The sequence below is a fragment of the Arvicanthis niloticus genome, chromosome 4 (genome assembly GCF_011762505.2).
Source record: "Arvicanthis niloticus isolate mArvNil1 chromosome 4, mArvNil1.pat.X, whole genome shotgun sequence".
Taxonomy (NCBI): Eukaryota; Metazoa; Chordata; class Mammalia; order Rodentia; family Muridae; genus Arvicanthis; species Arvicanthis niloticus.
In genome coordinates, this window is record NC_047661.1 from 55473901 (window position 1) to 55735072 (window position 261172).

A 261172-nucleotide genomic window follows, 5' to 3' on the forward strand; every position below is an offset into this window, starting at 1 on the left:
GGATTTTAGTAAGCCAAGAACATACAAGTAAAAAAATAATAGTGTTTAATCAAGTGGTGATTTATAAACAAATATATTAACAATAATTTGAGTTAAACAGTATAATTATTAAGGGTATATAGGAAATGCTATTTGGAAAAGATATTAAAAGACTGCAATTTCTGGTAGCATTTATTTTTCTAATTTTGAGGATCTATATAAGAATATGTCTAGTTTTTTTAAAATATGGAGAAATTATCTTTGGCTGCATCTCTAAAATTAATTATGATATTCAGAGAGTTTGCACATACTCAAATATATTTGAAAAGTCATTTTATTAATATTTGAAGAATATGAATCATTTTGGATAAGAATGAACTTTTAAATTAGTCTATTTTAAATCATTCTCTTAAAAAAAGTGAAAGAAACTGAATCCCATAGGACTTACAAGAAAAACCAGTGGCACACTGCTATAAAGCATAATTCTATGTGTGTGTTGATATAATTGACAGCTAATTCATAAAATACCATCTTTCCAGAGTAATTATCCAGATAATGATATTCTGTGTTTATGATCCTGAAAGGAACTCTCTGATGGCCATAATGTGAATGGGCCTATGCTTGTGCTCATATTCACCCACTCAAGAAAGCTTCACAATTGAAACTATGAAGTCTGACAGGACAGAGAAGATATAATTTCACCATTCTCCTTGGAAACACTTAAGAATTTCCTCATAGTTATTTTCATAATGAGAGTCGTATTGCTCATATTGGTTGGTTCTATGAAAGCAGATAAACTTCGAAATAAAACCTTAATTTTATAGGTAATGATGTCCTTATATTTTTTTCCTGGGAAAAAATTAGTAATTACAATATTTTTAACCTGTCACATTGGTGAAGTATTTAATACAAACACTAAATGTATTAATGTGCAGTAAAACAATATGGTGGAGAGTAAGCTTGATTTTTACAAGAGTATGAGTGTATTTAGGATTCATGATTCTAAGCTAACTAGTATGCAATCCTCAGTGCAAAGCTAAAGTAGTCATGAATATCTATTAATTGCTCTCTTGTTTTCAAATAGATAAAAAAAAAAGGTGGTAGATACTTGCAATTTTTTCAGTCAAAACTCCAACACAAATCCAGTACAAAATTCAAGGGCATTATAATGTTGCTTATTTTCTAATAATCCATATATGCTATTGCCTATAAAATACTAGATGGGCAGATGGCTCAGGTAGTAATAGGCTTGTAGCACAAAGAAGAGTACCCACATTTGATGGTCAGCAGTAACCTACAGAAAGCCCAGCACCTGTAATCCTAATCCCAGCACTAGAAAGCAGCAATAAAAACATGACTGAAGCTTTCTGGCCAGCCAGTTTAAAAAAAAATTAAACTTTAGGTTCAGACCCTGTCATGAAAAATAAGGTGAAGTGATTAGAAAATAACAGCATATCTCTGGTTTCCCCACTCACACATATATGCACATAAACCACATATACATATAAGAAATAAAATCTATTATAAAATCTAACACATGCATATTTTAAATGTGCCATGATAAACATAAATATCTCAGAAATCTTACTACGTGCCCATAGTGAAGATACATGTCTCTGTCTTTCTTCTCTAGTTATACCACAGGATAACTTCTGAGAGAGTGTAAAGCAAAATAGTATCCAAGAAGGAGCCTTCAAGATCACACTGTCCTTCAGGCCTGATGAAATTTGTTTGTTCAATTTCCAATATATAATGATAACAGTGAAATAATGTACAGCAACAACCTTTGTGTATTAGCGGGCAAGTAAGTCACATGACCGCAAGCCTAAAGAAAACATCCTGGCAAAATCCAATCAAATTTAAGACTATTAGCTTGCAAACCTTCACTGATGTGGGAGAGGTAGTGTGTACAGGCATACATGCTAATATATGCACATTTGGAGGCCAGTTGTGGATGTCAGACACTTTACTCTATTGTACCCCATCATTTTTGCTGATAGAAGGTCTCTGACTGAAGGTAGAACTCACTGTTTGAACTAGACTTGCTGGCCAACATACCCAGGAGACTGAGTGTCTCCATCCCCAGCACTGAAGTTCCAGACACAACACTGCACTAAACCCACGTTTTCTGTTAGCACTGGGGATCTCAACTCAAGTAGTCACATTTGTGAAATAATCACTTTACCCATTGAGTCATCTCCGTAGCCTCTGCCCTGAGATTTTTAAAAAAGAATACATTTTACATTGACATAGTTTAACTATCGTACAGAAGAAATTTTGTAAGCCAGGTTCCTCCCCCATAGACAAACATTTAATTCTATTATGCTTTCCTGAAACTGCTACTTTTGTTTGAATTATTATAAAATTCAAGCTCGAATTACATATTGGTGTTGCCTTAGCTTATTGTCTTGTATTTATAGATACTATCTAGTAAAGAAAAGTTAGTTGCTTTTATTGGTGCATATTACATAAGCACAACACTATGTTTCCTATGGACATTTTTTAAAGGTATTACTATATTCAATCTCCTTTCATCCCTTCATTTTACTTTTTTACCTCTTTTTCCCTCATCCATATCTTCTCTCTACCTCTGTCCACCTCTACCTTCTGATTTCATATCAGATGTGCACTTATGTGTATACTCACATGTATACATATAAGATAGTATATATAGTATATATGGTATATATATATAGATATATATAGATATAGATATATATAGATATGGTAATATGAGATAAACAGTTCTATTCAACAAAAGATTTTGTCTAATCTATGTATTCAAATAGAGATTGACTAATCTACAAGTGAGAAAATGTATATGACCTAATTCCAGAATAGCCTGGAGCATTTCAGTCTATATTATTTTCCCTTCTGCTTTTGAGTTAGGTCCTCTAACGTCTTTGGTAACTTCATAAATCTTTCTATCAGGCCTGTTTCATTACATATGAGTCAATTTTGAGTTGTGTTAGAATCAGTCAAACATGGATTACTACTAAGGAGTGAGAAAGAAATGGCCTGGAAGTAGAATAACCCTATTCTCCTAGATACAGGAGAATAGTTTTAAAGTCAAAAAATTACCTGTGACAAAGCAAAAATATTTCTAAGACATTGTTCCCCATGTTTCAGATATGGGACCTGGAATCTATAGAAGTTCCAACAAACTTCACACTAATATACTTCCTTCCATCTTGGCAAGAATGCATAATCATTGTTCCATGGCTAAAATAACTTCTTTTAGAAAAGCATAGATGTTTCCAAGGAAATAAGATAATATCACTAGGAGATTGTATTTTGGTGATAGAAAAACAAAACATTGTAGACCTAAAGTTATCACTAACCTGTGAGCTAAGATTATATTCACTATTTCTTCAATGTACTAGAGTTTCACTATGTTCCATGTATTAAACATTTAAAACCATAAGAGCTTCTGATTTTCATAAATGTTGATCATGTATAATCACACATAAATTCAATTTTATTTTTATTTTTTCCAAAATAATTAGTAATTATGTACAACATGTTTATGTGCCCAATTACAAATGACACCATAATTTTTCCAGGAGAAAATTAACATGAACACTTCTTATGCTTTATTGACTCCTACACTGTGAAGGTTCTCCATTCTGCTAATGACCAAAGAGCTGAACTGGATCCTTTATTTAAACATTCAGAAAAATAAATGTTTACTCATTTATGAAGGAAAAGTAATCAATAAACTACAGAGAAAACAACACATACTTCATTGTGATTGAATGCTATGCTTTCTCTAAACATACTCCCTGACTGATTAGCATATCCACATAGTATCTCTGCTAAACAAAAACCTATTATGCTTCCTTGTTGATATACTAAAATAAAAATAATATACTTCTTGGAACATGCTGTTAATGTAATGTTTCCCAACAATATACTACAACTGCAGAAGTACTAAATATTACCCATAGAAATGTTATATTCTGTATTTAATAGGTTTGAAAATGCTAGAAAATTTGTACTTCTCAAGAAACACTGAAAACATGAATTAATAAATAAATCAATTTTCATAAGTTAGACAGGTCAAAAGGAAGCACAAACCATTCAATAGACAGATCCACAAAGTTTGCTTTAATTTACAAACAAAAGAGATTTTTTTCATATTAAAGTATCAAGTAAGTCAAGACAATTAATTGTGATTCGAAAAAAATTTTAATCTATTTATATCTATGCCCTAATTTTATGTTTCCATGTTTCTTTGTCAGTACTGCACAAATTAACTTATCTTAAACAAAGTGCCTCATGTTTAGGAAACTTGATATTATTAACAGCTTATCATCCTCAGGTTCTATATACACATTTGTACCATTGTCAAAAAGAATTTTTCACATAAAAGATAATTGGTTATCTAATACCAAAGTATCATCCCTGAAAATATACTTATGAGACACAGTACACAGACTTTGTATGTTGTATTTATTTAGAAATAAATATATATTTAAATATTTTATATGCAAATATATGTATATACATGCATATATATATATATATATATATATATATATATGCATGCTATGGATTTAAAATAAAGCAAGGAAAATATATGGGATGGTTTGAAGGGAGATTATAATTAAAAACTCAAAATATAAAATAAATAATCTTTAGAAGCTGAAGAAAATTATCTTTTTTATATTTCTTTTTAATTTTGTTTCAGTTTTTGGTTGTTTTGTTTATTTATATTTCATCCTTCTTCCCAGTTAACACCCCTATCCCCTCTGCTTCTATGAGGGTGGTACCCTACTCACCAACCCCTCCTGCCTCAGCACCCTAGGATTCTCCTATGCTGGCTCACCAAGCCTCCAACAATACCAAGGGCCTCCCCTCCCATTGATGCCCAATAAGGCCATCTTCTGCTACATGTGCAGCTGGAGCCATGAGACCCTCCAGTGTACTTTTTGGTTAGTGATTTAGTCCCAGGGAGCTTCATGGGGTCTGGTTAGTTGATATTGTTGTTCTTCCTGGGAGATTGCTAATCCCTTCAGCTCCTTCAGTCCTTCCCCTAGCTCCTCCATTGCAGTCCCGGTGCTTAGTCTAATGGTTGCCTACAAGCATTTGCATCTGCACTGGTCAGGCTCTGGCACAGCCTCTCAGTGGACAACTATATCAGGCTCCTGTTAGCAAGCTCTTCTTGGCATCAGCAATAGTGTCCAGGTTTGGTATCTGCAGATGGGATGAATCCCTGGGTGGGGCAGTCTCTGGATGGCCTTTCCTTCAACTTCTGTTCCATTTTTTGTCTTTGCATTTCCTTTTGTCAGGAGCAATTATGGATTAATATTTTTGAGGTAGGTGGGTGGCCCCATCCCTCAATCGGAGGCCATGTTGACTGACTGGATATGGTCTCTAGAGGTTCTCTCTCCCCTTTGTTGGGTATTTCAGTTAATGTCATCCCTGTTGGGTCCTGGGAGCCTCTTGTTTTCCTGGCATCCTGTGCTTTGTGGTAGCTACCCCAGTTCCCCATCCTATACTGCTACACACCTCTGTTGAATTTCCTGACCCTCTATACTTCCTACCCACCACAGATCCTGCCACGCCTTTCCCCTCCTCCTTCTTTCTCCCTTCTAGATGCCTCTCTTTACCCCCCCCCCCATGATTATTTTTTCTCCTCTTCTAAGTAGGACTGAAGCATCCACAGTTTCATCTTCCTTCTTTTTGGGTTTCATATGGTCTATGAGTTGTATTGTAGGTATTCCAAGCTTTTATAAAAATAAATAAATAAATATTTTAAAAAAGAAGAAAAATTATCTTACGTAAATCTCAGTTGTTTTCATTGTTGTTATTACTCTTGTTGCTCAACTTTTATATTAATTTTTGAGATTTCCTTATATAATATATTTTGATTACACTCATACCCTTTCCCAAATTTTCTTAAGATCCATGCATTTCCCATCTATATTTGCTTTGCATCTGCTTACATTTGATTGTTTGTTTATTTTTGTTCATCTTTAAAGCCATCAAGTCTAATTTGTACTGTCAATATGTTCTTGGCCATAAAACTTTCAGTGGCATGTGGTTTTCTTTTTTGGTCACAGTCCTTTTATAATGATATAACAGATGAAGACACTATTGACAGCTATATTTGTCACTGCTGGACTAATAAACCAGTATTCTGTGTGAGATGGGCATAAATGAATGCAGTAGTAACCCCTGACAATTTGGGGGGAAATGTGCCTACCTGTCTTCAGAAGATTCATAGGGACACATTGCAGGCCTGCCTTCCTCCTTCTACTACTTTTGAGCCTCAAGCTATGTTTTTAACTATTAGAGCAGTGTAGCTCAACAGTCCTCTGAAAGCCTCCACCCAACTACTAACTGAAACAGATGCAGAGACCCACAGACAAATGTTAGACCAAGTATTAGAAATCTTTTGGAAGAACTGTGGAAGGATTGAGGAACCTGAAGAGGATAGGGACTCCACAAGAAGATCAACAGAGTCAATTAACCTGGACCCTTGAGGGCTCCTAGGGACTGAACCAACAATCAAAGAGCAGACAAGGGCTGGACCTAGGCTCACACACACATAGGTAGCAGATGTACAGGTTGGTCTTTATGTGGATCCCCCAGCAACTGGAGTTGGGGCTTACTCTGACTCTATTGCCTGCCTGTAAAACCTGTTACCCTAATTGGGCTCTCATGTCTGGCCTCAGTAGGAAAGGGTATACCTAGTCCTGCAGTGACTTGAGGTGGCAGGGCAGATACCCAAAAGGTGATATCCCCCATTTCAGAGGTGAAGACAGGGGTTGGTGGAGAGAGGGGTTTGTGAGGGGAGGAGTGGAAGGAAGAAAGGGAGGTGCAATTGGGGTGTAAAGTGAATAGATAAATTAATAAAAAATAAGGTAAACAGCATCTCTTAAAAGGAGAGAGAGATACATTGGTTTGTGAGTTTTTCAGCACAATGAAATAATCTTGAAGATTAAATTCATTTATACAAGGTAACAATAAAAATGTATTCGTAAAATTTTATGACCTATTGAACCTCACTATAAAGTATTGGACTTTAATATTATAGTAGTTAAGAGTCAATACAGGGTGTGTTCAGTTTGTAGAGATTGCTCAGAGATTAGAAAAATTGTATTTTTCTGAAATTGGTAGCCAGCACCCAAATCACAGCTCATAAACACCCATAACTTTATTTCCAGAGAAACAGAAACTCTCTTCTGTCTTCGACGGGTATCTGAATATACATGGCATACATGCAGTCACAGAGAGAGAAAGAGACAGAGAGAGAGAGGGAGAGGGAGAGGGAGAGGGAGAGGGAGAGGGAGAGGGAGAGGGAGAGGGAGAGGGAGAGGGAGAGGGAGAGGGAGAGGGAGAGGGAGAGGGAGAGGGAGAGGGAGAGGGAGAGGGAGAGGGAGAGGGAGAGGGAGAGGGAGAGGGAGAGGGAGAAAGACAATAGTAAAGTACATAAATAAATTTAAATTTTTAAAAATAATTCACAAATATATGTCTATATAATTGGGGCATTTTCTGATATTCTACTTAAAATTCCCAACTTTCTTTCAGAAAGCTGCTTATTCATAATTTCTATCTTGGCGCAATCCTGCCTGCACTTGTGTGTGACTGGGTCTGATATCACAGATGTGTTTGCATTGCTTTTCACTTTAGCCTCAAAGTTAGCTTTCCAACTTTGAGCCACATCTTACCCACAATATTTATCTTCCATTTTTTGTCCCACTAACCCAAATCCTCTCTCTTCCTTTCAATGTTACTCAAAGTGGATGATGGTTTTGTAGACTAGACCTATATTATTAATGTCAAGCTTTAAAAGTCAGGCTATCTACCTCTCATTGGCCAATCATATCAGCATGCAATACTTAACACAATGTAGTATGAAGTTCTATGGACATCAACAGGAATTCAGATGGCAGCACAGACTATGGACCACTTCCATATGGCCTTGGGTATCTGGCCATATGTGCTGCCACCTCAGGCCATGTTGATGTCCAAGGCCTATAATGCTCCTAAGGATTGTATCTGGGTCCAAGGTCTTACTGCAACTAGGGTCCTTATTGATGTCCATGTCTAATGTTACCACTGAAGGCCATATGAATGTCCTGGGTGTCCTGGGGTTATGCTGCCAGTGAAATCCATGTTGGTGGCTATGGGCAGGGCTGCTGCCTGGTGTTGTATGACTGACTGTGGTCCTTTGTTGCCTCAGAGGTGATGTTTGATGTCCTTGGTCTGTGCTACAACAGAAATCTGTTAGTGTACATTGTATGAAACACTACCTGCAACAAGAATAAAGCCTCTGTCAGGTGCTCTAACCAGGAATCATGTGGAAGACCATAATCCATGCTCCTTCTGACTGTAAAGGGCAAAGAAATTATGTTTGCAGTGGTACTACTACAGACTCACAGTTGTGAGAGACAAAGAGAGCTGACAACCCTAAAAACTTTTTTACCCCTAAAAAAAAAAGTAATAGTCTAGAGAGGAAACCATGGGAGAAAATTCTTTGAAAATGTAATAAGGGTGGGATAAGTGTATCTCTTCAAAATTAAGGTCTTTTGTCTGAGTGGTAGTTATAGAAAGACTCAGTTTTCTTTAAGGGGCTGGTTATTCAGAGTTTGGCCAAGCTCCAGTGAATGTATGGGCAACCGAATTAGACTTTCAAGGATTTTATTATTATTGGAGATGGGTGGGTATCAAAGCAAGTGTAAACCTGGGAGGACTGAGAAGTGAGAGTTATGATGGTACATGATGTAAAAATTTTAAAAATTAATAACAATACTATGAAGAAACACAAACCTCCCCCCACCAAAAAAAAAGATTGGACATTATGTCATTTTCTACATCAGAGATTTATGAGCATCTAGCATGCTGTCCATGGTGCCATCAGTAAGATGGTTGTCCTAGGTTCTATAAGAAAGCAGAGTCAGCAAGCCATGGGGAGAAAGCCAGTAAGCAACACCCTTCCATGTTCTCTAGATAAGCTTCAGTTTCTGTCCTTATTTCCTTCTGATGAACAGTGATATGGAAGTGTAACTCCCTCCAAAAAATACCACTTTCTTGCCTAACTTGCTATTTGGTCATGGTATTTCATCGCAGCTATAAAAAGCCTAAGACACTCATCTAATTTATTATCTTTATTTTACATTTCAAAAACAAATATTAAAAATAAACATATATGAAAGTATACAATGACTTTGAGTGATCATATATTTCTACCTCTACTCTTGGAAAGTTTGATTACTCAAAGATTAATTTGCTTATTTTCTCTAAACTTCTGCCTTTGAGACTAAAGGAAAAATAATAGACTTGAGATTCAAAATATTATATTTTAATGTCCTCAATGTCAATTTTGTTGATGAATAAATATAGAAATTTTCATGGTGAAGAAAAACCTTAATTCATTTATATAGAGAAGGAAAACAAAAACTGTTTCTAACTGGAGGGAAAAAATTGCACTATCCATCCTTTTTAAAGGTTCCAGAGAAAAACATATGTCCTTTTTTTGTTTTAAAAGATAGTAATTCCAAGCAAAGTGATAACTACCAAACAAGCTTTGGGGTACTTACTTAGTGCACTAGGATTGGACTTCTTATAGATGAAGAATATTCTAGAGCCAGTGTTAGTTTTTCATTCATAACACTAAAGTCGCAGGAAAGGCTTTCCCTGAGGTGGACTCCCTTTGTTTACTTTGTGTACTTTGAAAACTTTGTAACCCTCAAGGGAGAAAAGTGGCTAGGCCCCTGTATGAGGTTCTTCATCAGCAAAGTCATCTTTAGATCCTTACAGGACTCTCCTCATATTATCTAATTTTAGGTGAAAAGTCTGAACAAAAGCCACAAATCTCTAAATAGAAAACCCCACCAGTCTGGGATCCTCCAAGCTCAGGACTGAAAATCCCACCAATCCTCACCCTGGAACTTTCAACCCTAGAGATCTCCACCTCCCTCAAAGACCTTTATATAAGCACAGTGCCTTGTCCCCTCCCAGAAGCATAGGGAGCCACTCTTGGACTCTCTGATAACTCTCTTTCATGAGATTTGCTGCCTGTTGTGACTCTCTCTTTGGAAGAAGTCAAGAAGCAATGACTAGAAGAAGGGAAGAAGGGAAGAAGCAAAGAGAAGGAGCACAGCTGAGGCTCCTGAGCTTCTCAGCTCAGCGGGCAATACCTTTGCCTTGGAGCTGCACAGCCTCTGCTGAGGAGGCTTCCCTCTCACAGCTTTGTGATTCCCTGGCTCTTGTGTCTCAGTCTTAGGATTCCTTTTCATTGGTACACTGTCCCAACCTCAGAGCTCTGTACTTCCTGGGCCTCCCATGTCTCTGTATACCCATTCATTGGGATGCATTCTCTTCTCAGAGTTATTTGGCTCGTAGGCTTCCCAATCCCAGGACATCTTCTCATCTGAGCAGTAAGTAAGTCCAATAGCCATGCTATACAAAACAACTGAGAGCTGTAGAGTTATTATAGTGTCTTAAATAATAAACACACCTCAAATTTAGTGTCAGAAAACACAACATACACAGAACACAGGATTTGTACATGTAAATTCATAATTTAGAAACCAATCACTATGGTTTCATGATAATGTAAGTGAAATATGTGCTTTTGCTTATGTCATCATAATCTACAATGCTCTTGTGGCTCCTAATTCTGCTTTTTTTCCCTCAGGGTGTCCAGACACTGACACCACTGCACACATGGCTGGAAGGATGAAGTAGAGCCCAGAATGGGTGGGATCTACAGAATAATGGTTCACCTGGGAAAGTCAGGAGAGAGAAGGCCTTCTCCTTGGATTTTGGTGTTTTAAAGTATACTTAAAATGAAACAGATTTCTTAGATTATCTTCAGTGAAACAGCTTGTGCATATACACTTTCTTCTGGGTGAACAAAGGCTCTATATGAACCTTAGAGTGTGGAAAGGAGTTTTCAAGGTGAATGTAAATCATTGGCTAGAGTTTAAAGTACTGGGAATGCTTCATTTGCTTGGAGAAGCATTCCAGAAATGCCAGCTACTTGCTAGGTAGATTCTTATAGAAGAAAGAGGAAGTTGTACTTGTAGGTTTTCTAAAAACTACATGACTTTCCTCAGGTAGATTGTGTGGGGACAAAACTTGTCAAATAAGGTCAGAGAAGGGGAAATTCTGCTGGAAAAAAAGAAGTCATCCATTTTGTACAGATCTCAGAGAAGCTATCCAGACATGGTATATTGCAACCTTAACTAGTAGAGTTCCCCAACATCTCCTGCTTTATTTATAATGGGGAAGTGTCATATTAGTCCTCAGCCTCTATGTTAGGAACCAGTTTTTATTGAGCCAGAACATGACTGACAGTGGTTTTTTATATTTATTTTATTTTATTTTATTTTTGTAATCCTATTTATCTGCCATTTTAAACATTGGACAAAGAAGGGTGCGGGAGGAGCAGGGCTACATTGGCCAGTACAGGATCAAGGAGAGGAAGAAGCCAAGCCACAAGGGAGGTTGAGAACCATGGGGTTGGGTGTTCCACTCATATCTTCCTCTGAGATTCCACCAGAGATCTTTAAGCACTTGTATGTCTTGTTCCACCAGCCCAGAATCTTGAACATACAAGCAGCATTCCTCCCCCAACATAACACAAGCCCCTCCCTATTTAGCAGTCATCAAGTCTAGAGCTGTATCTCTTGGTAAGGATTTTATCTGTCACTGAAGAGACAAGAGAAATGGTCAGAAGTTGAAGTCATCATCTGGCAGCTTGTCTTGGAAGTTGCTGGCCAGATGGTACATTGAGAAGAAGGCATCTCCAAAGGATACCCTGGAACCCAAGGTGTCTGTGAGGCCCAGTCTAAAGAGCAGAGGGTTGAAAAAATTTTCTCATTTCTTTTAGTATTTTTTCAGCTGCAAGTCCAGTTCTTCAGGCTCATAGAGAGAAAACTAGGAAGCAATCATTATGGGATTGTAGAAGCCTTAAAATGAGGTTTAATGAAGTAATAAGTAGTGTTACTATATCAGAGAAGAGCATGGGCTGGGGGAAGGGGGGAGGATAGCACTTCTTGGCTTGATAACAATGATGTTATAGAATCATATAGGATAGGAACTTGATTAAAGCTCTGGAAGCAAGGTGTAGGTTGAAGAGAGATACGTTTTTTTAACCTCCATGAGTTTAAGGACCCATGTGGTTCATGAAGCTAGATGTTAATTTAAACAGTAGCCAATAGTGGCCAGGAGAGGAAAGCACAGAAGAAGCATTGAGCCAAGTTTGGGTGGGTGGTTAGGGGAAAGATATGTACTGTAGCCAGGAGAGAGTGCTTTGGATGTCCTTCCATGTTTGATTTTTCTGTTAAAGAATGTTAATGTGGGTAGAAACTAATTTGGAGACAGGGACAAGCTGTCTGAAGATTTGGAGGTCAGCTATGGGGTTTTTAGCAAATTCATTAGGGTAAAGCTTACCCAGAGTTCTCATTCTCTATCGTTCACCTCAGGGATCATCAATTGAAAGCTAAAAATGAATTTTGAAGAATGAGTTGGCATTTGCAATGTCTGAAGCTTTTGTTTCTGGAGGCAGTCACTGGTATTGCAGTAAGGAAGCAGTGAAAGAAGCTAAAGGTTGGAGAAACAGAATTGGAGTGCAGAGGAATCTCAGTCTTGATCCTGCACCTTCAAGTGGGCATTCCTGGGTTCTTATGATATTGTTGTATCTTCCAGATGTCTCCCCAGCAAAGAAGCTACAGTGGTAGCATTGGGAAGGTTAGGAAGAGGCTGGAACAGTAGCAGAGTTAGAATGTAGAATAGCAAAGACAACCACCAAAAAAAGAAGAAAGGGAACATGACTTGGACAACAGCCACTAGGTCATGGATGTCCTTCCAGCAGATCTTGATGTTTCATTGTTGGTGGTGTCTCCTCCACATCCTCTGTCTTTGATCTGTTAACAAGAGGCACGACATATTCTTGTCTGACAGGTGGTCTCAGACATTCCTGGCATGGATCCAAATAGGCCTAGGCTGATCCTATGCAAATAGGATGGAAAATTCCATCTAGTTTTAAGGAGGTGTTCTGGTCCTATCCAAATCCCATCTAAAGGATCGAATCATCTCACTAGAAGGAGTTATTTCTGGTATGTGCCAGTAGAGGGAGGTAGAGGGTGTTTGGAGTTTTTGTAAGTTTTGACTATATTTAGGATTATTATATATGGGCTAAATATATTTAGGATTGTTTTGTAAGCTGGGCTTTGAGGATTTGATGTGTTCTTTCTATTATACTTGGGTATTGGGGGTCATGAGGAATTACTGTGTGTTGGACGATTTCCCACTTTGAGCAGTAGATTTTGAATTAGGTTCTTCATTTGTGCCAATCTCAGGGAAGCTATCTGGACACGGTAAACTGTGCCCTTAATAAGAGGTTTTCCTAACAATTTCTTACATGTTTTTCCAAAGTGATTTCAGAATTCATAGACTATTTACAGAAAAGTACATTTGATCATCTCTGGGCAGGTAAAACAAAGACATGAGATAAGGGGAGAAAGAAGAAAAAATTCAAATTCATGGCCTTACTATCACTCTTTTAAATGGAAAAGTAAATTGGAGATAGTTGAAGAGCTAGCTGTCAGATGTGCACTTTCCTTCCAAGCATGAAGACCTCTGTTGGATGCCTAGAACCCATATTTTAAAAGGTAAACTGTTAACAACTACCGCTTTTAGTATTTGTTTTCCGATGTTTTCATGATTATAGCCTTTCTGACTATAAAAAGTTGAAATCTCAAAGTAATCTGATCTCTCTGATTGCTAAAACTGTTAAATAACTTTTGAGATATCGCTTAGTTATTTTTATTTCTTTTAAGATACCATCACCAAGGTAGATTCTATAAAGAAAACATTCATTTGGAGCTAGCTTACAGTTTAAAGGTTTAGTCAATTATCATAATAATGGAAAACATGGTGGCATGTAGGCAAGCATGTTGCTTGAGAGGTAGCTAAGAGTTCTATATCTGGATCTGCAAGCAGCAGGAAAAGAGAGTGACACTGAGCCTAGATTGAGCACCTGAAACCTCAAAGCCCACACCAGTGACATACTACCTCCAATGAGGCCACGCTTGCTCCAAAAAGGTCACACCTTCCAATGGTGCTGCTTCCTGAGTCTAGGATAGCTATTTTCATTCAAACCACCACATTCCACTTCCAGGCTTCCACAGCTGGTAGCCATATATCTGTTGAGGTCCAGGAGTCAGCTGACAAGCCACAGTCAGACAAAGATAGTTTTTGAGCATTTGCCCATTGACTGATGGATAAGGGCCACAAGTCAGACTTGAGAGCTGTCTGCAACCTTGCTTCAAGATACTATAGGACATTTTTAAGCCTGAAATCTACAAACATCTGTGCCAAATTATTCCATCAATTAGGATTTAGGGATGGGTGATCTTTTAGAAACATGTCTTTCATCTATCCTATTCACATTGGTTGGGGTACTCAACTATGGTATGGGACTTGTTTTACTTAGCACACTTCTTAACTTGCCAACTAGGATGTCTGCTACCCACATGTATGTCTCTTTTTGCCCAGTAGAATGTCAGTTCCCAGGGAGATCTTGTGCACTTAAACTTTATTCAACTACTAGTCATATTGTAAATAAGGGCAAATGTCTCTCATTTGTTAGAGGTCCATCCCAGGGGCAGCTTATAAAGTCAAAGTCCATGAAAGCTCATAGACAGGAATAGGAAGTGCTGCTAGGTATTTGTATTTGGTTCAAGCTTGCTGTGACTACCTATACAATGCAATATAGTTACTAACTTCTATTGAGAATGGTTTCCAAGAACACCAAAGTACAGACCATCCTAGTAACAGCAGTAACAGCATATTAGGAAGTTTCCTTATAATATGACCAACATCACAAAATGGCAGGTTAGACATATAGGCATAATGTTTTGTATGCTGTAGAAAATTTACCCTTGGGTTATTCAAATATTGATTTCTCTGCTCTCATATCTTGTTTCAATTTGGACAAGGCATTGGGAAGTTTATACCAACAATCTCCTGTCCAAGTTCACTTTAACAGTTCTTACCATTTTCAATACTTGTCAGCCTTGTGAATAAATGCTGATCATCCATCGGCTGGGCAGAATAGTGAATGGAGTGGAACTTCCACTAGTAAGAGGAAGGAGAGAGGGAGACTCTGATACACCAGGAGGACAGAAGTATTAGAGGGATGACTACAGGGCTCAAAAACCAAGATTAATAATAATATGCAAGTATCATGGGGTAGGGCTGTGAGGTAGCCAGATTATCCTAGAAGTTTAAGGTAGAACATTTAAATGCTCAGCTATTGAAGTGTAGTTTTAATTCTTGGTTTCTCTGTGAAGATATTGGAATTAGCATAAGGTAACCAAATAGTGACACAAGACTAATTCAGGGTTTACATTTATATTAAGAATAATTCATTTACATAGACAGGTAGTACTTCTCTAGTCCTTAACATTTTACCTAGGCCTCAACAATATCATAATGCCAAAAGCATTCAGCTTAACTTCAAAAGTCCCCAGAGTCTATCAGTCTCAACTTTAAAAGTTCAAAGTTCAAAGTCTCTTCTGAGACACATGAATTCTCTTAATGGCAATCCCCTATAAAATCAAGATCAAAAAGCAGATCACATGCTTCCAATGTACAACGGCACAATGGCACAGAATATACATTACCATACCAAGAAAAAGGAAGAAAGAAAGCACAGTGAGGAAATACTGGACCGAAGCAAGTTTGAAAATTAGTTGGGCAAATTCCAAACTCTGCTTCTTCAGGTAGGAGGATATCCAAGCATGCTCCAGATCTCCAACTCCTTTCGGCTTTATTGACTACAACATATTTCTCTCTCTTAGACTGTTTCCAGTTCCTTTAAGCAGCTCCATAGGCTGCTTAGAAAACTCTGTAGGTACTTAAAAACTCTGTTATCTCTAACATTCTGTAGTCTCCAAAATAATCCAGGCTCTAACTTTGCAGCTTCTCTAGGTTTTCATTTATAGATACCCCTGCCACACACCTGGCCTCAGTGGCTTTCCTTAGTTGAGAAGGGAGATTCCATGGCATCTTTATTATATTTTTTACTGTAAAGCCAGAACCATGTTGCTGAAGCTACTAAGTTTTGCTATGTACTGAGGCTAAACTCCATTACATTATTCAATTATATCTTCACCAGATGTCCGGTTTAATGGTTTCCTTCACTGCCTAAACTAGGCTCTTTGGAACCCACTCTGTAAAGGAAACTAGCCTCAAACTCAGAAACCTTCTTGCCTTGGTCTCCTGAGTTCTATAATTAAAGATGTACACCACCATGCCTGGATCTAAGTTCTTTAATTTCCTTTCCTAGGTTGGAAGCTTAGTTGGGTCAGGTCTTACCTTGAGGTTACCACTCTCTTGATTCCATTGAGCTTCAGGATTTGCTTTCATCGTTTTCCTGATGTTCCTATTCTCTGTAAATTATATTTTTCTCTTGCTCAGCTTATTTCTCTGATTATCTCTCTGTATAAAACTGGTCACTAATAGCCACACAACACAGTCAATATTAAGTTGTTTAAAAATTTCTCTGCCAAAGCTGTTCATCAAAAGCTCTTCAACTTTGCTTCAAGCAAATTTTTTTTTTTTTTTTTTGGACAAGGAACTAAAGTAAATACATTCCTCAACAAAATATTCCCCCAACCAGTCTCTGAACTACATATTAATATTTTTCTCCTTTAAATCTCTTGAGACTAAACCCCACAGTTCAAATCATCCTCACCACTGGTTCCTAATATATCTTTGAAAACCATAGTCTGACCTATCATAGCAATAGTCCAGTTGTTGGTACCAATTTCTCTCTTAGGGTTTCTATTTCTGTGAAGAGACACAACATAGTGACCACAGCAACTCTTATAAAGGAAAACATTTAATCAGGACTAGCTTACAGTTCAGAGGTTTATTCTGTTACCATCATGCAAGAAAGCATGGTGCTTAGAGTTCTTCCTCTGTATCTTCAGGCAGCAGAAAAAGAAAGGGACACTGGGCCTTGCTAAATACTTGAAACCTCAAAACCCACATCACATGACACACTTCCTCCAACAAGGCCACATCTCCCAGTAGTGCTACTGACTATTAGACTATAATGGTTATGTTCTTTCAAAACACCACAGATATATATGGAAAAAAATTTTTTCCAACTATGGACTATCTCCTGACTTCATTGATTGTTTCTTTTTTTTTCCTTTCATTTTTTTTATTAGATATTTTATTTACACTTCAGATGGCATACCCTATCCCCATTCCCCCCACCCCGTTAGGAAACCCATATCCCATGCCCCCTTTTCCTTTTTGCATTTATACATTTTTTTAAAAAGAATGTTAATCATAGGCTTTATAAGTTTGGAATTGTTCAATCAGAGGTGTAACCCACTGACCAACCTAGATATAACAACTATCTTTGACTGGTGGAGATACATGAATATCTGCCTCCCTGTCTCCCCCCTCTTTCTCTCTTTCATCACCTAGCTTCTCTTCTCCTTCTTCTTCTCCTCTTCTTACTCCTTTTCTTCCTCTCAGTACTCCTTCTACCTTAGCTCCTCCTACACATCACCCTTCCTGTTAAAATGAAACTTTTCTCTCAAAATACAATTAGAGCATAATTATGCCAATTTGTACCAGTGAGGTACAGGATAGTCCTAATACCCAGTCCGTCCTTTTGTTGACTAACCAGCTCCTCTGTCATCTATTCTAACTAGAACATTTAGTTCTGAACCTGGCTTTAGGATGAATGTCAGCTGACGACCATCCACTCAAATCTTTTCTCTTAAGGTCAATAGCTATTTGTTTTCAACCCCATCAGAAATCCAGAATGACTGAGTTAACTATAATTGTGGGAAGCACAAAGCATAGCTTCTAAAACTTAGCCAATTTATAGAGACCTCTGAACACCTGGACACTCGCTCTACTTCAAAACGTTGGAGCATCTGTTCTTCTGCCTTCTGGTCCAGGATCTTCTGACAGACCTTAGTGCTGCAGAATTATTAAGGGCTGATTACTCTGTCTAGGCAGATATAATCAGTCGACTATTCTGCAAGTGTGTCCTTTTCTGGACAGTAATTTGTCTGTAGAAGGAAAGTGGCAATTCTTGCCTAGTGGCTGTCTCACCACAACTGGAGTAACTCCAAGGATGCTCAATTTCTTCTTAGAATTTAACATAGGAAGCTGTCCGGAGCAGACAGGTCTCTAATGAAAATGAACATTAATACTAAAATGTTTGTCATGTCAATTCTAAGGATTTCTGATGTTTTAAAAGCCAGCTATCCATGTAAGGTAATCTGGACTGTTGCCTGTTAACTCCACTCAGCTATTTCTACATAAAACATAGAGAATACCCTTATAATAAACTCCAAGTCATGAATTTGCTATAGTCCCTTAACTCACAGGCTGACCATCTCAAATCAGTTAAAAAAGAGTTAAAGAAGGACTGGGTCTAAGCTTTGTATTCCTAAATGTGTTATACTGGTACAATGCCTATGAGAGTAGCAATATTTGTCTCACTCTTATATGATTAAGAAGCTCATGCCAATGAAAACCTTAAGATTTGTAAACAAAGTAAATTGGTGCCATTTAAGAATTTATATCTTCATCTTGATATTAATTATACAGATTTCTACTAATAGGTTATGGCTATGCAATAAACCCTAGCTAATTCTCTCTATTCTGACAAAACCACTACTTTTCCCTAGAGAGACAGCCCAACATTTACCACCTTAGTCCTCTAGCCCAGGGAATAGGGGCGCTGACTCTTCATTAGCTTCTTCAAGCTGATTATGGGCGTTGAGATATTAGAAGAGGAGTTGGGGGGAGAGCAAATTGACAATCCTCTGATGCTGTGTCTTCGCTGCCTCCAGATGAAATTCCCGGACCTCAGAGGTTTGAGCAGGTCTGCCCAGCTTGCTTGTTGAGTAGATACACCAAGGCTGATCATTCTGCAATATACAATTCTCAAAACAAATTTTAGTATCAGGATAGTTTTTTTTTTTTTAAGAGGGATGACATTTTATTAAGATTGTTGGTTCTACTCGCTTTTCTGTTTTTTCCCCTCTTTTATTGGATATAATATTTACATTTCAAATTTTATCCCCTTACCATATTTCCCCCACTACCCAGGAACCCCTTATCCCATCTCCCCTCCTCCTGCTTCTATGAAGGTGTTTATCCACCTACCCCCAACCCCCTTCCCCATCCCTCAGATTCCCCCCCCCCCCAGTGCACAGCCTTCAGGGTACCATTGACCTTGTCTCCCACCTATGTCCAACAAGGCCATCCTCCCCTACATATACTGCTGGAGTCATGTGTCTCTCTATATGTGCTCCTAGGCTGGTGGTTTAGACCCTGGGGAGCTCTGGCTGGTTGGCATTATTGCTCTCCTCACCAGGCCACCAGCCCCTCAGGTTCCTTCAATTTACTCTCTAGCTCCTCCATTGGGAACCTTTGATCGGATTAATGGATAGCTGTGGGTATCTGTCTCTGGGTATGTCCGACTCTGGGAGACCTCTAAGGAGACAGCCTTATCAGGCTGCTGTCAGCTTTCCCATCCTGACATCCCTATCAGCGTCTATTTTTGGTGACTGCCCATGGAATGAATACCCAGACGGAATGGTCTCCCTACAACCCCCCCTTCAGATTCTGACCCACACTTTGTCTCCATATTTGCTCCCTTGGGTATTTAGTTACTCCTTCTAAGAAAGACCTAGGCATCCTCACTTGTTCTTTCTTCTTCATGAGCTTCATGTCGTCTGGTAGTTGAATCTTTGTTGTTTCAAATTTTTTGGGCTAATCTCCGCTTATCAGTGAGTAAATACCATGTGTGTTCTTTTGTGATTGGGTTACCTCACTCAGGATGATATTTTCTAGATCCATCCATTTACCTAAGAATTTCTCGAATTCATTATTTTTAATAGCTGAGTAATATTCCATTGTGTAAATGTACCACATTTTTTGTATCCATTCCTCTGTTGAAGGGCATCTGGGTTCTTTCCAGCTTCTGGCTATTATAAATAGGGCTGCTATGAACATAGTGGAGCATATGTCTTTGTTATTTGTTGGGGCATTTTCTGGGTATATGTCCAGAAGTGGTATAGCTGGGTCCTCAGGTAGTGCTATGTCCAATTTTCTGAGGAACCACCAGACTGACTTCCAAAGTGGTTGTACCAGCTTGCAACCCCACCAACAATGCAGGAGTGTTCCTCTTTCTTCACAACCTCGCCAGCATCTACTATCACCTGAGTTTTTGATCTTAGCCATTCTGACTGGTGTGAGGTGGTATCTCAGTGTTGTTTTGATTTGCATTTCCCTGATAACTAAGGATGTTGAGCATTTCTTAAGGTGCGTCTCGGCCATTTGAGTTTCCTCAGTTGAGAATTCTTTGTTTAGCTCTGTACCCCATTTTTTAATGGGGTTATTTTGTTGTTTGGCGTCTAATTTCTTGAGTTCTTTGTAAATATTCGATATTAGCTCCCTATCGGATGTAGGATTGGTAATGATCTTTTCCCAATCTGTTGGTTGCCGTTTTGTCTTGTTGACAGTGTCCTTTGCCTTACAGAAGCTTTGCAATTTGCTATGGACAGATCATGGAAACAGAAACTAAAATCGAGACACAATGAAACTAACAGAAGTTATGAACCAATTGGACTTAACTGACATCTATAGAACATTTCATCCTAAAACAAAAGAATATACCTTCTTCTCAGCACCTCATGGTACCTTCTCGAAAATAGACCATATAATTGGTCACAAAACAGGCCTCAACAGATACAAAAAGATTGAAATAATCCCCAGTACCTTATCAGACCACCATGGATTAAGACTTGTCTTTGACATGGACAAAAACAACAGAAAACCGACATACACTTGGCAACTGAACAATGCTCTACTCAATGATTACTTGGTCAAGGAAGAAATTAAGAAAGAAATTAAAGACTTTTTAGATTTAAATGAAAATGAGGACACATCATATCAAAACATGTGAGACTCGTTGAAAGCAGTACTAAGAGGAAAAATCATAGCTCTAAGTGCTCACAAAAAGAAAGTGGAAAGAGCATACATTAACAACTTGACAGCAAACCTGAAAGCATTAGAACAAAAAGAAGCTAGTATACCCAAGAGGGGTAGATGGCAGGAAATAATCAAACTCAGGGCTGAAATCAACCAAGTCGAAACAAAAAGAACTATACAAAATATCAACAAAACCAGGAGCTGGTTCTTTGAGAAAATCAACAAGATAGACAAACCCTTAGCCAGACTAACCAAAGGGCGCAGAGACAGCATTCAAATTAATAAAATCAGAACTGAAAAGGGAGACATAACAACAGAAACAGAGGAAATTAAAAAAATTATCAGATCCTACTACAAAGGCCTATACTCAACAACATTAGAAAATCTGGAGGAAATGGGCAATTTTCTAGATAGATACCAGGTACCGAAGTTAAACGAGGAGCAGATAAACCATCTAAACAGTCCCATAATGCCTAAAGAAATAGACACAGTCATTAAAAATCTTCCCACCAAAAAATGTCCGGGGCCAGATGGTTTCAGTGCAGAATTCTTTCAGACCTTCAAGGAAGACCTAATACCAATCCTCTTCAAGCTATTCCATCGAATAGAAACAGAAGGAACACTACCCAATTCATTCTATGAAGCTACCATTACACTCATACCTAAACCACAGAAAGACCCAACAAAGAAAGAGAACTACAGACCAATCTCTCTTATGAATATTGATGCAAAAATACTCAATAAAATTCTCGCAAACCGAATCCAACAACACATCAAAACAATTATCCATCAAGATCAAGTAGGCTTTATCCCAGGAATGCAGGGATGGTTCAATATTCGGAAATTCATCAATGTAATCCACTACATAAATAATCTCAAAGAAAAAAACCACATGGTCATCTCACTAGACGCTGAGAAAGCATTTGACAAAATTCAACATCCCTTCATGTCATTGATTGTTTCTATTGCTGTACAGAAAACTTTCAGATTTATGAGGTTATTAATCTGTTATGTTTGGGATTGCACTGAATCTGTTAATATTGGCCTTAATTTGTGACCAAAATAAGTACTATTGAAAAAAACCCTTTTTTCTAAATCTATACTTCGTAAGGTACTGACTATATTTTCTTCTAGACATTTCAGAGTTTCAACCTTATATTGAGTTAATAGATTTATTTGGAATTAATTTGTATGTAGTGGTAGATACGTTTCTAATTTGATTTTTCTACATGTATATATCTAGTTACCCAAGCTTTTTGAAGATGGTGTTCTTCCTCCAATGTGTATTTTTTAAATCTTTGTCAAATCTGAGATTGCAATAGTTATGTGCACTCATGATTAGGAATTTTATTTGTTCTATTGATCTACATGTCTAGTTGGAATCAATGTAATTATTTATTGCTTTAGCTCTGCAATACATCTAAAATATGAATTTTAGAGTAGTTTATTTTTCTGTATGTATTATGTATATTTTATTTGGGATTGCATTGAATTTCTAAATTAATTGTGATAGGTTGGTCATTTTCAAATATTAATTCTATAATCTATGAGTATAGGAAGCCATTCCATTTACTAGTACATTCCTCAAACTCGTCACAGGTCTAACATCTTCAATGTAGAAGTCTTGTTTATTTATGTTTCATCTTAGATTTTCATTGGGGGATATTGTAAATGAGTATTTCCCTGATCTGTTTCTCAAAATTGTTATTTTTGAGAAAATAACTTGTTATTAAGATTGAGAAAAGCCATTGATCTGTGTCAGTTGATTGTGTGTCATACAACTTTGCTGAAAGTATTGATAATTTCTAAAAGTTTCCTGGTAGAATATATGCGATTGCTTAAATATGATCTACAGATAGGAATACTCTGATGTTTCCTATTTGAATTTAGTTTTCTTGCTATATTTCTCTAGCTAGTGCTTAAAGTCCTATATCAAAAAAGAGTGTAAACAGAGAATAACCCTATCTAATTACTGATTTTAATGGCATTGCTTAAATTATTTCTTCAATTACAAATGTTGGATTGAGGTTTTCATTTTATTTTTCCTCCTCTTTTAAAATTATTTTATTTAATTTGAGATTATAACACAATCACACCATTTCTTCTTTTTCTCCCTCCAAACTTTACTACATACTCCTTTGTTCTTTTACAAATTCATGACCTTTATTTTTTTTCAATAAGTGTTGATGTCCATGTATGTTTCATAATATGACACTCTCACTCAGTATAATTTTACATTGATGTATGATTTTATGGCTGACCATTTGCAACTAGATAAATAATTGGTGTGTTCTTCTCTGGAAATAACTTTTTTTCTTACTCTCTACAACTCTGACCACCAATTCAAAACAGGGTTTCTCATGCCTTGCATTGTGTTTCTATGTTGTATAGTCTTTTCTCTGAGAAAAATATTTCTGGCATATATTTTTATCATAATATTTCCCTTCCTTTAACTTGTACATGATTCTTCCCACCTCACTGTACTTAATGTACTATTTCTCTCAAAAAACTCACAAATTATAAAAACAAAGCCAGTAAGACAAAAATACCAAACCATGGGAAAACAAAACAAAATTTACATTGAAGATATAGAGTCATTTTTGTGTTAGTTGACTACTCCCAGGCACTGGACATGCTCTGGAGTGTGGTTGGTATAATCACTATTACTCCATTAGAAAATGCTGGTTTTATCTTTACCAGTAAGTATCAATTATTAGAAAATCTTGGTTCAGGCTTAGATTCTGTGTAGAATTCCACTTCTCCATGCTAAGATTTTGTCTGTTTTGAATTATTGCAGGTCTTGTGCATGCTGTCACAGTCTCAGTGAGTACATATGTATATTAGCACTGTTGTCTTGTGAAATACTGTTTACTTAGAGACATCTGCTTCATTTGGGTTTTACCTTTTTTTTCTTTCTTCTCTTCCACATAAAACCATGGCCTTGAGGGGAGGTGTGTGATGTAAGCTTTCCATTTATAGTTGAGTATACCAAAGTCTTTCACTATCAATATGTTGTCTAGATGTTGGGTTTTGTTGTTGTTGTTGTTGTTGTTGTTAATTCCCATCTACTTCAAGAAGCTTCTTTGATGAGATGCATAATCTACTGATTTAGCAATATTCAATTAGATGACATTTTATTTCTATGTTTTTCAGAAGAATAATAGAAGTACAGAAGTGCATTTTCCCTTACTCCCCATAATTGTTCTAGTCTCAGATGCTTTTCTTGTAAAGCATTTATGCAACTATTTCAGTCTCCTTGGTTTTTATGGGTCTGCAAAAGTTTTAATCTGTACTTGACTTTAGTGGTTCGAATAAATCTAGAAATTCATCTTTTTCTTTTAGATTTTCGAACTTACTGGACCATAGATTTTAAAGTATTTACTTGTAATGTTCTGAATATTTTTGATGTCTACTATAATATTTATCCATTTATATCTGAATATGTTAACTTAGGTCTTCTCTTTTTGTTTTGATTAACTGAACTAAGTCCCTGTCAATCTCATTTTCAAATAACAAGCTATTAAGTTCATTAATTTTTTTTCTTGAAAAAAATATTGCTTCCATTTGTACTAATGTCTGCTTCAATTAAGATAATTTCTTCCCATCAAGTGGATTTTAGTCTGGATTGTTGTTGTTAAAACAAACACTTTAGTTATGTGTAGACATTTGTAGCTATAAATTTCTCACTTGAGACTGCTTTTAGTGTGTCCTAGTGGTTTTAGAATGCTGTGTTTTTTATTTTAAATTAAAAAATAATAGATTTATACAATATCACTTGATTAAATAATAATTTTCCTTTCGTTTGAGGACTTTGAAATACCTATGAAGGTATACTAGATGCTGAGAATAATAGAGAAGATATGTTCATATTGGTGATAGAAAATGACCCATCAGGATAGATATGAAAATCAGAGCCATATGCTTATAAAATATCTCAAATAGGAAAATGCATTTAAATGCTATATTTATTTGGTAATTACTTAAAATAATTACCCTTTCCTTATTCTTTGTCTCGGTGCAAACTATCCATTTCAGAAAAAAAAATAATTTTAGAAGAAATGCAGCAATATGAGAAGAAAGGGCATGCTTTTCAAAGTAGGAGGAAATAGGTGCTTTTTGTGAACAGTGATAATTTCCTTCACTGGCAGATGCAACTGTAATAGATGGATACAAAATATCATTCCCCGGGACTTCTAGCAGTTTTGCTTCTTTGGCCTAAAATGAAAAGTTTGACATATAATATATTACCAGAAATCTTGTGTAAATCAAAACTAGAGCGAAGGCTCTAACAAACAGAAAGGGGTGGAGGGCTACAGTCTCTGCTGCATTCAGGCCAGCCCTTTCCCAAGGAAGGATAAAAGCAGCACTTCAAAAATAGCAATGAAAATGTTTAAGCTACACAGGGTGTTTGGGGAATACGGACTGTGAATGTCTAACAAGTTTCATACATCCCGAGGGCAAAAGCATGAAAAAAAAAAATCAATGCTTCATTTTCTAGTATGTTTAGTAACTTTGGGAAAGTCTTTTTAAAAACAGGCACAAGTCATTTGCATAAGTAGTGGATTCTAACCACTATGTCTAATAGAATAAGTGCCACAGTTCTGCTAAGAGGTCATTCTGAAGAGTGTTTAAAGGGCACAGCAGTGAGAGTGGCATATGTTAACTTCTGTGAAGAGTAAAATTAGAACAACTCAATGCAAATCATCTGTACAGACCCTGGAAACCAATTATTGCAAATATATAAACATAAAACAACAATGCTTTCTTGTAAGTAGCAAATCTTCATTAAGTCTTTGGCATTGATTATATTCACATGATTCATTTCCAACTCTTCTTAGTAATGTGAATTTAATGCATAATTTCTACATAATGACTTTTTTTAATTACCACATAATCATGGATAGAAAAAAACGTATCTTCCATTTGGTCCATTTTGTGAGTCTAAGCAAATAAATCTATAAAATAATTTATTCTGTTGGTTGCCTGGAAACCATATTGTTGATATGACAACGCTGGCATACAAATGCAGTCACCACTTTATTTCATTTACATGTAGAAGTCGTATATTTCCAACAAAACAGAAAATTTCTTTTCTTTTCCTTATGCTACAGTGACATCTACAGAATAGAATGAAGAAAAATTATAGGGAACAACCTTTCTTCCTTTACTTGGTAAAAATATGTTTAACATAAAGTGTATTCAAAAACCTAGCTTTAAAAATAGATTGGAAATATTTTTGCAACACAGAATCATTTACATGTACCCTAAAAATATCGGAAAGCCTGCTATAGGTACACCTATAAATTCCTTCATGAAAAATCTAGCTCAAGTATAATTTTTCAAGCACAGTTAGTTATAATTCCAAAAGAAATGAGTAACTTTCCTAAAAATGACCTGCATTATTAAAGGATCAGTGACAGTCATGAATTATAAACAATCATTTGTTTCCATAGCTTACATTTGAAATGAAATGTTCCAGTATACATTTTGCCATCCATTCCTACATGTGACTATTTTTAAATATGTTCCTATGCACTTTATCTTTGTTATTGGAAGAAAAAAAGATCCAACTCAGCTTTCTAACTCTGCTCTTTGTGAACTTTCTATTAAGTAAACTATAAATGAACCTATTTATTTTTATTTCACAGAATGTCAATCAACTTTAGACTACAAATGTAGATAAGAAAGATAAAAAGATCGTAGTCTAACGCTGTAATGTTGTGCCAGGGAAGCTTTGAGTTCCCAAAACCAGACAGTAGCAAATCTAATACAATAACACTAGGGTCTTTTTATTCAGGCTAGCTTGGCACCACTGAGCAACAGGATAGTTTTCGTGGTAGAGTGTCCCAGATAGCTATTGGAGCAAGGCTTTATAGTAAGCAGCAAGTGAGATGAAGAGGGGATGAGTGCGCAAGCATCTAATTGAGAAGTTACTACGGCCTTTAACACAATTGGCTGGTGCTGGGAGTCATATCATAAACTTAATTTCTGCTTCCCTCTGCATTGGTGTTTGTTAGGCAAGGGGTGGGCTTGTAACCTGGGGATGTAGCTTTTTTGAGGGAATAATCTGGAGACACAGGTCTTGTTGAGAGAGACTGGAGCTGGGCTCAGGTTTTGTTGGGGGGTAACTTAGAAACTAATGTTAGGTACTGGCCTGTTAGTTTACCTCTAAACTAACTTAAACTGAGTTCAAACTTAGGTCAAGTTCTCTAAAATGGAGTCTGAATTTAGAAGATTTGGCCTCTCATATATTTCTCCCTCTCTTATTAGAAAATCAAACAACAGAAAAATCTTCTGCAGAGTCACCATTAGAGAGACATCTAAGGGAAACAATGTTAGTTGAGTGGTATGTATTGAAATCCCTTATCTTCCTAGAAGGCTTCAAGAAGTTCTGCAACGACAAATTTGAACAAAACTTCTGGACAGTAGTAAAGTTACACCAAAACCTGTAACAAAGCACTGTATTACTGAAAAGGAATGATTCAAAATTTTCCAGGTCTTGATTATATCCCATCAACTATATTTCTGTTACTAACCAGATCAAAGAAGAAGTATAGAATGTCTTCATTAATATTATGGGTAATTGTTATGTACTGGAAGGAATGTGGACTGTATAGCAGTGATTAATTCTGATAAAAAAAAATTAATGGGATTTAAAAAAACGCTTTTCAAAGTATGAGGAGAGGAGAATCAAGCAGAAAGGGAATACATTCAGGCCAAAATGGTAAATGAATTCAAATGATATTGATGGAACACCCGGAATATACTAAGTAGTGTGGTCACTGCTAGGTACAAAGTACAGTGGAAGTATGAGTACCAAAAAGGATAAAAACGATTCTGGGACACACTGATGTTCTATAGTCCAGTATTAAAAACAGATACATGAAAGATACAGATATGTCAGATAGATGATAGGGAGACAGACCAACAGACAAATCCCTCCCCCCAACACACACCTAAACAGCATTATTTTTGTCTTGTAAGCTTTATTATAGAAATGGATTTAGCTTCTGGAAATAGCTAGGTACACCTTGCATAGTTTTATTATTTTAAATGAATTGAATTGGTGTTTTCTAGAGAGGATATTACTTCACCAAAGTGATGTCCTTGCTTTTCTGCCCTGGGCATCACACATTTCAAAAGAGCATGATTTAATATATCAGAGCCTTTCTTTTGAAGAAAATCCCTTAATCCTGCCTTCATCTAGGAGGCAGTGAGCTCATTCCAGTAAGCTCCTCCAGAGCATTCTGCAGCATAGAGAGTTTCATATTCACAGTGCCTCTCCCCTAAACAGTTAAACACTGGTAAAAACTAAAATTCCAAAACTTGACGCTAAATAATAAAGAAGGCAAGAATGACAAATATTGATAAGTGTTGAATAACTAAGTGAACACATAAGAAGCCTACTATATGAAATATATACTATATTATTGCAATGATTTAGAGAAATATTAAGTTCATAAAATAACTGGCTCTAACCTTGATAGGTGCTCCCTAGTATTGCTTACTATAACATGTCAAGCCCAGTTAAAATTAATTTGAGACTCCCTTTTCTAGAGGGTGGAATAAGCTCTCCCAGTAAATTCTTTGTCTTTTTTTTTTTTTTTTTGCAAGCACAAATCCCCAGAATCCATGTATGCACATATGTAAATAGATGTTCTTTCTTTGCTTTTAATTTTAAAAAATATTTTTATAAAATATATTTTTGTAACTTTAATTTTTTTCAATGTCTACTTTTAGTGATGGCTTTTAAACACTTTAACCTCTCTACTGGACCAGCACCCACATGAATTAGTGGAAAAGAAAGGATATGGGTGAAGTAAACCCATTTAGAAATGGTTCTTTGGAGCACCTCCCACCTGTGTTATCTGGAAATCTGCAGTTCAGTTCACAGGTCAATAATAATGGCAGCTCAATCCACTTGTTAATACTTCACAGACACACCAGCAGTCCAGTTCAGTAGAGTTGGGATAGCAAACATGAACCAACACTGGTAGCACTACCCAGCTGAGACACACAGGCCTCAGCCTTGGCACAAGTCAGCAGAAAGAACCAGGGACAGCAGGAATTCCAGGAGAAGTTCTTGGCTATGCCTCACTCAGCACAGTGAAGATCAGTAAAGATCAGTGAAGACTTGAGACCAATAAAGGTGGCACAGCTAGCTCTTAGGATAAGCAAGCAAAGCTCATCCTCTGTCATAGTCAATTGAGCCTATTTATACTCCCTCCAAACATCATAAGTCCTCCATGGGACTTGCTTCACCATATGTATTGCCTCAGCATGTTAGTCTGACTTAGCAAAACTCTATATGTGACAGTGTCTCGGCTGCCATCACTCTGCCAATCAGCCTGAGTCCTTTGAAGTGGCAATAAACTTGTAGTACAACACCAGAAATTTTTGGTGAGTTTCTCTCTATGGAGTCCCAACATATGGAGTTCGACTATGCAATATAAGACAGACCAATACATATGCTGTTAGCAAAGAATCCTTCATCACATGTCCTTTCACGTGCTTGCTTTAACAGAACATCCTTTATCCTGTGTGTGTTTCAGTCATATTTAACATTCCTTCAAGAGTCTGCCTTAGCGTCTCATTGTGTACACTTCAGGAAAACACTTTTTCATATATCTGTCCCAGCAAAACACCATTCAACATAACTGAATTTCCAAAGAACCCTTAAGTTTCTATTTCTTATTTCAGTCATGTTTTTCCTTCCTGAACTCTTCACACATCCTCCACACCTCCTTACCCAGCCAAGAATATGTTTTTTATCCTTTTCTTAAAAAAGAAAAAAACTAAACAAATTGACACAAAAAATAAAAGCAAGAAACATGAAATAACCCACAAAAAAATATCAAGGTAAGCAGGCAGAAGACTAATAAGAAAAGAAACAAACAAACAAACAACCACAACAACAACAAAAATACTTAAAGTGTTTAAGAAGATATCACTGAGTTTATTTTGTTGTGGGGAATTATGCTTGGGCCTAGGGCCTACCCTGAAGTATGGTTAATATACTCAATGACACTCAATTAATAACAAATTATTTTCCCTTTGCCAGCATGTCTCAGTTGCAGATAGATTCTTCATTAAGAGTGGCTTGTAGTGTCTATGCCCCCCTATCAGTGCTGGAAGCGTATCCACCTTAACCCTGTGCAGGTTTTGTGGAAGCTGCCATAGTCTTTGTGAGATCAAAAGTGCATCTGTCTTGTTGTGACTGAAAGATGCTCTTTCCTTAAAGTCATTCATCACCTAGGGCTCTTACAATCATTTCTTCAACTCACCTGTATATACTCCTGAGCCTTGAGGGTAGTGATTTGATGATGACATACTATTTAGGACTAAGTGCTCCAAAAATCTCTCATACTCTTCAGATTGTCTAGTTATTGGTCTGATGTGTACCCACAAATTCTTATTCTAAGACAACAAAGTACTAAGCTCTCATTGCCATTTTATATGAAACCTTAATGTATAAGACAGAAAAGGACAAACTGTTCAGAAATGGCTAATAGGATTGGAGTGAATTTTCAGTCATTGTAACATATATCCCTGTAAATAAGTTTTATTATATAGCTGCATCCTCTAAAATATATGCTTGTCATAGACATGGAATCCTTTAAGACTGAGATTAATTCAACAAACTTTATGCTCAGGAAATAAAGTCAAATTTTTCTTTCTTCTTTTTTTTTTTTAACTTAACAGTATTTCTCAAACTTAGCAACTGGAGAGATGGCTCAGCAATTAAGAACATTATCTGCTCTGGATCCAGTTACCATTCCCAGCATGTACATGGCAGCTCAGAAATATCAGCAACTATAGTTCTAGGGAATTCAACACCACCTTCTGGCCTCTGTGGGTACCTGATAATCATATGGTACAGAGACAAACTGTTCATCCCTGATCTATTCACAATAGTTAGGAAAAGGAAACAATCTAAATGTCCTTCAACTGACAAATGGATAATAAAAATGTGGAAATATACACCACAGAATCCTATTTAGCTGTAAAGAAAAATCAAACCATAAACTTTGCAAGTAAATAAATGTAACTAGAAAAGATAATATTGAATGAAGTAACCTAAACCAACAAAGAAAAATGTTGCCTGTTCTGTCTCACTGGAGACTCCTAGCAGACAATGCTCCCTCCAAGAACCAAGACTACCTAACAAAAATGCTAGTACCAGGCATGAGAAGCCCTCTTTTGAGTTGTTGCCCAAGGTTGTTTAAAAAACTCACAAACCATATAGGCTTTTGCCACTTCACTTGGATGCCCCATAGAGGTAAAAGATAAGTCCCTATTGCTGAAGACACCATACTCTTTAGACACAGGTCACAGAGGACCCTGAGCTGGAACTGATCTGAATGTCTGCTTTATGAGAACTAGCTTTCATTATACCAGAAGTTGCCATGTAATCTTCCTTCTACTAGTAGCCTTACCTACATATGATGCTTATGAACTACATTGACAGTCATCAGAGCACTATAACCCTTAGGATATGGTACTGGCATTCATACCTTACTCAGTATGCTCTCTAGTTTGACCTCAGATTGACTGAATGACATAATACTGGAAATCTAGCCAACTACTTAAGGTTATAAAGTCATAGATCTTGAGGAAAATCTACAACTACTACATTACTAAACCAGTATAATCCATAACTTTTTGTTAAGGATTTGTCCTTATAACCACTACCCATAGATAAATGTAGCTCTCACCCTTCATAAAAAAATAAAAATAAAAACCTTTTTTACAACAGAGAGAAAACATTACAGCAAACTACAAGCAGTCAAATATGGAGTTGTTGAGTCCAGTCCCATTAGATACACCTACAAAATATCTAAGATATCACCAACATCTAAGGTTCAGGAAACATTGCAGAAATATTATAACAGCCAGAGGGGCAGAATATTTCCACAAGACTGTGTCTCTTAGTAATGTCAGATACTACACCCATTAAGTCTTACCGATATGGCTACTCAAACATGAGATGAACAAAGACAACAATAATCATACTAAAGTGAACAGGAAAGCTCATGAAGCTTCAACCCTACACAAAGAACTCCTAAGATAACTAAGGAAAGAGGACACCAATTGATTTTCAATCCTAAATAGTCAGCTCTGAAAACAAGTTTCAAAATAATGTAGTAGAGACTGAGAAGTTTATATTTAAGAATATATGCATATATGTATATATGTGTGTGTGTATGTATATATATATGTGTGTGTGTGTGTGTGATCTTGTAATAACAATTAATGAACAAAAGTGAATATGAATTTGAAAAGTAACAAGGTGATATGAGCACTCACTATCCAATCTGAGATAATGCACTAAGCAATTATAATCTCAAAAATATAATAAATAATAATGTAATTTATAAGATGAGAAGTCTTTCTCAAACCTGCCAATGCCTAACCTTTTCCTCTTGGCTATGTTTCTAGACCTTTTGATTTTTTACTTATGTCTCTACCTGCTAAGATCTATCTATCTAGAATCCCAATAGATAGATTTATTTGACCCTGCAATACCCTATTTCATTTCTAGCTCTGAGTTTGACTCTGCATCTTTGCCTCTTGTTCAGGTTTACACTTCCCCCAATCCTACTCAGAGTGACAGAGGAGAATGCTGAGTGAAGTCAAAACAGCCTTGCAAAATTAATATATGAAGAAAATAAATAGGTCAAAAAAGAAGGCTGCTAACACATTTCTCACTCCTCCGCTCATATTCTGAGGAACACTTACCAAAACAAGATCAGACCACTGGCCCAATCAAAGGCACACCATAGAGTCTATAGTAATGTATCATTTATATTAAAGCTTACACATTTGGTTAGATATTTAAGAGTCATATGTATATGACATTGTATATAGAACTAAATGTACCAGGTAAAGCATGAGTTGATGAGCTTACATTATGCAAATGATATAAAAAGCTATATTTAGGGGCTAGAGAGATGGCTCAGCAGTTAAGAGCACTGACTACTTATTCATAAAATCCATGTTCAATTGCCTGCATCCACACAGAATCTTACTTTCAGGAGAAAATGAAGGTATGACCTACCTGCCACACTATGCTTCTAAATCAGAAGCATGGTCCACAGTGGCCCAAAAGTCAGAACACTGAATTCTCAACTAGCATGAGTAGCTTGGTTGCTGGCCTACAGATGAGTCTGCACTCTCCACATCTCCTTTAATGTGCTTCTTCTGCATAGAGACCCTGGTGATATGAGCACTCACTATCCAATCTGAGATAATGCACTAAGCAATCATAATAGGTTTCCACTGTATACATGGTTGCTGATGTGCAATAAAACAGATGCTGCTCCCTGAAACTGTCTCCAGAGTCATTTATCTCTGTCCCCTTACTGACCCATCAGGAATTGAAACCAGGGTATACCCATGAGTGTTGATGTCTTGGAAGGGCACTGAAATATGGGGCAGTTGAGAATATAAGGTAAAAACACCCACGGTAAAGAAAAAAATCTACAGCACCACCAGGTCAAAAAGCACAGGTGGAAAAGTGCCTATTCAAAGGGTAGGAAATTAACACAAAGGCTTGAGTTAGAATAGTTTGGGTCTGAGTTGCTACAGATAAATCTTTGGTTTTCTATAGAGGATTTTGTTGATCTAAGCTATGGCCAAAAGTGTTAAATAATGCATAGAGAGAGGAAGATAGAACTGGATATCACCAGTTGGATTCTTTCTCTTATTATTATGGCTATAATTGAGTACTTCCATATGTGTTGGTGCAATGGGGGCAAGGGTTGAGACAGAATGTTGTTAAAGCACAACAACCTTTAACAACCTTTAACCTGATTAACACAAGGATGGTGACCAAAGAACAGGGAGGAAATCAAGATGACACCTATAGAAATTTCCCCTGAGTCACAAAAGAGGATGCTTCCTGCAAAAAGGAGGAACGTAAAGCACCCAAAGGGTGGTTCTGGTGATGGCCTTTAGGCATCATTATATCCTTCCTTGGATCCATTGCTTGAACACTATAGCTTAAAAAGTGAAGAATCTCAGCTGCCAGTATACTTAGATTCTTTTTCACAGCTTTGTGCTAATCATGATGATTGCTGGCTAAATGAGCAACCCAACATCTCGGCTTTTCCAGTGAATTTCAATCCTACCCTACAGAGACCTTTAACATGGTATCTGCATGAATTTAAAGCTACTCAGCAGCTGCTTATTATGATGACAGTTGTGGTGCTCCCTATGTAATGCTCCATGAGCATGAATTTAACATGCCAGAGGATTTCAAACAGCTGGCCGCAGTGTGTATGAACCCTTAGAATCTTTTGATTTGAGAGGCACATTATTATGAACAATGAGAACTTTAGGCTGAGAGGAATTGAAACCAGGGTATACCATTGAATGAGGATAGGTTATATGGGGAAGAAGCAGTTTCTTCTCTTATGAGCAGATTCCTGGACCTCATCACTATTTTTACCAAAATTATCTGTATCTCCTAAGAGCTTGGAAGGCTACACCATCTTCAGGGGACACAGTTTCAAAGATTTAAGGCATGAACCTACTGAGCCATTTATTAAATTTCTGGTTCTGAGTACAAAGTCCTGTGGAATGAAAAGTGCAGCACACTGAGGTGGCTGGCATGCTGGTGTGCCAACATCCTTATTATAGGTACACAGCAGAGGTTAGGCCTAATGATGAATGCACTTCTGAATGATTGGATCCTGCCATGTCAAGAAATAAGGACTCAGATATTCTGACAATATCTTTGCAGAGACTCTTGCAGCATTCCTAAGTCTAGCATCTCCTATGTACATTAAAACAATTATTAAAAATTAATTTTCAAAATTCATCTAAAGGTCATAAACACTCAAAAAACATTTTCTATAGAACACGATGAACTGCCTTGAAATAATTCTGTCTCCATTGAAAAATCAGCATGTTAGCAGAATCCTTGTAATCCCCTAGGTCAAGCTGTAGTGAAAAGAGCACACCATTTAAAAACCTAAATGATAAATACACATGGGGGAATATGGGCCTGAATAAGGTCCACTTTCAACATCTTATTAATATGGCATTATTTAATTTAATATTTTGAAGAAATTGTGATAAGGGAAATTCTGCAGCTCATAAACATTGGGCATCTCTGTTAGTGCCTATGCAGTTACCACTGGTGGCCTGGAAAGGTGTAATAACAGGTACATGGTAACCACCAATCCCATTACTTGCCACTGGGACAGGTTGTGCTTGTATCTTTCCAGAGAATAGACTCTATCTCATCTGCATCCCAACCTGGCTCACTAGACCCTTTTCAGCTAAGACCAGCAATGAAGCAAATGAAATTAAGCCGACACAAGCACCTATCTTGCTGATCAGTTTCCTTTCTGCACTTAACGATGCCAATGCTGAAAATTATTAGGCACTGGTACCTTTTTCTCCCTTGTTATCAGGGTTTGAAGTAAGACGTCATTGTTCTCAGCTGTTAGCTGGAGACTTCAAACTCCTTCTTGATATGGGTCCTATTAAAAAAATCCTCAAATTTGAAATTACACCATTCCCACGCACAAACACACTCTTTGCTTTCATAACTCTTAGAATCTATTTATCTGTGTTATTATCTCTATTTGTAATCTATTAGCTGGCATATTCTGCCATTGTTCAAGAGGCTCTGCTCGTGGGAAACAAAAGATATAGAGCAGAGAGCTGTAGGCAAAAATGCAGGCATAATCTGGAGGCTTGCCTACTAGGCATTTTGCACTTTGAAGTTCCGTGAGTAACTGGTAACTGGCCTACAGATGAGTCTGCACTCTCCATATCTCCTTTAATGTGCTTCTTCTGCATAGAGACCTTTGTGATAGGAGCACTCACTATCCAATCTGAGATAATGAGCTAATCAAGCTCTGTCAATAGGCTTCCAATATATAAGTGGTTGCTCATGTGCAATAAAGCAGATGCTGTTCACTGAAATTGTCTCCAGAGCTTTTTATCTCCATGGCCTTTAGTGATCTACAGGCATAGCTGTCTTGGAGGCAGATGCCCCGATAATGATGGCAACAGCTATCACTAGAATTTGTCATCCTTTTCTGGACTCTACAGAATCCAGACAAGCAAAAAAATTTTTTTAATTTAAGGGTAATGTTAGAACTGCACTCATCCTTTTCATAGTGGTACCTTTCAGCTGTTAAACCTCCCCTCACCATCCACTAGGATTTTTCTTTGAAATTTTATCTTCTTTTACACTGTCACTGATTCTGCATCAATTATATCTGCACGTAATCACTCACTTTGGGGTAAGAGGTCTTGTTACCCCTGTAGAAGTGTTCTCTAAATGATAACATCATCCAGTATTAAAACCATCATGGAGACTCTGTGGCCCTTGTTTTTGTTTGCATGAATACGAAATAAGAGCTAATGAGAGATAATCTCCACCTACAAAATGATGATCTACTTAGAAAAAATAGAAAATGCCTGAGTATCAGACAGTACTTGATATTTTTAGAAAACCAACACAAACAACAATAAGAATTGTGGAGATGGTCACTGTAGATCTAAAGGACTATGTTTGATGTTTGCAATGGTTATGCCTTACCTACTGTTCAATATCACACTTAAAATATGTAACGGTGTAATATATGTATGTAATAGAAAATAGGCATGGCTATAAGAATAGAATAGAATATTAAGATATCCAATTTTGTAGATATCATAGGTAGATTTTAGAACTGGTTTATTGAGTAATTCAAAGGCTATACGGATGATAGGAATCTTGTAAGCAAGATAGAGAGGGACCCTTTCTTACCTCCATTTTCTGTCTTATACTGGAGAACAAAAAGTAGACTATGGTAAAAATCATCAAATGTATATGTAAAAATTAAAACTGTAAGAAAGAATGTACATAACTATTGGCTTTGATAATTTCATGTAAGTTTTCATCTTCATGTAAGTTTTCATGTTCTTGTTGGTTTTTTCCTTTTATAGAAATATTTTACTCAGTGCCCAATCTGGGAGAAGTACATTTTACCCATGTCAATACTTGGTTCTCGTGCCTGGAAATGCTTATAATTGATGTAACTTGATGATCTTCTTTTTAAAATGTACTTGTTTTATTTTATGGCTGTGTGTGTATGCTTGAGTATATGTTAGTGCACCAAATGTGTGTAAATACCCACAAAAGATATAAAATGGGACATATCTTCTGAGGTCACTTGTAAAGCCTATAAGGATAATAAACGTATTTGCTGGTATTTGAAAGTTGGATAGAGGTTAATTAAGGAGTAAGAGTAATTGTGGGTAGGAGACTTCCATGGAAGGGAGATTAGCCTGAGAGACAGGAAGGAATAATAAGTCTTTGTGAAACTTAAAGAACACTGCTAACTTTGAGGATTCCCACTAATGTGACTACAAAACTGCCTCATCAGGAATGCATGTTTTGTGTGCCCCTCTGCCTACAGATATCATTAAGTAATTTTTCATACTAATCTTATTCTAAAATTTAGCTATTTGCCAGATCAAATTGTATCATCTAATTTAATTTGTCTCTGAGTAATTTTTATCCTATTTATTAATTTTTCAATCAAGTTAAAGTGATTGGAGAATGCTACATCCTGTTTACTAGCTGATAACATGCTAGATTCCTGCAGTTGTCAGGACTCAGCACTACCCACTTATTGTTCATAAATTATTGGATGTATGAACAAGAAATCTATTGCAGAGGTTTTCATCACATAGATACAAAGTGGCAGAGTTAATATAATTACCCATTGCTTAGCTGTTGTCCAAACTGTGGTACACTGTCCACATAACCTCAAATCCTAGAATTTAAAAAAGGACTGGCGGTAATAACTCAATTAATTAAATAATCATGCAACTACATTACATCAGGGGCTGAAAAGATGGTTCAGTGATTAGGACATTTGCTGCTATTTCAGACAACCTGAGTTATTTCCACCACCCAAATCAGGTGTCTCACAACCTACAATTCTGGCTCCAAGAGACCTGACACTCTGGGTGGGTACTTACACACATGTTGTGTACAAACATAAACTTAAGCATACACACATAGCTTAAAATAAAATAAATACATCTTAAAAATAAAAACAAAAATCATCAAGCCACATCAATTATAGGCATTTCCAGGAATAAAAACCAGTGTTGAGAAGAAGGGGGGAAAAAAAGTACTTCTTCCTGATTTGACACAGAGTAAAATGTTTCTATAGAAGAAATAAGCAACAGGAACACTCTGAGGAGAGAAACATACAAGCAATTATCAAAAGCCCAAACCAAAGTGTTTGGAAGGAAAGAGAGAGGAAGCAGGGAGAGTTGAGTCACAGCTGCAAATGGAGATGAAAGTAGAAGGAGACTAGAGAGGACTTATCTCCCATGACAAGGACTAAATTCAAACAGGGTGACAACCAAGTCAGATTCTTTTAAACTCCTATATAGATGTGGAGTACAGAGGAGTAACAGAACAGAAGCAGGAGACCAGCTAAAGTGTGGACTGGAGTAGTTATTCCTCCGACAAAATAACGAACAACAGAACTGTGTTGTGGTGACTTAGAAATTTGTGTATCATGTTATTTTCAATAAACTATCAACATGTGAAACCCCTAGACAGTCTAAAGAGACTTCCCCAGCCTCAGTAAGCTATTTCCACGCTGGTGCTTTCAGCCCACAGAGGACTGATTTCCCTCAGACAGTCGCAGCTGGAACTGTATGCTTCAAACTGTGGGTGTTATGTAGCATGTGTTCGGTCTGTGGTTTTACTATCAAAGCTGTTTTTAGCCTCTGACCACTAAGGACTTACAGTCTTCAAGCAAACTGGAATTAATTACCTCTCACACAGAAAAATATGAGAATATGCTTTAAAGGAAAAAATCTAGTCATTAGTAACTCTAAAATACTACTGTGTTTACTCAATTCAATACAGGGAAATTTATAGCACATCTGAGAAAAAAAACTTGAGAAAAATAAGAACAATAATGTCATAGAAGACAGATAGCTGGTAGATGTTTTAGATTATGTTTCCAGATTTCAGAATAAAATGCAGTGAAATCTTTGACTATCTTGCATTGTTTTGATGTACTTTTCTCTCCACTTTACAAATTTGTAAGAATTGATTTTTGCCTGTTTTTTTGATTCCTAAACCAAACTGTTGGCTTAAAAATATTGAAGCTTCAATAATATTTAAAAATGCAAGTTTTCTTCTAAATGAACAACAGCAACAAAAGCATTTATATGTGTATACCATACCACTCATACCACTTTTACAAAACTTTGTGGACCTAGGTCCTCACTCTCTGGTTCTGTGACTTTGAGAAAACAGAGGTCATTTAGGTCACCATAGGAATTCTGATTGATGTGTGGAAAAAGAGAATTACTAAGAATGGTGGCTTTTTTGCCATGTGGGATACCATCATATTGGTTGACTCAAGGAAAAGTTATCTTGAAATGCATGTGAATATCCTGAGTGACCAATTAACTTTTCCCTAAATGTATCTATTGAATAGATTAGTGTGATTAGTCAGTGAGTTTCCAGTAACACTAGCTAATTAGTAACACTGATGGCTAATTTTAATTGTCAACGTGGCAAACCTAGAAAGAGAAAATTTCTACTTATGTATTACTTCATTAAGATTGATCTGTGGGAATGTCTTTGGGGCCTTCTCATGAGTGCTAACTGGTGACGGAAGGCCCAGGCCACAGTGGGCAGTACTATACCTAGGCAGGTGGGTCTGGGCTGTATATGAAAAGCAGATGAATATAAGCCAAGGGTCACTTAAGTAAGCAGCATTTCTTGATGGTCCCTGATTCAATTCAATTTTTACGTTGAGTTCTTAGTGAAGCTTCATTGGGGTGCTAGACTGTAACTGGTAAGCTGAAACAGACACTTTTATCTCCAAATTTCAATTGATCACCATATTTATCACAAACAAGAGAGCAAAGTAGGTTGCAAGCTGAAACTCCTTCACACTGGAAACATGTATTTTTCTTGTCATCTCCTCAATAAATATCTTAAAATTCCCTATGTATTGTTAAACAAAAAAAGTTTCTTTTTTCTCTGTTTTTTCTTTTATTTTCTTGTTAAGAAGTTTATTTCTAAATTATTTCTATCCCTTGATTTCTTTTCAATGAACTTTAAAATATATGAACACATATGAATATCTCTAGAAGAAGCATTTTTTTCATAGCAGAGTGGTACTACTCTTCAAAAATGAATGTTAAAGCTTATTTTTGTCACTATAGAATCCGATAAACAAAAGTCTGAATTTCTATGAGTTCCAGAACCATAAATAGAAATAACTTTGGGAGAGAATGAGCAACACACTATTTTCTTTAACATGGGACACGAGTATGTTTTGCTAGGATTCTCCGAATATACAACTGTTGAACAATGGTTTGTAATTCATTTACTGAGGAAATCACAATTCAGATACAGCATCTGGTTTTTCTGTGAGTTTTGGCTTTTCCCCCATTTTTCCATCTGTATTGATGATTGAGGCTTAAGTCAATTGAGTTCAAAACCAAAAGTCTCACAGTAAAGTACTGACTGGTCCAATAATAAAGTCTAAGAGCTGTCTTTATAAGCAATGTATTTTACACATTTTTCATAAAAACATATTATTTTTAATTCTTATTTTTGAAATGTGAATTATTTTAGCACTGCCATTGTTAAAGCGCTGCATTTGACAAAAGAGTGTGGTCATAATGGCCATCATTTTAGAGCATCTGCTGCAACACATGTCCAAGTTAGCAGCTTTAATATTCAGCAGCATGGCTATCTTTAGTAGGTAAACATCCTGTTTGGAATAGGTTGCTACATGATCTACCACTCAAATTAATCTTGCAGCATGTTCCTTTCACAAAGCAAGAGACACAGGATTTTGAGGATGAAGCCTTAGGTTAAGACCAAGTGCTATTGCTATGCAGCTCAGTGAATGCTCCTGGATCTTCAACCCCTGCAACCTCTGCAATCTTCCATATAGAAGGAAGTATATTAATTGAGATAAAAAAAACAAACAAACACTTGGCCATATGCAGAAAGTAAAGGTTATTTGACAACATTAATTTTCATGGCTTGGCTGAAATTAGTGAAAAAATAAACCACCACATAAAGACTGAGTCTTATGTAAACAGATATAAAATTATACTGGGGCCCTCAATATACCATAATTCATAACTTCACACACATCATGCTTTCTCTCTTATTTCTTGCAGAGGAAATACTGAATTCCAGGTAATGGTTTGGTTTCTCTTACATGATTTACCCTTCTTGAAATTAGATAGATATTATTGTGTGATCCAGGTGGGGGGAAGAAGGCTTTTGACAGAAGCAGATATGATCTTAGACATTTCCATATAGAAAGATTTGAGGCCTGAAACTCACTATGCCACTATTTTTCCTTACATCACTAGTCATTTATTTTTATGTAATAAATTGCCCCCCACATTTAGCAGTTTCAAACAGTACATGTTTGTCTTGTAGCATCTGAAGACAAGACCCCATAAAGCAGTTTTCTCTTCTTTAGTGCCCTAATTAATGCTGTAGTAAAGGCATCAGTGAAGCCTGGGTTTCCATCCTAAAGTCTATCTGATAATAGATTGACTTCTAATCCCACTTACAAACCTATTAGCTAAATTCAGAATCATAGAAGATGATTTATTAAAGAATCAGTTCATTTAGGGTTATTAGCTAGAGTCCAACCTCTTTCATAGAACTTCAAAACAGCAACAAATAATATTAGTTAAATCTAAATTACATATTGCTAAGGAGTTCATATTGCTTTTACTATTAACTTTTCTGTTAATTAATTAATTATAGTAGATTTAGTTATCTTGTCTCATTGAAGTTTAATGACATGAAGGTGATTATCGAAGAGCTTAAAATTTTTATGAACCAGATCCTATGCAAGGTCAGCAGCACCTAAATTCTTTACTTTGCATGACATGTTTGTCACAGAGAGCCCAATACTTCCCCAGTATCATTTATGACTGTTTCTTCTGACCTAGTACAGGCAATGAATCAGCAGTTCTACTTAGCCTGACTATAATCCTACTTTAAGCCTCATATAGTGGAATATAAAACTTTTCCCTTTCAATGTAACCAAACCTCATATTTCTATTCTCTGATCCTATTCTATAAAGCCACTAACTTAGGCAAGCCCTGTCTTAGTCCATGTGTGCTATGATGACAGAACATCTACCAGGTCATTTCTAAAGAACAAAAATTTATTTCTAACCCTATGCAGCCTGAAAAATCCAAGATGGTCCATATCTGATGAGTTCCTCAGCTTTCAAGATGGAATCTTGAACACTTCAAGCTCCTGAGGGAGGGAATGCACCATCCTCCTACAAGATATTGTATGAGGCCAATCACCTTTGATAAAGCTTCTTTATAAGTATACTTCATCATAAACTCTTGTAATTCATCTGTCTCCAAAAAGCCATTCATCCTAAACCTGGGGATCAAATATCCAGCACTGATTCATGGGACATACATGTAGATGCCATTCACTGGCTCTGGTACCCATGAAGTGGGTAAACTGAGACAGGAAGCCTTTGTAGATCAATGTTTACAGCTGCTGACAGGAGTGGATCTAGATACCTACAGGGGCTGCTGCCAAAGGCAGCCAGGGCTTAAAGAAGTTACTCAGCAGACTTTTCTCTTTTTTTGTTGTTTTTTTTGTTTTTGTTTTTTGTTTTTTTGTTTTTTTTCGAGACAGGGTTTCTCTATATAGCCCTGGCTGTCCTGGAACTCACTCTGTAGACCAGGCTGGCCTCAAACTCAGAAATCCGCCTGCCTCTGCCTCCCAAGTGCTGGGATTAATGGTGTGAGCCACCACCACCTGGCGACTTTTCTCTAAGGAAACAAAGCTTAATTTACTGAGGCTGGCACTCCCTGTGGCTAGCAGGAAAGCTATGAACACTTTTAACTCCTTGGTCCTGGAGAGAAAGAGAAGGAAAGAGAGAACATTTACACACACACACACACACACACACACACACACACTGAGTGGATGAAACAAGAGCTAGGACTTCTAATACACAAAAGTATACATACAAGCATAAATACATACACACATTCACACATGCATACTGGCCTATAGACAGAATATACACATTTATACTTGCAAAGCTCCAGCAAACCAGTTCTAAGCATTTCAAATATATACATACATATATACACACAACTGGTAAATGGAGCAAGCTCCAACACACACATATAGACAAACTTTATATATACGTATATAAAATGTGCCAACCAACACTCTCACAAACCTTACACATTCACATAGATACACATAGTTGATGGTTGCAAGGACCAATGTTCCAATCCTCCATTCACACAAACTTTACATAGATGTGCATAGATGGGAAAATTAATGATAGATGGGAAAAACAATGTTCCAGTCCCCCTTCACACAAATCTTACACATAAACATACATACACACAGTTGATGGCTGGAAGGAATGATGCTTCAACTCTCCATTTTTTATTCTTTCTTCCTTCACTTATATATCTCAGCAGAATTTTTCAAGCAGTATAAAATTACAGAGTGATTACATTTTAGTTTTCTTCTAGTAAATGACTATGACAGATCCAGTATGTTCCCCAATATCTTTGAAAGAAATAACATTATACAGAACAGGTAAAAAAAAACAAATTATTCCCAAAAACCCACATACATTCATAAGTAACCAACTTGTTATAGATTAACAAAGTGTGAGCAAGCAAAGCGGTTTTCTCAGCCAGTGTCTCTTACTGGCAGCTAGCCATTTGAAGTAAAAAAAAAAAGACATTATTTTATTATTTTATCTTTAAAATTAATTATGTAAAGATCTGAAAAGAATCACAAATCTAAAAATTTATATAAAAATCAGTCATATCTACCTTAAATACCCAGAATGCATATCTACTGATCAGCAAATCTTAGTAAGTCATATCAGGAGGCTGTAGGCGAAAATGAGTATAAGAAATTAATCATCACCAGTCCAGCTTCAGCAAGAGTCAGGTCAGCCAGTGCTGATGTTGTTCTTGTTCTCTGACCATGGTCCCTAGCCTAACTAAAAAGAGTGTACCTTTCTGAACTTCATATTGTTTCCTAAGATTTTCTACATCAGAGCCAGTAGTAAAAAAATCTCATCCTAGCTTCACTAACAATTTTTTTCAAAATGTTTTCTTTTTCTTTTTTCTTTTGTTTTTTTGTTTTGTTTTTTTTGTTTGTTTGTTTTTTGAGACAGGGTTTCTCTGTATAGCCCTGGCTGTCCTGAAACTCACTCTGTAGACCAGGCTGGCCTCGAACTCAGAAATCCACCTGCCTCTGCCTCCCAAGTGCTGGGATTAAAGGCGTGCGCCACCACTGCCCAGCTCAAAATGTTTTCTAAGGGTGGTGGTAATTGCCTACAAACCATTTATTTAAATTCTTTCCTAGGGTGGTGATTGAATCATTAATCTGCTCCAGCTGCAATGCCTGAACAAGATCAAGCATTATTATTGTGAGTGCCAGAGATACTGTCCAGTGTAGGACTAGAAGCCCCCTTAAAGTTTTCATAAAGTTCTTAGATTAAGAGAGATGTGAGGGCAGCAAGCAGAGCAGAACTGCATAATAGCATGAAATTTCTAGGATGCATGGTCCTTGGGGCCATGACACACCAAGGCTCACCCTTGTGGCTGTGGTAACCCATGGGCCACATTCCATGAGTTCAAAAGCATTTGTCTATCCTCCTGTATGGCCCTTGACATGTAGACAATCACATTTTAAAATAAGAAGTTAAGAAAGAAAAATAGGCCTGAGTTTTTAATCTAGACATTATTTTATGCTCTTTACTTACTAGGTAAAACTAACTCCAAAAGAAATTAGAATCATATTTTCTCACACGAGGATCCCAAAGGTCACAGTTCTCAAAAAACTAAGATGTCCCAAGAAAATAATTCTCAATTTAAAATAAAGCCCTAGCTCTATTTATATTGTGTTCACTAAGTCGAATTGACATTCAGTGGTATTTGATTAAGGCTATCATCCATCTATCAGTGAGAAGATGCAATAAAGTTTGACTTGGATCATCAGTCTGTTTTTAAGTAAAATCAGAATATTAAAAATACTAAATAGTCATTTGTCTATCTTTTGAGAACTATGTTCATTTCAGTGCCTTTTTGATTGCTTTTAGTTATAGTTTCTTTATTCCTTATATATTCTAACTATCAATCATTTGTCAGACTTTCTCCTATTGTATACATTGTTTCTTCACTCACAAATATATGAAAAAATGTTTAATAGTACTATCCATGAGGAAAAACAAATAAAACCTACATGAGAATGAATCACTAAGAAAAATAGACAATAGCAAGTCAAGGGGAAGATAACATTTATACGTAGCTTGTGGGAAGGTAATTGGGTCAGGTTTTATAAAAATCAGCATGGTGGTTCATGCAAACACTGAAAGAAAAATTAATCAAACAAACAAATACAAAAACAAACAAATAAACCAATTGATCATTAACCATATGTACTACTCCTGAGTATTTATCTAAAATATATTAATTCAACACATCGAAGATACTCACACAGTCATACTTATTGCAGTACCTTTCACAATAGCTAAACTACAAGGTCAACATACGTATCTGCCAACAGAGGAATGAATAAAGAAAATATGTTATAGAAGCATGATAAAACTCGATTCACCCATAAATCATGAAGAACAAATTGATATTGTTTGAAGAACAATGGATGCTACTAGAGAAACATAGTAAACAAATCAAGTCACACTAGGATGGACATAACTGTATGTTTCCTGTTATCTATGAACCCTGGATTGTATACAGATATATGAATTCATTTGTCTACCTTTATGCAAAAGTAGAAGTGAAACTTTCTACAGGAACAGAGAGGACTAATTAGAAGGGAGAAGGAAGGGAACCAGAAGACTAGAAAGTGTCAAGGAAGAAAAGGATTAAAGTAAATGATATACGTGTATAAAAATGTCCTTGGAACAACAAAATGACTCAGCGGATAAAGGGACTGACAACTTGAATTCAATTCCTGGACACTACATGGTGAAAGGAGAAAACTGGAGTCTACAGTTTTTAACAGTTTCCTCTCATATCCACACACTAGCTGTGTAACACACACCCATACAAAAAGGCAAAACAAACACAAAACCTAAAAAAAAATCAATTAACTTCAGGAGAAAGATTTTATTTTACCTTAAAGCTTAAGGTTTATCATCAACAGACCTCAAGGCAAAAACTCAAAAGCAGAAACCCATAGTCAGAAACAGAAGCAGAGACTGTAGAAGAATACTGTTTACTCTAAGACTGGGCTGGTGTTGCTTGTATTAAAATGCTAACTACTGGCTACTAACATTTGGTTGTCTCTGACTAGCAGATCCTCAAGTATACAAAGCGATTCTGTGTAAACCTTGCTCACCAATATAACTAATCACTAAAAGGCTAGAGTAGTTGTGCTTGAGTCGTAGAGGGCCACGTCTTTCAGTACTTATATTGTCTACTCATGCAAGCTAAGTGTGTCTTAATTCATTTTTTCACTTGTGTTTTGAAATCAACATACTTACTAGTAGAAGTCTATAAATTTTCACATAGATTTAGTACAGCCAGTAGCCCCTTCTCAACCCTTCATTCTCATTTATTCTTACCCTTTTATTGTATGTCACATGGATCTTACTATCTCTTCATATAGATTTATTTGTGCTATGAGTGTGGGGTTTCATATAGCCTTATTTGAGTCAGCATTTTACTTTGCCCCACGATGTCCACCAAACTTTCAGGTAACTTCTCCTTGTATACATTCTTACCACTATTATTCTATATCTTGAAATTCATTTTACATGTAAATTATGCCCCTACCCTTAACATTCTTGGTACATTCAACCAAAGGTTCCATTCTAGTTTCCTGGCTTGCACTCTTGATTGAATATACAAAATATTCATAGTACCTTTGAAGGTAAGATTCACATATGAGAGAAAACATATAGCATCTGCCTTTCTGTGCCTGTTGTTTCAATCAGTATAATTTTCCAAGTCTATTTACCCCTGAATTTCAATGATCTAATTTTTCCTTAGAGGCAAGTACTATTCCATGTATTCATTCATGTACAGTTCACTTATTCCTTCATCGGTTGATCGTCACCTAAGTTGATTCCATTTTCTAGTGATTATGAAGAGAGTAGCATGTAGGTGTACAAGTGTCTTTGCAGGAAACTAAAAAATCTGTTGGATATATGTCTAGTTGACTGGTCAAATGAAGGGTGAAACATCCTTCACTTGTGAGTGTTCATCATAAACAGGATATCTATAATAACCCCACCTGACCACCAAGGCTCAGGAAAATGTGCAGGGCAAAAAGTGGAAAGAATTTAAGAACCAGAGGATGAAGAGGAATGCTGTATAGTGTTCTTTTCTGGACATGGCATGACTACTGCTATCAAATTACAAACAAACAAACAAACAAACAAACAGGATCATAGCAGCTGTCCTTAACCTAGATAAGACCTGTACAAGATGACATCAAAAAGAGATAGATGGCCTCCAAGTACCATACCTTTCTGAGGAGCTGTTAATGGATACATTTACTAAATGTATAAAACAAGAAAAAAATGTAATGTCCTTGTGATATAATATACTGTGTACAAATAATATAAGACAATAAAATAAGTAAAAATTACATGTTAAATAGCCACCACTTTCTTCTCTCCTTCAAACTTTTCTCTCATCCTTAAATTCTTTCTGGTGCATTCCCTATATAAATGCTAACATGAGGGTCTGTGATTCCCTAATAATGTTTTTAAACTTAGCAAAAGTAGACTATTCCTACAATACCTTCATAATAGTCTCTCATAAATGTTAAGGTACAATGTAAAAATAAATGGACTTAGGAATTAACAATAGCTAGATTTAGTAAGTAGTCACAGTTGGACAGGAACTATTCAAAGAACTTCGAATATGTTATTTCAGTTGATCTCCACAAGCATCCTTGAGATAGGCTGCTCCCTGATCTGTTTTTCAAACAAAAACTTCTATAATAAATTAGTTTAAATTACTGGCTAAACATTTCTCTCAGGTGAGATTTATTTTCTTTCCTTTTATTTTTCCTTTATTTTTTGGACTAGGCTAACCTCAAACTTAGAGATCCACCTGCCTCTGCCTTCTGAGTGCCACGAGCAAAAGTGTACACCAGTACACCTGGCCCTCAGTGAGAGAAACACAGCTTCTCAAATTCTAGTTCCAAGACTAAGCTGGTATGCTATTTTTCAGTTAAAATATAAAGTTGTATTTTGCAATCTATCCCCAAAATTTCAAGTTCAAATAATTTTACCTAAAAAGATTACATTAAAGTAACCAAATCAAACCAAACAAAACAGAACTCAGCAACTCTTCTCTTAGTTGTGCTTTCACCTCTTGCACTGTCAGTCTACTACTTCTTTATTCTAGCCCTCTGCTGGAGTGTCACCTACACACATACTCAGTCTTCTCATGTACCTCCCGAACACTTCCAAATTCTTTAGAGTAAATTTGAGAAAGTCCATACAAGTGTTTTACAGTGCTCTCTCAAATCTGACTACTCCTGCGTCTAAACACTCTCTATGTCATCTTTCTCCTCACACTCCCCACCTTCACTCAACCCACACACAGCACATCCCTGGACTCCTTTTGTCCCCTGAGCACACTCAACACTGCTCAGGGAATTTTTCAGCATGCTATTATATCTTGGTATTCTATGGTCTCCTGGCTTGATCTTTCAACTCCTTGAAGATTTTGTTTACATACAGTTGTCTCAGTGAGACTGTGTCTAAGCCCTATTTAAATTGCAAGCCATGTGTGACATTTTATTGACACCCACATTTTTGCATTCATCTGAAATACTGTGTTTCTTTTATTATTCATTTTTTTCTGTAAGAACTAAGACGCTTTGCAGAAGAAATATGTTTGTCTACTTCATTTGCTATCAAATTTGTTGTGCTAGAACACTGTAATATACATATATATATGTATAAAATATAGTGTGAAATTTATTCTTAAATAAAAATGTTTAAATATAACACATATAATATAATACATGTTATATAAATATACATATAACATATAAAAATATAAGTTATACATGTATAACACATGTAGTTATATAGTGTGAAATTTATTCTTAAATAAAAATGTTTAAAGAAAAAGTTAACTAAAATCAGAATGTACATGAAGATAATATTATCATGTATTCTATCAGTAAATGAGGAAATTGTATACTTAAACTATAAGAAAGAAGTATGTTTGCAAACACACACAAAAAATGATAGTAACTGTAAGGTAATGTTAAATAAATAAAAAGAACAGGAAGCTTTCATGTGTGTACATTCTGAAATTATTAACAAAGTAGACCAAACATTATAGAACAAACATAAGACAGTAACCGCCAAAATTAGCTCCAATGAAATCCTCCAAAGAGAGTAACTAATAAGTTTACCAACACAAAATGCCATGTTGGGACCAATCAAGATTACAGGTTCCTGGCTTCATTGTTTCTGTCAGCTGAAAAGTAGAGGAAATGAGGTAAAATTTAACTGGTGATACAGGTGAACTGAGTGACAAGGAGACAGGGGAATAATAGCTTCACAGCAATGAGTCATTCATATTTGAATTCATGCTCACCCTTTAGCATCTTCACATTCAAACCTGATGGAGAGAGATAAGACACTGAAATGAAGTCACATAAGGCTTTTATGAGATTTTAACCTGAACATCAGAGAAATTGAGAGTCAGAAAGCAGAGAGAACCTTAAATAATTTTGAGCAGGCTTGAATTTCTCACATTACCAGAAATGGAAAAGAAGGCTAGCACAAAAAGTGAGCCGGGGTTGACAGGAAAATGACTGAAGAAGCATTATGTCCCTAAACAGTCACAGGCATGCATTTTAATTATAGTTCCTTATCACCCAGACCAGACAATCTTTGTGAATGTGGATTCCTCTATAGGTAGAGGGCGCTCAACTTCTTCTGCCCTCCTACTTGAGAACTAATGAAGGCAGTTTCTAAAGATTTGAGTAGCTCAACAGAAAGAAGGAAGCATCTTTCTATTTTGGCAGGACTATGTGGCTTCTTGGCAGGCAGAGCAGTCAGTTAACACGTTTTCCACTTTGTAGTCACAGTTAGTTAACACAGTTAGCACTTTGTAGTTGCCTGTGACTTTTGCCATGTGTGTTTAAGCTGATTAGATCCTTGGTTGACTTTGGCTTCCAAAGCAGTATTTCCCTTGACAGTTTACTGTGGGGAAAGATATCTGGACAACAGATAAACATCTTTCCCCTTATTTATGTACACGATTTCTCCTGAATTTTAATAGTGCCTTGCAGACTTATAAGCTTTTGGCACTGGTGATATAGTGTTTTGAGATGTTAATTAAGGTACAACCACGCACTACTTGTGACAGGCAGCAAGGGCTGCAGGTATTTGCCTTATTTAGTTTTTTGCTAAATTCTTTATAGTCACTCCGTCCAAAATTTTAAATTTGCTCTTACCTTTTCATATCTACAATCAGTCCTCTTGCTCAGCCTGTGTTATTCAGGCCTGCATATAGAAGCATCTTGCCTCATTTTTTTTTTTTAAATCTGGCACAATTAAATCTTTTCTAGCTAGTACCTGTATGAGTCCCATATAGTGTATCAGATTTAACTCAGGGTTTATATTCCATGGCAAATATTAGTAAACAATATAATTCTGGTGTAGAATAATTAGAATTTAAATTCCATATGTTAATAAACATTGAAAACATACAAAACAAATATAAAAGGGTAACATCTTTTAGGAAAATGTTTATTGAAAGGAGTTGATTCACTTCTCAAACAAACTGAATATCATGAGAACACCATGGCAGGAACTTTTAGGATGGGTTAATGTGACCAGCTATTTATGATTGGTTTATGTTTTTCTCTTAGATTTGCATTATGTACCGTCTAGGAACTATTAAAAGAAAGGGAGAGGCATGGCTAGCAAAGCATTAACTTTCTTCAAGTATGGCTTTCACCTGTCTATCAGTTACCTTGGAGATAAAATGGTGATACCATAAGCAGAACCTCTAAAATCTGTGCCAACCCTAGACACTGCTAACCAAAGACCTGCACAAAATGATCCTCATTCACACAGAGAAAAAAATCAAATACAATAATAGTGGTGGTATATTCAAGATAAACACAAACATTCATTTTATTTCCACTCCCCAGTGATTGTGAGTAAAGCAGGAAAGAACATGGCTGACAAGTGTCTGTACATAGTTATACATGTTATTTGCAAATCAGAGAACTACTAAAGATTTCTCATATAAAGTGCAAGAGACTAATCCACACATTCTTAACTAATCTGAGATACACAGTGCATTAACGAAACATAAAACCTACACTTCTACCAGCTCAAGTACACCATATAGAGAGCTAACTATGAGTACAGCACTATTTAGCACATCCTTAGAATGAATTTTTCTTCCTATGATTTCAGACTTTCTTCTTTAAAATTCAGTCCTACTTTCTCTAATACTGCTATCCCTCCCTGTGATCAGTCAATTCTTTTCCACCACTCTATGTACTACTCAAAATATGACTATCAATATCCACATGCACTGAAAGAATGGATTTAGGAACTGGTGGGGATCATAGCAGTTCTTCTTGGAACTGGACCATTTTATATAAACTAATGGCCAGAGCACTGCTACATCACCCTCTTCTTATGATAAGGGGGAGGAAATACAAACATCTTTTTACACAGTGTCTTTTATCCAGTGTATTTTCAAAGCAGTAAGTACTGACCTCCACATTGGCTCTCTACCCTTCACTCTACCTAGCTGGCAAAGCTATTATGGTTTCTTCATTGTTTGTTTATTAAGTTTAAATGCAGGCATTAGATTTATGCTCTGTTGTTATCATCCATTAGCACTAAAGCAGCAACCTTCTTTTGTATTCTCTTTATTGATGCATGCGTTATCTCTCAGTTATAAATTGTTGTGATAGTCCCAATACATTTGTTATGACTTCAACCTCCTTTCTGTTTAACTACAAAGAATGCATCTGTCCTTCAGACAGTAACCCACAGTGAGCCTAGGACAATGAGGCTGTGAGAAATGAGATGTTTCAATGACACATGGAGAAAACAATTTCTTTAAAAAATTATTTTTTTATTTAATTAAAGTCTTTCAAACAAAGTGTAATTTTTTAATTGGTTATTTTATTTATTTATATTTCAAATGTTGTTCCCTTCCTGGTTAACTTTCCACAAATCCTCCATCCCCCTACCTGCCTCTATGAGAGTGCTCCCCCACCCACCCACTCCGGCCTCATTGCCCTAGCATCTTCCTATGCTGGGGCATCTGAGCCTCCATAGGAACAAGGGCCTCAACTTCAGTGTTATTTTTGTCAACATTTAATTATGTTTTTAAAATTTGAATTAGTTTTACTCAGTTTTACATATTTTTAATCAAATATTCTATGTTGGAAAATACTGTTGCTTTTGGGTTTTCTCTATTAAGTGTGGCTAAGTGCATGCTAAGGACATGCAACGATTAAAAAACAATAATTACATTTGTTTATTTGTATATGGGCAGGAGATGGTGTAAAATGTGGGTGGGCAAATAAATGCCTGTGAAGTGATACTTGAGGAGGCCAGAATTATAAGACTTTTCTGTCAAGACAGTCTAAGGATTCAGGTAAGTCTTTCATGAACTAGGATAAAATCCTGCAAACTTTATTTTATGTAAACATGTACGACCCAGAGCCAGAGGCTGCAGGCATTCCAGAATAGCTTTGAATATAGCTCAATAGCAAATGTGAAACTTACTTAAAACGTAAAACATTTGCTTGTAACTCTGTTATGTATTTCTTGAGTGTGAACTTTGCAGGAGACAATATTGTGTTGCAAGGGTTAAACACATCTAATAGAGCTATTGTTGTTGTTGTTGTTGTTGCTGCTGCTGCTGTTGTTTTAAGAACCAAGGAAAATAGCCAGTAAATGATAAAATACTTAGTAACACTGGAAGAAAGATTTTAACTAAAGAATAAAATTTTGTTATGTAAAGATTTCTCTGATTCATATAAAATTTAAAAAATTTTTGGAACATGAAGTAAATATCTATGTCTCCATTGCCCAACAGAGAATAATTTAAATGGAAGAGTGAAAAAAAGAGCAACCTGTATTCCAGACAAATTCAGTAGGGAGAAAGCCATATGTACACCTTACACAGTCTGATTACTGATAGTCCTAGGTTTCAACATGTATATTTAGAAAACAGAGGTTTTTATTGCACTGGCAGACGTTTTAATTTGGGTTGTTATTTTTAATGCATTGCATTTATTCATTTTTAAACATTTAACATTTCTATCTTAAATATAACAGCTCCTTTAACCTATAATAGGCCCCAAGAAACCCATAAAAATATCTAGAAAAAGACACAACTCACAATTAAAATGCAGTTTCTTTTTTTAAGGATTTTTTAATTGATATTTTATTTATTTACATTTCAGATGTCATCCCCTTTCCCCATTTCCCCTTCCTAGAAAACCCCTATCCCTTCCCCGGTCCTCCTTTTTGCTTTTATACCATTTTAATTGCATGCAAGTATTAAGGTCAGTTCTAGGTTGAGAAATTAGCAATACAGTAGAAGCAAATAGTCAAGGAACAAGCAAGACAATAAACACAAATAGTCAAAGAACAAGCAAGCAATAAACAAAAGCTCCATTAACACTCCAGTAAACATGGTTTCTAAGGGCTTATCAGGATGACCAAAATATCTGAGCCTACTTCCCTATCCTAGCCCAAGGTCATTTTCATGTCTGAAGCCTGCTTCCTTGTTCTAGCCTAAAATTTAGATTCCTGTCTAAAATTACTTTTTTGTTCTAGCCTAATATTTACATTCCTGCCTGAAATTACTTCTTTCTTCTAGCCTAATGTCAGATTACTGACTGAAGTCCACTTCCTTGTCCTAGGCCAATGTCAAATTCCTGCCAAGCCACCCATTTCCTTGTCCTTGACCCATGTCAGATTCTTGCCAAACAACCCCAAAAGCTCTCCACCTTATTTTCTTTCTTTACATTTCAAATGTTATCTCCTTTCCTGGTTTTCCCACTGAAAACCCGTAGCCCATCATCCTCCACAGTTTCTATGATGGTATTCTCCCAACTGCCTACCCACTCCCACTTCCCTGTTCTGGCATTCCAGTTTCTTAAATATATATTTTTTTCTAAAACAGTATAGATGTCTATTATAATCGTGCTGCATGCTGCATCCATAAATGTCTACTCTGTGTTAAAGACAGCTTTCATTGGGTGAAGACCCAGATATTGAAAACCCCAGAGATCAGCTTACTTTGACGAATGTTAATAATAGCTAACCTGGGTGAATTAACAAACAGTTTATTCTCTCTAATTCTGAGTGTGTAAAAGACAAAGAGTCAAAAGATAATTAATATACTTTTTCAATAAAATGCAACTATTTTGAAATCAGAGACAGACCTTGAAGACTTAAACAATGCTAATATATTTTCCACCTATAAAAATTGAATCAACTAAAACCTGCTCAACAGTCTTTCTACTAAAATGCAGCTACATAAATGTAATAGATCTGCATTTTTCCCTTGCACACTAAAACTGAGCATTTAAAAGAAACAAGAGCAGCTCTACTGATCATGAGGTCTCTTTTCCATCAGGCAAGTGGGAATGAACTAACAAGGATCTTTCAGCAGTGGTTCAGTATACTATAGGTAGTAGTATATGTATATATGTGTATATGTGTATATATGTATGTATGATGTATATATGTATATATGTATATATGTATGTATATATGTAATATATACATATATATATATATATATCAGACATTGGTGACACAGGGGAATGAATTGTAATGTGTTATTAAACACGTAGAGATATTTCTATGCTATCCCTATTTAATGTTTTGATTTTTGATCTAAAAAGAAAATGAATATGTCACAAATTTGTTCAAGATGTCTAAGAAAATGGTTTAAAATATATAAAATGATAAGATTGCTTAATGGATTTTAGGAATCTGCTAACTAAAGAATAATATCTAAATATGGTCAACTTTAATAAATGTAATATATTATCTTGCAGGTAGATAAAACTTGGCATTCATAAAGTACTAAAGTTTAGACTTTCTGAAGAGATATGGTATTCAGCATGTGAAATTTAAGTTGGTGTTTTTTATTTATTACATTTAGAAAAAGTTTTATTGATGTTTGTTTCAATTTGCATTAAACCCATGTATGAAAACGAGCTTGTCTATTAAAATCTTGCCAATCATGACTGTCTTTTAACATGTAAGAAATATGCTTCCCCAGAAATAAGTAGGGCAATATGAAACAATGACTTTTATCTAAAACGTTGATCAGATATACAATATATTTCTTCAAAATTATCAGTCATCAAAACAGCCTTCGGCAAAGATGAAACCTAAAGACAGTTCATTGCATAGACATTTGCCAGGGAAGGTGAAAAACATTAGTTCATTTACGTATTTCACTACACCATGTTCACATGATGTTCATTATTTCATTTCTGTAACGTCTCTAAAGCAATATGTTTGAGCATTTCTCAGTGATTAACTTAAATTTTCCAACATAAAACTTTCATTTGCCTATAATGATAAGTAGTTTTCAAAAGTTAATTTCTTATTAGATTGCCAAGTCATTTCAGATGTTCTTTGTTGTTGCAGGCAGGTCTATTAGAATACTGCTCTCTTTGGCTTTTCTTTTCCTTTGATATTATAATATTGTTATACCATTTGTTTCTCCTCTTTCTTTCAAATACTTATCCATGCTCATCTTCAAACTTACTTTTTAAACTAATTGTTTCTGTATGTACATATGTATATGCATAAGTAGATATGTATCAATGTATATACTGCTCTGATTAAAAAGTAGTATGATTTTTGACAGAATTTATTGTAAGTAAAAGTGAAGAAGGAATACATCTGAAAAATTTTCAAGTTAAACAGGTAAGAAAATATTAAGGAAATATTTATCAAGATAAGTTATGTAACAATAAAATTTGTGTAACATTGCAAAATAGAAGTTAAAAAATACAATACTAAGAAACATGAGGCCAAGAAGGAATTTATGAATGATCCTTGACATTAGGATTCTTTGCATTCATGATAAATTTGCTGTTTGCAATAAAAGCATATCCATGTGTTTGTTTCAAAACAGGTAAAACAATACCAAACCTGCATAAATATTTCCATCGTGTTTCAACAGAATGAAAATTACAAATTAGAACTGATGAAGTGACTCGGCAGCTAAAATCCAGGAAGTGCAAGCCAAAGACTTGAGTTTGATTCTCAGAATCCAAGTACGGGCAGAAGGAGAAAACCAATCCACGGAGTTGTCCTCTGATGTGTACTGTGGTACATGTACACCAATCCACACAGATCACAAATACCCATCATCATCACCAAAATAATGGTAATATAATAAATGGTTTTTAATAAAAATAATTAAAATTAATGTCAAGATAGAAATTAGGTTAATAGAAATAGTAACAGAAATCACCTTATTATGAGCTGAAATGCTTGACAGTATTATGGTAAACCTATCATCTGCTTGTAGGGCTTCTATAGTAACCGGATCAACTAAGGTTGGTTTTCTAGCAGTCTTGGGCTGCCCCTCGTCAGTTTCATCATGTGGTGATGTGCAGTAGGTTCTTGTCTAAATGTATCTGTCTCTGTCTATTTTTCTTACTTTTATGTCTAAGTCTTTCTAAGGCCTGCATCTTATCATTCTACTTTTCATATTTTTTTTCACCTGTATGTCTAAAGCGTTTTTCTTTGAGAGGGTACATAAAGCTACTGTGGCTAATAAGCATAAACATGAAAGGCCAAAATGATAATAATGATAATCAATATTGAGCGATTTCAATTACGACATTTGACTTTTCATTGTCAGCTTCTATTTTCAAGCCATCAAAAGTAGCGCTGTACAGGCTTCAACATCTTGTATTATGGTTTTTTCCATCTTTAAATCTTTCCGTGAGGACTTACCAGGTGACTTACCAACTCTGATTATTTCTCAGTTTCTCTGCAATTGGTCTGCCCATGTGACAATGTTATGTGTTGAAACACCAACTGTTGTTTATAACCAAAATCTCAAAGATTCAATTTTACCAATAAAGACCTGGAAACCAGATGCTGGAATAAATCCTGCTAGCTCAGAAATGTTGGGGTCCACACTAGCCCCACGTTGGGGCGGCCAAAAGAAATGTTGCAGCCCAGGCAAAATGTTGAGGCCCTGGCTGACCCATGTTTGGGCGGCCACTGTATTCCGGCCCAAGCTGCTGCTCCAGTCTGCAGGTCGGGGTTCAGCAAGAGCGAGGGTGAGGGCAGACTCAAAGAATGGAGACCAGACAAGGTGTGATTCAATCCCGTTTATTCTTCAGCCTCTCTTCCTCTAAGTGTCTCCTGTCTGATTCTCCCTCTATAGTCTGATCTCAGTCTGAATTCTGATCTGTTCTGTCTCTGCCTTTTATATGTCTCACTTCTAAGCCACGCCTCTAAGTTACACCTTTAACCATGCCCTTAGGTCTTATCTCTAACTCTGATCTCTATACTTCTAAGTCATACTCTTAAATCACACATCTTTAATCTCACACACCTTTAATCTATCATTGATTAACTGTGAGTCTTTAGAACATAGATAATGGTACCAATGTCGAATTATTGTGGTAAAGAGTTGAGATGTTATGTGCAAGTTACTGGACACTTGGGATATTAAAAAGCACTTTTCACATGTCATTCCTTTTAATACTAACAATTTCCTATAGATAATTCTAAATCCACTATGTGCTTATGTGCAATTGACTAGTATACATTAGACATGACTCACCATTATCATGTATGTGATAAGACAATGAATAAATTGTGTGTGTGTGTGTGTGTGTGTGTGTGTGTGTGTGTGTGTCTATGATGCTGATAATAATTAAAGACAGTATGGCTAGATAGAACAATCTGAACATCAAATTCAGGAGAAAAATTATTATTTTAAACTTTTCAACTCTTCCCTGAACCAAAGTATATGAAAAGCTACCTTCAAGGGAAAAAAAATATGTACTTAGCTACCTTGAGGGCAATCTAATTGTAGCCTAGAAACATTGTATAAAAAAATTCAGGTTAAAAAATAATTATCTCAGTTCTAAAGGCAAGATGTAGGTGATGATAAGAACATGCACTGACTCTGGGTCAATTCACATCTTGAGAGCGATACTTATTATGAAGTCTGGAACAAGGCCATGAGATTGGAGAAAGGTAGAAAAACAGTGTAGTGTGGAAAAGTACACATCTTCCCTGCCTTTTTTTTCACCTGTCTCTTTGATGAAAGACTAGAGGCAAGATAAAATTAAGCATCTGCTCTAGGACAGCAAAACAGGCTTACCCTTAGGGAACCTGGGAGTTATCACTGCTGTTAGGTGCAGAGAACAGAAGAAGAATTCAGTAGCAATGATGCTGCACCCTTGGCCATGCCATTAACTGTCTCAGCAAGCTCTTATTTTTAAGTAAAACCTGACAAGATGATTTTTATATTTATTACAAAGGCAATCCAAATTCTACAAAAAAAAATGTTTTAGAGAGAAAAATAAAGTTTGAATAAAACCACACTAGATGGCTCCTACATTCCCTGTCATTTCTTAACTATCAAGATATTTATGCATTAGTAAAAGGATGTACCTATGGGGCAACAGAACTAAATATTGAGTCTGGAAATAAATTTCTCATTGATTATAAATAAATACATAGGACAATATTATAAGAAAAAAATGTGCATCTGAACATCCATAAAACTACAATAGGCATGTGAATAGCAATAAAGAAATTTATATTCATGTATTTTACCATACTTAGAAAAACAATTTATCAACCATGAACATGAAACATTAAAGGCCACACTGTTAAAACAATCAAACCTAACATTGTTTTTTAGAATACAGGGTGAAATAATGTAATGAGAAGTTATAGACTAGTAGAAATTATTAACACCACAAATGTAATCAAGATCTTGAAGATGAGAATATTCAGAACTAAAACATTGAAAATAAGAAAACAAAAAAGATAAGATATTTATAAAATCTTACCAAAGAAGAACTGGAGATAGAAAATAAGTTCTTTATAATATACCTGATAAAATTGTTAAATAGAAAATGCAAGTTTAACACAAATAACATCACCTTTTAAAATTTATTTATTTATTTATTTATTTATTTATTTATTTATTTATTTATTGGTACACAAGCCCAATTTAAATGGATGCGAAGTGCTGATTATGATAAGAATCATCACAACTCAGAGGCTTTTTTAGTAATGCCAAACCATAAACTGCTGTGGTTCAGTGGCAAAAAGGCTTCTGAGTTAAAGGCATGGTCCCAAGTTGATAGTGTTTCTGGGAAACAGCAGAAATGTAAAGATGCAAAGCCTCATTGGATGCCTTCCAGACACATAAGAAGATGCCACTGGCATGAATTTTGGAGCTCTGGTAACTCTTCTTTATGTCTATACTCATTTCTATTAAAGAAAACATCTTATTCTACCATGTGAAAACACAGTGATATGTGATATCTTATCCCAGGTACAAAACCAGGCTAAGATGTACTAAATAAAACCTCCAAAATAATAAGTTAAAATAACCTTTTCTCTCTATTTTTTAAATTTAATTTTACTTTTGTACTTACTAACTTTATATTTTGATCACTTGACCCCCGTCACCCCTCCCACAATTCTTTGCCCATATCCCCTTTCCCTTCTCCTCTGAGTTGTGGGGGCCCCTGGGTATCTCCCCATCCTGATACTTCAAGTCTCTGCTGACTAGGCAGTTCCACTCCCACTGAGGCCAGACAAGACTGCCTAGATAGAACATATCCCACATGCAGGCAACAGCTTTTAGGATAGCCCACCTTCCAGTTGTTTGGGACACACATGAAGACTAAGTTCCACATCTGTTGTATAAGGTGCAGGAAGGTCTAGGTCTAGCCATGTATGCTCTTTGGTTTTTGGGTCAAACTCTGAGAACTCCAGGGTCCAGGTTAGTTGACTGTTAGTCTTCTTGGCCACAATCCTTCCTCCTATTCTTCCATAAAATTCCCCATGTTCCATCCACTGTCTGGCTGTAGGTGTCTTTATCTACCTGATTCAGCTGGTGGGTGGCACCTCTCAGAGGAGAACATATGTCTGTCTGCAAGCATAACAGAGTATCATTGAGAGTGTCAGGGATTTGAATTGCCCATGGGATTGGTCTCAAGTTTGGTTAATTATTGGTTGGCCATTCCCTCAGCTTCTGCTCCATCCCCTGTGCCTCCACTTCATATAAAAAGGATAAATTTTGAGTTGAAAATTTTGTGGGTGGGTTGGTGTGTCTATCACTCAACTGGGGGTTTTGCCTGGTGACAGGAGGTAGCCTCCCCAAACTTGTGAGACACGATGTTGAAAGGTCACCCTATTGATTCTTAGGTGCCTCCCTTATCCCAGATCTCTGTCTTATCCTGGAGATGCCACCCACCTCCTCATGCCCATCAGTGGCAGATTTCCATTCATTTTCATGGCCCTCTAGTCATCTCTCCTGTCCATCCCAACATAACCTTATGGGACTGAGTTACCACACTCTGTATGATATTCTCAAATTTCATCTATTTTCCTAGAAAATTGATGTCTTTGTTTTAAATAGCTGATTAGTATTTTATTGTGTAAATGTACCATATTTTATTTCAATTCATTCTTCGGTAGAGTGTTATCTAGGTAGTTTTCAGCTTTGGGCTAATATGAAAAAAGCTGTTGTGAACATAGTTGAGGTAGTGTCATTGTGGGATGTTGGATCATCTTTTGGGTATACATCCAGAATGATTCTGTTAATCAACTTATTTGTTTCTCTACCAATACTGTGAAATTTTTAATCATTATTGCATCGTAGTATAGCTTGAGGTCAGGAATGGTGATTCCTTCAGAAGTTCTTTCATTGTTCACTTTTGACTATCTTGGGTTTTGTGTTTTCCAAATGAAATTTCAAGGTCTTTTAAGAAACTGTATTGGAATTTTGATGAGGATTGCATTGAGTCCACAGATTGCTTTTGATAAGATGGCCATTTTCACTGTTATTCCTACTGACCCATGAGCATGGGAGATCTTTCCTTTTCTGAAATCTTCAATTTCTTCCATCAGGGACTTGAAGTTCTTGTCATACAGATCTTTCACTTTCTTGGTTAGAGTTATACCAAGATATTTTATATTATTCATGGCTACTGTAAAGGGTGTTGCTTCCCTTATTTCTTTCTTGGCCTGTTTATTATATATATAAAGCAGGGCTACTGATTTCTTTAAGTTAATTGTGTATCCAGCCACTTTGTATAAGGTGTTTATCTGCAATAGAAGTTCTCACTTAGAGTGTTTTGGGTCACTTACCATCTGCAAATAGTGATCCTTTGACCTTTTCTTTTCAATTTATATCCCCTTGATCTCCTTTAGTTATTGCTCCTACTAGAACTTCAAGTACGCTATAGAATAGATAACGAAAGAGTGGACATCCTTGTCTTGTTCCTGATTTTAATGTAACAGATTTAATTTTTTCTCTATTTTGTTGGCTATTGGCTTGCCGTATACTGTTTTGATTATGTTTAGGTATGTGCACTGTATCCCTGATTTTTACAATACCTTTAACATGAAGGAGTGTTTGATTATTATTATCAAAGACAGCTTATAATGAGATAATCATATGATTGATTTTTTTCTTTAAGTTTTTGTATATGGTGGATTATGTTGATGGCTTTTCATATACTGAAACATCCATGCATCTGTGATGGACAGGAGAGGTGACTAGATGGCCATGAAAACATCTCCAGAATGAAGCCTACTTGATCTTGATGGATGATATCTGTAAGGTATTCTTTGACTTAGTTTAAAAGTATTTTATTGAGTATATTTTCATCAATGTTCATAGGAAAAATCAGCGTGAAGTTCTCTTTGTTGGTTGAGTCTTTGTTTAGTTTAGGTGTCAAGGTGACTGTGATCTTTCAGAATGAGTTTAGCAGTGTTCCTTCTTCTTTTATTTTGTTGGAAGAGTTTGAGGAGTATCAGCTTTTCCTTGAAAGTCTGGTAGAATTCTGCACTAAAGCCATCTGGCCATAGGATTTTTGGATTGGGAGATTTTTAATGACTTCTTCTATTTCTTTAGTGGTTATAAGGTTGTTTATATAGTTTACATGATCTTTGGTAACTGTTATCTGTCTAGAAAATCATGTGTTTCATTAAGATTTTTGAATTTTATGGAGTATAGGCTTTTGCAGTAAGACCTAATGATTCTTTGAATTTTCTCAGTGTCTGTTGTTCTCTCTCTCTCATTTCATTATTGAGTTTAGTTATTTGTATTCTGTCTCTCTGTCTCTTGATTAGTATAGCTACATGTTTGTCTATCTTGTTTTGTTTTGTTTTGTTTTCCTTCTAAGATACAGCTCTTGGTTTGATTGGTTCTTTGTATTGGTTTTTTTGTTGTTGTTGTTCCTAACTGACTGATATCAGTCCTGGTTTATATTGTTTCATGCCTTCTATTCCACTTTGATGTGCATGGTTCTTTTTTTTTCTATAGAGTTTTACATTGCTGGTATGAGAATTTTCTCATTATTTTGAAGGCACTTAGTGCTATGAATCTTCCTCTTAGCATTGCTTTCTTTCACTGTGTTACATAAATTTGGGAATAGTGTGCCTTCATTTTCACTGAATTCTAAAAAGTCTTTAATTTCTCTTCTTATTTCTTCCCTGGCCCAGAGATTATTGAGTAGAGAGTAATTCTGTTTCCATGAGAGTATAGGCTTTCCAGTGGTTTTGTTCCTGTTGAAAACCAACTTTAATCCATGGTAGTCTGATGAGATATAAGGCATTATTTTCATATCTTTTAGTTTCACTATTTCTCTGTTTATTTTTTTTTCTAGATGACCTGTCATTGATAAGAGTGGCGTGTTGAATTCTCCTATTTGTGGGGTTTGATATGCAATTTAATCGTTAGCAATATTTCTTTAGCAAATGTGGGTACCCTTGTGTTTGGGGCATATATGTTCAGAATTGAGATATCATCTTAGTATATTTTTCCTTTGATGAGTAAGAAGTGTTCTCCCTGTCATTTTTATTAATTTTTTTTATTATTTTATTAGATATTAGAATGGCTACTCCAGCTTGTTTCTTGGGTAAATTTGCTTGGAAAACTTTTTTCATCTCTTTACTCTGAGGTAATCTTGAGCTTTATTGCTGAGATATGTTTCTTATACACAAGAGAATGATGGATCCTGTTTTATGATTCATTCTGTTAGCCTGTGTCTTTTATTTGGAAATTGAGTCCATTAATATTGAGAGATAGTAATAACCAGTGATTGATATTTTCTGTTATTCTGATGTTGTTGTTATTATTGGTGGTAGTGATGGTGTTGGTGTGTGTGTGTGTGTGTGTGTGTGTGTGTGTGTGTGCATGTGCTCACACATGATTTCTTTAGTTTTGCTACGATGAAATTACTAATTTCCTATGGTTTTGTGGATATAGTTATTCTCCTTATGTTGGAATATTCCTTCTAAAATTTTTCATAGGGGTGGATTTGTGAATAGATATTGTTCGAATTTGGATTTGTCTTTAAATATCTTGTTTTTTCCATCTATGGTGATTGAAGGTTTTTCTTGGCATAGTAGTCTAGGTTTCCATCTGTTGGTTTTAGAAGTTGTAAGATATCTGTCTAAGCTCTTCTACCTTTTAGAGTTTTTGGTGAGAAGTCAGGTATAATTTTGATAGATCTGCCTTTTATATTACATGGCCTTTTCTCCTTATGCTTTTAATATTATTTCTTTTTTCTGTAGATTTTATGTTTTGACTATTATATGCCAGGAGAATTTTCTTTTCTGGTCTAGTCTGATTGGTGTTCTGTCAGCTTCTTGTATATTCATAGGCATCCCTTTCTTTAGGTTGAAAAAGTTTCCTTTCTTTTTTTTTATTGGATATTTTATTTACATTTCAAATGTTATCCCCTTTTCCAGTTTATCCCCCTGAAACCCTCTATCCCATCCCTCCTCCCCCTGATTTTATGAGGGCATTCCCCTACTCACCCATCCACTCCCACCTCCCTGCCCCTGAATTTCTTCCTCTACACTGGGGCATCAAGCCTTCCCAGGACCAAGGGACTCTCCTCCCATTGATGCACAACAAGGGCATCCTCTGCTACATATGCCGCTGGAGCCATGAGTCTCTTCATGTGTATTCCTTGGGTGGTGGTTAAGTTCCTTGGAGCTCTGGGCTAGAGTCTGCAGGGTTGATATGTAGTTCTTCCTATGGGGTTGGAAAACCCCTTCACCTCCTTCAATCCTTTTTCTAACTACTCTATTGGGAACCCCGTGCACAGTCCAATGGTTGGCTGCAAGCATCTGCCTCTGTATTTGTCAGGCTCTGACAGAGCCTCTCAAGAGACAACTATATCAGGTTCCTGTCAGCATGCACTTCTTCGCATTCACAATAATATCTGGGTTTGGTGACTTTATATCGGATGGATCCCCAGGTGGGGCAGTCTCTGGATAACTTTTCCTTCAGTCTCTGTTCCACACTTTGTCTCTGTATTTGCTCCCGTGAGTATTTTGTTCCCCTTTCTAAGAAGGACCAAAGCACCTACCTTTTGATCTTCCTTTTTCTTGAGCCTCATATGGTCTGTGAATTGTATCTTGAGTATTCTGAGCTTTTGGGCTAATAGCCAATTTTTTGAGTGATACCATGTGTGTTCTTTTGTGATTGAGTTACCCTACTTTGGATAATATTTTCTAATTCCATCTATTTACCTAGGAACTTCATGAAGTCATTGTTTTTAATAGCTGAGTAGTATTCCATTGTGTAAATGTACTTTATTTTCTGTATCTATTCCTCTGTTGAAGGACATCTGGGTTCTTTCCAGCTTTTGGCTATTATAAATAAGGCTACTACGGACATAGTGGAACATGTGTCCTTGTTATATGCTAGAGAATCCTTTGGGTATATGTTCAGGAGTAGTTTAGCTGGGTCTTCAGGCAATGTTACGCCCAATTTTGTAAGAAATCTCCAGACTGATTTCCAGAGTGATTGTACCAGCTTGCAATCCCACCAGCAATGAAGAAGTTTTCTTCTATGATTTAGTTAGAATATTTTCTGGGCCTTGGAACTAGGACTCTTCACCTTCTTCTATTCCTATTTATTCTTAGGTTAGGTCTTTTCATGGTATGCTAGATTTTCTGGATGTTTTGTGTCAGGAGATTTTTTTAGGTTTAGTATTTTCTTTGGATGGTGTATCAGTTTCTTCTATTGTACCTTCTACACCGGAGAGTCTGTCTTCCATCTCCTACTTTTTGTTGGTGATGTTTGCATGTGTTGTTCCTGTTCTCTTCCCTAGGTTTTCCATATCCAGGATTTCCTCAGTTTTTGTTTTCATTAATGCTTCTTTTTTCAATTTCTTGCAAAGATTTATTTCCTTCACCTGTTTAATTATGTTTTCCTGTATGTCTTTAAGGGATTTATTTGTTTCCTTTTTGAAGACCTCTTTCTGGTTTATTGTATTTTCCTTTTTTTTTTTTTAAAAAAAAAAAAAAGAGGTTTATTTATTTCTTATTTAAAGGTCTCTGTTGTCTTTATAAGATTAGATTCAGTGTCATCTTTTTTTGTTTTGTTTGTGTTAGGATATCCAGAGCTTGCTATATTAGGGTAGCTGTGGTTTGAAGGTGTCATATTGTTCAAACTTTTGTTGATTATGTTCTTTTAAGGGCCTTTAGCTCTTTTGATGGTTTTAGTTCCTTGATGTCCTATTGTAGTAGGTATTTGGAAGAGGGTGAACCTTGATGGTCCTGGTGTCACAGTCCTCTGTCTGATGGGTGCCCTTGTGCTACATGTCTCTGGACCTGCAGGAATGTGTGTTTCTGGATATGTAGGTCTCTAATGTTCAGAGAACATTAGGTCAGAAGAAGGTGGATGAAGAGTTGGCCAGAGAATGAAGGTCTCCCTGGGAGAACAGGGTGTTCAGTGTAGCTTGGCTTTGCCCAGAGGGCTCAAGGAGCAGGAGAGATAGCTGGGTGAAGGAAAGCTTACCTGTATGGTTCAGGATCAATATGTCTAATAAAGATGAGGGGAGAAGCAATCCTAGAATGGCGGTGCCCCTGGAATAGCAGGATGCTCAAGGCAGCTTGGCTTGCCTCAGAGGCAACCTTTCTTCTTGTAAAGTGTATTTTTCCAGGTGTCTTGTGACAGTAGAGGAAAGCTATCACCAAAATAGCTTTTGAAGGTATTTTGAAATTTAAATTTATAGACAGATATGTTCTCCCCATTTGATCTAGTGTCCCACTTTAAAACGTCTATTTAAAACATACTCAATAAAATGCTATACCCTAAAATGTGAAAATGAATGGTAGAACAACAGGGGCAGGCCTCATAAACCTGTAGAAACTTGAAGTTTATCTTCAACTCCAAGACACCCAGTGGCTGACATGCAAAGACCCATTCCATTTCAACAAGCACCAGCATTAAGTGTTAGGCTTTACTGACTACAGGTGAACTTAGAAACTGAAATATATATTCTAAGTTCTCTAGAAAAACTGAACTGGAATACTGATAGACTTGAATCTATACACACACACCCATACACAGCATACACGTGTGATGTGTTGTGTGTGTGTGGCTGTGTGGGTGTGTGTACATATATAGGATTTATTGGAGTGGCTAACCGGCTATGTTCCAACTATTTCAATAATGATTGTCTTCCAAGGGAAAGTCCAAGAACCCAATAGTTGTTCAGACTGCAAGGCTGTATGTCTCAGCTGATGTTCACTATTCCTTCAAATACTGAATAGGTAGGTTCTAACACCAGTGAAAGAATAGCTTGACAGTGTGAACAAGGGCAAACAGTCAAAAAGTGCCCCCTTCTTTCATGTAATTTATATCAACTACTACCAGAAGGTGTGGCCCTAATGGTGAATCTTCCCATATTAAGAGATTTAGTCTGAGTCTTTCAACTTCAAGTAATTTAATTAAGGTAAACCTATCACAGGTGTGTTCAGCCTCTTAGGTTTTAGTTAACTCCAGAAGTAGTCAGGGTGCCAAAAAAGAATACAGGTCACAATATTAATGCAAATGGTCTAAAATTAAGCTAGTGAGGCCAACCGGCAATCCTAGATATAGACCAGAATACCCATACTTAACCTAAACAGGGTCCTCTCTGCTACAATGAAGATTTATATAGGGTTGCATAAATATGTTTTTATGAAGAGGGGACCTTTTTCCCCCACAGTCTTCCCTCTCACAGTTTTCCTCACATTACCCCCTCATTTTCCTCTGAGAAATGGGAGATACCCCCATCAGCATTTTCCTACCTCCTGCACCTTCACCCACACACACCAATTACTTCACACACACACACACACGTGTGTGTGTGTGTGTGTGTGTGTGTGTGTGTGTGTATATATATATATATATATATATTACATGTGACATATCCATATGTATGTATATAGCCATATACATTTTACAGCTTCTTAAAGTGACATCACTAGGGGTAACTTGATGAATATATTTAGATTACATATGACTCATCTCTTTATTGCTTCTTATACATGCATGCAAATCTTGAATTATCTATATGAAAATGTCAACTAAAATGAGAAAGTAGCAAATCAACTCTATACATAAATGCTTATATGTATTTTTCTTACTTCGTTTGTACAAACTAGAACCAAACAAAATGTTCTTCTATGTTTAAAAAATTTATTTATTTATTCATTTTAAATCCCAATAGCAGCCCCTCTTCCCCCTCCCTGTCTTCCCTCTCACAGCTCCTTCCCACACATGCCCCTATTCTCCTCTGAGAAATGAGAGTTATCCCCATCAATACCCCCCCACCTCCCTCACCTTCTACCCCCTCGCAAGAGTTACTAAAGAACTAGGCACATCTTCTCTCAGTAAGGCCAGACAAGGCAGACTTGTTAGGGTAACAGGATCTGCAGGCGGGCAACAAATTCAGGGACAGCCTATGCTTCAATTGTTGGGGGATTCACATGAAGACCAAGCTATGTATCTTCTGCCTATTCACCTGGGCGTAGGTCTAGTCTATGCTTGCTTTTTGTTGATGGTTCAGTCTCTTCAACTGTAGGCCGCCGACATAACTCGGCTTGTAAAGATGGCGCAGGCCTCTGGTATAATCTACTGGTAAACAAGTGTACTGCGCATGCGGTCATCCTTGGACCAACTTAGTTTGGTGCCAATCTCTCCCAGAGTGGAATATGTTTATGAAGTACTGCAATTCTGACCAATCGTGCTCCTCCACACGTACTCCCCGACCGGGGCTGGGCATATAAGCAACTCACTCCAGGTGTTCAAGGTTCCCGGGTAAATGATGAATGAAGTGCTTCAATAAAGGTGTTGGGAAGGATCCAAGTGTTTGCGTCTTCCTTGCTGGTCAAGTGGGGGTGCTGCATTCAAGCCCCCATGGTTCCAGGTTAATTGACTGTGTTGATCTTCCTTTAGAGTCCCTAACCACTTTGGGTTCCTCTATCCTTCCCTCAACTCTTTCACAAGAGTCCCCAAGCTCCATCTAATATTGGTCTATAAGTCTCTGCATCTCTTTCGGTCAGCTCCTGGGTGGGGCCTCTCAGAGAACAGTTAGGCTAGAATCTGGTCTGCAATCACAACAGAGTATCATTAATTATGTCAGGAACTGGTTCCTGCCAAAGGGTTGTGTCTCCTTGGGCCAGTCATTAGTTGCCCATTCCCACTGACTTTGCTTTATCTTTGACCATATACTTCTTGCAGGCAGGACACATTTTAGGTATAAGGTTAGGTGCCTTTCACCCTATCACTAGGAATCCTGCCTGGCTTTAGAAAGTGGCCACTTCAGAATCCACATCCAATACTTGTAGCAGTTTCAGGTAGAGTTTCCCCCAAAGCTAGCCTGGGACCTACCCCCATCTCAAGTCACTAGCAAGTCCTAGAGATGCCTCCCTCTGCTCTTGCCTCTCCCCTAGTCTCCCTATACCTAATCCTCCCATCTCTGTTTCTTCCTCATTCCCTCTCCTACCAAGGTCTTTCAGTCCATCCATCTCTGATATCTATTTTATTACCCCTTCTGAGAAAGATTTCACCAGCATCCCTTAGGTCTTCCTACTTATCTGGATGCTTTGGGTCTATGGATTGTAGTATGTTTATCTTGTACTTTATGGCTAATATCCACATATAAGTAAGTAAATATCATCCTTTTTGGGTTTGGTGCCCTCATTCAGGATGATATTTTCTAATTGAATTCATTTGCCACACCATTTAGTTCTGTCCTGCAAAATTCATGATGTCCTTATTTTTAAGAGCTAGGTAGCATTTCATTGTGTAAATGAACCATATTTTCTTTATCAATTCTTCAGTTGAACCAGACCCCCTCAGAGCTCCCAGGGACTAAATCACCAACCAAAGAGTATTCATGAAGAGACCCATGGCTCCAGATGCATATGTAGTAAAGAATGGCCTTGTTGGACATCAATGAGAGGAGAGGCCCTTGTTCCTGGGAAGGCTAGATGCCCCAGTGTAGGAGAATGCCAGGACAGAGAGGTGGGATTGGGTGGGTGGGTTATGGATCACCCTCATAGAAGCAGATAGAGAGAGAATGGGGTTTCCAGGGGGGAAACAAGGAAAGGGGTTTACAGCAAATGTAAATAAATAAAATACCCAATGAAAATGATATAAAATAGAAACATTGAAAATAGATTCTTCTTTCATGTACATCCTGACAACAATTTCTACTCCTTTTGGCCCACACCCAGCATCCCATTTCTTCCATATTCATTCTCTTTTTATTTTATTTTTTTTTCAGAAACGATCAGGCCTCCAAGAGACAAAAAGCAAACACTGCTAAACAAGACACAATAAGACAAGGCAAAGCTCTTTTACCAAAGCTGGGCAAGGCAACCCCACAGGAGAAAGAATCCCAAGAATAGGCCAGTGAGTCAGACACACATCCATTCCCACTGTTAGGAGTCCCTCCACTCCTCCCCCCAAAATACCAAGCTAACAGCTATAACATATATACAAATGACCTGGTGAAGACCTATGTAGGCCTTGTGTTGGCTATTTCAGTCTCTGTGAACTGATGTGAGCTCTACTTAGTTTATTCAGTGGACCACAATTTTCAGGTGTCATCCTTTCCTCTGACTAGAGGAAATTTCCCCTAGAGGAAATATGTATATATACACCAACACACACACACACACACACACACACATACACACACACACACACACACACACACACACATATATATATATATACATATATATGTATATATATAAATATGTATATATATGTAAATATGTATATACAAAAATATATATGAACTGTTCAGTCTGCTGTATAATGCTTCTTGTATGTTTTCATACTAGTATCTTTTCAGAGATGACAATTTGATACAGGATAACCAGTTATTGTAATCTTCACTAGGAAAGATTATATCTCTAGTTTTTGACACTCCTTAGTTAACTATAAACTATTTAATATTTTGATGTATATTCCCAGGTTTTTTGATATTTCATTACATGATTGTGGATATAGAATTTTCTTTAAAAATATGTCTCATGTTTGCTGGAACATTTTTGCTTATCTTATACACCCAATAAAATTTTAACAATTCCACAATTCCATTTATATAGTAGAATATAAATGTTATACTTTAATTTTACTTTATTTTCTATAAATTGAATTATATTGCCTTACTTTTAGATTTTCATCTATTTTGTTGATTATGTTATTTCAACACTTTGTTTTTAATTCCATGCCTTCTTGGGACATAGTTTCCTGTTCATAGTTCCTGTTCCTTGTCCCATAGACAAGTTTAGATGGTAAGTAAAGTAGGTTTGTCTTCCATAAGTATTCTCTTCCTAAATGTTCTTTCCACATTTATGAGAATTTGCCTCCAAAATTCCTAGTCAGGAAAATGAAGCTAGTGAAACAAATTGTTCATCGATGACCATCATGGTGATCAGCACATAGAAGTGAGAATAGCTCAGAAAATATTGTTGAGAAAATGAAAGAGGAGAAGAAAGGAGAGAGTGGGGTAAGGGGCGGGAGGAAAGAAGGGCTGAGCAGAAAGGAGGGAGGGAGGAAGCAGAAGAGAAGAAGAGGGAAGAGAATGTGAAGGAAGAAATATGATTTTTAAGCATCTCCACTCAGGTCTACAGCCATTGCAATTGGATGTTTTATTTTCTTTCCTTAGTTTGGTATGTTTTGTTGTTGTTGTTGTTATTTTTTTATTGTTTGTGTTGTCATTTTTGTTTGTTCTTTTTTTTTTTTCATTTTTTCCCCTCAGAGGTGATGGTGCTGAAGTAGGAAAGGTTTGCTTCTCCATGCTCCTAGACTGCTTTGCTTGCTTTCGTTTCTATTTTCACTACTACACACCTCACCCCCAAAAACTTATACTGTAGGGGACATTAACATTGCTCAGATGAGGCCTTTCTGTTTGTCAAATGAAAAGGCAGAAGTAACACATATACTTCTGCAGCTTGGTGGGAACGGTGAGAAATTCTCTTCTAACAAGAAGTGATGAAACCATAGAGCTATGGTCTCACACAAGAATTTTACTAAGCAAAGTCCTCTTCCCCTGACAGAAAAACACATGAGATATTGATGCCACATTTGGACAATTCAGAGACTATCCTGCGAATGCCAGATGATGGGCTGTGCATCAGAGCAAAGCTGAAAAAAATCTGACAAGTGTGCAAGTATAAGTGCTGGTACCCACTTGGAAGGGTTTTTTTGTTTGTTTGTTTGTTTGTTTGTTTGTTTTTTCAGGAGACTAGCACCAACAACAGATTTCCTCTCTCTGTGAAGGGTAGAGCTCTGTATCCCATCCTCACACTAACTTTCCCGAGAAAGTGACTTAGTAAAATGAAAGCAAACTTTTTTTCAAAACATTACCTGTAAGTCACACAAAATTTAGCAGTTTCAATTAGCATTTGCATAATTCACTGAAGGGAGCGTGTCAAACAGCAAGTCTGAAGATGACTAACGGGAATATTAAAATGTAAGGATGTTGCTGTCTACAGCAATCGATACAATATATGTTAAAGGTAAGCAGGAAGCTGTGCAGAATATGTAATCAATATTTAGGGAAACTTATAAATGACTTATGATTTCTATACCCTGAAGTAAAACAGGAAAGAAATATTCTTCTAGTAGGAAAGAAATATTCTTAAATTCTTTTGTTATAATTGTGGATACAAGGGCTAGAAAGGCCAAACTCAGTCTTAAGCATCATACTAAAAACTTACTTTTCCAATGTTAAAGAAAAATAAAACATCCATGATTATAAAGAATAAGTCAAAAGAGAATAAAAATCTGACTGAAATTCAAAACATGGTCAAAAAACTCTATTTAGTTGGAATATCATGAAATAATATTTAGACAATAAACAATGAGGGTGAGATAAAAAATATTTAAGTTTTAATCTGCAATGTTTCTAGTATGTATACTCGGATGCTCTGTCCCTAGCTGGTGATATTATTCTGGAATGTTCTGCAAACTTTGTAAGGTGTAACTGTTATAGAAAGTAGGCCTTTGGGGACAGATTGTTGAAAGTATATTATCCTTGCCAGCCTTTTGTCACTATTTTAATGATGCAGACAACTATTTCCCACCACACTCTATCTGATGCAATCTTCTACACAAGAGTATGGACCTAATCTATAACTGCAAACCAAAATAAATCCTTCCTACTTCTAAGATCTTCTGTCAGAGCCTTAGTCTTAGTGAAAACTAATACAATCAAAAAATTGTGGTGCATAACTGTACTCTAAATACTCAGCCTCAGGTTTATGGCTAGTGCTAGCAATAATGACATGAGATGCTATCAGAAAGAAAAGGAAGCAAGGAGGAAGCAGAGGTATTGGAAGGAAAGATGAGAGGAGGGGAGTAGACAGGAACAGAGGGAATAAACATAATGCTCTCAAGAGATGTCATTTTATAAACATAGACTTTTATAAAGCATGCTCTAAAAATGATGTTATAAACACATGCAGAACAGATGCTAGCAATGAGAATAAACAAAGGTAAAACCCTTGGTGGAATTAAACACAAGGGAAATATATGCCATGCTTGAAGAAGATTACGGCACTCTCCTCATTTGCAGTGATACCTAACAAAACTTTTTTATATCAACAATTGTTATAATTATGATTTTTCCACAATCAGCATAAAATATTTCCAGGATATAATTGAAAAATTTTTTATCATTGTAACACCAAGATCCAGATTCACATCTAATATGATGAGACTATTAGATTTAACACATTTAATTCCTCTTCCTGTGGTTCCCTCTGAACATCTGCTAGAAGTGATTACCAATATGCCTATATATTTATTTTCCTTTGCTCATTGATTGCTCACCCCTTTTAAGAAGCAAGTTTGATTCTTGACTTGGTCCATAAAAAATTCTCATGTAAAAAAAAAAGTCCACTTTGGTAGAGGTAAATGTCCACTAAACATCCTGAATATAATATCAAGAAGGCTAAGGTTAAATAAAACCCCACCTAGGAGGTTGTTGAGAAACCTCTGTGATACTTGATCAGTCTAAAAACTGTTTCTACCAAGATCATAGGTCATTTTACACTTAGCCTATCTTATCAAGGTGGTGGGTTGCCTTGGGAGATTAATAAATTATTAAAGTGAAAAAGAAATTGGAAAATCATTGTAGTTTATAACACAAAATATTTGACACTTTCCCTTTTTAAAAAAATTAAGTTTGGTTTAAGAAGTCATCTGACTCTGAAGTTACATTCATAATAAAATTAAATGGCTCCAAACTCTAACAGGAGAAAATCTTTTTGTCCTTTATTCCCAGAGTATTTTTTTAATTCAACTATAAGTCATATAAAGTTTTTAGCCTGGATAGAAGGAAACAAATTATGCTTTATGAACACAATTTAGCTATTTTTAGAAAACTTCTTTCTCTATTTCATCATTTAAAAATACCTAGGGTCATCTCAATTTGAAGAAAACCTGTGCCTGAGAAGCTTGGTAAAATCCAGAGTCTGTGTCATTCATTACAACAACTCATTTTGACATGTGCTATCAAGTAAGGGGCCTTTAGGATCCAAAACTCCCACAATACAACATCCAGTCTTATTAACTATCAAAGATAACTTACAATAAGAATACATCCCAGTAAACTAAACAAAGTACCTTCGTTTATTCTCATTGCTAGCATCTGTTCTGCATGTGTTTATGACATCATTTTTAGATTTAGGTTTAAGGTGTATTTTTTAATAACCCAATTTAACCATTATAGCTTTTCAACATCACGAAATAGTACCTTTTCTCTGTGAGTTTGGTACCCTTTTCCTGAGAGCTATATAGTTTATGGTCCCATATGGATGCCTGAAATTCTATAGTACTAAAGTTTTGTATCTATTATGAGATTTTCTGTTTAGTTTTGTTTGTTGTTTTTTGGGGTTTTTTTTTTTGTTGTTGTTGTTGTTTTTGCTGTGTGCCTATATAAAACTAAAGCAGAAAACCCACTTATGCCAACTTGCCTTCACTCTTATTAGCATGTTTATCTATCAATTTGCTATGACATCCACTTCCCAATCTTAGAATCACTTTCTCTAGGATCACAATGTAAACTAAAGACCAGCAACTCTCTAGAAATCCTCAAGGCCGTTAAACACATCAATGCAAGGCAGCCATTGTTGGACTACCCAAACTGCATTCTATAATCTAGTCTAATTAAGTTGTATTACAGATTACTTCATTGAATGAATTCATTCTATAGGCTCTGTTCCTTTACAGAATCCTAACTAATATAGCATTAAAAACGTGTTATGTAGTCAGAGATGTTTTGGTTAAGGCTTCTTTGCTTTCATGTCTTTGTCTTTGAATTATGCTTGAAGTTGTTGGACTGATAAAGCACACTTCCCTGAGACAAAACAAAACAACACAAAACTCGGTGGTTCCTTTTCCTCTCAGCATCTTCTATGCAATTCAGCATTTCATTTATAATATGGTATCTGTTAAAAATAAAGTTCATCAATACCATTGTTTATTAATTTGTTACTTCTTCTTGGAGGCTAACTATAAGAAATTGATCTAATTTACTTGAAAGTATAAATAGAGACATTTCTTTCTTATCTAAAATCAAACAGGAATCCCCAAAAGCAATAGAAAATGTTGTTAATAACCAAGACATAAAATATGCCAAACTAGCATTTTCAAAAAAGATTTTATATATGTACATACATATATAATATATATATGTATGTGCGTATACATATATATTATATATATATGATGTGTAATTATATTGAGACCATATATCTATTTGGCATTAATTCATATTCAACTGTAAATTGATAAACAATTTTGTTTTCCATGTAGATGAAATTATTCTGATATTACAGAATCATACCATCTGTTGTGAAATTAACGTTTTCAGAGTTTCTGAGAGAGCATATTTACAAAATAGCTATGCTTTAAGATTGAAACCAATAATAGCCATCATATAAATCAATTCTGCTGTGTATAATGGACCAGAGAAAGCCCCAAGCCATCTCCACATGTGTCAAATTTTAAAGCAGTACTTCCTACTATAAACTTATACAAAACTGTCACAGGAGTTGTGGCATCCAATATACCCTCAATCAAAGTCTCCACTTAACATTTAAAACTCCTGGATTTTATGAACTCTGCATGAAATCATCCTTGTATTCCATAATATATCTGAAAGCAAATTATATACATAATAACTCATGGAGCATATGTGAAATCATTGAAGCTGATTATTAATTATCAAAGTTACTATGACTACCAAACATTTTCCTGTATAATACTAGCCATTTACTTGTATCACTGATTACTCTGAAAATGAAGGTTGCTCTCTATTTCTGTTGCTGTGATTAAAAACAATATGGAAAATATTTAAGGGGAACATGATTGATTTAGTACAGAGTTCCAGGTTACAGTCCATAGTGGGCACTGAGTCACAGTATCAAGAGAGAGAAGGAATTTGTCACATGACATACATAATCAGAAACAAAGAACGATTAATTAATCTAGGCATGCAAGCACTCAGTTTTATCACCACAGTCATACACAGTATAGATTCTGATGCTTAAGAAAGGGTACAACCCGTTCTCTGGCCTGGATACAGGTGGTTCGAGCAGTCTTCCAGCGGATCTGCTCCCCTCTGGAAACTGAGTCTGGAGGCACTCTAGGGAGGGCACGGATCGCAGAGCAGAAGGTAGGAGAACCCACCCACAGCCCTAGGCCTTAGAAGCACAACTGGCAGTAGAGAGCCCCCCAGAGGGCACTTGGCAGCCAGACCCTGCTGCAGTGGAGAACCACTCCCCTTCCGCCTCTGGCCCAGATACCAGTGGCTCCAGCAGTCTCCCAGCTGATCTGTTCCCCTCTGGAAACTAAGTCCAGAGGCACCCTAGGGAAGGCACAGACCACAGAGCTGCAGAGGCACCAAAGAGATGTCAAGGACCTTAGAGTTGCAGGCATCCTAGAGAGGATACGACCCATAGAGCAGCAGAGCAGGGGACACCATATCCAGAAGCATCCTAGAGGAGCAACTACATTCAGAACAGCAAACATCTAGCTGGTCTACCACTGTGGAAACTCCATATTCTGAAATATCCTAGAGGAGACACTGAACCCAGAGCAGCTGGAGCTCAGGATCATAGAGTCATCTGTACTCCGAGGAGTTCTGATACAACCAAGATAACTGGAAAGGCAGACTCCAGTCAGAACAAGTGAGTGCTAGTAGAACTACAGCTAACCAAATGGCAAAAGGAAAGCGCAGGAATGTAAACAACAGAAACCAAAGTTACTTGGCATCACCAGAACCCAGTTCCCCCACCATAACAAGTCCTGAAACCACATCACACCAGAAAAGCAGGACTCGGAATTAAAATCACATCTCATGATGATGTTGGAGGACTTTAAAAAGGACATAAACAACACTCTCAAAGAATTTGAGGAGAACACAGGTAAACAGATAGAAGCCCTTAAAGAAATGCAAGAAAACACAACCAAACAGGTGAAGGAATTACAGAGAACCGTCCAGGATCTAAAAATTGAAGTAGAAACAATAAAGAAATCGCAAAAGGAGACTACACTGGAGATAGAAAACCTAGGAAAAAGATCAAGAGTCATAGATGCAAGCATCACTGACAGAATACAAGAGATAGAAGAGAGAAATTCATGTGCAGAAGATACCATAGAAAACATAGACACAACGGTCAAAGAAAATATGAAATGTAAAAAGATCCTAACACAAAACATCCAGGAAATCCAGGACACAATGAGAAGACCAAACCCAAGAATAATAGGTATAGATGAAGGTGAAGACTCCCAACTTAAAGGGCCAGTAAATATCTTCAACAAAATTATAGAGGAAAACTTCCCTAACCTAAAGAAAGAGATTTCCTTAAATATACAAGAATCCTACAGAACCCCAAATAGACTAGACCAAAAAAGAAACACCTCCCATCACATAATAATCAAAACATCAAATATACAGAACAAAGAGAAGACACTAAAAGCAGTAAGAGAAAAACTCAAAGTAACATATAAAGGCAGACCTATAAGAATTACACCACATTTCACACCAGAGACTATAAAAGCCAGAAGATCCTGGACTGATATCATACAGGCCCTAAGAGAACACAAATGCCAGCCCAGACTACTATACCCAACAAAACTCTCAATCAATATTGATGGAGAAACCAAAATATTCCATGACAAATCCAAATTTACACAATATCTTACCACAAATCCAGCACTTCAAAGGATAATTGATGGAAAACTCCAACACAAGGAGGGAAACTACAACCTAGAAAAAGCAAGAAAGTAATCTTCCAACAACCCTAAAAGAAGGTAGATATACAAACATGACTCCATTGCCAATAAAAAAAATAACAGGAAACAACATTAATTTTTCCTTAATATCTCTTAATATCAATGAACTCAAATTCTCCAATAAAAAGACATGGACTATCAGATTGGATACATAAACAGGACACAACATTTTGCTGCATACAGGAAATGCACCTTTGTGAAAAAGACAGACACTACCTCAGAGTAAAAGGTTGGAAAACAATCTTCCAAGCAAATGGCCCCAAGAAACAAGCTGGAGTAGCGATTCTAGTATCAAATAAAATCCTTTTTCAACCAGAAGTAATCAAAAAAGATAAAGAAGGACACTTCATATTCATCAAAGGAAAAATGTACCAAGAGGAACTTGCAATTCTCAACATCTATGCCCCAAATGCAAGGGTACCCACATACATAAAAGAAACTTTACTAAAGCTTAAAGCATACATTGCACCTCACACAATAATAGTGGGCAATTTCAATACCCCACTCTCAGCTATGGATAGATCATGGAAACACAAACTAAACCAAGACACAATGAAACTAACAGAAGTTATGAACCAATTGGACTTAACTGACATCTATAGAACATTCCATCCTAAAACAAAAGAATATACCTTTTTCTCAGCACCTCAGGGTACCTTCTCCAAAATAGAACATATAATTGGTCACAAAACAGGCCTCAACAGATACAAAAAGATTGAAATAATCCCTTGTACCCTATCAGACCACCATGGACTAAGACTTGTCTTAGACTTGGACAAAAACAACGGAAAGCCCACATACAAGTGGAAACTGAACAATGCTCTACTGAATGATAACTTGGTCAAGGAAAAAATAAAGAAAGAAATTAAGGACTTTTTAGATTTAAATGAAAATGAGGACACATCATATCAAAATTTGTGGGACTCCATGAAAGCAGTACTAAGAGGAAAAATCATAGCTCTAAGTTCCCACAAAAAGAAAATGAAAAGAACGTACATTAATAAATTGACAGCACACCTGAAAGCATTAGAACAAAAAGAGGCTAGTATACCCAAGAGGAATAGACAGCAGGAAATAATCAAACTCAGGGCTGAAATCAACCAAGCTGAAACAGAAAGAACTATACAAAATATCAACAAAACCAGGAGCTGGTTCTTTGAGAAAATCAACAAGATAGACAAACCCTTAGCCAGACTAACCAAAGGGCACAGAGACAGTACTCAAATTAATAAAATCAGAACTGAAAATGAAGACATAACAACAGAAAGAGAGGAAATTAAAAAAAAATTGTCAGATCCTACTACAAAGGCCTATACTCAACAAAATTGGAGAATCTGGATGAAATGAACAATTTTCTAGATAGATACCAGGTACCAAAGTTAAACGAGGAGCAGATAAACCATCTAAACAGTCACATAACCCCTAAAGAAATAGAAGCAGTCATTAAAAACCTCCCCACCAAAAAAAGTCCGGGGCCAGATGGTTTTAGTGCAGAATTCTATCAGACCTTCAAGGAAGACCTAATACCAATTCTCTTCAAACTATTCCATGGAATAGAAACAGAAGGAACAACACCCAATTTGTTCTATGAAGCTACAATTACACTCATAACTAAGCATCACAAAGACCCAACAAAGAAGGAGAACTACAGACCAATCTCTCTCATGAATATCGATGCAAAAATACTCAATAAAATTCTCGCAAACCAAATCCAACAACACATCAAAGCAATCATCCATCATGATCAAGTAGGCTTTATCCCAGGAATGCAGGGATGGTTCAATATTCGGAAATCCATCAATGTAATCCACTACATAAATAAACTCAAAGAAAAACAACCACACGATCATCTCACTAGATGCTGAGAAACATTTGACAAAATATGACATCCCTTCATGTTAAACGTCTTGGAAAGATTAGGAATTCAAGGTCCATATCTAAACATAGTAAAAGCAATATACAGCAAGCCAGTAGCCAACATCAAACTAAATGGAGAGAAACTTGAAGCAATCCCACTAAGATCAGGGACTAGACAAGGCTGCCCACTCTCACCCTACCTATTCAATATAGTACTGGAAGTCCTAGCTAGAGCAATTAGACAACAAAAGGAAGTCAAAGGGATACAAATATGAAAGGAAGAAGTCAAAATTTCACTATATGCAGATGATATGATAGTATACTTAAGTGACCCTAAAACTTCCACCAGAGAAATCCTAAACCTGATAAACAACTTCAGTAAAGTGGCTGGATATAAAATCATCTCAAACAAATCAGTAGCCTTCCTATACTCAAAAGATAAACAGGCTGAGAAAGAAATTATGGAAATGACACCTTTCACAATAATTAAAAATAATATAATATATCTTGGAGTGAATCTAACTAAGCAAGTGAAGGATCTGTATGACAATAACTTCAAGTCTCTGAAGAAAGAAATCGAAGAAGATCTCAGAAGATGGAAAGATCTCCCATGCTCCTGAATTGGCAGGATTAATATAGTAAAAATGGCCATCTTGCCAAAAGCAATCTATAGATTCAATGCAATCCCCATCAAAATTCCAAATCAATTCTTCATAGAGATAGAAAGAGCAATTGGCAAATTTATTTGGAACAACAAAAAACCCAGGATAGTGAGAACTATTCTCAACAAGAAAAGAACTTCTGGGGGAATCACCATCCCTGACCTCAACCTATACTACAGGGCAATAGTAATAAAAACTGCATGGTATTGGTACAGAGACAGGCAGAAAGATCAATGGAATAGAATTGAAGATCCAGAAATGAGCCCACATACTTATGGTCACTTGATCTTTGACAAAGGAGCTAAAACCATCCAGTGGAAAAAGGACAGCATTTTCAGCAAATGGTGCTGGTTCAACTGGAGGTCAACATGTAGAAGGATGCAAATCAATTCATTCATATCTCCTTGTACAAAGCTCAAATCCAAGTAGATAAAAGACCTTAACTTAAAACCAGATACACTGAAACAAATAGAAGAGAAGATGGGAAAGACCCTCAAATACCTAGGCACAGGGGAAAAGTTCCTGAACAGAACACCAATGGCTTATGCTCTAAGATCAAGAATTGACAAATGGGACATCATCAAATTGCAAAGCTTCTGTAAGGCAAAGGACATTGTCAATAAGACAAATCAGCAACGAACAGATTGGGAATAGATCTTAACCAATCCTACAACAGATAGAAGGCTAATATCCAAGATATACAAAGAACTCAAGAAATACTCCAGACAACCATATAACCCTATTAAAAAATGGGGTACAGAGCTAAACAAAGAATTCTCAACAGAGGAACCTCGAATGGCTGAGAAGCACCTTAAGAAATGCTCAACATCTGTAGTCATCTGGGAAATGCAAATCAAAACAACACTGAGATACCACCTCACACCAGTTAGAATGGCTAAGATCGAAAACTCAGGTGATAGTAGCTGCTAGGATGCAGAGAAAGAGGAACACTCTTCCACTGTTGGTGGGACTGCAAGCTGGTACAACCACTCTGGAAATCAGTCTTATGGTTCCTCAGAAAACTGGACATAGCCTTACCTGCCTTACCTGAGGATCCAGCTATAGCACTCCTGGGCATATACCCAGAAGATACTCCAACATATAATAAAGACATATGCTCCACAATGTTCATAGCAGTCTTATTTATAATAGCCAGAAGCTGGAAAGAACCAAGATGTCCCTCAACAGAGGAATGGATACAAAATTGTGGTACATCTACACAATGGAATATTACTCAGCTATTAAAAATAATGAATTTTGTTGAGGCCTAAGCTGGCCCCACATTGGGTGCCAAAAAATGTTGGGAACCGCACTAGCCCCACATTGGGGCGCCAAAAATGTTGAGGCCTAGGCTGGCCCACTTTGGGGGCCACTGTATCCTGGTCCAAGCTGCTGCTCTGGTCCGAGGGTCAGGGTTCAGCAAGAGAAAGAGTGAGAGCAGTCATGAGGAATGGAGACTAGTCAGAGTATGTTTCAATCCCGTTTATTCTTCAGTCTCTCTTCCTGGTGCAAGTCCCAAATCTAGCTGTACTCTCTAAAGAGTCTCCCTAAAGAGTATATTTCCTATAAGTGTCTCCTAAAAGTGTCTCCTCCGTCTGATGTGTCTCCCTAATGTCTAATTCTCTGCTGTCTGCCTCTGCCTTTTATATGTCTCACTTCTAAGCCATGCCTTTTGGTCACACCTTTAATCGTGCCCTTAGGTCTTGTCTCTAAATCTGATCTCTACACTTCTAAGTCACACTTAAGTTACACACCTTTAATCTCACACACCTTTAATCTCACACACCCAAGGTATCTAAACCAAGCTGAGTGTGCTCAGCTGTTGTAGGCTATTGTAATCTAAGTCTCATGTCAGGGTATATGGCTCAAGATGGCTGCAAAGCTGATAGCCGCTTTCTGCTAAAAGTCGGCACCCAACAGAATTTGAGAAATTTTTAGGTAAATGGATGAATCTAGAAATTATCATCTTGAGTGAGTTAACCCAATCACAAAAGAATACACAGGGTATTTACTCACTGTTAAGCAGATGTTAGCCCAAAAGCTTGGATTAGCAAAGACTCAACCTGCAGACCACATGAAGCTCACGAAGAAGGAAGACCAAGAGGGGATGCCTCAGTTCTACTTAGAACGAGTAACAAAAATGCTCAAGGAAGCAAATATGGAAACAAAACATGGGACAGAAACTGAAGGAGGGGCCATCAGGAGAGCATTCCACCTGGGTATTCATTTCATGTATAGCCACCTAAGCTAAACAATATTGTGGATGGCTGGAAGTGCATGCTGTCAGGAACATGACATAACTGTCTCCTTAGAGGTCTGCCAAAGACTAACACACTCAGAGGACATGCTCACAGTTAACCACTGATATGATCAGGGGTTTACCAATGGAGAACTTAGAGAGAGGACTGAAGTAGCAGAAATGATTTGTGACCCCAGGAGGAAAGCAACAATACCAAACAACCAGAGGCCCCAGGGTCTAAACCACCAGCCTGGGAACACATAGGGAGGGACCCAAGTCTCCAGCAGTATTGTAGGGGAGGATGGCCTTGTCGGGCATAGGTGGGAGAGGAGTTTCTTGGTCCCATAAAAAAATAAACACAGAGTGGGGGGGGATGTAAGAGTGGGGAGGGGGTAGTGGGGGGTTAGGTGTGGCCACTGCCTCATAGAAGCATGAGGAGGGGGATGGGATAGGAGGTTTCTGGGTGGTGGGAGGAAGTGGGGTAAGGGGATAAAATCTGAAATGTAAATATTACAACCAATTTTCAAAAGGGAAAAAAAGAAAAGTTGTTAGAACCAACATCTTTTAAAAAAATGTCAGCCCCCTAGGGAAAAAAAAATGTGTTTTTTTTTCTTGATACTAAAACTTGTTCTGAGAAATGTATATTGCAGAATACACAGCCTTGGTGTATCTACTCATCAAGCATACTGAGCAGACCTGCCCAAACCTCCGATGTCCTGGAATTCCATCTGGATTCAGTGAAGACACAGCATCAGAGGCTTACCAACTTACTCTTCCCCCCAACCCCTCTTCTAATATCTCAATGCCCATAATCAGCATGAAGAAGTTAAAGAAGAGTCAGCTCCCCTATTCCCTGGGCTTGGGGACTAATGTGGTTAATAATGGTCTGTCTTTCTAGGGAAAAGTAGTGGTTTTGTTGGAACAGGAAGGATTAGCTAGGACTTACTGCATAGCCATAACCTATTGGTAGAAATCTGTATAGTTAATATCAAGATGAAGTTATAATTTCTTAAATGGTACAAAATTTACTTTGATTTCAAATTTAAGGTTTTCATTGGTATGAGCTTCTTATTGATATAAATGTGAGGTGAATATTGATACTCTCATGGTCATTGTGCCTGTATAACACATTTAGGAATACAAGGCCTAGACCCAGTCCTTCTTTAACTTTTTTAACTGATTTGGGACGGTTAACCTATGAGTTAAGGGACTATAGAAAATTCATGGCTTTGAGTTTATTGTTAGGAGGTTTCCCATATTTTATTTAGAAATAGCTGAGGGGAGTTAACAGACAACAGTCCAGGTTATATTACATGGATACTTGGTTTTCAAAACATCGGGAGTCCATAGAATTGACATTACAAATATTTATATATTAATGTCCATTCTGATTAGAGACCTGTCTGCTCCTGACAGCTTCCTGTCATAGATTCTAAGAAGAAATTGAGCATCCTTGGAGTTATTCCAGTTGTGTGGTGACAGCCACTAGACAAGAATTGCCTCTTTCCATCTACAGACGAATCTACAGAGTAATCAGCCCTTAATAATCCTGCATCACTAAGGTCTGTCAGATGACTCTGGGCCAGAAGGCTGAAGATTTGATGCTCCAACGTTCTGTAGTATAGGGGCTTTTCAGGTGTTCAGTGGTCTCTATAAATTGTCTAAGTTTTAGAAGCTACGTTTATTTCTTCCCATAACTTCTGTTAACTCAGTCATTCTGGATTTCTGACGGGGTTGAAGACCTATAGTCTCATAGCCAATCCTGGCTATTTACTTTGAGAGAAAAGATCTGAGTAGATTGTTTTCAGCTGACATTCATTCTAAAGCAAAAAAAAAAAAAAAAAGCCAGGATCAAAAGTAAGTGTTTTAGTTAGGAGAGATGACAAGGTTCTGGTTAGTCAACAAAATGATGGACTGGGTATTAGGACTATCTTGTACCTCACTGGTACAATTAGGAATAAGTATGCTCTAATTTTATTTTGAGAGAAAAGTTTTACTTTAACAGGAAGAGTGATATGTAGGAGGAGCTAAGTGGGAAGGAATACTGGGAGGAAGAGATGGAGTAAGAAGAGAAGATGAAGGAGAGGAGAAGCTAGGTGATGAGAGAGAGAAAGAGAGAGGGGGCATGGAGGCAGATGTTCACATGTCTCCACCAGTCAAAGATAGTTTTTATATCTAGGTTGGGTATTGGGTTATGATTCTGATTGAGCATTACCAAACTTATAAATCCTTTGATTAACATTTTAAAAAAATTGTATAAAAGCAAAAAAAAAGGGGGGGGCATGGGACAGGGGTTTTCTATGGAGGGGAAATGGGGAAAGGGGATGACATCTGAAATGTAAATAAAATATAAAATAAAATTTAAAAAAAAAAGAAAGGGTACAACCCAAAATGAGAAAATCTTTGAACCTTAAGGTAATTAACATATTTCCCAAAGACATATCCAGTGGCCCATCTCTCAGGTAATTCTAACTTCTGAGAAGTGGAAATTAAAACTACCCATCACCACTGATTTCACATAACTGATTTGGTTAGTCATGGCAAATGTAGCAAAGTCCGTACCACTAGCATATAGGCAACAAACAAGAATTGAGTCTATAAGCTACGTTTACTCTTAAAGATCTGTCTCCCTGTCATCTGTACCCATCATATTGTTTAGGGAGGGGAAACAGAGGTAGCCAGTAATTCTAAATCCTAGTCTTGTACTTCTAGTAAGGTAGATAGACTTCTCTCTGAGATTTATGGTATTTCGATTTTCTTTGCTTTATCTCCTGTTAACAAGTTATAGAGTGGACCTTTAGGAACATCAACATCTTTGAACATTTCATATTCAGATTCATTCCTACAGAGTGAAATAAAAATATATTATTACAATAGACACTATAAAATATCCCTATCATAGAAATTATCTCCTTCGTGTCTGTGATATATTTAAGAAAATAATTATACTAAACAGAGGTTTTATTTACCAAAATTCTGCAGTATCTACAAACTTTCCTAAGAACTCAATTCTATTAAAGCACGTTTCAGATGTCACAATAATCATAATACTAATAAATTAAATTCCTGTGTGAAAAAATAAAGCTTTAAACAAACAAATCTGATATGTATCTTGCAAAATTCTTTTTACTAGATAAAAATAAGCATACTAATTTACTAGAATTAGAGGCATTGTTTAAACATGAGTCTGAGCAGATCTGATGGTTTAGTTCTTTGAGATATATTGATTATTGGCTAATCTCATCCCTGTTCAAGAGTCCTTTTTAAAATTTATATATATATATATATATATATATATATATATATATAATTTGTTTCAAACTTATCATCCTAGCTCTCATTAAAATTTTCTCCAGGACTACTGTCAGTCTTCCCAACTTTATATCCTAGCCTACCAACTCCAAACAGTGTTGTCCAGATGTGTCTAGTTGTAGACTTATCTCCTGAATCATGAGCATCTACCAGTGGTAACTTTCCTATACAGAACTTACTGTCCTGGCATTCTTCAACAGCCTGGATACCAGTCTAGTAGGTGACCTCTTCCAGGAGGCAGAGGTGGAGACACACAGGTATAGAACTCACGGCATGAAGGCCCAAGGCAGGCAGGTAGCAATCCTACTCCTGCCAATCTCAGGACAAGATTTCTGAGGTTTGGACACACATCAACCATACTCTTGCCCCAGGTCATCTTCCCCTTTCTCCATCCCCCAGCTCCCCAGCTTCCCATTTTTGTTTTTTAAAGCAGAGGTATCATTATAGTCATCAGCCTATAGTCTGGGAATAGTCTGGTATTGAACCAAAATCTGATTAGTAGTGACTTAGGCAATGTTGCTTTACTTACTGCTTTAGAAAGTGGAAGGAACAGGAACCAATGGCAAGTATGGGGCAAAAGAGGGAAAGAAGCCAAGTTACCAGAGGGTTTTTAAACAATAGTGTACCTGGGGCATAGCAGGCTGGAAGATCACCCCAGAGATCCTTATGGACCTGTAAGTTTTGTTTAATAAGCCCAGATTCATTAATATAGGAATAGCATTCCTCTGCCAGTCCAATGCAAGTTGTTCCCTACTCAGCTGCTCAGCGGCTCAGCAGAGCTCTCCCTATTTTGTAAGGCAGCCCTCATGAGAGAAGTTATCTGCAGATGTAGAGACCTGAGGCTATTTAATGTGGAGGCCATGGTCTGGTCAAGCTTGTCCTGGAAGTTGTGAGCCAGGTGTTGTGTCTATGCCAGGGTTACCCGAGAGGCCCTTGTTGCTCCTGCAAGGCCAAATCTGATAAGTTTCCTTTTAGCTGTGAGGCAAGTTCTTCAGACTCATATATGTAGACCTGTGGGGAAATTATCACAGCGGCACAAGTCTGAAAGCATGGGATCTAATGGTGGTTTTGTACCAGAGAAGATAGAAGGTGGTTAACATATATTGACTTGGAGACAGTGATGCTATGAAAATATGCTGAACAGGAACTGGAAGAAGGGCATAGAAGGTATAGGGGGAAGGATAGATTTAAAAGATGTATCTGTTTACTTATTGATATGGGAAGCAGGTGAAGAGTCAGTGTACATCATTGGCAGGGTCCAGGGCACAATGCATGCCTCTTTGCATATGGAGGATTTCTAGCTGGGGCCAGACATGATATTATAAGAGAAAAGGAAGTTTAACCTGGCTACCAGGCTAAGGCTGGCTTCTCCTCTGTGGGACAAAGATGAGAAAGCAGAGCTATGTGCATGAATATAATCACTCAGGCCTGGGGCAGATAGATGGAGACTGGGGGAGCCATCCTACTTCTAATCTCAGAATAAGATTTCAGGCTTTGGTCATGTCTTGATCCCAGTCTTTCTCTGGGACAGCTTCCCAACTTAATATCTCCACAGTATCTCTTCTGAAATCTTTCCTGACATATATAGGGAATTTCTAGATGTCTCATTTTAGGTCTCAATAGTCTAAGGATATTCATTCTCTGAACACTGAACAGTTCTGATTCTTCATGTGAAACAATATCTGCTGCAAAAAGCTGCTTCTTTAATAACAGTTGAAGTTTACACTAAGATATGGCAAAAGACATATAGTTAGAAGAAAGTTCGATACTACATATTCTCATAAAAATAGTAGGAATACATTTTCTCCTAGAATGGAGATTTGTAACATATATATATATATATATATATATATATATATATATATATATATGTTACATATATACATATGTAACATATGTATATATGTAACATATACATATATATAAACTATATATATGTTAGCTAAACTCTTCATATATATATATATATATATATATATATATATATATATATATATGTTATACTATATACAAATCACATTGTAGTGTTCCTATACAAAGATGATGTGAAATAACATGGCTCTCTAAGAACTATACTCAATGTCCAGACATTTGTAAGTGGGATGGTTTGAATGTTCTTGACCCAGGAAGTGACACTGTTAGGAGGTGTGGCCTTGATGGAGTAAGCATGTCATTATTGGAGGAAGTGTGTCACTGTTGGGGTGGGCTTTGAGACACTCTGCCTAACTGCATGTTGAGTCAGTCTTCTCCTGTCTGCCTTTAGATAAAGATGCAGAACTCTCAGCTCCTCTAGCCCCACATCTGCTTAGATGCCATTCTCTCACCTTGCTGATAATGGACTGAACCTCTGAACCTGTAAGCTAGTTCTAGCCCCAATTAAATGTTGTCCTTTAAAAGTGTTGCCTTAGTCAGGGTGTCTGTTCACAGCAGTAAAATCGTAACTAATACAGTAAGTTATGCTGTTCCTGTTTCTACATATGAGATAGATGTGTAAAGATAAGTAAATATCTACATTGCTTTCAGAAGAACATTTCAAAAAATATTTTTGAGTCTTCTTTTACTCTGTAGGGTTTAAAAACAAAAAACCTAGGCTCACAGGTGGTATATACAGAAGACTGAAGTTTGATCAGGCTCTGCTCCTTAACACATGGCCCAGCCCCAAGATGGCCCGGGATCTGAGAAATGAAAGGATATCACAGACTAGTGCTTTCTTTCCCTACTATGGTTTGCTGTGGTTTTATATGCCTGCATTTATAATTGAAAGAGTACCTTTCTTTTAGTTATTTTAATTCTCATAGATACAAAGATGATCTAATACTCTAATAGAAAAAGATTTGTAGTATTCCTGAAGCATTCTTGGTAGGATACAGACAGAAATTCCAACAATATTTTCAGACTTAAGTAATATGCCTCTTTTGAAAGTCAATTACTTATTATTAGCATAGATCCTATGGTTATTTAAAAAAAGAACATTAAACAAATTGAAGTTATACTTTAAGAGTGGCTGCGTTTTAAGTACTGAAAGATTAAATAAAAAAAGACTTGTCTAAATGATCTCCTTTAAAATTATGCCAGATTTCCAGCAGATGAAAGAGATGAAAATACTTATCAGATCTGAGTAGAAACACAAAGCTTTTAAACCAGAGTAAAAGCCAGGTGAGTAGGGCATTCTAATCATTTCATTAAAACTTCAGCTACTGGATTTGTTAATGACATAGGCAACTTCAAAAGAGTTCTGTTCCTATCAGACCTCCAAGAGTTATCTTTGTCACACAGCATTCAAGAGTATTTGGCTAAGTTTTAATTTAATTTTAAAAAGTGGAAATAAATGTCCATTGGAAAGAGTATATGTAGATATCGCCTTCTGAAACGTAATTTAATAATATTGTACATAACAATCTAAACTGTACATTCACTTCGACTTTGCCTAGATTCTCCCAAACCATAAGAGAAACAGGAGATAGAGATGAAGAAAAGGTTGAAAGAAAACAAGGAAAAATCAAGCACTAAGATGAAAATTGAACTTCAGTAAGCACATTCTTGAAGAACATATGGCAGTATGAGTGGCAGGTAAGGAAGTAAGAGCAATCACAACCATGGGCAGGTCACCTCTCTGAAAAACTACTATTAAATCCTGTGATGTAGGATTTATTTTAAGTGGGAAATATAAGTTTATACTGATGGAAAAGTAAAATTAGGGTTTGCAAAAGGTAGAGTGGTGTGGAAATAGGTTAGAGATGCATTATAGTTCAGAATTTTTAAATTTTGGTTCAGAAGGACAAATACATTTCAGGTTCATTGTCAATAGGAGACGAAGGGAAAAGCAAAGCATGTCACAATTGCAACAACTAGAGGCCCCAATGACAGAGTACTTGGTTGCTCTGTGTGAGGCTGTTCATTCAATTTAGAACACTAAGAAAGAAAGAAAAAAAGTTGGATTTAAAATAATAGAAATTGATGCTGGCTAGGGATGCAGGTAGGGTACTTGCTGTGTCCATGAAACACACGTTAACATTTAGGATAGACATCAATTATTCTGAAAAAGAATAAAAAAAGACATGGTGAAAATAATACATATGAAACAAGCTGGGACAGCCATTTTAATATCTGACAAAATAGACATCAAATGAAAACAATCCCTAAGATGTATGGAAAGACATTGCATTCTAATCAAAAGAGAAATCTGCCAAGAAAAATTGTAATCTTGAATATTTATACATCAAATATAAGGACACCTAAGTTCACAAAAAAAATAAGGTTTAAATCATGTTTTAACAGTCACAAAATAATAGCAGGTGATACCCTACTCTCATCAGTAGAGGCCATCTAGACAAAAACTAAACATAGGAAAGATAAAGCTAACTTGCATCATAAAACAAATGGACCTAAAACATATTTTGAGGACACTTCACCCAAAAATAAAAGAATAAACCTTTTTCTGAGCACTTCATGGATCTTACTTTAGAGTCAATCACATGCATTAACCAAAGCAAGCTTCTACAGAAACAAGAAAATTGCAATGACATTCTATCTAAGCATAGTGGATTAAAGCTGGATAACAACAGAAACAACAGAAAGCTTATAATTTTAGGAAAAATGAACAACTCAATATTAAAAAAAAAGATGAAGAAAGAAATTAAAACTCTATAGAATAAAATAAAACTGAAAGTGTAACATACCCTAGCTTATGAGACACAGTGATGGAACCTGTAAATGACAACCTCATAGCACTTAGTGCCGACATAAGAAAGTGCAGAGGTCTCATACTAGCAACTTAACAGCACGCCTAAAGATCTAGAGCAAAAAGAAAAAAAAATCATACGCCAAAAAGAGTAGATGGCAAGAAATGATCAAACTTGAGGAAGAAATCACTAAAATAGAACCAACCAAACACACACACACACACACACATACACACAAAATATAAAGAGTCAGTGAAATAAATAGTTGGTTCTTTGAGGAAAAAATCAATAATAATGACAAACACATACCCAAACTAACTAAAAGGCAGAGATAAAAGATATAAATTGACAAAATTAGTGATAAAATTTGGAACATAGAAACAGAATCTGAGGTAACCCATTGGACCATAAAATTATACTTTAAAATTCTGAAATCCACCAAATTAAGAATCAAAGAGAAATGGGATGTTTTTTTCTCTACATATACCATTCACCAGAGCTAAATGAAGATCAAATAAACAATTTAACCAGACTGAGAAACTCTAGTAAAATAGATCCAAAAAAAGCCTTTGATAAATATCTAACACCCCTTCATGAAAACATCCTGGAGAGATTAGGGTTACAGGGAAAAAGCTCAATATAATAAAGGCAGGTTTTTGAAAGCTCATTGCTAACTTCAGTTTAAGTGGAGAGAAACACAAGCAATTCCACAAGCAGTTCCAAAGTTAGGAACAAGATAAGGCTGTCTATTTTCTCCATACCTATTAAATATAAAACTTGATATCTTAGTTAGGGCAATAATAAGTATGAAGTAGATCAAGAGGATACAATTTGGAAAGGCTGAAGTCAAAATATGTCTGTTTGTAGATGATATAAAACATATATAAGTGACCCTAAAGTTATGAAGGGAAGCTCCTACAAATCATAAACTGAAAGTAGCAAAATAGAAAATTGATTCTACAAAACAAGTACAATAACCTTTCTGTATGGAATCAAGAAACTGATTGAGAATGAAATCAGAGAAACTGCAGTCTTCTGAATAGCCTAAATCATATAAAATATTTTTGGAAAAACTTGAGTCCATCAAGGGAAAGAATTGTATGATAAAACCTTAAAAGGGCAAAGAAAGACACTGAAGAAGACATTAGAAGGTGTAAAGTCCTCCCCTACTCATGTATCCATAGGATTAGTATAGTAAAAGTGGCCATCCTACCAAAAACAATCTACATGTTCAATGCAATCACCTTCAAAATTATAATACAGTTTTTTGCAGATCTTGAGAGGACAATTTTCAGTTGTGTACAGAAGCATAAAGAAACAAGATTAGCTAAAATAATCATGAATAATCAAAGAATTGCTGTGGATACCACCCCATCCCTCAAGTTCTAATTGTACTTAACAGCTACAGTAATAAAATCAGCATACCATTAGCACAAAACCAGAAATGTTGATCAATGGAATCAAATTGACGATCTAGACATTAAGCTTCACATCTGTTTTTTGATAAAGAAGCCAGAAATATGCACTGAAAAAAAATAGCATTTTCAACAAATGATGTGGGTTAATATGAATGGCTGCTTGTGGAATAATTTAAATAGATCCATGTGAGTTACCTTATACAAAACTCAACTCCAAAAGTCTTAAAACTACAGCGTATGAACAAATACACTGAATGTGGCACAGGAAAACTTTTTCTGAACAGAACAACCCGTGCTCTCGTCAAAGATATAAGTTGTTCTTCACAAATGGACAGCAAAGCCTTATTGCAGAGAACAAGACCTATACAACTCACTGATAACAGAGAAGCCAAGCCAGTGTCTACATTAACCCTTCACCACTACTGGCTGGTAGTCTAGGTTATGGAAGGTTCCCTGGAGGCAACCAAGGAGGAACATATACAGCAACCCATTTACAAACTTTTTGATCTGTAAACCCATCCACAAATCCTTTGACCTATAATGGTGTCCTGCATGCAAGATATGTTAGTTCAATGGTGGCACAAACTTGTGAGGTAACCAACTAGCATCTGATTTGATTTAAGGACCACTACATGAGATGAAACCCATCCCAGGAGAAAACCAATTCCCACTGTTCTACAAAAGGAACACAACAAAATGACTCATTTTGACATTATGTTTTCCACAGAGAATAGTGTAGGCTGCATATTCGGTAGTAGATAGCCAATATAAAAATGCAATAGCATTTGGAGGTTCCTTTTCTCAGAATGTCATGTCATGAATTTTCATTGTTTTATTTTATTTTTATTTTAACTTTTATTTTATTTATTCATTCATTTACTTGAGCTTTTTATTTTTTATTTTATCGTTACCTTACTGGCTGTGTGTGTGTGTGTAATATATATATATATATATATATATATATATATATATATATATATATATATATAATGGTATATAATGGGTTCTGGTTTTGTATTTTTATGGGATTCATGAATATGTAAATGAGTGAGTCTTTGCTTCAGTATCTGTTTCTTTTGCCTTTTCTTGGGTTTTATTCCTTTTGTTTGTTGCTTTGACCTATTCTAATTTTATTGGTTAGTTTAGTTTAGTTTAGTTTGTTATCTCCTAGATGCCTGTTTGTTTTTATTCTTTTATAAACACAGACAGAAAAGGTTGGATTCAGGTAGGAGGACAGTCTGGGAGGAAATGAAAGGTGAAGAGGAAGAGAATTCCATAATTAGAATACATGGTATGAGAAAGATCTATTTCAATAAATAAGAAAAGTTTTCTTTCATTGCTTTGTGGAGTGTGTGTGTGTGTGTGTGTGTGTGTGTGTGTGTGTGTACTGAAATCTAAATTTTAGTACAACTATGCTCTGAGAGGTATGAGAAAACTTCCCAGTTTGGGGGAATTTTTGGTATGTCCTATATTCCTTGGCTTCTACATGTGTAATTCTAGTCTATCTGTCTCTTTACATAAAAGTCTGTGTTTTTTCCAAGGGCATCTTTAATGAGATTTAAGACTTATATTTACACATACTGAACTCATTTAAAGTTGATTGTATCTGCAGAATTATATTTAGTAAAGGCTTATTTCCAAATAAAAGTCATTCTTGGGCTCAGTCTTAAGGTTGGCTGTGAGTATCTTCATCTGTATTAGTCATACACTGGCGGAACCACTCAGGGGACAGCTCTACCAGACTCTTGTCAGCAAATGCTTGTTGATATCAGCAATATTGTTTGGGTTTGTTGCCTGCTGAATGGATGGATCTCTAGGTGGAGAGGTTTTTGGATGGCTTCTCCTTTAGTCTCTGCTCTATTTTTGCCCCTGCCTTTCCTGCTAGATTATTTTGCTCTCTTTTCTATGTAGGATTGAAGCATCTATACTTTGGTCTTCCTTCTTCTTAAGCTTCAACCGTCGGACTGAGCCCTCAGAAGCCAATGGAAGAGTTAGCGGAAAGAACTGAAGAAGCTGAAGTGGAGGGACTACAACCTCATAGGAAGAATAATATCAACTAACTGGACCACCCAGAACTCCCAGAGACTAAACCACCAGAGTTTACATGGATGGATCCATGGCTCCAGCTATATAAGTAGCAGAGAATGGCCTTAGCTGGCATCAATGGGAATGGAGATCTTTGGTCCTGTGGAGGCTTGATGTCCTAGCATAGGAGGATGCTAGAGCATTTAGGCAGGAGTGGGTGAATGGGTGGAGGAGCACCCTCATGGAGGCAAAGGGGAAGGAAGATGGAATGGGGAGTTTGTGGAGGGGAAACTAAGAAGGAAGATATCATTTGAAATGTAAATGAATAAAATGATTAATTTAAAGAAAAAGAAAAAGTCAATTTTACAGATCCTAGAAAGCACGAATTCAGAAAACTCATAAAGAGGACCACACCATACCAGTTCAATTTGAAAATCATTTACAATAAATATTTTCTCAGATATTAAATACTACATATTTTCCTTGTAATTAAGTGTTCTGAGAAAGTATACTGCTCAAGAAAAAATTAAATTTCAACATAATATCATTTATTCATACAATTCTGTTGAAGACTGAAGAGGAGAAGCCTGACATTTATAAAAAATAAAATAGCAACAACAACAATAGTGTGAATTGTCCCTTGAATTGTCCTGCTACTTGAACTCAGAACCACATTCTCTAAGTAACTACATGAGCATACAGTGAAACTTTTCTCTGGTGTTGCTCCATTTATTCTTGGGAGTTAAATCATTATTTGAGTTCTATATGATAAACATTTATTAAACTGCTCAAAATATGTGAGAAAGTGAATAACAAGTACTGTGTCAAATGGCAGAGGGATAAAATTAATATGCTTCATGTGTTACTGTGAGTAACAAGGTGGGGCACCTAAATATTTGCTGAGAGACTGAAGTGTGGACCACCATGTCATACCACTAAAATAGAAAGAAACAACTAATATGCCAGCAATTTGTAAGATTCGGGTCAGATTTCATGAAGTAGCTTTGGAAGATAATGAAGTTTCAGATCTGTGTATAAAAATAGAAACTGGAAGCCATTCTGGAGAATAGAAAATGATTTGACTTAATGTAGCAGACAAATACCTATTTAAAGAAGAATGTGTACCCTAAACTAATAGATACCAAATTTCACTCTCTTTTAGTATTTGGCTGCAACGCCTAATTCCTATAGTTAATTTAAAACAGAGTTGGCTCAGTAGCTCAAGAATCTTTCTTTTGATTGTTTGTTTGCTTTTTGTTAAGATTTATTTTTGTTTTGTAAAAGTTCTATGTATGTAAGAAAAAGCAATATATACACACACTCAAATGCACAGTGATTCAACTATTGCTTATTTCTATGTACTCTTCATGTAACAAACCACAGTTGATGTGTTAGATTGGGACAGGAGTGCAAGTATGTGAGTGAAGCAAATCAGCCTTGTAATCATGTACCACATGCAATTCTTAGGTCTAGGTATAATCTGAGAATTGTGTATCTAAGAGTATTTTGCATTAACATAAGCCTTTTGTAGTCTTCATTCTACAAATACCAATATGTCTTTCTTGTTTATTATTTCCCACTAAACAGTTAAAAAGTTAGGAAATTGTTCACTTGTCCAGGCTAACTCGAACGTGCTTTATTACTGACTGATAGATTCCAATTAGTAAAGTAAAATGAAGATAGAATATCCCATGTTCTAAAAGGTGATCAAATCTGCATCAATTGAAACTTATTTTAAGTTACTCATACAAACAAACCAGGAGCACATGAGGTAAACTGCAGTAACCTAAAGCAACTGGCTCACTTTTCATGTAAATTGCCTCAAAATGGTTTCTAAAAATAATACTTTTGAATGACTAAAAATAAATGTGTGAGTCAAACTCCAGGAAATGTTAATTTAGATTGCTGCCTGTTGTGTCTCTGCATTTCAAATAATGAAAGGGGAAAAAAAAGATTTCACAAAACAAAAATGTGAAATTTTTGAGAGATGTTATGTGACATGGTGGAAAATGCCATTTAACTGGAAAAATTCTTGTCCTCTATACCTGAGAAAAGATGGTTCACAATAATTTTAACAACATATGCTTATACCATCTTTGCCTAGAATTTTGACAAGTGCATTGTTTTCTGACAAGGTTAATCTTCATATCAAATGACAAAGATAATTAGCATGTGGCTCATAAATTTGTATGCCTATTCTTTCTGTATGGAGACCCATAGAGTAATTTTGGGAGTGAAGTGGGCTAGAATCAACCTAGCCCTATCATTCTCATGGTCAGGATTAAACGTTCTACTGGAGATGTCAAAAAATCTCCTGAACCTCAGCTTCAGACAAGGGCTGGAAGCAAATTCCTGAAAGGAATATCCTATCCCATCATGAGGGTCATTCCTTTCAGTTAAAATGCATTCTCACAAAATGCTACACCAGACTAAGTATTTGATAAGTCTTCTCAGACTTGTGAGGTATTCTCAAGATACAGGTTTAAGAACTTGAAAAAATAGCACTGAAGTAGGCAACCACTATTAAGATTTAATATCTTTCTAGTTTTTGTTTGTTTCTTTCTTAAATAATTTAGAAGGCTGACCTCATAGGCAGGATCAAGTATTAGTCAATGGACTTATATTTAAAGTAATGTTGTCAGAAGTATAGAATCCAAAACCAAAATTAGAAGTTAGTAAGCATGTGTTAGGGATTTCCTTCATCATCACTTTCATGAAACTCAAGCCAAATGAAAATGGGAGTCTAGAAATGAAGTTCAAAAAAAAAAAAACCCAGAAAGTAAAAATTTATTCATAAGAATTTCATTTTGACTTATGTATTAATCACAGTTTTAAAGTCTTGAAAAAACAGTGTCATGGGTGAGGGAAAAATGCCATCTCCCCCCGCTCCCCCCCGGCCTTGTGTTGTGCCACCGGTGACAGGTGAAAGAGTTGGCCCTAGGTCGTGAGATCAGGAGTGCTGGCACTGCCCTTCACCAGCTGCAGCATTGAGGAGAGCAGTCTCCCTGTACCTCACCTGGGCAACACAGTAGATCTGGCTCTGTTGGCATGTGTTAAGGTAAGTTAGTCCCAAGGGCATGAGAGCAGGAGAGCTGGCTCTGCCCCTTGTTGGCTGTGGAACTGGGTAAGCTAACTGGGGCAGTGCTGTAAATCTTGGTCTAATTGTATGGATGCAGAAGAGCTGGTGAACTGACCAGCTCAGCTACTGACACTGATCCAAGATTTTGTGTTGGCTCACCAAACAACTGCCCCCATCTCTGTATTAATAGAACACATTAAGAGGCTAGTCCTACAGATCCAAAGCTGCAGGTTTTACATAAAACAGAGCAACAACAGGATATTTGAGATGAATACTGATGAGAATCCAGTATTGATAGTATAACAGAAGCCAGAGGCCTTGAACCAATGTACTCATTGCAATGAACATTTGCAAGTAAAGAAGTGTGGACAAAAGGGTATACTGTGGGATGAAAGGTGACACACTACAGCTTTCTTCCACAATGGGATTTCTTTGCTTTTTTCTCTTGTGAGGAAGGCTACAAGGGTATAAGGTGGGTATGAAGGAACAGGGAGATAGATGAGTGGAATTTGAGTGTATGGTGTGAAATTCACAAAGAATCAATGACAAGTGAAATAAAAAATATCTTGAGAAGAGATCTTCCTATTGGTCATAGTGCTATCAAAATGCCACTGCGGAAAAGCAGTGTTGGTTGCCATGGAAAATATTATGCCTGTATTAGTTGACATCAGTGTGAGCCGTCTTATGTCCAAAATAACCATTCACCAGCTTCCTGTTCCCAACATCATAAGGCACCCACAGATTCTCTAACTCACAATTTCAGAAGTGTTTTAATAAATAACAACAAAAGCTGAAAAATAGGAGATAGTAAATTAAATTATGATGTTTACCTGTAGTGTATATTAGCTTATTTTAAAGAAGTTTTATTAACATGGAAGAAATGCTATGGATATGAAGTAAAATGTTGGGGGAAAACATAATAATTGTATTTTTCTTCCACAGGCTGCCAGAGAGAATATTGCAGATGTGGTCTTTACAATTGAGGAGATTAGAAATGTAAAGTTAGTTTATTAGCAAATCAGGTTTATTCTCAGGCTGCTCTCTAACCAACAGACATTGCCTCCTAGTTGCTTTGCCACCTGTGGAATCTCTTATTTCTATAAATATGATGCCAGTCGTGTTAAATTGGGGTCCCTGACTTAATAGTTTGTTCTGACTTTCTTTTTGTCTCTGTGATAAAATTCTGACCTAAAGCAGCTTTGGGAAGAAAGGGATTATTTGGTTTCTAGTCTACAGTCACACTAACCAGAACAGGAGCTCAAGCAGGAACTTGGAGACAGGCACTAAAGCAGAGACTAAAGAGGAAAGGGGTATTGGTTTGCTCACATGGCTTTCTCAGCTATCTTTCTTATGAAGCAAACCTCCCTAAGGATAGTACCACCAACAGTGATATAGTCCCTACTATATTAATTAACAAGCAAGATTATGACACACCCATCTATCCAACACACCTGTGTAATGGATGCAATTCAAATTTCAGATTCCTTAGTCTGGCACTTGTCTCAAATTGGTAATAACTAACCAGGACCCATTTTAATTTAGCCATGTCTTTAAAAATAAAATGTATAGCTAAATACATTCTCAGGGTCTGTGTTGAGATATTGAAATATGAGTGTAACATGGCATAGTTTGTTTCACTGTGGTAATAATATGTAGAAAGATATTTCTATGGCAGTATGTAAAAAGGTATATCATAAAAGTTAACAAATAAATGATAAAATTAGAAGTTGTAATATAGGAAGTAATGAATACATTTTTATCTTTGATATCTAAGAAATGTTGAGAAAATATAATGTAAATGAGGAAATTTTTATTATACTATACATTATTATCTTTTTATTTTGTGCTTTTAATGCAATCTATTTCATCAAAATTCATCTATCATAACACAAACTATCAGCAAAACAGAATTATTCTACTTAATAGAAGATTGCTTGCCTTATAATTTACAAGCATTCATATACCCATAAGTATATTTCCAAGGGGAAAGGATGCATATTTTAATCATATTTGAAATTTAATCTTTTCCATGTTGCCTTCAACAGAACATGTGTTCAACAACTGGGTCTAAAGAAAAAACACTAAAATATCTCTAAGTCTTCCTCAGTATGAAGACAAGAGAAAAAAACACTTAGTTTGAGCCTGGGTATGTGTTTATAATGCCAAAAAATATCTTTCTTAATATTTGTTTCATCTCCAAGAACACATTCAGTCTCTGGAAAGTCTGTGATAGTCAGAGTCAAGAGAAGATAAGATACTTAGGCCTACAGCCAAGACCAGCAATCAAAAACAAAATGGAAAAAAGAAAAAAAGAGAAAAAATATGAGTCTTGGGGGATAAAAATGTGCTTTTAAAAATATTTTTATTTCTTATTATTGATGTGGAAGTGTGGGGAAAAAGGCGAAAGGAGAACAACATCAGAAATAAGAGGAAAGAAGATAAAGCAGGGTGTAAATTTATGGGAACATAACAGAAAAAAAACATGCATTCCAACATAAAACCTCATTTTCAGTAAACCACAATATTCTGCAAGTGTATGTAATGTGTCATTCTCTGTCGATTAGCTGAACAGTAAGAATTCATAAAAGAAAGAAAGACCCCTCTGTTCCTATTGTACATGTATTGGAGGTGGACTCTAAACTATATGCATATGTATATACATCATCCACAGTTTTGTAAAAGGGAGGGACCAAAATCTACTTCGTAAACATATTACAGCACATTATATTAAGATGCGGTCCTCATGCTGTTTACCTAGATCCTTGACACATCCATTTTATATAACAGTGAGTCTGTGTCTTTTTAGAATTCTTGCTATTTCCTCTCTTCCCTGACATGATTAGCATTGTTCCTGGCTCCCTTCTTTTATGATTGACTCTCATTTTTTATTCCATGTGTAAGTGACATCATGTGTCATCAGTGTTCTTTCTGTGCTTTTGTATTTTCTTTATTGCTTGCACATTGTTATAAATGAGAATAATGCATATCAAAAGCTGGAGACTTAATACCCTCCTCTTAATTATATATTATTTTATATTATGTATATATTTATAACATTTTATGTAATTAATTTATTTATGTAATGCACTATCATGGAATCAAATATCATTTAGTCTTACAAAAGCAAGAGATATTGACATTTAAACAAGTAGATACATCCAGATCTATTTGAAAATATATCCACTGGCAATTATAAATAATTCTGCAATGACTCTCAGAGCACAGATATATATCTTCAGGATAATGATTTTTTTATTTCAGTTTTGTGGTTAAAAAAAAAAAAAAAACTAAAGGAGAGGCAAATAAAGAAAAATTTGGGGATTTCAAGAATTAATATCAAAACTCCCCGACTATCCAAAACTATCTTTATCAACATTGCAAGGACATTTTCTCACAAAGTAGGAAAAGTGATAGGAAAGTTCTTTAAAGTTTCCTGAATAGCAAAATAATCTTGAGAAGGAAAAACAAAGTCAGAGCCACAGTACTTTCCAATTTCAAACTACATTAAAATGTTGTAGTTATCAAAACAGTATGGTTTGATGAAACCTGAATACATGGACCAATGAAACACTCTGCACCTACTAGAAATACACCCAAGCACATGTACTCGGCTAAGTTTTGGTGAGGCCACTAAGAAAACGATAGGAAAAAGTTTACTTTTAAATGATTTTCAGAGAACTAGAAATCCACATGTAACATGATTGGACACGATACTGTACTGTACATAAAGCAAAGCAAAACAAAACAAAAAACTCAAACCAGCTATTGACTTAAATATAATGACAGACTCACAAACCACCTAATACAAAGCATAGGAAATGCTGTTTGCTATTATCCTTGGCAATGACCTGTGGGTATTACAGGAAATGCCCAGACAACTAAAAGAAAACCAATGAACTATAGCTACATTATGATTCTCTTTTCTTTTTCCAATATATTCTTGCTATGCCATAGAAATTAGCTTTTAGCTCTTGATCTTCCTGCCCCAACTCCTGAGTACTGGAATTATAGTCATATACCATTAAGCAAAATAACATAATAATAAAAAGATAAACAGTCTGGGGGCAGGAAGAAAATGTTGGAAAACATGTCTGATATGTTAATTCAATCAAATCAAGGAAAAAATCAGAATAAACTGATTAAAATGGGAAAATTACACTTCTCATGTGACCTTTGGCCTCTGAGATGAGACGCATGGTTATGTTACTTTCTAAATGTGTTTCTTCAGCTACAATCACTTTTATACTTATTTGATGAAGTCTGATTGTTGTAAAATAATCACAATCAGGAAAATGGTTCTGGCAGAAACCCATCACTTTTCTTTGTCTTAGCTTCCCACCTACATGACTACAACCATCCAAAGGACAAGTCTATTTAAATCTACACTTCTTAAACTTTTCTAGTGGGTCCTGTTTTTTATCCTAGTGCCTTACTTATGCTGAGACACCACTTGCCTTCCCTACCCTCCATCAAGCCTTCCCATGCCCTCAACCTCCTCACCCTATTCAGAGGCTGTCACCCCACGTAAGCCAAAAAGATTCATTTGTTCTTTCTTTTAATTGTTCTTTTGTGAATATTTATACAAACAGATGGATTTCATAGTAGCATTTCCATACGTGCCTTGTTTTTGTTGGTCTCCCACCTTCAACTACTTCCATTTGTCTTGCTGTCTACTAGTCTACTAGTACCTTCCTGTCTGCTTGAGTCACACACGTATTTTATTGCCCACTTTTACCCTTGTCCTTAATGGCCCTTTTCTAATGCTTTCCCTAGTTACATGAACTTACCACATCTATTTACATATGAACAAAAAACATACATAAAACTGAGAATTTATAATAAGTATAGCATGCTCTTATCATTTTAAGCCTGAGTTGCAATGACTTTCACTCACCTACTTTCTAGCAAGTGGCATGGTTTCTATTGTCTTTTTGTCTGAATAATGTTTTACTGTGTGCATGTTTCACATTTGCTTTTATCTGCTCATCTGTTAAGGACATCTACACCAGGTACATTTCTAACCTGTTGTAAATAGAGCAGAAGTAGGAAGGGATGTGAAACTGTCTCTGTGGTAGGATGCAGAACTCTTGCCTATATCCACTCAGCAATGGTATAGCTGTGCAGTCCATTAGTTATTTTTGAGAAACCTTCTCTCCGATTTCCAAAGTTGCTCCATGGATTTTCACTGCAGTGTCATATCTTTGAGCATAATATGAATAAGGAATTAAACAAATATATTTTTCTTGAGATCAACATTAAAATAACATCCTAAATCCAAGTAGTGTCTCCCTGCAATGGTATGGATGTGACACCATCCACTGATGCATGCACAACCTTCAATTGTCAACACCCCTGAAGAAAACAGACTCACCCTGTCCTAGCACCCACCAGTTCTCAGTAACACTCCAGTTAGGGACTGAGATGTACATGTTCCTCCTTAATCCTGGAATCTTAACAGACTTAAGCTAATGCATGTACTTTACCAACAACCACAGCTGATACAAGTTCAGGAACCAGCTGTGCAACTCCTGGAGACTTTGTTTCCTGCTGCAGAGCAACAATCATATCTGTTTTTATCACTGCTATCTTCAAAGTAGCTAGGAAATGAAAGCTGCTTACAGGTCTGAGTTGATGAATAGACAATGAAAATGTGGTACCTACACACCATGAAATTTTATTTAACAGCAATGAAAAAAAGGAACTGTGAAATTACAAGTAAACAGAAACATCCTAGAGAGGTGATTCAACCAACTCTTCTTCCATCACATTCAGTTTGCCACCTCTGAGGCTAGACCACCTCCTTCCCTAAGCTATATGAGAACTGCATTCCAGGCGCAGGACCATATGCTCCTCCGTAGTTCACCCCAGATTACCTTCAATCACAAGAATATTTTTAAATCACTCTGATTAGTTCAGTTTCTTGTGAGCGAATGAAAATAGATCATAGAGTAACTTCAAACATTCAAGTGTTTCCTCTAATTCCTTCCCAGCAGAAGGTGAAGAGTTAAAGTGCTTCTTAAACTGATGAAAGTGCATCATCAGAACAATGAGTCAGCTCTGATTCAGGCTTAGTTCCTTCCAGCACAAAGAGCTCTCCAGTCTGTTTTAGGCATTTGTGCATGATGCTACACTAAGCATGTGCATAGTAAAATTCCATTCAGCTAAAATAACAACTATAAAAAGGACCCATTTCACATTAGACTGGATTTAGAAAAGTGTTATCACTCATTGAGAAACCTTTATAAGGGAGATATCTTACAAAAAGAGTGACATGAAAAGAGATTTTCTTACTGAAAATTGGGTGCAAGTTGAGAAGCCTTTCCTCTGGTGCCTTGTATCCTAAGAGGTCTCAGAGCTCCAGCTCTGTGAAGCATCATTTGAAAAGCATTGGAACAGCACCTGCTTTTCCTTAGGCTCCTCTCTGTTTCCATCTCTGCAGTTTTTACAGACAGGACCAATTACAAGTCAGAATTTTGACTGTGGGATGGCAACCCCCTCCCTCACTTGATGTTTTGTCTTCCTGCTGGAGGTGGGCTCTATAAGTTCCCTCTCCCTACTTTCAGGCATTTCATCTAAGGTCTCTCCCTTTGAGTCCTGAGAGTCTCTCACCTCCCAGGTCTCTGGTGCATTCTGGACGGTCCCCCAACCTCCACCTCCCCAGGTTGCCTGCTTTCCATTCTTTTTGCTGGTCCTCAAAGCTTCAGTCCTTTTCCCTCATCCAATTACCTTTCTTCTCCCTCCCAAGAGGAACTGAGGAATCCTTACTTGGGCCCTTCAGCTTGTTGATCTTTTTGAGTTCTGTGGACTGTATCTTGGGTGTTTTGTTGTTGTTGTTGTTGTTGTTGTTGTTGTTGGATTTCTCTCTCTCTCTCTCTTTCTTTCTTTCTTTCTTTCTTTCTTTCTTTCTTTTTTTGCTAATATTCACATATTAGTGAGTACATACCATGCATGTCCTTTTGGGTCTAAGTTACCTCACCCAGGATGATATTTTCTAGTTCCATCCATTTGCCTGCAAAACTCAGGTCCAAGGTAGGATCCAGCTCAAGGGGAGGTCCCAAAGCCTGACACTGTTACTGAGGCTATGGAATGTTCATTCAAAGGGATCTATCATGACTGTCCTCTGAAAGACCCAACAAGCAGCTGAAAGAGTAAGATGCAGATATTTGTACCCAAGCAATGGTCAGAAGCACAGATCCCTGTAGTTGCATTAGGGTAAAATCTCTTTGTTACAGCTCAGCCAAATTATTTGTACCTGGGTTAGATGTCCAATGTCTCTCTCTTGATTTAGAGTAGAAGTTCAAATTGGAAGAACAAAACTGTCATATTTGGATGAAAGCAAGGCTATGAGATAGTGTGAACATTGAACCCAAATAAAGTAAACCCTTGGTCAGAAGCAGATACTAAGAGTGACTACTGAGCCAAGAAACCTCCCTTAGCTGTCCTGGTGTCCATGGCCATGGCAGTCCTATGACAGAGATGCGTCAGGCCGTAAGAATCTCAAATGCCTCACTGAAACCAGCTTGTTTTTCTATAGTTCTTATTCTCAGGTTTATAAGCAATTCTGGTGTTACTGTAAGTTCTTCTTATTTTCAGTAACTTCAGTGACTATCTCTGCTTGAAGAAATTGTATATAATCTGAAAACCAGTCATTGAAACACCTGCCAGACACTGGGCCAAACTTGAATAGATTTCAGTGAATTCAAGATGAACTATGCTCTATCTATCCTTCTCTGGAGCTTAAAGTTACAGTAAAAATATGTAAATCCAGCCCTCTTAACAATTCTGGGCAGTGTTCATGCCAGAACAGCAGCATAAGAATGAGACTCAAGGACCTAGAAACTCTAAAAAGGTATTTCAGGTTTGAAGACAGAACCTTTTCTCTTCAATTTTTTTAAAGTCTTGTTTTATATAAATCAAACTCAGGCAAGTATGTGTTTCTTGAGCACTCAGTTTTCTTTCAGACATCTCAACAAATCGAGGAATCCTCAGTTTCCCAGAAGTCAGCTCAAATACAGTATCCAATTGTATACATGTCATAGAAAGTATTTAAGCTTTGCATTACAGGGATATAGCAGTGAGACTGTGTCTCAGACCATCTGGAAATCTTGGCACTACTGCACTACAATACAGCATTTCTATAAAATATCATTTTATATTTGTTCTCTGTGTGTACTTGTGAACAAATTCCAACATCATGAGTTTCAAAATATCTTAATATTGGAATACTCTTTTAAAACAAATATTTTATATCTCAAGTTTGCAACACTATACAAGGGAAGGAAGTCTTGGTCAAGCAAGATTGGATTGGGGCATTAGTAGCCCAAAATTTAAACTTTTCAAAGATGTGGAATGTATTTGAGGATGTCGGAAGGAGAGAAATTTAATCTGAATAATGATAAGTTTTTTAGTATTGTATGCCATTACATAGACAAAAAAAAAATGAGGATATGGCTCACATAATAAACAAGGTGAATTGGGCACAGAATTGTCTCAAAATCTGACTTGTTTAAAGACTAGCTTTTATCACATATTTCATTCTACACTAGCTGCAGTGTTCATATGTTCTGACAACAACCAGCTATAGTAGTGAGGACAGTGTTACAATAAAAAAGGATGCTACATGCATTTACTAACCTCTTTTCTTCTCTTCGCTAGTAATAGAACTTTAGTTCTATTCTGAGAATCCATGTATTCAGTCACATGTCTATTTTCATAATATCTAGATATAATTATGTTCTTGCCAATAAAATGTAAGTATAAGTCTTGTAACAAAGGTCTGAAGGCCAGCAGAAATAATGGAAACGGGCAACCTTAGGAGGTAGGATGTTGAGGGGACCCTCTAGAATGCACCAGAGACCTGGGAGGTGAGAGATTCTCAGGACTCAAAGGGAGGGACCATAGATGAAATACCTGACAGTAGGGAGAGAAAACTTATAGAGCCCACCTCCAGCAGGAAGACAGGGCATCAAATGAGGAAGGGGATTGCCATCCCATAGTCAAAACTATAAGTTTTCTCTCCCTACTGTCAGGTATTTCATCTATGGTCCCTCCCTTTGAGTCCTGAGAATCTCTCACCTCCCAGGTCTCTGGTGCATTCTAGAGGGTCCCCTCAACATCCTACCTCCTAAGGTTGCCTGTTTCCATTATTTCTGCTGGCCTTCAGACCTTTGTTACAAGACTTATATTTATTCCTGTCTAAAGAACTGCAGGGATGGAAATGGAAAGGAGCCTGAGGAAAACAAGGTCCAGAAACAGGAACAAAGTGGGATCTAGCTCAAGGGGAGGCTCCAAGGCCTGACACTATTACTGAGGTTATGGAGTGCTCACAAAAAAGGGACCTATCATGACTGAATTACATAATAGCCAACAAGCAGCTGAAAGAGTCAGATGCAGATATTTGCACCCAATCAAGTGATCCCAGTGGTTAGATTAGGTAAAGGCTGGAAGAAGCTGAGAAGAAGGGCAACCTTGTAGAAGGACCAGCAGCCTCAATTAACCTGAACACCTGAGATCTCTCAAACACCGGACCACCAAACTTGTAGCATACTCGAGCTGATATGAGGCTCCCAATACATATACAACAAAGGACTGTCGGGTCTGGATTCAGTCAGAGAAGATGCACCTAACCCTCAAGAGACTGGAGGTCCCAGGGAGTTTACAGGTCTGGCTGGGTGGCAGGTGGGAGGTGGGGACACCCTCGTGGAGACAGGGGGATGGGGAGGAGGTATGGGATGTGGAACAGTCAGAGGGTAGACTCGTAGGGAGAAATAAAATTTGGTATATAAATAAATAAATAACAAAAAATAAAAATAAAACGAGAAAAGAGCAATCAGGTTAAATGTTAGGGAAGAGTTGGGGAAAGAATTGAAAAGCTAAGCAGAGGATAGGAACTCCTCAGAAGGACAGAGTTAACCTGGACCCTTGTGAGCTTGCAGAGACCAAGCCGCCAACCAAAATGCATATGTGGGCTGGACTCAGGACCCCAGTACATATGTAGTAGATGTGTAGCTCAATATTTATGGGTTCCCCAACAACTGAAACAGAACCCATCCCTAAAGCTCTTGCCTGTCTGCGAAACCCATTCATTAACTGGGCAGCCTTGTCTGGCCACAGTGAGAGAAGGATACATCTAACCCTGCAGATACCTGATGTGACAGGGTGGGAGGTTACCTAGAGGGTGGGGACCACCCTTTCAGAGAAGGGGAGGGGAATGGGACCCAGGAGGGACAATGATCTAGATGCAAAATGAATAAATACATAAATAGAGAAAAAGGACAGTAACTTATGAAGATCTGTACTATCTTGAAGGATAAAGTATCCTTTATAATGAAAACATGATGTAAAATGTAGTTGCCATAGAAATGCCTGGCTACACTATTATCAAACTTAATTTTTCTCTAAAAAAAAAGTTTACTGGTTTATTACATTGTTATTTAGTGTCTCTTATGAAATTAAATCAATTTAAAACTCACCCAATAGCCTAAGTTTCCTTTGCAGTTGGGCACAGATCAAAGAAGGAAGTGAATGTGATAAATTTTCCTGAAAAATTGTACAGGAAGCTCATGTCCTGCCTGTGCTTTTAATTCTCACATTTTCAGTCCAAATCTATTAAGAATAAACAACACAAGATTAGAAAGGTGAGTGAAGAGCACTTACTGTGCAAGCATACGAATCTGACTTTCATTCCCCAGAACTTAAAGAAAAGGCAGGCTTGGGTTCTCATTGTATATGTAACCCAGAACTGTGAGAGGTAGAGACAGCTAGATCCCTAGGGTTCACTGACCATCCCGCCTCTTTAAAATGATGACACCCAGATTCATTAAGACTCTGTATCAAGAGGAGAGCAATAGGACACTCAGAATCTTCCTCTGGCTTCAGGATGATGCACATTCAGGCATGGGCAAGTGCATACACACGCATACATGTGCACATGAACATGCCCACTCACATGTGAGTGCACACATGAATGAGCATGCACACATACAAACAGAAGTGAGAAATTAACCTTAAACATTCATTTCACATTTATTAAAACATATATAATTACAGCTGTTAATTGGAGCTAAGAGAAAAGACCATTCTTTAAAGAAAATTCTTGAAAGAGTTTGTATACATAATAGCATATGTATATTTTTCTGGATAGAAAGTATGCACATATCTCTTCCTTTTGCCACAAACAAGAGCAGAGACACTGTTCAGAACTGTTTGCATCCATTCTGATTGTATATTATATGCATTTGAGAAAGAAGATCTATCAGTCTATTAATTCTTTTCATTTAAAAGGTAACTGTCACATAATGGAGGCTGTTAAAGAATATCCTCTCCTTTTCCATAACTATGGAAGACATTTGCATTAAATGAGGAGGTTCTTTATTTCCTCAGGATTCATTTATGCCTGCTGGTTATTCCCCAGCTAAAGTCATAATCTTGTTTGCAACATCATAATCATTTACCCAGTGAACAATCAGTGTGTCACTAACAAAGAGTTATGACTTTAGGTAAAGGATAAACTACAGGCATAGATGAACTCTTAGGAAATAAACATTGTTTTCATGCAAATGTGTCTAGTAATAAATAACTGGGGATGGAAATTATGATGAAATAGAATATAATACAAAAACAGGGATGTGAGAGTGTGGGAGGATGGTTTAAATTTTGTTTTTTAAAAGTATGGTACACAAAGTATTTATATGTTTCTGGCATAGCTTTAGAACATAAATTTTTAATTATTATAAAAATGTAAATATATATGGCACAATGGTTGATCATTTTTAATAAAACAAATGTAGGTCTGGCACTCTGTGTCCTTTAATCCAATTCCCATAGTTGATGGAAGTAGTTTTGATGTTGATTTTTATTGCCTTGTTCATACCAATTTGACCCTAGACTTACTCACAAGTTTATGATGGTGAGCTTTAATTATAGAACTAACACAATGTGGAATTATCTGGAAAATATTGAAGTAAAGGATTATCTTAATTATGCTGGCTCATAGATGTATCTGTGGGGGATTGTCTTAAGTATGTTATGACCTATGCCACTGTGGTCAACACCATTCCCAAGACTAAGGTTCTCTTAGGATTAGAACAGTGAGCTGAGAACAAATAAGCAAGCAAGCAAGAATGTATGCATTCATTTCTCTCTGCTTTGATAGCAGATGTGATGTGACTAGCAGTTTGAAGTTCCTACCTTCACTTCTATGTAATGACTGAGTATAAACTGGAAATATATCCTGAATTAAAATCCTCTTCCCCCTAAGGAAGTTTTGTCAAGACATTTCCTTAATGGAAACAAAAATGAAACTAAAACACCATTTCACCGTTTATTTGTCAAATACATAATTTAGGTTTGAGCTCCAGAAAGGTGATAATAGACCAGAGACCTTTTTTAGCTTCAAAAGCATTTAAATATTCATCATTTTAATTTATTCTCACAACACACTAGATAACCTGATGAGGGACCTTATGCTTCCCTCTACATATATTAATCTTACTATTTAAGCATAATGTATTATGTTTTCTTTAAGTATATTATAAGTATACATATGTTTGCCCTTGGGAGACATTATGGAATGAGGTGGCATATCATTTGAGGTGTGTGCGTTCTTTCATTTCCTAATGTCCTCCCAGACTGAAGAGGCATCTCCTAGTTTGAGTACACACTGGTGAACAAAAAAACACAATATATGCTCAATCAAGATGTTCCAAAATACCAATTAAAATATATAAACTGTCAATTAAAATAATATCTTCAAGAGCACAGGGAAGCAGTAATAACTCTAAGTGTGGATTTCTCATTGTGAGAAACCATAAAAGGACCAAGGGAATAAATGTGATAGGGATGAGATGTAGTACTTTGAGAGGATCCTTGATGAGACAGACCTAAGCAATGAGAGCAAACATATTCCCAAACGTACATGAGATAAGCATGTCTTAAGCCATGTTAAAAAGCTTAATCAGAAACAGAGAGCTTGTTTTTTTTTTTTTTTTTTTTTTTTTGAGTGAGTGAATTACTTAGAATACTTAAGTCTTCTACTATACAGGTAGAGCTATTTCATAATGTTAATCATCCACAAAAAATTTCTGTACACCTAATGTGTCTTACACAGCAGAAAATGGCCTGTAGATTTTCAGATATCATGATCCTATGTTCTGTACAGGATAGTGTAGTGCATCTTGGTGGCCTCATCACATTTAAACTATTGAATAAAATTTATTATCATTTTGTTTCTATTATGTGGAAGAGCAATATGGTGATGTAATGTTATAATGCATATTGCAACCCTAGAGTTCTAAGTCTTAATATTTGAAATGTAGTGTTTCAGGTGTTTAGAGAAAACAGTAGTCTTTAATAAATGCTGAACATAAGAGGTAGGCTTGGTCTGCATGTGATTTAACTATGTGACTAAAGTAGAAAATGAAATGCCAATGAGTTAGGTTTTGTTGACAGTGATCACTCTTTGAGACTGAGAGTGGAGCCTGGTTAACCTGTGTTATGGTTGTAGTTTGAATGAGATGCACACCCAAAAGGCTCCTGCTTTTGGATGTTTTACCACCAGTTGATGACTTTGTTTGGAGAAGCTTAGGTGTAGCCTTGTCTAAAGAACTATGTCACAGGAAGCAAACATTGAGAATTTAAAAACTTGTACCATTTATAGTTTTTTCTCTCTGATTCTGCTTGAAGTTCAAAATAGAAGCTCTTAGCTGCAGCTTCAACTTGCGTATCTTATGCCTTTGTTCTGCCAACATGGTGTCTAACTCTCTGGAATCTCATGAGCTCAAATAATCTTTCTTCTATAAGTCACCTTGCCATGATCTTTTACCAAAACAACAGAAACGTAGTATGAATCTGTAGGCTATGGTGGTCTTTAGGCTGTTAATGATCCCTGTCCTCAGGAGACAGAGGAGTATGGGTATTAAGTATGGTGCTATCTTCTTTGCTTAGGACCTAGGTTTTCCAACAGATAAGTCTTGTAATAAAATTCTAATTCATGTGAAATCATTGTGGCACTTTCCTAACTGGTCCTAGAGACATAATGTGCTAACTGTAATATACTTTTCATGGTTCAGATGCCTCTGAAATATTCAGAGTCCACTCAGTTCTACAGTCAGAAGTATGTGCAGTCCTTGATAAGTGTTTTTAAGCTTGAGCCTTGAAATGAGTCTGTACATTGAATCTGCTTCAGGCAAAAACTAGAATCTTACTTAGTTTTTATATCCTCATTAGTCTTAATAGGTGTAGAATTAAGGAACTTTTCTAAGTGTGTTGTTATGGGGAACAAATGAAGGCATAAAGAAATCTCTTCAACTGGCAACTCTTTGATGTCTTGTCATATCATGCCATATTATCTCAGAGTTTAAATACACAAGAGATGATAGAGGGAATTATAAAACTTTTAGGGCACAGTGTTGTGGATGGCCATGGTATTCTGTATTCTGATGTTAATTCCACTCTCCTGGGAGGGGCTGCAAACAAGAGATGAGTCACAATCTCCAAGACTTCTTGGGAACCAGCCCATCACTGGGATAGTAAGAGGCAGGACTTCCTGCTTAGATAGGAGAAGAGGAGGAGGAGAGGGAGGAGGAAGAGGAGGAAGAGGAGGAGGAGGAAGAAGAAGAAGAGGAGGAGGAGGAGGAGGAGGAGGAGGAGGAGGAGGAGGAGGAGGAGGAGAGAGTTAGAGCCTTTTGGAAGAGGGGTAGTGCATGGGCAAGATGTAGCTTCTATAGTTTCCTGGTTTCTGCAAGAATCGTCCACTGGAGGAATCAGATTTACAAGGTTTATAAGACTAAGTTTTAGATGTGTCTAGAATTATGTTACCGTTATTTTTTAACTAAGTTTGTGTGGTATTTTTCTTTTCACAGAAATTTGACTGAGTTGAAGAGAGAAAGGTATGGCAGTTAAGCATGGGTTTTCCCCCACAAAGGTAGCAGGGGTTTCAAGAACAGGGGTGGCGTGGTAGTGACCTGCCAGTGGGAACTTTGTGAACTGGTTGAAGAAATCATGGAGCTCTGAGTCAGAATCATCACAAGATAAAACAGGTCACCTTTGCCTGGCAGCACTAGGCCTGCCAGGCATTCTGACTGAGGTGGCCTGCCAGGGTTGGGCTTAGTGCAGGAACTTGGATGGTGGTAGAGCCGGAAGCTTGCTGGTCATTCTTTTTCAATACCTCCTGCTACAGCACCGGCCCCACGTAGCAGTCATACAAGGGATGTGCTTTGAAACTTATATTGTCTGGTTCTCTTCTATCTTTGTTCCTACCTGTACCATGAACTGAGGAGAGTACTATTTGTATACTCTCTACTCTGTGAATTCCATCATAAATTTTCAGTCATGACAAAAAGTATACCCTAAAACCATAAGCCAAAATAAAAGTTCTTCTGTTTTATGTGGTTTCTGTCAGAAATTTTGACCAAAAATTAGGAAAGTCAAATGTCAAATTTTAAACTCTATATTGCACATTCCATATTTCCAATTTAGTCCAAAACTGCATTTATGTTATTCGTTAGTTTAATTTTTTATTTATGTTTTGATTTGAGACAGAGTTTCTACTAGCCAGCCTAGCCTATAGCTCATTACAGAGCTCAAGCTACCCCATAATTTTTATGTTAGAAAGGTAATATATCATACAAAACCCATTACAGTCTTACTCTTTACATACAGATATAACACAATCACCTTCTTAGAAAGAGATTATCTGGCCAAAAGGTCAGGATCTAGCTGATCAGAACAGTACAATGATATACAGATATATAGTAATAGCAACATATATTGTAGAAAAAGGGAGAAGAAGGTCCTAGGACCTTCACTTGGCATGAAACCATTTTTCCTAATGCTCTCTTTAAGCTACAGAAGTTCTTGAAGTATGTTACAGTATGTACAGTATATCAGCAAAGTAACTCTACTTTGACCAAAGCATCTGGATGCTTGGGGCAAACTCTATCAGCAATTTGAGTCGTTAAAATAATTCCAAGGAATGAACCTTGTTAAAAATCTTTCAAGAAATGCTCCCCATTAAAACTCCTTTACCATTGCCCAGGAATGTAATAAGTGTTATAAAATAATTAGCCAACTGCTTATTCTAGCTTCTGTAAATTTGCTTAATTGCTGCATGCAAAAGGCTTGGGATTTTATCTCATGTCTGCAGAAGTGCATTTGTGCAGGAAAGTAATTGTATAATTGTGGTTTTTGCCTTTAAAAGCCCACCCAGATTCAGTCTGGGTAGCAGTTCCTGCAGTCCCAATTCCAGAAAGGGTGCAACAGATACAACTGAAATAAACTTTGAATGTTAAAACTTGCTAGTCATGGTGGTCTTTCCAGTGGTCTTGAACTATATGACAACAGGCCATGGGAGATTATTCTAAAAGGAAGAACTTCAGGATGCAGCTTCCATAAGGACTGCATCCATGATAATACGAGATTTTGCTGTGATGAGACTGCTTTCAGGTCATCCACAAGTCTGTGAGTAAACCTTCACCCATGATCTGTAGGTAAATAAACTGGGGGTTTTATAAAGTTGAACTCTGATAGAACTGTTATTGGTGCCTCACATTGGATAGAACTTTATATGAGGAGAACAGACATTTGCTCATGTAGCTCCGGGAAAATGTTAATGCAGCATCTTGAAACAAGTACATAAAAAATTAATACCATGGCTGACAACATGAAAGGAATAGGGTAGGGACAACTCTGACATGAATGAAGAATCACTTTTATTTCCCTAGAAAACCACCCAAATCTTAGAAATTATACCTGGAGGAACAGTTTTTTCTTCAATAAAAATAATATCTTTGGAAAAGGCTGACAAGAACAGTCAAAATCCTCAAGCCTGAGCTAACATGCTAAAAAGAACACTTTTCTATGTTAGTAGATAAAGGAACAAAACATATTTGTCTACATATACCAAAATTCAGAGGGCTGGTGGCAGCAGGAGAGATGCCAAAAGAGATATTTAAATAAACTATGATGATTTGGAGATGACACAATGCTGTGTCTATGGAATTGTGAAAACAGACATGTCAAGAGAAAAATTAAAATTACTGCTCAAGGAGGTAGGCTTTTAGCAAATTGTCTCCTTTCCCTCAGTTCCTCCAAATCCAGTCACCTTCCAACCCCTAGTTTACCCTGAGCTCTGAGGCAAATGATATGCTGAGGCTTTCCATTTCTCCCAGCTCCCATGTCCAGCAGATCTTTTCCTTCAACTCCTTCTTTCTCATCCAATTGTCCCAGCTACCAACTACAGCAGGTGAATACCTTGCAAACAACCAGACAAGCCTGTCAGAGAAGCAAGAAAGCTAACTAAGCAGGAAGGCAAGCCTCAGACTTCACTCTTTCTCGTCTCATCCAAATAAAATCTGCCACACCCATCACCAGATCTGTAGCAGACTATGTGGTATTGTCTTGACCTCACTTTCTACTTCACTATCTATGCTCCTTCCTAGGAGACCAAGCAGATTTTGATGGATCATGCTGTATTACTTCCTCTTCTGGAAGATCATGGGCCAAATCAGCCCTATACTCATCCCCAATCCTAGCTTTTGGCCAATTTCTGTTCCTAAACATCAGTACCCAATACACATTCTAAGCAGAAACCTGGCAACAACCTGGAAGTATTACCTACCAGGCATTATGAAGCCAATGAACACTCCTACATACTAGATAGTGCACAAGAGAACACAACCAAACAGGTGAAGGAATTGAACAAAACCATCCAGGACATAAAACTGGAAGTAGAAAAAATAATGAAATCACAAAGGGAGACTAACCTGCAGATAGAAATCCTAGGAAAGAAATCAGGAGTCACAGACGCAAGCATCACCAACAGAATACAAGAGATAGGAGAGAGAATCTCAGGTGAAGAAGATACCATAGAAAATATTGACACAACTGTCAAAGAAAATGCAAAATGCAAAGAGTTTTTAACACAAAACATCCAGGAAATCCAGGACAAAATGAGAAGACCAAACGTAAGGATAATAGGTATAGATGAGAGTGAAGATTCACAACTTAAAGGGCCAATAAATATCTTCAACAAAATTATAGAAGAAAACTTCCCTAAAGAACGAGATTCCCATAAACATACAAGAAGCCTACAGAACCCCAAATAGACTAGACCAAAAAAGAAATAAATCCCATCACATAATAATCAAAACACCAATTGCACTAAACAAAGAATATTAAATGCAGTAAGGGAAAAGGCCTAGTAACATATAAAAGCATAAACTATAAGAATTACACCAGACTTCTCACGAGATACTATAAAAGCTAAAAAATGCTGAACAGATGTCATACAGACCCTAAGAGATCACAAATGCCAGCCCAGGCTACTATGCCAAGCAAAACTCTCAATTACCATAGATGGAGAAACCAAGAGATTCCATGACAAAACCAAATTTACACAATATATTTCCACAAACCCAGCTTTACAAAGGATAATAGCAGGAAAGCTCCAATACAAGGAGAGAAATTATACCCTAGAAAGAGCAAGAAAGTAATCCTCTTCCAACAATTCCAAAAGAAGATAGCCACACAAAGATAATTCCACCTCTAATAACAAAAATAACAGGAAGCAACAATCACTGGTCCTTAATATCTCTTAACATTAATGGACTCAATTCCTCAATTAAAAGACTTATAGGCTAATTGACTGGATACGTAAATAGGACCTAGCATTTTGCTGCATACAGGAAACCCACCTCAGTGATAAAGACAGACTTTATCTTAGAGTAAAACGCTGGAAAACAATTTTTCAAGCAAATGGTCCTAAGAAACAAGCTGGAGTAGCCATTCTAAAATCGTCAGCCTGAGAACACAAAGGGAGGGACTCATGGCTCTACCTGTATATGTAGTTGAGGGTGGTCTTGTCAGACATCAGTGAAAGTGAACTGCCTTGGTGCCTGAAAATTTGGATTCCCTAGTGTTGGGGATTTTCGAGAGCAGGGAGGCAGGAATGGGAGGATGGTGGGAGCACATCCTCATAGTAATTGGAGAAGGGAAAATGGGGTAAGGGGTTAGGCATCAGTGGAAGTGGATGGCCTTGGTGCCTGAAAGTTTGGATACCATAGTTTTGGGGAATTTGAGGGCAGGGAGGTGGGAATGGGAGGATGGTGGGAGAACACCCTCATAGAAACTCCCAGAATTAAATAAATCAGACATGACAGAGGTAGGCTGCCACAAGACTAGATTCCAGAATTTAAACAAAAAATTATGTTGATACTAACATTTGTTTTGAGAATTATATATTGCAGAATACACAACCTTGGTGTATCTACTCATCAAGAAAGCTGAGCAGACCTGCTTGAACCTCTGATGTCCTGATATTTCAGCTGGATGCAGTGAAGACACAACATCAAAAGCTTATCAATTTACTCTTCCTCCTGCCCCTCTTCTAATATCTCGATGTCCATAATCAGCTTGAAGAAGTTAGTGAAGAGTCAGCGCCCCTATTTCCTGGGCTTGGGGACTGGGTCCTTAATATTGGGCTGTCTTTCTAGAGAAAAGTTGTGGTTTTGTTGGAACAGGGAGGATTAGCTAGGATTTATTGCATAGCCATAACCTATTGGTAGAAATAAGTATAATTATTATTAAGATGAAGTTATAATTTCTTAAATAGCACAAAATTATTTTGATTTCAAATTTAAGGTTTTTATTGGTATGAGATTCTTATTGATATAAAAGTGAGATGAATATTGTTACTGTCATTAGCATTATGCCTATATAACACATTTAAGAATACAAGGCTTAGACCCAGTCCTTCTTTAACTTTTCTAACTGATTTGAGATGGTTAGCCTGTAAATTAAGGCCTATAGCAAATTCATGGCTCTGAGTTTATTGTTAGGGTGATTTCTATATTTTATTTAAAAATAGGTGAGAGGAGTTAAACAGAAAACAGTCCAGATTGCCTTACATGGATAGTTGGTTTTCAAAACATCAGAAGTCCACAGAATTGACATTACACACATTTCTGTATTAATGTTCAGTTTGATTAGAGACCTGTCTGCTCCTGACAGCATTCCTGTCTTGTATTCTAAGAAGAAACTGAGCATCTTTGGAGTTACTTCACTTGTGGTGAGAGATCCACTAGACAAGAATTGCCTCTTGTCATCTACAGACAAATCACTGTCCAGAAAAGGACACATTTGCAGAATAGTTGACTGATTATATCTGCCAAGACAGAGTAATCAGCCCTTAATAATTCTGCATCACTAGGTCTGTCAGATGACCCTAGGCCAGAAGGCTGAAGATCAGATGCTCCAACCTTTTGTAGTATAGGGACTGTCCAGGCGTTCAGCAGTCTCTATAAATTGGCTAAGTTTTAGAAGCTATGCTTTGTGCTTCCCACAATTATAGTTAACTCAGTCATTCTGGATTTCTGATGGGGTTGAAGACTTATAGTCTTCATAGCCAATCCTGGCTATTTACTTTGAGAGAAAAGATTTGAGAGGATGGTTTCAGCTGACATTCATTCTAAAGCCAAGAAAAAAAGCCAGGTTCAGAACTAAGTCTTTTAGTTGGGAGGGATGACAGAGGTACTTGTTAGTGAGCAAAATGATGGACTGGGTATTAAGTCTATCTTGTACCCCACTGAAACAAATTGGTATAGTTATGCTCTAATTGTATTTTAAGAGAAAAGTTTCATTTTAACAGGAAGGGTGATATGTAGGAAAAGCTAAGGTGGGAGGAGTAAAGAGAGAAAGAGGAGTAGTAAGAAGAGGAGGAGCTAGGTGAAAAGGGGGGGGGGTAGGAACATGGAGTGGAATGTTCACATGTCTCCACCAGTCAAAGATAGTTGATATATCTAGGTTGGGTATTGGGTTACACTTCTGATTGTATCGGCATCTTGTAATTGAGCATTACCAAACTTATAAAGCCTTTGATTAACATTTAAAAAATGTATAAAAGCAAAAAGGAGAAGGGGGGATGGTATAGGGGTTTGCTAGGGAGTGGAAATTTGGAAAGGGGATGGCATCTGAAATGTAAATAATATATCCAATAAAAAATGTACAATTCACAAAAATAAAGATCAAGAATAGATATCACCTGAGGGTAAAATGATGGGAAAAGTTATAAGCAAATTGGACCCATGAAGCAAGCTAATTTAGCAATACTGACAAATTCTTGACAAAATAGACTTCAAATCATAACTAATAAGATATAGACAAGTACAGTATATTCTCATTGAAGGAAAATGTATGCACTCAAAGAGCATACTTTAGTTCTTAACATCACTGTACCAACACAAGACCACCCATGTTTACAAAAAGAAACACTAGTATGGCTTAAGTCATACATTGGCCCTCTTACAGTGATAATGCATAAATTTAATAACCCACTCCCACTGATAAACAAGCCATAACACGAACTAAACAGAGAAAGACTGGAAATAATACCATTCAAACTCTCTGACCACCATTGGTTAAAGCTGGCTTTTAACAACAGCATAGACAACAGAAAGCTTACAAATTCATAGAAACTGAACAACTCACTCCTGAAATAAAAAGGGTCAAGGAAAAAATTAGACATTAAAGACTCTTTAGAACTTAATGATAATGAAAAAAAACATACCTAAACTTATGGGTCAATGTAGGCCTAGATTTTTCAAAACTTACTTTTAATAAGGGTTCTTAAATGCTTTAACCTCACTTCTAGCTCACCACCCACCAGAGGTAGTGAAAAGAAATCTTTAATAGATCAAAGAAGGATATAAATCTGGTTAGAAATAGGCTTTTTGGAGCAAATCAATCTTCATTTGTCAGAATATTATCAGTCCAGTTCATGGCAATTCAATCTAGAAGAAAACATGAGGTTTTGCCAATCAGCCCTAATCCACAGCAAGAAGCCACCAGCACATCACTAGAAGTTCATTGGTGGTTTTTCTCTCTATGAAGCCATAATAACTGATGACCAGCAAAGAATAGGAAGGCATACCAATGCTACACAGCATCATCTACTGTCTGTCGGGTGATAGTTATACACAGTCTAAACATCACATGTTCTCTCAAGCATCTTCCCTAGCAAAAGATCACACACCCCTTTTCCAGGCTGCTTTCAGAAAAGCACCAAGTGTCTGTTCTCAGCAAAACATCCTCCGATATTGTCAGCTTCAGTAAAAACATCCTCTCATAAGACAGTTTCCAGAAAAACATCACATGACACAACTGAGATTCCAAAGAAACCAAACATTTCCACTTCAGGACACAATGAAGGTAGTTCAAAATGTAAGTTCACTGCAATAAGTGCCTACATTAAAATTTTGGAGACATCTCATGTTCATAAGTTAAGATCATAAATCATACCCAAAAGGAATTGATGGCAAGAAAAATCAAACTCAGGGTTGAAATAAAAACAAACAATAATATAATATAATATAATACAAAGAATCAATGAAACAGAATTGCTTATATGATAAAATCAATAACACTGAAAAGTTCTTATCCAAATTAAAAGGCAGAGAGGGCTGATCCAAATTAACAAATTTAGAGATGTAAATGAAAAGGAGGAATAACTACAGACACTGATGGTATTTTCTTGAGTTCTTTATATATTTTTGGCATTAGGTCTCTATCAAATATATAGTTAGTAAAAAATCTGTCCCATGATGTAGCCTGCAATGGTATCCTTTGTCATGCAGAAACTTCTCAGTTTCATGAAGCCTTCTTTATTAATTTTTTTATCTTAGCACCTGTGATAATAGTGTTATCTTCAGAAAGCCTTTTTCTGTGCCAGTTAGTCCAGAGCTATCCTGTACTTTCTCATGCATCTGGTTCAGTGTGTCTGGTTTTATCTTGAGGTCTTTGTTCCTTTTAGAGTTGTTTCATGCAGGGTGATAAATATAGAGCTATTTCTGTTCTATATACAGACATTCATTTTGACCAGTACAACTTACTGATGTTGTAATTTTAGTGCATATTTTTGGCTTTTTTATCAAAAGTCAGGTGTGAATAAGTGATTGGATTTAAGTATTATTTTTCAATTTAATTTTCTTGATCAACATGTCTGTTTCTTTGCCAATATCATTTGGTTTTTATTATCTCTAAAGTATAATTTTCAGTCAGGGTAGTAATAGATCTAGAAGCTCTTTGATTATTCCAAATTGTTTTAGTTACTCAGGGTTTCTTGTATTTTCATATGAAGTTAAAAATTGTTTTTTTTTTAAACCTGTGAAAAACTGTTGGAATTTTGATAAAAATTGTATCAAATTTTCTCCAAGGAAGTCCCACTTAGGAAATAAACTTCACTTAAATGTAGGTTACATGCCCTGAAGTAAATGGCCAATAGAAAACAAATTCAGCAACATTTTTTTTTGGAGATTTATTGTCTTGAAATGTCATGTCAGAATTTTTTCTTTGCTTTTTTTAATTTTATATTTTTAAAATTTGTATTATTCTTTTTCAACCTATAGGTTAATAATAACACATACATTATGGCTTCTAGTTTTGTGTTTTTATGGGATTCCTAAGTGTGCAAATGAATGCCCTTTTTTTGGTGTGTGTTTCTTGTGTCTTTTCTTGGTCTTCTTTCCTTCTGTTTGCTTGTTTTGTCCTGTTTTGATGTATTTTGTTATTACCACTTAAAAGCCTGCTTGTTTCTAATGAGCTAAAAATGTGGGTGGATCTGGATTTGAGGGAAAGTAGGAAGAAACTGGAAGAAGACTAGAAGAAGGAGAACATGTAGCTAGGATATGTTGTACTCTTAAACAACTATGCCTTCATCTACCCACATCTGACAGAGTACTGACATCCAAAATATATAAAGAACTCAAGAAACTAGACATCAACAAACCAAATATTGCAATTTAAAAAGGAGGTACAGACCTAAACAGAGAATATTCCATAGAAAAATCTTTAGTGGCTGAAAAGCACTCAAAGAAATGTTGAGCATCCTTAGCCATCAAGGAAATGTAAATCAGTATGTCCCTGAGATTTCATTTTACCCTTGGCAGAATGGCTAAGGTCAACACAAGTGACAGCTCATTAGCTCACTGGAGCAAAGTTGTGGAGCAAGGGCAACACTCTTCCAAAACTGATGGGACTGTAAATTGGTTCAACCACTTTAGAAATATTTTTTTTTGTTAGAAAGGAAATTTGGTTGAACAACATGGTTGTTTTGGTAAGGAATCACATCCAAAGAACTTTTCCATTTATATAATCTGGTTGGAATACAAACATGCTCCTAGTACATACTTGTAATCCATAACAGTGAAGGTAAAATTAGTTTGTAGAATAAAGCAGCCATATTTGAAAGTGAATTCTAACTGAGGGACAGACAAAGTGACAAATCAGAGAAAGATTTGACAGAATTAGTCAGTGATAGGATATGCCCAACTCACACAAGAACAGCACAAGAAAGAGGCTACTTAAGAAAGCAAGAGAGAAGATGTGTGGTGGTTTTTGTGTATGGCAGTATTACAATAACAGTTTGCAGAGGACAAACTAGACAGAGGTGAAGACAGAATGAGAAGAAGCCAGAAAATTAAAACATACTGCAAAAATTAGTAAGAGGAAAAGCAGAACAAGTTTTGCATAAGCAGAGAGAAGCTATATTGAATCAGTCAGCTTGGAAGATTCCAGGCTTAAGCCTAGGAATAGTTAGAACAGAGAAAGAAGTGCTCTGGCCTCAGCCTAAGCTGTGTGTTTTCATCTCATCTTATTTGTTCATCTGAGTGTCAAGGACCAAACTCAGCTTGGAAAGGTACTCAGAGAGAATGAGTGTTTGCCAGGCAAGAAACAAATGACTGAAATTCAAATGATGAGTTACAAGCTGTCAGTCTATGTTCTGCCAGAGACAGCTTTTCCAGACTGTTCTATGTTCTGCTTTCTTTGGAGATCTCTAGACAGTCTCTATTTCTATAGATCTGTGAAGCTCCTTATAAAATTCACATTGTATCCTTATATTTTGCATAGTTGAGAAACTATATATTTTTGAACTCAGGTTTTCAGTATCCTTTCCAACAGCTTTCAAGAATATCCTGAGGTTCATAATATTCTACCATTTTGCTGAGACATGGACATGCCCTCGCCTCCCAGATTTGTGCTTTCTCTGATTATCATGGAGTCATTAACCTTGGCAGAAAGGGAGGAACATAAAATATGTTCCTCAAAGGAGGAACATAAAATATGTTCATCAAAGAAGGAACATAAAATATGTAAATTGTTTTACAAACAAGCCTTACTACCACAGCACCAGAGCAACCATCAACACTCATGGATGCCCATGCTTTGCTAGATCTGTTCCAGGAGAAGGAAACCATATCATACTGCCATTTACATGGCCAAGTTAGATTTGGCATCTAAGGAAATAAGAAACATTTACTGACAATTTCCCAGAAAGTTGGCAATCAATCTACCCCAATACCCAGATATATTGCTCTAACCTCTAAGGGAAATATTCAAAGCCCCACCAGACCACAAGAACACTCCATCACCTATGGTCATAAATGCTTTATTCTATAAGAGCTAGAAAGTATACACAACCAAGGTCTTCCTTAGCCAAAGAATGAATAAAGAAAATGTGACACATTTACACATTAGACTATTAGATAGGGTCTGATATAACTAGCCATTTTGTATTCAGGCTCTATGTTGCTTATAAGATGAAACTAGGTTCATCTACTTTTTACAATTTATTACTTTAACTAACATTAAAGAATGTTACTGATGAGCCAAAAAGTTATGGTTAAATTACTTATACTCTGTTATCTCAATATTCTGAAATTCCCCTGTATACTAATTGTCCACCACCCTCTTACTTCACCTAGTACCAATCAGCTTAAAGGTTAGCTGATAATACTTTGTTTAGTTAGCTAAAAATATTATACCACTTTCTTGCCTGCCTTTTAAATATTTAAGTCTATTTTTTTTCCATAAAATGCCTGCACTGAAAACAGAGTGGCACCATATTTAGGCTCCTAGGTCCTTTTTGTGGTCCTGACTGATCAATTTGAATAATGTGCTCAATAAACTTTTATCATATTTGAGACTGGTGTCTGTATGGTCATTGCTTGGCTAATCCTAGGCTCCAAAATTACTGAGCTATTAAAAACAATGATATCATGTAATTTGCAAACAAATGGATGGAACTAGAAAAGATCATCCTGTGTGAGTATAACAGAAAGTCAAATAAGATGTGTATTCTCTTATAAGTGGATTTTAGCCACAAAGTAAAAGATAACCATGCTAAAATTCACAGCCCCAAAGAAGCTAAGTAACAAGGGTGGCTCAAAAAGGGGGAGGACTTACATTTCATTGAGAGGAGGAAATAAAGTAGACATCACTGGTATGGCAGGGGAGGAAACTAGGTGGGAGAGGCCTTGTTGAACAGGAGGAATCAAGTGAAGATAGGACTAAGAGAGAAAGTATTGAAAAAGAGAACTGAAATCTGAAGTGGAGAAGCATCTATGTATAGGATGAACTAGAAACCTAGGGCAATGGTAACTCCCCAAAATTAATAATGGTGATCCTGGCTAAGACTCTTAGAAATGGGGCAGATGACTGGAGCCATTACAAAGTCCCCTTTAATTACTGGAGGTCAGGCCTCTATCCCCCGCCTTGGCAAGATTAGAATCGCCACAGCCCTTCTATACTTGGAGAAGGGAGGAGATGTCAGGGGCAGCCCTGCTTATACACTGAAGGCCTAAAATCAGCCATAAGCCTAAAATCAGCAATAGGCCTGACTTACATGCCTGTTAACACAAAGTCTTGGGTCTCTATGGAAAAAAACACTGAAACAGAGGGCTTTAAACTATTGCAAACAGGCACCTTTTGTTGAAATCTACCAGCCTGAGTAGTCATAGACCTTGTAAATAGGCAGCCTTGGCTGATAGTACCGAATTAGATAAGGACAAGTGAAGCATAGGCAGAGTCATAGTGACCTGACCCCTGAACCTTCACCCAGCTGATACCCTGTTCTGAAAGATATCTGTACTACCCCTGAGCATCTATGCTCCTGTGTCACCCCCTTCCCCACATCCTGCATTTTCATGTTTATAACTCCTGTGTTAAAAAGTAAAAATTATGATTTGAAAATAATAAAAAGACAAAAAAAAATGAAAAGAAAAGAAATGACACACAGTGTACCCATGGCTCTGCTGACTTAGCTTCTGACAATCCATTTTCTTGTTCTCAGAAATACTTTGAATTATAAAATGTTATTGTGGTTTTTGTTAGTATGCTGGATAAAATAATTTTTATTGATTTCATTTTAAATTTCAAAGTTTGTAGTGAGTTAAAATGTCCTTCAACATAATTATAGGTCATATTTATTTTCATATTGTAAAATGCAATTTAATCTGTTGAACATTTTTTTAAAAATGGATTCCTTTTTGAGAATTTCATATATGAGCACTGTATTTACATAATTTTTTCTTTCTCTCCTTCCTCCCACTCTTTCCAACCCCCAATACTGTTCAAATACATCTTATTTAATTATTTTTCACATATGTATGTATATATGCATATATGTATAAGTATGTATGAATATACAAATACTGATATAAAGTGTTTTCGGGAAAAAAAAAAAAAGAAATGGGGCAGACAGAGGATGAACTGGCCATCGGTAACCAGGCAAGAATTCCAGTACAAGGACTGAGACACCAACTCAGACTCAAGCCTTCAACCTACAATTTTCCTGCCTACAAGATGTGCTGGGGTAAATCTGTGACTGGTCCATCTTTAGATACATGGCATATGAGAAGAGGGAGTCTACACCTCACATTACTCAGAGGTGAGAATAAGGGAATGGGAGGGGATGAGGGAGGGGAAACTGGAGATAGAATATAAAATGAAAATTTGTTTTTCATTTAAAAAAATCTATTTTCAATAAAGTAAAAAATTAATCTCTCAATAAAATCATATAAAGTGAAATTACTTTTTAAAATTCTGTGTAATCACATTCATTTGAAAGTATCTTTTTTTCTTCTACAAAATATGACTGGCTTTCCTGATTGCTTATTTTCTATGCAATTTAATCATATTTAGTGAGTTATATTTTAGCATTAATAGAAAGTATATACTCTATATCATTACTTTATAGCGTATGAGAGTTTATGTCTGGATTCCAGTTAAATTTATTGGCCCTATAGTGAAAATGGCAATGATAAAATGACACAGTAGTCCCATCAGTCTTGTATAAAGGGATACTACCCAGAATAACAGAATAACAAAAGAATTTGAATCTTCAGTATGATATATTTAGTAGAAGTACAACCAAACATAAACATTTTTTTTCTTAAAACGACAAAGTCCAAAAGTCAGCGTAAACTCCTCTGACACTACAGAAAATGTCAACCACTATACTACCTTCCATGTCTGTTTGTACCATTTCTTAAATATGTTGATTGCAGTACTATGTAAAAAATCTTAATCACCCACCAAAACCAAGATTTGGAACTAAGGGGAAAACAAGAAATAAACAACAATAGTGACTGACCACCTATCAAATAACCTACATTGGAGACATTTAGATATATAAGGACAATGTAGGTGGTAATAGAGCATTCATATGAATGTTTTGTGTGTGTGTGTGTGTGTGTATGAAAGAGAGAGAGAGACAGAGACAGAGAGAGACACACAGAGAGAGAGGCTGAGGTGAGGCAGTAAAAGAAGGATCAATTTACACAGTTATACTATTAACTCCAAATTTCTGCTGGGCCAATTGGAGACCCAAAGAAGAACAATGGGTGACTCTCTTGCCAAAGAGAGCCTGAGGGTAGAATTTCATCGCCTTTAGAGGAAATTATTTATTTTTATTTTTAAATTATGTATAAGGCCCACCTACATTATCCAGATGTTTACTCAATGTTTAATCATGAAACTGCTACTTTTGTCAAAAATTAGTGTCCTAGACACTAATTTGTAACAGTGCCTGAACTCTGCAGACTAGTTGAGCTGGCACATAAAATCTTCCAGTTCATTCACCATCTCAAAGTAAAATGCTTTGAGGTCTTTTTTTGAAAATGTACTGGAATTAGGACAAATCGTCTATCTACTTTATTTTAGGTCTTTCTTTTCCTGCTTGCATCAGCTTGAGAAGTTACCATAGCTGTCATTATGCAATGTCAAAAAGCACTGTAATTTTAAGCTCAGTTGATAACACTGTGATGACATGGCCATAGAGAATACACTTTTTGACATAGTCATGTCAAACATAATTGAGTAAGAAATATCAATTAGCTTAAACACAAGCTGGTTCTGTCCAATGGTAAGTTTCATTGACATAGGTTTACCCATTACCAGTGTAATCTGTAATATAGATGAGTTTTTGACATGCAATATGTTTTCTGGAAGAAAAAGACCTTAAGAGTATAACATCACTAATCTTTATTAGTTTAGAAGCTTTGAAACATCAGAGTCATTAATAATCTCCAATACCTGCACAAGTTAATCACTCACTTGTTTGGTTTATTCTCAGTACAGAATGGAAAAGTAATGAACTGTTAAACCCTCTTTGCCCATGGTAGTGTAATGACATGTTGCTTGTCAAGAAAATCTTCCTCTTCCTCATCTGTACTGTAATCCCCAAGTGACAGCAAAGGATGCATTTCAGTATTTCTTCCAGAAGAGCTGAAAAGGCATTAGAGGATCAATACACAGAATATGGCACCAAGTTTCAGCTCTCCTTTGTCTTATGATCTATACTACATAGGTTAAAGTCATTAGAAGCAGGCTGAATGGCACCATAAGTTTAAAGCACTTCATGATGAGAAATTCTCACCGTTTTCCTGTTTCTAAGAAACAAACCTACAATCATACCAAAAGAAAAAGATTTTTATGGGCTCTAGTACTGTCTTTCCCTGATAATTTTCGAGGAGGTACTAAAACCTGGAGAGCCTCGGGTCATCATCATGATATTGGCTGCTTAACAGAATCCTAATGAGCAGACATTCAGATCAATCATTCCATTATGTACAGTAAAGTAGGAGGATATGGATAATCATTCAAGATAAACAAAAGCTAAAATTCAATGACCCTAGTTGCCTTGAGGATTTTTTTGTTTTTGTTCTGTTTTGATTTTGATTTTTGTTTACTAGTTTGAGTGAGTGAGTGAGTGAGTGAGTGAGTGAGTGAGTGAGTGAGTGAGTGATTTTGTTTTGGATTTTATTTGTAAGGAATGAGGACTAACCCAAAATTCTAGCACATGGATATCTGACACTTAGAATGAAATATAACTTGGGTGAACAAAATTGTCTATATCATTCAGATATTTTGGTCCAATTTCTAACTCATCATTATCAGAAAATATGAACATGTTCACCCTGTGTTGGACATGACACTTTGATGGATTATTTTTATCAAATCTAAAACAGCCCAAATCAACAATCCATAGAATTACCTGTAAGCCAGCTGAAAAGAGATTACAAGCGCAAAGTGGGTTTTTGTGCCACTCTTTTATTTGTAAATCCTGCTTTATATCATATATTTCCCTATGTTTTAATATAAAATTTCTTTTGAGACGTGATGGTGAATACACATATTGATTCAATTTGGACTTTAGAAACTTTTAGGGGAAAACAGCAATTCCATACTACTCCTCTTTTAACATGTTCTTTGTATTGAATGCAAAAAATTCAAGAGCTCAGCCAAATTGTTTTTCCTTTCTGAAAAACTTGAGTTACAAATTCTTAATTCCTTTTCAGCATGAAACTTCAAATTGAGAGACTTATAATTAAAGAGGGTTTTTAAAATTCATTTTCTTATTTTTAAAAGATGTCTTCCTTTAAAGCTGCCAGTGCCACCAATAGCCAAATTTATCTCTTTGTTGAAGCATTTGCCAATTTGAGCTATGTATCTTTTAAATTGATGCCCATGTTCAAAGAAGTGTAAAATTGTGCAAGTTAAAATACTGGTAAAAAATTCTAGAATAAATTTTAAGGAGAAGCCTTTTATATGTTTTATACTGTATTATTTATAGTGGATAAGAGCCTACTTCTACTAACTCTGAAAGTTCATCAGATTACTTAATTCAAATAAGACAACTGTCTTTCAAAGGGGATAATTATTTCCTTCCCACCTTTTAATGACACAGACTATACAAAAGAGAAATATCTTCAAATTAAAATAACAAGTTTTTGTGCCTTTTACTAAATCACACTACTAGTTCTGCATAAGATACAAACATTTTACAAAAATAAAATTGTCATGAATTTCACACATGTGGGCAAATTTCCTTTATATGATAAAGAAAACTGATTGAAGCTCATCTAAACCTGCTATTCTCCATCTTTCTGCCGAAATCTGCCGGCTTAACTTACCTGGACTCATCTCCATAGGGGTCATTCTCACATGACATCCCAAGGAGGTCTTTGGACATTCGACTTAAAGTCAGAAAATTGTCATTGAATGCCTGTAACTCTTCTGAGGGTCGGCTGTGAGGTTCTTCTGAAGGATCTGAAACATATGATTACATATATCACTATCACATTCATTCAGGAAAGAGGTGAACAGCATATGGTGCCGAAATTTGCTCAAACTGAATAAGCAACATGGAGAGGTTCCACCCAGATTTACCACCACCCACCATTGTTCTGACATGATTTTCTTTCTTTTCTGCTGTCTTTGCTTAGGGGAAATGATGCTTTGTATTTGAAAGAAGGAGAGAGGCTTGTAAAACTTAAGTCTTCCTTTTCATCAGCTGCCCTGTGGTTCAGCAGCTTAGGTGCAGACAAAGAATGCATGTAAAAGAAACAGATTATTCAGGCAAATTCATACAAACTACTCTAGATCTAAATATAGAAATAAATATTCCTATGTTAGATTTCAAGTTTTTTTTTCTGACATTGATGTCACTTTTTTCATACAGTTTCTCACATAGCCTAGATTGACAGAATATGTAGCCAGGAATAATCTTGAATGTCACAGCCCTTTATCACTACCAGCTGAATGTTGTGATTACAGATGTGAATCACTGTGCCCTGCTTATGATGTTCTGGAGCTTAAATCTAGAGTTTTGTGTATTTAGCACTCAAGCAACTAGACTATATCCCCAACTCATAAAGCCATCTAAATTGTAGTACCATAGATTATGATGACTGTTTAAGCTGTTACCATCACTGGGTTCTATACCCTTCCCTTGGGCAAAAGTGTCAAATAAGTAACTTCCTGGTTAAAAAGAATAAACATTAACAGTATTCTCACACTGGACTGAAAACTATTTAGTTTTTGGTGGTTAATGGTAACTTCCAGTTTTTTAGCAAGCAGATTTCCCCAATGAAAGTAATTTACATTGTTCCCAATGAAAGACAGACCTCAATATATTTACAGATTAAAACTCACTTTGAATTATTTAGTTCAGTGATTTTTAAATTATGATACACTTAGATAAATTAAGTTTGAGATGAAGTTCTTTCCCCACAATCCCAAAGCAATTAGAGAGTCACCTAATCTCATTTATATTTGAGAACTCTTGATAATGTTTGCTGTGAAACAAAAAAAAAATTATAAAAGTTTGGGTTATATTTTTTTAAAAAGCCTATCACCACCCTCACTTGTTAGATAGGAAAAATGAAGACCCACAGAAAAACAGTCACACACCATACAATGAAACTTGGTACTAGGCCAAAGTTCCTTTAGCTCAATGGTACTACACGTGGCTATGCTACACGTCCTAATTCTTAGCTATGAGCTCTTCTATTCTCCTGCATCCAGATTTAACCTGAATGAACAACACCAAATCCTAGAAGGCAGCACCAAATAAAAGACTGGTATTACTGCAAAGCTGAAGATTTTAGGTGTACTTCCTAGCTCATGATGAACACAAAACACACAAAGTCAACACAACAAAGATGATGGATGACAGCCAGCCACGCCAATAAAAGAGGACTTAAGAATCAGAAGTATGACACAATAATAAATAAAAGATTAACCTAAAGTCAAATATTGCATTATATGCCTATAATCCCAACATTAGGGGTTTGGAGGTAAAGTCAGGAAAATCCTTAATTCTAGGCATGACTAGACAATGTAGCAATCATTAGGCCAAACTGTTGTATATGGCAAAACCTTGTCTCGATAATACTAATAATACTTTAAAAGGAATTGACAGAAAACTTATAATAAGATCAAAAATATTTCACACAAGTCCGTTAACTACAAAAGAAGTAACTAAAACAAACTATTTTTAACAGCAACAAAGCCAACCTCAATGGTCCAACATTAGAAAGCAAATTAAATGGCCACTTATTCTTCAGTTAGACCTTAAACCAGAAAAATAGTAAATTCTAACAAAAAAGTTTAGGACAGTACTGTTATGTCTTCTGGAATAGAAAAACATCTTCCTCATGTTAACTGCCTGACTCTGAGCATTGCAGCACACATGTGTGAGAGGGACTTCTTGTATAGGGAGGTACACACTGATCGGATTTTTGGTAAAGTCATAACATCTGCAACTAACTTTCAAATGGATCAAAAAAGTACAAGATTACAAAAGGCATTATTTGCTCTACTCAACCCTCCCCGACCCTTTTCCTTCCTTTCCTCTCTCTTCTTTTCCCTCTCTCCCTCTGTTCCACTCTATGGCTCTTTGTCTTAGAACATCCATATATACAGGAGTTTGTTGCATTTTTCCTCTATTCTTTTACACATTTTCCAAAACCTTGAAATTACTTTAAAAATTTCTCTATAATAGCAAAGGAAAGGTTAAAATGATATCCTAACATGGACTTTGAGCTTTCACAACAGCATAATAAAATAGGTGGAAATAGAAAGCATGCAGAGCAACCTTGATGGCAACTTGATTCTTGGCTGTCACGTTGGTTACAAGCAGAATTAACCAAAACTCAAGCAGCTGAGCACATCTGTATGGGAATTTTCTTGATTAGATCATTTGAGACAGTAATATCTTCCTACCTTCTGGGCCACATCTTCTGGTGGCTGCTATAACAAGGAGAGGCTTTTGTATTTTGCTTGCTTGCCCTCATGCTCAGTTGAAAATCCCTTCCTTCACTGGCATTAGAGCTGACTTCTTTGAGATTTTGTCCTATTCTGAAGACCAGTGGAGACATTCAGCTTCGTGAGCAAAACAACAATCAGAATTTTTGACTTTCTGTAGGGAGACTGACATTTTGGGAATCCCAAATGCTATAGTGACTAAAGGACATTGAAAAGGTTTTGTAAAAAAAAGATCCAACCTAGGAAAATAGGTTCCCATCATGAGAAAACAGAATGTAACAGAATCTAATTCACAGATGCAAAAGCAGAGATTTCTTTTTCTGAAAATGAGGAATTTATTCTACAGACAGAAAGAACAGCTGCCATTGGAAGAAGCAGTTGAAATAGAATCTCCTTGATCCTGTCACTAAGTAGCCAAGAACCTAAGACAAGATAGGTCATACACCTAGTGGAAATATAAGAATACAATGTATTAAAAACTTGAATAAACAAATAAAAAGTACTTCTCCTGGAGGGAAAATGTGAGGAAAAAATGGTGAAGTCACAAAATTATGAGAGCATAAGATGAAATCACAGCAGAATCTAGAGCCAAGAATGTTCCTGTAGAACTTTTAAAAGAAACTGGAGCCACTTCAGTTAATATATCTAAAATGTCCTCTCTGCAGGGAAATAAACCAAATAACTGGACTATTGGGCTCAACCAAACAATGTAAAAACAGACAGAAGACAGTGAAGAGATGTCTGCTATTGTACAAAGGAAAGAAAGTTCAGATCTACTAGTTATGTACATTCAGGTCATTCATCATAACTGACATGTCTTGGAGAGCCTGTCAATCTGGCTATCCAGGCAAAGCTCTTAGCCCAGCAAGCCTGGCAGTGTGAGTCTGATGGTCAGAGTCCATGCAAGGGTGTAATGGAAAAGGTGGCTTGAAAAAGTTGTCCTCTGCCCTCTGCCCTTGCCATGTCATACGCCCCCTTCTCCTCCTTCCCTGTACATCATCCATACACCTAGAAACACACAATATACAGAGAAATATTTTTAAAAGTATAGCATTATCAAACGTTAAGATAAATGAAAACTTTGAAGATAGGTCTTTGGGTTAGGATAGAGGACTTAATCCACAGGAATTCTGAGCAAGAAAGAAATGAGTTGAAAATCTTAATATAAACTATAACTCACTAAGATGTATTATTATTCTCATGATTAGAATGTGTATTAGCTTTTCATGGTCACTATGCCTCAAGATCTCCAAGTCAAGATGCAGGTCAGAACCTATGTCTTCCAGCCTCAAGATATGGATAACAGGTGTGCCCTACATTTCTGGATTGTAGTTCATTCCAGAATTGTCAATCACATTGACTACCAGAAAATAGTCATCATGGCATACAATTTAAGAAAGATAGCAAATAAGTGATCTTCATTGTTTATTTTAGTGATGAATTAATGCAAAAATCTAAAGCAGAAAGAAACACTCTCAATTTCCTAGGGTTTTTTTTTTTTAGTTTTCTTGAATTTTAAGAAGTACACACATAATTTAGAATGAACTGCCAATATTTTACTGTTTATGGTCTAAAATGTGGCAATTTTATATAGTTAACTTGGCAGCCATATTCTAGTGAAAATACTTAGTAAACATCTATATTTTCATTCTATTAAGCTTTTGAATCTTTATGCCTCTCTAACTACAATTTAAAAGTACAGTGCAAAATAGGAATCTGTTTTTATGAAGTTACAAAACACCTCCCTCCTTTAAATCTGTTTATCCATCATTGGGTACATGTTTGCTTCAAGACTGAAACATTCCCTTTTGAAAGATGGAGAGAAACTCAAAATATTGAGAGACAGTTTTGTGCACTGTGAATTACAGTGCTGATTTCTGTACCCAGAGATCTAGTGGCAGTCTGGTTATCATTGTCGTTTTTATTGAAGCAACTCCTGTCTCAGTGTTGTGTAAAAATTGTTCTCCTTCACCTCTGACTGGCTAATAATGATCTGATCAGCCTAAAGCTGTGCAGAAGAGTTAAGGCAGAACTTCTTATCCAGTGAGGGGTCCTAGGTGGAGGATTCACCCTGAGGGTCACTGTGAGGGAATCGCTATTAGGACAGAGATGGAGCAGGAACAGCCTGGGCGAGAGACTAAGCTGTCAGATAACGGAGAACATGGCTGGTAAGTAGCTAACATAGTTAGGTTAGAATAGATGAGTATCTTGCCCAGTTATAGTGCCAAACATTATTATAAAATATAATAGTTCTCATTGTCATTATTCTGGAAAAGAGATTCATAGAAAAGCCCCCAAATAATACTTTTACATCAAAACATAAGAGAGAGTTACAAGCTTCATGATGAGAATCTCACAAGATTCGTGAGATCTCCCCACAGTTTACATAAACAGTAAGGATTTTCAGTGGGTGGAAATGGGAGCAGAAGACTTCCTCAGAGAAGCTGCCTGCAAACTGAGCAGATAATTACAGCAACAGAACTTGAGTAAACATTCATTCATATCAGGTTGGGATTTTCTGTATATAGAAGTCACCCATATGTCTGAAACCCAATTAAACTCCTTGTTTTCTCAAGCAAGGCATGAATGGTATGACTTCTATGGTCTATCATGGGCTTCTCTTTTTGGGGTGAGTATACATATACACACTAGTTAGAGTGTTTTAAGAATAATAAGATTTTGTGATGTTATGAGGTTTTGGGTTTTTTTGTTTGTTTATTTATTCTATTGGTGGGGTTGGTTGGGTTTTGTTTGGTTTGGTTTCTGTTTTTCTTATTGCCTAAAGTTTTCAAAATTGAGTTGGATCATTCTTAGAAACATAGCAAAATTGTTGAAATTTAATAAGGGAGAAAGAGGTTGCTAACAGCAAAGAAGCATGACAGAAGAGTTGGGACAAGAGTGGAATATACAAACCCAGATAGTTCTGTGACCTCCTCATGTACAGTTGGTTTCAAATTATTAATGACTTTAAGAGGTTTTCTTCCCTGATGCTTTGTTATGACCAGACAGTAGAAATATTCAAGAATATGAGAGCCATTTGTCACATGCTTTGAAGCTATTCAGGTTGGAAATATAATGAGCAAGCAGAATTCCATCCTAAACAGTTGTCTGTTACCTAGCAGCTTGGGCACTGGGGCATTGTCTGGGCCCTTGGTCTCTTGTTAGGTAATGCAGACACTTCACTCTGTGTGCATTTGGAGAAGATGCCACTGGGTCTGTCCATGCATTCTAGGTTGGGAAAGACTGCTTTAAAAGTTTCAACAGCTCAATTTACTAGCCGAAGAGGTTGGACAGAAGATTTTTGCAAAGCTGAAGACATTAACCCTTCATTGCAATTGAAGGAAGGATAAAAAATTCTATTTTTAAATTATTTTTTCATTGCAGTTTATGTGTGTGTGCATACATGAATACATGAGAATGCTAGAAAGAAACAGGGAGAAATTCTAACATGTGTGTCCCTTTGATTAATTTCTTTCATCCTATTTTTTGTTATTGTTTTTTGGTTTGGTTTGGTTTTTGTTGTTGATGATGATGTTTTACTAGTTTGTTTGAAATAGGGTTTCTTTGAACAGCTCTCCCTGTTGTGGAACTCTATAGACCAGACTGGTCTGGAATTCACAGAGATTGACTGCCTCTACCTCCCAAGCCCTGAGGTATCACCACCGTATTGCTGGGATAATATACTAGTTGCCAATCTTTGTCAAATGGCTTTATACATTGAAAACTCCTCCTGGTCCCAAACAATAATGTTCTTATGTCACAACTTGTTTGCGTGTTGTTTAGATTGAGGAGAACCACACAAAATATACTTAGTATGACTTATTAAAAATATATTTTATTATATTTAATATATAATATTAATATGTGGTAATAAGTATTTTTGTGTGGTATTGGGGATATCTAAGGAAATACAATATAAGGGAAGAGAATGCCTTTGTGTTTGTTTGTAGAGTAAGACATAAAGATTAGAGAGAGACCACCATGGGCATTGCCTGGAGTAACAAATCTCAAAGGCTAGATTGCACAGAGTCCTAGAGCAAAACAGGACTGTCAAGAAAGAAAAAAAAATAAAAAGAGAGTGCTAGAAGGAGGGAGGGAGGGAGGGTGGGTGGGAGGGAGAAAGGGAGGGAGGAGCAGAGAAAGAGAGGGAGAGGGAGAGAGAAACAAAAACCAACAGTAAAACAATCAAAATCAACAATGAAATCATTCTGAATGACATTCTGCTGTACTCATAAACTGGTGTCTAGCCCTTGTGTCATCAGAGAGGTTTTATCCAGAAACTAATAGAAACAGATGCACAGACCCACAGCCAAATATTAGGTGGAGCTCTGGGAATCCTGCAGAAGAGGCATGCAGGGCGACGGGGACATGAACAAAGTATTGCAGAAGCCAGAGCGGTCAAGAACACTACATAAAAACCCACAGAATCAATCATCCTGGGATCACAGGGACCAAACAGGTAACCAAAGAGCTTGCATGCCTACACGGGTCTGACTTAGGCCTTCTGCATACATGTTACTGTTGTGTAGCTTGGTCTTCCTGTGGGACTCCTACCAGTATTATCAGGGCTGTTTTTCTCTGAAATTTTTGCTTCCTTTTGTAGCCATTTTTCTCTACTAGTTGCTTCATTCATCCTTATTAGGAGGAGATAGGCCTAGTCTCATTGAAACTTGATTTGCTGTGTTTGATTGATAACCATGGGAAGCCTGTCCTTTTCTGAAGAGAAACAGGAGTATGTTGGGTGTGGGGATGCAGTCAAAGAGCAAAGAATTGGGGAGACAGGAGGGAAGGGAAACTGCAGTCTGTGGTCAGGATGTAATACATGAGAAAAAATAAATTAGTAAGAAGAAAGAAACTGAAGCAGAGCACAGAGTTAACATTTTATAAGCAAAATCTAACATTTACCTGCAGGGTTTCTCAGTATATTTAATTCTTTCTCCAAAGTGTCTAAGGCTTGTTGATCAGCAGTGCTACCTCCGAAAAGCTCATTCTGGTCAGTGACGTCAATGTATTCAATTTCTGAAATTTCAGAAGCAGCCCTGGATGGAAATTGAGCAGCTGCACTTTTTGATCGGGTATACAAGGACAAAAGGCAGCTGGTGTCTTTCTGATCAGAGTTGGAAACAGGAATATTTGCTGTTGATGGTCTCTGTGATTTCTGGCCTACAAGAAGAAAAGAAAAAAAAAATCTGCTTTAAGATCCCAATTGGAAACCTGGTAGAGTGGCATATGCCTTTAATTCCATAATCCCAGCACTCTGGAGGCAGAGGCAGCTGGATCTCTGTGCTTTGGAAGCCAGCCTTGGCTGGAAAGCCAGAGCTAAACAGAGAAACCCTGTCTTGAAAAAAAAAGGAAAGAAACAAAAAAGGAAAAAAAGAAAGGAAGGCAAGAGACAGAGAGAAAGAGAGAGAGAGAGAGAGAGAGAGAGAGAGAGAGAGAGAGAGAGAGAGAGAGAGGAAGGAAGGAAGGAAGGAAGGAAGGAAGGAAGGAAGGAAGGAAGGAAGGAAGGAAGGAAGGAAGGAAATCCTACGGGTGTGTGTGTATATACTTATTTGTTTAATTTACAACGTGCATGTATTTGTGAAGGTGTGAAAGTTCATGAATATGCACACATGTTAATGGAGACTGGAGTTCTCATCTTCTGGAACACAATCCAACTTCTTTGAGAGAAATTTTCTCTTTGGCCTAGGTTTACTGGTTATACTCCAGTGTTTGGCCAGTGAGCCCCACTGTTGCTCCTAGAGCTACCATCTCAGCAAGGGGATCACAGCACACTTCATCATGCCAGACATTTTTACATGAGATCTAGGGATTAAACTCAGGTTCTGGTACTTGGAAGTCAAGCACCTTACTACCTGAGCCATTCCCTGTGCCCCACCCTACATTGCACATTAACAATACTGATTGGTTCCCTCTTGAACACAAACCAATAGAGTTCATCAGACAATATTGGTGAGAAAGACAACTTTTGATTGTCACTTATTTGAGCTATCGACAATTAGTTAATCTCAAATTACATTGTGACAAACAATTCCTCTGAGTCATTTTTCTGAACTCAGTAAAAGAGAACCCAATTTTAATAGCAGCTAAGACAAAATATCATATGACAAGCCATCTTCAGACTAGTATACCACAATGCTCTATTCTAGTGTATCCAAAGCAGGATACCTTTACATGTTCCTGAAATTCTAGACAAATACTATATTCTGCCTTGTAAACGGGACATGATAGATACACATGGTATATTCCTAAACAACTAATTTGACATATCAGACATTTATTTATTTATTTATTTATTTATTTATTTATTTGATATAAAGACAGATAGGCTAATGTTAAGAGCTAGGCCAGGTCAGAACATTTCCTGAGTTCCTGATGCATGGAGAAGGAACTTAGTTCCCTGTCTAAAACCAGATACAGGTTTGGCAATGTCATTAATGTCCTAGGGCCAACATCTTGTGGGAAGGACATTTTTAGGTCCTGAACACTCAGCAATTCCCATTGTATGAATGTGTTTTGTTGACTTTGTCTCATTTTTCCTTTCTGAAGAACGGTATATAAGATGCTACACTTTTTAAATATTTTTATTGAAAATAGATTCTTCTCTCATGCAATAATCCTTACCACAGTTTCCCTCTTTCCTCTCTCCCTAGCTCCCCTGCCAGCTCCCCTTTCTCCCCATTCCCCCTCCATTTCCATTTCAGAAAAGAGCAGGTTTCCAAAAGATGACAGCCAAACGGGACAAAACAAAATACATTAAACCAAAGCATAAATTCTCATTTTAAGGTTGGAGGAAGGAATCCCAAGAGCAAGCAAAAAAGTCAGATACACCTGTTTCCTCCTGTTAGGAGTCCAAAAAAAAAAAAAAAAAAAAAAGAAAGAAAAGAAAAGAAAAAAGAAAAGAAAAAGAAAAGAAAAACATAAAAAAAAAAAAGCACCAAACTAGCAGCCATAACATATATGCAGAGGATCTAGGGTAGACCAATGCAGGCCCCATGCTTGCTGCTTCAGTCTCTGAGAGCCCATGTGGGCTCTGCTTAGTTGGTTCAGTGGGCCATGTTCTCCTCACATCCTCCATCCCTTCTGCCTCCTGTAGTCTTTGGTCCCTCTTTTCTAGAGAGGTTCTAGATAGTTACTTGGCATAAGACATCCGCTTGTACAAAAATTCTAACTCGTTTTTCCATCTGCTTGATCTTTATATCCTTGGCCCTCCCACTTTGGAGCTTGTCACGGAAAAACAATGTGCTGCTCTGGGCCATGCTAGAATATAAAAACACTGATTTAAAAAGAAAATGAGAGTTAGTGTTTAAGTTTTATAAATTTGAATTTATTCTCTAGTGCCCTTCAGTGACAGGGTCCCAGAACAGACCCAATCAGGTTACTACTCCCTCAATGGCTCAGACAGAATTGTTTCCATTTCAGAGGTTGGCTCAGTTGGTTTTTTCTTTAACATGCAACCTTTTTCCTACATAAAGAACAGGAAATCTTTAAATTCTATAGAGCATACATAATTCAAATTTTTCTCTTTTTTCCAAAAGATTCTTTTACAAAAGCCATGAGAATTTTCAAGGCATGGACTCAAAGATTCACAGGACATGTGTATCATTTTGATTTACCATCAGATTTATAAAAGTATTTCAAGTTAAACATAAATATTTTAAAATATAAGTTTATAGCCTCTTAAATGAGCATTGTGTAAGTTTTGAGATATGCAACTGCTATTACCATAGAAATCATAATTGAACATATCCTCAAAACATTATATCATGATACTGACTTAAAAAATGACTATAAAAGTCACTCTGTATAAAATAAAGAGTAAGTTTGTCCTTTTTTCCTTTTATTCTATGTTGAATGTAGTTGATATTCTCAGAAGCCTCTGGATGCACCGTGTAAATAGTTAATTAAAACTCACTACAGTAACACACAGAGAGTACTGACTGTAATGAACATTACAAAAAACAATTCTAAAAATTACTTTGCTGAATGTAATTATGAATAAATTAAGTCTCTGACCCTTTTGTAACTGTGTGCAGAAAAATTTCTGAAGAAAGGCAATCAACAGACATTTTCCAGTGTATTGATTCTTGTTAAAATGTCCTCAAGAATTATTTTGATGACCAAAATTAAACGTGGTTTTTGTTTTATAGACTGTGGAAAGACGCCATATGTCATTCATAGCCAGGAAGGAATAAGCTGCCACTCCTGCATCAGGCCTGTCCCAGTGAAGAAGCAGCTATAGCAGGAATTCTTTACAGAACACAAATATCCTGGATCTCTGGATACATTCTTTCTTTGATGTCATAAAGCCTCATCACATGCAAAATTTAAACACATTTATATTTCTCATTAAAACATAGCAAATAAAAAGAAGCTGTTATTAGTAAGGTCTGGGGTTCTCACAACAACAATAACAACAAAACAGAAGTGAGAAAACTATAAAATAACATAGATGCCCTTCAGAAAACTCAAGAGAAGATTCCAGTAACTGCTGCTTTCAGCAACATCTGGATACCACTGAATTTGAAGTTGATTGATCCCAATTGAAAGAAAACATACCCAGGGGATAGATCAGACATGCTAGCACAGAACCAAAGGCCATACAATCTTCCATGATGGAAATGGGCTCCACTATAGTCTGAAGTCACCAAGACACAGAGATTGATTGATTGATTGATTGATTGTCCCTTCAAGTACACATCTCATTCACTTTAGAACTTAATTTATGAGCTTATTAATATCTTTGCTAAGGTTAAAACTCAACACATGAAAAATGCCTGTTGAAGCTATCTTTCCATACTAAAACACACATACACACACATACATATTCACAGAGAGGGAGAAAGAGGGAGGGAAGGAAGGAGGGAGGGAGGGAGGGAGAGAGAGAGAGAGAGAGAGAGAGAGAGAGAGAGAGAGAGAGAGAGAGAGAGCTATCATTGTCAAGGTAGTATCAAAAAAATATTAATTTGATTGATTCCAGGAAGATTCTAGTTATAATACATTCCTTTTGGTGATACCTTAAGAATATATGTTCTATAATTATTACTGAAACTATGCTGCATATTGAAAAGAAAAAATATGATGCTGTTAATGAGCACAAAACCACTAATAAGATCATGACACAGAAATCCATCACCAACTAATACATAATATAATTGTTACTGCTATTCTATACAACAGAATTGGTGAAACAATTATAGCATGTGCTTTGCTGTAACATTTTTTTTTTCTGTGCAGGTGTAGAGGAGAGCAGTCAATATAGAAATCTTTCCTCCATCATTCATATTTTTTAGACAACATTTCTCATGGAACCTGAAACTCACTGATTCATCTTAGATTGGCTGGCCAAGAAGGCCCCAGGGATCTCTTTGTTTCTACATTTCTAGTGTCTGGATGATGGGCTTGCTCCTCTGTCCCTGGCTTTTATTTGAGCTCTGGGATCAAACTCATGTACCCTTGCAAGTGTGGAAGTCAAATATTTCTACTGAGGGATCATCTAGCCCTCTTGTGTAGCATCTTAGCAACAAGATTTTTATCAACAAGAGTTTAACCAATAAGTAAATTTGCAAAATATTAATTACTGGAATACAGGGTTTTAAGAATTACTGTTAAAAATGAAAATGTGTTCTCAAAGACATCTAGGAACACAAAGAACATTAGCTGAACAGCATGGTTTTGTGGGGAAAGTGTTTAGCTGGGTTGCTAAGAACTTTATAATGTGTCCTCACTGAATCAGAAATTAGCCTGTGATCTGACATATGATCACCCACACCTCGCCTTTAAAATACAAAATAAGACAGTGAAATATCTTAAATTCCATCTAGCTCTAAGACCCTGTGAATTAATACTTATTTCACTTCGATGATAAAAATAATCTGTTAACCTCTAAATCTACCAAATACTGTGCCACAATTAAGGTATTCTAAAACGAATCAGACATCATCCCTGTTGTCAACTTGCACTCCAGAATACTAGAACTGGTCTCAATCACAGAGAAATATGCAAGTTACTTCCTGCTTTCTAACCAAGGTAAGACACATGAGAAAATGTAAGTTAGACAATGGCTTCTAGGAGAGAGAAGAAACTGGGTGAAGCACTAAAAGAGCAACATTATTTAGAGTGGCCTCAAAGACCTAACTGAGGAGATAGCATCTGATCTAAGATCGAAAGTAGCCCTGTGGAGCCTTAATGGGTTAAGAAAGAAGGATCAAGGAAGCTTCACCCCGGGTGACCTCAAGTATGAGAACAACAGGAGTTAGCAATGTCCACCTTCCCAACCTGGTGCAATCAAGCCAGCTCTCCCACCACCAACCTTAGCAGAAATTTACTTCCCTGAAATTTATCAGGCTTCACTCCTTGTCTGATCTTTTAAGTTTTGTTTTGTTTTTCACCCAGACTCTAAACCGTCTTAGTGTATAGATGAAGTATCTTCCAACACCCCTAACCCGGTCACACAAACCTTGCCCCAGAGATCCTGGGTTCCACCTGGGGATGTTCATTGACTGTGTTCATGCAGACCAAGATTCTGCACTGCACCCACTCACACCCAACTAAGCTTCACTTACTCCAGTTCGGCTAAATGTGCAACAGTCCTGGCTATACCGAGGAAGAAGTGGACACTGAGCAAGCAGCACAACCTCAACAAGTTCTGAGGAGAGAGTGAGATTTTGCAAAGCATCCTGAACCAAAGGGAGAACCGTTTGCTTAGGCTAAAAATAAGAGTATTGTCTGCCTAAGAACAGAGAGGAGCCAATGAGGGAACAGGGTAGGGAAAGATGCCTTAGGAGAGTTGTGGATTCATCACAAGGAAGGTTTTTTTTGGGGGGAGAGGGCGGGTGGAGGTACCTTCTACTGCTAGCTGAGGTATGCTTTTAGGCAATTAAATGTCAAGATATTTGCTTACATTAAAATGTAAATGCCATAAATTATAAAATACATAAATAATTTTCTGACTAAAAATATGAGCAATTCACTCACTGATTATAAACAGTACAACTGGTTAGAAAGTTATGAGAGTTCTGCAAAGAGTAAAAGTGAAACTGGAGCACAAGCCAAAGTTGGACAGATAGCAAGGGCTCACCTGGGGAGTGAAAGTTGAAGGAGTTAAGTTTGGGATAAGTTTTCAAAGGAGAAACCAGCATTTACAAATGAATTGGTCTTATCTAGTGCAAGTTGACTTGACTTCTTGCTGTCCAGCTGAAGACAGTGTTCAATTTACAAAAACATGAAATGTTGAGGGAGGTTGGAAGAGAAAGAGATTTGCCTCTAAACATGTATGTATTCTATCCTTTTTAAATCCACAGATTTTAAGGATCTTTCAGAAATTAACGTTTCTACATATACACTGGCATCAGTTCATAGTATAAATTTTCTATAGCCTGCTGTGCTGCCAAGAATATTTAATTTTATTTCAGGCCACTATCTCTGTTCAGAACCCATTTCCCAACTTTCCTAACTGGCCATTGTTATTACCTTTTAAAGACTCAACTAATAGCCATATAATCTCTAACGTCTGACATATCTATTTTATCATCTCTACCTGCAATAATGTAAATAGCACACCCAGATCTCAATTGTAGCTGATAGATTATAATTTAATTTTTACATTCTTACAATTAGCAGTTTCCTCAAAATAAGACTTTGGAAGAATTTACAGTAACACCACAGAAACTGATTGACAACTGCAGATTATTGGCTATTTTGCTTCTTCCTGTAATGGTCAACACTTCTAATAAAGAAATCAACAAATTTCCATTATAACTTGTTTTTTATTTGATGTTGACATTGGCATTTGAGAACTTCTGGATGGACTCCTGGGTCACGTTTCTTGTGGCAAGCAGTGGCTGGCCTAGGATATGTGTTGAAACAAAGGGTTTTCATAGTAAATTACTCACTGATGCATCGGCCCCAGATAGATACCTAAAAGCATCTGGCTATTTACTTAGGAAGATACGTCTTTATAACTGAGTTCTCACAGCATATGTTTAATTTATTTTTAACAATACACAGTGACTTGAAACACAGTTCCTTCTCCCTGCCCACAAGGCAGGAAGCAGCAAACTTGAGGTTGCTTTTAAATTTGATGTGACAATAAGTATCTAATTATTGAACTTCAAAAATTTTATCATAAATGGATGGGCTGATACTAAAGATATTATTTTTGATGGTGAATCAACAGATATTCATGTAGAAAAAAATCTAAGCTATCCAAGGAAACATATTCATAAAGTTTAAGGCAAAAGAGACTTATAAATCATATGTGTATAAACAAATCATATGTAATTAAATTTCTGGCTTAAAGAGAGGATTTAAACCAAAGAAAATGGCCCATTTTGTCAATTATTCCTCCTAAATTGCAATCTCCCTTAGACAAGAGAAAATGGTCATGAATCCTTTTATCTACAGACTATCACGTGGTGTTAGCAAGGTATACACATCTGCGTTGAGCTGATTTAATTCTTTCATCTACATATTGCTACCTCATATAAAATACAGAGAAAACACAGATATACTATAACATATATGATGGAATAAGAGAAATACTATAACCTACTAGTGACAAATCCATCAGGAAAATACCCGTGATAGATATCCGATAGTGTTTATTTGTGCGCATATAATACAGAAAAATAAATGCAATCGTAATCTTTAAAACATAAAGTTCCCAGCATGAAAACATAGAGCATTAGATTTAAGATTAAATTGTATTGATCCTGGTTCTAAGATGCAATCTCAATATTGTTCAGGGACTTCACAAATTGGTACAAATAATCATAAGAAGATCTCTAAGTCTTCATTGGATCCCTCCTCTCAGAGCTTGGAGAATCCAATAGAGGAGTCAGAAAGTATCAGAGAGGATGTAGGACACCAGGAGAAAATGGCCCACTGAATCAACTAAGTGAGGCACATATGAGCTAATAGAATCTAGAGCAGCAAACATGGAGCCTTCAAGGGTCTGCACTAGATCCTCTGCATATAAGTTATGGCTGTTAGCTTGATGTTTCTGTGGAACTCTTAAAAGTGGGAGTGGGTTTGTCTTTGACTCTTTTGCCTACTTTTAAGATTATCCTCCTATAGGATTGTGTTGCCAGCCACAATGTGAGGGCTTTTGCCTTGTTTTATGTAATTTTCTCTGTTTGGTTGTTGGCTCTTGAAGGCCTGTTTTTTTCTGTGAGGATACAGAGGGTTTGTGGATCTTTGAAAGAGAGGAGGTTAGGTCAGGGAGCTTGGAGGAGAAAAAGGAGGAGAAACTATGGTCAGGTATATTGTATGAGAGAAAACTCTATTTTCAATTAAAATAAGAATCAAGTAAAAAGAACATGAAATATAGCAGGAAAACACAGTTGATATGTAGAGAACTTGTATAAATATTGAATATTGCTCAAAAACCTACCATATTCTGAGCCACATTTTTGATATAATTCACCAATGTGTTGCTGTGAAAAACAACTAGGAATATAATTTATCTTTGAGAGAAATGATGAGTTTACTTGTTGGCTTGATTATCTTCCTTTAGCTTTTAGTGAAGAGTATAACTGAACAAAATTTTCAGATGACTATAGCTTGGTAAGAATCAAACAATGAAACAAAATGAGCCAGCAACATGACACTACTGCCTTCCGATTGACTATACCTGTTTTTTCCTGTTGCATATTTGGAAGTGGATTTTCATCACTCTGATGATTGTTCAAGGCATCTGTACTACCAGCATACCCACTTGTGCTGCTCACTGGGATCCACATTTTGTCTTCTGAAATTTAAAAAAAATGATAATGCAATTTAAATATAAAGTAAGTTAAGTCCCACTTCCATAATGTTAAGGGAACACAGTAGAAGAGGACATGGAGAAGGACTATGAAATATTCTTATCCATATGATACACCCATTGCAGTCATGGACTCTTCAAGAGCTTCAGTTGTCTGCAGTAGGATTCCACAAGACTTCAAAGGTTATCAGTGAGTCACAGATAGAACAGGCACTCAGGCATTCCTACTCCTTCCTGGAAATCTACTGATATATGCTTGGATGATGTGGTTTGTCCTTCAGTTGTATGATCCTACATAGCTTCGATGGATAGGAACACAGTCACAGAGATAGTTCTGTTAAACTTTGTGAAGTAACAAAACAAAATGAAAATATACAAACTTGGAAAAGAAACTCATGAGAATGAAGGATGTCCAATTTAGTTTTATGTCAACTTGACACAATCTAAAGTCATATAGAAATACGTACTTTTGATTGAGAAAAGCCTTCCATAAGATTAACCTATTTTCTTGATTAATAATTGATGGGGAAGGCCCAACTGAATTTGGGTAGTGTTAAACCTGGTCTTGAGTTATATAAGAAAGCAGGGCAAGCAAGCCATAAGGAACATGCCAATAAGCAGTATTCTTCCAAGGCTTCTGCTTTAGTTGTGCTTCAAGGTTTCTGCCTTGATTTCCTGCCTTGATTTCCCTCAGTGATATGGAAGTGTAAGATGAATTAAATATTTTGCTCCCTATGTTTCTTTTGACCGTGGTGCTTTGTTGTTCTAACTAAGACAAGGAAGTTCAACATGGATAGAAAGAAGATAAAATAGAATAGTCAGTAAGAATAACCAGAATATGTATATGATATTGCTAAAGAAAAAAATTTTTAAAATATATCCCAACATATTAGAAAAATCACATAAATCCATTACTAATTAATTTTATTTCTACTAAGTTCCCAAACAATATTAATCTGAATTAAGGAACATTTACAGAAAAGAGCTATATTATGAAATGCAGCCTCAACTGTGAAATAAAGCCCACTGAGCTCCTATTTCTTAATAATAAAGACAAACACTATAAATATCAAAAGTATACACAGATGTTTATAGAAATAAAAGTTACTTTTAAAGTATATGACGTAACACCTTAAGATATAGTAATCTGTGAACAAAGATATTTCTATGTTTATGCTACTGAGATAGATCCCAGAGCTTTGTATTTACTACTGAATGACATGCAAAGCCCTCCAAAATGCATTTAGATATATATAGAGTCAAGACCTAGCACCACAAACAAAATAACAAAACTGAAGAAATAGAGAATCTGATACAATGTAAAACTACTGATCGTGTGTGGGGGAGTAGAATCGCCCTACACTGAAAAGTCCTGGACCTGATAAGTTGTATAAATCATTTAAGGAAAAATTAGGCCTAAGTGCCTGACACTAAAGACTGAGGTCCTGAATTTGTTTCCCTAGCCCTTGCTGTAAAAGCAGGTGTGTGAGACAGGAAAATCCCGGAGGATCAGTAGTTAGGTAGTTTAGTGATTCTATAAGCTCCAGATTCAATGAGAGACTTGGACTAAAAGAATAAGAATGGTCAATGAATAGAGAAAACACCTAATGCTGACCTCTGCTTTCTCTCTCACACACATACACAAATAACAGATAAATAACTACAAACATGAAAAGTAAATAATAGCAATAATAATAAATACCAATACTTCTCAAATCTGTTCCCAAAATTTGAGGAACACAATTTAACTTAATCTGTGCTGTCTTGTGCTATACGGGAATTTCTTCTTAACTGGAGTACTCCCTCCACAAAGAATTGGGGAGGCTCACAAAAATTAGGAAGGTAAAAGAAAATACAAAAAAAAAAAAAAAAACCCTTTACATATTTTGGAAAGCTGAAATTTATAAGACTCTTGAACCAAGGTCATAGAACTCTCCAAGGTCATAGAACTGCTTCTAGAGAAAATTGACAGTTCAAGTAGCCAAGAGGCCATTCCTGGATGGCTGACCTGCCTGAATCACTGAGAGCTACTGTGGTTTAGCAATTGCAGATCATCACTCATGCTAGGCTGATGATATTCAGTGATGACAAATCCATACACTGCCAAATGATTAGCCTTAAAAAAGAAAAAAAAATTGGTTTTCTTTATAAACACAATATGTTATCAGTGATTTTCCAAGTGTGTCCTCTGGAATTTTGGAAGTTTGTGCTATGTATAAAGAGAAGATGAACATATGGTGACTCAGATATTCTAGCCTTATATTCTCACACTTTATCTTAACAACATACATTCTTGCACTTAATAAAACTTGGAATAATGTGCTAAGTGAAATATGCTGGCCCACTTATATGAATGAGCTAATTATAATAAGAAAAATAATACAAGGTGAGAGAAGAATGCTAGTAGCTGGGCACTCAAGAGAAAGGTTAATGAGTTATGTTTAACAAAATTAGAGTTTTGTTCTAACAAGATATTTCCTAGAGACTAATGGCACTCATGTTATATAAGAATATGAAAATAAATATTATCACTATGCCATGCACTGAACAACACTCAAAAAGTAATTTTAAGTTAATTTTGTTTTAGCACAATAAAAACATTATATAAAGATTACAGAAGGAAACCAAAATTACATGTAAATCTTAGAAATTTAGGAGACCTTGGTATTTTTATTATTTGTTTTTATGACAAATGTTAAGGAACTATCCATATAATTCTTAGCTAATGGAGTAAATCAAAGAGATTTTGTCATATAAAATGAACAATGCTTTTAAATTCTTTACATGATCTTTTCAATATTATCATTTGCTTTTCCTTACATTCTGATATTCTCAAGTATGGCAACTCGCATGACTTCAATTATTTCAGGTAAACAAAGAGAAGGTTTTAGTCACAGAACAAAAATATCCACGATATTTTAAATGGTGGCAACTTTTATAATTGAGTTAGGATTTGCCTAGTGTAGCCCAAAGATCATGATTACTGATGAGAAGTTACCTGTGGATGTTATTTCAGAACATGAATGGCTCCCTTTTATACTTGATGACTGGTGGACATTGAGTCTTTCATTTTTATCAATAGGAAAGAACTTCTTAGGTCCTTGATAGCGTTCACTTACAGGTTTATTTCTGGGTGCTACTTTTCGTAACTAGAAAACAGTATTTAACACTTGTTAACTTTCTAGCTCATTAGTTATGCAATCATTCATTCATTAAGCAACTTACTATGACTTTGACACCAGTTTTGTTGCAATAACTTTCATGCAGTAATAAAGACACAAAATAATACAATATTTATATCCAATAAATATAAAAACTAGTTATAAACTAAAATTTGTTGTTAATCCAAGTAGATTGAAAGTTTAAAAAAAACAATTTTTTTGTGTATTCATTGTTTCATTTTCTTCCCTTAGTGCAGTGGTCTTTCACCTTTCCTAATGCTGTGACCCTCATGTTTTGGTGACCCCAAAACACAGAATTAGTTTTGTTGCTGCTTCATAACTGTAATTTTGCTATTGTTATGAACTACAATGTATATCTGATATGCAGGATATATAATATACTATCTCTATGAAAAGGCCATTAGATTCCCAAAGGATTCACAACCCACTTAGAACCACAGCCTTAGGCTATTTTCACATAAAGTATGTTGAAATGAGGAAACATGTACATATGCCTCTGAACTACTATTTGTGTTTATAAACAGAGTAAAAGATGAAGTAAAAGGCCAGTAAGAATAAATCTGATGTGATGGTGCATATAGATGAAACCCAAATTACTCCGATATATAGCTGAAAGCAAGTGTGCAAGAAATAGGCAAAATGAAGAGAAACAACTTGTGATGTTGATGTAGTCATAGCCTAGAAAATCTAGACTGTGTCCCTTGGAATTAATACCTATTCCAACAGCCAACTCAACTTTCAGATTATGATTGTGATCAAAAGACAAAAACAAAACATGAACTAAACATGTTGGCTTATACTTATTTTCTCAGCACTTAAAGAACACTGAAACAGGACAATTTCTCTGAACTCAAGGGCAGCCTGGGTTATGTAGTGTCTTAGTTAGAGTTTCTAGTTTTGGGATAATGTGAGGAGCCGCATTCGCCATTATAAGATGGAGCAGGCTTCTGCTTCCTGGTTCTTCACGGAAGCTTTACTTGAGAATGCGCCTGCGCATGGCGCGAAAACTGAGTATGACAATTGGATGAAAGATTTGAGCCAATAAGGGATCTGCACGTCTTCCAAAGCTCTATTTAAGCAGCGGGCTTTCTGAGCTCAGCGTCCTTCCCCTTTTCACCATCATGAGAGCTGTTCAATAAATGCTGTCAGAAGAATCCTGAGTGTGGCGTTCTCCTTATCTGCGAGGCTGTGCACTACAGGATAAAACACCATGATCAAAACAATAACGAAGAAAATAGTTTATTCAACTTTCACATCCACATCAAGGTTCACCATAAAGGAAGTCAAGACAGGAACTCAAACAGAGGAGAAAAGGAACTCAACCTGGAGACAGACACTGATACAGAGTCATGAAGGGGTGCTTGCTCCCTATGGCTTGCTAAGCCTGTTTTCTTATAGAATCCAGGACCACAAGACCAGCATAGCACTACTCACAATAGGCTGACCTCCCCCTCCCCATCAATCACTAATTAGGACAATGCCTTAAAGCTGGATCATATGGAGGCATTTTCTTGACTGAAAACATTTCAGATAACTCCATTTTGTTTCATGTTGATATAAGAATAGCCAGAACTTATAGTTAGCTAGACCCATTCTTTAATGTATGAATCCTAGGAACAAACAATAATTGATAAGCAAAACCTTTAGATAGATTTAGAAACAATGAGAGTGATTATTGGTATTTAATAATTCCATGAACAATATAATACTTTGTTCCAAAAGATTAAATACCATGAAGTGATTCTTATAACTCCAAACAAAGATATAGATGGCATTTAAACATCTTAAAATAAGGCTGGCAACCAGTAATGTCTACCATTCAGGAATCCCACTCCACTCTTTGGGACTTTGTTTATAGCTCTCCCAGATACTGATCAGCTCTAATACACACAGATTATGCCATTACCAACCTAAAACACATTTAAAAAAAAATCTTAGTTTAGATTTTGGAAATTTATAATGGTTATAATTTGTTTTGCATTAATTTTGTTTCAAATTCACAAAGTTTACTACAGACAGTTTCGGAACCCAAATAACCAAGGACCTCCAACTAGTTAATTTTCATTCCCAGTATACCTCAAAACCATAATCTAATAGGCAGTTCTACTTTACAAAGAGAGAAGTCCAAAATAAACACTCTCACACTTAACTTGACTTTTATGAAACATTACAGCCAAAATCATTCTTGATTCTTGAATTTGAATTTTATTCTTGAATATAATAGATTTCTACATGATTTCTGGCAAGGGAATTATCACTTGGCTAAAGTAAAACTTACAGTTCAAATCCTTGAATATCTGAATAAATTTTTCAAACTGTGAAGGACCAACTCTTCTGATGTCTAATCTCAAAAACTCTCATTATTGAGAGCAGACTCTTGGTGGTGCCTTCCTGTTACTCAAGTTCTTTGTACTTTGAATCCAACTCATCCCTAAGGCTGAACTAATCAATTCCTGAGTGAAGATACTCAATTTGAAACTACTACTAGCAGAAGATGAATTTTGTGAAACAATTAGTTTTAGTCTTACATGGAGTACATTCCATGTTGTTACCTTACTCACAAACTTCTAGGAATAATTGCTATTTAACTCACCATGAAAATACGAGGCCAAAAGTACAGTGTTCCTTAAATGAACACGACACTGTCTTAGACTATTTCTCTAGAAGATTGTGGAGAGTCACTGCTTACTTGACTTGCTAAAGGATGATTAGTTTAGACTGTTCCCACATCAAGATAGTTGGAGTAGCAGATTCTTTGAGAAAAACAGATGAATAACACTAAAAATTTCTCAGAAGCATCTGTAAATTTGCTAAGCATATTTTCTTGAAATTAGTAATATCTTCCTGAGCAAGTAGGTATGAGGCACTTTTGCTCTGTGATGAAAAATGTTACCACACATGTACACAGATAAACTGACATCCATGCATCCTGTGCTTGACATTTCAGTCTTTGTGAGCCCATGTGAGCCCTGCTATGTTGATTTGGAGGGCTGTACTCCAACCCCTCTGATTTCTACAATGTTTTCTCTCTATTCTGCTGAGTTCCCAGATCTCCAAGGGGAAGGACCCAATGGAGACCCACAAGTTAGAATCTCTCTTGAATAATGATTGGCTGGTGGCTGTGAACCTCTCCCATCTGTTGCCAGAAGAAGTCTCTCTGATATTGAAAGCATGGTCTTTTTGTGGGACTCCTAATAATGGAAGCAGGTCTCTCTCCAACTCATTTGTCTGCTCTTGAGAGTCTTTTGCTCCTATTGGTTTACCTTGTCCAGTCTTAATAAGAGGGGAATGGATCTGGTTGAAGAGGTAGGAGATGCCAAACTGGGATCAATTATTATCAATAATTAATCATGTTTTATTTTGTTATTGATATACTCTGGAGCACATGCTTTTACTATAATTTATTACAATCATAGTGTATCTATGTAAATATTTAATGATCTTAAATGTTTGCAAAGAATGTCATTTTTCTCTACGAATTTTCCATAATTAAATTTAAATATATGTTGAGTTAAGTTAACAAGTATAGTTATGTTTCATCTTAATATTAATTTCATTTTAAGAATTACCAGAAGCTATTTTTTTCTTGCAAAATGGGGTTTATTAAGATAATAGAAGATGCACTTTATTGTTTAACAAAAATATTTTAAATTTCTCAAAAACTTTACTATGTTCATTGTGCATGTGGGTTCTTCAAAGAATCAGTTACCAGAGTTTATTCACCATTATTTTCTGTTTTCTGAGTTTGCATTCTGAAAAAAAAATTGTTTTTCAAATTTTTATCACTAAAGGTATATTGGCTTCAAAAGTAATTGAGGGGTGTAACTCATTTACTTTTGCATAAGAGATTGAGTGTTTTGATTAAAATATAAATTCTTTAATTATTTGTTAAATTTGCCCTGAAAATCTTTCATGCCTGGTTTTCCTTGTTTTGCTTTATGAAGGGAAAACTATATGCAGAAAACAAATGCATTTACTATTAGTTCAAAAATGTTCATTATGTCTTCAGTCATTATTTTGTTACCATAGTAGATTATCGCAAACAGAGAAATTTGTGAAGAAAGTAAATTTTCTTTCATTCTGAATATTCAAAAGCTTAGGTTCTAGGGTCCATGTCTTTCTTCTCAGTGTCTTCTTACTCTACCATCCCATGGAGAAAGGTGGATGAAAAGGAAACACCAGAGACTTAAAGGTGTTACAACTTATTCTTGTAACAAACTTTGTCAAATGCAATACCCTTTCTACAATAACAACAGCAAGTCATTCATAAGGAAAGCACACATGACCCAATCAATGCATTGTACACTCTACTTCTTGACCTTAATACTTTTTGTACTGGAGATTATGTTTCCAACATAGAAACTTTGGAAAACACAACCAAATAATGGCAAGTGACATCTGTCTCTTTAGATTTCTAAATTCATTCACACTAAACTTTCATATGTCATATTTATAGAAAATGTATGCCTCTTTTCAACATTTTGAGTTATTTTAATAATAAATCAATGTAATAACAGTTTAAAATTATATTATTTTTCATATTAATTTAATGTATAAATCTTTGTATCTTTTCTCCCATATATCTAGAGTTGTGTCTTATTGATCTTTCTATATAAATAACAGCTTCTAGTGTTGGTATAATTTAATTTTTATATCTTATATCTTTCTTATCCTCACTATTTCTTTATAAGCACATTAAATTTACCTTATTATTGAGTTTTCATTACTTTTGTGCCAGGCCTGTGATTCATTGCTTTTCACTTTTTTCTTCCATTCATGATTATATGTTCTCTTGTGCTGACATGGGGTTATACCATAGTAAACTTATACCAGCACAGGGTCCTCAATGGAGGAGTTATAGAAAGGACTGAAGGAGCTGAAGGGGTTTGCAACCCCATAGGAAAAACAACAATATCAACCAACCAGAGGACCCCCTGCAGAGCTCCTAGGGCCTAAATCACCAACCAAAGAGTACACAGTGATTGACCCATTGCTCTAGACACATATGTAGCAGAGGATAGACTTGTAGGGCATCAATGAAAAGAGAGGTCCTTGGTCTTATGAAGGCTCGATTCCCCAGTGTAGGGTAATGTGACAGTGGGGAGGCACAAGTGGGTGAGTAGGAGGGGGAGCACCCTCATTGAAGCAGGGACAAGGGGTTTCTAGAGGGGAAACAGGGAAAGGGGATAACATTTAAAATGTAAATAAATGAGTAGATACACCAAGGCTGATCATTCTGCAATATACAATTCTCAAAACAAATTTTAGTATCAAGATAGTTTTTTTTTTTTTTTTAGAAGAGGGCTGACATTTTATTAAGAATGTTGATTCTAACTGCTTTTTTTCTCCCCCTCTTTTATTAGATATAATATTTACATTTCAAATTTTATCCCCTTACTGCATTCCCCCCACCACCCAGGAACCCCTTATCCCATCCCCCCTCCTCCTGCTTCTATGAGGGTGTTTACCCACCTACCCCCCTCTCCCCACTCCCCACCCTCAAATCCCCCCCACACTCAGTGTGCAGCCTTCATGGTACCAAAGATCTCCTCTCCCACCTATGCCCAACAAGGCCATCCTCCCCTACATATACAGCTGGAGTCATGTGTCCCTCCATTTGTGCTCCTAGGCTGGTGGTTGGTGTATCTACACATCAAGCAAGCTGGGCAGACCTGCTCAAACCTCTGAGGTCCGGGAATTCCATCTGGATGCAGTAAAGACACAGCATCAAAGGCTTATCAATTTGCTCTCCCCCCCCACTCCTCTTCTAATATCTCAACACCCATAATCAGCTTGAAGAAGCTAATGAAGACTCAGCGCCCCTATTCCGTGGGCTTGGGGACTAAGGTGGTAAATGTTGGGCTGTCCTTCTAGGGAAAAATAGTGGTTTTGTGGGAATAGAGAGGATTAGCTAGGATTTATTGCATAGCTATGACCTATTAGTAGAAATCTGTACAATTATTATCAAGATGAAGATATAAATTCTTAAATGGCATCAATTTACTTTGATTACAAATTTTAAGGTTTTCATTGGTACGAGCTTCTTATTGATATAAAAGTGAGATGAATATTGATACTCTCATAGGCATTGTACCAGTATAACACATTTAGGAATACAAGGCTTAGACCCAGTCCTTCTTTAACTCTTTTTAACTGATTTGAGATGGTCAGCCTGTGAGTTAAGGGACTATAGCAAATTCATGGCTTGGAGTTTATTGTTAGGGTGTTTTCTATGTTTTATTTAGAGATAGCTGAGTGGAGTTGACAGACAACAGTCCAGATTACCTTACATGGATAGTTGGTTTTCAAAACATCAGAAATCCACAGAATTGACATGACAAACATTTTTGTATTAATGTTCATTTTGATTAGAGACCTGTCTGCTCCTGACAGCTTCCTGTATTGAATTCTAAGAAGAAATTGAGCATCTTTGGAGTTACTCCAGTTGTGGTGAGACAGCCACTAGACAAGAATTGCCTCTTTCCTTCTACAGACAAATTACTGTCCGGAAAAGGACACACTTGCAGAATAGTCGACTGATTATATTTTCCTAAACAGAGTAATCATCCCTTAATAATTCTGCAGCACTAAGGACTGTCAGATGATCCTGGGCCAGAAGGTGGAAGAACAGATGCTCCAACGTTTTGTAGTTGAGGGAGTGTCCAGGTGTTCAGAGGTCTCTATAAATTGGCTAAGTTTTAGAAGCTATGCTTTGTGCTTCCCACAATTTTAGTTAACTCAGTCATTCTGTATTTCTGACGGGGTTGAAAACTTATAGCCTCATAGCCAATTCTGGCTATTTACCTTGAGAGAAAAGATTTGAGTGGATGGTCTGACATTCATCCTAAAGCCAAGAAAAAAGCCAGGTTCAGAACTAAGTGTTTTAGTTAGGATAGATGACAGAGGTTCTGGTTAGTCAACAAAATGATGGACTGGGTATTAGGACTATCTTGTACCTCACTGGTACAAATTGGCATAAGTATGCTCTAATTGTATTTTGAGAGAAAAGTTTCATTTTAACAGGAAGGGTGATGTGTAGGAGGAACTAAGGTGGGAGGAGTACTGAGAGGAAGAGAAGGAGTAAGAAGAGGAGGAGAAGAAGGAGAGGAGAAGCTAGGTGGTGAGAGAGAGAAAGAGTGGGGAGACAGGGAGGCAGATGTTCATGTATCTCCACCAGTCAAAGATAGTTGATATATGTAGGTTGGGTAGTGGGTTATATCTCTGATTGAGCAACACCAAACTTATAAAGCCTTTGATTAACATTTTAAAAAATGTAAATAAATAAAATATCCACTAAAAAAAGAAAATACGTTCAATACACCTGAGCCATCAAAATTATACTTTATCTGGATTTCAACAACTAGACACAACTGTGTATCCTACTAAATATTCCAAGACTACAAACAATAAATTTCAAAGTTGAAATATGACTCTAATAAATGTGGATTTCTTTAATGGAATAATAAAGGACACAATTTGTAAGCAGAACCACAGTAAGAAACCATCTGCATACACATTTTCTAGTAATTATTTTTTTTCCTGAGAAGAAAGAAGACACAAAGAGACAGATAAAGGGAGGAAGAAAACATGGTAATCTAAGAATTCAACCATCTGTGAACCTTTTATGGTCTTAAGCATGCTGACAGAAGGCACCAGACAAATATCCTCTAAGAAGTGGCCTTTTTGTTCCTTCTCAAATACATTTGATGTCAGAGTGCCACTATAGACATCCGTTCCCTGAGCCAGTTTCCACTGAACATCCTGAAGATAGATTAGCATAAATTCACTCTCCACAGAAAAAACGCATTCACTGAGTGTAGGATTCCTCCCCTATATTAATAGATTTATCAAACCATCATCATCACAATGCCCTGTTGAATGTGGAAAATGAATTCTTGTTTTTTTGTGTTTTTTTTTTTTCTGAAAATAGACATCATAATATACTGCTTACATCAGTGGGGCAGTGGAATGACAAGTTCATTTGAAGTGAGAACTTATATGGGAAAACTGCTGCTGGATAATTTTTGTGAGTTTCAATGAGAAAGAAATTAGGTCTATATTCCCCATGTACATCAGGTCATTCCTAAGAATGGCCACCATTAGTATATTATCTTTGTTTGGAAATTTCAGGAAAGAATATACAACCAACTGGATAGGTACATACAGATCTGTGCAAAATTATACCTGATTCAGTGTTCCATTTCTTATGTCAGATATTTTATTGACCTGGCCCAAATCTACCCAGGCTAGTTTTCCATCATCTTGCTGCACGTGAGGTCATTTCTCTTAATACCAGATCCATTCCTTGGTATCTGAGCAGATGTTTTAAGAATCTGGGATTTTGAAGACGTCTCAGTTCCAGTTTCATATTTCAAAGACACTATATTTTTGGTAGAACAGTGCAAAAACAAACAAACAAACAGCAAAAAGTCTGTCCCAAACCAAATGATCATGGACTCATTTCATTCTCTCACATGTTTTAGTTTTTGTTTCAGTTTAGGCTGCTGAAAATAACTTTAAAATTAAATTTTAAGAACTGTAAAAAGGGTGGTTTATCTAATTCCCAAAAATTTTATTATTAATAATCATAACAACAGAAGAGTTCTACTATGTAGAATATAGGTTCCAAAATATTTTAAAATTTGGCATGAGTACAAAAATGAGCTTCTTTGTTTGCTGCACTATTTCCTCCTTAGTCATATTCCTGAAATCATGACTTGCTTTACCTACATTAGAGACAGTGGTCATTTTCTCTACATCTTAACTGATATCATTTCCAATAATAAACATACTGATGTATATATATGTGCATATGCATATATGTATATTTTTACTTATATATGTATAAATATGTATATATATTGTAGAATACATTATATTCTATTCTTAATAAGTACATTTTTTGCAGTAGCACTTTTATTCTTCATAGGTCTATGTGATGTATCATTTGTCACAAAAATGCATGTTAAAGTGGTATTTATCTTATAGGAATTTGTCATATATAAACCTCTTGTGTCTGTTTCCATATGAGACATTCTGTAGCTATCACCTTAAGAGGCAGCACATTTCAACTGTAGTAGAAAATAACGTTTTAGTATGTAGTAGGCCAAAACATCATGTTCTCAGGACCATTTTTATAAATTATTAATGCAATAATGTAATAGGTATTTACCAGTGGTGGCTTTGTAGTTTTTGAATCATCCATGTTGGGCCTCTCATTTGGATTACTGCATTTCAAAGATGTGTTGGTGTCTTGAGATGAATTCTCCTCTATAATGGATGTAGAAAAATCTATAGTTGGCAAGAAACCCTTGCTCCCAAGTGACAGGCAGGAATCAACAGAGTCTTTGTTATTTTGGGGGTCTATATTTTTCTCCGTTTCATTTTTCTCAAAAGGGGTGGTTTCTTCTATTTTTTTGAACTCATCAAAATAAATACTAGACTCCAGAGTGTTGCCAAAATCTGTGTTTGAAAAATCCATAAATACATTAAAATTAATTGATTATATTGTTCAAAAACCAAAAGTCCAGTGGTTAGGCTCTCCAGTGTCTTATGTATAAATATTGTTTTATCAAAACCTGTTTATACATTTCCATATTCTACTTTATCAGTTAAAATTGTGCTAAAACAAGGCAAAGGGAATCAACTATATAAAACAGCAGTAATGAGGGGACAAAAAGAAAGTGTGGCAGGAATATATGCTGTACCAACATACAAAATGAGCAAGGCAGTATTAGTTATCATCTCATTATGTGTGCCCCAAGTCTCCTCATTTAGATCATTGGTTTTTACTAGACTGCAGACTGGAATCATCAGCTGTTCTTTAAAATTGTCAGAGTATAGCCCGACTTCAACCAATTAGACTCTGAAGTGAAACTCAGGCAATACCATGTGTCATTCCCTCCCATCAATCTCTGTATGTGACTAATGTGAAGACAGTGTGGCAAAGCACTGGGCAAGATGCTACAAGGATTCAAAATACTTTAAAGATTTTACCACCAAATTACTTTCACTTTAAAATACACTAACCATTATTTGTATTGGATAGTGCTTAAACTGTTCAATTCTTAATTTGTTCCAAAATAATTATCTCTATTTAATAATACATTATGTAAAATAGTAAAGAATTTAATTAACACTTCTCTGGTATAAATTTTAGGCTATAGCCCCAAAGTGTTGCTGTCACTACCAAATAATTATATAACATGAGGAATATTCCATATAATATTCCTCATATGAAGATTATCCTTAAAACTGCTATAATTAATAAAATTGACAAACATTATGAGAAATGAAAAAAACACATATATATATATATATGATGTACTTCTAAAAAATTAGATAGGTTGTAAACATGGTGTAATATCAATAATAATCCTATGCTTACCCCTTAGAAGAATTCAAATATAAAAATATATGATAAGTTAAAATAAAAGATGGCATGTGCATTGAAAAGTTTATAGATAATTTAAATAATGTTTTACAAGACCAAAAGATACTACAACTGAAATCCTTTTCATAATGCTCTGTAATAAATCTTGTTGGGAGTACAATAATAGAAGTAAAACAATGGGAGAAAATATGTGAAAAAATACATCTGAGAATGTGTACATTCTGAAGCATAGACAGAACATTTAAAATTCTATAATAGAAAGGCAAACAACTAAAATGGATAAAATGTGAATAAATATTTCATTAAAATGACACAGACAGGATATATCAGAGTTTATACAAAGATATCATTTGAAGTCCCATCATTGAATCCTCCCCAACACACACACACACACACACAGTGAGAGAGAGAGAGAGAGAGAGAGAGAGAGAGAGAGAGAGAGAGAGAGAGAGAAACATACACATCTTCATACTCATACACCCCAAATCATATACAAATGGCAAGTAAATATATCGAGAAATGTTAAATATCAAATTTCACTCTGGAGCTGGACATTGAAACCACATCAAGGGTCAGTAAACACTGCAGCAAAAGGAATTCTTTTTTCCAGTGGAAATGCAAAATGTCTCAGTACTTTGGTAGAAAAAAAGGTTGTGGCTTAGATATGAACTGTAATCCACAGGCTAATACATTTGGACACTTTGTCTACAGATGGTTTGGGGAGGTTATAAAACTTTTGGAAGGTATAGCCTTGAGGGAGAAAGAACATCAGTAGGGATGGGATTTGAGATTTTATAACCTGTCCTGACTTCTTGTTTTTCATCTCCCTGTATATTGATGAAATGTGATGATTTCTGCTCTCCTGACTGCTTGGGAACCTGCTATCATGCCTTCCTTGACACAATAGACTGTATTCTTCTTATAACTCTATTTGAAAATAAATCCTATATTCCCAACCTTCTTTGAGTATTTTATCACAGTAACAGAATAAAAATTCATATGTGGATTTTAGTAGAAGCTATATTCATAATTGCTAAACCTTAGACACAAAAGGTAGTCCTTTATAGTTAACTGGAAATTACATAAATTGAAGTTGATTCATACAGTACAATATTACTTAGTATTAAAATAAAATGAGCTTTTTGTTGTGGAATATGAATAGTGGATGGAGCAGTGTAAATTTCAATGCAAAGGGAATCCTTCAGTTCTTTGTAATTTCTGCTCAACTTTGATGTAAACAAAAAGCATGTCTAAACAGTAAACATGTTTAAATATCCTTGAAGTAACACATAACTATTTGAGTTCACAATTTTCTCAAACACAACCAAAAGGTGGAGCTAAATTGGCAAAACAATACCAACTAAATATGTGTTCAAAGTGATAAGTTCCAATGCATTTAGATACTTTACACATACAGTTCACATGGGCCATACCAGTTGAAAATATCAAGACCAGTAGAACTGCCATGAAGTCACTACTGTTCCTTACTTTCTGCTGGCAGGTTAGGCTATCAAAAGATTTAAAAATTTTTTAAAAATGCCCATGGGTATTGCTCAACTTCTTCATAACGATGTACATACTGGTTTCCTGAAAAATCTTAGGCTTATAAAATAGAGTATTTGAAAAGAAGCTTAAAAATGATCCAGTAACAAAATTGTAGATTAGTAAAAGAAAGTCATAGGAAGATGATGGAATTTCAAGGTACTGAGGTAGAAGGATAGATATGAAAATTGACTATCATGTCAGGACACTTCAGCATGACTCTCTAGATAGTTATCTTAAATCTTAAATCAGAAAAATCCCAATATTTCCATTTAACATTCAGATCTACAAAGTTCAAAAGATTAGAAAGGAGGACACCACAAGAATATAAACAATGAGTTGTTAGGCTCAGGGTTTATAACATAAACTTCACATCCAATGTGAATATTTAGGGAGCTGTTAAATTGTATGTGAAGTCCTATCACAAAAAATTGTATGTGAAGTCCTATCACACTTTCACCTCTAAAACTTTCTCTCTGCAACTTCAAATGTCACTTTACTTCATATTAAATATTATAAAGAACTACATTGACTGTATTTGCTTATAAATACAACCTTGTTATCTGTTGATTAAAAGTTATTTTCAAGAGAATTACATATTTTCAATCAATTTTTTTCAAAGTACTCATTTTTTTTCTGATTTTATAATGAACAGAATAATAAGCAACATGTTACTCAACCATCACAGCTATTGCTTTTATTGAATTACTAACATTCATTATTAAAATATATTAAACAAAAAGCAGAATGTTACCTTTTAAGTCATCCTTGTCGTACCCGGAATTTGTTCTTAAACAGAGACTTAAGAGGTCTGCTTTTCCCTTGTTGAAAAGAAGATGGTGATGGATGTCATTTTCACATGGGAAGCAAGTCTGATAATCCGGATAGGTAGAACTTTCATGTTTAGGGACAAGCACAAAGAATGTGTTGAAAGCAATGGTCCCTGAAAGTTTTGGTTTATTAATACATTATGTTACAATTTAATACTGGTTTTACTTTTTTGTAGGCATATTCTACACAGTATAAATGAGCACTATTATGGACAAGATATATGACAAAAAATTTCAAGTACATTGCAACACTTCAATAAAAATTTACTATGTAATAATATATCGATATGTTTGACTTATTCATTTTTTCAAGAATATTTTAGTTTCATAGGATTACAATCATGGTATCTCAGGAATGAGTCTGTGCTCCATTCAGTGGTGGAGGTTAAAAATAATATGTATTACTACATATTTCACTTGCCATCAATGGATATTATCTGTGTACACAGCTGTACTGTTACATTCACATCAGTCTAAGCAACACATGATTTCTATGTAAACAATATAATCATAGCACTCATCAATTATAGTTAAACAAAACCATCACTTGTGATTCAAGTAAAAGAGATAATATAGTCTTGTAGTTACCTTCAAACAAAGGCTGTTAATACTAATGCCAAATCATAATGGGAATTTTCTTTGCCTCCTAAAACACTTTACACTGGCATCAAAGAATGGGTAATGTATGTTACAAAACAAAAATAGGGTGTGGTGAGATCATTCAGTTACCAAGTCTTGTGACAAAGTTTTGTAACTCAAGTTCAATCTACAAAACATACAGGGTAGAAGGAGAGAACCTGTTCCTACAAATTGTCCTCTGATCTTTATATATGCACATATATGCCAACACAGAGAGAGAGAGAGAAAGAGAGAGAGAGAGAGAGAGAGAGAGAGAGAGAGAGAGAACTATAAATAACTAAACAATCTCTTAAGAGTAGCAAGGAAATGCCATTCCTTTTCCTCAGGGGACACAATAACATATATTAGCCTTTCAACTACTGATCAGAAAGTTGTCTCCCATCAAAACATTGCTACCAACTGCAGCTCTGCTGTTCAGTATTTGAGACCCTATGTCCACACAGAAGGCTTCCTGAGGTTCCAGGGCACCACATAAACTCAGAGCTGCTGTGATATGTAAGGAAGGGTAGAAGCTGGCCTGAACCAAGTTCTTGTAGAAGGAGTGCTCAATAGGAGCTGGAGCCCACTATTCAGTCATACTGAGCATTTGTTATTAACAGGAAAATCCTACAGTATGTAGAAAGTAATTGTTTTTTTAACTTTACTAATAAAAAAACAGTTTTGATTATTCATATGAAAATGAAAAAAAGCATAAAAAATTTCAATGGGAACTACTATACTTCTATTGCCAGTCATGTATTAGGTTTTGCCTAAAGAGCAGTATTATATTAGAGAAGCTCTTGAACCTGATCATTTATGTAAGTTCTTATTTTAGTGTTCAAAATAAAGTACAGCTGAACAGGATTTTTAAAGAAAAATGGGCTGACACATATTATATAGAAATTGGAAAACTATTTTAAAAGATAGCAATCACTAAATTCCTAAAAATATATAAAGTAATAAAAATATTAGATAAACTGCAACTTTGTTTTATAAATGACTAAATTAAAATGATATGTACAAATTGCCACATTAATAGGTTAACATTAATAAACATTTAAGCACCACAGATTTTCCATCTAGAGAAATGGATAATATGTGCATGGCTGGACTTTAGTTTTCTTATTATCAGATCTACCCTATTGCCTAATGTGTGCATGCAAATGATCTTTCATCCTACCCACAGCCCAGTGTTGTAATTGATGTTTTTAATGGAAACAAGGGGAATGAGAAAGAACTTACCTTAGTTGACTCTCTGAGTCAGCCAATTCAACTCTGTAAGGCACAGCATTCCCTGGGTCTTCAAATTCTGCTCCATGAGTCTTAATAAATGCATGTTACATAATGTTAATGTGTTCAATAAATTCACTATACAGTAGCCAGTTAATTGGGGTTGGTATATGTACATATATATACTTTTATATATTTATATAAAGTATATGTGTACATTTATAATTTATATAAATGTATAAAAGTATATATATGTACATATACTTTTATATATTTATATATTTACATATATTTAAATATTTTTATTTCTATGTCTATATATAAATTATATATATATATATATATATATATATATATATATATATATGTTCCAGGAAAACTAAATTCACCTTTTCTCCTTGAGCTAATTTAGTGTTTTAGTGAATTTTTATAATGGTCACATTTATGACTAATAATAGCAATTTATGTAACAACTGTCAATCTTTGTAGATTAGTGACTATCACATTCCTAGTTTCTTATTGTCATGTCTCCAACTTATTCCAAGAATAAAATTTTATTGAATGGTGTGTGTGTGTGTGTGTGTGTGTGTGTGTGTGTGTATGTGTGTAACTAACATCTCCCACTATTTAGATGATAAATAAAGCATTAATAGAAGAAAGAAAAGCTGTAGCAGCTACCAATTCAGTGGCCATAGAAGAAGTCAGAAATAGGATCTGCATTCTCATCATTTTCTGAAACAGCAATCTAAAATTTCAGAATGTTTTGAAGAAAATGATAATTCAACTATTAGGGAACTAGGAAGCCAAATGCAGGAACTGGATCACATTTGAGTCACTTGGTCTGAGCTCTGCTTAGCTGTGTCTTCTTCCATTATGACTTCCAGGGTTGTGCTGCATTATTATAAAAACTCTCAAATTATACATAATATATTTTTCCTTAAAAGAAAAATAATATTAATGTAATTACAGAAATTATTTTTACTCCTAAATATATTTAAATAATATACCATGGGAAAAAAAGCTGATCCATTTATGAAAGTATGAAAGAGTAAAGAACTATAGAGGCACAAAAACCATACTATGTGAGCTAACATAGCAGAACACTTACACTTCTTCCTAGATGCATGCCTCTGAAAACTGGCAATATTAAGTTACCGTGCATTCTCTAATAAAACACATATTTTTCTATTTATTGACAAGTTGTAATCGAAACATGAATTTCTTCTTAAATTCGGATTGTTTTTAAAGAAATCTTAACGACAAAAACAGGAAGCCATCACTACTACAAATTTTCTATGGTGAAACATTGGAATGATCATTATATACTTACACCATCAAGTTCTACTATTGTTAGAGATGGTGGAGGTCTCTCTATATTCAATTTTTCTGCTGGCATAAAAAGGGGTGGAGATTTTACTTTGATCTCCTCAACTAGGAAATAAAATTGGAAAATAATATTACCAAAGAACATGTCTGATAATTTACTGTCTAGATATAATACTACCAACAATTAAAGACGTCTTTTATGAACCTATACAAAGATAGAAACACTGTAGATTTCTTCAGCTCAAACAATACACACATTTTATTGCATTTATCTTTTATATGAAGCTATTTAAATTAGAGCAAGGTAGTATAGTAAATAAAAGAAACTAGGGTTTCATAGTCTATCTCAGAATAATACATGGATAAAAACTAAAAGCATGTGTTGATTACTGCTTGGTTATAGATTTTGAATATTAAGCATTAAAAGATCTAATCAAAGCTCAACTGACCATCACTATCAGACTCATTTTCATTCTGAGTGCACTGTGCCTCTGTAGTAGCTTCACGTGGATGTGTGAATGTATTTGGTAGCATAGTACGAAGTTGTTCCTGTGGAGTTCTATAAAACAACAAAGATGCAATTAAAAAAGAAAATTATCTTAATTGAACATTCCCAGACAAGATGTTTTACTTACCAGGTGAGAGAAAATTCAAAATTAATGCTGAAACTTTGACCGTAATACTAACTCACAGGTTATTGTGATTAATACAATTTTAATTTGATGAAGGTTTTTTATAAATCAGTTCCATATTGCATAAGATATTTGTCAACTTCATACTATATTTTGCTTAAGATGAAGACCAATGACATGATTCAAGTCAGTATTCTCTCAAAGCCCACATGGAATCCAAAGAACATGCTATGCTGTTGACAAGGCTAATTTGCAAGTGTACGTTTTATCTCACACACTTAGCACTGTATTTTGATGAGTTCTAAGGCAACCTGAAGGCATTTATCTAAAATTTCAACACATTGGTGTAGTGGTAAAATAGAGTCCCATTATAAGAATGTAATATGTTATGTCAGGGGCATCTATTTTAGATTCAAGGGTGGATGCAGCATGCTTCAAATGTATGAAGCTTGGAAGTTCTGAGGTTTCAAGAGTGTGTATTTAATTCTGGGGAGGACCAGAGATTTGTGAAGAGAGTGCTCATTTTTGAGTCAAATAAAAATAGCTGCACAATCCCCAGAGATGATGCAAGCTCATATGGTTACCAATGTAAAAGACAAGGTTGATACTGTTGACGACAACATAAAGCTTACAATTTAACCATTTTGATTCTACTTTTGGTACATTCAAAAGTAGTAGACACTAGATTAAATAATCTCTACTATGATGCTCATTAATAAGATGATATTGAGAGAAAGAAGGAGGGGAGAAGCTACTAGTTTTAGGCAGAAAACACAGCAAGATCAGTAATCTAACCCTGCCTCCACAAGCATATATTCCTAACTACACTCTCACTACACAGTGTCTCTTTCCTACTAGTAAATACACCAGCTGTATTTTGTAATATATGGTACAAATCACATAAGTACAAAATATTTTGTGTTACTGAGCTTTATATTTTAAAGCTTTCTATGAAAGAGTAACTACTTCCAATCATAATTTAACTAAGTAATATAGAAGAATATTAGGTGCCTGTGCCTGGAGCAGTCCTAAGTTGTCAGCTCTGCACCCAATCCCTCCAAAACCAAGAAGAAGCTGGACTCCCAGGAGCTCTACCATGCCCAGGAGTGTAGGTGAGTAGGTTGCAACACCCACCACCAAATAGGGAGTAATTTGGGACCCACAGGGACCCAGGAACTTCCTCAAGGCCAGAGGCTCCGGACACTTCCAGTCTGCACCTGCACCTGGAGCATAGGATAATAGGATCACAGGATCTCAGGAGCTTGGGCACACCAGGATTTCAGGATCCCAGAAACAGCCTGACTCCCAAGAGCTACTACAACCAGGATCTCAGGATCATAGGATTACAGAGACAGCTGGACTCTGAGGAGTTCTGACACAACCAAGATGACAGGACAGACAGGCTCCAGTCAGAGACAGTGAATGAAGGTAGCACTAGAGTTAACCAGATGGTAAAAGGCAAGTTCAAGAACATAAGCAAGAGGAACCAAGTTTACTTGGCATCATCAACCTAGTTCTCCCACCATAGCAAGTCCTGAATAACCCATGACACCAGAAAAGCGAGATTCAGATTTAAAATCACTTATCAAGATGATGATAGAAAACTTTAAGAAGGACATAAATAACTCCCTCAAAGAAATACAGGAGAATACATGTAAACAGGTAGAAGCCCCTAAAGAGGAAACACAAAAATGCCTTAAAGAATTATAAGAAAACAGATGAAGGAATTGGAAAAAGAACAATTCAGGACATAAAAAGCAAAGTAGAAACAATAAAGAAATCACAAAGGGAAACTACCCACAAGATAGAAAACTTAGGAAAGAGATCATGAGTCATATATGCAAGCGTCACCAACAGACTACAAGAGATAAAAAAGAATTTCAGGTGCAGAAGATACCATACAAAACGCAAAAAAAAAAAAAAAAAAAAAAAAAAAGAAAAAGAAAAAAAAAACTTTTAACTCAAAACATCCAGGAAATACAGAACACAATGAGAAGATCAAACCTAACAATAATACATACAGAAGAAAGCAAAGATTCTCAATTTAAAGGGCGAGTAAATATTTCAACAAAATTATATAAGAAAACTTCCCTAACCTAAAGAAAGAGACACCTATGAAATACAGGAAGCCTACAGAATTCCAAATAGACTAGATCAGAAAAGAAATCCGCCCCCAGTAACATAATAATCAAAACACCAAATGCACAAAACAAAGAAAGAATATTAAAAGCAGTAAAGGAAAAATGTCAAGTAACTTATAAAGGCAGACCTATCATAATTACACTAGACTTCTCACACCAGAGACTATAAAAGCCAGAAGATCCTGGACAGATGTCATACAGACCCTAAGAGAACACAAATGCCAGCCCAGGCTACTATAGCTGCAAAACTCTCAATTACCATAGATTGAGAAACCAATATATTCCATGACAAAACCAAATTTACACAATATCTTTCTACAGACCCAGCACTACAAAGGATAATAGAGGAAAACTACAAACACAAGGAGAGAATTACCCTAGAAAAAGCAAGAAAGTAATCTTCTTCTGTCAAACCCAAAAGAAGATAGCCACACAAACATAACTCCACTTCTAATAACAAAAATAACAGGAAGTAACAATCACTTCTTAATATCTCTTAACACCAATGGATTCAATTCCCCAATTAAAAAAAAAAAAAAAAAAAAAAAAAAAAAACATAGACTAACAGACTGGATATGTAAACAGGACCCAACATTTTACTGCATACAGGAAATGCACCTCAGTGACAAAGACAGACACTACCTCAGAATAAAAGGCTGGAAAACAATTTTCCAAGCAAATGGTCCCAAGAAACAAGCTGGAGTAGCCATTCTAATATCAAATAAAATTGACTTTTAACCAGAAGTTATCAAGAAAGATAAGAATGGACACTTAGTACTCATCAAAAAAAAAAACCAACCAAGAAGAAATCTCAATTCTGAACATGTATGCACCAAATTCAAGGGCACCCACGCTGCACCTCAAATACAATAATAGTGGGACACTTCAACACCCCACTCATCAATGGACAGATCATGGAAACAAAACCTAAACCTAAACAGAGTCACAGTGAAATTAAGAGAAGTTTTAAACCAAATGGGTTTATAGAACATTTCATCCAAAAACAAAAGAATATACCTTCTTCTCAGCACCTCATGGTACCTTCTCCAAAACTGACCATACAATCAGTCACAAAACAGGCCTCAACAGATACAAGAAAATTGAAATAATTCCACGCGCCCTATTAGATCACCACGGACTAAGGCTTGTCTTTAATCATGATAATATTCAATGGAAAGCCCATATACAAGTGTAAACTGAATAATGCTCTACTCAATCATAATGTGGTCAGAGAAAAAATAAAGAAATGAAAGACTTTTTAGGATTTAATGAAAATAAAGACACAGCAAACCACAATGTTAGGACACAATGAAAGCAGTGCTAAGAGGAAAACTCATAGCTCTAAGTACCTACATGAAGAAACTGGAGACAACACACACTAGTAACTGGATAGCACAGCTGAAACCTCTAGAACAAAAAGAAGCAAATACACCCAAGAGGGCTAGATGGCAGGAAATAATCAAACTCAGGGCTGAATCAACCAAGTAGAAACAAAAAGAACTATGCAAAGATTTAATGAAACAAGGAGCTGGTTTTGTTTGTTTGTTTGTTTTTTTGAGAAAATAAACAAGATAGATAAACCCTTAGCCAGACTAACCAGAGGCCACAGAGACAGTACCCAAATTAATAAAATCAGAACTGAAAAGGGAGATATATCAACAGAAACTGAGGAAATTCAAAAAATCATCAGATCCTACTACAAAAGCCTATACTCAACTAAACTGGAAAATCTGGATGAAATGGACAATTTTCTATACAGATAGAAGACACCAAATTTAAATCAGACTCAGATAATCCATTTAAATTATCTTATAATCCCTAAAGAAATAGCAGCAGTCATTAAACATCTCTCTACCAAAATAAGCCCAGAACCAGATGGTTTTAGTTCAGAATTTCATCAGACCTTTCAAGAAGACCTACTACCAATTGTCTATAAACTATTCCACAAAATAGAAAAAGAAAGAACACTACCCAATTTGTTCTTTTAAGCCACGATTATGCTCATACCTAAACCACACAAAGACACAACAATGAAAGTAAACTTCAGACCAATCTTCCCTATGAATATCAATGCAAAAATACTCAATAAAATTTTTGTAAACTGAATCCAAGAACACACCAGAATAATCATCTATCATGATCAAGTAGGCTTTATCCCAGGAATGCAGGGATGGTTCAATATTCAGAAATCCATCAATGTAATCTACTATGTAAACCAACTCAAAGACAAAAACCACATGATCATCTCACTAGATATTGAGAAAGCATCTGAAAAAAAATTCAACATCCCTTTGTGATAAAAGACTTAGAATGATCAGGAATTCAAGGCACATACCTAAACATAGTAAAATTAATATATAGCAAACCAGTAGCCAACATCAAACTAAATAGAGAGAAAATTGAAGCAATCCCAATAAAATCAGAGACTAGACAACGCTGCCCACTCTCTCCCTACCTATTCAATGTGTATTGGAAGTCCTAGCCAGAGCAATTAGAAAACAAAAAGCATTTAAATGGATACAAATAGGAAAGAAAGATGTCAAAATAGCACTATTTGCAGATGATATGATGGTATACTAAGTGACCCCAAAACTTCCATCAGAGAAGTCCTAAACCTAGTAAACAACTTCAGCAAAGTGGCTGGTTATAAAATCAACTCAAACAAGTCAGTAGCCTTCTTCTACTTGAAAGATAAACAGGCTGAAAGAGAAATTAGGGAAATGATACCCTTCACAATAGTCACAAATTATATAAAATACCTTGGTGTGAATCTAACCAAACAAGTGAAAGATCTGTATGACAAGAACTTCAAGTCTCTGAGGAAAGAAATTGAAGAAGATCTCAGAAGATGGAAAGATCCCCCATGCTCATGGATTGGCCAGATTAATATAGTAAAAATGGCCATTTTGAGTAAAGCAATCTACAGATTCAATGCAATTCCCATTAAAATCCCAATTCAATTCTTTACAGAGTTAGAAACATCAATTCTGAAATTCATTTGAAATAACCAAAAACACAAGATAGCAAAAACTATTCTCAACAATAAAAGAACTTCTTGGGGAATCACCATCCCTGACCTCAAGCTGTACTACAGAGCAATAATGATAAAAACTGCATGGTTTTGGTTCAGAGACAGGCAAGAACATTAATGGAATAGAATTGAAGACCCAGAAATGAACCCCCATACCTATGGTCACTTGATCTTTGACAAAGTAGCTCAAACTATTCAGTGGGAAAAAGAGCATTTTTCAACACATGGTGCTGGTTGAGCTGCAGATCAACATGTAGGAAAATGCAAATCAATCCATTTTTATCTCCTTTTATAGAACTCAAGTCCGAGTGGATCAAGGACATTCATATAAAACTGGAAACACTGAAACTAATAAAAGAGAAAGCAGGGAAAAGCCTCAAACACATGGGCACAGAGGAAAAGTTCCTGAACAGGATACCAATGGCTTATGCTTTAAGATCAAGAATTGATAAATGGGACCTCATAAAATTGCAAAGCTTCTGTAAGGCAAGGGACACTCTCACTAGGACAAAACAGCAACCAACAGATTGGGAAAAGATCTGTACCAATCCTACATCTGACAGATTGGGAAAAGATCTGTACCAATCCTACATCTAGTAGAGGGCTAATATCCAAAATTTACAAAGAACTCAAGAAATTAGACTACAGACAATCAAATAACCCTATTAAAAATGGGGTAGAGAGCTCAACAAAGAATTTTCAGCTGAGAAATATCGAATGGCAGAAAAGCACCTAAAAAAATGTTCAACATCTTTAGTCATCAGGGAAATGCAAATCAAAACAACCCCTAGATTCCACCTCACACCAGTCAGAATGGCTAATATTAAAAACTCAGATGAAAGGAGATGCTGGCAAGGATGTGGAGAAACAGGAAGACTTCTCCATTGTTGGTGGGATTGTAAACTAGTATAACCATTCTGGAAAACAGTCTGGTGGTTCCTCAGTAAGGTGGGCATATTATCTGTGTACCCAGCAATACCACTTCTGGACACATACCCAGAAGATGCTCCAACATATAACAAAGACAAATGCTTCATGATGTTCATAGTAGCCTTATTTATAATAGCCAGAAGCTGGAAAGAACCAAGATGTCATTCAACAGAGGAATAGATACAATAAATATGGTACATTTATACAATAGAGTACTACTCAGCTATTAAAAAATTAAATTCATGAAATTTTTAGGCACATGGATGGAATTAGAGAATACCATCCTGAGTGAAGTAACCCAATCACAAAAGAACACACATGGTATGCACTCATTGATAAGTGGATATTAGCCCTAAATCTCACAATACCTAAGACATAACTCACAAACCACATGAAGCACCCCCGCCCCAAAAAAGACCAAAGTGTGGGTGCATCAGTCCTTCTTAGAATGAGTAACAAAGTACTCACAGGAGCAAATATGAGACAATGTGTGGGGCAGAAACTGGAGGAGGGACCATCCAGAGACTACCCCAACTGGAGACCCCCCCCCCCAGAAGCAATCACCATATGCAAATACTGTTGTGGATGTCCAGAAGTGCATCCTGACAGGAGCCTGATATACCTGTCTGCTGAGAAGCACTGCCATAGTCTGACATATAGAGAGGAGGATGCTCATGGCTAACTCTCAAACTGATCACAGGGTCCCCAGTGGAGGAGCTAGACAGAAAACTGAATGAATTGAAGGAGCTTGAGGCCACATGGAGGAGAGAAACAATACCAACCAACCACAGCTCCCAGGGTCTAAGCAGCTAGCCCAGAAACACACATGGAAAGACCCATATCTCCATCTGTATACTTAGAGGAAGATGGACTTGTCAGGCATAAGTGGGAGAGGAGGCCCTTGGTCCCTTGACAGCTGAATGCCCCAGTGAGGCAGAATTCGAGGGCTGGAGGTGGTAGTGGGTGGATGGGTGATGGCACACCATCATAGAATTAGGAATAGGGAGAATTAGTTAAGGGGTTTCAAGGTGGGAAAGGAATAGGGAAAGGGGATAACATGAAATGTAGATAAAGTATCCAATAATAATAACAACAACAAACAAAACAGATAATGGAACTGGTTATTGCAGTCCCACATTTGAGACTTTTTGCAGCAATTTAACATTACCCGTATTACTGAAATTCCTTATAATGGTCAAGGATATGAGACTGTGGAAAAGGCCCATGGAAACTTAAAACAGTGTCTTCATAAAATAAAAAAGAGGGGGATATATACCTGTACACCACAAATTTATTTAAATCATGTTCTTTTTTAATTTTTTATTTTAAATTTTCTTTAAAAAATTTGAAGGCCAAGGAACTTTCTGCTGAGAGTCTATGGCACTCTACAACTAGGCATACTTATGTGTAGTTGAAAGGGAAAGATCCATTTACTGGAATAAGGCATGATCCGGATCAGGTATTAAATATGGAGAAGAGGGCATGTTTGTGTTTATCTGCAGATTGCTGAAGGAGCATTGTGGCCACCAGAGAAATAGGTGATGCATGCTGATGCCAGGACAAAGAATGATGCGGACCTTTGAGCTTGCTAAGTGCCCAGACAATGTAAATTGGAAAGCTTTATTGGACACATGTTCTTGACCCACCATTGCTTACGTGTACCCCTGATGGAAAAGCTGCCTTGTCTCAAGTATTTAGAGCTTGTGGAACAGACATATCAAAAAGAGAAGTTATAATTACTCTTGTATTGTTCTTAAATGTGACCAGTTATTCAGACTCAATCATGAACTGGTCTAGAAATCAATCCAATATTAAAGATAACAATCTTCATTTGGAAGTCTGGTTCTGGACGTTTTCAGAGAAATATATGAAAGTTAGCTGCACTTCTCTATGATGTTATGTTAGCAAGAAATAAAGTTGGGGCAGAATTTGGATTTCAAAGAGGTGTTAGAACATGTGTTAAGGCTCTTTTAATTGTCAAGTTAAAATTACTTTTGTTTCTTCTACAGTATTTAACTTAAGTTGCATTGATTGTATACATTTTAATTGTGTTTGTGTTTTTAAATCTGGTATGGCAGTTATAGAGGTCTATCAACCAGCTTCTGCTTTAGTTCCCTGAGTATCACAGAGCCTTGGTATTCTAAAAATATCCTGCAAGTACTGGAAGAAATGAGTCAGGCTTTAAGCAGAAGCAAGAGGGTAGTGGGCTTGATTATTGCTGGTATAACAGCTTTAATTGCATTAATTGCTAGCACCACTGCTTCTGAAATTGCTGTGACACAGGAAGTTAAGACAGCTACTTTTGTTAATCATTTAGCAAAAAATGTTACTAATGTGTTGAATATACAAGAGGATTTAGATAGGGATTTGGAAAAAGGGATTGATGCTCTTTATCCTATTCAAATTATTGGAAAGGAGGATCAGAATTTAAGGATAAGAAGCTCTCTAGAGTGTCATGCCAAATACCACTGGACTCATTTTAGATCTAAAATTTACAGTGGTAGTCAGTATATTTATGAAAAAAATTTAAAGACTCTTGCATTATATTTGGCAGAATTCTAACATCTCTCTGAACGTTTTAACTTTACATAGTGATCTTATGAATTTCAAGAATGCTGCTGTGCTGAGTGTTGATGCAGTAGATACTGCTGATAAAATTACTCATGGCCTGAGGTCAGTATTTCTATTCTGGTCAAGCTTCAAGAATGGCATATATAGCTTGATTGGGCTAGCCCTTTTTGTCCTGGGAATACTTTTATTCCTGCCCATTGTGGTAAAGATTTTCTTTTACAACATCAACAAGTTGGTAGCCAAAGTACGTGGCTTGAACCTGAAAATGGACACCCAGACAAAGTTATTAAATTAACAGGCTGGTAAGCCAAGGACAGGTAAGATTCCGCACAGAGCCTTACCAACCTAAGACAGAAATGCATTGCTTTTGATAATGCATATTCCATTATGGGTAAGAAAAGCATTCTAAGCAGAACAACCTAAGATAGTCTCAATCTTGTTAATGTAATAATAAAGGAAAATAGGCAGAGAGCCTTTGGGGATGCTCAGCAAGAATCTGACGTGGTCCAAGGACAAGGAAATGGGCTGCTTGGCAGAAATATGACATTGGCCAAAAACAAGGAAGTAGGCTTCAGGCAGGAATCTGACATTAGGCTAGAACAAAAAAGTAATTTCAGGCAGGAACCTAAATTTTAGGCCAGAACAAAGAAGTAATTTTAGGCAGTAATCTAAATTTTAGGCTAGAGCAAGGAAGTAGGCTTCAGACATAAAAATGACTTTGGGCTAGGACAAGGAATTTGGCTCAGATATTTTGCTCATCTTGATAAGCCCTTAGAAACAGTGATCATGGGAGTGTTCATAGAATTTTCTTTATTGCCTTGCTTGTTCTTTGACTATTTGTGTTTATTGTCTTGCTTGTTCCTTGACTATTTGCATCTATTGTATTGCTAGTCCCTCAACCTAGAACTAACTTAAATACTTGCATGTAATTCAAATGGCATAAAAGCAAACAGGAAGAAAGAGGATGGGATAGGTGTTTTCTAGTGAGGGGAAATAGGGAAAGGGGATGTTATCTAAAATGTAAATAAATAAAATATCCAAAAAAAAGAAAAAAATGAATATTAAGTAATACAAAAAATCAAAGGGAAACTGGCATTTGGCCATCAGAAACTGCTTCCTAGTCTATATTAGTTTATTGTGTTAGTAACTCTCCACATATATACATAAGGGCAAATAAAGAAATCATCTATATAATTCATGAAGCAAAACATCACTAATTAATTATTTGCATCTTTATTTTGTAAGTAAAGGCTTATAGAATTCTGATAGCAGGATTGGAGTGTAGGGATCCTACACACATATTCATGCTATATTAAACACAAGAAAACTTGTACCAACAAAGTATAAGTGACTTGCCTATGAATAAGCTACTAGCTAATCATGTATGAAGTCTTGGCTTTGTTTAATACAATCTCAACACCTCCCAAAAAATCATACTACATAAGTAAAGACAAAAACACCTTATACAGTTGTTGCTTCTCATTTTCTTGTCTTTGAAATATTTTCAATCAGTGTCTTTCTGTACATGTGTGTATACATGTGTGCATGTGTGTGTTGTATAAAAACAAGCATCTAAATGCTCACGTGTAGGCCGATGGGTGTCATTCATTGCTGATGATATTTTAATTGCCCTCCACTTTATTGTACAAAGTCCTCACTAATCTTGACCTTGCCACATATACGCTAGCTTGTCTGACCAATGAATCCAAAACACCTGATCATTTCTGCCTTCCTGCCACTAGGATTACAAGTATTTGCTACTAGGCACAGCATTTTTTTATGTGAGTTCTAAGGATTAAATTTAGGTTCCCATGGTTGTAACACAGACTGTTTTATTGATCCCTCATACTTGGTCTTACTGATATAAGTCCATTTATATCAGCTTATGCCTGTTCTTATTTTGTCTAATGAACATAGAATTTGTCTGCTTTCTAATCACAGATCTCTCTACCTGTAGACTAATGCAGCTGTCAACCCTTATCCAAAACCCTTCGTATAGTAAACAACAACTAAAGCAAAGACTCAAAAATGATCAAAATGTAGAGAATATATCTGTGAAGTCCTCGTGCATAAGCGGAATACCTACAAGATGCCCACTCTCAAGTCTAAGGGGCAACATGAAACACAGCCAGCATTTAGGGACAACTGTGAAGAAACAATATATTCTGAGCAATACAGGATCATTATATACATAAAAACTTAACATCTGTGTCTATTTACAAAAGACTGTACAAGACTAGTCAACCTGTTAATTTGGAAAGGGAATGATAAGAGAAAGGAGCACAAGAGAAACTATTGGAGATTGGTAGCTACTTTGGGAGGGTAAGTTGGTTTTATTGAGGGAGATGGTCTCTGGCAGGTTGACTATGCTCCAGTAGATGGCCCCACACCCATGATCATTGAGTCATTAATAATTAAAAAGAATAAGGATAAAACATTTTCTTGAATAATGCCAATTGTTAAATAAAAGAGAAGGACTAAATCATCAATAGAAGAGCAAAGAAGAATTATTTCTAGGCTCAAAAAGTAGTTGCAAACAGAATAAGACTCATAAGAAATATTATTGTTGAGGGTGTCTCAAAGATGAAATGGGTTCACCTAAATATAGATGGATAGATAGATAGATGATAGATAGATGGATGATAGATAGATAGATAGATAGATAGATAGATAGATAGATAGATAGAATAAAGCATGAGCCTTGTGATCATTGTTTGCCTGCAGAATAGAGAGTTTCTCTAGAATCTTATTCTTCAAAGTCTGCATCAGAGACAGGCATCATAGTATTCATGTCACTTAGGAGGCACTGGTACTATAGAAACTCTACTTAAGATAAGCCTACTTTGTCAATATTGTCATTTTCCCCCATCCTCTAGAAAACTTGAAGGAACAATGAAGTGTAGACATCTCAGTGATGTAATGAATTGAGCTTCTACAATCCCAAGTCACAAACTCTATAAACCTATGTATTGTTAAAATTGTCAATTAAGAAAACATGTACTTGTCTGTAATGTTGGTTTCATATTGAAAGTTTGATTTCTGAACAAATTATAAAACCATGAATCTGGTCTTATCACAGGTATTTATGACCTGAAATTAGAAATAAAAGCAATAAAGGAAACACAAGCTGAGGTAATCCTGTAGATACAAAACCTAGGAAAGAGAACAAAAATTATGGAGTCAAGCATTTCCAAAAGAATACAATACATGGAAGAGCAAATCTCAGGCATAGAAGACAGAAAAAAAGAAATTGATACTTTGGTCAAAGACAGATTATTTTCTAAATAGATACCACTTACCAAAGTTAAACCAAGATCATGTAAATTATCTAAATATTCCTATATTTCCTAAGATAATAGAAGCAGACATTTAAAATCTCCCAGGGCCAGATGGTTTCAGTGCAGAAATCTACTGGACATTCAAAGAAGAGGTTATACCAATACTTTTCAAACTATACCACAAAATAGAAAGAGAAAATACACTGCCAAACTCATTCTATGAAGCCACAGCCACCCTGATACCTAAACCACACAAATAAAAGAAATATTAGATAAATTTCTCTTTTGATTATTTATGTAAAATACTCAGTAAAAATATGTACAAAATGAATCCAGGAACACATAAAAAACATCATCTACCATGATGAATAAAGTAAGTTTTGTCCCAGGGATGCAGGGATAGTTCAATATACAAAAAGTCATCAACACAAATTCAACATATAAACAAACTGAAAGAAAAAAAATCACATGATCATCTCATTAGATGCTGAAAAAGCCTTTGGAAAATCTAACATTACCTTATGTACAAAGTACTAGAGAGATCAGGGACATAAGGCTCATGCCTGAACATAATAAAAGCAATATAGCCAATAGCTAACATCAAATTAAATGGAGAGAAACATAAGCAAATTTACTAAAATCAGGAACAAGACAAGGATGCACAGTCTCTCATCTATTCAACATTGTACTTGAATTTCTAGTTAGAACAACTAAAACCATACAACTAAAGGAAATCAATGGAATAAAAATTGGAAAGGAAGAAGCCAAAGTATTACTATTCATAGATGATCAGAAAGTAGACATAAATGACCCTAAAAATTCTGCCAGAGAACTTCTACAGCTGGTAAACACCTTCAGCCAAGTGGATGAATACAAAATTAACTAAAAAAAACACAAAGCAAAACAGTAGACCTCCTTTATACAAATGATAAATGGGCCAAGGAAGAAATTAGAGAAACAACATAATTGACAATAGCCACAAATAATATAAAGTATCTTGGCATAACTCTAACCAAGCAAGTGAAAAACCTGTATGGCAAGAACTTCAAGTCCTTGAAGAAAGAAATTGAGGATAATATCAGAAGATGGGAATTGGGAATATTTCTCATGCATATATATATATATATATATATATATATATATATATATGTGTGTGTGTGTGTGTGTGTGTGTGTGTGTGTGTGTGTGTGTGTGTATAATTATGATATATGATATATAATATATTTATCAGAAATATATTTATGATATATACATATGTATTTATCATAGTGAATATATATGTATATATATTTATCATAGTGAAAATGGCCATCTTCCAAAAATAATCTACAGATTCAATGCAATTCCCATCAACATTCCAATACCAATCTTTACAGAACTTGAAACAATTCCCAACTTCATATGGAAAACCAAAAAACTCAGGCTAGCTAAAACAATCCTGAACAATAAAAGAACTTCTGGAGGTATTACCATCCTTGACCTCAAGCTATACTACAGAGAAATAATAATAAAAGTGTATTAGCACAAGTATAAAGAAGTTGATTAAGGAGTAGAATCAAGGACCCTGAAATAAAATGACAGACCCAAGGGCACTTGATTTCTGACAAAGAAGGCAAAACCATCCTATGGAAAAGAGAAAGCATCTTCAACAAATGCTACTGCTCTAACTTGATGTCTGAATGTAGAAGAATGAAAATTGATCCCTATCTCTCATCCTGCATAAAACTCAAGTCCAAGAAGATTAAAGACATAAACATAAAAACAGATACACTAAATCTAATAGAGCAAAAACTGGGAAATAGACTTGAACTCATTGGTACAGCAGAAAACTTCCTGAATAAAACAACAATAAGATCAATAATTTTTAAGTGGATTGTTAATTGTGAAACTAGATGGTTCCATAAGGCAAAGGACACTATCAATAAGACAAAACAGCAGCCTACAAATTGGGAAAGGCTCTTCACCAACACTAAATCTGACAGGAGGCTAATATCCAAAATTTATAAATAACTCAAGAAATTAGACACCAAGAATCTAAACAACCCAATTGAAATATGGGGTACAGTGCTAAACAGAATTTTAAACACAGGAATCTCGAATGGGTGAGAAGCACTAATGTCCATAGTCATCAGGGGAATAAAATTTAAAACCACCCTGAGATTCCATCTTACACCCATCAGTATGGCTAAGGTCAAAAACCCAAGTGACAGCATATGTTGGCAAGAATGTGGAGTAAGGGTAACATTCTTCTGATGCTGGTGCAAGTGCAAACTTGTACAATCACTTTGAAAATCAATTTGGCAGCTTCTCAGAAAACTGGCAATAGTTATGCAAGACCCAGCTATACCACTCCTGAGCATATACCCAAAAGGCATTCTACCATCTCACAAAGACACTTGCTAAACTATGTTCATAGCAGCTTTATTAGTAATAGGAACTGGAAACATCCTAGATGTCCCTCATCTGAAGAATGGATACAGAAAATGTGGTGCATCTACACAATAGAATACTATTCATCTATTTAAAAAAAGACATCCTAAATTTTGCTGACAAATGGATGGAATTTGAGACTATCATCCCTAGTGAGGTAACCCAGCTCCAGAAAGACAGGTATTGAATGTAGTAGCTTACATATAGACTTCTGTCAAAAAGTGAGGCACAACCATGCTACAATACACAAACCTAAAGAAACCAGAATTAAAGAGGTCCCACAACAGGATTAGGGAACCATACTCAGAAGCGTAAACTAAATTGTTATCAGAGATGGATGAAGAGAGGGAATTAGGTAGAAGAGGTGAGGAGGGAAACCTGGATCTGATGTTAGGGAATGAGTGGCTAGAGAGGGCTTGGAGTGAGAATGGAAATCTGCTGTGGCCATTTCCCTTGACTAGCTTGAGGTCTGGGACAGGGCAGAGTACTGGGAGTTCATGGAGGTGACCCAAGCTTATATTCCTACCAGAGTGGGAAATAGAGACTGAAGTGGCCACCCCCTGTACCCAGCAGGTAGAACTTTAAAACGAGGGACGGGGACAGCAATCCACCCACAAAATCTTCAACCAGAAATTTTTCTTGCCTACAAAATGAACAGGAATAAAGATTGAACAGCAACTGAGGAAACAGCCAACTAATGACTGGACTGCCCCCTCTTGAGAACCATGCCATGTGAGAGAGCCAACCTTTGACACTATTAATGATAATCTACTATGCTTATAGACAGGAACCTAGCATAACTGTCTCCAGAGAGTCTTCATCAAGCAGCATATGGAGGCAGATGCGGAGACCCACAGCTAAACATCAGGCAGAGCTTTGGGAGTCTTGTGAAAGAGTGGGAAATAAAAGTGAGCAACTCCATGGGCTTGAGGATACCACAAGTACACCCACAGAGTCAACAAAGTTGGGACCATGGGGCCTTTCAGAGCCTAGTCGCCGCAACCAGGGAGCATGCAGGACCTGAACATAGACACCATATACATTTGTAGCAGATGTGCAATTTTGTCTTTATGCGGGTCCCCTAATAAGTGGAGCAGGAGCTAGTTGTCTTTTACTCTGTTCCCTGCCATTGGATTACATTTCCCCTTATTTGGACTGCATGTTTGGGCCTCAGAGGGAGAGGATGTGCCTGGGACTAGATGATCAGGGTAAAGTGGTACCCAAGCCTGGCTCCACATCTCTGAGGAGAATGGGAGGAGGCAATGATGGGGGATTGATATGTAAGGGTAGGACTGGGGAGAGAGGAGTGAAAGGGCTGTGTTCGGTATGTAAAGTGAATTTAAAAAATAAACATAAATACAAACTTTTTAAAAATAAAAATGAACTGAATAGAATTAATTGAAGTATACAATTAAAAATCTAATTAATTTTAAACTAATTTAATTTTAAAAATGTTTTAATTTAACACATTTGTAAAATAAAACCTTAAATATCTATACTAAAATATAGCAATGCCATTTCAAAGTAAATCTTTGTTTATTGAATACTTTTGTTATTATTCTTAAATTCCATACTTAATTTTTGTCTTTCCCCAGGAACACATCATTTTATATTTCTCAAGATTAAAATACACCACATATGTGTGTGTATATAGATATGAGTAATTAAAATTGTTGCTAATATAGTCAAAGCTTCATAAGAATTTAAAATTGTTTTAAAATTAGTCATACAAATATAATTACAAAAAATTACTGACAAAATAAAGTAAAAATAACTTTTATTTCCTAAGAAATAGTAATATTAAAATTCTACTGAATACCTTCTGTACTTTTTAAGCCATAATTTTTCCATATATGACAGACTGTCTTCTTTGAATTCGATATTAATTGGTTCTGTCCAAATTTTCAAATTAGTTTGTACTTCACATTCTTCCACCGAGTCTACAAAAATAAACACTGCATATAATTAATGTAGCCATGCCTATAAACTACCATATCTTTTCTTTAGATAAAGAAGAGTGCTAATTGTTTATGGGGTGTAGTCCTTTGCATTTATCACTGTAAATATAATTATTATCATGTTATGATATATGATATTAATATAATACCAAGTATATAATGTAAACAATTCTAAAGGTTTTTCAAAGCTGGTTTTGATAAATGATTCTGTGGATAATTTCTTCAAAATCTTTTGAAATAAAAAGATATTATGAGTCAAAACCTTTCCACATGCAACATTATTTTAAATGAGAAAGGTAAATAAGGATTCCTTGTATGTTCCATATACCTAACAGACACATACACACCAAAGGTGCATATTACAGGCATTTTTAATAATATTTACACATTATAAGGAATAGGAAATGAATAATTTATAATGAATTTTAATTCATTCATGATAAGAATATTAACCCACATGAACTTTTGCCTTTGATGTCATTTATTACTAATTGCTATTATTTCTTAAGCATCACAAACTAAAATAGCTACTCAGAACTGTTTGAAAGTGATCAAGCTTTGGGCTAAAGGAAACCTATGAATCCAGGAGTGGTAGCGAAAAGAAAGCTTAAAAACATTTTTTTTTTTACACTGCAGATTTTAGAGATTAGCATTCTGCAACAGCCAAATGCCAGCAGCTAAATAAACCAATGGAAGGACTCAGTTCCCATCTGCCCAAGAGTACTGTAATATTGAGGAAAAGAGCAGGAATTTGTAGTGTAGTAAACATCTATTGCATAAAAGAAGAGAAAAAAGTTAAGGCTATGAGTGTGATCTATGACTATAACCATGATGGAAGGGGCAGGAAGTGAGCTGAAGCCCAAGAGTTGGAGCAAATGAGCTGAGAGGTGGAGGAAAAGAGAGGCACATAGGTTGGTTTTGTTGTTGTTATTTTTTTCAGAGAGGGGAAGCACTGTACTTGGGTACTGTACTTGATTCTAAAATCTGGATAAAGTTGTAAAAAGTAGAGCTAAAACAAATAACTTGTGTTTCATTTTTCTCCATTCACCAATGACACAATCTCAGAAAATAAAGCTCTTCATGTACAGAAGGAGGTATTGTTTCTCTAATTTCCTTATATAAATAGTCATCAAATCCCTCAAAAGTCCACAAAATATGACATGGAAGGCCATTTCACTATTAAAACTCATTTGACAGAGACATGTGTGCTCCTGACAACACCCCCTATTTGCTTCAAAGAAGATTTGAACATCTTTACCTCCAGAGGCAAGGTTGCTTTCATGGCAGGGCAGCCACTGCAGAAATTACCCATTTCATCTACAGACAATACTATCAAAAAATATATTTTTATAGAATAGTCAACTAATGACTTTGCTGAGACAGGGTCAGCAGCCCTTCAAATTTCTGCTTTATAGGTCTATCAGATGACCTTGGGCCAAAAAGCTACAGACTGAACCTACAACATTTTAAAGAATGAGGGACTGTCCAGGTAGTCAGCTATCTCTACGAACTGGTTAAGTTGCAAAAGCTATGCTTTGTGCTTCTTATATTTTTAGGTAATATTTAGTCATTCTAGGATTTCTAATGGGTTGAAGACTAGTTTTAGTCTCTTAACCAAACTCAAGTTGTTTAACATAGAATTTATAGAGTAGATGACATGGTTTTCAAATAATGTTACAGTCTAAAATTTTAAATATAATCCAGTGATAGAACAATAATTCTCTCAGAAAATACAGTAGAAAAATACAAGAGTCATTATAACTTCTCTTTTTGATTCTCTCTTCCACAAAGTCTAAAATTTTGAGGCAAAACAGCTTGTCCCATCAGGTGTATAGGTAAACAAAGGTGGGTTGTGAACATATGTACAATAAAGCTTCCCAGTCACCATTGTCAGGGCATTCAGCAAGCTCACAGCAAGTCAGCATCATTCTTTGTCCAGGCATTAGCATGTCTCACCTGTCCCTCTGGCAGCCACCATGCTCCTACAGCATCCTACAATTCTGGGCATGTTAGAGCTCCTGGGAGTCCAGCCTCCTGTGGGTTTTGGAAGATTTGGTGCAGAGCTGGTTCCCTAGGACTGCTCTGGGCACCTTACCAACCTAAGACAAAAGTGCATTGCTTTTGACAACGCATATTCCATAATGGGCAAGGAAGAAATTCTTGGCAGAACAACCTAAGACAGGCTCAGTCTAGTTAAAGAAATAAAAAATGGGGAGAGGCAGAGAGACTTTGCGACTGCTTGGGAAGAATTTGACATGTGCCAAGGACAAGGAAGTGGGCTTCAGGCAGGAATCTGACATTAGGCCAGAACAAAAAAGTAATTTCAGGCAGGAATCTAAACCTTAGCCTAGAACAAGTAAGTAGGCTTTGGACATAAAAATGACTTTGGGCTAGATATTTGGCTCAGATATTTTGGTTATCATGGTAAGTCCTTAGAAACAGTGATTACAGGGATGTTCACAGAATTTTGTTTATTGCCTTGCTGTTCTTTGACTATCTGTGTTTATTTTCTTGCTTATTCCTTGACTATTTACATCTATTGTACTGCAAGTTTCTCAACCTAGAACTGACCTTACTGCATGCATGTTTTAAAAATGGTATAAAAGCTAAAAGGAGGAGGAGGGATGGAACAGGGCTTTTCTAGGGAAGGGAAATGGGGAAAGGCAATGACATCTGAAATGTAAATAAATAAAATATCCAATAAAAAAGGAAATAAGGAAATATGGTAGAGTATTTTGGTTAATTCAAATTTATAGACTAGATGTCATTTGTACCCCATACTGTGTACTTGACTTAATTGTTATTACTTTGTTCAATTTATATAGGGGAGAAGAGTTTGGTTTTTTTTTTTAAGTCAGAAGGGGTAAAGTATAGAGGGGGTATTGTTTCCCTCTTTGGTTCTTGATTATGTAAATAAAAAAGGCAGAGGCCAATTGCTGAACTAAAGGAAAAAGGGACTTCTGGAGCCCAGGGGAAGAGAAAGGATTCAGGGAGAAGAATTCAGACTAGGCTTTAGAATGAGAAGGAAGCTTCAGTTATATAGGTTTTGGGGCACCTAGAGTTTGTAGCCTCCATGAGTGTGGGCTGAGGAGGTTGGAAGGAGCTACCTGGTAGGATTAAGGTAGGGAATTCTTTGCTCAGCTAGAAGCAACTATCTTCAGTTATCTGGATAGTTTTAAAATAATAAAACTGACTAGTGTTTTCTATCTGTGCAGCCAAAGTGGGCAGGAGAGCAGCTGGGGCAGATGTTGACATCTTGGCAAAGATATCCTGAAGGGGCTGGGAGAGCGATCAGAGCTCCCAGGAATAATGGCCATCTTAAGTTGGCAGAACTGAGTGAGACTGGTGGCTGATGATCCCAAAGCCTTGCCAGGAGCTCAGGCAGAACTCCCTTCAAGAAGGCGAAAGCGTGAATTTTTAAAATTACATGCAACATTCATGTGCTTATCAGAGTCTTTGATAACTGATCCTAATAACAAACACCTAACTGCTAGGAGAAGAATCTTCAGTATACATTCACCAAGCTATATTTCAGTATAATTTGCCCATCAACTGAAGGGCATAAAGATGCATGAGCTATGGCATCCAGACAGAAAGACCTCATGAGCTATCAATAGGGCTTTATTTACCATATTGCTTCTGGCTCAGCAATCTTCTCTTTTGAAAATTTGGGTGAGATTCTCTACCACTGATTCTTTTGAGAACATGGGCATTTTTCTTAACATATAGTACAACATCCTAAAGTAAATGGATGCCTGAAAAAACTGAGAAACACCCAGGAGACCAGAGTAGAGGAAACCAGGCAAGCCAATGGGAGAATGTCAGCAGGGAGGTCAAAAGAGCTTTAGCTCACATTATGGCCTCTGGCCAGCAAAAGTAACTAACATTCACACTGAAGAAAAGAAGTCTCTGGTTGACTAAAATGAATTAAGGTACAAATCAGTGATAAAAATATATGAAGAACTGAGAGATTTAAAGCACAGTGCTCAGCTAAATGGCCATGGAGCACAACGATGCTTAATGTAATTTATAATTAAAGGTGCATACATTAAGCATAGTACTTATATCCATTATTAGAGCAAAATCTTAAGTGCCTAAAAGTATTAAGTTTTGGTGATAATGGAATCAGCAGAAAACTCTTATACACTTCAGATGAAGTATAAAATGTTGCAGATGGAGTATAGAATGTTGAAAATAATTTTCTTAATAGTTAAACTTTAGCTAGTGTAGTTGAAGACATATATTTCTCACAAACCAGCTAGTTTGCTCTCATGTAATGACATTCTTGGAAATGTGTACAGGGCATACTTTACTCCTATACAAAAAACTTATAATAGCATTGTTTGACATGCTCAAAATGAGAAATACAGTAAAGAAAAAAATCAACATTTAAACTGAGAAATAGTGGCACATTCACATAATAAAAGATTAGCAAACATTGAAAGTAGGTAAATTACAATCATAAACATAAAAATGTTTATGTGCATGAATCCCAGATAAATACTGGGTGATAGAGATAAAAAATAATATACGTAACATAATCACACACACACACACACACAATACTTGCACAATAAAACATTGTATTTTCAATAAAATTCAGGGAAACGAAAGAAATTAAAAAAGATGAAACATAGGTTAGTGAGACCCTAGAGAAGCTGGGAAAAACAGAGAGCAGTCATATGAAATGAGAGAATCACTGATGCTCTTTTTTCATCCATGACCTATATAAAATTCACAACCCTTCTTTTATATCTATTTCAATATAGAATATAAAACCTAACATGAAATTAAAATATTTATAACCACATATCATATTACTAATAACATGTTTAATTTTCTATAACCAATCAAAATTAAATATGTCAATAACAGTTCTTATGACTATTTCTACACAGGAGCTTCATGTAAGGAAGAATGAGAAAAAAGTATAAAAACAATCATCCCACCCAAAACATTGCTACTTTTATTTCCAAACATCCATCGGATTATTACAGGATCTTTCCCCAACTACCCACTCTAAATGCACCTTAGTCTTTTCTGAAACATGACAGCAGAACCGAAAATGAAAATAACACAGAAAATAAAAACATTTTCTCTTTCAGAACTCTTAGTTAAATATATTTGTTTCTTCAAATTCTATAAAGCCATATATAATCCCTGGGATTCCAATTTCTCTATGAAAACAATATTAGACAGAAGCATCTGCCTAGTGCCACGATGTATCTGTGGGTTCCAAATCAGTCTCATCTTTGTGGTGTAGCAATGGCAGAATTACTTCTGTAACTGTGCTCTAACAAAACCAGAGAAGTGACCCTTCTCTCACTTCAGTGATGGCAAGCTCCAAAACATAACAGGGTAGTTTGTTCTTTCTGTTATAGTGGAAACATGACAGGAGTTTCATAGATCATAACAGCAGCCTGAAGGAAAAATACCCAAATTCAGGAGATACTGTCTCCTAATGAGGATCATGTTGTATCTGTGTCAACTGTTGCAGGAAAATATTAAGATAGGAATTTCTATAAAATGTAGCACATGGTAAGAGTAATGACTTCCATCAATATAGCTGCACTTATCTCAAAGTGAAATGAGACAATTATTTTCTGAGGGTAGGTTGGAAATAAATAAGGATTACATAGGACATATACTATAGGCAGAATTAAAAAAATGAAAAAAATCTGTATCTGAAATATGTATTTTCCCATGAGGTTAAATCACTGTGGTTTTCATGATTAAAAAAAAAAAATGTTCACTATAACCATTCTATGTGTGAAAAAAAAAAATACCCTAATGTTGTCCATATAATGGCAAAACACTGGCTATTGGTAGATAAAAGAAAACCAAGATGTTGCAATCTTCACAATGCTATAAAGCCTGAGAGATAGTGTAATTAGATGGTGAAGGAATATCCTAGCCCTAATTTCCTTCAATGATAAGCCGTAAAGTTTAAGTGAAATAAACACTTTCCACTCCAACTTACTTTTGGTCATGGTGTTTGATAGCAGCAATAGTTACACTAAAACAACCTCAATGTGAGCAGATCTCATACAGCTCATGGAGAAAAACCATGAATTATAACCTCTATTTTTTTATTATCTAGTGACTGAAATTAAAAAAAAAAAAAAACTTCATTCACTGATTCTAGGATTACCCCGCTAGAGCTAGTAATCTAAATGTGACATGTTATTTTTCTATCATTGAAATTGTGTTCATGAATATGAGGTTTTATACACAGTAACTCATCACGAACTTGCTTACAGTAAATGTTTATCAAGTTCTGCAGTAGATCAAGAGTATCTCCTCAGTTGTAAATGCTGTGTTACCTTTTCAGTTAGAAATACAGCATCTAAAAAGCAACTGTGGTTAGTTTGATAAACTTTATGACAGTCTGAATCATCTTTGAATACTGGATTTTTCACTGAATTAGGATTGATGACATTTTTATAATTCCCCCAAATGGTTTCATTTTTAAAAGGCATTTCATTTTAGCACATAAATGATTAGGGATGGAAGAGAAAAATTCTAGGATCTCCTACTTATGTACTAACCTATGGATTTTTATACCACCTCTAAGACTTGCAGTATAAGATACTTTCAATATTTATTTCTAAGGAAATAAGTCACTATTGGACCCTTATTTCCAATGCACCCAATATGAGAAAGGATTGACACAAGGTTCCATCTTTCACTTCATGTGAAATAAACCATTGTAGACTCAAAGTTGGAATTCGGGAATGTTTCTGATGTTCTGACCATTGTCTTTTGTTTCATTGCATATCCTGGTTAAGTTTTGCTCACATCAAGCTTGTTTTAGAGTTACTATTGCTGCAATGAAGCACTATGATGAAAAATGAGTTGTAGTGTAAAGAGTTTATTTCACTTACACTTTACTATTTATCATTAAGGGGACTCAGGACAAGAACACAAACAGGACAGGAACCTGGAAGCAGGATCTGGTGAAGAGGCCCTGAAAGAATGCTGCTGAGTGGTTTGTTCCTGTGGCTTGCTCAGCCATCATATAGAACCATCTTAGAGGTAGTCTCATTCACAATGGGCTGGGCCTTCCTACATCAATCACTAATTTAAAATTTGCCCTTTAGACTCACCCTACAGGCCAATCTAATGGAGGCATTTGCTCAACTGAGGTTTTCTTTCTCTCAAATGTTTATAGTTTGCATCAAGTTGACTCAAAAACTTGCCATCACAGTTTGTATAAATACGTCATGAAGAAACCCATCATTTCATATTTGAACCAAAAAATGAGACTAAAAACTTGCAAAGAAATAGCTTTTATAAATGAAAAAAAATACAGCGAGCACAGTTTAATTCTTCCTGTGAGGTTCAGTGTGGTCATAAATTCAACCTTCAAGTTACGGTTTAAGGTTTTCACGCAAACACTTGTTCCTCCACCGTTCTTATTTATAGTGCTGTTTTAAAGGCAGTGCAGTTTGGGAGATTGAGGCCTCACCAGAAGATGTGATTATCAGGGAGGCATGCTGTGTGGTTTATACCAGCACCTACTTCCTGTCTTGGGTCTCATGCCTGTTTTACAGTGATGTAAGAAATGAGGAATCCAGCCATCTGTTCCTGATACTTTGGAGTCACCTGCTGCTGTACTTCTCCTACCTTGATGGGCTGTATTGTCTCCAACTGTGAGGCAAAATAAATTCTCCCTTAGGTTGCTTTTGTTGGATATTTGTCCACACTGAAAACAAACTTACTGATCTAAGGCATATAAAGTGTTCTTTTGCTTACCTGTCCCATATATTCTGCCAACCTGATACATTTCAACAATAGATCTCAAATTAAATAGTTTTATAACCACTGTTTTATTGTAGGAGAAGAAAAGTTTAGACTCCAATGTTTCATTGATCCCATGATCTGGATTACCATAAAAAAACAAGGTAAATATCTCACCCATGATTAGCTTCATGCTTTATGAATATTAAAAAACTCACCACTGACTGCCTATTGTGTACACAAAGCTCCCCTGAGAAGCTGTAGCAAATTGTTCCTTATTGGTTTAAGCATTGCATTTGTACTGTCAGAAGTGGAAAGAAATGAAAACATGTTTATTTTTTTAGATGATTATTTAAAAAATATCCATACCTGGTTTTTTAGCATGAACTTCCTCCTCCTTGTTTTCCTCCTGATTCCCAGCTCTCCATTGTGTTAAGGCTTCTCGAAAGGACTGAGCAGATGCTTCTTCATCAAAAGGCGTTTCCCACATGGCCTTGTACCTTGGATTTTCACCTTCCCCTCCTTCTGTGGCTGTAGTTTCTACCTAACCAATCAAAAATGTAGCAAGAACTTGTTTATTAGATTTCCTGCATCTTATAAGGACATGAAAAAAAGATGCATTTAACTCAGAAGGATATATTTTTATATAACATGCATTTAAATGTTCTACTATTTTCTTTAAAACTCTATTGGTGGTTATAAATGGTAAGCTCAGAAGTTAACACTATAAGAGCCTATAAATCTGATGACTTTCTTCATGTTATCCCTGCTCCTCCCCTCTATAGATGTTCTGGTTATGTATATATTATCTAGACTTTTTCCTTTCCCAAACTTTTGCTTCTTAAAACCTTCCCACGTTACAGCAGTTGTCTTTTAGGAGATAGAGTCTCCTTCTCTATGTAGCCAAGACTGGTCTCAAACTTGAGATGCATCTGCTTCGGACTCCTGAATTACAGGATTATAGACATGAAATCACACCAATTAACATGAGTATCAATGTATATGTGTGTATGTTTATGTGTTCTAATATAAACCCCATCTGTCAGTGTGTCCAAATCCCTTTGATTCTCTAAAATACAAAGTTTCTATTGGCACCTTCAAAGTTTCTGAAGAACCTTCTCCTTCCTCGTCCTATACTCTCACCTCCACTTCTGTTTATCATTTACTGTTCCAACTAACATTAGGATCATGTAGAACAGAGACCTATTACGTTTTTTTCTCATTGAGACTTTACACTAGTTGTGAGTCCTTTGCATAGATTTTCAAAGTCATTTTGCTTATATGAGCCTTTTAATTTCTCAATATCACCTTCCTACACAGTTCTCCGCTGGGAATAGTAACAATGATTAACTCCTTTGAGACCCCCCCTTTTCTGTTTGCTTGCTTGTTTGTTTTCTTCTTAAGCTTATTTCTGAAACAGTTTACAGACCCTATAGAATAAATCTTGTTGTAAATACTGTTTTATATGATTTCATTAGTACATGGTTGAATATAGTAACTTCCCTTAACAAGTAATTAAAATGATGAATCAGTTTCCTCAAAGTGTAGAAAGCAATGCAACCCAAAGTATTGGCTCTTTGAAAAAATCAATAACATTGAAAAACCCTTAGATAAATTAACTAAAAAAAAAATAGAGAGAAGATCCAAGTTAATAAAATAGTAATAAAAAAGGGAGACATAACAACAGACACTGAGGAAATTCAGAGATAAGGACAAGCTTTAAAAATCAGCACTTTTCCAAGTTAAAATATCTAAAAGAAATGGATAATTTTCTTGATGTATACAACCTTGTAAAGTTAAATCAAGACCATATGAGTGATTTCAACAGACTCATAATCTCCAGTGAAATAAAGGCAGCAAATAAAGCTTACTAATCACAAGAACCCCAGGCTAAATCAATTAAACTAAGAATTCTATCAGATGTTCAATGAAGAATTAATACTAATACTAAATTTCCTTATGAATGTAGATACAAAAATTCTCAAAAAAAATACTTGCAAAACAAATAAAAATCAATTAAGTCATCAAGGACACCACAAGAGGACCTATAGAGTAAATTTACCTGGGACTGTAGAAGCTCACAGAGACTGAACCGTCAACCTAAGAACATACATAAGCTGGACCTAGATCCCCTACATATATGTAGTAGTCGCATAACTTAGTCTGTTCTCCATGTAGATTCCCTTACAACTGGAGTGGGGGTTGTCTCTGACTCTATTGCCTATCATTGGATCCCTTTCCCCTAGATGGGTTAGGCCTCATTGGGAGAGGATGAGCTTAGTCCTGCTGTGACTTGATGTTTTGGGTAGTAATTCTACCCAATTCTTCACAGAATTTGAAAGAACAGTTTTCAGTTTCATATGGGACCACCCACAACAACAACAACTGCAACAACAAATTGAAGGATACAAAAACAATGAATCAAACAAACGAACAAGCAAACAAGCAAACAAAACAAAACCAAAAAGAACCTGAGTAATAAAAGAACTCTTAGAAGAATTACCATCCAAGATCTTTCAAACTATACTACTGAGGTACAGTAATAAAATCATTATGATAATGACATAAAACATACAAATTGGTTTTTAGAATAAACTGATGACATGGTAATTTTATATACCTAGGACACCTGATTTTTTTTTTTTTACAAAGGAGCTAGAAACATACACTGGAGAAAAGACTGAATCTTCCCAAGTAGTGTTGGTAAAAGTGGATGGCTACATTTGTAAGATTTTAAATAGACCCATATGTATTATTATGCACAAAATTTACCCTAATGGATCAAGAACCTCAACATAAGGATGATACCTAAATCTGAATGAAGAGAATATGAGGAAAAGCTTTAAGTTCATTGGAACAGACTCTCGGGACAAGACACTAATAGTGCAGAGCATTAAGATCAAGAATCTTTAAATGAAAACTAAAAACAATGAAAAGTTGTTGCTGCAATAACAACAAAAACTAATGGACAAAAAAGCCGTCACTCAGACAAATAGGCAGGCTAAAGAATGGGAAAGTCTTTTTATCAATTATACACTGTATAGAAGGTCAATATCTAAAGTATATAAAGAATTTTAAAAGTTGGACATCAAGAAAAATAATAACCTATACTAATAGGGTTCTACTTAATAGAGCATTCTCAAATGATGAAACACAAAAATGGATGAGAAAAACTTGAAGTGTTCCACATCCTGAGTCATCATGGGACTGCAAACCCAAACTATTTTTAGATTTCATCTTATAAAAGAAGACTAAAATCAATAAAACAAGTGACAGTTCATTCTGGTGAGGATATGGAAAAAGGGGAACATGCATCCATTGCTGCTGAGAGTGTAAATTTGTAGAGATACTATGGAAATCAGTATAGCATTTCCTCAGGAAGATGGGAATAAATCTACTTCAAGATCCAGTTATAACACCCTTGGACATAACCCTAAGTATGCTTCATCCTACAACTGAGATGATGTTCATCGCTGCTTTACTCAAAACAGTTTGGAAACAGTCTACATGTCTATCAATAGATTAATACATAATGAAAATGACATACATTTATGCTAAGGCAATGGAAAATTATCCAGCTGTTAAAATAATGAATGACTAAATTCATAGATAAATGGATGGAACTAGAAAAAAATGTATCTTGAGATAACCAAGACCTCAAAGGACAAATATTGCATAACTTCTCTTACATGTGGATGATATCCTTTAAGCCATCAATGACCATGCTAGTGTCTATTTAACCACAGAGGATAAACATTGAGTAAAGGACTAGGAGTAAGGAAGAAAATTCTAAAGTATAAAAAAAGAATGTAGTTTTAGGATATAGGAAGTCACTGAAAACAGAGCATTAAATAGAGAATAGAGGGGAGAGAAGGGGAAAGTCAGTTAACAAGAGGGGCCATTTGAGTAATTCTATGAAAACAGTAGAAGCTTCTTGAAAATTTATACATTCATCAATAAACTCTAAATGGAAACTCCAAATAAGAGGGGAGAGAAGACCCCAGCTGGTTCTCTCTTACTCCCAAGTGAAACCTCCTAGGGCTAGGAGGCTCTTTGTCAAGAGGGCTTCATGGAATATCCCAAACAACTCAGGGTACTGTCAAATCTATTGGTAGCTTTGCAGAAACTTCTGTTAAATCTAATCATTTCCATTTCCAAAGTCATATTGCTTTGACTCCCAATTCTTAACTTTTTCTACTTTTTATCTCCTCTGCTTGTGTATTTGCCTTATTTTATTCTGATATTTCATTTATTGGCCTGTATATTCTCTAGGGAAGTGGAGAAAAAAAAGCTATTAAATTGCATGTGGTGGGAGATGTAGAGGAGCTGGGGAGAGATGACCATGGGGAGTAGTCATCAGAATATACTGTAATTCATCCAGTGATGACAGTATATTTTCTGCAGGTCTACAAAAAAAAATACATGAAAACTTTCCCACTTTTGGGTACCTTCAAGCCTAGCTCCCATGCAGGAAGAAATCATGCTGGAATTGAACACTTATTTACATACTCAAAGCTCAAGGGACTTCAGTTCAACCCACACTTAATCATCAACTATGAAAGAATCAATAGAACGAAATACTTTCCCTGCAAACTTCCCACTTTGGAAAGGTTTGTTTTTTCTTCCCCACTTCTCTCCAGTAAATCTACCACATTCACTCTATAAAAGAAAATAATCCATACGAATGTTCTACATGTATCTATACACATATATGTGCATTCACACCTATGTATACGTGTGTGTGTGTGTGTGTGTGTGTGTGTGTGTGCGTGCAGATAAAAGTTTATGTAAAACGCTATGTGATCAATAGTTAACCTAATCAACTGTCAGATTTTGGTATTCATTTCCATTTTTACACAGCTGAAACTGCCTGCCACCTAAACGTTTATATTTTGACCATGCAGAAAATCTAACTAATAAAAGATTGTTATGTTGCATCCTGGATTTTACTTGAATGTTTCTCTCAAACATTCATGCAATTCCTGACATGGTAAAATGCTCAAAAGTCATATTGTAAGAAAAAAATTCACCAAAAAGAACAATTTTCAGTGGAATCAAAGTAATCTTAGAATTATTTTTATAGTCTAAATACATTCAATTACTAAAACAATTAAATATAAACTAACAACACGATAAAATAATGACCCCAAATGAGCATCTATGGTTAAAGATATAAACAGCAGTCACCACATGTAAGACAGGAAATATCCTCCTTTGTCTTCCTCAGTTTACCTCAGGGCTGTTCTGAAGAAGGGGGGCTTTGGGTTTCTGCTGACTTCTACTTGATGCTTCTGCAGGATTGTTCCCTTCATTGGGAGGATTTACTTCCTTTATAAATTGATGAGCAGCATCTAATACATTGGATAAGATTTGAGATTTTGGCTATTAAAGAAAAAGGGAAAGTACTGTCAAGAATCTTAATATCGGAGTCTCAGTAATTTATAAAAACAAAACAACATTTCAGTATTATATGACTCATTAAATTCAGTACAATTTATATACACTTATTTTTATTATTTATTTTTCAGATCATAATATAATTATATTATTTCCCTCTTCCCACTCCCCCTTCAAACCTTCCCAGATGCCACCACCTATTGCTTTTTTTTCTTTCAAATTCATGATTTTTTATTTAATGTTTAGATGAATACAAATATATATGTGTGTTTGTATGTGTATACACACACATATATGTATATTCCTAAATATAGCCTGCTCAGTCTCTGTATTATTATTTGCATGTATGTTTTCAAAGCTAAAAATTTGGTATTAGATAATCAACTGGTGTGTTTCTTTCTCTTTTTTATTTTTATTACATTTTATTGATGCTTTAATGTTTTTGACAATCCAGACTTTATCTCCCTCCTGGTCCACCCTTTTTTCCACATCCCACACCTCCTTCCCCCCATCTCCAAGAGTATGTCTCCATCTCCCCACTCAACCAGACCTCTCCACTCCCTGGGGCCCCAAGTCTATTTAGAGTTATGTGCATTTTCTCTGACTGAGTCCAGACCAGACAGTCCTCTGCTGTATATGTGTTGGGGGCCTCATATCAGCTAGTGTATGATGCCTGGTTGGTGGCTAAGTTTCTGAGAGATCCCGGGATTCCAGGTTAGTTGAAACTGCTGGTCTTTCTATAGGGTAATCCTCCTCTTCAGCTTCTTCCAGCTTTTCCCTAATTCAACCACAAGAGTCACCATTTTCTGTCCATTGGCTGGGTATAAATATTTGCATCTAATTCTTTCAGCTGCTTCTTGAAGCCTTTCAGAGGGCAGTCATGATAGGCCTCTGTTTGTAAGCACACAGAGCTTACAGTAATAGTGTCAGGACTTGAGGTTTCCCACCTGAGCTGGAGCCCAATTTAAGCCTGTCCCTGAATCTCCTTGTCCTCGGGCTCTTGTCCATTTTTGTTCCTGCAATTTTTTCAGAAAGTAACAATTCTGGGTAAGGGTTTGACTGTGGAATTGCAACCCTATCCCTTCACTGATCCATTTCTACTTCCTTTGGTATTCTTTAGTTGCTGTATTTCTTTGCATATGATTGAAGTCTAGTGGGATTTCTCCCCATGTACTTTGACTTCACTATTTTGATTTTTCCTATTAAGCTCAATTTTAAGCATTCATGTTGGTGAGACTATAGGCCTTTGACATTACTAGGAGAAACAACTCCATAGCAAGCTCTCTGATTCTCTGGCTCTCTCATTCATTTTTTCTCCCCAATCTCCTTCAACATTTCCTGACCCTCTGGTATGGAAGTTGATTTTATAGGTTCATGTACTGGGGCTACATTTTGATTGGGTGTGGTTTCTTGTAATGGTTCCTGTCTGTTGAAAAGAGGTTTCCTTGAAGAGGGGTGAAGACCACACTTATCTGTGGATAGTGAATAAATACTTAGACTGTAGTTATAGAGAATGCAGGCTTAGTAACATGGTAATTGCAGATTCTCTTCCAAGGCTTATGACTTCACTAGTCCTGAGTAGATGAATAGGATTCAAGTGCCTGGAATAATTTTCCTTTTGTTGAGCATTCCTTATTGTTCAAATAGAGAGCTGTTGTTACAGCCCGGGTCTGAGTGCCACTACTGCATCCTTACTGTTATAGTACCAAGCTGGCTATTATTGTGGCTCATAGTAATCATAGTTGGGTAGAACTGTTGTTTGCTTCTCTCCTTTGGAAGCTAGCATGGTGCCTTCTGATATCAATCATCCAAACAGTGACCACTATCTACTGAGGGAAATAGTTGAGCCTCACATTTTTCTAAGCACCTTTCAAAAGATTTTTATCATTTAGTCCTCAAGAAAACTCTAAAATACATTGGGATTTTTTCTGTCTTAGCAATAAAGTAACTCAAGCTCAAACTTAAAATAACTAGCCTTTAGTCACATACCCAGTAGCAAGCAGAGCAGGGAGGTGTGTAAACCTAAAGATTCACAGTCTTCACCTGTGCTACCCTCAAAAACATTGCTGTTACTTTATGTACTTCATGGACAAAAGCAAGCCAACTCAACAACAAACAAAAAAAATCCCTAAATATATCATATTTATTAAGATTGTAGGTAAGTTGTCATGAGTTTTCTTTTGTACCAAAACATCTTTAGGAAACACAAACAGTCCTGAGTTAGACAGCAGGATGCACACTGTCTGGACTTCCCTAAAACTCCAAGGCATTCCTCATTTACAGTCTTCACACTGAAGGACCTACAGGAAATCCTTTCCTACTATATCTTTATCGTCATCAGCTTTGTCTGAATTAGGTCTCCTTCTGGAATCACTCCCTGCATTTCAAAAGAGCAGTAGACCCTTTCCCTTCCACTTTATGTCACCTTGAGTTCATTACCATCACCTATTATAAGGATTTGATGTACAACTATCTGGCTAAATTAAGAAACTCACAAAGAAAAATATGTGTCTTGTAAAATGTTGTATGGCTATCAGAGTATCCACTAAGTACCATGTGGTTAAAATGAAGTATGAAAACAGGCAAATGAGTTTCAGAAAGTTTTAGAAAAAAATTAAAAAGTAATGTTAGAAATAGTAATGTTAGAAATTTGCCCCCTGAAGGAAATAGAAACTCCACAAGAAGACCAACAGAGACAACTAACCCGGACTTTAAGGGTTCTCAGAGACTGAATCACCAACCAATGAGCATACTTGGGTAAGACCATTGTCCCTGGTACATATGCACCAGATGTGCAGCTCAGTCTCCATGTGGATCTCCCAAGAACTGGAGTGGGGCTATCCCTAAAACAATTACCTACCTGTCTGTGGAATCCATTCACCTAAGTGGAATGCCTTGTCTGGCCTCAGTGGGAGAGGTTGTGCCTAAGCTGCAGAGACTTGATGTGTCAGGGTGGTGGTATGAAATTGTCAAATAATGAATTAAAGCACTGTGGCTTTGTTTTATTTTATTTTATTTTTAAATGGACGTGTGTATGTTTGCTCTTCTGTATGTGAATACCCAGGTTTTTTCTTTTGTTTGCTTTTTTTAATCAGAAACATTTGATCAACAGAATGTTATTTCTCAAATGTATGTTTTTGGGATCCCAAACTTTTAGAGTAGGAGAGTTTGGGAAGACCCCAAACTTTTAGAGTAGGAGAGTGGATGGGAAGAGGGACCCTATGAAGGCGACTGAGAAGTGGAGACAGCGAGGGGATGTAAAATGAGTAAATTAATTAATTAATGAAGAAAATAATTTGCCTATGATCAGGATAACATTGAGAAGGCCTAGTCTCTGAGGGGTCTCCTACCAGCAAGTAGGCTGCTCTGTCCCATGACACTACCAAATTCTGGATCTAAATTTAAACTAACTTTCAAAAGGAAAGGACAGAGTCTCCAGAAGCTCTCTAAAAACTTAGTGTCAGCAACACAAAAACACGAATCTCACTTATCAGAAAATACCCAAACAGAGGAAGAGTACAGAGTCGTTCAGAAGTTACATTTTTTTTTCTAATCTTATGCCATGGCAGTATTTCTATTTAAAATTTTTCATGTAGTAAACACTTTAAATAGCTAAAATTACACTGGAATTTCTCAGATATGACCTTTCGCAAATCTATTAAGATGCATTGCCATTTGAAATGGTAATAAATCAATGATTAAAAAATCTAGAAGTGTTATTAAACACTGAATTCATAGACTACTCATGAAAACATAGCTGTGTTCCTTACACAAAAATATTGGTGCTGCACTGTCCACAACCTGTGAGAGCAACTACCCCCTCCATGGTTACCTAAGCTCTGCAGTTTTTGTTTAAATAGACATTCAAGCCAGTGCTAAAGATCAGCCTGAAAGTAGTAACTATATTTCAGTCATTAATTTTATTCAAGTAATTGAACAAAAGCCTGATTTTAAATTGTCCAGAATAAAGGCCTGTGAATTTCAAAACCACTCAGATTGTTTGATATGTGTATAATATTTATAGCATCAAAAGTATAATAAATTTTCATACAGTAAATATCAAAAGTATAGATACTTAAATAATGCCAAGAAACCTGACTCTTACTCTAGTATGAATCCTGCTACCAATGTTCTAATAGCTTTTATATCATCCATATGTAACATGCTTAAAAGCAATGTCAGGCAAAAATATACTTTGAACTTAATTTACGATTATAAATTAGTCTTATCTTTTAGAAGATGGCAAATTTCACACAGGCCTGTCTACTAGGATCTCTGGGAAATGACCCAGGGAAACTTGAAGAACAGCTGAAAATTACCTTGAAATAAACCTATCCAAGGTAGTGAAATGCCTGTGAAATGAAAATTTTAAAATACTTAAGAAAGAAATTGATGAAGATTCTTTATTCTAGAACATGGGAAGATGCCTTGTGATAACAGATTGGCAGAATGAATAGTATGAAAATGTTATAAAACCACAAAAGTTTGATTCAATGAAATCCCTACAAACGTTTAAAAGATAGTGTTCACAGAGATAAAAACATTTTTCTTTAGTGTTCATACAAAAGCTCAAAATACCCAGGATGCCAAAGCATCCTAACCTACACAGTGTTTGATTTCACAGCATATTCCAAAGTCATTGTACCAAAACCATCATGGTTCCTGGCATAGAAAATGATGCATAGAGTACAATAGAGGAGCTAGAAGTAAACACAGCTACAGCCACCTGATTTTAGACAGAGATCCCAAAAACATACATTTGAGAAATAACATTCTGTTGATCAAATGTTTCTGATAAAAAAAAAGCAAACAAAAGAAAAAACCTGGGTATTCACATACAGAAGAGCAAAGATACACACCTCCATTTAAAAATAAAATAAAATAAAACAAAGCCACAGTGCTTTAATTCATTATTTGACAATTTCATACAATGAAATTTGGTAACATTTATCCCAACACACACTCCTCCTTAAAAATTCTCCAAGATTCACGAACACTTTACCCACTCTCTATTCTGTGTCTTTTTTCTTTTTTTAAAAAAGTAAACTATTGAGTTCAAATTGTGCTGTCCACATACTAATGGGTGTGGAGTCACTCACTGGATCATGGTCACCCTATCAGATAACATACCCTTAAATAAATATGATCTTGCCTAGAGAAGTCATCAGCTAACAATAGTTCCTTGGTTAAGATTCAACAGACTAAACTCTTGTTATTGTTTACAAACAAACAAACAAACAAACAAAACTAATGAAAATGATTCAAAGACCTTAATTTAATACCACAAAGGAATAAAGGAAAAACACTTCAAGTATTTTAGGACAGACTACAGTAGCTCAGGAAATTGTTACTAGAATAGCAAATGATACAGATGAATTACAAAGTTGCTGCACAGCAAAAAGAAATTTTAGTTGAGTTAAAAAACACCAAACAATTATATATACAGCTGGAGCCTTGAGTCCCTCCATGTGTGTTCCCAGGCTGGTAGTTTAGACCATGGGAGCTTTGGTTGGTTGGTATTGTTGCTCTCCCTATGGGGCTGCAAGACCTTACAGCTCCTTGAGTCCTCTCTCTAACTCCTCTATTGGGAACCCTTTCATCAGTTCAATGGTTAGCTGAGAGCATCTGCCTCTTATATGACAGGCTCTGGCAGAGCTTCGCTGGAGACAGGTATATCAGGCTCCTTCTAGAACTGACCTTAATACTTACATGTAATTAAAGTGGTATAAAAGCAGAAATGAGGAGGAAGTTTCTGGGGGTGAGAATGGGGAAAGGAGATAACATCTGAAATGTAAATAAATAAAATATCCACTAAAAAAGAGTATAATATCAATACAATCAGATTTATAAACAAAACAAAACAAAAAACAAAGTTAAACAAACAAAAGAACACCAAACAGAATGGAATAAAAGCATTTCCAGGTATATCTGATAGATAATTATCATCTAAAGTATACAATGATTTCAGAGAAAAAAAATACCCACAAAACACCAGTGAATCCAGCAACCCAGTTAATGAATGATGTAATGAATTGATGAGACTGTTCTCAGAAAGTGAAGTACAAATGACCAATAAACACATAAAGCTATGTTTTATATTTTTAGCTGCCAAACAAATGGAATTAAAAAACTATTTTAACATTCTTTACCCCAGGAGATATGACTACCATTCAAAATTCAAAAGAAATGCTAGCAAGGATGAAGGAAAAAGGAATTGTATCCAGTTTGTTGAACACAAACTAGTCAGTTTTATCAGTTAAATCATGATGAAGCAACACAAAATTTAAAAGTACAGCTATCATGTGATCCAACTATAACATATCTGTGTGAATATACTCTAGGAACTCTACATCAACATATAAAGAGTAGACTATCACATCCATGTTTATTTATTACACATCTGCACAGTAGCCAAGTTATAAAGCAGGCTGAATAATCAATGACAAATGAATGGATAATGTTTCTGTGGCACATACATACATACATACATACATACATACAGTGTGTCCAGTTTTGTTCAATCATAGAAACAATGAAACAATGAAAGATACAAGTGCACATCATCAAATCAAGTGAAGAAAACCTGAAAACAGAGAAGGAATCATCCTGTTTTTCATTGTTTGTGAATCTGGGAACTCCTGATTATACATACATACATATATATATATATATGCATATATATATATATATGAAAGTGGGGGAGAAAGGGACAAATTAAAAAGAGAAAAGAAAACAAGGAAGACTAAAGGGAGAAAATGGAAATGCAGAAATGCGTAGAGTACGGCCAAAATTGTCTTATGAAATGCAGCAATGCACATTGATTATATACCAAAAATAACCTTGCATAACTAATAAAAGGTAATCTTACTGAAATATCTTTTATCCCTAGGAACATTCTTCCTTATCATGAGGGTGTGTATGTACACTTTATTGTTATTATTATTATCATCATCATCATCATTATTTCAAAGGAGATTATACACAGAAAGAAAATAAATAGTTAAGATCCTCAGTATAAAACCAAGGAAAACTGATTTCAGAAAGCCCAGGTGAGATAACCTTGACAATATCAGGGTTTGGATGGGATCTAAGACGTCCTTCTTGCATTATAATTCTTTCCCCTTGGGGACACAGGAAACACATTTGGTCTTTGTTTTTTTTTTATAACTATTAAATTTATTACTAGTAGATTTTTTAAATGTTCCTTCTCTTAAAGAATATGTACAAAACACAGGTCCTAAAAATAAAATCACTATGTAAAAATTAGATGACAAATTTTTCCTTTTAATTTATATTAACTGTTTGCTTTTTTGTATTTGACTAAGCAAGTAAATATAAATTAGCATCACCTCATATTAAAGCCTTAAAATATATACATTCTGCCTGGAAAAACTACAGTTAACATTTAGAAACACAGTTCTGAAAACTTGGAGTCTGTTTAGAGGTTGACAGTTAAACTGTGACACAAATCATATTGTCTTTCACTCAATACAAGCACTACCATCTTTTCTTTTTTTATTTATTCACTTTACACTATGCTCACTGCCCCCAGTCACCTTTCCCACAATCCTCCCCCATTCCCATCTCCTCTTCTGAGACGGTGGGACCCCTTGGGTATCCCCTCACCCTGACACATTAAGTCTCTGTAAGACTAGATGAATCCTTTCCCACTGAGGACAGACAAGGCAGCCTGGCTAGAATAACATATCCCATGTAAAAACAAAAGCTTTTAGGATAGCCTCTACTCCAGTTGTTTGGGGCCCACATGAAGACCAAGCTGCACATCTGCTATAAATGTGTGGGGAGGCCTAGGTCCAGCTCATGTATACTCTTTGGTTGGTGGTTCAGTCTCTGAGAATACTAAGAATCTAGGTTAGTTGATTCTGTTGTTCTTCCTGTGGATATCAATCTGAGTGAGGAAACCCAGTCCTAAAAGAAAATGAATGGTATGTATTCAGTTATTTTTTATTTTTATTTTTATTTTTATTTTTATTTTTATTTTTTATTGGATTTTTTATTTACATTTCAGATGCCATCCCCTTTCCCCCTTTCCCCTCCCTAGAAAACCCCTATCCCATGCCCCCTTTCCTTTTTGCTTTTATACAATTTTTTGAAAATGTTAATCAAAGGCTTTATAAGTTTGGTAATACTCAGAAGTGTAACCCAATACACAACCTAGATATATCAAGTATCTTTGACTGGTGGAGACAAGTGAACATGTGCCTCCATGTCCCGCCCAATCTTTCACTCTCTTTCTCTCTCTCATCACCTAGCTTCTCCTCCCCTCCTCCTTCTCTTCTCCTTGCTCCTTCTCTTCCTCTCAGTACTCCTCCCACCTTAGCTCCTCCTACATATCACCCTTCCTGTTAAAATAAAACTTTTTTCTCAAAATACATTTAGAGTATAATTATGCCTATTTGTACCAGTGAGGTACAAGATAGTCCTAATACCCAGTCCATCATTTTGTTGACTAACCAGAACCTCTGTCATCTTTCCTAAATAAAACACTTAGTTCTGAACCTGGCTTTTTTTTTCTTGGCTTTAGAATGGATGACAGCTGAAAACCATCCACTCAGATATTTTCTCTCAAAGTAAATAGCCAGGATTGGCTATGTGACTATAAGTTTTCAACCCCTTCAGAAATCCAGAATGACTGAGTTAACTGAAATTATGGGAAGCACAAAGCATAGCTTCTAAACCTTAGCCAATTTATAGAGACCGCTGAACACCTGGACAGTCCCTATACTATAGAACATTGGAGCATCATATATTAGCCTTCTGGCCCAGGATCATCTGACAGACCTTAGTGATGTAGAATTATTAAGGGATGATTACTCTGTCTAGGCAGATATAATCGGTCAACTATTCTGCAAGTGTGTCCTTTCTGGAAAGTAATTTTTCTGTAAATGGAAAGAGGTAATTCTTGTCTAGTGGCTGTCTCACCACAACTGAAGTAACTCCAGAGATGTTCAATTTCATCTTAGAATTCAATACAGGAAGCTGTCAGGAGCAGACAGGTCTCTAATCAAAATGAACATTAATACAGAAATGTTTGTAACATCAATTCTGTGGACTTCTGATGTTTTGAAAACCAACTATGCATGTAAGGTAATCTGGACTGTTGTCTGTTAACTCCACTCAGCTATTTCTAAATAAAACAGAGAAAACAACTTAACAATAAACTCCAAGCCATGAATTTGCTGTAGTCCCTTAACTCACAGGCTAACTATCTCAAATCAGTTAAAAAAGTTAAAGAAGGACTGGGCCTAAGCCTTGTATTCCTAAATGTGTTATACTGGTACAATGCCTATGAGAGTATCAATATTCATCTCACTTTTATATCAATAAGAAGCTCGTACCAATGAAAACCTTAAAATTTGTAATCAAAGTAAATTGGTGCCATTTAAGAAATTATATCTTCATCAAAAAATTATCTTGATACTGAAATTTATTTCGAGAATTGTATATTGCAGAATACAAAGCCTTAGTGTATCTACTCATCAAGCAAGCTGAGAAGACCTGCTCAAACCTCTGAGGTCCTGGAACTCCATCTGGATACAGAAAAGACACAGCATCAGAGGCTTATCAATTTACTCTCCCCCCCCACTCCTCTTCTAATATCTCAATGCCCATAATCAGCTTGAAGAAGTTAATGAAGAGTCAGCGCCCCTATTCCCTGAGCTTGGGGACTAAGGTAGTAAATATTGGGCTGTCTTTCTAGGAAAAAGTAGCAGTTTTGTGGGAAAAGATAGGATTAGCTAGGATTTATTGCATAGCCATAACCTATTGGTAGAAATCTGTACAATTATTATGTACTCAGTTATAATTGGATATTAGTCATGAAGTATAGAATACCCATGCTACACTCCACAGACCGAAAGAAACTAAACAAGAAGGAAAGCTCAAGTGAGGAAATGAAAATAGTCATTTAAATGGCAGATAAGAGGAGGAAACTTGGTGGCAGGGAGGATGGAGAGGAGAGTGGGAGGACTTCAGGATCAGGTAAAGAGAGGGACAGGAGAGAAGGCCAGATGGCCACGAAAATGAAGGCAATATGCAACGGACAGGGATGGCGAACATCTCCAGGATATGACACAGACCTGTGATAATGAAAGTCCCCAAGAATAATCAATGGGGGTGACCTTAGTTGTGACACACAACACTGGGGATATGGAATCTGAACAGGACAACTGCTATAAACAGACAGGAACCTCAGTGGAGTAATAGGGACCCATCCACAAATTTTCAACCCCAAAATTATCCTGTCTACAAGAAATGCATGAATAAGGGATGGAGCAGAGACTGTGGAAATGGCCAACAAATAACCAGCCAACTTGAGACCCATCTCATGGGCAAGCACCAGTCCCTAACACATAACAGAGTAGTGATACTAAGTTATGATTGCAAACAAGAATTTTAGTGTGGCTGTCCTCTGAGAGGCTCTACATAGTAGCTGACTCAGATAGATGCAGACACACAACCAAACAGTGGATGTAGCTTGGGGACTATTATATAAGAGTAGAGGTAAAATTTGTGAAGGAGATAGGAATTCCATAGAAAGAATGAAAACTACCATCTTAAGCACTAAACCGCCAGTTAAAAAGAATATAAAAATGATTGGGTTTAAATTAGATTAGTCTATCAGGCATAATACTGAACCATATATTAAGAGATTAATTTCAAACTGAGAAACCAAACTCAAAGATAACTTTGTTTATATCTTCTAAATATAAAGATTTAAGTACAGCAGTGCAAACATGGAAAAAATAAGGTGACTGAGATTCTCTATATTTACCTGTGCAACTATAATCCATACTAGAATGTTAAAATTCAAGTAGAAACAGCCTTTAAAAAACATACCAAATCATATGTTTCACTATAGGACAGAAGTTTTTAGAGCCACAGCATATGATTTACTGCCAGCATTTTAATGTACTGCCATATTCTTTCCCACTCCCCATGATGTGGTGGTAGGATTTCATCTGGTAACTGTTCTAAATTCTCACCTCAACTTTCCTTTCCCTTAGAATGATATTATCTTTCAAATTATAGTGAAGAAGAATTCATCACTCTGACAATACATCATTAATCAAAATAGTGAGAGGTGATATTTTGTAGTATTTTGGAGTGGATGGCAGTCATTTTGTAGAAGTTAAGGTCCAGGAGCAAAAGTTTTAATTTTTAAAAGCATGGCATGCTTGATGGCATCCTCCATGCTGTAGTTTGGCACCTTCCACTATCAGCTAAATCCTTCTTGGTGTTCAGTAATAAATACTAATGATCACACTGACACAGCCATAGTTCTTTAAGTTCCAGCTCAAGAAAGTTAACACACAGCCCACACCATCTTATTTGCAGGTTTGAAAGCAGAATTGGGAATGCCTCCATTCATAAACTCTTTTGCTTATGATTTAATTTGGTGACAAAATGTCACTATATAATAGTGTGAGACTGGTTTTGAATCTCTGGTTCTGGTATCTCAGCCTCCAGAATGTCACATACCACCACATCTACACCAATTCTCCTTCGAGAGTATTAACATTCCCTGGTTTTCCATTTGCAAAATTTTAGAAATTATTTATTGTAAAAACAGTCTTTATTCTAAATTGATTATTTTAAATGTGACAGAATAATTCTGGTATACATTGAAATTAAGATTTAAGGCAATACACACAAAGAAAGAAAAATGTATTTTAAAACCTCAGAGGATATTATAAATCCATTAGATGCAATGACTAATAAATATTGGTCACTTGAAATTAGCACTAACTATACAATTTTTCTGCAAGAACAATTTGTTCTTCTTTGTTCTGCAAGAACTAAATTTACACATCAATGAATATAATTGTAACAGTCTTTGTACCTATCAATTAAAATTAATGTCTTCAAAATATTTTAAGAAATTCAACTTATTTTTTAAGTTAAAATTATTTATGTAAAAACATACTTTTATACACCATAAGCAACTAAATAATTATGGAAAAGATAAAGTGTTACAGCCAACTTTCAGTTACTAAATTATACCTCTGTTTTTAGATCAAAACTAGTTTGTTCTTCTGATAAATTTGCCTTTACAGATCAACTTATTAGAAATATTTTTCCCTGAAAGTAGACATTACCTTAACTGAATTATTTATCATGATTTAAGGAGGAAATCAATAAATGATTGTTAAAAAGTTTCATCTATTTTTTCTACTAAAAGAAAATATCAAGTGTAAGGACCAAAAGGCCAAAATTTCAAAATATCAGGAAATTGGGGGGAAAATCAGAATTTGGAGCAAATTCCCTACATATACATCTACAAATACAGAGAAAACCAAATATTCAGACTGAAACAAGTTGCAATGAAGTAACACACAACAAAATCTGAATTTTACAGGATAGAAAAATTGATTAGTTGGGGGGGGGGGGTTGCTTACTCTGCAAGCAGGAAGACCTTAAGTTCAAATCCTCAAATCCCATGTAAAAAGACAAGTATCATGGGCATGCCTGTAAACCTTGTGCTGCAGGAAAATAGAGACAAGAGCACTGAATTTTGCTGCCCAGCAGCTCACTCTGGATTCCATGAGATACTCTATTTCAAGAGAGTGTGTGCATACAACACACACACACACACACACACACACACACACACACACACACACACACTGAAAATTCAACAAATAAAAATAGAGAAAATGATCTTCACTTGGAAGCAATCCACTCATCATGTTGCTAAGAAAGTGAGAAACAGCCTCAGATGTATTGGCATAGGTCAAAAGTTCCTGAAGAGAAATAACAGCAATGATTCAATCTCTAAGATAAATAATTGATAAATGGGACCTCATGAAAAGCTTTGGTAAGGCAAAGGACACCGTCAATACCACAAAAGGCAACCTACAGATTGCGAAAAGATCTTCACTAACCCTACATGTGATATAGGGCTAATACTCAACATATATAAAGAACAACACAAGTTAACCTCCAGAAATTTAAATAACCCAACTGAAATGGGGACAGAACTAATTAGAATTCTCAACAGAGGAATCAAATAAACAAAAATCTGTGAAAGAAATGTTCAATATCTTTAATCATCAGGTAAATGGAAATCAAAATGACCCTGAGATTCTGCCTACACCAATCAGAATGACTAAGATCAAAATCTCAGGTGACAGCACATGCTGATGAGGATGAGGATGAAGAGGATTCATTCCTGGTAGGATTGCAAGCTGGTACAACCATTCTGAAAATCAATCTGGAAGTTCTTCCAAACATTGAAAATAGTTCTACCTTAAGACCCAGGCAATACCTTCTGGGGCATATACCCAATAGATGCTTCACCATGCCACAAGGATATATGTTCCACTATGTTTACACCAGCCTTATTTATAATAGCCAGAAGCTGGAAACAAACAAGATGTACCTCAACCAAAAAACATATACAGAAAATGTGGTTCACACACAATAGAATATTATTCAGCTATTACAAGAGAACATCATGAATCTTGCAAGCAAATGGATGGAACTAGTAAATATCATTCTAAGTGAGATAACCCAGACCCCAAAACATGCATGGTATGTACTCACTGATAAGTAGATATTAGCCAAAAGATACAGAATATTCATGACACAACCCTCAGAAGTTTAACAAGAAAGAAGGTCCAAGAGAGGATGCTTCAATCCCACTTAGAAGGGGGAACAGAATAATTACAGTGAGGCAGAGAGAGGGAGTATCAGAGTATGGGGAGAGGGGGCAGGATCAATTTGGGGATTGGAATAGGAGAGAAACCCAGAGGACCAGAAGAAAGAATGGAAATATGCAGCTTCTGGGGGAGACCTGCAATATGAGAAGCTTCCAGGGCTCGATGGGGGTGACCTTAGCTAAAATGCCCAACAGTGCAGGGATGGAACATAAAGAGTAGATAAGACAGGACCCCAAGTGGAGGGATAGGGTTACCAAATTCCAAAATTTCTGACCCAGAACTGTTCCTGACTAAAAGAAATGTAGGGACAAAAATAGAGCAGAGTTTGAAGGAAGGGCTGTACAATGACCTGCCCAACTTGGCATCAATCACATTGGTGGACATCAAAGCTTGACACTATCACTGTTGATATGTTATGCTTACAGACATGAGTCTTGCATGGCTCTTCTCTGAGAGGCTCTAACAGCAACTGACTGAGACAGATGTAGATACTTACAGAAAACCGTTAGATTGAGGCCAGGACCCCTCAGGACCCCTATGGCCAAGTTAGGGGAAAGACTGAAGATATTGAAAGGAATGGCAACCCTGTAGGAAAACCAACAGTCTCACCTAACTTGAACCTATAAGAGTTCCAGAGACTAAGCCAACAACCAAAGAGCATACACTGCCTGGTCAGAGGTCCCTAAGCACATATGTAGCAAAGGACTGCCTTTCTAGCCTCAGTTGGAGAGGATGAACCTAAACCTGCAGAGACTTGAGGCCCCAGGGAAGGAGGATGCCTGGGGGGAGGGGAGGAGCACCCTCTCAGAGGCAAAGGAGAGGGGAAATGGGAAGAAGAACTGGGAGGGGAGACACCAGGAAGTGGGGCAACATCTGGAATGTAAATAAATAAAATAATTTAAAACAAACAAAAACCCAAAATCAAACAAAGTCATGTGCCTGAACTTTCCATCAAGTTCAAATCTGAAGCAGAACTTAAGTCTTTAGAGCCATATTTCTCATAAAGTGTTGGCTGGTTTCTCTCAGTTTTTACGAATTACTGAACTAGTTTTCCTTTACACTAAGAAGATAATCAAAATGATCAAGGGTGTTGACATTTGTAGTTTATTTATTTGTAATTTATTACAAATGTACTCCATCATACAGCAGATAAATGGTGCCAAATAAATGTTATCCAGATTTGATATTTAATACTATCATAAAGTAACAGACCAAATGAAATAAAACACACCTTATTCAGTTTAAATATTTTTTTAAAAGGACAAGATGACATGTGAATGCAAGTGCTCTAAATATAATGTATTTTCAAACATGCAAGGATACAGTCTCAGGAAAAGAAAAACATCATTTATGTCTAAATAATTGTACCTTTCAATTTTTATTGCACCAAGAACTTCTTAAGGAGCAATATTTAAGGCAAGCTAACCAAAGAAAGAAACAAGGGAAATTCACACCTGCAATCTTGCTACCTATTTGCAGTTTCGATGCCATATAATTATGTACTATATTAATTATCTTAGCAAGTACTTGTTCTTGTTTTCAGCTAATATTACATGTATAATGAAGGCATTCAGCTGAGTTAGCTGCTTTCAGTAATTACACATATTTGAGTTACATGAAGAACAAATGATTTCATTTTCAATTATTTGAATAGCAGAATTTTAGACATAGCAGAATAAATTCACCAGCAAAGAGTGATCAAGAAATCAGTCATATTTGGGTGTTAAATATAGTATTCTGCTTACATCGCCACTGAACAATTTTATTCTATAAATAGTGATGAGCCTAAACTAATTTAACCAAAACCACTGTAAAGCTGTCAAACCTTGTGAAAAAATCAGGAGACAATTTAGTCCTTATTTACATAGAATAAAGGCTCCTGAAATATCTAGCATTGTGTCATCAAGTAAAAGTTTAGATATTTGGTGAGACATCGAAGATTCCCCAAATAACATTTTATTATCCAAAATCTGAATAAGGAGGAAACACAAATTGGTAAATATGTGAAAAATTAAAATCTGAAACTTTCATTTACTATTTTACAAAAATTTTGCAAAATGTGTTAACATGCACGCATGGAAACAGCCCTCCACGCGCCAGGCCCACTGTCACTACAAACTCTTCTGTGATTATCAGAATTATAGAATTTATTCATCTCTTAAAATATTTTCATTTATACTTTTATGTGTTTGAGAATTTTATCTTCATACATATTTGTACAACACATATGCCTCTTGACTTCAGAGGCTAGAAGATGCTGTCATGTTACCTGAAATTGAAGTTACAGTCTATTATGAGCTGTCATGTGAGTGCCGGGACTCAAGCTTTGAACCTCTGGACGAGCTGCCAGTACTCTAAGTGGCTGAGCCATTTCTCCAGTCCTAAGACTTAACTCAGCTTTGAACTTCATCTATGATTTCCTTCTCCTATTGCTCACTACTTTTCATTATTGTATTTTGATGCTACATTTTACTGTTTTGGTTATCACATATTAATCACACATGTAAGTTTTGTCTTTTATGCATTTATTCATTACACATTTTTCTCTACCTCCATGTTAAATGTCCTCTCCTCCAACACTTATGGTTTAAGGGAATCATGGTATTTTACAATAATCAATTAAGTTTATTGTTATAACTAAGGTGATGATAATGGGTCCCTGAATATGTCAAAATCTATCAAACTTTATACATTAATTATGTGACTATTTTGTAATATAATTTTCCCTCAAGAAAATTATGAAAAATATTACTACATATAAAGGTTATTTTAAATTCTTTGAACTTATAATTAATGTTACTTGGTGTCATAAGCAAATGGCATAAAGATAAGGTTAAAATTCTAGGAATACTTTATATGCATTAATAAACTTGCACATAGCACAAGCTACAAGCAGAAAAATTTTTATACCATCATTCAGTTGACTTTTATCCATCGTACTGAAAGTTTCTGAGTTTGCATATATGACTTTATCTTGAGACCCACTTAGCACAAACATGAAAGAGCACATTCTTCTCCCTTTGAGATTAGCTTCTCTACATTAAATCTGTTCACTTCAGAAATCCTCTTTACTGTAGTGGTTGCTCTACCTGTTACTCTTTTCATAATATATTCCCTAAGCCATCCAGGGTCTTGCTCTTGAATGATAATAAAAGCCCTTCTATCTTTTCTGCCTACATTTCCAATTCTCTTTATTTTTATTTTCCCATGCTCTCTTGTCTAAGTAAATGATTCAATTGACAAAGTCACTCTATTGAAACTATGAGGGTCTAACTAAAGATCCCTAGAACCCATGTGAAGAGGGTACAGTGATGTGTAATTGTATCTCCAACTCTTGGAAAGAAAATAGAAGGATTCCTAAGAGCTCCTGAGCTATGTAGTCGGGCCTATCTAATGAATTTATTGTCCTATGGGAGAAACTGTCTTAAAACAAGTTAGTTAATAACAAACACATATGTGATTCTGGTTTCAGGAGACTAAGGAGAATTACAAGTTCAAAGCCAGCCTTAGTAATATACAGAGACCCTGCCATAACCCTATAATATATAAACACAAAAGTAAAGCAAAACAAACAAAGAAAAAACCTTAAATTGAAAAATTCATAGGATTATTCACGTTAGCCTCAAATGTGAAACGAGTACAGATACCCATCAAACTACGAAAGGATGAATAAACTCTGGTACAGTCATGTAACAAACAGTGCTACTACTTGTCCAAAAAACAAGCAAAATTCTGAAGCAGAGTGACAATTAATGCTTAGAACATCACAGAAAGGTAAACTGATCACAAGTTAAATATTACTGCAAATCAGGCTGATGTACAAGAAAGAGAAAATAGAAGATCATTGGGAATTAATAGGAATGCCCAGAGTCTGACTAGAACAATGAAGGATCATTTGAGTTTCACTTTGACCTGATACATATGCCCAAAACTAAGACCAATAATTACACATATCAGCAAGAACACTAGCATCCACTGATCTAGTACATCTACATGATTATATCTGTAGTATCTTCTCCATGAAATTATATCTTCTCTGTATAAAATAATGCTATTAATTGTTCCCAGAAAAGTATTTTTAATTAGTCTTCATATCAATCTAATTTTGAAATCCTGAGTGCATGATCAAACACTTAAATAAAATGCTGACCAGGCATTCTACCTGAGTTAAACTGTCAGACTCCCAATGCTCTCCCCAAGCTAGGCAGCAGTTAACTCAGAAACAGGCATATTGGTTTGCCAGCAGGACAGCTTCAGTGTTTGTTCTAGGAGGTGGCTTGTGTAGGGGTCCAGGCAGAAGTAGAGCTCTGGTATTTATATGATGCCTGGCTTTCACTTCTTATTTTCTAGGGAGCCAATGTGCACTCCATGGCTTCTGAAACCCCACAGGGGCTGTAGCAGGTACAAAGCTCTCTGCAGGTAGGGAGTTCTATTCACCTTCCGTCTGCAGTTTTATCCTGCTAAAATAAAACTTGGCTTTTACAAGTCATATTTACTGTAAATATGTTTCAGAGGCACCTTTTTCTACTTCTCCAAGAACTACAAAGTTAAATAAAGAGCAAATTTGACACTCACGAGGGAAGCATTTTGTGAATTTTTCACCTACATAGCATATTAACATTTATATTCTTCATTGAATTTTGGCTAATAAATTCTTTAGCTTCCAAAATATAGAGAAAAATAAATTTTGCTACATAAAATCCTTATGCTATTTCAAGGACATGATCATATCATTAGGAATCCATTCACATTTTTATCCCCTCAAAAATTGATTTCTAAGGGCCAGGTACAGGAACTGAGAATTCAGTCACGAACAAATCTGATACATTTCTTTCAGAGTTGGAATTTTATCAGAAGACATGGAAGAGTAAGTAGCAAATAATAATATGATTTTTTAAGAATGCCTTAATTGAGTTGGCACAAAGCGATAATTGGATTAAAGTGGATGAACTTAGCCCTGTGGTATTGGAATATGTACCATTCATACCCAAGCAATAGTAAAGAAATGAGAGTACCCAGATGTCAAATATATTTTACATATTTTACTTTTCCCTGAAGTACAGCATTAATATTTATCAGTTTATATTATTTCCAGAATCATTTTCTAATTTGACTGTAATATCAAGTGAGCATGTGCTAATTTCCTTTGAAGGGTGACTTCTTGGTCTCTGCCTCAGTCTACTTTATTGATGATGTGAGAAGAAGATACTGAGTGAGCTCAACTCTGATCATTCATGGGATCCAGAGTAGAACATGTTGCAATTTAGACATCAGTCAACCATCTGGGTAACTCTACCTTCCAAAGAATATTTAGACAATTCTAGGAAGCAGCAATAAGTTCATTGTCTTAACACTCATGGCATGACTGGTGATTTTTACTGTGTCTGTAATATAGCTGCTGTTTCTATTTATATCTTCACTCTTGAATACTGACTTCTCAGTTTCTATGCACTGACCTTTAAAAAATTCTATCATTCCCTAAAACTAAGCCAATAGCAAGCTCTAAGTTTACCCTGAATTCTATATTGTCATGAATAGAGTTCTCCTCAAAAATAATTGCAGAATTTGTCTTCCAGAGTTTTACTATAGAGTGTTTAGGAAACACCGTCTTCAGGCAAGGTAAGTGTGAAAAGGAGGGCAAGAAAAAAAAATGCTGATCTCAGTATGGGAATTATAATGGTCACCAGAGTTGGTCCAAATTGAAACAAATTGGCTGTTTGAATTTGGGGGTGGGGTGGGGAGGCACAGGGTGGAGATCATGTTATGGTCTGTAGGTCTCCATCCAGAATTCATTCAGATGTAAACCCCACTTGTGATATGCTGAGATGTGGTAGTAAGTGAGATCTTTATATGAGGATTATGAACAACCAAATCATTTACCAATATTTTCTCTTCAAATTTCATCTCTGTCCGTGTAGCCATGTGATGGTCTGTACAACCTCAAGCGTTTGTGCTACCTTGCTGCCACAAGGCCCACTTTCCAGATGCAGTCCCTCAGGTGTGTTTCTTTCAGCCTCAAGAACCATGATCTGAATACAGTGTTTATTGCCTATAAATTATACAGTTATTGTGGTATATTGTAATATCAGGAGAATAGAAACAAACCAAACCACCCCTTAAAAGTAGTGTTAGAATTGATAGATAATTTAGTAAAGGAAAATTCATGAAGAGAGTCTCAAAACTGCTCCATCTGAAGCAGCGTTCAAGCAGTCAAGGATATGAGTACATAAGCTGTAAATAGGAGAATCTGAGGGACATGCACATCACACCCATAATATGCATGTGTATGGCAAATAACCTTTGTGAGACTACCCAAGTAATCATGATATTCTCAATCATGACTAATCATTGCAACAAAATATATCATTTTAAACCTTAATGGGACAGTGATAATCTGATCCTAAAATCAGGTAATGAACACTGTCAACTTAAAAATGTAATTAAAAATATAATGAAGTTAATAAGCATAAATTGTATTATGTCCTGAGATTCATTTACGCAGTAATTATTTCCACGTATGATGATGCATACAAACATATGTTCCAAGATACACTCATGCTTATGTAAACATACCTTCTCTTGGAGATAAGGGAGTCTTATGCAAGACAATATGAATTTATACCCTGGATAGTCTCTTTTTTTGTTTTTTCTAACCACCCCCATTCTTAGGTTTCAACCTTCCATTTAAGAGAATCTCCATTCTAATTAAGAAAAGCTACTTACTATAATCTATCTATTAATGATTTACTTAATCCAACCTCCCCTGTGAATGTCTTACTTCACAGTAGAATGCCTTTTGTGTTTTCTGCAGCCTTCTCATTCTCTGATTAATGTTCTCCTGTGTCTGAGCATTCATGCTAAAAGGAAATATGAATGCTTGATATATTAAGACCTTATTTTTCTTTTCATTTTTATTGGTTATTTTATTTATTTACATTTCAAATACTATCCTTTTCTTAGTTTCCTATCCACAAACCACTTACCTTCTTCCCCTTTCCTCTTGCCTCTATGAGGGTGCTTCCCCATCTGCTCACCCACTCTCTCCTCAGCATCCCAGCATTACCCTACCCTGGGTCATCATGCCTCTACAGGACCAAGGGGTTCCCCTCCCATCGATGCCAGATAAGGCAATCCTCTGCTACATATCCAGCTGGAGCTATAGGATCCCCCATGTGTACTTTGGAGGAAACCCAGGACTCCAGTTTGAGAGAAAAACAAAAACTTCACATTTCAGTATTGACAATTTTTCTAACTAAAGAAATACAACTTTTGTAGTTTGCAAATGCTCCCAAATCTTTATACTTTATTCTGCACATGATTAACTATTGAACAGGGCTTGAAAGGGGCACAGAAACCTGACATGTTTCAATCACTGCCAAGCATAAATAAATCATAAATTAAACAGACTATCTTTAGCATTTGTGTTAGTCACCATGGGAACAGTAATAAACAACTTGCTTTCTGTATGGTAGGGACATTTATTTTTTAAAGTAAAACTACATAGCATTTTACAAACAAATGTAATGACTGGATCACAAGATGAATTGAACCATAGACCAAACCATTTATATGATTTAAAGGTATCAAAGTTGCTTATATATTATAAAAGTACAATAAATACCAGAGATTAAAGAATATAAAAATATACAAAATAGCCATTAGGCAAGAATGTTTTCTCCATACATAGCAATATCATTTCTATAGCAATACTTAATATTTTCACATAAAATATCTTGCCCAATTCTTAGATTTGGTGCAAATCCAGTGGTCATTGAAATCTCATGACTATAATCACTACCAAAATGATAAACAACAACAAAAACCAGAAACATTTTTCATGAGATCTACAAAGTAAAGATATCTGAATTACTGACCAATTGGTAGACAAGACCAACACCTGGGGAAAACAGACAATGGAAAAAAATAACAGTGGAAAAGAGACAGAGACAGAATGTAGAGGGATGAATGCAGAAGAGGCAGTGTTCTCAGTATTAGATGGCAGTTTTTAAATATCAAAACCTACCAGAGAGTCAGTGTGGCTTCTCAGACTCGTTGATTCTTATACAGATGAAATTCATCTATGCTAACTTTTAGAGACAAATGTGTTCTCTTCAAGTTCAAATTTCTACAGATCTTAAATATCAATTTTCTATTTGTGGCTTACCAACATTTCCTCATCCTCAGTCAACACTAGAAAGTGCTAAGCAGCAGTGTTTTATGTGTTCTTAACACACACACACACACACACAGAGAGAGAGAGAGAGAGAGAGAGAGAGAGAGAGAGAGAGAGAGAGAGAGAGAGAAGTAAAAGAAAGAACATTGTGGATGAAGTGAGTGATATGTTCATTGGCTTAGTTTGGGTAATGTTTCTCAAGGCAGGTGTACCTGGAAACACCACATGAGCTTGCACATGTTCAACTGATCTCTATAGATTATATATTAATAAAAAATGCAAAAATAGCCTGCAGATTGCTGTAAGTGCTCTCTGCAAAGGCACTATGGAGCCCATAGGAAATTTACATTTCAAAATAAGTGTATTCTAATTTTAAAAATGTATAATAGTTAATATGTGCATAGTAAATGTTTTCTCACTTTCTTGATTCTACATTTAGAACTTCACAGGATTTGAATCTGAAAAGATCAGATTAATCTAAATTAAGTTATAGAATATACTTTAATGATTCTGATAGCAAAATATGGAAGAAAAAAGGCTGTGTATTGAGAAGGTACTCTCTAGTTTGGGTTGTCTTGATAAGCATAATTTGACCTACATTATATCCACATATCTACAGAAAGTCATATCAAAGTGCTGTGAAGGATGTGTGGGGACCAGACGGAAGGGAAGTGGGAAAAGAAGGTAAAGAAAGAGAGAAATCAGTTTGGATACATTAAGAAATTCAAGCACTAAGATTAAAGGAAGAAGCTGTGGTTCACTCTCCTTTATATCAGCATTACAAAGTTTCATAATGTTTCAGTTCACTGAGTGAACTGTGTTGAATGAATAAGCCATCCAGGGGAAACTTTCTATTAGGAACTTACAGTAAGGTCATAGGGTGTTTACATTCATCATGAGCAACTCTATAGTAGTTACATTTTAACAGTTAGACTCCCTTTTATAGACTGATTTTGATTTCTAGAAATATTCAGTTAAATTATCCCCAAGATAAGGAGTGTTTTGTTTTCTATGCTATTTGTCCTTTCTGTTTGCAAGCTCCAATACTGCATTCAAAAGTAACATACAGGGGATGATAAAGTAGCTCCTTAAGTAGGATGCTTGCTCAGGAAGCCAAACACCCAGCACTCATATAAAGCCAGGCATGGTGGAATATTGTAAATTGGGTGCTGCGAAGAGAAAAAGATACCTATGACTCCTGGGTCAAGCAGCTTAGCCTAAGCAGCAAGCTCATGTTCTTAGGGAGAAACAAAGACACAAAAACATGGTTGAAGGTTCATCAAGAATGATGGAATGATGGCTTCTGCTAGCCTACACACACACACACACACACACACACACACACACACACATGCATACACACACATGCACAAAATCACACGCACAAACACACATGCACACATGCACACATGCACACACACAGAGGGAGAGAGAGAGAGAGAGAGAGAGAGAGAGAGAGGGAGGAGGAGGATGATGTGTGTGTAATGAATTCAGCAAATATAAGGCAGATCTATTAGATGCTTTGTTTTCCACATCATAATGGGTCAAAATCTTTACAAGCTAAATATATTATATTTATATATATATATATATATATATATATATATATATATATATCACAAATATACATATATAATATATATTCAATATATCATATAATATATATATGTGTGTATATATATATATATACACACACACACACACACACGTAGATTAGTAGTAGGTTGAAATACCGATATGAATCTCACGAATACATTTCCAAACAAATCTGGTCATCTCTTTTCCATTCTCTATGGGCTATCAGTATCTTTACCTATTAAGTCTCATGTTTGATTCTTATTTAATCTCCAGATTCTTACCATCAGGATGCTAGCAATATTAACCTATGTAATGTCACTATCTAGCATAGAGCCAGCTTCCTAGAAGGCACTCCCTCTAGCAATAAAAGGAATTAATTTATGACAAATGATTACAATATTAATGATAATCAGTGTAATGCCATCTCTATATCTTACCACTTCATTTCTTTAAATATGAAAGTTTTAAAGGTGTTTATTGGGGCTAAAGTTGAGGTAGTTTACAAAGTGATCAATATATTTAAAACAACAAATAAAAAATTTTAGCATATGGAAAAAAAGGGATGCCCTCGAAAAAGGAGCTTACCTAAATGGTAGTGCAGGAAGATAAACAAATGTTTATATAAGGAAACAAATTTTTATTTAAAAACCAGCTATGGATGGTACTTAAAATAAATCAATACATAACACCATACTGCAATAGATCATGTTAATATTGTAATCAAACTAAGTATTTGAGGAACTATATTAAAAGACTTTAAATACCAAAATAGAATCTAGATTATCACTCAGTGAAATAATTTTAAGATACATGTCAAGGATAAATGTACATAAAAAGATTTTAGAAATTAATGTATTTTTTCTGAATTCTAACTTATAAGATATGTTTAAATGCCTATTATATTATGTGGTTAACATCTTCGGAACGGATGCTAAAGAGGCCTACCTGTAAAAGAGTTGTTCTGTGGAACTTCAGTGCCCCCTTCTGGTGCATTTTAGCAAAGCAGCCTGAACAATAGTCTTCTCCACATTCCAGGCATACCTTTAAAGACACACGGTGTGTACATATGATACTGCACAATGACAGCATGACTTTCGGGAAAGATTTGCACAATGGTGTTATTGTCTTCATATTTATTCCTCAAACTACACCAATTGGAATGAAAAGGCACGGAACTGCTAACCTTTAACATGGAACGACTACTCTTAGATCAAGTATGTATAATAGCAGGGATAGGCTGGACTATACATATTATATGTATGTAAACATGAATCACTTCATAATTAATAGCACAATTCATAGCACCAAGCCACTCCTAGAGCGGGTGGAAGTAAAACAACATTGTAAGTCAAAACTCTCACTTTATCATACTTTTTAACTTTTATGCATAGACACTAGCTGAAAACAATATACAATGTCCCTTTCAAGACTTTCAACATACTTCCATGAATGTGCACCTTTCTTGTATGTTCCTTGTATGTTCCTTAAAATGTAATTTAGAAGAAATTTGTCAGATTTGTTCACAAAGAATGAATAAAACAAGATGTGTTCTTTGTGATGAGTAAGATGGCCGCGGGCCGTGGTCACTACGATGCTCATCATCGAGCTTTCCAGTAGTATGAAAATGTAGTGATTGGACCGTGTCAAGTTTGGGCATGTAGTACACCTATACCCGTGATGTTGACAGGAATCCCTTCAGGTACAGAGAGGGGGAAATAAAACTTTACTGTGATTGAAGGTGCTATTAGGTGCGATTCACCTTCACAGTACAGCGAGCTCTACGGGAAATAACTAAGAGACTTCCTTTGTTTCCGTTTGGCCCAGGCTGAGACCCATGACTGGAAACATGAAAAAGAAGGTAAGCAGAAGAACAGCTTCAGAAGGTCTATGTCACGAAGCAATTAATATTGCTGACAATGGTCAGTAACTGACTGAACAGCAGTGTTTATCATGGTTCAGATCTGGAGCTTTATGTCGTACCGCGTAGGTATTTTCATGGCTTCGCCATTAGCTTGTATGTTCAAGCAGATCAAGTACGATATAACAAAGGAGTCCATGCTGGGAAAACTAATAATATCCTTAAGAAAATAAAACTGATAGTTTAGATGATTGTATGGTCTATTGTGAATTATATATATTTTCAATGGTGAGTAAGAACAGAGAGCTGGAATTTTTTATTTAACAAGAAAAGAAAGACACTCTCTAAAGTCTAAGTAGTCATAACAAAAAGTCCTTAACTGTGCAATTTTGAAGTGTCATATAAGTGTTAAAGACACAGCTATGTGGTAGCATTAATATACAAATGACTATTTCAAAATGGATACTGCACAATTTTCCTGAATATACCTCCTAATATGTCACTCAATTTCTCATAAACCTTTGGCAGTTTCTACCACATAATATGCTGCAGAAAACTTAAAATAGGGTGCAGCATATAATTCTAAGTCAAGTATTTATTAACAGATGCTTAAAGCAGCAGCCCAACAGATATTTGTAGACTGAAAGATCAAAGCTAGAGTTGCCAAGTTAGCTCGCATATTTTGTTATACAAGCATATTTAGATTTAAATGGGTTAAAATGACTGCCAACTGGAAAATCTTTTTAGGCAGTTTATGCAACTGGCAGAAACTTACTAACCCATAGATAAGGATTCCATTCTGCTGCGTAGCTTCCTCAAACACCGGGGTGCAGTTTTAAAAACTATCTAGTTGATTTGGCAAATTTCAAATTGGCTGTATCAGGTTTCAGAACTCATTTCAATCTAATTAAATCATCTACATATGCCAAATTAATATGCTACTTGCCTTTCTAATTTTAGTATAAAGAAATAGCCTAAAGCCACTAATATGTCATTTTAAATTATACATTTGGAAGTGTTAGATTTTGCTATTTTTTGTAAATGCATGAATTCTAAAGGTGATAAGCAAAGGTCAAAATCATTTTAGTTGTTGTCTCCTTTGTATGTGTCAGATGCAATGGTAAGTAAGCATTTTATTAAATATAATAATCCATACCTTTGTGGCATAAGCCACAGATGAGAAATCATCTACACAAAGACTCAGTAACTTACTAAGGTCATGTTCTTTACAGGGGAAATGACATGCAAAATTCCAAACTGAAAACCACTTAATTTTATTAAGGTAAAATCAGTAGGATATGAAACTACAAAAAGGAAACATATGAGGAGCAGTGTCCAAGGTGTCAAACCTTTCGAAATTGTGACAGGACATTGTGTTTACTCTAGAGATATTATTGCATATGTGTGTTGCTAAGCATGATTGAAAAGAAAGAGGATCCAGCCTGAGTATGTTATTTGGTTAGTGGCTCAGTCTCTGAGAGCTCCCCAGTGCCCAGGTTAATTGGTCTTCCTGTGGTGTTACAATCCCATCATTAGGCCTTTCCCCAACTCTTCCATAAGGGTCCCCGACCTCTATCCAATGTTTGGATGACTGTATCTAGATCTGTTTCAGTCAGCTTCTGGATAGAACCACTCAGAGGAGAGTTATGCTATGCTCCAGTCTCCTGGAACATGTGCAGCTCAGTCTCCATGTGGTTCCCCAACAACTGGAGTGGATTCTCCTCCTGAAAGCTGTAGCCTGATTATGGTATCCATTCCCCAACAGGACTGCCTTGTCCAGTCTCAACTGGAGAAGATGTATCTAATCCTGCAGAAATGCTCCAGGGTGGGGGAATACCTGGAGGGGGGTGTCATTCTCCCAGAGAAGAAGGGGATGTGGGGATAGGAGGATGGACTCTGAGAGAAGGGACTGGGAGGTGGCTAGAATTTGGGAAGTAAACAAATTTTTAAAACTTTTAAATATAGAAAGGAAAGGAAAGAAAAGAAAGCAGGTATGATTTTAAATGATTCTATTAAGCGAGAGTGAGAGGATGATGTTCAGTGAATATATGGAGATGTTCATCTTATCTGCTATCATATAGGGAAACAGTAAGGAAAGGGAGTAGCATAGGGCTGTGCTAGCAGATGCAGGAGGAAGAGCTTTGTCTAAGAGCTGTGAGAGGTCTATTCCTTTCACTCTGTAGTGTACTTACAAGCAGAGCAGCTTTGTTCTCACACTGTCCGCAAACTTTCCTTTTAGTCTTAGGGTTTTCACTTCCAGTAGAATGTGCCATTCTGTAACTAACTTGTTTTGCTGGAGCTAGAAGGAAAAGATATCAGGATCATCAGTTCAAAGTATAGTGTTTGCTTTCGTGATTAGCAATGTAATGAAACTATGAACATTTCCAAATCCTCACACAGCACTTAAGTAGTAGCAGCACAACATCCGGATACAGGAAAGTCTGATGTGTTTGTTCACTGTAGGACTTGTAACAACCCCTGCCAACTGTCATGAATAAGGGCCACAAATTCTCTCTACTTTGCTTTGAGACCTCGTTGACCTGAACATCCATAACTACACAATACTGAGAATGTTACTCTTATTTATATAAGAGTAATATACTCTTATTTATTTATTATTAATATACTCTTATTTATATAAGAGTAATATACTCTTACTTATTTAGTTATATGATTTCTTATGTATTCTCCTTTCCCTGAATATAAGAGAAGTCCATTTAGAAAACTTATAAACAGGCCATGGTGTACATTTATAATACTTGGTTACTTGCCTTGTTGCTGCAACTAAATATACCTGCTTAAAGCAATTTAAGGAATGGAGCATTTTGGTTTTGCCTTTCCATTCTAGGTGATATAGTTGTGGTAGAGAAGTCATGGCAGAAGGGTGAGAAACAACTTCTCACATTTTGTTCACAGTTAGGAAGCAGAGAGAGATGCATGCTGCTGCCAGTTGCCTTTCTCCACTTTTTCATTCCATGACACTAGACTACAGAATGGAGCCATCTGTATTTGGTGTGCATCTTCCCAAATCAATTAACCCAATCTAGATAACCCCCCACAGATATGCCCAGCCTCAACGAATATGTTTCTATGTAAGCCTAAAACCCATCAACTTGACAATGAAGATCAACTCACAATATGTTTGTATAATTTATTGCATCATAGATTGTTCTACAATTTATTCCATCAAATTATTCTAATATTCATGTGTAAATATGCTTAAGTTCCAGAAAAATATTGTGTTTGCTTTGGGATCACTATAAATCCAAATACATTTTAAGATGTAAAGCAACTTTTAAATATTTTTTTATGTCCTAGAGTGGTATCTTAATTTATAATTTTATACTGCTAAATTTGCTCCTTGGTTTAAAGATTATATTGAAATGTATAAAGAATAGTTTTTATGCCTTTGGAGAGAATTACTGGTTTTATTGATACTCTAAGCTGACATTTTGATGCAAAATGTTGAAAATACTTATTCTGAACACCAAAATATCATCATCTGGTAAATGAGCAACTTTATTATTCTACATGAATTATTGCAGTTTATAGAAAATCTATGTGAAAACTCTGCATGAATATATATACTATCCTTAGAACCCTAACTTTATCACATAATACAAGATGCTCACCTTGACTCTCTTCCTTAAGTAACTTCAATTTCACTCTTCCAGCAGAGAGCTGCATTAAAGATATAGATGTTAGATTTCAGCTATGCACTATCTTATTCAAAGAAAGTGTAATTATTAACAGAATTTTAGCTATCTATACCATTTGAGTGCATCTTACATACATAAAATGTATTTGAAATAGTCTAAAATTTAAAAGACAATTAAAAGTATATATTAACTTAAATTTTCATTTAAGAAAAAATTAAATTAATAAAAGTCACACATATAAATCACTTTGGGTTTTGTTCTTTTGGATGAATGGTCTACCTAGGTAGCCCAGGCTTACCTCTAACTCGTGGTCCTTCTAAATAAACTGATATTAAAAGCGTAAGCCACCATGCCCAATTTATAGACAATTTTACACAACATACCTGGAATATTTTTCTTATTATACAAAGCTTCAGAAGCCCATTTTCGTGCAAGTATCGAATATAGTTTAAGTATAACAAAAATTATTATATGTGAACATGAATTGGTTTTAAGAAAATATTAGCATCCATATTGTAAAGGTTTGGAAGTCTCCCCTTCTGAAACACAAGAGTCTGGTATTTGTACAGACCAAATCTACACTGAATTCTGACTGAACCATTTTGTTCACATAAGTGCAGAAGTCAGTGGTGTAATCTTATTTGTACAATTTAGAGAACCACATTTAAGCATCATGGCCCTTACCTAGTCTATGTATTATTTATGATCGCTGAACTGGCTATGTGATTGCTTAAATATACTTGAGAAAGTAAAAGCCAATACTGGGTATTTCAATATAAACAATCCCTTGAAACCTTTGAATCTTAACATTGTAGGCAGCAGAAGAGACCTGATGACTGAACACACTCGCCTGGGTCTTATTAAAACCAGCATTTAATGTACACAAGTGAGCACAGAGGCTGGTGTGCATTTACATAGACACTGCCGATTCATGCCCAGCTTTCAATTTGCAATTTGCATGCTCAATTGCCCAATTTGTACATGAAGATATGAGAACAATGGCTGCCTCTATATCTATGGCTGCACCAACTGCAGTCATCTTTGAAAATTTAGACCTAATTATTCTCTGTGGTTTGGCTCCAATGAGGCACTTATTGTTCATATTCTTTGAAGGAGCTGTTCAGATGTTTTCTCTGCAAAATACAGCAGAAAAGGAAACAGAATTGAAATTGTCAACTTTTATATGAATCACACTTTTTTTTTAAGTTGGCAATGTTACACAAGTTACAAATAAGTCTAACCTCACTTTTTATAACCAAATTATCCTGTATGATTATTTTAATGATACAATGAATTGCAAAGAGATCAGCCTGGCTATGAGCTCTTCAGGAAGAGTAGATAAGTCAGGAAATAAAATAATTATTAAGAAAATTTTATAATTTATTTTTATTACTATGAGTAATATTTGTCTGTTCTATAAACGTATTCATATTTACTTCAAATTATCCTAATTATGTAAAAATATTTGAGTGAATAAGCCACAAGCTCCTAGAACCAGTCTAATTAAATTTTGTCATTAAATCTGATTTTTCTGCTTGAAAAATAATTGAGAGATAAAGTAGCATGAGATGGATACTAATGCACACATGCATGTTTACATGCCTCTGAATCGCTGAAACGAGAACTCAATACATTTGTTGCTGTGCCAGAAGGCATTGAACAAGAGCTTCCCAATGCTAGAGCAGTTTAACTGGCCCTGCCATTCATAACAACTGAACAATTGGGGTAGACTCAGCTATAGTCTGTTGTCAGCAGGCATCTCCAGTCCCTGTAACTTGGCACCAGTGCTTTTGTGTATCCAAAGTGCCCGCAGAAGACACTTTTTCAATGATATTCATGCTCAACCCACCCCCTGATAATTTTCCATCTCTGCTTACTATCTGTATACGCATATCCCCTTACTGTTTCATACAAGCCTGTGTGAAAGTCCACTTAACTGAAGCCCACTTTGGCTGTCAAAGCTACTCTTGAGATATATCCACAGAAACTAAGTCCTTTTTGAGGGTTTTGTTCTTGTTTTTGTTTTGGCAGGCTGATCTTCAATTCACTATGTAGCTGAGGATTGCCCTGACCTTTTGATCTACCTGCTCCATTTAACAAGTGATGAGTGCCATCAGGTCATTTATGAGATGATGGAGATTAAGCCCTGAGCTGCCGGCATGCCAAGTAGGCACTTTCCAACTGAGACATTTTCCCAGACCAACTAGTTCCTCATTTCCTCCCTTTTACTCACTGCCATGGGGTGGGGTGAGGAGGTTCTGCACCTTTTACCTAGGGTACTGTTACACTGTCATTATCCAGAAATTCATATCCACTGAAAAATCTCTACTGTAGACATATTTTATCAATGTACAAGAGTTTCCTCTTCCACTAAATATAGTAAATCTACTCAGTACTTCTCTCTACAGATTTCTCATTAATAACCCTAAATACTTCAGTGCCCATGTACCTGACATCCAGCACTGAAGATCCTCCAACGCACCAGCCTCTAAGTTCCTCTAGCTGCCCCACCATTGTAACCAAATCTTGCAGCTAGACATCATTCTAAATGCCCATTCCTTCCAAATCCCAGACACAGTTGTTCTCAGTGTCAAGCATGTTGATTGACTTTTCCTTTGACTCTCAGCTCCTGCTTTCTGCCTTTTATTGTGATGAAATAATGCTATGGAGGTTTCCTGGAAACCCATGATGAATAACCCCCAAGGGCACATAGGACTTCTTGGCCATCAGGTCAATCTTTTGCTGCTCAGCCCCAGTTATGATTTCCACAGTTGCTGCTCCAAACCTCCACAATCAAGAATTCTGTCATCCTGTTTCCTGTGGTTCACTATTGACAGCAAGTGCTACCACCTTCAACTCAGCGAGGATGCTGATAGCCTCTAACAGTATCACCTGTCAGACCCAAGCTCTAGTATTGGTGTTTACTTCCATACATGTTATTTTCTTCTGTTTTGCTTGCCAGAGGAAATGCATTCTCTCTTCTGCAGTGAAGGTGTCACTTTATTTTATTTTATTTTATTTTATTTATTTTAAACTCCAGATTTTATTCCCCTCCTGTTCTACCCTTTGACTGTTCCACATCCTATACCTCCTCCCCATCCCCTGTCTCCACAAGGATGTCACCAACCCCCACCCCCACCCCACCAGCCCTCTAAACTCTCTTTAAAAAAAAAAAAAAACACCTTCTCAAGAACCACTGGCATATTCTGTCCTCTGCACCTTCAATTTCTGGCCTGCTCGCATTTCCACTCCTGAGCCAATAAACTGACCACAGTCCACCAAATCAGTCCAAAGAATTTATTGCTGTCCTTGAGCCTATTGAATCTTTATGTGTTCTTGCTCTTGTCTTGACTACTGTAGGTTTTGTTCATTATCTCCCATTCTTTTAAACTCTAGCCTTTTAATATTCTCATTTTCCATAAATATGCATTGGAACAATTCAAAGTGTGTTCATATATAGCATCACTTACCTTGCTTAGAACTCTAAATGTTACAAATGTCTTATGAGTGCATAACAGAAGTTCAAAGTGGTTGAGTTGCATAGGAGTGCAGCAATGACTAAACGAATGAAGTTTAATTTATAAAGCCCATACACAGCTTCTCATCCTCCACAGAGTTGACAACATGGGGTTCTGAAGTGCACTGTAGCAAGTTCAACAGCAGCTTTGGCCCTGGTTCTGATCTATTACACATCTTCACCAGAACCAAGTGGAAAACCTTGCTTGATGGTAAAAGTGACAGAAAGAAATCTTGAGACATTTCAAACGTCTCCAGGGAAATAAAATTGCCTCATTAAGAACCACTGCTCTGAACTGAAGTTTCTTTATGACACAACACTTTGGGTATCGTCAGCATGTCCATGTGGTCTACCTCCCCCTCCCTTTAATCTTCTATGAAATCCTAAGCATTTGGATCCATTCCTGCAGGTTCTCTTCACTGGACAAAAACTGGCAAATAATTTTGTAACAAAGCTAACAACCAGATGAGCAGATCAGTTTACTTCTCTGAGGTGAAATTACTTCATCTGTGAAGCCACAATTATAAACTGAATCTTGGGAGAGATAGAAGTGTCTGCTGCAGTAAAAAGCCAACAAAGAAAAGTTCATGACCAGCATAAAATACACTGAGTAAATATTAAATTTTGAGGGTTACCTTACACTGGACACAGACTTTCATTGGATTTAAGTCTTCATAACACTCTTGTTTATGTAAATTCTTAGAGATACATTTACTCAGCTTTACCTATCACAGGACAATTCCCACAAAATTCTAAACTTGTACCACAGACTTTTCTTCTTTCTTCCTTCAGGCTCCCTCTTACTGTATACAGCCTATATTATTTATTGTGTGAATTTTTCCTTCTTCCTTCACTGTACTTTGATGCAATATTTTTCTTTACATTTTTTTCTGTCTCCATTTCAATTCAGATTTCTTTCATATGAGATCTATGATCTTTTTGTAACCTTCTACTATTTCTGGACCACTATAACCCTCTATGCCTCTGAGCTCACTGGTCTTACTGCAGCAAGCACACATAATACCAACATCTCATAAAGTAACTGAGAAGTAGAAGAAAAACACCTATTTCTACTTTTGTTTATCTTTCTCTTAAGTTTCACAATTAATATTATGATGTATTGCTGTAAATTGGTATGCACATAAATAAATAGAAGTAGATAGCAAGTCAATGTTCAAAGTCTATTCATTTCTGCTGTATTTCATGGTCAAAACTGTGTATAGCCTAGAAAAACCATTGTAAATCATTCTTCTAACATTGCAATCCTACTGGTCAAGTTCTGCAGAGAAAGAGAACCCTACTCATCAAGTGAAATGCCTTAAGGTACCTGAGACTAGAAACAGAAACTTCTACCTCCTTCCCAGCCTCTAATTTTATGATGGCTGCGTCACACACTTCCCACTTTTGCCTTCTTTTGTAATTAGGATGTTTGTGAAAACAAAGACTTTTTAAATTATTATTCAAATATTTCTTTACATAAATCATCAAACTAAGCTATTATTTTGCATGTATACATTATTCATATACAAAATGATTATAACAAATGTTTTATATTGACTTTTACTCAAAATAATTATTTCCTTGCTTTTCCTATGGCAGATGGGAACTTCCTTAAAAACAAGGAGTAAACCACTCAAAGTTCAAAATAGCTTTTTCCAAAGGCCATTGCACACAGGTCCGTGATCATATGTTTGGTAATTACAACTAGCAGTTTTTTCTGCTCTGTTCGGTTTTGTTTTGCTTGCTTTGTTCTTTTCTTTTATGACTCGAGGTCTCACACCATAACCAAGGCTGGCTTCAAGCTTAAGCCAGTCCCCCTGCTTCAACTTCTTGAATGATGGGAATACAAGTATGAGCTACCATAACTGCTCACAGCAAAATTTTTAAACCTATTTACAATAAAATGTATGAAATGCAACACAGGAAAGTACTGTGGGAAGACAATGACCAGTTAAAAGTGGCTTATAAATTTTTAACCCCAGAATGAAAGAAAGCCGCCTCACAAAAGGAATGGCACTGTATAATGAAATGCTTTTTCTGAAGCCAAAAAGTACAGAAGTGCCGACTAAGATATTTGTAGGTGCCAAATGACCCAATGAAAGTTTAATGATAGGTATATAAAAATAAAATGCTGTGCAAGTTAAAATTCACAGAGTCACGAATCCTGTACCAAAGAAATCCAGAAAAAAAGTTTCCCTTATATAAAGACACCTACCAGCCTGCAATCATAAATGTAGCATTTTACAATACACAACAAAAATAAAGTAAATATGTAGCTTGGGAAGTGCCATGCAAATATTTCCTTGAACATCTTTATTCATGAGACCAAGAGTGTATGAATTATTATTATTTAAGAGGAAGAGAGCAATATGCAGGAAATAAGAAATAACATGAAGTCGGGACTGAAGCCTACAATCTGTTATATCACATAATATTAATGTTCATGGTAACATAGAACAATCGTATTGTATTTTATATCCTTTAATCATCAAATAAATGGAGAAATTGTATTTGAAATTCAGAGAAAGGCAGAATGCAAAATTTCTCCCCAAAGAAATTTTAAAAAACTTTCTGAAATATTTTATGTATATAAAATTTTTCGGTATGAAAGACAAAGGATATCTGAATAACTAAAGCCTCATCCTAAGCTGAATACTTACTAAACGGGGTTACTAAAGCAAGAGGAGTGGGTCCTTGAGTATGGGAGAGAATACAAAGCCTGACAGCATACATCACGCCATTTTGCTTAGCAAATGGCATCTTTCTTACCTTGGTAGTACTCCCTTTACTTTGTGAGGTTATGCCTGACGGGTTACGCAATTTGCTTACATTTCCAGATTTCCAGTGATATCCACTTGCCCTTCAAAAGATGGAAAACAAAATGTAATTACTGAAAACATTCCTCCTGTTAGGGAAAACAAATATATTTTCCTGTGTTTAGAAAATAAAAATTCAGGTCTTAGCATGCTAAAGCACTACAACCTGGAAATAAGATGTTAACCACACCCTGCTTTACCACTTTACATCTACTCCTGTATATCTGTGACTTGTGGAGTGATGACAGAGTGAAATGTTTAAACACAGGTGAAGACTTACATTGCCTGGCATTTAAAATGACTGACTATTACCAATTTGTAGAAAAATTTACACATTGTTCTATTATGCAGTTTTTAAAAACTAGGTATCCACAAACAAAAACAAGAGAAATAAAACAAATCAGTATACCATAATATACAGCAGATCTGCTGGGTGATAGATCTTAAAGGACACCTAACAAGTACCCACATAGAAAATAATACAGATTACAAAGAAGGAAAGTTGTGATTTTACAGTTTTAAAACTGGGATTTGTACACACACACACACACACACACACACACACACACACACCATTTTTGAGGTTACAAAAATACAGAATCAAATTTCATTGGAAAACCTGCCCAAAGTCACACAGATAATGAATAGTAAACCCCAAATTGGAAACATGAACCTCCCTTTCCTAGTCAATTTGTCTCAAATCTTCACTTTCTCTGTGAACTCTCTGTTGCTGAGACCTTACAAGAGAATATTACTACTGTGAAATCTAATTCAAGTTAAAGAATGTTTTAAAAGACCACCCAGTAAAAGCTCTACAGCTAAAGAAAATACAATCCTGGGTGCTGACTCAAGAGACTCCAATATTCAAAGGAAAATAGCTCTCCATTAAGAAGGCCAAATCAGAAATTTTAAGGTAGGTTAGTCAGTCAGGCTGTTCATTTCATGAGGATTTGAGTTTGATGCACATAATTCTTGAAGAGGGAGAAAGAAGAGAGAGTGGGAAAAGGAATTGGGGGAGAGAAGAAGGAAGGAAGGAAGAAAGGAAGGGACAGACAGAGGTACAGAGAGACAAAAAAAGAAAAGAAGAGGAAAAAGTCGAGCATGGTGGTGCACACTTGTATTTCCAATGCTAGGGAGTTGGAGGCATATTCACCTCTGGAGTTCTCTGGCTGCTTGGAGAAGTCAAGGCCGGTGAAAGAACCATCCTCAAAAAGAACAAGTGATCCAACCCTGAGAACTGATACCAGGACTTTTCTATGGCTTCCATATGAGTGAAAACACACACAACACACGCACACACACGTGCACACACACATGCACGCGCACACACACATACACACACATGCCCACACACATGGACACACAAACACGCACACACACACACACACACGCACATGCCTCTCACACATGCATGTAACCAACATTCACAGAAAAAGTAAGGTGAAAGGAAAACATCATCACTGAACTGGAAAGGAATGGTTACTGATCATTATTATTAAAGCAAAAGTGCATGTCTGGTTATCTTCAAGACAAGCAGTCTGAAATGTCTTGATTATGCCAATGCTCTACTTACTTAGAAACATTTATATAAATTTCATGCAAATTTTTTAAAAGTCAAACTCTAAAATTAAATATTACTTAGATTATAATAAATACATTTGGTTATATATCAATGGTTAATGTTGGTTCTTGGATATTGAATGGGTATCACTTTGAAGTCCAAACAGAACTAAATTTAATACACAAAGATCATGGTGACATTTAATATAAGAAAAAAAATATATAAAATGTATTGTTTCATGCTAATAATGTATATATTAGCTCATTTATAAAGACACCAAACACACCCATATATTCCCACAAAAACAAGTACAAGGATTAGATATTTGTGGGAAACAGAATTTTAATCATTAAATGGTTTCAGGAAATAGATCGGTTGTGATCCTAGATTTAAAGTAAAAAAAAAGATTATTTTAATCATGTAACTGTCAGTTTCTTTTCACATATTAGCTTTACTTGTCAGTGTTATAAGAAAAGGAAACTTGCACTGGACAATATACAAGCATAATACTAAGGAGAATTTATCGATAAAATAAAACAAATTCAACTATGGTTGACTTAAGCTATATAACATATACCTACAGGTTTAAATAATTCTGATGTAGTACATGGACACAGTTGTTCCTTCAGAGTTACACTACACAATAATGCCCTAAACATCAATCTTGACTGCAATTGTTTCATAGCAAAGAGTCAAGTTTGCATTGATTTCCTGTACATTCCAGGCCTTAACTCACTGGGGACTATAATGTAAGGGGAAACCATAAAAAGAAAAAAGCTAGGAAACTTGAGAGGAAACGGAAGCCCTGGCAATTTTTTAAACTACTGTGCTACATGTACGTGACAGAAAGGAAAAAAAAAAAAAAAAGTAAAGAAATTCAACACTCCATATTCCTCAGAAACAGTTAAGGGTCATCAACCCACCAAATGTTTTCACTAAAACAAAAAGAGTTATACAGAACAGTTCTTTCTGTGATTCAGTTAAATTAACATGATGTTTAAATCAGCGTAATATTAGGGAATGTCATATTTATTCTTGTAAAGCTCTCTGATGAGTTCACTCACGTAATTTCTTCCTTTCCCTTGTTCCATGTGGACTGGAATTCTCGTAATTTCTTTTCCATCGTTTGATTCTCCAGTTCTAGCTGAATTTTCTCCATTTGCAGTTCCTGCACACGTCTAAAAATGCAAGATTTGAATAGTCACTTAGAGCAAAAAAACAAACCTCAAAGCAAGCAAATTTTATAGAAGTGTCTGCTCTTAGATTGCAATTATTAGTAAGGCTTAAGCGATGGCGTGGTTCATCCGCTGCCTATGCACTTTTTGAAGTCTATTTTTAAAAGTCAGTATTTGCTTGCTATTAATATTCTCTTTAAGCAATGTGTTTCTTCAGATCTAAAAGTTGGGAAGCATTATTTGCTTTACGTAGGATCCATGTTTTATATATACACAAATATCTGTGGCAAATAAAAGAAAGTTTCAGGGTTTTTTCCTTTTACTCGTTTCGTGGTTAACATAGATCATAGCATTGTAATTAAAACTGTTATTATTCTCCATTCATATAATGCAGACATTCATATAATGCAGGGATGGAGATTAAACATGAAGCTTTGTACCTGCTAGGTGAGCACATTACCACTGAGTTATTTTATATCCTAAGCCTAAAAACAAGTATTTTATTCTTACAGAAACACATTGTGTTGAACCAGCAACTTGAAACTTTTCTTCCTTACTTCCTTCTTTCCTTCCTTCTTTCCTTCCTTCTTTCCTTCCTTCCTTCTTTCCTTCCTTCTTTCCTTCCTTCTTTCCTCCCTTCTTTTCTTCCTTTCTTTTTCCCTTCTTTTCTTCTTTCCTTCCTTTCTTCCATTTCTTCTTTCCTATTTTGTTTTTCTTTCTTTTTTGGAAACAGAATCTCTCAGAGACCTAAAACTCACTAAGTAGGACCCACTAGCTAGCCAGTGAAGCCCAGGGCTCTGCCTGTCTCTGCTTGGCTCAGCATCGGAATTATAAGTACGTAACACTGCACCCAGCTTTTGTTATGTGGCTTCTCAGGACTGAACTCAGTCTGTTATGCTTGCACTAACTGATCCATCTCCACAACGTTGAAAGCTTTTCTTCGTAGTACCTGAAGCTCCAACCTCCTGTTAGTCTTAGTTCTTGACTATTCTACAACTAGACGCCAACCCAAGGGTCTAGATTTCATTATTTATTATGAACTTAAAAGTTTCCCTTCATAATTGTGTATATTATCGTTTGATCCAAACTACAGAATCATGAAGATAAGAAAGAAGATTAATGTACAGAGGTGACAAGCCTTAACTAAAGAACAGATGCACCAAGCTTTTGTCCTCAAGTGGAAACAATCCACGGCAATAACTCAAGGTGACAGGCAAGGGCTGACAAAAGTTCCAGATGAGCTGACTTAAGTACAGATGGAGAGACTTGACATTACTTGCAATCAAAAGACGTGGCTCATGCTACTACACACAGAACTGTGAGGGGTGACAGGAGGCAATACACAATTCAGACACAGACTGGCAGAAAATTCACACAGGCATGGTGTGACTATGCTGTTACTGAAGGAAAGAACTGCTGTACTGTCCAGATCTACAGTCAGAGGATAAACTAAAGACAGACTAAAGACATTGCTTCAGCTAAAATATACAAAATTTGAGCTTAGATATATAGAATTAAATAATTTGGCCAGCCAAAGGGAGGTGGTAGGCATGGTGTTCCAGGAAGTAAAAAAAGTGTGAACAGAAGAAAGAGAAGTTAACATGTGAGTCAAAGAACTGAAAGTTCCTTCTGCAACTCACTAAGTGTGAAAACTTGGAAATAATCAAGAGACAGGCCTTTTGGGTGGCTGTTGGCCTGGTCACAAAGAATCCTGAGAGTATGATTAGGAATTGAGAGTTATTTTCTATGGAGAGTGAGGATCACATCAAGATTAGAAAACACTTGATCAAACGTGTGTTTATAAAGATCACTCTGTGTACCAAATTAGAAGTAGAAAGGCTTGAACACAAGACAAACCACTAAGATACAGCATCAGTAACCCAAATTGTAGTAACTATGGTACTATGAGGAAAGACAATTTGAAAAAAAAAATGAGAGCACCCAATAAGAATAAGAAAATAGAATTAATTAGACTCATAGAGTGACAGGTAGTAGATGACAGAAAGGCACAAAGAGCAAACCTAAAATAATCACAGACCAGTGAGAAGAACAGCTGGGATTACACCATTGTGATTTCCTAACTAGCACAGTGCTAAGATTCAAAGTTAGTCTCATGGTGATACCATACTCAATGTTCCAAGAACTTACAGAACTTCAGCTACTGCTTCCAAGGGAAGCATTGAAAAGGACAATTCTGAAGGTCATTTAATTTTCATAGAAGATATTATTATTTCCAAAGTCCCAACTATAATTGATAAATGGGACAAAGCTGAAAAAAAAAACTATTTCTGAAAAGTTGGCATGTTCTGTTCTTAGTTTTACAGGTGTAACAAAAACTAGAGTCTTTCAGGAAGAGCCTTAAGCAGTGAGTTGGAAGGGCAGGACACCATGGCCAACCCTAGAGAGACCATATGAACACAGCAATGATAAAAGAGAAAAACAAGTCTGAAATGTCATGGATGCTGGGGAGACGTTTTGGGTGAGCCAACATCAGAGTGTTGGACAATACAAAGATCAGGGGTAAGAGTGACACAGGACAGATGCTTAAAACAAGAAAGGGATGAGTAGAGAACCCCAGTGCCATAATCGTAGTGTGTCTCTTCCTTCTTGCTCTTTTTAGTTTATGGATCACATATGGGTCTGTGAGACATAGGGCAAAAAGCAGTGCCTTATTCATTTTGAAGGTAGGTATCAATTTTACCATGGCATAACCATTAGTTATTATATAGGCTTGTCCCAAGTTGACTAAGTCTTTAAAAACAAACAAAATAGTTTATGATGTATGCACCTCTGCTAATTTCATCTAAGAGCTACCAAAGTAACTGTATCCCTCTTACCGAACTTGGGTATCTGCTGAGTTCACACAGACTATGTTCTCCCTGGTCTCTGGGCTTTCATGTCAGACCACATTTCACACTGTACTTGTAATTGTACATCACCATACCCATGACAATCTACTTGAAGAGAATTCTGGTTTCCTCCTTTTGTAGTCATCACTTACTCTCAGAATATATATATATATATATATATATATATATATATATATATATATATATGAATGATAGGCATTTACTAACTAAATAGTTTGCAGGTGTAGATACAGAGAAAAAACATCACTGCATTCAAATAATATTTCTTTTCCTTTTTCTAAAAATTAAAACAGCTGCACTAAAAATTTGATAACTACCAAAACCTCAATACATAAAATATGGTAGCACCATGTGTTTGCATGACATTTTCCAATTTCTTCAATGTTTTATACACAGTGACCTAGTAGTGTAGAAAGTATGACTTTTGAGAAGCTCCAAAGACACCATATAATTGCAAAACCATTAATCTGAACTAGGAAACTCATAAACAGGAATTTTAAATAGGCAGCATTACCCCCAGGACATTCTGTCTTGCTTAGTATTTGAGAAGATTTCCAGTGACACTAGTTAATCCCCAAGGGAAATTGTAAGCATGTCACTTTAACATCCATGGGAAGTCACAAAATACTAAGGATACTCAAAATTGATATCCATGACACACAGAGGTACTTGGTGTTGCCTTGATGGATTTCCAAGTTTATTTAGAACATTCCTTTCATTTTTAGAGTGGTATTTTCAACAAAGTGTCCATGTGCAAAGATCTCTGACATTAATTGATTCTTCAATCTTAATTTCATTTTAAGTTCTTAACCCTAAAATAAAACATTAAAAAATATGACCTTCTCTTATACCACTTCAACAGTTACTAAATCTAACCTTCATTTATAACTTCACATTTCAATTATTTTTAAATATTTTAGTACTAACTAATATCAAAACTATAATAGACCTGTTTGAAAACTGGTATCTTATTAAAATGAAATTATAGATTAAATCACAGCAATGTAAAATAATAGAAGTAAGACTTTATAAAATTTGACTTTTACTTATCTCCTGTTTAAAAAACATGTTTGACTTACCACACATAAAAAACTTCAGCAAATATTTTACTTTAAAAATATGTATATACTTACTTATATTTTAGTTTTACAGAACTTCCAGGTTTTCCCCAGGGAATGACTACAAAATCTTTGGTATTCATGATTATTTGTCTCTTAATGTTGTCTTTAAATTATTGTAGCTTTGGAAAACTTCTGAAAAACATCAAAGTGAATGATTCCAGAGTTAAAGCAGTTATAAATTCTAAACCACACGCATAAGTTGAGGAAACATCTATGTCATTTTGTTGAAGATTGAGGGAAAGGCTTCTGAAATGATAATAATGTGCTTACTGACCCATGAACCCAACCCCCCCAGAAAATGTTGACAATCAAAATCTTTAGAATGAGAAAGCTTCAAAGGTTGGACAGCTAATATGAATATTTATGTCTGTTATGTAAACACTACATGTAATTACATATACTATAGGTTACATAAATAAATATTTGACAAAACTGAAATTTCACTGGTATCAATATAAATAACAGACTAAGACAGGCATGATAGCAGACATCTGAAGTTGACCTCAAAATCAGCTTGGGTGACACAAAAAGTCCCTGTACCTCAAACAAGAAAAGAAAAGAAAACCGAAAAGAAGTTAAAAGGAAAGAATCCATTCCTTTAGATAAAGAAAGCATATATTCTGGTTCTTTCTAGAGTTAGGTAGGTTAGAAAGTGGTGTATATTACAATAACATTAGGTAAAGAACAAAAGCCATTTTTAACCACAGTCTCTTAAAATTATATCATTTATTGATGCTATAGCTGTAATAGTTTATACTTGATGTTTTCACAATGACCAATAACTTAAATATGCACTTCTTGAAATGTATTCCCATATTCACAATGTATAACTCTTTATCAAAAATTTAGTCTTATTTAAAAATAAAAATCATGCTTAACATACTGAAAAATTAAAAGAACCCTTAAGCTACAACCACAATATTATATGTTACATATATATATATATATATGTAACAAAAATTAAGGTGTGAAATAATTTCCTAAAGGAATCCGGATATTCATGTATATATGTATATAATAAATATTCAAATATTCTCATATATATGGGTATGTGAAACTTTAATAGCACTCTTTTGCTAAGACTAGAAATTAAAATAATTCAAAAACAATTCTCCAATGAGAAATAAATACAAAATTTCTTTTCTAACTTTGAGTTAGCCAGAGAATTCAATTACGCAGAACATACATTTTGACTATCTTAAATACTCCTGGTTTTGAAATAACTCACACTATAGTACTAAACTACAGTTTCCCATGTACCACCACAGTTTTATAGCAATAAAAGTTATTATCCAGGACTAGAGATGTATCTGATTGGAAGACTACTTTCCTAACATGTACAAATCTCTAGATTTGAGCCCAAGAACTACATAAAGCAGATGACGTTATGTACACATTCAAAAGGTGGAATCAGGAAAGTCAGAAGTTTAAGGTCATTCATGCACAACTTCACAGTTTGTTCAAGGCCAGCCATGAAAGATATTGTCTCAAAAAAAATCTAAATGTCAAAAGCTCTTTTAAAAATATTGCAGTGGCCACCATTTTATATGTCCAATCAATTTATGTTCTAAGACCCCAGTAAATATATACCAAGACTGATGTATTCATGGCACTGTATTGAGAGGTAAGGAGAGTAAATACCTAAGAAAATTAGTTTTTTGAGTTCAAATGGCTTAGAGTCGAAAAGGGCATATACACTCACATATAGAAGACATATAACTAAGGAGAAATATTAAGGGACATAAGACTTATAGATGTGAAACAGGCAGGAATTTGAGCTGATGAGCATTTAACTTTTGAAACATAAGGGCTTATAAATGAGAATATCATTTGGATCAATATTTCATACTACAGGGGGAAAATAGCTCTTGAATGGGACTAAGGGCAAGTCTAGTTTGGATGGTGACCAAAGCATGTGGGAGAGGGGATATAAACCTGGGTGTCGAGGGAAACCGAAGCTTTCTATTGACTGGCTTTTGTTTTTCCAGTCTTGGAGATCAAAACCAAGGTTGTATGTGTATTAGACAACCAATCTTAACACAGGGCGTTACTCCAGCCTAGTCATCATCATCTAGTGCCTAGTTCAAGCACAGAAAGTTTAACCTTCAACAATGAAGAACTGATGAAATCTTTTAAGAGAACAACAGAAGATAAATTTGGAGAATTTGTTCAAAGAATTAAGAGGACAGCACCAACTCAGAAGTTTCCATGCCCACATGGAAATATCCACATACTCAACTCAATTTGTTAGCTTCTTCCTCTGCAGAACTATCTCAGGATATCAGCAGTGTGACCACCATCAAATGACTTTGGAATGCTTCTCTTAAAATTGTCTGCAGATAACTGTCTTCTCAGAGGCTCTACCCAGCAACTGATGCAGATACTTACAGAAAAACATTACACTGGGATTGAGAACCCATATTGAAGAGTTACAGGGATGAATTGAAGGCTCTCAAGGCTCTCAGGAAGAACAACAGTATCAAATAACCTGGACACCTGGAAGCTCCCAGAGGCTGATCCACCAACCAAAGAGCATACACAGGTTGCTCTGAGGCCTCAGACACATATGTAGCAGAGGACTGCCATGTCTGGCCTCAGTGGAAGAGAATGTGTCTAATAGTGTAGAGATCTGATGCCCCAGGATGAGAAAATAAAGGGGCTGCCTGCCCTATCAGCAGTGAGGGGACATGGGAGAGAACTCTACCAGGGAGAAGTGAGAAGGGGTTGCATTTGGGATATAAATAATTTTTAAAAATACTGTAGAGTCAGTCATATCCAACAAGCTTGTAGGTTTATTTGATTGTGGGAGGTAATAGAGGAAGGAAGATAATGCTCATAAGTATGTGCAAATACATATTTATATATTTATCTCTCTCACACACACAAGAAAGGAGAGAGAGAGAGAGAGAGAGAGAGAGAGAGAGAGAGAGAGAGAGAGGTTTCTTTCAGAAAGATTTCCAGACAATGAGATAAAGCCTATCTCCCTTTCTGATGCTAATCAGGAAATCAAACTGCTGGCATCCTATCCCCACTTGATAACTTTATAAAAGCTTGTACTTTTTAATTATCATCCAAAGGATAACACAAGATGATTGCCAGAGTTAATGTTTCTGGTTAATCAAAATAATCTATGCTGTCCTAACTTGCTTTGCACATTAGGATCTGTGTGTGATGCAGTTTTCTATGCATGTGCATATGCAAGAAGTTTAACTTCTTCACGGATTGATTGTATCTTTACAAAGAGTGAGAAAAGCAAGTAAATCCCATTAGAATGAGTACAATGAGATGATTTGGATTTACAGTTCTGATTATAATGTGATTTAACCAATAAACAATCTTATTCTGAGGACACTTCACGTCACTGAATGCAGTTAAGTGAAGCTTCCCTTCAATTAAGTGTTTATCAAGTCATGCACGTAAGCCAATTTATTGTAGGCATAAAATGAAAGACTATAATGGTGAGTCGTGCTGTTCTGTCTATTTCTTCTGGTAAAGTCAACAGAGGATCAGTCATCTTTCTCTGGACAGCAAAGCTATAACAATGTCTGAATCATAAACAGCAAGGAATAAAGCTTGAGGCACAAAATAAAATTACAGGATACAAATAACCTCTTTTTCTAATGATCTGTTTATTCACTTTCTGATTTTATATGTGTATGCCTGAGTGTGTGTATGTGTACCACATCTGAGCAGTGCTCAGCAGAAGTCATCAAATATCCTAAAACTGAAGTGAAAGATGGTTGTAAGCCACCCTACATGTATTTTATTTACCTGATTGGGTTGTTTCTATAGTTTTCTCATACTAGATTCATTTTGACTCATATCCATGCAACCAATATGATCTCAGATTTGGTATTGCAATTTAGTATTGGTTATCCACCTGTTTTCATGTTTGAAAACAGCACTCTTTTGCCACAGAATGGAAGAAATGAATACTGGATGATCTATGAAGCTAGAAAACAATGTGCTAAAGGTGTCTCGGGTTCCCAGAGCACTTACGACTTTTCCACTGGTAGAAAGAGAACTTTGAGAAACAGCTGTCTCCAGCAGGACTGCCCAGGCTTTGACCTTGAGGAACAATCTTATAATCCAATAATTTAACACTCAAGAACTGTGTCATTAAGACAAAACAGAAACTCAAAAACTTATTATAGTTTAAGTAAGCTTACAATACTAGACTACACTCATAGAGATCCTTAGACCCATATGGACAGCAGGTCAGAGATGAACACACAATCCCGCAATTGAGAATGTTTTATGATTTGATTCTTCTAATGACTCAGAGAGCCTTATATCTGAAAACTCAAGAGATACCACTGAGCTTTTTTTTTTTGTTTGTTTCAATTTAAGACATGTTTTTAAAGTTTTAAACCATTACAATGCTTGGGGGAAAGTGAAAAACTCTGAGGTTATTAGGTTAATATAGTACATGGAAATCTAAGACACATGAAAACAATTAAATAAAAATTAATTCAGTCAGAAAATACCTGCTTCAAACTACTAGTACTTGAAAATCCAAGATTCATGAAAGAGATGGTAAATAAAAATAAAGTTAATTAGAAGTTACATTCCACAAACTGCTAAAGTAATGTTACATTTAAATATGTCTGATATTAGCATTTACTAAATTCATGTTGAATATTAAGATTTTAAGAGATGAATTTATCATACAGATCTTCAGCCTAAGAGTCTGTGTGTGAGCAGCTCACTGAGCAAACACCTGCCATGTTTTCCCAGCATGGGCCTTGAGAGTTCAGTCTCATCATCTCACTTCAAGTCTTTGGTAGTTTTTTTATCAATTCAGGATATAGAACAAGACACAGCTTAGTTGTACTAAACAGTGTACATAGAGCCCAATATTTCATGCAGTAAACTAATTCTGTTCTATACAACTGAGAACGTATAGATATCAACGTAAGATAGTCTTAAAATGGTGAAATAATGCTGAATTTAAGATACCTACATCTTACATTTGACCTGTCTCAGAGGTAAAATGCCCTTTTAAATAATGAGGGAGTTGTAGACTTAAGCTCTTCCCTATTTCCTTATAGAGTCTATGAAAAATACAATGGTAAAGAAACTGATAGTAATTGAATTTTGAACTCAATGACAAGTAGAAACTTTAGGTTATTGCAATCAACAAGGACGTTTTATATCTAAATTAAAACTTTCAGAAACCACGTCCTTTACTATTTTGTCAGAAACATGTGGTTTCACATGATCCACTGTAATCTGGCTGTTTTCCTAAGATTGTTTTATGCATTAGAAAATTAAGCATGTAAGGGTGGTAAGATAATCAGAATAATTGTTCATATATTTGTTCTATTATAGGTTGATTTTAACTCTAATTATAGTTCTACACACTCAACATCATTAATCCAAATAAATAATAATCTGAATATCTAAATAAACCCAATGTTTTATTGGTAAATATTCTTTCTTCTTTCCCAGTTATTATCTTTCACTCATTAGAAGATTGCATATTTACAATTTTATTGACATATCTGAAATACCATTGAATACCTTTCTGGAGTAAAGTTTCTTCTGTAGTTCTGTAGGGCCAGTAAGATGGCTCAGCAATTAGCAAGGAGCTCTTGCCAAAAAGAGCCTAAATTCAAGCCTAAAAATACACAGGGTAAAATGAGAAAACCTACTCTGCATTCATCTTCTGACCTACATATGTAACACACACACACACACACACACACACACACACACTGCAATAAATATTTCATAGAGGAAAAAGAGACTTTAAATAATTCTCTATACCACAATAAATATGACCTAACTACTCTGCCTGAACCTCACATAATATTATTCTATTTTTGCTTAAATTGGTGCCACTTTACAGGTAGCCCAGGCATCCTTCCATTGATTTTTGCATATCCATCAATTATCTCAGCATTTACACATCTCACAGTGTGGATAATAATGCACTAAGTTGTAAGTATTTCATTTTTCTACTACTTTTTAACTCAATTCACAAACTTATCTAGAAAGTAAACAATTAACTCCTCCCTCCCACATTCTACGACAAGATATTGCTTAGCAATCAACAAATTATATCAAATACTTCTGGTAGTATAAAGTATAAAAGAACTAAGTGAGCATGCAGTTCTTACACCAACCTCTCTAAATATTTGTTCTGATGAAAGAAACAAAAACACACATAACTATAAAAAAAAAACAGTAAGTGTTTTGGAAAAAGAGAGGGACTAATTCCACGTAATACCTTTGTAATACAACTAACTGGCAATGTTACGGGAGTCGGGGTCAGCTTCTCTGTAGCCTGGAAGGTTAAGCAATAAGATTAGGACAAGAGTTTAGATCAACACCAGCATAGAATTTACAGTTTTAATCCTATATAGCTTCACTTTCACAAAATAACATGATTTGCTAAAGTCTCTGTTAAGGCTTGTTTTTGTTTGAAAATAACAGAAAAAGAAAGAATAAAATGCCTGCTGCCTCAGATATTTCTGGAACCAGAAACCCTATTAGACTGAACTTCTACAGAGAAGAGGGTCAGTGAGAACAAACACCCAGAAAAAGGAGCGCAAAAAGAACTATGTGAGATGGTTTCTCCAGTAGCTACATGTTTCACAGGGCACCAATGACTTCAAAAGATAAAATATATAAGAATTTGAAAAGAAGGAGCTTGGGAATCCTATAATTGATGGAGGCTGGACTTTATCTGGGCTTCACTTTACGTTCTTGCCTGCACTGATATCATTGACCTCTCTCTCTCTCTCTCTCTCTCTCTCTCTCTCTCTCTCTCTCTCTCTCTCTCTCTCTCTCTCTCTCTCTCTCTCTCTCTCTCTCTCTCTCTTTCAGAAACTTGTAAATCCTGAGCCAGAGCCCGATCTGGACCCCCCAGGAGTCTGACATGCAAGGGTCCCGCAAATATCTGCTGGATCAACCGCTGCTGCCCTCACAATCCCACCAGGTCTCATTCCTCTCCTGTCGCCCCACAGTCTGTACGACCCAGACCCAGCTCATCACCAGGCTTTACGTGCAATATCATACACCCTTCACCTGCTGTATGCACCCTTAGTCCTCCAAATCACCTGCGACCCTTGTTGCAGCAGCTGCTGCAGCCACCACAACCCAGAGCTTCCGCGTTGGTCTCCTTGGTTACCGCGACATCGGTACCCATAGCAACCAGAATGCTTGGGCTCTGCACTGCCGCTGTCCATCTGCAGAGGGAGGAAGAGAGTCTATTATGTGTGAGAGACAGCGAAAGCCCTGGGAAGGAAAATGCCATGAAATTCAACAGGTGTGTGTTCTGGTGGTCTAACCCTGGATTGATCTACATTTACTGGTCTGCTACAACACTGCAAGTACGGATCAAAGAGTCCTTCATGTTAAGCGCATCCTCCTAACAACTCAATTTATATGTGTGTACATTAAGGCAAAGAACCTAGGTAATTTACATCAAATTACAGAGCTAGGCAAAGAGCAGACCCGTGAATTAACTCTAGCTGTTTAACTACAATTATTACCTGACCCATGTATAATGTTTTACTGCTTTTTCAAATGCTGCCATGAATTACAGACAAGAATCTAGTTCTCGTGGCAAATCCAGGACTCCCTTGATATGCCAAATACTTTAATACGTGAGGCTATATATTTTTACATGCAATAAACAAATGCACCCAAATAATTCAAACATTCAAAATGTTTTTTAACATTCAATGTGTTGAACACATTCTAATTATCTTTCTCCTATCCTTGCCAATGCCCCTACAAACCTCTTTATAACTCATATTCATGTCTTTTTGGTTTGTTTTGTGAGCCAGTGAGTTTAACCAGGACTATTTGTGTGGCTATGGGTTTGAAATTATGCACTGACGCTTTGCAGATTCCTCAGTGAGCACATAACTAAAAACAATGATTGTACTCCTCCCAGAATCTCAGTAGTTAAGAATTGATAAATGAAGAGAACTCTTCTGTCATAATATGTTGACAGCACCAGTTTTGTGCAGACGAAACCAAAATAATCAAAATTGTGTGGGTTCCTGGCTACAATGAATGTCCGGCCCAGAAGATGGTTTTCACGCCTCTTCTAATGATCATTCAGCTCTCACATTATTCCAGTCCTCTCTGCTACCACATTCTCTGAGCCATACTGGAAGCTATTTAAAGATCTTGTTTATGTCTGAGCTCTCATATGTCACTTGCTCTCTGCATGTTGAGCATCTGTGAGTCTTGGAATTGACTGCTGTTTACTGGAATGAGAGTAAAGCTGACATAAGCATTCGTTTATAGGTATAAACAGGAGTATTTATCAGGTAGTTTGGTTCTAATGTCAACTTAGCTAAACAGTAGTAAGCTACTACTAAGGCCTATGAAGTTCCAAGACGTATGTTTTTTGATGGATTTATAGTACCAAGCATGGGTTAACCCTGTGAAGCTGGCCACAAATTTAATCAGAAAGTTATTGGTTATCTCTGTAATAGTCACAGCAATGTTGCACAGATGCCTATACTTTGGTGAGTAAGGAGGTAATTTCATTTACAGAATTTAGAACTGAATAAGACTTCTCTTGCCTTTTCTTCCAACTGCCTTCACAGCACTTTACAGAACTCTGAAAAGTAGCCAATAGGTAAGAAGCATCCAATGATTTAGTTTCATTTCTCCTTATCTCTATATCATGCAAACACTATGAGTGCTGTCGTCAGCAATACGATGTTATCAACTGAGAGGAATGCAGTAAGCTATGTGGATATGAGGGCATCTGGGATCTCCCTGACAAGCAGTACTCATAAGGACACATCAACCACCCAATGCTGGGATTTGTGTTTAATAATTCATATATAGAAGCAGCAGTATCCAGACATGTGTGGTCTCTTATAATCATTTTTATATGGTCATTTTAATTACATTTTCATTAGATTATAAGATAGTAGGTTTCCATATTGCTGTTTAGACACCTTTTATATTTTAACTTTTTTATGACTCTTCTCGTTATTTTTTATGTGCATTAATATGTTCTTTACATGTATATCTGTGTGAGGGAGTCAGAACTTCAAGAACTGGAATTCTAAACAGTTGTGAGCTGCCATGTGGGTGCTGAGAATTGAACCTGGGTCCTTTGGAAAAGCAGCCATTCTCTTAACCTCTGAGCCTGTCTTTTATGTTTATTTAACTTTATCCCAAGTCTCCTTGTCTCCATTACCCACTCCCTACTCTCCTACTTAAACTTTTCTATCTCCAGTTTTTCTATCTTTTCTTTTACTTATGTTCAGGGTTCCTCCTTTCTTAAGGAATCACCCAAAAGGCCACTTTCTCTTTTCTTGGCTCCCACAGATACTCCAAGTTAAACACACAAACATAAAGATTGAAGCTAAGAACCACTTATGAGAGCCTGCATATGGCCTTTATGTGTCTGGGTCACTTTATGTGTCTATGTAACTGACTTGAATATGATATTTTTCCAGTCCCTTCCATCATTTTTCTTTACAACCAAGGAAAATCTCATTATGAACATGTAATACAATTTGATTTTCCATTCATCAGTTGAGTGTAAACTCTAGGCTTTTTTTCTATTATTGTCTAGCTATTTGGAATAGAGTAGCCATAAACACTGATGTGCCAGTACCTTTACACTAGGATTTTGAGTACTGATATCTCAGGAGTGATGTAGCTGGGTCATGTGATAGCTCTATTTCTAGTTTTTGTTTGTTTTTGAGAAACGTATGGGCTACTTTCAAAAGTGTCTATACTAATGTCTGGTTATCAAACAATTGTTTCCAAATGAGAGATTGCTATAGTGATCTTAGTTCATTTAACTTTTGGCTTGTAGCTGGGATTTTGTTTCATTAAATCTCTATACTTATATGCTACAGGTAAAAAAAAATGTGAAATGTGATGGATTCTTCAGCCAGTTGCTCTATAACCTTTTACACTTACCCACATTGCATCCATCATAGTACTAGACAAATACTGTTACCCACTGAAGTTGCTATGGTAACCTGTGCACCAGTGTAGATAGACTTGAATTTTAGGTATGATCCTATAAAAATGTATTTGGTATGCCACCATATTATACAGTACAGGCTAACTTATCTAAGTTATAAAATAATATAGCAGTACATGTATCCCATTCACTTTGCAGTGCATTAAATAGAGCAAATAACACCACACATATTAAGCCTCTAATTCTAAGCTACATCCATACCCAATACATATAAACAGTAAAAATTACTGCTGGACACTGATAGTCGCTATTGTAGAATCAATGATATGGCTTCACTGCTCCTTCTGTTAAACTCAGTAAAAGGACAGATTTTAAATGGGCAGATAATATTTCTAATTTTCTTGTGTACAATGTGCTTCCTGGAAGTTTTTTTTCTTCAAATTATCAGCAAAGATAATTTCAACAACCATTCACTCATTCACTTCTTTAACTTTTTATGTCTTCAGCAAGTGTTTGCTTGTCAATAGTCAATTGTCCTAGGTAACAAAATGTTTTATTAAGTCATATCCTATATTCCTGCATTTTAATTTAATTTATTTTACTTTTTATTTGTATAGATGCTTTCTTGATGCTCATGGAAGCCAGAATAGGGGCATTAGATCCCCTGGAACTGGAGTTACAAACAGCTCTGAAAAAGGGAGGCGTCCCATGGGTATCAACCCACCTTGGCAAATAAGGTTGCATTAGGACCAGACATAACTTCTAGTGTGGCTAGAAAAGGCAGCTCAGTTAGGGAAAAGGGATCCAATGGTGGGCAACAGAGTCAGATATAGCTCTTGCTCCTACTGTTAGAAGTACCTCAAAAAGACCAAGCTACACAATTGTTACATTTGTACAGAGGGCCTAGGTCCTTTCCATGTATGCTCACTGTTTGGTAGTTGGCTATATGGGTCCCTAGGGGCCCTGGTTAAGTGATTCTGTATGTTTTCTGTCATGACTCTGACCTCTCTGGGTCCTACAATCTTTCATCCCCCTCTTCCGTAGAATTCCCCAAGCCTCACCTGATATTAATCTGTGCTCTCTGTATCTGTTTCCATTAGTAGCTGAGTGAAGCATTTCAGATGACAGTTATGCTAGGGACCTTTCTGGAAGTATAGGAGAATATTATTAACAGTGCCCAAGTGAGCTCTATTTTATGGCATGTCTCATAAGCTAGGCCAGTCATTGCTTGGCCATTCTTTCAAATTCTCCTCTGTCTTTACCCCCATACATCTTGTTGACAGTAGAAATGGTTCTAAGGTTCTGTAGCTGAGTTGGTGTCCCAGTCCCTCTGTGGGAAGGCTTTTCTGGTTACAGAAGATGGCCATTCAGGCTCCATGTCCCCCATTGTTAGGAGTATCAGCTATGGTTATCCTCATAGATTCCTGGCAGTTTCCATTGTCTTAAGTTTCATGCTCATCCAAAAGATGGAAGTGTTCCATTCCAGGTATTTTCCCCTATTCTTCTTCCTCAGTATTCCTTGCACTTGATCCCTCCTGTTCCTCTCTAAAACCTCTTCCCACCTGAGTCTCTCCCTCCATCCACCCCTGATGCCTATCTTATTTTACCTCTCAGTGAGATTTAAGCATCCCCCATTGGTCCCTCCTTGTTACTTAGTTTCTTTGGGTCTATGAATTGCAGTATGGATACTCTGTATTCATGGCTACTACTAACTTATAAGTGAGTGTATGCCATGTTTGTCTTTCTGAGTCTGGGATACCTCACTCAGAATGACCCTCCTTCTTCCATGGATTTGCCTGCAAATTTCATGATGTCTATGATTTTGATAGCTGAATAATATTCTATTGTGCAAATGTACTATATTTTCTTTATCCATTCTTCAGTTGACGGATAGAAAGAAAGAAAGAAAAGAGAGAGAGGAAGGAAAAAGAAAGAGAGAAAGGAAGATAAAATGGTAGGAAGAAAAGAGAGAGAAAGAAAGGGAGAAAGAAAAAAAGAGAGAGAGAAAGAGAGAGGGAGAGAGGGGAAACAGAGGGAAAGAGAGATGGGTACAGATTTGAGGGAAAGAGTTATCTGGGCAAAGTTGGGCTAGAGGAAGCCATAAAACAAAATTAAAATTTTGATAAAAGAAATAAAACAAAATTAAAGAGGAGTTTTAGATTTGAAGAGAGCAAGGAGGGTTATGTGAGAAGGTTTAGATGAGAAAAGGGAAAGGGAGAAATTATTTAATTATGTTATAGTTTCAAAAACTAAAAGCAGAAAAAGAAAAATGTTTATAGTTCATGTTTTGTTTTGTTTTTCAAGACAGGGTTTCTCTGTGTAGCCCTGGCTGTCCTGGAACTCACTCTGTAGACCAGACTGGCCTCAAACTCAGAAATCCACTAGCCTCTGCCTCCCAAGTGCTGGGATTACAGGCGTGTGCCACCACTGCCCGGATTCATTTTTAAAAAGTATTCTCAAAATTATAATCCATCTGTCACCAATGACAGAAAATTTCAGCAAATAAATTTCTGTAACACAATAAAATTATTATTGATTTTTACAAGTGGAAGAGAAACATCAGAACATGATAAATGCATACTTGACAAAGTTGAACAATAATTACAGAATCTTGTAAATGTTTATATCTTTATTTAACCAGTAATAGTCAACACATGCTCTATTCCGGTTACTTTCATAAAATGAATGCAAAAAAGAAGAAAGGACATTGTTTATACTATGGATGAACTTAGATGAGAGACTACAAATACTTACTATGGTATGCATGAAGTCCTACATGTATGAAATATAAAAGCACTCTATGATGCCATAAAAGCATTAATAGCATTTCATGGGATTTCTGGATAGTTTAAAATGTTATTATGCCATATATATAAGAATGGCAATCTATGCTGAGACCAGATTCAAAAGCACTCCATTCATAATGAAAACTTCAAATCATTTTAAATCAGAAAAATATTCATCTCAATATCCATACAGAAGCATATACCAAAGGTGATTTTGATGGTATCATGATATATTGTAGATGGAGACATTAAAAGTAGCTATATAGTCCATAATTGTAGACTTAGGCCATTTCCATATGGCCTAAGTCTACAATAATGCAATGCAAAAGGCAGAGACAAGGTGACCAAGCTTGTTAACCCTCAGCAGGGATTGACAAGCAAAGTAATGTGGTTGGCTCTGAACCACAGGCACAGCTACTGATCCCTGGATTTAGTAGGTGACTCAACTGAGAATTCAGTACTGAAAATCAATCCTAGGACAATGAACAAGTACACATACAGTGGACCCATGGAGAAAGGGGAATGAGTTCAACTCGAAAAAAAATTTAATTTTGTAATATAAATAGGAATAATTAAAACATAGGTCTATTTATTTGGGAAATGATGAGGGCTTATAATATACATCAGTGTTATCACCATACAGATAGATATGAAAGCTAAAGGAGGATTTAAAATCTCATGAAAACTTTCAAAGATGAAGATTATGTCATTAAGAAAGATATGTACCTCAATAGACTGGCTTCAAACTAGCCATGAGCCTTCATCCTAAAGACCTTACTGCAAGTTACTCAGAAATAAGGTTAACAACATGGCTGGATTCTTTAACATCTAGGGAAAACAGATATTGTTAATCACATATTTTTAAATTAATTAACAGTATTTGTATTGATTAACAGTATTGTTAATCAATACTTTTGAAAGTTATGTTTTCTTTAGTTTGTGCTAGTTTTCTTTTGATAAAAGAAGCTCAACCATGTGTATGTATTCCTTTCTACCATTTTCATAACTTCATAATCTTCACACCACTAGACACACCTAGGAATGTTCTTAGGTACATCTAACAGTATACACTGTAACCCTAAGCCAAACTACTTCTCCTCCTGTGATGCAAGTAATAAGCCTGTCTCTATCCTTTTATCCGTGGCTGTACTTTTCAGCTTTGCACTGCACAGCAAAATATGAACCTTTCATTTTTAGTTACAAATTCATTACTGTAATCCTCAACTCTCCTCAAGTGTCATTCATACTTTTGTGCAGATAAGCAAAAATGTCACCACGTGGTCACAAAAAAAAAAAAAAAAAAAGGATTCAGAAAGAGAAAAGAAATAGCAGTATTCCCTAAGCCTGTCTTGTGAATGTTTCAAGTCCTAAGCAAAATACTTCAATTGTTTGTGAAAATGAAACCAGACAGCTTAAAGGTATAACCCATATGATGGCATCTTCAGAAAAATGAGCTGCAAAAGAAAGCACTTTTTTGAACATTATAGCCTGAGATTTAATATAAGTGTAGCATTTCTTATGTCCACGGAGGAACTTTTAAACAGCTACTAAGAGCACCAATAATCACACAACTTGCTATAGCAGGCTGAGATCTGCTCTGGAGGCTCCTGGCAGTCATTCTAGACATCCTGACCCATCCTGCTTTCATCAGGGCTTTCTCCACAGGTGTCCACAATCTGCTACTCAGAACTCAGATTTCCACTAAGATTCTTCCTTATGAAAATGTGAAATTGAGCCTTCGAGAGACTGACAAAGTAGCAATGTCCTGAAAAGTTTGATCACACAGAGGTAAAAACATAGATAAAAGACTCACTAGACCTTATGCAGGTCCTTAAATTCTCTCTCTCTCTCTCTCTCTCTCTCTCTCTCTCTCTCTCTCTCTCTCTCTCTCTCTCTCTCTCTCGTGCATGTATGACTGAGGGTGGCCTCAGAGGCTAGAAGTGTGAGCCAGATACCTTAAAGCTAGAATTATTACAAGCATTCAGTTGTTATGTCATGGATGCTGATAAAATAACTCTAGTTCTCTCCAAAAGCAGCAAGTGTAAGAACTACTGTGCCAGATTTCCACCACATCCCATTCTCCTTTTTTTTTTTTAATTTGGACAGTAATATGCTGGTTTGTATTATTAAAAAAAATCATGTATAAAATGACCACAAAGAGAATTATAGAATAGTAACATTTTATAAAGGCCAAGTCTAAGAATAGATTCCTAGAAAATCTTCTTATCAGAGCATTAATCCATACCTATCATCATTTTAAATTAGAATGAAATTGCAAACTTATTTTGGCATGCTTCAGAAGTCATCTGCTTAAAATCTAAAATCTTAAGTTTACTTTTTAATCACTTTAATTTCTCAGTTTATTTGTTTTAAGTTTAGCTAAGCCCGTTTTGCTGTATGCAATTATTTATAATTGATGTAGCTTTAGGGAAAAGCTAATTTTAAAAAGGAAAAGGCTTGGATTTCAGAGAAGAAGTCACTCATTTCTGATCCTTGCCAAGTTTTAATAAGTGTATCTTCCTGTCTTCTAGAGATTTATGCACTGCTAGCTATACTTCATTTGGAAAATTTGCATTTTTCTCTAATGCACTCAAGCTGGGAGGCACGGAACAAGAGTTACAAGGCTTCTTTGACATAAGATGCCTGACAGTAATTTTCTTTCATCAGTTTTTATTGTTCTACAGTTCTTGTCCCCAAAGATATATTTTTCATTAGATTTTTGTAAAACATTTTATAACAACAGCTTTAGCTTCACAGTTTCTCCACAAAACATATCAGAGAAGTTGCTCTGACTCACTTCACAGAAGAATACATAGAATGTTTCACCTCCTCTCTTGGGAGGGAGCACTACCCATTCATGGACCCATTTTTATATTAATTCAAAAAACTGTAAAATATCTATCTTAGTTTCCTTTCTATTACTATAATAAAATATCCTGACAAAATCAACTTGAGTTGAAAAACGGTTTCTTTTGCATACAATCCAGGCTACAGTCTACCACTGCAGGGAAATCAAGGCAGAAACTTGAAGTAGTTACATGTATTCAGAGTCAACACAGGATTGTACAAGTTCACTACCCTACCCACTTTCTCCATTCCTACGCAATCCAGGACACAATTTTAGGGAATGACGCTACCCACAATGGGATCATTTTCTTTTCTTTCCTTTTAATTGTTTAATGTTTATTGGATATTTTATTTACAGTTCAGATGTTATCCTCTTACCCACTACCCCCCAGGACCAGGAACCCCCTATCCCATCCACCCTCCTTCTGCTTCTATGAGGATGTGCCCCCACATATTCTCAACTCCCACCTCCCCATCCTCAAATTCCCCCACACTCAGGGTCTAGCCTTCATGGGACCAAGGATCTCCTCTCCCACCTATGCCCCACAAGGCCCCTCCCCTACATATACAGCTGGAGCCATGGGTCCATCTCTATGTGCTCCCAGGTTGGTGTTTTAGACCCTGGGGAGCTCTGATTGGTTGGTATTGTTGCTCTCCTCATGGGGCCACAGACCCTTTCAGCTCCTTCAGTCTTCTCTCTAACTCCTCCATTGAGAACCCCTTGATCAGTTCAATGGTTAGCTGTGAGCATTAACCTCTAAATATGTCAGACTCTGGTAGACGTCTAAGGAGACAGCTAGAATAGACTCCTGTCAGCATGCACTTGGGATGGATACCCAGGTGGAATGGTCTCCAGACAGCCTCTCCTTCAGTTTCTGTCCCACACTTTGTCTCCATATTTGCTCCCTTGAGTATTTTGTTACTTATTCTAAGAAGGACTAAAGCACCCAAACTTGGTCTTCCTTCTTCTTAAGCTTCATGTGGTCTGTGAGTTGAATCTTGAGGATTTCAAGCTTCTGGGCTAATATCCAATTATCAATGAGTGAATAGCATGTATGTTCTTTTGTGATTGGGTTACCTCATCAGGATAATATTTTCTAGTTCCATCCATTTACCTAAGAATTTCTCAAATTCATTGTTTTTAATAGCTGAGTAATATTCCATTGTGTAAATGTACTACATTTTTTGTATCCATTTCTCTGTTGAAGGACACTTGGGTTCTTTCCAGCTTCTGGCTATTATAAATAAGACTGCTATGAACATAGTGGAGCATAAATCCTTGTTATATGTAGGAGTATCTTCTGGGTATATGCCCAGAAGTAGTATGAAATCACAACCATTTGCCACAGATGCTCTTACAAGGCAATCTGATCTAGGCAACTCTTCAAATAAGTCTTACTTCCCAGATGATTCTAGGTTATGCCAAGTTACCTATTAAAATTAGTAATCATATCTATATCTTTAATATAGATAATTTGAGTAGAGGAGAGGTTAATTCAGACATCTATCAAATATCCATTGAAATCCAACTCTGTTTTCATGTATTCTGTCAGGTAATATTTATGATAGCAATGAACAAGATAAGTATATTATGTGCATAAAGAACACCTGGACTTGTTTTTGTCCTAGGGGGCAAAACAAGAGTTCAGAATAATTACTAAAACTGAGAACATAAAGAGAGGAACAATACTTACTCAAGTGTTGAGAATTAAGAAATATTTCTTCAGCCCTTTCTCTAACTCTTTCATTGGGGTCCTTGGGATTAGTCCAATGGTTGACTGTAAGTAACTGTTTCTGTCTTAGGTGCTGGCAGAGGCTCTCAGAGGACAGCCATACCAGGCTCCTGTCTGCAAGCACATCTTGGCATCAGCTATAGTGTTTGAGTTTTGTGTCTGTGGATGGAATGGATCACACAGTGAGGTGACTTGATGTCTCAGAGAAGGGAGATGCTAGAAGGGTGAGTTGGGAATGGGTGGGTGGGGGAGTACCCTCTTAGAAGCAAAGGGGAGGGGAATGGGAAGAAAAGGTTCATGGAGGGGAGACCAGAAAAGGTAATAACATTTGAAATATAAACAAATAAAATGATTAATAAATTTAAAATTAAGCAAATATTTCTTAGCTTAAAAAAACAAAACAACACAACAAAAAAACTATCTAGTTTTGATACAGATGGCTAAAAAGAGTAAGAGTGGTTTGATGTGAAAATGGTGAGTCTTCTGTGTATAGAAAAACATATGAAAACTTTCCTACAGTGAATTAGAAAATGGCTAATTTAGATTTCAGTATAATTCAGTGGGACAGTTTATGCTTCCCATGTGAGAGGGACTTGGATCAATATCACACAAAACACATCTGAAACATACATCTTATGAGGAACAGACAGGAAGACTGAAATAAATAATTCATGATCTGTCCCAGCAGGATACTATTCAATGATGAGTTCTTGAGAGAGCTATGACCAGCAGATCAAATGATAAGAGCATAAAAAAGGTTGGGATCAGGAAATCTTGTATAACTTATGTCTTATGTTTATTAAAAAGTATGGTATCATATATGCCACTTTTAGAGGACAAATCAGACAGGGTCAGCAGATTGCTATCACATATAAGCTTATACTTTTCAAAACCTATTTTAATAAGTGTACTGAAATATTTTAACTTTCCTTCTAGCCCACCAACAACCAGAATCATAGAAAGGATATGTTAGTAAGGCAAAAGAAAATGTGTACCTGTTTAGAAATAGTTCTTTGGGATGAATCCAATCTGTGTTGTCAGGATATTAGCAGTTCAGTTCATATGAATCAGAAGTGGTAACTTTATCGACTTGCAAACACCATTCTCAAATCTGCAATAGCAGTTCAATCCAGAAGAAACAGTGAGGCTCTGCTAGTCGGCCAGAGTCAGAAGAAGTGGCAAGAAGATGCTGGAACACCACCACAAGGTCTTTGGTATATTTCTCTCTACAAAGTCACAACAAATGATGACCAGCAAAGAATGGCATGGCAAACCAATGTCATACAGTGTCATCTGCTGTCTGTCTGTTGGGTTATATTTATACCTTCAAAACACTACATATGCTTTCAAGTATCCCCTCTAGCAAAATATCGCATGCTCCTTTTCCATGCAACTTCCAGAAAAACACTATGTGTCTCGGCAAAACATCCCCCTACACGTCTGCTTCAGTAAAAACATCCTCTCATAAGAACATCACATGACATTCTGAGTCTCCAAATAAACCAGAACTTTCCACATCATTTATAAAATGTGATGAAATAAGCAGGAAGTTTATCAAGCAATGTTACACAAAGTGAACACAGGATATATCAAATGTTCCACAGACTGAATACACAGTGGCTTTATGACTGATAATGATAGTCCCTTTTGTGACAAGAGTTGGTTCTCAGAATCTGAGGCTGCAGCTCCTCCATAGTTATCATCCCAGGCCATTAATCATTCTTCCAAGTACATTCATGAAGTTAAAGAAGGAATTTTGTTTCTTCTTCATATATTAGGACCTCTGGGAAAAGCTACCAAGTTCTAAGACCCTGACATTTACTGGCTCTGTCAAGAATGTTCCAGGTTTACAGAAGGAACTATAATCCTTCTCTATCCATCAGGGTATTAGAGAAAGCCTTAAGTCAGCCTATCCCTCAATAAAAACATCCCATGTGGAAACTAATCAAGAAGTAAATTTTGAAAAATGCCAACTGCTTGGCAAAGGATGAAGAAAGCAAAAGTGAAGTAAAGTGAGCCATGCTCTTATTTATATACTAAAATCATTCGCTAGATTTTGAATTGTGTAGGTGAGAGATTAATGAAGAATGATTCCCAAGAGTTATAAGACAGAAGATAATACAAAAATATGCAAATTTCATGAAACTCTAGTGAATGCTTACTCATTTAACATTGTATGCCTACTTTACAACAGATATTGGTTTAGAAGATATACCATTCAAAAAATCAGACAAGTCTTCATTTTCATTGATTTTTTCTCTTAATTTGAAGGAAAGTTATAAAATGCTGATGTCAATATGAGAACTTTTCTTAGGAAATTGTATTTACAATGACCCCATGACTAATTGAAAACCCCTCCGAAGAAAAATTTGTTATGATTTTAGTAAAGAATCATCACTGCCCTTAGATAAAAAAAATGAGGTTGTGATTGACATGCAAAAAAAAAAAAGAACATGAATAGAGATGTGACAATACAGACCTAGGGTAAACGGGAATGTAGATGTTTGTTGCTTCGAAATAATGACATGCGTAAGGACTTTAAGTAGAAAATTTTATCAGCATAGGAAATAGCCTGTGAAATTGACAAATAGAACACACATAAAATAAAAGAGGTTCTGCAAAACAAGGGAAACAACCTTCTTATTAAACAGATGTCTTACAGAATAGAGGGAAAATATTTGTAAGAATTGGTAGATCTTCTGTATTATCAACTTGACTTGATTTAAAGTCACCTAAAGAACACAGTCCTAGGAATATCTGTAGGGATTTCCACATATGTTGAATTATTGTCCTACCAACAAGATAATGGGTGCATATACACCATCAGATTTTATTCAGCTACAAAGAATGAAATGAAAATTTCAGGAAAATGCAGGGAACCAGATGTTATTATATTAGATAAAATAACCAGATCGAGTAAACTATTTGTGTGCTTTCTTTTATCATTTTGAGACTATACTGTTTTATTTTATCTTACTTATTTTTCAGTGAAGGGAGCCACACACATACTAAGGACTCTACCACTGAATATATTACCAGCTAGATGTAAACACACCCAAAGGGAGGATGGTTCAAGACAATGATAAAGAAGAGACAAAGAGAGAGAGACTATAAAGGGATAAAACAAAAAAATATGAGATAAAGAAGAGAAAATAATGGACTATATGAAATGAAACCAGAAGAAACAGTTTATAGGTTTAGAGAAATGGGGACAGTAAGACAAAGAACAAGATAGGAATGAATAAGAAAAAGGTACAATAATATATGTGTGTAAACCCATTACTTGGAATGTTAACTTATATTTTATTTAAAAATATTAAAAAGAAAGACATTTGTATAGTATTTTGTTAATACTGAAAGTCATTAACAAGTTTTAAACAGAAACAATGATGATTTATATATTCATGAGAGTACAATGATGATCAGAGGATAGTAGACATAAAAAGTCAACAGGAATACAGAAAAAGCAGAGAGGGAGAAGGGCACTAATGCAAAAGTGCAGGCAAGGTAATAGCAAATTGTTTGCATTAAGGACTTGATCATTGTGTTAAGATACAAGATGGCTATATAACAAGATCCAAAGTAACAGTAGCTGAAACAAAATTATCACTGACTTCCCTCTTAATCCAAACAAATTTGTGTTTTCAGAATAAAAGGAGCCTATGATCCTTTTATTGTGTTTCCTGCTATATAATACTTGACTTTCATTTATTAGTCTAAGAAAAATTACCCAACACTTCACATCGAGCTACCATTCAAGGACAACTAACTCAAAAAGGAGAAGAGAAAGGAAAACGAACACATTACCTATTTTGGTTTTATGGTATGTAATGGAGGTGTGGAGGAAAAAGATAGAGAAAGAGAAGTAAGAAAGGGAGGTATGTGTATGTGTATTTTTCCATCTCTGTGTGTAATTTGTATTTGGAAGCCAGAGCCTCCCATCACATTTTTCTTTCCATAACTTTTTAAATTCACTTCAAATTCCAAACACAACCCCTTCCCTACTTTCCTCCCAGTTCTACCCTTACAAATCCTTCCCCCCATTAACCCCTCTTCTCCTCAGAGAAGAAGACCCCTTTAGTTCCATTCACTGCAGAGAGACATCTAGTCCCAGTAGGATTAAGCACATTCTCTCCCACTGAGGCCCAACCTGGCAGTCGAGATAAGGTAAGGAAAGCCAATTGTAGATGACAAAGTCAGGGGCAAACTCCAGTTGCTAGGGGAACCACATGAAGACCAAGATATACATCTGTTACAAGTGTATAAGGGGCCTAGGCACAGCACTTGTATGCTCTTTCGTTGGTGGCACAGTCTCTGTGAATCCCCCTTGTGCCCTGGTTAGTCGACTCTGTAGGTCTTGTGAATCCTTGACTCCCCTTGCTTGCTCAATTCTATCCTCCACTCTTCCACAACACTCTCCAGGTACTGCCTGAAGATTGGCTGTGGCTCTCTATATCTGCCTCTGTCCACTGATGGATGAAAACTCTCAGAAGACAGTTATGCTAGGTTTCTGTCTGCAAGAGTAGCAGAGTATCACAAATAGTATCAGGGATTGGCTCTCTCACGTGGGATGGGACTCAAGTGTAGGATTTTGTCACAACCCTTTTGACATCTAATGAAATAATCTGTGATTCTTTTCTTTACATTTGTTTATACTGTGGATTACATTGATATACATACATATATATATATATATATATATATATATATATATATATATATATATCCATAACTGCATTTCTGAGATGATGCCTACTTCATCATGGTAGATGATGTTTTTGATGTGCTTTTGGATTCACTTTGCAAGTACTTTACTAAATATTTTGGCATCAATGTTCATAAAAGAAATTGGACTTAAAGTCCCTTTTTGTTGAGTTTTGTGTGGTTTGGGTATTAGGGTAACTCTGGGTTCATTCAGTGATTTTGGCAATATTTCCTCTGTTTTTGTTTTGTGGAATAGTTTGAGAAGTATCCGTATTTTCTCTTCTTTAAAAAGTCTGATAGAACTTTACACTAAGACCACCTAGCCTGTGGTTGATTTGTTTGTTTGTAAAACTTTTAATGAGTGCCATTAAAACCATTTGCTTAGAGGTTATAGAACTATTTAAATGGTTTAATTGATCTTGATTTAACTTTGGTAGGAGCTATTTATCTAGAAAATAATCCATTTTCTTTAGATTATTCCAATTGTGGAGTATAGCCTTTCAAGGTAAGACCTACTATTTCTTTGAATTTGCTCACCGTTCCCTGTTATGCCTTTCTTTTCATTTCTGATTTTGTTAATTTGGATACTGTCTCTCTGCCTTTTACTAAGTTTGGCTTAGTGTTTGTATATCTTATTGATTTTCTCAAGGTCTTGGTTTTACTGATTTTTTGTATTGATTTCTTTGTTTCTAATTGATTAATTTCATCCCTGAGTTAGATTTTTTCTGCCTTTTACTCGTCTTTTGTGTGTTTGCTGCTACTGTTTCTGCTAATTTCTCTTCTTCTTCTTCTTCTTCTTCTTCTTCTTCTTCTTCTTCTTCTTCTTCTTCTTCTTCTTCTTCTTCTTCTTCTTCTTCTTCTCCTCCTCCTCCTCCTCCTCCTCCTCCTCCTCCTTCTCCTTCTCCTTCTCCTCATCCTCATCCTCATCCTCTTCTTCCCCTTCCTTCTTTTAGAGCTTTTAGGTGTATTTTTCAAACTATTAGTTGAATAACTCTCTAGTTTCTTTATAAAGGCACTTAGTGATGTGAACTCTCCTCATAGTACTGCTTGCATTGTGTTCCATAACTTTGGGTATGTTGCACCTTCATTTTCATTGAATTCTATGAAGTCTTTAATTTCTTTTTTTTTCCATGACCCAGTGATCATTAAATAGAGAGTTGTTCAATATCTATGAGTTTGTAGGCTTTTTGCTGTCTTCTGTTGTTCAAGTCTAGCGTTAATCCATGGTGATCTGATGAGATATAAAGCATTATTTCAATTTTCTTGTATCTGCTGAGGTTTGCTTTGTGACAAAGTATGGGCAATTTTGGAGAAGGTCCCCTGAGGTGGTGAAAACAAGGTATTCTTTTTTGTGTTTGGGTAAAATGGTTCTATAGATATCTTGTAGGTTTGTTTGATTCCCAACTCCTTTCAGTTACATTATTTTGCACTTAGTTTCCATCTCAATGACTTGTCCACTGATGAGAGTGGGGTGTGGAAGTCTCCCACTATTAATATGTGGGTTCTGATGGTCTGTTTGCTTGGAAAACTTTTTTATAGTCCTTTACTCTGAGGTAATGTATATCTATATTTCTTGTATGTAGAAGGATGATGGATTCTGTTTCACATCCATTGTTTCTTTTTATTGGGGGATTGATTTCATTGATGTTGAGAGACATTAAAGACCAATGATTATTAATTCCTGTTATTTTTGTGTTGGTGCCATTGGTTTGTGTGTATGTGTACGCATGTATGTATGCTTTCCTTATGTTTTTCCACTAGTATGCAATTATTTATTTCCTGTGTTTTCTTGTGTGTAGTTAATCTCCTCCGGTAGGATTTTTTCTTCAAGTATTTACTGTATGGTTGGATTCCTGGACAGATATTGTTTAAATTTAGTTTTGTCTTATAATATTGTTTTTTCCATCTATGGTGATTAAGTTTTGCTGGGTATAGTAGTCTAGGTGGCATTTATGGTTTCTTAGGGGCTATAAAATATCTTTCCATGTCCTTCTAACTTTTAGAGTCTCTGTTGAGAAACTGAGTGTAATTCTTATAGGTCTGCCTTTGTATATTACTTAGCCATTTTTCCCTTGCATTTTTAATACTCTTTCTTTGTTTTGCAGCTACTGTGTTTTGATTATTATGTGGAAGGAGAACTTTCTTTTCTTGTCTAATCTAATTGGTGTTCTCTAATCTTTTTCTATGTTTATAAGCATCCCTTGTTTAGTTTGGGGAAATTTTCTTCTATAGTTTTGTTGAACTATTTCTCAGTCCTGGGAGCTGAGACTCAACTTAACACCCTAATGCATTTCCTTAAATAATAGCATTGTAATCCTGGCCAGTAAAAAGCTCATGTCTATTTTACAATCTTAAATATATGCCATCTGTCTTAAAGTTCCCCACAGTCTTAGTATTTCCAGCATTCATCAAAACTCCAACTTAAAGTGTAAAATATAGGGAAAACTCTTTTTATGTAAACCTCTGTATTTGCAACAGAAATTGCCATGCTTTTGATGCACAATGGAACAGTTTAAAGTTTCCATTCCAACAGGAGGTTAGAAAATATAAAGGAGAAATAAGACTAAAGTGCATAACTGTTTCCTCCACAATAGTACATTACCTCCAAGACCGCTCATAAACCTGAGGATCAAGGACCTCAGCACAACATCTTAAACTACCAGAGAAAGTAGAGACTGCACAACAAGATATGTGTATAAGGACTTTCTAAAGTCTAAATAGAACAGTAGTAGCTTAAGATATAATTAAAAGCTGAAATTTAGTGAATTTTTTTTTTGCCATAACAGAGGATACTGTCAAGTAAGTAAAAAGTTAGCAATGAGTGTGGAATAATTATTTTATCACCTATTTTATACATATAGTGAGAATCAATACCTAGCATACATAAACAAACTTGGAAAACCAAACATGAACAGAGCTCTTAAAACAAGAGATATTAACTGCTAAAACATTTTTTATTACAGAAAAATGTTTTCAAATGAGTTAAATTTTTATCTCCATGAATATCTTAATTAACTTCTTTGTTTGCTTTCAATACATCTCACTGGCACTTTCTCCTACCTCCACTCCTCCTGGTCCCTGTCCCCTCTCCTATCTTCCCCCATTTTAATTCCTCTTCCATTTCACTTCAAAAATAAAGAGCAAGCCTCCCAGAGATATCAATTGAATAAGGCATAACAAG

At 36.1% G+C, this 261172-nt stretch overlaps 1 protein-coding gene across 16 annotated transcripts; it reads right to left on the reverse strand.

Annotated features, from left to right (window-relative positions):
• Positions 1–118886: 118886 nt before the first annotated feature.
• Zbbx (zinc finger B-box domain containing) lies at positions 118887–243146 on the reverse strand. 16 transcript variants are annotated; one of them, XM_076932518.1, is made up of 23 exons: positions 243038–243132; positions 242238–242294; positions 241529–241625; positions 236018–236137; positions 231904–232017; positions 229232–229322; positions 222919–222967; positions 221479–221585; positions 218374–218469; positions 193831–193980; positions 188968–189142; positions 180720–180855; positions 164337–164446; positions 163892–163992; positions 162574–162653; positions 160638–160777; positions 157121–157410; positions 147765–147915; positions 144635–144751; positions 135907–136164; positions 128367–128502; positions 126508–126678; positions 118887–118907 (listed from the first exon to the last, which is right to left on the reverse strand). In XM_076932518.1, the coding sequence occupies exons 4-22, from the start codon at positions 236083–236085 to the stop codon at positions 126552–126554; spliced, it is 2496 nt and encodes an 831-aa protein (XP_076788633.1). In that variant the 5' UTR covers positions 236086–236137; positions 241529–241625; positions 242238–242294; positions 243038–243132; the 3' UTR covers positions 118887–118907; positions 126508–126551. The 16 variants fall into 16 exon arrangements, with proteins under 16 accessions (XP_076788633.1, XP_076788634.1, XP_076788641.1 ...); XM_076932519.1 differs by lacking the exon at positions 118887–118907 and adding an exon at positions 240493–240511 and having other exon boundaries at positions 126419–126678; positions 243038–243126; XM_076932526.1 differs by lacking the exon at positions 118887–118907 and having other exon boundaries at positions 126419–126678; positions 180720–180840; positions 243070–243146.
• Between the last annotated feature and the right edge of the window lie 18026 nt (positions 243147–261172).

Coding starts and splice junctions, on each gene's coding strand:
- Zbbx (XM_076932518.1), bottom strand. CDS start 236,085: ATGAATACCAAAGATTTTGTAGTCATTCCCTGGGGAAAACCTGGAAGT. Junction 136,165..144,634: donor TATGCAACAGGAAAAAACAG/GTATAGTCAATC, acceptor TTCTTCTTGTAG/GCCAGAAATCACAGAGACCA. Junction 128,503..135,906: donor TATACTGAGAAACCCTGCAG/GTAAATGTTAGA, acceptor CATATGTTTCAG/ATCCTTCAGAAGAACCTCAC.